The sequence below is a fragment of the Ambystoma mexicanum genome, chromosome 13 (assembly GCF_040938575.1).
Source record: "Ambystoma mexicanum isolate Mex_15411 chromosome 13, UKY_AmexF1_1, whole genome shotgun sequence".
Taxonomy (NCBI): domain Eukaryota; kingdom Metazoa; phylum Chordata; class Amphibia; order Caudata; family Ambystomatidae; genus Ambystoma; species Ambystoma mexicanum.
Window position 1 is genome coordinate 30,143,296 of NC_090938.1, and position 288,358 is coordinate 30,431,653.

The window sequence follows — 288,358 nt, forward strand, 5'->3', positions numbered from 1 at the left end:
ACCTGTGTAAAAACCGCACCGAAGTGGAATCAGTGAAACATCTCCTGATGACATGCCCCGAAACAGCCAGACTAAGCGAAGCATCTCTAACTCCATTACTTAAACATTCAGAACTCAGAGAGGCGGGCGTTTGGTGGAAAAAAAACCCATGGACAATAGCAGCAGCTAAAATTATGGAAGCGGCTCTATTAGAATGTCAAAAAACGGCTATTCCAACATTCTGAAAACGAAAGGTTGACAGACTCACAACCAATAAAGAGAAGATAAAGAGAAGAAAACAAACAAACAATAATAATAGCCAGACTGATAGTCAGAATCAGAAGAACAATCACTAGAAGAAACTGAATTTCGTTTTTGTTAAATCAATACATTTTGATAATACACAAAATAAAAAAATAAAAATTGTGATCACCTCTCAGGCTCTTGTTCAGGGGTCTGCAGTATATTTAGTTGTTAATGTTTCATGGTTTGACAATAGCTTTCCTTATGCAGAAGGGGAGTGGAGGGAAGCTGAAGTGAGTAGCGAATGGAAAGAGGGGATGAAACGGATCAAATTGTGTGATCCTGAGGACATCACTCTGTCAGCAAAACCACTTAAAAGCATGGAGAATGTGTCCCTCTACTGACAGCCGTTAACTACCCCCACGCTAAGCTCTACCCCCACACCCAGCATACCCAGGTCCCTCTGTCAGTTTTGCCTTAAGTCTGGCACTGAGTGCAATCTTAACAAGCAACCTGATCAGACATTCAAGTAGTCTTGGGGGTAAGTGTCTTGCCCCGGTCCCAACAGCCTTGGCTTGAATCCAGGCTGCTTAAAGCTGTCCAACAGACTGAACCAACTGAAGGGTGCAAATCGATCGTTCCAGATCCAGGAGGACATTTCCTGCTGGATCACGGATCTGCCCCCCCCCCCTGATCACGAACAGGGCCCACCCAGATGAAAATTCCTGAAGCTGGGGCTGTTGGAAAGAAGCATTATCGGACCACCATACCCATGTCCTCAGAGAAAACTCTGGAGGGTGGAGCCATCGTGAAGATTGGAGCGAGAGGCACACCAGTAAAACCTAGGAGTTTTCCTTGCCATGCACCCTAAAGAAAATCCCACTGAGAAGGAAAACCAAGGAATGGTGTGTAAGCCACAGGCCCCACCGGTGCAGAGCCACCAACCTCCTCCCTGATAATAGTACTTGGGTACAGTGACTACTGCTCCCACGTGGAACCAGCAGGGCAGTCTACTAGTAACAACCCCCTGGACAGATACTAATTGACTCAAGCAATGAATTACCCCAGAGGCAGTGCTACTGGGGAACAGCCAAACACTGCCCGTCTTCTAGGGGAGCTGAAGTGATACAAAGGAAACCCAGGCAATGTACCAGGGGTCCCACTTTACTCTATAAGTGAAGCCTCAGGCTTGTGTCTGCTGTTGCTACGTGGAGGGAGCCAGGGTCAGGGGTCTGCAGGGACTCGGTGCCCATTCCTGGTGCCCCTGACCTTGCAGCCCCTCTCCCTGGCCTCTCCGCCTGGCACCTGGTTGCAGACCTGCACAGCCACGGTACTTCCCTACAGCAGGACCACAGGTTGGCTTTGCCAATGCTTGTGGTTGCGTCACAGCTGCGATTGGTGGAATATAGGATGCTCTGTGTTATATGTTGTGGCATGTTTGAATGTGAGCTGCCCCGACCCCCCCCACACACACACACAATGTATACTGCTTCCCATAGTGCCCTGCTCCCAGAAAAGCCAGGAAGCAGTTACAGATGGCAGGTGGCAGCTAGGCGCACCTTGCAGTAGGTATTGTGGAAACAGAGAAATTGATATGAGGCCGGGAAGCCCAAAAGGAAACACACCAACACAGGTTACAAAGGACATACAAAGCGCTTTATTTCAAAGTTACAAAGTTACCAAAGTCAATTGACATGCGAATAGCTATTCGGCCCTCTGACTCACACGCGAACCTTCAACGTTAGGTTCGCACTGAAAGTGGGAGAGACCGATCATCGGGATGCTTGGGTTTTTATACATTTAGTACTGCATTGGCCAGCCCTCTTACAAGTTAACCATTTCTGGAACCATGGCTAGGGTTCGTAGCCAGGTCGAACATGCAATCTCCATATATTAGATCGGTTCCGCTGATACAGTTACATATTTACACCTAGGTTAAACAGAGGACAGGGTCTTAGTTCATGACCCTAACAGGTAGCCTGCAGACATATTATTCATTCACGTGTGCGGAGGTCACCATAGCCGAAGTCTTACTCGAAATGTCATTCGGCCTCCATTTTGTGATTCGAGGTGACTTCCACACTGCAAGAATACCTAAAATGGCGGCTAGATCCAAGATGGCGGCTTACACAATACATTAAGGTCAAGACCTTGCCGCGGAACCTATGTACATAGTATTCTTTAGACAGCTTGGCGTAGGCCAACATACATTTAAACAATGCGATTGGGGTCACAATATTATATCGATTTCCACAGACCCTCCTTTTGGCCTATGCCAAGTGCTAAAACATTTTTTCCTAATACTTTTGAAAATACTTGAAGGCATTATCATTCATAGGTTCCGCATCATTGTCTGAAATATCAATAGCCATAAAGTTGTTCATAAGAACTTCTTGCAACATGAATTCTTTAGATGCTGTCTTCGGGGTATATATTCTACGCTCTATTGCGCTCATAACTTGGGCACAACATCCCCCTATCATTCCGCATATACTCGGGAGGCATTGAAAACAGCAGCAAAGAAATAACAGAGTCCCTAAAATACCTAAAATGACAGAAAGCACCTTCCACCCCCAAGATCGTAGAGAATCCCAAAACCAAGTACTAAGGCTCCAGTCTCCTACAGGGATATGGACTTCAGAACTAAGAGTGTGTAAATTCTGAATTGCTTTAAATATTGTTGATGAAGAATCTGGTACGAAAACACAGCAAGCGGACCCCACTAATTTACATACTCCACCTCGTTCAGCTAAAATGACATCTAATGCCATTCGATTTTGAAGTGCTACCAATCTTATCGCCTTTTGCTCTAAGGTCATATTGTAAAGTATGTCCGTGGTCCGGTTGATCGTTTTCTCCAATACCCTCGCTAATCCCCTAATGTTTTCTGAATTTGCTATTTGTCCCCAGAAGGGGACTACTGATTTGGCTATATCCCCGAATACTTGTCCAGGGGTATCTCCATCATTATCCCGTCGCGGGCGAGCCTTAGATACCTCTAAGGTACTGGCTATAAACACACCTGGTAACAATATCCCCAAATAACAAGTCCCCTGCCAATCCTTGGGCAACCAGGGAAAAGCTAAACTACCACAAACAAAATAAACGGGTCCCCCTACATACAAAGGCCTATTTTCCCCAGTCAAATTTACAATATTTACACAAGGCTCAAAATCTCCCATTGGCCTAGTGCCATTTCTTTGTACACAGAAAGGGACAGAATCAGGATTGTGATTTACAGAATAAGAAGGAGGCATGGCATCCTTATTGCCTATCGGAGCCATCTTGAAAGAAACTAGATTTTGAAAAGGAAAAGAAAGTTTATCAGACGGCCTAATAGAAGCGATATTAGGTCTACTCCTATTTGCGAAAAGCGAGCATCCCAGGGGAGTCAATTCACGTTTTTCAAATTCATTCAAATTAGTGCCATCGAAGTTCCCTGAGATGCTATCATTCCACCGGCCAAAGAAGAGTGCTCTAAGAGAGGCATAGCAGGAAGTCGTTAGAGGTAGGGGATGTATATACCATCCCAGTCCCTTGTTCCCATGTTGTGGTAAGTGAGTGCAAATCCAACAATTACTCCTATTAAGAATAGCATGCGTAGCATTCATTACTATCATCAAAGTGTTATTATGATATTTCTGTCTATGCCGAGAGTCCCTAGGGGACAGAGTATAAAGGTGTACAGAGGGAGTCAAAACAGTTGGTACAATTTCGGTCGGTAACAGAGGCTTCAAAGGATAAATCTCTTCAAAGTACCAAAGTCCCACGGCAGCAGTTACAAAACTAACAGTAATCAAAACAAGAACACAACAGTACGTTTTCAGGGCCCAGGCACATTGTCCATTGTTCGATTTGGTCACCCCCTTATCTAATAGTTCGATACGAGGAGCAGCGGTGAAGGCGGCAGGCATCATGGTTATCCCGATCGTCGGCCCCAATGTTCGTTGCTGGCGGCACTTCGGCCGCGCGACTTCTTAGTCCTTCCCAACCCTAGCCAACAGAACCCTTATTTCCCTTTGTTCCAAAAAGGAAAGACAATAGTATTTCAATCACTCCTTCTTCCTTTCAAATGCACTATACTCGTGCAGCACGTGGTCGAAGGTTGTACCTGATGGTACCCAAGTTTACTGAATCCAAAAGCAAAGTATCGTCGCTCCCTGAGGGGAGCGTCACGTCGGTGGCGACGGAAGTCGCAGAACTTGAAACAAGAGTTTCCGGAAGTGATTGATCAAGGGAGTGCGGAGACAAAATGGACGGCTCCCCGAGCTCCTCAGGCTCAGAGAACTTCTCCGACGCACTCACAACGCTGCCTGCTACTCCGAGATCAGAGAGTGTAGCATCAGCAAGGGGTTCTGTTTCTTCTGTAACGTGTGGCGTCGGGTGAGGGATCTTCTTGATGTGTGTTGCATGTATCCAGTTCTTCTTTCCTGCCACCCGCACTGCCGTCCTGGTGACCAATAAAACCTGGTAGGGTCCCCGCCAGCGAGGCGCGAGACAGGAAGACCTTTCGTAGGCCTTTACCAGGATCCAGCTGCCGGGCAATATATCGTGTCCTGGGCCCGTAAACCGTACAGGTAAGGCGGCATTCACCTGGTGGTAGATGAAATACAGGTTTTTAGTCAATTGATTACAATAATCTACAAGCAATACATTCTCCACATCCCTCAGGGCTTTAGGTTTAGGGAGGCCCCAAATATTAGCAGGCCTTCCCATTACTACCTCGAATGGAGAAAGCCCAGTTCTAGTCTGGGGTGTGGTGCGCATAGCTAACAATACAATGGGTAAAGCATCTGGCCATTTTAATTTAGTGTCAGCACATGTTTTTGCAAGTTTGTTTTTCAAAATACCGTTGTGTCTTTCTACCAACCCCGCACTTTGAGGGTGCCTAGCTGAATGAAAACGTTTCTCAATCCCTAAGGCAACACATATTTGCGATATTACAGCTGCGATGAAATGTGGGCCGTTATCCGACCAGATTATCCTCGGGAGCCCAAATCGAGGAAAATATTCTTTCACCAAGATCTTTGCGGTGGTCATGGCGGTAGCATCTTTGGCAGGGAAAGCCTCGACCCACTTGCTAAAAGCACAAATGATAACAAGAACATATTTCAAGTTATTACAACGTTCCATTTCAATGAAATCAAGGTGAATGGTTTCAAAGGGGACAGAGGGGGGCCCGAAACTTCCCCTTGGAGTCACTGTCCCTTTACCCACATTGTGTTGTAGGCAAATCATACAATTTCTAACATGTCTTTTTGCAGTTTCCAAAATTTTATCATTCACCCAAACCTGCTGTAATATCTTCGCAATTTGCTGGGCACACACATGTGTTGGACCGTGTGCCATTGTGACCATTGCTAATACATAAGAATCAGGAAGCAACCATTTCCCGTCAGATGCGTCCACCCAACACCCTTCGTCATCCAATTTCCCTATGCCTTCAGCCCATTTCCTAGATTCTTCAACAGAGGCATCAGTCTGAATATCTCGCGCAGACCCAATGCCTTCATCTATTATACAACCATCTCTCACTTCCCTTGAGGTATACATGTCTGTGCTAAGGTCTGTGTCTGTTTGTCTAGCTATCGAATCTGCAAAAGCATTTCCCTTGCCCACATCGTCTATGACCTTCCGATGTGCTGCACATTTCATGATCGCTAGTTGTTCAGGGAGTGAGAGTGCTGAGAGTAGTTGTACTATTAAGGGGCCATGCTGAATCTTGGTCCCATGTGAGGTCAGAAACCCTCTTTCCGACCACAGTTTTCCGAAGTTGTGAGCCACCCCAAAGGCGTACTGACTATCCGTATAAATATTAACTCTATGCCCTTGGGAGAGTTCACAAGCACGGGTCAACGCTATAATCTCTGCGGCCTGCGCGGAGTTATGCGGAATCCTTTTAGTTTCTACAATCTTATTCAAAGTAGTAACTGCATAAGCAGCTGTAGATGTGCCATTCGGAAGTTTAAAGCAGGAGCCATCACAAAACAGCTCCCCTTCCGCATTCTCCAAAGGAGTATCTGAAAGGTCTATTCTGCCCTTTGTTTCTTGTTCGGTGGCGTACAGGCAGTCATGTGATCCATCTTCGCCGCAAGCAGAAGTTTGCGGGAGAGGCAAAAGTTCAGCCGGATTGAGAACACAACACCTTTTAATTTGGATATGAGGAGCAAATAGAACTAATTCATACCTGGTCAACCGGGCAGAAGTAAGGTGTTGTGTTTGAGTTTTATTCAATAGAATATCAACAGAGTGAGGTACCATCAGAATCAAATCGTGGCCTAGGACCATCCCCTCACTCTGTTTTACAGACGCAGCAGCAGCAGCAACAGCGCGCAGACATCGCGGCAAAGCGCCTGCAACAGGATCGAGGGCGGAGGAATAATAGCCGCACGGCCTATTCTTCCCTCCATGTTCCTGCGTTAACACAGAGAAAGAACATCCATTACATTCATGCACAAACAACACAAAGGCCTTATCGTAATTTGGTGTACCCAGAACCGGTGCTGAACACAGCGCGGCTTTGAGAAGCTCAAATGATCGTTGATGTTCCGATTCCCATGGCAGTGGCAAAGAAATGCCCTTCCTCGTCAAAGCCAACATCGGTTTTACCACTAGGGCAAAGTTCGGGATCCACAGTCTACAGTAGGACGCCATCCCTATCAGGGCTCTGACTTCCGTTTGTGTTTTTGGGACAGACATGCCAGAAATGTGTTTTATTCGTTCAGGTGTCAATCTTCTCCCCTCCTTTGACAGGAGGTAGCCTAAATAGGTAACCTCCTGGCAACAATATTGAAATTTCTTAAGTGAAGCTTTGTGACCATGTTCAGCTAAATGAAGAAGCAACAATATAGTGCCTTCTTTACAAGCTTTCTCAGAGTCTGCAGCTAAGAGCAAATCGTCTACATATTGAAGCGGCATGCAAGTAGGTGGCAGTTCAAGGGTGTCGAGCTGCTCTTTTAAGGCTCTACTATAGATACTAGGACTTTCAGTGTACCCTTGAGGTGCCCTTGTGAATGTAAATGAGCGTCTCCCCAAGGTGAACGCAAACAAATACCTGCTCTCCTTGTGTATCGGAATACTAAAGAAGGCGTTTTTCAAATCTACGACACTGAAGTGCATAGCCGTAGCAGGGATCATTGTTAAGATTGTTGTTACATCCGGCACGATTGGAAATTGTGGGGCCACTACCCGGTTAATAGCACGAAGATCTATTATAAACCGGTACGGAATTGCATTGTCGCCTTTCTTATATACCGGCAAGATCGGACTATTACATAAGCTACCTGTAATCTCTTCGATCACTCCACGATGTACAAAATCGGAGACAATGCATTTCAAAGCGCGCTCGCCCTCAACTGAAATTTTATATTGCGGAATGCGCGGTAGTTTAACCCCATGTTTCAATACTATCTTAACAGGGTCAATGCGCAATATCCCGACATCATTGTCGTCTATTGCCCACAAATATTCTGGGACAATGTCAAATTTGGGAGGTAGAGGTCGGGTCAAGTATTGGGAGTTAAAGGGTTGCTGTGGTGAGACTGTTAATCTTATTCCGTCAGGGGAACAATGAATCACTGCGTTCAATTTCTTCAACAAATTCAACCCCAGCAAATTTTCTCCACAGTTCGAAGTAAGAAGAAAAGGGCACTGGTCTGTAAAAGGGCCCAAAGAAACGGGTACCGGTGCAGAGACCGGACAAACAGTTGGTATACCAGAGAACCCTATAGAAACATTAGTTTGCCCTGACAGGGGGATGTTTGGAACCCGAGAATGGTCGATGGAGCACTTCTGTGCTCCAGTGTCGATCAAGAACTGATGTTTCCTATTCCCCACCAATAATTCAACATAGGGGCCCTTCTGAATGACGGGAATAGGTAAAGGTTCCAAACGCTGCTTCGGGCAATCCTAATAAGGCAGAACTTCATCAAAGGGAAATTCCTCAGAAAGATAGGCGGCGGAAGGGTGATCAAATATATTTCTCGAGTCCATACTCGGAGTCTGATTTTCCCGTGAAAAAGGTTGCTGTGGATCTTGTAAAAGCTGACCCCTATCAGGGCCCCCTGCTCCAGGGCGGCCCCGTGGTCGCCTACCCATACCTCCGAATGTGCCTCCTGACCTCTGACGGAGGGCAGGGCACTGTGCTCGCCAGTGACCTTCCTGGCGGCAATAAGCACACTGATTAATATTGATAGAACTTAGAGGAGTATTTCCTCTTGGAATGTACTGACCTCTAGTTTGTGTCGTACCTCCTCTGGGGTGCCTGACAATTTGCTGCAACAATACCTTAGTCTTTAGGTCACCCCTTCTTTTTTCGATTTTCTCCTTTTCGTTATTAACCCGATTCTCATAATACTGAGCCATATGCAAAACCTCTGACTTAGATTTTGCCTGCCAAGCGCTCTCTGAGGACATAATTTGTGACTGGATGTCGGGCAACAATCCACGCACAAATTTGTCCACAAACAACCTCTTCCCCGACTCTGTACCTAAATCCTGTCCACTGAAGTCGGAGAACACCTGTTCGAATCTATTAAAGAATTCGGTAGTACCTTCAGTTTTCCCTTGGACGCAGGCCGTAAGCTTGTCCCAAATAATCCTTTTTTCTGGGATTATAGTTTTTAATTTGGCAACTATTCTATCGGGTAAAGTGAGTATAACCTGGGGTGGTTTCTCAGCAGCTGGTCGTTCCCCATCTATTCTAGTCAAATTTACCCATGTATCCCCTAACCCCGGCACATCATCTATTGTTCGTACCTGTTTCCATACATCAACAGGTAAAAGCACTGGAAACAATAAATCCATGTCACTTAAGGTGAACACAGAAGACTGCAAAACGGATTCTATTTCTTTGTAAAATCCTGTCGGGTTCTTCCTGATGTCAGGGACTGATTGTCTAATCGTGTTCACTTCCTGTCGAGAGAACGGGACGTGAACAAACTGTGATACGTAATGTGCAGGGATATCCACCGCGGGAGTACCAGCCACCGCGTTGGCGGGGATTTCTACTTTTGGGACAAGGGTCGGAGGGACCTCTCTCATAGGCAACTGAGATATAGGGACCTCCGACCGCTTACTAAGTAAGAAAGGCCAAATCGAGCGCTAAAGCAGCTGTAGAAGTGTCGGGCGAAAAAGCTCTTTTACAAATACCTAATAACTCTGTGGGGCAACCAACCTTTTTCCTTATACATTCCTCCTGTAAATGCTGTACCATCACTTGGATCACTTTCCTTTGCATTTCTACCGTGTATTGACTATATGTGTCATATACCTCATCTGGCGGTATCGATGGATCCGAGATCCACCGAATCGCATCTCTGGTACAAATCCGTACTTCCTCAGGTGCTGATCTTCGGCACGAAAGGAACCGTTTCTGCACATATATCCTATCGTCTTCATCATCCTCGTTTTGTAACCTTTCAAAATCTCTTCTAAACTCAAACAACCTATCGACATGCCCATATACTTTCTGCTCTGTATCCCTCGAGAGTGCCAAGGCATTCAGATCTCTCACCCCTTGTGGGAGATCCGAAGTCTGCAATCTACCCCACATTACACATAAATGAATCCCCAGTCCTTCAATAAAGACGTTTTTCTCGGGAAAGTCGTGCAAATTAGATAATGTTGAAAATACATCAGTTTGATCACCTTTTTCCATGCAATGTTTAGCCCAAGCAAATAGTTCCTGTTTCCTGCCTGCAGGAACAGTACTACGAGTCACTATTCTCGACCCTGCACCAGGATCTGATTTAATAAACACAGGACTCCCCGAAATTGAACCTAACATGGGTGCAGGGGAAAGAGGTAATGTAACAGACGAAATAGACGGAGGAGCGACAACTAAGGAACTAGGGGTAGTAGGCTGTGTAAGAGGAGTAGGAATAACGATAGGAGCAATAGCAGGAATGGGAAGAGCGCCCACAACAGGAGCATACGGAGGTGGCGCTGAAGAATCAGGCCTCCGTCCGTTTAATATTTTCTCAATAAACTCCTCGGAAACATGGAAATCTTTAGAAGGGTAAATTTTCTGGACTCCGAGCGAAAAAGCTCTGTCCATTTTCTGGGTTTCATCTAATCGTTTTTCCTTGTCATATAACAATGCCTTTTCGGCATTCGTTTTATGACGTCGTGCATGTTTATCCCTACTTTTAAGCTGCTGTAATGCTTCCTTTTTCCAGTTTTGTAACACATCAAAGGCTGCTGGCCTAGCCTTTTTCTTAAGCAAGATCGACTCTAAGTATTCGATACGGGGGATCTCAAAACTACCATTGATTGGCCACTGAAATTCGGAGGCATTTCTGGTCTGTCTGTGCCAAATGTCATTAAATACAATACTACCAATGCCATACTTACAGTACATAGTACACGCCGGCGACCCCTCCTGTGGTGCCGGACGGCTAAATTCCAAAGATTGTCGATCGCTGCGGAATAGAGCCCTAAAACAGCTAGACAATTTCCCAGGCATTTCTCAAAGAATTGGTGTTACCTGGTCCAATAATTGTGTCTGCAGATACAATACACAATACGCCAAATTCAAATTGTCAGGGTTAAATTAAGAGCCGGGTCACGACTACACCTGACCAAACCTAAGGAGGACCGTACGGTTTACAAAGGACTTCAACTAACAAATTTTACCTGCGTTCGGTGGTTTCGGCAAATCTGCCCGCCTCGGAATTGGACCCTCGTCAAGATGCCGTGTCAGACCACACGACTATCGTCCAAGGATCGGATCGTGCAGCGCTGCCGAGGTATCGCGTCTCGATCGGTCGGGCCCGCAGAATCACACCGTCCGATCCCAGTTCGATAGTCTGCGTCAACCTTCAATGATCCGGCATCAATCTTGAGGGTCCCTATTCGGGCGCCAACTGTGGAAACAGAGAAATTGATATGAGGCCGGGAAGCCCAAAAGGAAACACACCAACACAGGTTACAAAGGACATACAAAGCGCTTTATTTCAAAGTTACAAAGTTACCAAAGTCAATTGACATGCAAATAGCTATTCGGCCCTCTGACTCACACGCGAACCTTCAACGTTAGGTTCGCACTGAAAGTGGGAGAGACCGATCATCGGGATGCTTGGGTTTTTATACATTTAGTACTGCATTGGCCAGCCCTCTTACAAGTTAACCATTTCTGGAACCATGGCTAGGGTTCGTAGCCAGGTCGAACATGCAATCTCCATATATTAGATCGGTTCCGCTGATACAGTTACATATTTACACCTAGGTTAAACAGAGGACAGGGTCTTAGTTCATGACCCTAACAGGTAGCCTGCGGACATATTATTCATTCACGTGTGCGGAGGTCACCATAGCCGAAGTCTTACTCGAAATGTCATTCGGCCTCCATTGTGTGATTCGAGGTGACTTCCACACTGCAAGAATACCTAAAATGGCGGCTAGATCCAAGATGGCGGCTTACACAATACATTAAGGTCAAGACCTTGCCGCGGAACCTATGTACATAGTATTCTTTAGACAGCTTGGCGTAGGCCAACATACATTTAAACAATGTGATTGGGGTCACAATATTATATCGATTTCCACAGTATCACATTGTGATGTTCTATTTTAGCATCACATGAAAACAGAATACTCTGCGTGTAGGAGTAGTGGTGCGAACATCATTTAGTAAGCGCCAACTCATCGGAAAACTAGTCTCAGGGCGCTGTGGAAAATACATAATCCAAAGTCAAGAAATAACCCCTGCTAACAAAAAGAAAATTACTAAAACAGCCAATACATCCCATGTCATTCTTTGAGGTGCTTAAAAGGAGTGAGAGAATTAATAAAACAGCCAATTAAAGGAGTGAGAGAATTAATAAAACAGCCAATACATCCCACGTCATTCTTCGAGGTGCTTGAAAGGAGTGAGAGAATTAATAAAACAGCCAATACATCCCACGTCATTCTTCGAGGTGCTTGAAAGGAGTGAGAGAATTAATAAAACAGCCAATACATCCCACGTCATTATTCGAGGTGCTTAAAAGGAGTGAGAGAATTAATAAAACAGCCAATACATCCCACGTCATTCTTCGAGGTGCTTAAAAGGAGTGAGAGAATTAATAAAACAGCCAATACATCCCACGTCATTCTTCGAGGTGCTTGAAAGGAGTGAGAGAATTAATAAAACAGACAATACATCCCACGTCATTCTTCGAGGTGCTTGAAAGGAGTGAGAGAATTAATAAAACAGTCAATACATCCCACGTCATTCTTCGAGGTGCTTGAAAGGAGTGAGAGAATTAATAAAACAGACAATACATCCCACGTCATTCTTCGAGGTGCTTGAAAGGAGTGAGAGAATTAATAAAACAGACAATACATCCCACGTCATTCTTCGAGGTGCTTGAAAGGAGTGAGAGAATTAATAAAACAGACAATACATCCCACGTCATTATTCGAGGTGCTTGAAAGGAGTGAGAGAATTAATAAAACAGACAATACATCCCACGTCATTCTTCGAGGTGCTTGAAAGGAGTGAGAGAATTAATAAAACAGACAATACATCCCACGTCATTCTTCGAGGTGCTTGAAAGGAGTGAGAGAATTAATAAAACAGCCAATACATCCCACGTCATTCTTCGAGGTGCTTAAAAGGAGTGAGAGAATTAATAAAACAGCCAATACATCCCACGTCATTCTTCGAGGTGCTTGAAAGGAGTGAGAGAATTAATAAAACAGCCAATACATCCCACGTCATTCTTCGAGGTGCTTAAAAGGAGTGAGAGAATTAATAAAACAGTCAATACATCCCACGTCATTCTTTGAGGTGCCTAACACGGGTGGAAGTGCCGATTCGATGGGATCTTGCAGGTGTGGGGCAGAGCTCTTTCTGACATGTATGTTGGAAGGTATTCCGCAGTCGCAGGCGCCTGTTGCCGTGAAAGGTTTTACGCGATGTGCCCAGGGCTGGCCTTGGGGGAGCCTAGCCGGGTGCATTGTTCACCTACATAGTACAGATGCTGGGGCGCACCCCTTTCACATGCTGCCATACCTGCGTAAGGACCCTGCCCTGAACCAACTCCTTGACGATGATGCAACATGTGAGCCGATGTTCTGAGGTCACGTGTCACGCACACAGCAGGCCCTCGTCCTGCGTGCAGCTTTAGCGGGGCTTCTATGCGCTACCTAAATACACGCAAGGCGGGAATATAGCGTGGTAACAAAGGAACCCTAGGGTTGTAGGGAGGGGCCTAGAAAGCAAGGGTACTGGGCCCCAATAAACATGTCAACATATCTGTGCACCAATATCTCAAAGGAAAATACTAAGTTCAAACAACCAAGACTAGTATAAAAGCCTAATCTCGTTTTCGGGTGTCCAGTCTCCTTACTTTGGGAGATCTGTGGACGGTCGGTCTGAGGGAGGTAAGGTAACCCACTCAACGTACAGTAAACAAATATTTAGGGTGCAAAAAAGTGGAGGGAAAGGAGCTCCTAAATATCAATGGTGCGCCCAAAGGCAGTGTGATCAAAGACCGTTTAATTGTTTCAATTAGAACTGTTTTCACTTATTCAAAGTGCAAAATCATAAAGAAACGAGCAATCGAAAAACAGCACAAATCAAAATTAATTCAGAAAACGAAGCAAGCCGAGATCAATAATAGCATCCATTATGTCTGATTCATTGATGCTGGGAACGCATGTGTGAATTCGCAGTAATACACAATAATCGAGGAGTATAAATGTTGACATTCAATCAAACGTTATGTCGGTTTGGTACATAAAATGGCGAAGATCTGCAATACTACAGATTCAAAGCCTAATGAAATGCCTTGAGTGCACATTCAAGTTTGGAGGGTTTTCAAGTTGCCCTCCGAGTCTCGGTGGATCGTGGAAATTAGTGGCAAACAGGATCTAAAAAACAGGGGGCCATTAATATGTTATGGTTCCCTGGAATCTTCACGTTTCGGCAGTCATGAAGTATATTTAGGCCGCCTTCATCAGGGCGTCAAGTTGAGGGCCCAGCCGGGACTTTGATCCCAAGTGCCGGATTTGCTCATCAATGGAGTGCGTGTCAGTGAGTGAGGCCATCACGGCTGAATGGAGACAAGGTGGAGCCCTGTGCGGCTGCCTTGGACCAGGTCCGAGGGGGCCGGTGGAACCCAGAAGTTATCCTGTGGTTGTTATTCCCCGTGTATGGTTAAGATGCGTCCGTACTGTGGTGTAAGGGCGGAGGGGGATAAGTCCTCTCCAGGTCTTTGGAGGCAGGTATAGCACACGTCCTGTCCTTCCTGTGGTTATCGATCCCAATACTCGTGAGGAAAATGAATTCTCCGGTTCTTGATCCCTGCGGGGACTGTCTCTCCGTGTGCCGCGTGGTCGCTGCTCCTTTCAGACCGTTTTCATCAGCAAGCTGTCTCTGGGCGCCTGGACTCGCGCCCATAGGCGCTACATAAATAGAGCTAGTGGTTAGCGTCGATGCGGCGCGTTGCGCGTCGAATGCCCTTCAAAGTCTCTGTGTGCCGCGTGGTCGCTGCTCCTGGTGGGAGGTTTGGGGCGGCAGAGGGCTCTGTACACTAGCACGACCGCGCTCGACTGGCCATTAGTGTTACTGGGGGCCGCTCTGGACCCCCAGCGGGCCCCCTTAAACTGTGCATAGCCGAGTCCTTTATGGCACAGACTGGTGTTATAACGATAGATGAAAATGTGCATTTTTAACAACTGCGGCCATTTCGGGTACAAAGGAAAGGTGTCTATGAAAAAGTGCACCCAGATTCCTGTCCACCACCCCCGGAGCTTGGGGAGACCCCAGACTAGAGGGCTAAGAACGTGGGAGTGGGGGGGGGGGGGGCAGTTTGCCCCCACTGACTCCTCCGTGGAGGTCTGTCCAAGCCCGGCTGCCATCTGCGCACAGTGGGCATTGCAGGCCCCACTTCCCTATAACTGGCACTAGAGGGGGCATAGAAGGGGGTACAGACTGACCTCACCCCCGTGGTACCCCGCATGTCAAGAGGCAGAGATGATATTGCTCAACTTGACCTTCTGAGTCCTGTCTTTCAGAAAGGATTCCAGCCTGACCAAGACGCTGATCGAGAACTCTATGGTCGACCGCGTGGCACGCTGCCAGCAGATCCAATAGGGTCGGGGCTGTTGGGCTGCCCTGTCATGACCGCACCGAGTGCTATGCACTGACTCTTGCGTTACCTCGTCACCGCTGGATGGGCTTCAGCCTTGAATGTTCGGCCTCGCTACCAACGCTGAACCAAGAAAGCTTAGCAATTTACCTCGGCCAATGAACCGTCCTGAACTCTGGCTGTGCTGGGGAACAGCTGTGGGCCTGGGGGAAACAGCTGTGGGACTGTGGCTGTAGGACTGTGAAAACAGCTGTGGGACTGTGACGTGTTCAATACTTGCTGCCAGACGTAGAAAAGCCTGCCAGCCCAATATCTGCTTATTCCTCAGGCCAAAGGTTAGGTTATCAGTAAACAGACCCGTCTTTCATCCTTTCAAGTGGGACACAATGAGCAGCACCGCGTTGGCATACAGTAACACCTATTATTTCCAGTGCCACGAAGCCAGGCGTCGCAAGACGCCAGCGTGTCACCTGAACGCCGCCCGGATTCCTGGGCGAGTTAATCCCCACCTGCCTCCCAGCTTTTCCCCGATGGCCAGGTAGAGGCCAGGCCACGCGCACGGAAGCCTGCTCCCCTGTCCCACCTGCAGCAGGTGGGCGCACACCTGTCATTACCGGGGTCTTTAAATGCGTGCTCCAGCCGCCGGGGCCCAATGACCCAAGAAAGGACCCCGCAGCTAGCTCCACCGGGCCTGAGGAGGTATGTGCTGTGGCGAGGGACCGGCGGTGAGTGGTTGGGGGCACAGAGCCAGGGGCTACTTGGGGGGTACACTTGTCATTCGTGGCCTTTAACAAGGGGGTGCCCCAGTCACACCCAAGACCTGGTGCCGCGGGAAGGTCCCCTCTTGCCCCCTACCCCAGAAGCATTGTGCCGTGGGGAGCTGTTGTGGGCCATAGAGCCAGGGCCTAGTTGGAGGGCCGGTGGGGGGTGCGGGGGCACTTGTCATTGTTAAAGGCGTTGCAAGCATCGGGCACACAGCGCCTGCTGCAGCGGGAGGGTCCCCTTTCGGGCCCTGCTCCCCTGAAGGTATAGTGCGGAAGGGGGGGTTGGGGGGGGTCTGGGAGGGAATGCTTAGGTGGGGGGTGGGGAGTGAGGCCTCTGGCCCGGCTGCAGCTTTTGTTCCCGGTCTCTCCGGCTCCCTAGGACCTCCACTCGGCGCGGCCCGACTCATCCTGGCGCCTAGCCCAGGGCAGCAGCGCAAAGGCCCTATACCATTACAGTATGGGCCTGGGAGGGGCCGGGGGGGGGGGGGGGGGGGCACGAGCGGGGAGGGACTGGTGATGAAGAGAGCTAGCTAGGGAGGGAGCCAGGAGAAGGGGGTATGGCACTGAGTGTGCAGGGGCCGAATAACAAGGCTGGCAGGGTGGGTGGGGGCTGGGGGAGTGCAGTGGGGAGTGGGATATGAAGGGGTGTGTGGAAGTGGTGGGGGGCAAGGGGGCACAAGAGAGGAAGCAATGGTGAAGAGCGGGGGGGGGGTGTGAAGGAGAGAGGAGTGGCCCCTGAGAAGGAATGAGGCGAGGAAGAGCGGGGGGGGGGGGGGTGAAGGAGAGAGGAGTGGCCCCTGAGACGGAATGAGGCGAGGAAGAGCGGATGTGGGGGGTGGGGGTGGGATGGGGCTTGAGAGCAGGAGGATGGGATGAAACAGTAACAGTAGAGTGACAGACAGGGCCGGCAGGCGGGGAGGGGTCCTTTTCCAAATGCTGCACGGGGGCTAATTGGTGTAACTATGTGTCTGCAGTAAAGCCATTTCTCAAAGATGGGCCACTATCACAGACGAGTTTTTGCCTTATTAGGTACAGTGACGAATGGAATACCCTCCCATTTTTTCAATGTTTGTGGGAGGACTTTTGTTTTTGTGAGAATTAAAAATCACCGTGTTTCACTGTTCTTTACTTTGCTAAGGGCGCGTCAACGGTATTTCCCAAAATATCCCCAAACTGTGGCTAATACACGTCAGACAAGCAGGGGCGTTGCTAGGGGGGGGGGGGGGGCTAAGGGGGCTATAGCCCCTGGTCTTTTGGTTGTAGCCCCGGATAGAATCTCAGGAGCTACAGCCAAATGGCTAGCTAGCCCCCAGTCCCAACAGTTCCGACATCAGCTTAGCCCCGGGTCTTTTCCAGACCTAGCAACTCCCCTGCAGACAAGTGCATTGCTTTTTTTCTTGAAAGCTATCGCGCCCCCACTACTTACACACCCCCCCAGAACTGGCGCCACTTGGAGTCTGCCTGGCCAGGCTTTCATGAACGCACACTGTACTTTTAGAAAGAATACATCCGAATTGTTAGTCCCCAAATGACGCACATTCCACGACTATATAACGTGTGCATCTCACCGGCGCTCTGCGGGCACGTGGTATCATAAACGAGCGGCCTTCGCCATTGTGTGCACACACAGCAAGCACTGCTGAGCACAGAGCAAGCAATGCTGCACACCGAGCAAGCACTGCTGCGCACCGAGCAAGCAGTGCTGCGCACCGAGCAAGCACTGCTGCGCACCGAGCAAGCAATGCTGCGCACCGAACAAGCAATGCTGCGCACCGAGCAAGCACTGCTGCACACCGAGCAAGCAATGCTGCGCACTGAACAAGCAATGCTGCACACCGAGCAAGCACTGCTGCACACACAGCAAGCACTGCTGCACACCGAGCAGGCAATGCTGCACACCGAGCAAGCAATGCTGCATACAGAGCAAGCAATGCTGCACACCGAACAAGCAATGCTGCACACTGAGCAAGCAATGCTGCACACACAGCAAGCACTGCTGCACACTGAGTAGGCAATGCTTCACACTGAACAAGCAATTCTACACACACAGCGAGCACTGCTGCACACTGAGCAAGCAATGCTGCACACCGAGCAAGCACTGCTGCACACCGAGCAGGCAATGCACACCGAACAAGCAATGCTGCACACACAGGAAGCACTGCTGCACACCGAGCAAGCAATGCTGCACACTGAGCCAGCACTGCTGCACACCGAGCAGGCAATGCTGCACACCGAACAAGCAATGCTGCACACACAGGAAGCACTGCTGCACACCGAGCAAGCAATGCTGCACACCGAGCAAGCAATGCTGCACACTGAGCAAACAATGCTGCACACTGAGCAAGCAATGTTGCACACCTAGCAAGCAATGTGGCACACACAGCAAGCACTGCTTCACACCAAGCAAGCAATGCTGCACACTGAGCAAGCAATGTGGCACACCGAACAGGCACTGCTGCACACCGAGCAAGCAATACTGCACACACAGCAAGCACTGCTGCACACCGAACAAGCAATGCTGCACACTGAGCAAGCACTGCTGCACACCGAGCAAGCAATGCTGCACACTGAGCAAGCAATGCAGCACACACAGCAAGCACTGCTGCACTCCAAGCAAGCAATGCTGCACACTGAGCAAGCAATGCGGCACACACAGCAAGCACTGCTGCACATCGAGCAAGCAATGCTGCACACCGAGCAAGCAATGCTGCACAACGAGCAAGCACTGCTGCACACCGTTGCATTTCCCAACATAGAATAGGACTCCCAGTCCAATAACAACTCGAATTTGTGTGATTTATTTAAAAACCTCTCAAGGTCCACGTGCTCTGACCAAGGTCCTCACTATTTCCCTCTGCATAGGAGGGTGTCATAAAATGTATAGTACAGTACGACCTCAATATCACATGCTATCAAAACCTGGGTGGCCTTGAAAGCCTTCCAAGGTGTAGAACGCCCTCCACGTGGCCAGCATGGCATGCTTTAGCTTAAATCACAGAACCTCAGACGCCTCCTTTGCACAGGAAGCTTTAAAAAAAATAGCGCTACGATTCTTTGGAAACACAGGAATGAGAGGGCCCCAGCTGATAGCAGGCCGCAAACGGGTTCCAGACTTCCAGTCCAGCTACCCGGGCGTTGCAAGGTAACATAAACTGCATGTTCTCTTTTGAAGGCTGTGCTTTATCTTCATCAAGAACAGCCAGTAAAAGTAATATTGTAGTTTAACCAACAGATAGTGCCTAGGGGCCCCTTTCATTTGAAAAGGATGAAAGGCCCTAACGCCATCTCTGCCGAGAGAACGCGTGAGGAAAAAGGGAGAGAAAGACAAGCAAGGCGAGGAAGAACGATGAGATGGAGGGAGAGGAGGGGATATCAAAATGCCTGTGCGAGAGAGGACGAGAAAGAAACGCGGTAGGAACAGGAACACGGATGAACTAGAGGAGACAGCGTGGCTTTAAGTGGGCCAGGGCCCTACCAGGGTTGGCACTCCAGCTTTGTGATCAGACCCTGCTGGTGTCCGTGCAATAAACCTCGGGTCATTGAAACACAATAGGAGACAACTCGGTACTCGTCCCCGCACAGTGCAGCTAGAAAGATGTTAGCGCCTTGCACCCTCCATCCCCAGAAGAGAAGACGTTTACAGTTGTTTGTTTTTATGAGCCAGAATGTGTAGAGTAGATGTTCCATGTGTTGGGGGTGGGCCGGAACAGTGTGCGTGGGGCTGCAGGGGGGTCTGTCCGGCAGGTTACACACAGACGGCTAGTGCAGGCACGCTAACCCCTAGGGCTATTTGCCCGATACTGGGATTTCTGATCTGCTGTACAAGCCTAAGCAGTGGGAACTTTAACATCCTGAGCTACCTTATGGAGGTTGGATTTTGTAATTAGCTATTTTGATTTCTTCTTGTAATTCCCTTCTTTTGCATTCGTTTTTTCCTAATAATAATTAGTTGGATTATATACTATATATATATATATATATATATATATTTTTTTAATTAACAGATGTTTCTGCTTTCATGTCGGTCATATTTTCTGATACATGAATATAGCAAGTGTGTCAGGCCAGTCCTAGTTACATAGGCCAGTCCTCTTATAAAGGCTGTATAGTTTCTTTCGCCTCTCAGGCCACGCATCCTAAGATTTTGTGAGCTTCTAGGGATGACATTAGTTTTGCATCTCACTGGGAGACAGAGGCGTTGCTGGGGGGGCAGGGGGGTGAGGGGGTTAATGCCACGGGGTCTTTTGGTTGTATCCCCGAATAGAAGCTTAGGGAGTACAACCAAAAGGCTATAGCTAGCGCGAGTCCCGCCAGTCCCTACATTAGCTTAGCACCAGATCTTTTCCAGGCCTAGCAACACATCTGCTGGGAGAGTGGATGGTTCATGGGTTAAGCGCTCACCTCTGACATAACACCAGCCTTATTTCGACGTTTCCACATCTGGGATGAGTCCGCCCTTCCCCCTACCGAGGCTAACAGATTGAGTAGCATTAAACTGCGTAAATATAACAGTGTTTTGAAGCTGGAGGAATCCATCAAGAACCGCTATTTTTTTTTTTTTAAAGTGGCCCCTTAAGGGGGATGAGAGAGTGCTGGGGGCATGGAAATATGGGAGTATGAGAGCAGTGGAGAAATAGAGACTAGCGAGGAATCTGGCCCGTAGTCTCCAGCTTTAATCTCGTTTCCCCCGCCCCTGCCCTTTCTCTGTGGGTCGCTGTCACATTGGTTTTTTTTTACGAGCCCCAAATTTGCACGCAGTGGCCGCTTACTACTGAGCCTTGTGCAGTAGCCCCCAAACGTATCAATGGCTGGACAGTGGACTGTGTTACTATAACAACTAATAACCGGACAGACTCACAGAATATGGCAACGCACCACTTTATTATCAGTTCAATAAAGCAGGGAAATCCGACAAGCATAACAAGTCGCAGATTACTCGCTCTCAAAATACATTCCCATTATACAAAGGCTTTATACCACAATATGCATCATCTATGACGTCATCATAATTGGCAAATAGTTAAAAGGTATTGAGCAGAGCAATAGGTTAAGGGGACATATATAGCTATCGCTTATTTCCTTATCGAGTAGCTAGGCCTAGAACAACCTCTAACCACGTATAATACAGATAATAGCAGCAGAATGGCTTCTGCAACAATGTATAGTCCATCATCACATAGGCCATCCTGATTGGGTGGCGTCCTCTTCCAACCATGGACATTCGGCTTCTTTTCCGCAAGTAAGAAGAACGAAACCCAGGTGCGGGGAACAACGTCGGACAACTGCCCACTTGGCCAATTAGCCCAACATCGCTCATCAGTTAGGCCTTAAGCCAAGGCCTCTTCTTTGTAGTTGACCTTGACATTCTGTCCTCCTATTTAGTGCTACTTGATTCAGTTATACTGGGTGCTATTACTCTCTTTGGCCTCTGGGGACTTGGTTGCTCCGTCCTGCACATGCTTTCTTCACTTTTAATTGTCCAACACTTGGCTCTCACAGATGTTTACTCCTTTGCTTAATCTAAGAGAAATATGTCTTGTGTACATGGCTTATCCTCTTTGACTCCGTTTGTACCTTGCAGTTGCTTCTCACTGTGGCATCCTTGATCCTTAGCCAAACAAATATTCTTTGTTCTTGCATGAATGTGTATTCCAGTGCCTGTCAGCCCTTCTGCCTCGGTCTCTCTCCTTGGGGCTTTTAGCTCACTATTACACGAAACCGGCATCCATCTTGTCATTATGCTGCTTTACCCGTGTTATATTTTCTACTGCAGCAAGCTTCTATATTTCCTCATCTGCCCTGCGTTCTGCGTATACACATCTACTGCATCTCTTCTCCAGTGTCTTCTTAGCATACATGATTTCTTTGCTCTTGCATGTATATTCACCTTATTACTTCAGTTACAGCTGCATTCTTTGTCTTTGTATATAGTTTCAGTGCTTCCTCGCGTCTTTCTTCATGACGTCAATTTACACCTGTCAGGCTTCACTTATAGTTCTTCTATGTCTGGTGGTGTCTGCAGACTTCCTTCCACCACTTCAGTTCGAGGGTACGTTTGGTTCGGTTGTCTGAGCACATAACGTCTTTCATATTTTCGATGCAGGATTGGGACGATACCAGGTGCCATGCACAGTGCTTTCTTGCTGCTCTTCCAGTGTGACAGAGGTGAGGGGCGGGCTCCATGAGTGATGTAGTTTAATAGTGTGCAGGCATGTTTCAAACCTATGGCAAACAGATCCATTGTTATTTTGGTGTTGTTGTCGCTGGCATAGTGCTCCGAGTATTGTGTCTGCCCAATAACCGCTGCAGATGACAAATAGAAAATGGAGCACAATTTTCGCGCCGACCAGGAATTCTTTTGAGTTTGGGTTTGTAGTCGTGATAAATAACAAGACCACTGGTTTGGTGGTCTTCTGGTTTATTAGTGCTCTTAATGCAATGAATCCTTCAAAAAGATCTATTTTGATCCCTCAGTTTTGAATCCTCTACACATGTTTCAGGAAAAGATGTCTCATCAGGAGGAAGCAGGGTAGATCTGTGTACATCAATGCAAATCATTGAGGTTGCTTAAACATGATATGATATGATGGTTTATTTATAAAGCGCCTATACACAATGGGCCTCATTACACGGTAGGGGGTAGCCATGGTGCTATTAGCACCATGGCTACCCCTTTACTGCTTACCGGGTCCGGGTTCTCAGAATGGGTATTTACCGGGTCATTCCAACCTTGGAGGACCCAGTAAGTTCCCATTCTGAGAACCATTCCCCATTCCCATTTGAGCCCCCATAGGGCTCAATGGGAATGGGGAAATAGCTAATAACGGTACCGCAATTTGCTGTGAAGTCCCTTAGCGGATCTCGTCCTTAACACCTGGTCAGACCAGGCGTTAAGGAAGGGACCCGCTAAGGGACCTCGGAAAACAGAGCTGAGGGATTACCGACACCGGCACCCTTACCGGTGCCGGTAATCCCTTACCTCCTACCTCGTAATGAGGCCCATGTGTTTCAAAGCACTTCATGACAAGGAAGGGTACACGGGAAAAATACAAAACATTCGTACAGGGCATGAACAACAAGAATGTGAAAAAGAAATATCGTACTCGGCCTGGCGACATTTTAGATAGTGCAAGAGCTATGACACAGATGGGAAGGAAATGGGAACAGACAGGCGACTATCGTACTCGGCCCGACGACATTTCAGATAGTGCAAGAGCTATGACACAGATGGGAAGGAAATGGGAACAGACAGCCGACTATCGTACTCGGCCCGACGACATTTCAGATAGTGCAAGAGCTATGACACAGATGGGAAGGAAATGGGAACAGACAGCCGACTATCGTACTCGGCCCGACGACATTTCAGATAGTGCAAGAGCTATGACACAGATGGGAAGGAAATGGGAACAGACAGCCGACTATCGTACTCGGCCCGACGACATTTCAGATAGTGCAAGAGCTATGACACAGATGGGAAGGAAATGGGAACAGACAGGCGACTATCGTACTAGGCCCGACGACATTTCTGGTAGAGCCGGAGAATTGCTCAATGTGAGGGAGAGGGGAGGAGAAGGGGGGAAAGGAACAAAACAAGCGGTAACATTTTCGTCCATAACGCATCGAAGTGGAAAGAGCCTAGGTTTTGTGGTCCCCACAAGGTCATATAGGCAATGCCCACAGCTGTCAGAGTTAAAGAACGAAGGGCATGCACGCATGCAACAGACGTCTGCAAGGTCAACAACAGCACGGTGGAAGAGAACGAGAGCAGCGCAACTTGATGGGGAGCATGGCACAATTCTCAATGACTTTGTATTCAGCTATCAAAATGTATATAAAGCCCCCAAATGAAGAATATAATGGATAAGGGATCAATGGGGGAGTGGGGGGAAAACTAAGCTTGATATGAAAATAATGGGGGCAGGATTGTTTTGTTTCTTTGTCTTCTGCTTTATGTATTTTCTCTGCATTACGGTAATGAAGATGCACCAGCTAGTGGGAGGGGGACACGCCCCAAAAGAAGTAGATCTAATGTTGAAATGTTCTATGATCCCATTGGAGAGGGAGGAGACACGACTTCTGAAAATGTGTGGCACAACGAGATGAAGAGGGTGGGGCGAGGGGGCACCAATGGCAGCTGCTATTTGTGCTCACTCATCCCGCATATCACAGGGACACACAAGATGTCGGATGTGTCTATCTTTAGGCAGAAGTAGAGGGCAGTTCCAGGGGCACACAGTAGAAGTGCAATTGATAGATGAAGGGGAGGATGCAGATAACTATATTCAGCTTGAAAGAATGTCCGGGGGAGAAGCTACAAAGGGTATCATACTAGAATATAACAGTGAAGGGGCAGAAAGGGGGAAACAGGTGGCTACTACCTGCAGAAGGCTATTTTGCAAGAACTCGACAGGATACGATATACCGTGGTGCCACACCAGGCCCCTGATGTGGATAAGGGGCTCAGTGTTTCACAGTGGGAAGTGGGAAACAGGGATGGTACAGTGCCGCGTGGAAGGGCTGATGGGTTATGAAGAAAGGGTAGTGAAGAAAATAAATAGCAGCAGTAAAGGAATATGGGATGCCAATGTACATGCTTTGACATGGACAGATGAAAAACACCACCCAGTTTACATAAAACAGCTCACACAGTATTGTTTGTGTTTCAGAGCAACCAGGACGATCGCGCTGGGGGTCAACACTGGCTACGGTAGGACGATGATCATCTCGGCGTTGCAGAAAGGGCCGGCAGCGTTGATGGACGTCTGGTGGGCTTGTGGGTCCAGAGCTTATACCCAGTTACCTCCAGACTGGGGAGGAGTTTGCGCACTTGTGACCCTCCACAGCCCTGCGTTGGTCGTGCCCCGGGCAGATTTGTTGCCCTTCAATGAATTGTCCACACTCTGATGCTGCTGGTTCCCAGCGGTGCCACAGAAAGGTCGCAGGACACCACGTCAGCACTGGAGCAGTCCTTGCTGTGCATACGCTGCCTATGCAGCTATGCTCCCCACACATTTTCACTGCTTCTACATTGGTTTATAGGTGTTTCCTGGGTCTCTATGTTGCTGATTTGAAAACATTGGATAGTTTCTTTGTTATGGTGTCGGCCCAGTATAAGGGCTCACATCAGGGGAGGTGCCCCTTCCTATAAGTGAGTGACGTGTCCATCGCCTTCTCTACAGCCTCTTCCCCCAGCCCTCGGTGGTATAAATGAGGAACATTTATATGACATATAATAAAAGGGTTTATTAATACATTACTATACTACGTTAGGTATACATAAAGGGGATATGAAAAGAGTATATGACGCAGGATGCTTCAATCTCTCTCTGTCCACTTCAACCTTCCACATTCCTCTTCTAGAATCCTTGTGGCTTCCACACCAAGTGCAGCACATATAACCATGCTACACATCCCTCTTCTTTCCAGACACTTCCTCAGTCTCCATAATCTGTTAAGTACTTTGGTCTCTGATACTTTCTTCCAAACCTTGATACTGAAGTTTGTATCCCAGTTGGTATATGTATTGAATTTACTGGTAAGGAAAATTCTTGACTCACTCTATTTTCATCAACATTACTCTTGTCCACACTTTCACCATTTGCCTTTCCATTCATTACCATTATTCTCCCATTGTTCCATACTCTACCATCACTTGTTCTTACAGCATGCTCAAAAACCTCAATGACTTGGATAGGGTTCAACCACTTAATGCCTTTCACTCTCAAAGCTTCTGGTAGTTTGATTCTCACCAAACATCCTACTTCCAGGTTCTTGGTAGACCTGAATCTTCTCTTGTCATGCCACATTGTGTTACTCTTTTGTCTCTGCCTAATCATATCTGCCGCATCACTGGTTATTACTTCCATATTTAACACATCAGTCATCCACCCTGGACACAATTTGGTTGTAGCTTTTCTACCCCTACTCAATTTAAATGGTGATGCACAAGTCGTACTGTGTGGATAAAACTGTGTGCTATGACCATCTTTCTGACTGCTTCTTTCTAATTCATTCCATTAGCCCACACCCATCTAATCGCATCTTTAAGTATTCTATTGTATCTTTCCACTACAACATTGGTTTGTGGGTGATAAATCGAACTCGTAACATGCTTAATTGACTTCTCTCAAATACTCTTCCATCTCTCTGGAAATAAATTGAGGCCCATTGTCTGATAACATAACTTCTGGATAGCGTTCACGACCACATATCTCTTCCATGAAATTCATGATATTCTTGGTAGTGACACTCGGCATCAGGTTTACTTCTGCCCATCTCGTTAATATGTCAATCATTACCACACAAAATGTTTGATACCCCTCACTCCACACTGGATCCATTATGTCAATACCTACTTTCATCCAGGCTCTACTTGGTATGTTAGTCATAACCATAGGGTACTCATTACTCACACAATTCTTGTCTGACTTATTACATAGGATACAGTCTCTTACGCTCCTTTCGATTTGTGCATCACATCCTGGCCACCAATACGTAGTCCTTATTCTATTCTTCATTTTGGAAATGCTTGGTGCCCTTCACGTCCCAGTTCAATTATTTTCTTTCTGATATCTTCTGGTGGAATCAATCTGTCTCCTCTAAGTAAATATCCATCTTGTATGCTTAACTCATCTCTGACACTGCATAATCCTTGTACTTCTGCCTCTTTCATTTTATTAATGGGAATATGTTTACTGTTGATATTTTCCAACATGAACTTCATTTTAGTGTCTTTGTTCATCCCTTCCAACCATTCATCTTTGGAAATAGCTGTATCTTGCAGCATGCATATCATTTCTTGTTGACTTTCTTCACTTTCACATTCTTCTTGAACATTTGTAAGCCTAGATAGACAGTCTGCAGCATAATTCCTCACGCCAGGAATGTATTTAACTACTACATTAAATTCTTGCATTCTATGGACCCATCTCCTTATTCTTGCCGACACTTTATCTAATCCTTTATTCATGAACAATTCTACAAGTGGTTTGTGATCGGTATGTATCTCAAACTGTGTTCCCCACACGAACCTCCTGAATTTGTTTACTGCCCATACAATAGCTAAGGCCTCTTTTTCAATCGTTGCATAGGTCTTTTCTGCTCCCTTCAGCAATCGTGAAGCAAATGCAATTATTTTCTCTTCTCCATCATGCACTTGCGCTAACACTGCTCCTAGACCTACATTACTGGCATCCGTTGTAATCATTGTACGTTGTCCTCTTACATTATTTTTTTGTGCAGGTGCAGTTGTCAAAGCATTCTTTATGTAATTGGATTCTTTCCCACAATTTTCACTCCATTCATATTTCACATTAATTTTGGTGAGATCTCTTAGTATGGCTGTATGGTCAGCAAATTTTCTTACATATTTAGAATAGTATTCAGCCATTCCTAAAAGTGTTCTCAGTTGTTCTTTATTGCTGGGAGTTGCCATTGTATTGATTGCAGACAATAAATCTGGTTTTGGTGCAATCCCTTCTTCTGATATAACATGGCCTAGATATTCAATCTGTTTCCTATGAATTTTCGACTTTTCCTTACTTAATGTCATGCCCATTTTGTGCAATTTCCTCAGTGCTTTTTCCATTCTTCTATCATGTTCTGATTGATCATTGGCATATATAAGAATGTCACCCTGAAAGAAGACTATACCTTCATCACCATCAAATATGTGGTGCATGGTCTTCTGAAACACAGAGGCTGCTGATATAAGACCAAACAGCATTCTACGATATTGATATAAACCTTCCGGGGTTATGAACGCAGTTAGATGCCTTGAGTCCTTATGCAACTGAATTTGATGGTATGCAGAAGTGAGATCTAGGGTCGAAAATACTCTGTCTGAGCCCATAGTTGATAATAACTCTTGAATATTAGGTAATGGTTGTCTTTCCGGAATGATGCATTTATTCAATTCTCTAAGATCAATGCACACTCTGACTTTTCCTGAGCTCTTCCTCACTACCACCAATGGTGACACCCATTCTGTAGCATAAATTCTTTCAATTATCCCTCGCTCCTCCAGTTTCTTCAATTCCTTCTTTACTTCTTCTCTCATGGCTAGAGGCACATTCCTCAGCTTCTGTGTGACTGGTTTGCAATTTTCTTTGAGTTGTATTCTGTGTGTAATACCTTTTACACATCCTATTCCATCCTTGAACACTTCCTTCTTTATTGTCTCTGCAGTCTTTTCATTTGATTCAATCACATAAGTGGATTTTTCCGCACTTGCATCCAATCTATCCTTAAGCCATGCTTGGTGTGTCCAGCTGAGTAAAGGTCATGCCACCTTTTTTGATACATACACTTTCCTATTGGTGGTTCTGTCCTTGAAAGCCAGCTTTGCTTCAAACCACCCAATTATGTCTATTTTCACACCACCATAAGCCCTGGGATTAATGTCTGATTCATTTAACCATTTCGGACCAATCTTTTTCCATATTGTTTCCGGCACTAGCGTGTATTTTTCTCCCGAATCCGTCATCATTTTTACTGGAGAGCCGTTTATCATGATGATGGTCTTGGGGCTTTCCAGTTCTGTTTTATTTGCGCCATCACTGACGACAAAAACACATTCTTCCTCTTCATATTCTTCTGCTCCACCAACCTAATTCATGTTTCCTTTATCGATTCTACAGCATTTGGCCAGATGACCTCTTCCATTGCAGTTCTTGCAGATTATATGGATAGCTGGACATTCAGGGCTATTCGCCCAATGCATGGGACTGTCACATCTAAAGCACGTTCTGATTCTTCCTCTTCCTCTTTGGCTCATTTGCGGTCGACAACTATTTATGGAACGCACTCGGTTGTATCCTCCATATCCACGTCCAAACCCTCGACTCTTCACATCGCCATTGTACTTGTATGTACTTTGCATCTTGGGTTCTTCTTTCCATTTCATCACAGAACTTTGATTGTTCCCATTATGAACTTTCGTCATTTGAATTGCATTGATATTAGTTTCTGATTTCAACAAAGTACTTTTTACTCTATCTTCTAAAGTCTTTACACAGTTTTCCATGTGTTCAACTTCCTTAGCAATGCGTAGTACTACATCCAAATCAGGGTCATCCTCAGCCCACAGTCTTTCCCTAATCTTAGCGCTATTACACTCTCGCATGCATTGATCTCTGAGTCTCTCATCTAGTTGTGGTCCAAATTTGCAGTTCTTTGCAAGTTTCCTTAAAGCAGTTATATACTGTTCCACACTTTCCCCAGTTTCTTGTGATCTCTTGCCAAACGTCTATCTTTCCAGTATTGTGCTAATTTTTTTTCATAATGTTTATTCAATTTGGCAATACATTTCTCATAATCATTCATATCCCCTTCATCCAGCAAGTTCGGTAAATCTTCATACTTTTCTTGTCCTGCTGGTCCCAAACAATGGAATAACAATGACTTCTTCCTCTCTACACTGTAGCTTGTTCCACAGACCACTGACGGATAATGTTCAAACGATTTTAACCACCTTTTCCATGGCAAGTTTGGTTCTCCAGCTTCAAGCAAAAACATGGCTGATGGTGGAACAGTGTGCATTGTTAAGTTGACACTAGAAGTCACACACTTCTTACAATTCCTCTTTTCTTATATTGATGAAACAGCACATTTCATGAGAATTATACTTATGAATTTTCCTGCTCCCTTTTTTTTATTTTTTTTTTATAGGTACTTGGACGTAAGAGCAGATTAGTTGCTCTTTATTATTTTCTCTGTGTCTTTTTTTGTTTTTGTTTTGTGGAGTGCTGCTTTATTAGTAGAAATTGTGCTCAGATTGGTTGTATATCATTGTTTATTTTTCATCCGCAGTGTTATTGTTTACTTAATCTCCTGCTTTTGTTTATTTTCGGCTCATTAACAGTGCCGGTTCGCCATCCCTCGTATGCACAGTGGCCTTTATTGACTGTTGCCACAGTAACCCATTCAAGATGGTTGCACCTAAACGACGCGCGTCATCACATTGCGGGTGCTTTTTTCTAAAGCGTCTCCTTCACCCATACAATGGAGACGCGCGCAACCATCTCGAGGCAGTATTAAGATACGATGCAGTAACGCGGCTCAGGGCAATGTTTTCATTTGATGCAGTCACGCGGATTCAACGGCAAGTGTGTGAGATTACTTGCGAAATTTTATAGATGGCGAGTGGATCATTTTACTTAAAATCGCATCTGCAGTCACAGCTAAATGCTTCCTTATTAATTATGTATAATAATCAGTTTTGCTGCGGCTCACCTGCTTTCCTTTATTTCCTTTCCCCAAACGTTCCACTCTTCAGCTGATTGCAGGGTTGAACTGCTTGTAGTTACACTTCCTCATCGCCAAGTGTGGTATAAATGAGGGACATTTATTTGATATATAATAAAAGGGTTTATTAATACATTACTATACTACGTTAGGTGTACATAAAGGGGATATGAAAAGAGTATATGAAGGAGGATGCTTCAATCTCTCTCTGTCCACTTCAACCTTCCACATTCCTCTTCTAGAATCCTTGTGGCTTCCACACCAAGTGCAGCACATATAACCATGCTGCACATCCCTCTTCTTTCCAGACACTTCCTTAATCTCCATAATCTGTTAAGTACTTTGGTCTTTGATACTTTCTTCCAAACCATGATACTGAAGTTTGTATCCCAGTTGGTATATGTATTGAATTTACTGGTAAGGAAAATTCTTGACTCACTCTATTTTCATCAACATTACTCTTGTCCACACTTTCACCATTTGCCTTTCCATTCATTACCATTATTCTCCCATTGTTCCATACTCTACCATCACTTGTTCTTACAGCATGCTCAAAAACCTCAATGACTTGGATAGGGTTCAACCACTTAATGCCTTTCACTCTCAAAGCTTCTGGTAGTTTGATTCTCACCAAACATCCTACTTCCAGGTTCTTGGTAGACTTGAATCTTCTCTTGTCATGCCACATTGTGTTACTCTTTTGTCTCTGCCTAATCATATCTGCCGTATCACTGGTTATTACTTCCATATTTAACACATCAGTCATCCACCCTGGACACAATTTGGTTGTAGCTTTTCTACCCCTACTCAATTTAAATGGTGATGCACAAGTCGTACTGTGTGGATAAAACTGTGTGCTATGACCATCTTTCTGACTGCTTCTTTCTAATTCATTCCATTAGCCCACACCCATCTAATCGCATCTTTAAGTATTCTATTGTATCTTTCCACTACAACATTGGTTTGTGGGTGATAAATCGAACTCGTAACATGCTTAATTGACTTCTCTCAAATACTCTTCCATCTCTCTGGCAATAAATTGAGGCCCATTGTCTGATAACATAACTTCTGGATAGCGTTCACGACCACATATCTCTTCCATGAAATTAATGATATTCTTGGTAGTGACACTCGGCATCAGGTTTACTTCTGCCCATCTCGTTAATATGTCAATCATTACCACACAAAATGTTTGATACCCCTCACTCCACACTGGATCCATTATGTCAATACCTACTTTCATCCAGGCTCTACTTGGTATGTTAGTCATAACCATAGGGTACTCATTACTCACACAATTCTTGTCTGACTTATTACATAGGATACAGTCTCTTACGCTCCTTTCGATTTGTGCATCACATCCTGGCCACCAATACGTAGTCCTTATTCTATTCTTCATTTTGGAAATGCTTGGTGCCCTTCACGTCCCAGTTCAATTATTTTCTTTCTGATATCTTCTGGTGGAATCAGTCTGTCTCCTCTAAGTAAATATCCATCTTGTATGCTTAACTCATCTCTGAAACTGCATAATCCTTGTACTTCTGCCTCTTTCATTTTATTAATGGGAATATGTTTACTGTTGATATTTTCCAACAGGAACTTCATTTTAGTGTCTTTGTTTATCCCTTCCAACCATTCATCTTTGGAAATAGCTGTATCTTGCAGCATGCATATCATTTCTTGTTGACTTTCTTCACTTTCACATTCTTCTTGAACATTTGTAAGCCTAGATAGACAGTCTGCAGCATAATTCCTCACGCCAGGAATGTATTTAACTACTACATTAAATTCTTGCATTCTATGGACCCATCTCCTTATTCTTGCTGACACTTTATCTAATCCTTTATTCATGAACAATTCTACAAGTGGTTTGTGATCGGTATGTATCTCAAACTGTGTTCCCCACACGAACCTCCTGAATTTGTTTACTGCCCATACAATAGCTAAGGCCTCTTTTTCAATCGTTGCATAGGTCTTTTCTGCTCCCTTCAGCAATCGTGAAGCAAATGCAATTATTTTCTCATCTCCATCATGCACTTGCGCTAACACTGCTCCTAGACCTACATTACTGGCATCCGTTGTAATCATTGTACGTTGTCCTCTTACATTATTTTTTTGTGCAGGTGCAGTTGTCAAAGCATTCTTTATGTAATTGGATTCTTTCCCACAATTTTCACTCCATTCATATTTCACATTAATTTTGGTGAGATCTCTTAGTATGGCTGTATGGTCAGCAAATTTTCTTACATATTTAGAATAGTATTCAGCCATTCCTAAAAGTGTTCTCAGTTGTTCTTTATTGCTGGGAGTTGCCATTGTATTGATTGCAGACAATAAATCTGGTTTTGGTGCAATCCCTTCTTCTGATATAACATGGCCTAGATATTCAATCTGTTTCCTATGAATTTTCGACTTTTCCTTACTTAATGTCATGCCCATTTTGTGCAATTTCCTCAGTGCTTTTTCCATTCTTCTATCATGTTCTGATTGATCATTGGCATATATAAGAATGTCACCCTGAAAGAAGACTATACCTTCATCACCATCAAATATGTGGTGCATGGTCTTCTGAAACACAGAGGCTGCTGATATAAGACCAAACAGCATTCTACGATATTGATATAAACCTTCCGGGGTTATGAACGCAGTTAGATGCCTTGAGTCCTTATGCAACTGAATTTGATGGTATGCAGAAGTGAGATCTAGGGTCGAAAATACTCTGTCTGAGCCCATAGTTGATAATAACTCTTGAATATTAGGTAATGGTTGTCTTTCCGGAATGATGCATTTATTCAATTCTCTAAGATCAATGCACACTCTGACTTTTCCTGAGCTCTTCCTCACTACCACCAATGGTGACACCCATTCTGTAGCATAAATTCTTTCAATTATCCCTCGCTCCTCCAGTTTCTTCAATTCCTTCTTTACTTCTTCTCTCATGGCTAGAGGCACATTCCTCAGCTTCTGTGTGACTGGTTTGCAATTTTCTTTGAGTTGTATTCTGTGTGTAATACCTTTTACACATCCTATTCCATCCTTGAACACTTCCTTCTTTATTGTCTCTGCAGTCTTTTCATTTGATTCAATCACATAAGTGGATTTTTCCGCACTTGCATCCAATCTATCCTTAAGCCATGCTTGGTGTGTCCAGCTGAGTAAAGGTGATGCCACCTTTTTTGATACATGCACTTTCCCATTGGTGGTTCTGTCCTTGAAAGCCAGCTTTGCTTCAAACAACCCAATTATGTCTATTTTCACACCACCATAAGCCCTGGGATTAATGTCTGATTCATTTAACAATTTCGGACCAATCTTTTTCCATATTGTTTCCGGCAATAGTGTGTATTTTTCTCCCGAATCTGTCATCATTTTTATTGGAGAGCCATTTATCATGATGATGGTCTTGGGGCTTTCCAGTTCTGTTTTATTTGCGCCATCACTGACGACAAAAACATATTCTTCCTCTTCATATTCTTCTGCGCCACCAACCCAATTCATGTTTCCTTTATCGATTCTACAGCATTTGGCCAGATGACCTCTTCCATTGCAGTTCTTGCAGATTATATGGATAGCTGGACATTCAGGGCTGTTCGCCCAATGCATGGGACTGTCACATCTAAAGCATGTTCTGATTCTTCCTCTTCCTCTGGCTCATTTGAGGTCGACGACTATTTATGAAACGCACTCGGTTGTATCCTCCATATCCACGTCCAAACCCTCGACTCTTCACATCGCCATTGTACTTGTATGTACTTTGCATCTTGGGTTCTTCTTTCCGTTTCATCACAGAACTTTGACTGTTCCCATTATGAACTTTCGTCATTTGAATTGCATTGATATTAGTTTCTGATTTCAACAAAGTACTTTTTACTCTATCTTCTAAAGTCTTTACACAGTTTTCCATGTGTTCAACTTCCTTAGCAATGCGTAGTACTACATCCAAATCAGGGTCATCCTCAGCCCACAGTCTTTCCCTAATCTAGCGCTATTACACTCTCGCATGCATTGATCTCTGAGTCTCTCATCTAGTTGTGGTCCAAATTTGCAGTTCTTTGCAAGTTTCCTTAAAGCAGTTATATACTGTTCCACACTTTCCCCAGTTTCTTGTGATCTCTTGCCAAACTTATATCTTTCCAGTATTGTGCTAATTTTTTTTTCATAATGTTTATTCAATTTGGCAATACATTTCTCATAATCATTCATATCCCCTTCATCCAGCAAGTTCGGTAAATCTTCATACTTTTCTTGTCCTGCTGGTCCCAAACAATGGAATAACAATGACTTCTTCCTCTCTACACTGTAGCTTGTTCCACAGACCACTGACGGATAATGTTCAAACGATTTTAACCACCTTTTCCATGGCAAGTTTGGTTCTCCAGCTTCAAGCAAAAACATGGCTGATGGTGGAACAGTGTGCATTGTTAAGTTGACACTAGAAGTCACACACTTCTCCTTACAATTCCTCTTTTCTTATATTGATGAAACAGCACATTTCCTGAGAATTATATTTATGAATTTTCCTGCTCCCTTTTTTTTATTTTTTTTATAGGTACTTGGACGAGTAGGAGCAGATTAGTTGCTCTTTATTATTTTCTCTGTGTCTTTTTTTGTTTTTGTTTTGTGGGGTGCTGCTTTATTAGTAGAAATTGTGCTCAGATTGGTTGTATATCATTGTTTATTTTTCATCCGCAGTGTTATTGTTTACTTAATCTCCTGCTTTTGTTTATTTTCGGCTCATTAACAGTGCCGGTTCGCCATCCCTCGTATGCACAGTGGCCTTTATTGACTGTTGCCACAGTAACCCATTCAAGATGGTCGCACGTAAACGACGCGCGTCATCACATTGCGGGTGCTTTTTTCTAAAGCGTCTCCTTCACCCATACAATGGAGACGCGCGCAACCATCTCGAGGCAGTATTAAGATACGATGCAGTAACGCGGCTCAGGGCAATGTTTTCATTTGATGCAGTCACGCGGATTCAACGGCAAGTGTGTGAGATTACTTGCAAAATTTTATAGATGGCGAGTGGATCATTTTACTTAAACTCGCATCTGCAGTCACAGCTAAATGCTTCCTTATTAATTATGTATAATAATCAGGTTTGCTGCGGCTCACCTGCTTTCCTTTATTTCTTTTCCCCAAACGTTCCACTCTTCAGCTGATTGCAGGGTTGAACTGCTTGTAGTTACACTTCCTCATCGCCAAGTGTGGTATAAACGAGGGACATTTATTTGACATATAATAAAGGGTTTATTAATACATTACTATTCTACGTTAGGTATACATAAAGGGGATATGAAAAGAGTATATGACGGAGGATGCTTCAGTCTCTCCAACCACCAGTCTCTCTCTGACCACTTCAACCTTCCACATTCCTCTTCTAGAATCCTTGTGGCTTCCACAGCAAGTGCAGCACATATAACCATGCTGCACCCTCCTATTGTGAGCCGGGGCGCCAGCGGACCGTTTACATGTTACATACTCATCAGATGTTCTACTGAGCACCCCTGTCTCCACTAGAGTGGCCAACTAGATGAGCATTCCTTCTATATAAGGACGGAAGAAGTCTAATTTACATTCACACAATTGCAGACCATTACATTCTAAAATGGCTGCCACATTTCAGGCTTTTTTGGGTGGTGGCGGCGTTGCCACGTTTCATGCTTGGTTGGTGGGAGGTGGTGTTAGTACATTCCAGGCTTTGTTGGAGGGAGGTGCCGTTGCCACATTTCTTAGTTTTTTGGAGGTAGAGAAGTGTTGAGAAGTGGTGGTGCTGTCCCAGGACATATATAGCAGCCCAGCTGAGAAGTGTCAGTACTATCCTAGTAAATGTATAGCAGCCCAGCTGAGAAGTGTCAGTACTATCCTAGTAAATGTATAGCAGCCCAGCTGAGAAGTGTCAGTACTATCCTAGTACATGTATAGCAGCGCTGCTGAGAAGTGTTAGTACTGTCCCAGTAGGTGTATAGCAGCCCTGCGGAGAGGCATCAGTACTGTCCCAGTACATGTATAGCAGCCCTGCTGGGAGGTATCAGTACTGTTCCAGTAGGGGTATAGCAGCACTGCCGAGAAGCATGGGTACTGTCCAAGTACATGTATAGCAGTCGTGCTCGGAAGCATTCGTACTGTCCCAGTACATGTATAGCAGCCCTGCTGAGATGTGTCAGTACTATCCTAGTACATGTATAGCAGCCCAGCTAAGAAGTATCAGTACTGTCCCAGTACGTGTATAGCAGCACTGCCGAGAAGCATGGGTACTGTCCAAGTACATGTATAGCAGTCGTGCTGGGAAGCATCTGTACTGTCCCAGTACGTGTATACCAGCGCTGCTGAAAAGCAACGGTACTGTCCCAGTACATGTATAGCAGTCGTGCTGGGAAGCATCTGTACTGTCCCAGTACGTGTATACCAGCGCTGCTGAAAAGCAAAGGTACTGTCCCAGTACATGTATAGCAGTCGTGCTGGGAAGCATCTGTACGGTCCCAGTACGTGTATAGCAGCCCTGCTTGGAAGTATCAGTACTGTCCCAGTAGGTGTATAGCAGCCCTGCTGGGAAGTATGGGTACTGTCCAAGTACATGTATAGCAGTCGTGCTGGGAAGCATCTGTACTGTCCCAGTACGTGTATAGCAGCCCTTCTGTGTAAAAGTATAGCTGATGAGTTCTGGTGCAGTACAACCTTTAGCAGAGCTGCCGAGGGCGGCCATTACGAACTGTGTGTTAAACACATCTTCGCTGATAGCGAGCCCCCTGCTGCCCCCACAGGGCACGTCACGCCGTTTAGCGCACGGGCTGTCGCGTTCGATTCTTGCTTTGCTTCGTGGAGGGGGTTCCTGCCTGTAACCCCCCCCCCCCCCCCGGACCCCTTCCCTCGGCTCCGACATCACCCCTGTAATGACCCTCCAATGAGCAGCTGTTAGGCCCCAAGCCCATTATTATCAGAGGTAGATTATTAGGGGTCAGGGGGTGGGCAGAGCCTCTAATAGCCGACCCCTGGTAACAAGGGGCCCTCATTACCGCATGATGAAGATGGCCGGGGCTGCCTCGCCCCCTTCTTATGGGGCCTCGGGCATACCCTGATAATGGCGGCCAGCTGGCGCCAACCTTGGTCTGCCCGCGGTTGGGTTCAAGTCCCAGCGCGCTCGAGGTGGCCCCCAGGCCTATGGGCTCCAGATGCGCCTTCCGGAGCCCTGCACGTATAAGGGGTGCCGGGCCCCAGCCTGGCCAGACGCTCCCTGCACCCGGGGACGGAGTAGATGCCAGGCGGCTCTTGCAGGAATAGGGCCCGAGACTTGAACCTGCCCGGCTCCTGGACTGCGCCTCGCCTGGGCGGGCCGAGGCAGGACACAGCAGTCTGTGCACAGGTAAGGGCCCCTTCCTCTCCTTCCTTTCGTCCCTTCCTTCCCTCCCTCGCTTCATCTCCTTCCCACCCTCCCTCTCCCTGCCTCCCTCCCTCCCCCCTCCCTTCCTTCCTCTCCTTCCTTTCTTTCCTTCCTTCCCTCCCTCGCTTCATCGCTTTCCCTCCCTCCCTTCCTTCCTCTCCTTCCTTTCTTTCCTTCCTTCCCTCCATCGCTTCATCTCCTTCCCACCCTCCCTTCCTTCCTCTCCTTCCTTTCTTTCCTTCCGTTCCTCCCTCGCTTCTTCTCCTTCCCACCCCCTCTCCCTCCCTCTCTCTCCCTCCCTCACCTTCCTTTCTTTCCTTCCTTCCCTCCCTCGCTTCATCTCCTTCCCACCAACCCTTCTTCTCCCTCCCTCCTTTCCTTCCTCTCCTTCCTTTCTTTCCTTCCTTCCCCCCTCGCTTCATCTCCTTCCCTCCCTCCCTCCCTCCTTCGCTCCCTCCCTCCCTTCCTTCCTCTCCTTCCTTTCTTTCCTTCCTTCCCTCCCTCGCTTCTTCTCCTTCCCAACCCCTCTCCCTCCCTCCCTCCCTTCCTTCCTCTCCTTCCTTTCTTTCCTTCCTTCCCTTCCTCGCTTCATCTCCTTCCCACCTTCCCACCCTCCCTCTCCCTCCCTTACTCCCTCACTCCCTTCCTCTCCTTCCTTCCTTTCTTTCCTTCCTTCCCTCGCTTCATCTCCTTCCTTCCTTCCTTCCTTCCTTCCTTCCTTCCTTCCTTCCTTCCTTCCTTCCTTCCTTCCTTCCTTCCTTCCTTCCTTCCTTCCTTCCTTCCTTCCTTCCTTCCTTCCTTCCTTCCTTCCTTCCTTTTCTTCCTTCCCTCGCTTCATCTCCTCTCCTTCCTTCCTTCCTTCCTTCCTTCCTTCCTTCCTTCCTTCCTTCCTTCCTTCCTTCCTTCCTTCCTTCCTTCCTTCCTTCCTTCCTTCCTTCCTTCCTTCCTTCCTTCCTTCCTTCCTTCCTTCCTTCCTTCCTTCCTTCCTTCCTTCCTTCCTTCCTTCACTTGGTGCCGGGGCGTAGCATATGAGCAACACTTGGTGCCGGGACATAGCAAATGAGCAACACTTGGTGCGGGAACATAGCATATGAGCAACACTTGGTGTCTGGACATAGCATATGAGCAACACTTGGTGCCGGGACATAGCAAATGAGCAACACTTGGTGCCGGGGCGTAGTATATGAGCAACACTTGGTGCCGGGACGTAGCATATGAGCAACACTTGGTGCCGGGGCGTAGCATACGAGCAACACTTGGTGCCGGGACATAGCAAATGAGCAACACTAGGTGCCGGGGCGTAGCATATGAGCAACACTTGGTGCCGGGACATAGCAAATGAGCAACACTTGGTGCCGGGGCATAGCATGTGAGCAACACTAGGTGCCGGGGCGTAGCATATGAGCAACACTTGGTGCCGGGACATAGCATATGAGCAACACTTGGTGTCTGGACGTAGCATATGAGCAACACTTGGTGCCGGGACATAGCATATGAGCAACACTTGGTGTCTGGACATAGCATGTGAGCGACACTTGGTGCCGGGGCGTAGCATGCAAGCAACACTTGGTGTCTGGACATAGCATGTGAGCGACACTAGGTGCCGGGGCGCAGCATACAAGCAACACTTGGAGCCGGGACATAGTAAATGAGCAACACTAGGTGCCGGGGCGTAGCATGCAAGCAACACTTGGTGTCTGGACATAGCATGTGAGCGACACTAGGTGCCGGGGCGCAGCATACAAGCAACACTTGGAGCCGGGACATAGTAAATGAGCAACACTTGGTGCTGGGACATAGCAAATGAGCCCTACTTGGTGCCGGGGCATAGCATGTGAGCAACACTAGGTGCTGGGGCGTAGCATATGAGCAACACTTGGTGCCGGGACATAGCATATGAGCAACACTTGGTGTCTGGACGTAGCATATGAGCAACACTTGGTGCTGGGACATAGCATATGAGCAACACTTGGTGTCTGGACATAGCATGTGAGCGACACTTGGTGCCAGGGCGTAGCATGCAAGCAACACTTGGTGTCTGGACATAGCATGTGAGCGACACTAGGTGCCGGGGCGTAGCATACAAGCAACACTTGGTGCCGGGACATAGCAAATGAGCAACACTAGGTGCCGGGGCGTAGCATATGAGCAACACTTGGTGCCGGCACATAGCAAATGAGCAACACTTGGTGCGGGAACATAGCAAATGAGCAACACTAGGTGCCGGGGCATAGCATACGAGCAACACTTGGTGCCGGGACATAGCAAATGAGCAACACTAGGTGCTGCGGCGTAGCATATGAGCAACACTAGGTGCCGGGGCATAGCAAATGAGCAACACTTGGTGCGGGAACATAGCAAATGAGCAACACTTGGTGCGGGGCGTAGCATACAAGCAACACTTGGTGCCGGGACATAACAAATGAGCAACACTAGGTGCCGGGAGTGGCATATGAGCAACACTTGGTGCCGGGACATAGCATGTGAGCAACACTTGGTGCCGGGGTGTAGCATATGACTAACACTTGGTGCCGGGGCATAGCATGTGAGCAACACTAGGTGCTGGGGCGTAGCATATGAGTAACACTTGGTGCCGGGACATAGCATACGAGCAACACTAGGTGCCGGGACATAGCAAAGGAGCAACACTTGGTGCAGGAACATAGCATATGAGCAACACTTGGTGTCTGGACATAGCATATGAGCAACACTTGGTGCCGGGACATAGCATATGAGCAACACTTGGTGTCTGGACATAGCATGTGAGCGACACTTGGTGCCAGGGCGTAGCATGCAAGCAACACTTGGTGTCTGGACATAGCATGTGAGCGACACTAGGTGCCGGGGCGTAGCATACAAGCAACACTTGGTGCCGGGACATAGCAAATGAGCAACACTAGGTGCCGGGGCGTAGCATATGAGCAACACTTGGTGCCGGCACATAGCAAATGAGCAACACTTGGTGCCGGGACATAGCAAATGAGCAACACTAGGTGCCGGGGCATAGCATACGAACAACACTTGGTGCCGGGACATAGCAAATGAGCAACACTAGGTGCTGCGGCGTAGCATATGAGCAACACTTAGTGCCGGGGCATAGCAAATGAGCAACACTTGGTGCGGGAACATAGCAAATGAGCAACACTTGGTGCCGGGGCGTAGCATACAAGCAACACTTGGTGCCGGGACATAACAAATGAGCAACACTAGGTGCCGGGAGTGGCATATGAGCAACACTTGGTGCCGGGACATAACAAATGAGCAACACTAGGTGTCGGGAGTGGCATATGAGCAACACTTGGTGCCGGGACATAGCATGTGAGCAACACTAGGTGCTGGGGCGTAGCATGTGAGCGACACTTGGTGCTGGGGCGTAGCATGTGAGCAACACTTGGTGCCGGGACATAGCATGTGAGCAACACTTGGTGCCGGGGTGTAGCATGTGAGCAACACTTGGTGCCGGGGCATAGCATGTGAGCAACACTAGGTGCTGGGGCGTAGCATATGAGTAACACTTGGTGCCGGGACATAGCATACGAGCAACACTAGGTGCCGGGGCGTAGCATATGAGCAACACTTGGTGCCGGGACATAGCAAAGGAGCAACACTTGGTGCAGGAACATAGCATATGAGCAACACTTGGTGCCGGGACATAGCATATGAGCAACACTTGGTGTCTGGACGTAGCATATGAGCAACACTTGGTGCTGGGACATAGCATATGAGCAACACTTGGTGTCTGGACATAGCATGTGAGCGACACTTGGTGCCAGGGCGTAGCATGCAAGCAACACTTGGTGTCTGGACATAGCATGTGAGCGACACTAGGTGCCGGGGCGTAGCATACAAGCAACACTTGGTGCCGGGACATAGCAAATGAGCAACACTAGGTGCCGGGGCGTAGCATATGAGCAACACTTGGTGCCGGCACATAGCAAATGAGCAACACTTGGTGCCGGGACATAGCAAATGAGCAACACTAGGTGCCGGGGCATAGCATACGAGCAACACTTGGTGCCGGGACATAGCAAATGAGCAACACTAGGTGCTGCGGCGTAGCATATGAGCAACACTTAGTGCCGGGGCATAGCAAATGAGCAACACTTGGTGCGGGAACATAGCAAATGAGCAACACTTGGTGCCGGGGCGTAGCATACAAGCAACACTTGGTGCCGGGACATAACAAATGAGCAACACTAGGTGCCGGGAACATAGCATATGAGCAACACTTGGTGCCGGGACATAGCATGTGAGCAACACTTGGTGCCGGGGTGTAGCATATGAGTAACACTTGGTGCCGGGGCATAGCATGTGAGCAACACTAGGTGCTGGGGCGTAGCATATGAGTAACACTTGGTGCCGGGACATAGAATACGAGCAACACTAGGTGCCGGGGCATAGCATACGAGCAACACTTGGTGCCGGGACATAGCATACGAGCAACACTAGGTGCCGGGGCATAGCATACGAGCAACACTTGGTGCCGGGACATAGCAAATGAGCAACACTAGGTGCTGCGGCGTAGCATATGAGCAACACTTAGTGCCGGGGCATAGCAAATGAGCAACACTTGGTGCGGGAACATAGCAAATGAGCAACACTTGGTGCCGGGGCGTAGCATACAAGCAACACTTGGTGCCGGGGCATAGCATGTGAGTAACACTAGGTGCCGGGAGTGGCATATGAGCAACACTTGGTGCCGGGGTGTAGCATATGAGTAACACTTGGTGCCGGGACATAGCATATGAGCGGCACTTGGTGCAGGTGTAGAGCATATGAGCGGCACTTGGTGCAGGTGTAGAGCATATGAGCGGCACTTGGTGCAGGTGTAGAGCATATGAGCGCTACTTGGTGCAGGTGTACAGCATATGTGTGGCACTTGGGGTAGAGCATATGAGCGGCACTTGGTGCAGGTGTAGAGCATATGAGCGGCACTTGAGAGTAGAGTATATGAGCGGAACTTGGTGCAGGTATAGAGCATATGAGCGGCATTTGGTCCAGGTATAGAGCATATGAGCGGCACTTGGTACAGGTGTAGAGCATATGAGTAGAACTTGGTGCAGGTGTAGAGCATATGAGCAGAACTTGGTGCAGATGCAGAGCATTTGAGCAGTACTAGGTGCAGGAGCACAGTGTATGAGTAGTACTTGGTGCAGGTGTAGAGCATATGAGCGGCACTTGGTGCAGGTGTAGAGCATTTGTATGGCACTTGGTGCAAATGTAGAGCATATGAGCGGCACTTGGTTCTGGATTAGAGCATATGAGTGGCACTTGGTGCAGGTGTAGGCATGTGAGCGTCACTTGGTGCAGGTTTAGAGCATTTGAGCAGTACTAGGTGCAGGAGCACAGTATATGAGTGTTACCTGGTGCAGGTGTAGAGCATATGAGCGGCACTTGGTGCAGGTGTAGAGAATTTGTGCGGCACTTGGTGCAGTTGTAGAGCATATGAGTGGCACTTGGTGCAATTGTAGAGCATTTGAGCGTCACTTGGTGCAGGTTTAGAGCATTTGAGCAGTACTAGGTGCAGGAGCACAGTATATGAGCGGCACTTGGTGCAGGTGTAGAGCATATGAGCAGCACTTGGTGCAGGTGTAGAGCAGATGAGCGGCACTTGGGTGTAGAGCATATGAGCGGCACACGGTGCAGGTGTAGAGCATATGAGCCGCACTTGGTGCAGGGGCACAGTATATGAGTGCCACTTGGTGCAGGTGTAGAGCATATGAGCTGCACTTGGTGCAGGTGTAGAGCATATGAACGGCACTTGGGTCTAGAGCATATCAGCAGCACACGGTGCAGGTGTAGAGCATATGAGCCGCACTTGGTGCAGGGGCACAGTATATGAGCGCCACTTGGTGCAGGTGTAGAGCATATGAGCTGCACTTGGTGCAGGTGTAGAGCATATGAGCGGAACTTGGTGCAGGTGTAGAGCATATGAGCTGCACTTGATGCAGGTTTAGAGCATATGAGCAGAACTTGGTGCAGGTGCAAAGCATTTGAGCAGTACTAGGTGCAGAGGCACGGTATATGAGCGCCACTTGGTGCAGGTGTAGAGCATTTGTGCGGCACTTGGTGCAGATGTAGAGCATGTGTGCTGCACTTGGTGCAGGTGTAGAGCATATGAGCGGCACTTGGTGCAGGTGTAGAGCATTTGTGCGGCACTTGGTGCAGGTGTAGAGCATATGAGCGGCACTTGGTGCAGGTGTAGAGCATATGAGCGGCACGTGGTGCATGTGTAGAGCATATGAGCAGAACTTGGTGCAGGTGTAGAGAATATGAGTGGCACTTGGTGCAGGTGTAGAGCATATGAGTAGAACTTGGTGCAGGTGTAGAGCATTTGAGCAGTACTAGGTGCAGAGGCACAGTAAATGAGCGGCACTTGACGCAGGTGTAGAGCATTTGTGTGGCACTTGGTGCAGGTGTAGAGCATATGAGCCGCATTTGGTGCTGGTGTAGAGCATTTGTGCGGCACTTGGTGCAGGTGTAGAGCATATGAACGGCACTTGGTGCAGGTGTAGAGCATTTGTGCGGCACTTGGTGCAGGTGTAGAGCATGTGAGCGGCACTTGGTGCTGGTGTAGAGCATTTTTGCGGCACTTTGTGTCGGTGTAGAGCATATGAGTGGCACTTGGTGTAGAACATATGAGTGGCACTTGGTGCAGGTGGAGAGCATGTGTGTGGCACTTGGTGCAGGTGTAGAGCATATGAGTGGCACTTGGTGCAAGTGTACAGCATATGAGTGGCACTTGGTGTAGAACATACGAGTGGCACTTGGTGCAGGTGGAGAGCATATGAGCGGCACTTGGGTGTAGAGCATATGAGCGGCACTTGGTGCAGGTGTAGAGCATATGAGCGCCGCTTGGTGCAGGTGTAGAGCATATGAACTCTATCAGTTTCATGATTCCCGTAGGGTTACATTGGATGTCAGTGCGTGCTTTCGTGATTCCCGTGTGCACTTTCGTGATTCCCATAGGGTTATATTTGATGTCAATGCGTGCTTTCGTGATTCGCATAGGGTTACATTGGATGTCACTGCACGGTTTCGTGATTCCCGTGGGGTTACATTGGACGTCACTGCACGCATTCGTGATTCCCATAGGGTTACATTGGATGTCAGTGCGTGCTTTCGTGATTCCCGTGGGGTTACATTGGACGTCACTGCACGCATTCGTGATTCCCATAGGGTTACATTGGATGTCAGTGCGTGCTTTCGTGATTCCCATAGGGTTACATTGGACGTCACTGCAAGTATTCGTGATTCCCATAGGGTTACATTGGACGTCACTGCGCGCTTTACATTGGACGTCAGTGCGCGCTTTCGTGATTCCCATAGGGTTACGTTGGATGTCAGTGCGTGCTTTCGTGATTCCCATAGCGTTACGTTGGATGTCAGTGCGTGCTTTCGTGATTCCCATAGGGTTACGTTGGATGTCAGTGCGTACTTTCGTGATTCCCATATGGTTACATTGGACACAACTGCACGCATTACTGATTCCCATATGGTTACATTGGACGTCAGTGTGCGCTTTCGTGATTCCCATAGGGTTACATTGGACGTCACTGCGCGCTTTACATTGGACGTCAGTGCGTGCTTTTGTGATTCCCATAGGGTTACGTTGGATGTCAGTGCGTGCTTTCGTGATTCCCATAGGGTTACGTTGGATGTCAGTGCGTGCTTTCGTGATTCCCATAGGGTTACATTGGATGTCACTGCGCGCTTTAAGCTCGTGATTCCTATATGGTTATATTGGAAGCTCAGTGCGCGCTTTCATTATTCCCATAGGGTTACGTTGGATGTCAGTGCGTACTTTCGTGATTCCCATAGGGTTACATTGGACATCACTGCACGCATTCGTGATTCCCATAGGGTTACATTGGACGTCAGTGTGCGCTTTCGTGATTCCCATAGGGTTACATTGGACGTCACTGCGCGCTTTACATTGGACGTCAGTGCGTGCTTTTGTGATTCCCATAGGGTTACGTTGGATGTCAGTGCGCGCTTTCATGATTCCCATAGGGTTACATTGAATGTCAGTGCGTGCTTTCGTGATTCCCATAGGGTTACATTGGATGTCAGTGTGCACTTTCGTGATTCCCATAGGGTTATATTTGATGTCAATGCGTGCTTTCGTGATTCCCATAGGGTTACATTGGATGTCACTGCACGGTTTCGTGATTGTGATTCCCGTAGGTTACATTGGACGTCACTGCACGCATTCGTGATTCCCATAGGGTTACACTGGATGTCAGTGCGTGCTTTCGTGATTCCCATAGGGTTACATTGGACGTCACTGCGCGCTTTAAATTGGACGTCAGTGCGTGCTTTCGTGATTCCCATAGGGTTACGTTGGATGTCAGTGCGTGCTTTCGTGATTCCCATAGGGTTACGTTGGATGTCAGTGCGTGCTTTCGTGATTCCCATAGGGTTACGTTGGATGTCAGTGTGTGCTTTCGTGATTCCCATATGGTTACATTGGACGTCACTGCACGCATTCGTGATTCCCATAGGGTTACATTTGACGTCAGTGTGCGCTTTCGTGATTCCCATAGGGTTACATTGGACGTCACTGCGCGCTTTACATTGGACGTCAGTGCGTGCTTTCGTGATTCCCATAGGGTTACGTTGGATGTCAGTGCGTGTTTTCGTGATTCCCATAGGGTTACATTGGACGTCACTGCACACATTCGTGATTCCCATAGGGTTACACTGGATGTTAATGTTAAAGGACATTTGTACCGCGCACTATCACCACCGGAGTGGTCCCCTGGTGCTCTGGCGGCTCTGAAAGAGGTAGAGGGGGGGTGAGTTAGTGGGAATGAGCTGGAAAAGTGCAAGAGAGCAGTGATGTGCTGTTGGCAGCCTCAGCCCGGTGGGTCAGTTGACTGGGCTTGGGGTGTTATACGGTCGATAGTCATCCTGTGCTGTTGTGCAAGTTTATGTGCGGTTTGTTTTGTTGTTGCAGTGTAGTGAAGTTTGTGCGGATTGCTGTGTTTTAGGCTTGTGGTTGCGTTTGGTTAGAGTTTGAGAGGTGTAAGCAGAGGGATGAAATTGTTAGTGGATTGGTTAGTTGGCTTTGCTGTCCTTGCGATAATGTCTAGGTGTGGTGCCCGCTATTTCATCGGAGTGTGGCGCTTGCTAATTTTCAATATTCTGTCTAGATGTGAGGCAGGCTAGTGATCACGATTCCATTCTAGTGTTGCACTTTCATCATTCACAGTTACATTTAAGTGTTCTAACATTCACATTTGTGTCTAGATGCGATGCAAGCTAAGGCTAAGAATTCCATCTAAGTGTGGCACATGCTAACATTCACATGTCAGTGAGCGCTTTCGTGATTCCCATAGGGTTACATTGGATGTCAGTGTGCGCTTTCGTGATTCCCATAGGGTTACATTGGACGTCACTGCACGCTTTCGTGATTCCCGTACGGTTACATTGGACGTCACTGCATGCTTTACATTGGACATCAGTGCACGCTTTCGTGATTATCAGAGGGTTACATTGGATGTCAGTGTGCGCTTTCGTGATTCCCATAGGGTTACATTGGACGTCACTGCACACATTCGTGATTCCCATAGGGTTACATTGGATGTTAATGTTAATGTTAAAGGACATTTGTACCGCGCACTATCACCACCGGAGTGGTCCCCTGGTGCTCTGGCGGCTCTGAAAGAGGTAGAGGGGGGGTGAGTTAGTGGGAATGAGCTGGAAAAGTGCAAGAGAGCAGTGATGTGCTGTTGGCAGCCTCAGCCCGGTGGGTCAGTTGGCTGGGCTTGGGGTGTTATACGGTCGATAGTCATCCTGTGCTGTTGTGCAAGTCTATGTGCGGTGTGTTTTGTTGTTGCAGTGTAGTGAAGTTTGTGCGGTTTGCTGCGTTTTAGGCTTGTGGTTGCGTTTGGTTAGAGTTTGAGAGGTGTATGAAGAGGGATGAAATTGTTAGTGGATTGGTTAGTTGGCTTTGCTGTCCTTGCGATAATGTCTAGGTGTGGTGCCCGCTATTTCATCGGAGTGTGGCGCTTGCTAATTTTCAATATTCTGTCTAGATGTGAGGCAGGCTAGTGATCACGATTCCATTCTAGTGTTGCACTTTCATCATTCACAGTTACATTTAAGTGTTCTAACATTCACATTTGTGTCTAGATGCGATGCAAGCTAAGGCTAAGAATTCCATCTAAGTGTGGCACATGCTAACATTCACATGTCAGTGTGCGCTTTCGTGATTTCCATAGGGTTACATTGGATGTCAGTGTGCGCTTTCGTGATTTCCATAGGGTTACATTGGATGTCAGTGTGTGCTTTCGTGATTCCCATAGGGTTACATTGGATGTCACTGCGGGCTTTACGCGCGTGATTCCCATAGGGTTACATTGGACGTCACTGCACGCTTTACATTGGACATCAGTGCGCGCTTTCGTGATTCTCGTAAGGTTACATTGGATGTCAGTGTGCGCTTTACATTGGACGTCAGTGCGTGCTTTCGTGATTCCCATAGGGTTACATTGGATGTCAGTGTGCGCTTTCGTGATTCCCATAGGGTTACATTGGATGTCAGTGTGCGCTTTACATTGGACGTCAGTGCGTGCTTTCGTGATTCCCATAGGGTTACGTTGGATGTCAGTGCGTGCTTTCGTGATTCCCATAGGGTTACATTGGATGTCAGTGTGCGCTTTCATGATTCCCATAGGTTACATTGGATGTCAGTGTGCGCTTTCATGATTCCCATAGGGTTACATTGGATATCAGTGTGCGTTTCCGTGATTCTCGTAGGGTTACATTGGATGTCAGTGTGCACTTTCGTGATTCCCATAGGGTTACATTGGATGTCACTGCGCGCTTTACGCGCGTGATTCCCATAGGGTTACATTGGACGTCACTGCACGCTTTACATTGGACATCAGTGCACGCTTTCGTGATTCTCGTAGGGTTACATTGGATGTCAGTGTGCGCTTTACATTGGACGTCAGTGCGTGCTTTCGTGATTCCCATAGGGTTACATTGGATGTCAGTGTGCGCTTTCGTGATTCCCATAGGGTTACATTGGATGTCAGTGTGCGCTTTCGTGATTCCCATAGGGTTACATTGGATGTCAGTGTGCGTTTCCGTGATTCCCGTAGGGTTACATTGGACGTCACTGCGCGCTTTACATTGGATGTCAGTGTGCACTTTCGTGATTCCCATGGGGTTACATTGGATGTCAGTGTGCGCTTTGCATCTGCACTGGCTTTATCCATGATGACTGGTGAGTCGGCGATGGTCGCAGGGCACCGTCCTCTAGAGTCCCTGCAAGGGGCGGGAGGTGTCTTGGGATCCTCGATGGGCGGGGGGCGGGCGGTGGCGCTGCCCTCTTGGGTAGCTACTTGGCGCTGTTCTACAGGAGGGGCCCACTGTTTTTCTCTGTGTTCACGGAACTCTGGACTTCCGTGCCCTTTATTTGTCATATGAAATCATAGTTATTATGACAGTAAGCCGTAGGGTCAAATTCTAAATGACTGATTTAGCGTTCACGCCCCGGAACACTGCTGCTCAAGTCACGGATCTTTCATGCGCCGGGAACATTATGTGGTCAATTACTGCTTTTATTTGCCCTCTTGGAGTACATTGCAAAGTACAAATGTTCTTTTCCACAGTGAAGATAAAAACTTTGATTTTAGGCAATTACGAAATTATACTAGAAGACTGTGAGTACAGGTGCTTGTGTGCGAGCGGATTCATTTATTTATTTTAACATTTATAGAGCGCGATAAGCAAATATTTCAAAAAAGGTAGCAGGCGCTCCTCTCCAGAAAGAGCATGGCATGATAACCTGCTCTGAGGTGAGAGTTTGCAGCACACACTTTTTGCTCACTGTACCTTTCACAGATGGGACATAACCATTTGCATATCAGTCTTTGTCCAGGCACAGGCGTGAAGGGTATACACCAAGATAAGAATGCGTGTGCATGCATATATGTGTGTGCAGCTAGGCAAGTTGGCATGTTTAGATGTCTTTGGTTATGCTTGTGGGTATGTGTGTGTGTGCATGTGTCTGTGTTGCTGAGCGTGTGCACGTGCTGGTGTGCATTTGTACTTGTTGATTTATATAGTACTAGCTGGGGTACCTGGCGTAGCTCGTGTCCTGATTCAGTGGTGTCTCATGATGTTGCTCTTGTCCTCTGGTCGGCAAGTCTTGCTTCAGTTTGCTCAGGTGTCTCGTGTGCCCTGGAGGATGTTGCTCTTGTCCCCATGTCAGCAATTCTTGCTTCAGTTTGCTCTGGTGTCTCAAGTGTCCTGGAGAAAGTTGCTCTTGTCGTCTGGTCGGCAAGTCTTGCTTCAGTTTGCTCTGGTGTCTCGTGTGCCCTGGAGGATGTTGTTCTTGTCCTCATGTGAGCAATTCTTGCTTCAGTTTGCTCTGGTGTCTCAAGTGCCCTGGAGAAAGTTGCTCTTGTTGTCTGGTCGGCAAGTCTTGCTTCAGTTTGCTCTGGTGTCTCATGTGCCCTGGAGGATGTTGCTCTTGTCCTCTGGTCGGCAAGTCTTGCTTCAGTTTGCTCTGGTGACTCATGTGCCCTGGAGGATGTTGCTCTTGTCCTCTGGTTGGCAAGTCTTGCTTCAGTTTGCTCAGGTGTCTCGTGTGCCCTGGAGGATGTTGATCTTGTCCCCATGTCAGCAATTCTTGCTTCAGTTTGCTCTGGTGTCTCGTGTGCCCTGGAGGACGTTGCTCTTGTCCTCTTATTAGCAAGTCTTGCTTCAGTTTGCTCTGGTGTCTCGTGTGCCCTGGAGGACGTTGCTCTTGTCCTCTTGTCGGCAAGTCTTGCTTCAGTTTGCTCTGGTGTCTCGTGTGCCCTGGAGGACGTTGCTCTTGTCCTCTGGTCGGCAAGTCTTGCTTCAGTTTGCTCTGGTGACTCGTGTGCCCTGGAGGACGTTGCTCTTGTCCTCTGGTCGGCAAGTCTTGCTTCAGTTTGCTCTGGTGTCTCGTGTGCCCTGGAGGACATTGCTCTTGTCCTCATGTCGGCAATTCTTGCTTCAGTTTGCTCTGGTGTCTCATGTGCCCTGGAGGACGTTGCTCTTGTCCTCTGGTCGGCAAGTCTTGCTTCAGTTTGCTCTGGTGTCTCATGTGCCCTGGAGGACGTTGCTCTTGTCCTCTGGTCGGCAAGTCTTGCTTCAGTTTGCTCTGGTGTCTCATGTGCCCTGGAGGACGTTGCTCTTGTCCTCTGGTCGGCAAGTCTTGCTTCAGTTTGCTCTGGTGTCTCAAGTGCCCTGGAGAAAGTTGCTCTTGTCGTCTGGTCGGCAAGTCTTGCTTCAGTTTGCTCAGGTGTCTCGTGTGCCCTGGAGGATGTTGCTCTTGTCCCCATGTCAGCAATTCTTGCTTCAGTTTGCTCTGGTGTCTCAAGTGTCCTGGAGAAAGTTGCTCTTGTCGTCTGGTCGGCAAGTCTTGCTTCAGTTTGCTCTGGTGTCTCGTGTGCCCTGGAGGATGTTGTTCTTGTCCTCATGTGAGCAATTCTTGCTTCAGTTTGCTCTGGTGTCTCAAGTGCCCTGGAGAAAGTTGCTCTTGTTGTCTGGTCGGCAAGTCTTGCTTCAGTTTGCTCTGGTGTCTCATGTGCCCTGGAGGATGTTGCTCTTGTCCTCTGGTCGGCAAGTCTTGCTTCAGTTTGCTCTGGTGACTCATGTGCCCTGGAGGATGTTGCTCTTGTCCTCTGGTTGGCAAGTCTTGCTTCAGTTTGCTCAGGTGTCTCGTGTGCCCTGGAGGATGTTGATCTTGTCCCCATGTCAGCAATTCTTGCTTCAGTTTGCTCTGGTGTCTCGTGTGCCCTGGAGGACGTTGCTCTTGTCCTCTTATTAGCAAGTCTTGCTTCAGTTTGCTCTGGTGTCTCGTGTGCCCTGGAGGACGTTGCTCTTGTCCTCTTGTCGGCAAGTCTTGCTTCAGTTTGCTCTGGTGTCTCGTGTGCCCTGGAGGACGTTGCTCTTGTCCTCTGGTCAGCAAGTCTTGCTTCAGTTTGCTCTGGTGACTCGTGTGCCCTGGAGGACGTTGCTCTTGTCCTCTGGTCGGCAAGTCTTGCTTCAGTTTGCTCTGGTGTCTCGTGTGCCCTGGAGGACGTTGCTCTTGTCCTCATGTCGGCAATTCTTGCTTCAGTTTGCTCTGGTGTCTCATGTGCCCTGGAGGACGTTGCTCTTGTCCTCTGGTCGGCAAGTCTTGCTTCAGTTTGCTCTGGTGTCTCATGTGCCCTGGAGGACGTTGCTCTTGTCCTCTGGTCGGCAAGTCTTGCTTCAGTTTGCTCTGGTGTCTCGTGTGCCCTGGAGGACGTTGCTCTTGTCCTCTGGTCGGCAAGTCTTGCTTCAGTTTGCTCTGGTGTCTCGTGTGCCCTGGAGGACGTTGCTCTTGTCCTCTGGTCGGCAAGTCTTGCTTCAGTTTGCTCTGGTGTCTCCTGTGCCCTGGAGGACGTTGCTCTTGTCCTCATGTCGGCAATTCTTGCTTCAGTTTGCTCTGGTGTCTCGTGTGCCCTGGAGGACGTTGCTCTTGTCCTCTGGTCGGCAAGTCTTGCTTCAGTTTGCTCTGGTGTCTCGTGTGCCCTGGAGGACGTTGCTCTTGTCCTCTGGTCGGCAAGTCTTGCTTCAGTTTTCTCTGGTGTCTCGTGTGCCCTGGAGGACGTTGCTCTTGTCCTCTTGTCGACAAGGCTTGCTTCAGTTTGCTCTGGTGCCTCGTGTGCCCTGGAGAACGTTGCTCTTGTCCTCTTGTCGGCAAGTCTTGCTTCAGTTTGCTCTGGTGCCTCGTGTGCCCTGGAGGACGTTGCTCTTGTCCTCTGGTCGGCAAGTCTTGCTTCAGTTTGCTCTGGTGTCTCGTGTGCCCTGGAGGACGTTGCTCTTGTCCTCTGGTCGGCAAGTCTTGCTTCAGTTTGCTCTGGTGTCTCGTGTGCCCTGGAGGACGTTGCTCTTGTCCTCTGGTCGGCAAGTCTTGCTTCAGTTTGCTCTGGTGTCTCGTGTGCCCTGGAGGACGTTGATCTTGTCCTCTGGTCGGCAAGTCTTGCTTCAGTTTGCTCTGGTGTCTCGTGTGCCCTGGAGGACGTTGATCTTGTCCTCTGGTCGGCAAGTCTTGCTTCAGTTTGGTCAGGTGTCTCGTGTGCCCTGGAGGACGTTGCTCTTGTCCTCTTGTCGGCAAGTCTTGCTTCAGTTTGCTCTGGTGCCTCGTGTGTCCTGGAGGATGTTGCTCTTGTCCTCTGGTCGGCAAGTTGTGCTGCTGTTTGTTGTTGTCTTTCAGAAGCTCTTGGTACTGATTTTCGCTTTGCATCAGATGGACCTTTTCCAAGTGACGTTCGTTTTTTGTGCGGCATGTTTCAGTCACTCAATGGCTTCAGCACATTTGAGAACATTTCCAAGAAAGATTGATTGATTGCTTGATCCCTTTAAATTTGCTTTAATAAACACTTTCGAACTGTATACAGTAGTAATACATTTCAAAGGAATAACCAACACATCGGACATTTTGCTTCAGACACTTTTCCAAATTTTGCCTCCTTCTAGTACTTACTGTAGTGGATCGGGCTAAGCATCAGTAAATGTGGGTGTCTACGGAGTGATTTTTTCCATCCAAACATATACTTCAATCTTTCCCCAGACAAATGAGGAATTCATGCAAAATCTGGTAGCTGTGGGTTCAACCGTGTGGATTTGTATAGCCGGACTAACATACAGACACACATTCAAAATTTGTTTTGCATATACGATTTTTGCATCCAACCATAGATTACGCTCTTGCCCCAGACAAAAGAGGAATCCATGCAAAATGTGGTAGACGTGGGTACAACGGTGTGGAGATTTGTATAGCCGGACAAACTCACAAACATTCCACTTTATATAGAAAGATAAATACTACGCAACCCGAAAAACAGGCATCAAAACGCTCCCCCCGGAAATGCTTCACCAATATGAGTCAAGAAGTTGGCTTTCAATTTATAAGAATAAATCATGCACTCTGCGTAATGCATGTGTGTGTTGGGGGGAGGGGTGCATATCCATGTGTGGGTGCGCACGTGTTGCTGTGTGTGTGTGCACATCTGCATCTACACGCTGTTTAGGGGGTTGTGTGTTGCTTGACATTTTTTAGCTGGGGAAGAAATACAATTCCGAGCCTATAAACACGTGGGTCTCATTCCATGTTTCTGGAAATTTAAATACTTTGAAGTTTAAAATGTTGAGAGTAAATAACATCCCTAATAAAAACGAGGAAGTCAATTGTCTGGTAGAAAGATCTTTTCTTCTATTTTTCAATGTGAGTATATAAGGAAAGGCAAAGTTGCAACTGGATGTTAAAAGTCTCAAACTGTTCCCAGGCAGTGCTTTGAGGGACTTTTGGGAATGTGCAAAGAAAATAAATAATCCTGCCTAAGGCTTCTCCCGAGACGCCACAACTGAACGTCATGTTTTAAACACTGTGAAATCTATGACGTCTTTTTCTTCCCTGCACCTTCTGTTTAGACGCATTCTTGGGCATGACGATGCCATAAAGGGCTGAATGGAAGACTTGGGGTTGAGTTCAGGGGTGCAAAGATCTGTTTGCATCTCCAGGTCAGAGGTTCTAATCCTGACAACATTCATCAGCTTCCAAAATAGAGACCATCGGTGACAGTAGGTTTTGAGAAGTATCCCCCCTCACTGTAGCATCAAGAGACAATGCAAACAGCCTACATGATCAAAATTCAATATTAATTTAAAAAGGAAACACACATTCTTGCATTATGAAATAAAAATGAAAACCACTTCAAGGTTTTTTAAAACCTCTTCAATATATTTGTGCAAATGATGTTCGGTTCCCTCTCCTACTCGTCATTGGGTTGGATGACACATGACAAGCTCTACCCAGACCTGAAAAAAGCCCAAGAAAATACCTCCCAGGTTGGACGTTGATATTATCAGTGTTGGTTAAAGCCCAGGTTTGGTCTGAGTGCAAACAGACCCTTTTCTTCCAGGATAGTTGCTAGATTGTCTTACTAAACACTAGTCTGTTTATCCCATTTCTGACACCATATATCATGTCTTGGTCATTGACAAACAGACAAGACCAATCCTGTTGTATACTCTTAATTAACTCATATTCTATATGTTAGTGGTTCGCTGTGACAGGATAAGATATCTAAATGATTCAGGCAGTATTCCCCTCTTTGGTAATATTGTAAAAACTCAGAATAGTCTAAACCAAACTCCTACTAATGATGTTCAGCCTCTTCCAGATATCCCCCACAACCTTTTCATGGTGACTGCCGATCTCCCCCTGATGTTCTCCTCCACCCCCTCTGATGACAATCAACCTCCTCCTGAAAGTATACGCCACCTTCCTCCTTATGACTGACAGTCTTCTCCTTACACCCCTACCTCCCTTGTCCTAATAACAGCCATTCTCCTCCTGATTCCCTCCACCACCCTCCATCTCATGACAATCAACCTCCTCCTGCTAATCTACAGCACCCTTGTCCTGATAACTGGCAGCCTTCTCCTGACATTCTCCACCACCCTCCTTCTGATATCCCTTTGTTTCCTCCTCCTCATGACTCCCAACCACCTACTTCTGTTCTTCATCACCCTTCTTCTGATGACTTCCAACCTCCCCTGATATTCTTTAACAACCTCCTCCTGATGATTTACAAGCTCCTACTGATGTTCATCACCACCCTCCTCCTGATAACTCCCAACCTCTTCCTGATATTCTACATCAACCTTCTCCTGATGTTCTCCTCAGGCCACCTCCCGATGAATGTCAAACTCCCCCTGACATTCTCCGTCAACCTCCTACTGATTGCAGTCAACCAACCTCGTACTGATTGCAATCAACCTTCACCTGATGTTCCCCAGCACCCTCCTCCTTATGACAACCAACATCCTCCTGACATTCCCATCATCCTCCTCATGATTACTTCAAAGTGACTCCTGATTTTCTCCACTAAGCTCCTCCTGGTGACTCCCAACAGCCTCCTGAACCTCTTCACAACACTCCTCCTGATTACTCCCAACCTCCTCATGATATTGTACATCACCCATCTCCTGATGACTGCCAATCTCCACCAGATGTTCACCACCACACTCCTCCTGATGATTCCCATCCCCCCACCATTCTCCACCACCCTCATCCTGATGACGACAAATGTCTTCTTAAGATTCCTCACCACCCTCCTCATGATGACTGACAGTCTTCTCCTGAGGTCCTCCACCTCATGACAATCAAACTCCTCCTTATATTCTTCACTGCTCACCTTCTGATGACTGCCTCCTGATATTCTTTTCCTTCTCCACCCCTCTCCTGACTCCCAACCTTCCCTGACATTCCTTACCAACATCTAACTGATAACTTCAAACCTTCTCCTGATAGTCTCCACCACCCTCCTCCCTATGACTGCCTCTCCCCTCCTAATGTTCATCACCATATTTGGTCTTCTAACTCCCAAAACCCCCTCCCATTCTCCACCACCCTCCTCCTAATTTAAAAAAAAAAAAAACTTTTATTAAGTATTTAGTATAAACAAATACAAACTTTTTTGCTTATTCTTTTGTGTGTCCTTTCTCTCTCCTCCATAAGACAAGCAAGTAATCCTCCTTCGTAGCAATTTTTCCACTGTTTAGTCCTTAGTCTATCTGGTACTGCTTGGCTATTGGAGGGTGTCATATCCATTTTTCCAGTGTCAGTCACAACTGTGAGTCTTTCGATCATCATTTCTAAGAAAATACCCAGGGCCCTAATTGTTCTTTGATTTGGATCGTCATCCAGAGCTTTCCACCATAGATCGGAGTCCAGGCCACATGATGAAGATGGAATTTTACTCAGAATGTTTCCTCTTTCTGCTTCTAACTTTCCACAGAACATTAGTAAGTGTTGTAGTGCGTCTTCTTGTTGATGGCATAGACAACACACATTGTTATTTGTCAGAGCATATTTCATCAGGTTTTGGTTTGTTCTCAAGATGTTTAGTCTAAAGCGCAATATTATATCTCTATGCTTTGGATTTGTGCTTTTCTCCAGGTATTTTGGCAGAGTCTTTGGAGTGTTGATTAGTGTTTTTGTCAGTGTATAAGAGTTTGATGCTGTGCGCATTGCTTCTGAAAGCGACCAGTCTATCGACATAAGCCGTGTTTTAACTCGATATGGGTAGTTTTGTAAGTTTCTGTGTTTACTCTGAGCTGTTTCAGTATATCAGTGCATTTTCTTCTCCACGTTATTAATGGCCAGGAAGGTCGTTTTTCATGTTCCTCTTTCCAGATCTCATATTGTGGAGGACAGAGACTCAGCTCTATTTTCCTGAAAGTGGCTAGAGTTTTCCAGATGATTTGCACATGTAGAGAATGTAGATGAAGTTCATGACCCACAACTCTGATTGGTATACTATTGGGGAGTCTTAGAATTCTTCGCCAGAATCTTCCCTCGAGTTGGTCCCATGTCTCCCATGGGATCTTTAAGCCAGTATCGCCAGCATACGTTATTGCTGGAACGATTTTCAAGTTGTAAAAATCCACTAGTGCTTAATGGAGAATTTTCGGTATCGTTTTTTGAGGATTAAGGCTTGTGCTGTTAACTGATCCATCTTTAACTATTATCGCTGGATCCAAGGTTTATCTCCCCAGTCATCACCGATGATGGCTCTTAGACATTTTGTACTTTTGCTTATGGGAATTGGCTGGTTTTCAAGACACCATTTGAAAGGTTTTCTTACTTTTGTTTGTGGCTTTTTGATTATCAAAATTTCTGATTTTGATGCGTTTATTTTTTGCTTATTTTCATTCACAAAGTTTTGAATTGCATTTAGCTTGCGCTGTAAGCCAATGGGTGTAGTGTCCAGCAATATAAGGTCATCTACATATAGTAGATGACCTATGGGGTTTCCTCCTAGGCATGGGGAACTGATTTCTGATGTTCCATTTTGTCCTTGATTTCTAAGATATAAAAGTTGTATAGAATCGATGCCAGGGGGCACCCTTGTTTTAGGCCCCTTATAGTGAGGATAGCCTTCCTCAGTGACTCAGTTTGATTTAAACGCACCTGCAATGTCGTATCTGTGTGTAAACTAACAATGGCTGCCAAAAGATTTTGTGGGCAGCCCTTCTTTTCAAGTTTTTCCCATAGCATTTGTCGATTGACTCAGTCGAATGCCTTAGCCATGTCGATACATGCTAAACAGACTCTTTTGTTTTCCTTTATGGTCTGTATTTTCAACAGATTCAGGATGAGCAGGTTTAAGCCACAATCCATCTTTTCGACAAAGCCTGCTTTCCTGGGATCGAAGTTTTTGCTGGATGTTATCCATTCCTTTAGTCTTTTTAACAGGATAACTGCGTACAGTTTACCTAGGTTATCCTTGGGTGGTAGTTTCCCGGTAAGGCTCAATCTCCTCTCTTGAAAATAGGTATCACCACTGCTTGTCTCCATGAAGTTGGAATTTGTTTATTGTGGTCTATTCTTTTGAAAAGGATGCAGCATATCTCAGCCCATAGTTCTGGTGCTTGTTTCAAAATAGAATTTGTCAGACCATCGGGTCCGGGGGCCCGGGATGTGCTGCATCCTTTAATCAATGCCAGTATTTCATATTTGTCAAAGTCTATGGTCCACGGTTTGTCTTGGCATTTTTGCGTCCACACGCTTTTGCTGTCGTTGTTTGGGCTGTAGATGTTCTCGAAGTGAGCAAGCCATTTGGACTCATTAGTTGGATTCATTTGAACCAGATCTGTGGAATTTTGTTGTTTGTTTATCAGAGTCCAAATGAAATTAGCATTTTTGTTTTCCAACGCCATTAGCATTAGTTTGGAGTGTTTTTGGTACAAAGTCGCTCTATATGTTTTGACCCAATATCGATATGTTGTCTTTAACTCTTTTTCTAGTCTGAGTTTGATAGTTGTTGATATGTTTTCTTTACTTAATGTTCTTATTTCTTCTGCTAGCTGTTTTTTCCGTGCATGCAATTCAGAGTCAAAGTGATGTAATTTTATGACTTTGGATTTATTTTATTGGATCTTTACTTCACGGAAGAGCGTTAAACAAGCTTCATATTCCACAGTTGTATTCTGGTCTTCTTGCCATTTAATTTCTGTGGTTAGTTGTGACATGTTCTTTGCTGCTTATCGCAGTCGGTTTAAGCCATTATTTGCACTTGCTTCGTGTGGCCATGCGTTTATCTCGTTGTTACAGAGTTTTTGGTGGATATTCTCAGCAGAAGATAGGATTAAGGGTTGATGACTGCCACTCCCCTCCTAATGTTCATCACCACACTTCGTCTTCTAACTCCCAAACCCCCCTCCCATTCTCCACCACCCTCCTCCTAATGACAATCAACTTTTTCCTTGGATTCCTCACCACCCTCCTCATGATGACCGGCAGTCTTCTCCTGACAACCTCCACCTCATGACAGTCAAACTCCTCCTTATATGCTCCACCACTCACCTTCTGATGACTGCCAAACCCTCCTGATATTCTTCTGCTTCCTCCCCTGATGACTCCCAACAACTTCCTGATGTTCTTTACCACCCTTCTCCTGATGACTCCCAACCTTCCCCTGATATTCTTTAATAACTTTCTCCTGATGTTCTCCCCAACCTGCCTCCTCATTAATGTCAATCTTCTCCTCATGTTCATCACCACCCTCCTCCTGGTGACCCCCAACTGCTTCCTGAACCTCTCTACAACCATCTTGTGATGACTCCCTGTTCTCCACTACCCTCATCCTGACATTCCCCTAATAGCAATCAACCTTCTCGTGATGACAATCATCTGCCTCCTGAGGTTCTCCATCAACCTCCTACCTCCTCTCCTTAACCGTGTGTTTCAGATGACCATTCTCCCCCTCTTATCTCCAACCTTCTCATCTCTTTGGAGTTATCACAACAGTTTCCGAGGAAGCCCAACCCTGGATTCTCAGAAGCTGCCTCAGGGAGGGAATGTACTACCATGCAATGCAGCTGGTCCCTTGGCAATGCCTTTAAAGGGCTGCTGGTATTGTTCATTCACATTTGACTGCCCCCTGCCCAAGAACGACATTCTCCCTGCCTACGTACTCAAGAACCTTCCAACTGAAGCACTCCTCCCTTACCTGACAATCATCATCAGCTCCCTAACTCAAGGCGCCTTCCCCTAGACTCTCAAGACTGGACAAATCCCACTGCTTCTTAAGAAACCAACACTAGACCATGATGATCCAAGCAAATACCACCCCATCACCCATTTTCCCTTCCTATGTAAGCACCTTGAGAAAGCTGTAGCCATGCAACTCCTCGAACACATCGAAGCCAATTACCTCCTTCGGTTCTACGAATTAGACCCAGATGCAGCACAGAAATGGCTACCATCAAGGTGATCGGCGATGCCCTTAAAATCCTTGATGACGGCCATTCTTGCTTCCTAGTTCTCCTTGACTTCCCAGCAGCATTTGACACAGTAGACCACCAGTCAGTCACTGATAATCTACATCTTTGCATAGGAATACGTGAGATTGTCCTCAGCTGGTTTAAATGCTACCATGCCAATTGCCAACAGTTCGTACAAATGGATTTTTACAGATCCACAACACTACCCATCACCTGTGGGATCCCGCAAGGATCCATCCTGTGCTCTGTGATCTTCAATCTTTACATGGACCTACTTGGAACCCTTCTCACTCCACACAACATCCACATCCACCAATACGAAGATGACATGCAGAGCTACCTCAAGATATCCTCCATCAAAGACATCTGCAGGCTCAAGACCTTCCTCACATTGATCCAGTCCCAGATGTCCTGTGCTTACCTGAAGCTCAACCCCTCCAAGACTGAATTTCTACTGCTGACCAACAACACCGAACACCGAACACCCTGACATCCAGACCTGTCTCTCTGCTATGAACCTCAAGGGATTCACACCCCAGCCAAGCCCCAGCTCTAAGTCCCTTGGGTTTGACATTGACAGACATCTCTCCTTCAAGCAGCAAATAGCAATGAAGACACAAACTGCCTGGCACCAACATTCTCTCCTGTGGAAAATCAAGCCCTTCACACCAGAACACTACTTAAGATCTGCTGTCCAAGCCTTGGTCCTGGGCCACCTGGATGGTGGTAATGCCCTTTTGGAAGGGCTTCCTGTGGCTACCGTGGCACCCCTGAGATGTGTCCTGCTTGCTGCAGCAAGACTCCTCAAAGGACTCTGTAAATTTGACCACAGCACCTGAACCTCATTGAACTGCACTGCCTCCGGCTGCAAGCCTGCATCATCCTCAAATACTGCTGCATCAACTACAAGGTTGTGATCATGAAGTCCTCAGGCCACATCCATGTGAAGCTCAGCACTTCCGGAGACCTGCGATCCTGAAGTCTTCAGGCCACCTCCATGAGAAGCTCAACACCCCCAGAGACATGTGATCCTGAAGTCCTCAGGCCACCTCCCTGAGAAGCTCAGCACCTCTGGAGACCTGTGATCCTGAAGTCCTCAGACCACCTCCCTGAGAAGCTCAGCACCTCCGGAGACCTGTGACCCTGAAGTCCTCGGGCAACCTCCCTGAGAAGCTCAGCACCTCCGGAGACCTGTGATCCTGAAGTCCTCGGGCCACCTCCCTGAGAAGCTCAGCACCTCCGGAGACCTGTGATCCTGAAGTCCTTGGGCCACCTCCCTGAGAAGCTCAGCACCTTCGGAGACCTGTGACCCTGAAGTCCTTGGGCCACCTCCCTGAGAAGCTCAGCACCTCCGGAGACCTGTGATCCTGAAGTCCTCAGACCACCTCCCTGAGAAGCTCAGCACCTCCGGAGACCTGTGATCCTGAAGTCCTCGGGCCACCTCCCTGAGAAGCTCAGCACCTCCGGAGACCTGTGATCCTGAAGTCCTCAGGCCACCTCCCTGAGAAGCTCAGCACCTCCGGAAACATGTAATCCTGAAGTCCTCAGGCCACCTCCCTGAGAAGCTCAGCATCTCTGGAGACCTGTGATCCTGATGTCCTCCGGCCACCTCCCTGAGAAGCTCAGCACCTCAGGAGACCAGTGATCCTGAAGTCTCTGGGCCACCTCCCTGAGAAACTCAGCACCTCCGGAGACCTGTAATCCTGAAGTCCTCAGGCCACCTCCCTGAGAAGCTCAGCATCTCTGTAGACCTGTGATCCTGATGTCCTCCGGCCACCTCCCTGATAAGCTCAGCACCTCCGAAGACCCGTGATCCTGAAGTACTCAGGCCACCTCCCTGAGAAGCTCAGCACCTCCAGAGACATGTGATCCTGAAGTCCTTGGGCCACCTCCCTGAGAAGCTCAGCATCTCCAGAGACTTGTGATCCACCAGAATTAAGGAAATGTGCAGACTTAAACTACGCCGGTGTAGGAAGGGAAGAACAAGAAGACAGGCCTTCTCTGTCTATGCCGCTAGGTTCTGGAACCTCCTCCCTTTCAACATCAGACCCGCCAACTGGCTTCTACAATCATGACCCTCTTCTTCAAGGAACACCTCGTCTCTAATACCTAGGTCCACACACCCTCAGCTCCCCACCCTACCTGAGACTGGGGGATCTTCTCCCCACTGTCTCCTGCCGTGGGTGTTTGTAGATCCCTTGCTGCCAATTGCCACCCCTCGCCCCCTCTCCTGTTAGTGCTTCCCTCACCATGTTCTTCCCCTATGACTGTAAAGCGCTCAGTTGCTCCCCGAAGCTAGGTCCGTGCTCAATAAATACCCCAATAATAATAATAGTAATTAATTAAGTAATTAATCTAACCCGAAAATGCATCTGATAACTGTACCACCTATGTAACTAAGTTTCCTGCAAGCCACAGCGCCTCGATGCCCCTGGGCTGTTTGTGCGCTATACAAATGTAATAAATAAATAAATAAAAGGACAGGGCTCAGTGAGGGTGACCAGAGGATGCTCCCCATACCACCCCGTTCCATCATCCACTTGCCAGGGGAGGTCCCTAGCCCCTGAGCCATTCCCACTGGATGTCAGTAGAATAAAGTAGGGGATTTTGTTACAAGGTCTTGAGATTATCTGGTATTGGCGACCCTAGACTGATCTGCTGTTGAGGGCAATGTGGTGATGTGGTGCTGGGGCCCTTGTGATGCTATGATGCTGGGGGCCCAGGCTAATTTGGTGTCTGATCTGCTCTGTCATGGAATCATTGGGGTGGGGGGTTCCTTGCTAGGGTGTTATGATGGGGTCATTCTGGCCTTGGGATGGTCTGGGGATGGGGGCATTTGGATTGCTCACGCACTGTTAGAATTTGTATGATCTGGTTCTGGGGGTCCTGTGGTGGCCTAGTGATGGGCCCCTTGAATGGTCTGGTTCCTGGGGCCCTAGAGAGGTTTGAAGGTAGGGGGCTCGAAGTGATCTGGCGATGAAGACACTTGGATGATCTGGTTCTGGGGCACTGTGGTTGCCTGGTGATGGGTCCCTTGGATGGTCTGGTTCTTGAGGTCCTAGAGCGGTCTGAAGGTAGGGGCCTCAGAATGATCTGGTGACGAAGGCACTCTGATGATCTGGTTCTGGGGCACTGTGGTGGCCTGGTGATGGGTCCCTTGGATGGTCTGGTTGCTGAGGACCAAGAGAGGTCTGAAGGTAGGGACCTCAGAATGATCTGGTGATGAGGGCACTTGGATCATCTGGTTCTGGGGCACTGTGGTGGCCTGGTGATGGGTCCCTTGGATGGTCTGGTTCTTGAGGTCCTAGAGAGTTCTGAAGGTAGGGGCCTCAGAATGATCTGGTGATGAAGGCACTTGGATGATCTGGTTCTGGGGCACTGTGGTGGCCTGGTGATGGGACCCTTGGATGGTCTGGTTGTTGAGGTCCGAGAGAGGTCTGAAGGTAGGGACCTCAGAATGATCTGGTGATGAGGGCACTTGGATGATCTGGTTCTGGGGCACTGTGGTGGCCTGGTGATGGGACCCTTGGATGGTCTGGTTCTTGAGGTCCTAGAGAGGTCTGAAGGTAGGGACCTCAGAATGATCTGGTGATGAGGAATCCATGATGGCTATGGGATGGGGTCCTTTGGCGGTCTGGTTCTGGTGGCCCTAGGCTGGTTAGGCAATGTGGGCCTCAGAGTGGTCTAGGGCAGGGACTTTGGGTGGTCTGGTTCATGGGTCCCTAGAGAGGTCTGAAGATAGGGGCCTCGGAGTGATCTGGTGATGAGGGCACGTAGATGATCTGGTTTTGGGGCACTGTGGTGGCCTGGTGATGGGTCCCTTGGGTGGTCTGGTTCTTGAGTTCCTAGAGAGGTTTGAAGGTAGTGGCCTCGGAGTGATCTGATGATGAGGGCACTTGGATGATCTGGTTCTAGGACACTGTGGTGGCCTGGTGATGGGTCCCTTGGATGGTCTGGTTCTTGAGGTCCTAGAGAGGTCTGAAGGTAGGGACCTCAGAATGATCTGGTGATGAGGAATCCATGATGGCTATGGGATGGGGTCCTTGGGCGGGCTGGTGCTAGTGGCCCTGGGCTGGTTAGGCAATGTGGGCATCAGAGTGGTCTAGTGCAGGGACTTTGGGTGGTCTGGTTCATGGGTCCCTAGAGAGGTCTGAAGGTAGGGGCCTTGGAGTGATCTGGTGATGAGGGCACTTGGATGATCTGGTTCTGGGGCACTGTGATGGCCTGGTGATGTGTCCCTTGGATGGTCTGGTTCTTGAGGCCCTAGAGAGGTTTGCAGTTAGGGGCCTTGAAGTGATCTGATGATGAGGGCACTTGGATGATCTGGTTCTGGGGGCACTGTGATGGTCTGGTGATAGGTACCTTGGATGGTCTGGTTTTTGAGGTCCTAGAGAGGTTTAAAGGTAGGGGCCTCGGAAGGATCTGGTGATGAGGGCACTTGGATGATCTGGTTCTGGGGGCACTATGGTGGCCGGGTGATGGGTCCCTTGGATGGTCTGGTTCTTGAGGTCCTGGAGAGGTTTGAAGGTAGGGGCCTCGGAATGATCTGGTAATGAGGGCACTTGGATGATCTGGTTGGGGGTGCACTGTGGTGGCCTGGTGATGGGTCCCTTGGATGATCTGGTTCTTGAGGCCCTAGAGAGGTTTGCAGGTAGGGGCCTCGAAGTGATCTGGCGATGAGGGCACTTGGATGATCTGGTTCTGGGGGCACTCTGGTGGCCTGGTGATGGGTCCCTTGGGTGGTCTGGTTCTTGAGGCCCTAGAGAGGTTTGCAGTTAGGGGCCTCAAAGTGATCTGGTGATGAGGGCACTTGGATGATCTGGTTCTGGGGGCACTGTGGTGGCCGGGTGTTGGGTCCCTTGGATGGTCTGGTTCTTGAGGTCCTAGAGAGGTATGAAGGTAGAGGCCTCGAAGTGATCTGGTGATGAGGGCACTTGGATGACCTGGTTCTGGGGGCACTGTGGTGGCCTGGTGATGGGTCCCTTGGATGGTGTGGCTCTTGGGGCCCTAGATAGGTCTGAAGGTAGGGGCCTCTGAGTGATCTGGTGATGAGGGCACTTGGATGATCTGGTTCTAGGACACTGTGGTGGCCTGGTGATGGGTCCCTTGGATGGTGTGGCTCTTGGGGCCCTAGATAGGTCTGAAGGTAGGGGCCTCTGAGTGATCTGGTGATGAGGGCACTTGGATTATCTGGTTCTGGGGGCACTGTGACGGTCTGGTGATAGGTACCTTGGATGGTCTGGTTCTTGGGGCTCTAGAGAGGTCTGAAACTAGGGACCTCAGAATGAGCTGGTGATGAGGGCACTTGGATGATCTGGTTCTGGGGGCATTGTGACGGTCTGGTGATGGGTCCCTTGGATGATCTGGTTGTTGAGGTCCTAGAGAGGTCTGAAGATGGGGCTTCAGAATGAGCTGGTGATGAGGGCACTTGGATGATCTGGTTCTGGGGGCACTGTGGTGGCCGGGTGATGGGTCCCTTGGATGGTTTGGTTATTGAGGTACTAGAGAGGTCTGAGGGTAGGGGCCTCGGAGTGATCTGGCGATGAGGGCACCATGATGGCTATGGGATGGGGTCCTTGGGCGGTCTGGTGCTGGTGGCCCTTGGCTGGTTAGGAGATGTGGGCCTCAGAGTGATCTACTGCTGGGTCTTTGAGTGGTCTGGTGCTGGGGACACTAGGCTATTCTGAGGATGGGCGCCTTGTAATAGCCTGGTGGGGAGTGCTTCGTGGGGTCTAGCGATGGGGTCATTGGGAGTGGTCTGGTGTTGTGGGATGTTCTACTGATGGCATCCTCTCTGCCTCGGGAAAGATCTGGTTCTTGGGCTGGTCTGGTGCTGGGCTATTGCACTGCCCTGTTGCTTGAGATCATTCAGTTGATGGTGGGTGTCCAGGATGGTCTGGGGAAGGTGTCCTTGGTTTGGGATGGTCCTTGTGCTGGTTTATTCATGCATAGTCTGGTGATGGGGTGTGAGGGATGATCTGTTGTTGGGGCAGCCGGTGGAAGTGCAGGTTGTCACGGTGATGGAGCCCTACGGGCGCTCGATTAGGTGGGGGGAGGGGGTCTGGGGGGACGGAGGTCGTGTGGTGGACGGTGGTTCGGGGCGATCTTCTACTGAGCGCCGTAGTGTTCTCGAAGCTTCTCCTTCAGTCTCCTTAGCCAGCAGAAGCTGGTGGATATTTTCCATCCCGGCTTCAAACGATTTCTCACTTCTTTTTCCACATATTTTTCTTTCCTTTTGAACGTTCTGGTCTCATTTCCTCCCTGGGAAAAGAACCCTCTGTCCGGAGATTACATTGCATAAAATTCCGAAAATCCAGACGTTGCCGGAGAATAAACAGCAAATAAAATACCGAGGAGGAGGCGTCATAGCATTCCGAAGCCCTGAACCTGCCCCACACCCGTCCAGTGTGTGTGCGTGTGTGTGTGGTCCCCTAGCTCTCGCAGAGCCCAATGTGACCGTACCCACAGCCCTGGCAGAGCCCAGCGTGACTGTACCCATAGCCCTGGAAGAGCCCAGTGTGACCGTACCCACAGCCCTGGCAGAGCCCAGCGTGACTGTACCCATAGCCCTGGAAGAGCACAGTGTGACCGTACCCACAGCCCTGGCAGAGCCCAGCGTGACTGTACCCATAGCCCTGGAAGAGCCCAGTGTGACCGTACCCACAGCCCTGGCAGAGCCCAGCGTGACTGTACCCATAGCCCTGGAAGAGCACAGTGTGACCGTACCCACAGCCCTGGAAGAGCCCAGCGTGACCGTACCCACAGCCCTGGCAGAACCCAGTGTGACCGTACCCATAGCCCTGGAAGAGCACAGTGTGACCGTACCCACAGCCCTGGCAGAGCCCAGTGTGACTGTACCCATAGCCCTGGAAGAGCCCAGTGTGACCGTACTCACATCCCTGGCAGAGCCCAGTGTGACTGTACCCATAGCCCTGGAAGAGCACAGTGTGACCGTACCCACAGCCCTGGCAGAGCCCACTGTGACTGTACCCACAGCCCTGGCAGATCACAGCAGGACTGTACCCACAGCCCTGGAAGAGCAGAGTGTGACTGTACCCACAGCCCTGGCAGAGCCCAGCGTGACTGTACCCACAGCCCTGGAAGAGCAGAGTGTGACTGTACCCACAGCCCTGGCAGAGCCCAGTGTGACTGTACCCACAGCCCTGGCAGATCATAGTGTGACTGTACCCTCAGCCCTGGCAGAGCCCAGTGTGAATGTACCCATAGCCCTGGCAGAGCACAGTGTGACTGTACCCTCAGCCCTGGCAGAGCCCAGTGTGAATGTACCCATAGCCCTGGCAGAGCACAGTGTGACTGTACCCACAGCCCTGACAGAGCCCAGTGTGACTGTAACCACAGCCCTGGCAGAGCCCAGTGTGACTGTACCCACAGTCCTGGCAGAGCCCAGTGTGACTGTACCCACAATCCCTGACAGAGCCCAGTGTGACTGTACACACAGCCCTTGCATAGCCCAGTGTGACTGTACCCATAGCCATGGCAGAGCACAGTGTGACTGCACCCATAGCCCCGACAGAGCACAGTGTGACTGTACCCACAGCCCTGGCAGAGCCCATTGTGACTGTACCCATAGCCGTGGCAGAGCACAGTGTGACTGTACCCACAGCCCTGACAGAGCCCAGTGTGACTGTACCCACAGCCCTGGCAGAGCCCTGTGTGACTGTACCCACAGCCCTGCCAGAGCCCAGTGTGACTGTACCCACAGCCCTTGCAGAGCCCAGTGTGACTGTACCCATAGCCGTGGCAGAGCACAGTGTGACTGTACCCACAGCCCTGACAGAGTCCAGTGTGACTGTACCCAAAGCCCTGGCAGAGCCCAGTGTGACTGTACCCATAGCCCTGGAAGAGCACAGTGTGACTGTACCCACAGCCCTGGCAGATCACAGTGGGACTGTACCCACAGCCCTGGAAGAGCAGAGTGTGACTGTGCCCACAGCCCTGGCAGATCACAGTGGGACTGTACCCACAGCCCTGGAAGAGCAGAGTGTGACTGTACCTACAGCCCTGGCAGAGCCCAGTGTGACTGTACCCACACCCCTGGAAGAGCACAGTGTGACTGTACCCACAGCCCTGACAGAGCCCAGTGTGACTGTACCCACAGCCCTTGCAGAGCCCAGTGTGACTGTACCCATAGCCGTGGCCGAGCACAGTGTGACTGCCGCCATAGCCCTGACAGAGCACAGTGTGACTGTACCCACAGCCCTGGCAAAGCCCATTGTGACTGTACCCATAGCCGGGGCGGAGCACAGTGTGACTGTAACCACAGCCCTGCCAGAGCCCAGTGTGACTGTACCCACAGCCCTGCCAGAGCCCAGTGTGACTGTACCCAGAGCCCTTGCAGAGCCCAGTGTGACTGTACCCATAGCCGTGGCAGAGCACAGTGTGACTGTACCCACAGCCCTGACAGAGCCCAGTGTGACTGTACCCAAAGCCCTGGCAGAGCCCAGTGTGACTGTACCCATAGCCCTGGAAGAGCACAGTGTGACTGTACCCACAGCCCTGGCAGATCACAGTGGGACTGTACCCACAGCCCTGGAAGAGCAGAGTGTGACTGTACCCACAGCCCTGGCAGAGCCCAGTGTGACTGTACCCACACCCCTGGAAGAGCACAGTGTGACTGTACCCACCACCCGGCAGAGCACAGTGTGACTGTACCCATAGCCCTGGCAGAACCCAGTGTGACTGTACCCATAGCCCTGGCAGAGCCCACTGTGACTGTATCCACAGCCCTGGCAGATCACAGTGGGACTGTACCCACAGCCCTGGAAGAGCACAGTGTGACTGTACCCACAGCCCTAGCAAAGCCCAGTGTGACTGCACCCACAGCCCTGGAAGAGCAGAGTGTGACTGTACCCACAGCCCTGGCAGAGCCCAGTGTGACTGTAACCACAGCCCTGGAAGAGCAGAGTGTGACTGTGCCCACAGCCCTGGCAGATCACAGTGTGACTGTACCCATAGCCCTGGCAGAGCACAGTGTGACTGTACCCACAGCCCTGGCAGAGCCCAGTGTGACTGTACCCATAGACCTGGTAGAGCACAGTGTGACTGTACCCACAGCCCTGACAGAGCCCAGTGTGACTGTACCCACAGCCCTAGCAGAGCGCAGTGTGACTGTACCCACAGCTCTGACAGAGCCTAGTGTGACTGTACCCACAGCCCTGGCAGAGCCCAGTGTGACTGTACCCACAGCCCTTGCAGAGCCCAGTGTGACTGTACCCATAGCCGAGGCAGAGCACAGTGTGACTGCACCTATAGCCCCGACAGAGCACAGTGTGACTGTACCCTCAGCCCTGGCAGAGCCCAGTGTGACTGTACCCATAGCCGTGGCAGAGCACAGTGTGACTGTACCCACAGCCCTGACAGAGCCCAGTGTGACTGTACCCACAGCCCTGGCAGAGACCAGTGTGACTGCACCTACAGCCCTGACAGAGCCCAGTGTGACTGTACCCACAGCCCTTGCAGAGCCCAGTGTGACTGTACCCATAGCCGTGGCAGAGCACAGTGTGACTGTACCCACAGCCCTGACAGAGCCCAGTGTGACTGTACCCACAGCCCTGGCAGAGCCCAGCGTGACTGTACCCACAGCCCTTGCATTGCCCAGTGTGACTGTACCCATAGCTGTGGCAGAGCACAGTGTGACTGCACCCATAGCCCTGACAGAGCACAGTGTGACTGTATCCACAGCCCTGACAGAGCCCAGTGTGACTGTGCCCACAGCCCTGGCAGAGCCCAGTGTGACTGTACCCACAGCCCTGACAGAGCACAGTGTGACTGTACCCACAGCCCTGGAAGAGCAGAGTGTGACTGTACCCACAGCCCTGGCAGAGCCCAGTGTGACTGTACCCATAGCCCTGGCAGAACCCAGTGTGACTGTGCCCACAGCCCTGGCAGAGCCCAGTGTGACTGTACCCATAGCCCTGACAGAGCACAGTGTGACTGAACGCATAGCCCCGACAGAGCACAGCGTGACTGTACCCATAGCCGTGGCAGAGCACAGTGTGACTGCACCCATAGCCCTGACAGAGCACAGTGTGACTGTACCCACAGCCCTGACAGAGCCCAGTGTGACTGTACCCACAGCCCTGGCAGAGCCCAGTGTGGCTGTACCCACAGCCCTGACACACCCACTGTGACTGTACCCATAGCCCTGGCAGATCACCGTGTGACTGTACCCACAGCCTTGGAAGAGCAGAGTGTGACGGCACCCACAGCCCTGGCAGAGCACAATGTGACTGTATCCATAGCCCTGAAAGAGCACAGTGTGACTGTATCCACAGCCCTGGCAGAGCACAGAGTGACTGTACCCACAGCTCCCAAAGAGCCCTGTTTGGCTGTACCCACAGCACTGACAGACCCACTGTGACTGTACCCACAGCCCTGGCAGATCACAATGTGACTGTTCCCACAGCCCTGGAAGAGCAGAGTGTGACTGTACCCACAGCCCTGGCAGAGCACCGTGTGACTGTACCCATAGCCCTGACAGATCACAGCGTGACTTTACCCATAGCCCTATAAGAGCACAGTGTGACTGTACCCACAGCCCTGGCAGAGCACAGAGTGACTCTACCCACAGCCCTGACAGAGCCCGGTGTGGCTGTACCCACCGCCCTGGCAGAGCACAGAGTGACTGTACCCACAGCCATGACAGAGCCATGTGTGGCTGTACACACAGCCCTGGCAGAGCCCAGTGTGACTGTACCCACAGCCCTGACAGAGCCCAGTGTGACTCTACCCACAGCCCTTGCAGAGCCCAGTGTGACTGTACCCATAGCCGTGGCAGAGCACAGTGTGACTGTACCCACAGCCCTGACAGAGCCCATTGTGACTGTACCCACAGCTCTGACAGAGCCCAGTGTGACTGTACCCACAGCCCTTGCAGAGCCCAGTGTGACTGTAGCCATAACCGTGGCAGAGCACAGTGTGACTGCACCCATAGCCCTGACAGAGCACAGTGTGACTGTACCCTCAGCCCTGGAAGAGCAGAGTGTGACTGTACCCACAGCCCTGGCAGAGCCCAGTGTGACTGTACCCATAGCCCTGGAAGAGCACAGTGTGACTGTTCCCATAGCCCTGGCAGAGCACAGCGTGACTGTACCCATAGCCCTGACAGAGCAAAGTATGACTGTACCCACAGCCCTGGTAGAGCCGGTGTGACTGTACCCATAGCCCTGGAAGAGCAGAGTGTGACTGTACCCATAGCCCTCGCAGAGCCCAGTGTGACTGTACCCATAGCCCTGGCAGAGCACAGTGTGACTGTACCCAAAGCCCCGGCAGAGCCCAGTGTGACTGTACCCATAACCCTGGCAGATCACAGTGTGACTGTACCCACACCCCTGGAAGAGCAGAGTGTGACTGTACCCACAGCCCTAGCAGAGCATAGTGTGACTGTACCCATAGCCCCGACAGAGCACAGCGTGACTGTACCCATAGCCCTGGAAGAGCACAGTGTGACTGTACGCATAGCCCTGGCAGAGCACAGTGTGACTGTACCCAAAGCCCCAGGAGAGCCCAGTGTGACTGTACCCACAGCCCGGGAAGAGCACAGTGTGACTGTACCCATAGCCCTGACAGAGCACAGTGTGACTGTACCCACAGCCCTGACAGAGCCCAGTGTGACTGTACCCATAGCCCTGACAGAGCACAGCGTGACTGCACCCATAGCCCTGACAGAGCCCAGTGTGACTGTACCCACAGCCCTCTCAGAGCCCAGTGTGACTGTACCCACAGCCCTGACAGAGCCCAGTGTGACTGTACCCACAGCCCTTGCAGAGCCCAGTGTGACTGTACCCATAGCCGTGGCAGAGCACATTGTGACTGCACCCATAGCCCTGACAGAGCACAGTGTGACTGTACCAACAGCCCTGGCAGAGTCCATTGTGACTGTACCCATAGCCATTACGGAGCACAGTGTGACTGTACCCACAGCCCTGCCAGAGCCCAGTGTGACTGTACCCACAGCCCTGGCAGAGCCCAGTGTGACTCTACCTACAGCCCTGCCAGAGCCCATTGTGACTGTACCCACAGCCCTTGCAGAGCCCAGTGTGACTGTACCCATAGCCGTGGCAGAGCACAATGTGACTGTACCCACAGCCCTGACAGAGCCCAGTGTGACTGTAACCAAAGCCCTGGCAGAGCCCAGTGTGACTGTAGCCATAGCCCTGGAAGAGCACAGTGTGACTGTACCCACAGCCCTGGCAGAGCCCAGTGTGACTGTACCCACAGCCCTGGAAGAGCAGAGTGTGACTGTGCCCACAGCCCTGGCAGATCATAATGTGACTGTACCCACAGCCCTGGCACAGCACAGTGTGACTGTACCCTCAGCCCTGGCAGAGCCCAGTGTGACTGTACCCATAGCCCTGGCAGAGCACAGTGTGACTGTACCCACAGCCCTGACAGAGCCCAGTGTGACTGTAACCACAGCCCTGGCAGAGCCCAGTGTGACTGTACCCACACTCCTGGCAGAGCCCAGTGTGACTGTACCCACAATCCCTGACAGAGCCCAGTGTGACTGTACCCACAGCCCTTGCATAGCCCAGTGTGACTGTACCCATAGCCGTGGCAGAGCACAGTGTGACTGCACCCATAGCCCTGACAGAGCACAGTGTGACTGTACCCACAGCCCTGGCAGAGCCCATTGTGACTGTAAACATAGCCGTGGCGGAGCACAGTGTGACTGTACCCCCAGCCCTGACAGAGCCCAGTGTGACTGTACCCACAGCCCTGGCAGAGCCCAGTGTGACTGTACCCACAGCCCTGCCAGAGCCCAGTGTGACTGTACCCACAGCCCTTGCAGAGCCCAGTGTGACTGTACCGATAGCCGTGGCAGAGCACAGTGTGACTGTACCCACAGCTTTGACAGAGCCCAGTGTGACTGTACCCAAAGCCCTGGCAGAGCCCAGTGTGACTGTACCCATAGCCCTGGAAGAGCACAGTGTGACTGTACCCACAGCCCTGGCAGATCACAGTGGGACTGTACCCACAGCCCTGGCAGATCACAGTGGGACTGTACCCACAGCCCTGGAAGAGCAGAGTGTGACTGTACCTACAGCCCTGGCAGAGCCCAGTGTGACTGTACCCACACCCCTGGAAGAGCACAGTGTGACTGTACCCACCGCCCCGGCAGAGCACAGTGTGACTGTACCCATAGCCCTGGCAGAGCCCAGTGTGACTGTACCCACAGCCCTGGCAGAGCCCACTGTGACTGTACCCACAGCCCTGGCAGATCACAGTGGGACTGTATCCACAGCCCTGGAAGAGCAGAGTGTGACTGTACCCACAGCCCTAGCAGAGCCCAGTGTGACTGTACCCACAGCCCTGGAAGAGCAGAGTGTGACTGTACCCACAGCCCTGGCAGAGCCCAGTGTGACTGTACCCACAGCCCTGGAAGAGCAGAGTGTGACTGTGGCCACAGCCCTGGCAGATCACAGTGTGACTGTACCCATAGCCCTGGCAGAGCACAGTGTGTCTGTACCCACAGCCCTGGCAGAGCCCAGTGTGACTGTACCCATAGCCCTGGCAGAGCACAGTGTGACTGTACCCACAGCCCTGACAGATCCCAGTGTGACTGTACCCACAGCCCTGGGAGAGCGCAGTGTGACTGTACCCACAGCCCTGACAGAGCCTAGTGTGATTGTACCCACAGCCCTGGCAGAGCCCAGTGTGACTGTACCCACAGCCCTTGCAGAGCCCAGTGTGACTGTACCCATAGCCGAGGCAGAGCACAGTGTGACTGCACCTATAGCCCCGACAGAGCACAGTGTGACTGTACCCTCAGGCCTGGCAGAGCCCAGTGTGACTGTACCCATAGCCGTGGCAGAGCACATTGTGACTGCACCCATAGCCCTGACAGAGCACAGTGTGACTGTACCCACAGCCCTGACAGAGCCCAGTGTGACTGTACCCACAGCCCTGGCAGAGCCCAATGTGACTGTACCCACAGCCCTGGAAGAGCAGAGTGTGACTGTGCCCACAGCCCTGGCAGATCACAGTGTGACTGTACCCACAGCCCTGGCACAGCACAGTGTGACTCTACCCTCAGCCCTGGCAGAGCCCAGTGTGACGGTACCCATAGCCCTGGCAGAGCACAGTGTGACTGTACCCACAGCCCTGACAGAGCCCAGTGTGACTGTAACCACAGCCCTGGCAGAGCCCAGTGTGACTGTATCCACAGCCCTGACAGAGCCCAGTGTGACTGTACCCACAGCCCTTGCAGAGCCCAGTGTGACTGTACCCATAGCTTGGCAGAGCACAGTGTGACTGCCGCCATAGCCCTGACAGAGCACAGTGTGACTGTACCCACAGCCCTGGCAGAGCCCATTGTGACTGTACCCATAGCCGTGGCGGAGCACAGTGTGACTGTAACCACAGCCCTGCCAGAGCCCAGTGTGACTGTACCCAAAGCCCTGCCAGAGCCCAGTGTGACTGTACCCACAGCCCTTGCAGAGCCCAGTGTGACTGTACCCATAGCCGTGGCAGAGCACAGTGTGACTGTACCCACAGCCCTGACAGAGCCCACTTTCACTGTACCCAAAGCCCTGGCAGAGCCCAGTGTGACTGTACCCATAGCCCTGGAAGAGCACAGTGTGACTGTACCCACAGCCCTGGCAGATCACAGTGGGACTGTACCCACAGCCCTGGAAGAGCAGAGTGTGACTGTACCCACAGCCCTGGCAGAGCCCAGTGTGACTGTACCCACACCGCTGGAAGAGCACAGTGTGACTGTACCCACCGCCCGGCAGAGCAAAGTGTGACTGTACCCATAGCCCTGGCAGAACCCAGTGTGACTGTACCCATAGCCCTGGCAGAGCCCACTGTGACTGTACCCATAGCCCTGGCAGAGCACAGTGTGACTGTACCCACAGCACTGACAGAGCCCAGTGTGACTGTACCCACAGCCCTGGAAGAGCAGAGTGTGACTGTACCCACAGCCCTAGCAGAGCCCAGTGTGACTGTACCCACAGCCCTGGAAGAGCAGAGTTTGACTGTACCCACAGCCCTGGCAGAGCCCAGTGTGGCTGTACCCACAGCCCTGGCAGATCACAGTGTGACTGTACCCACAGCCCTGGCAGAGCACAGTGTGACTGTACCCACAGCCCTGGCAGAACCCAGTGTGACTGTACCCATAGCCCTGGCAGAGCCCACTGTGACTGTACCCATAGCCCTGGCAGAGCACAGTGTGACTGTACCCACAGCCCTGACAGAGCCCAGTGTGACTGTACCCACAGCCCTGGAAGAGCAGAGTGTGACTGTACCCACAGCCCTAGCAGAGCCCAGTGTGACTGTACCCACAGCCCTGGAAGAGCAGAGTGTGACTGTACCCACAGCCCTGGCAGAGCCCAGTGTGACTGTGCCCACAGCCCTGGCAGATCACAGTGTGACTGTACCCACAGCCCTGGCAGAGCCCAGTGTGACTGTACCCATAGCCGTGGCAGAGCGCAGTGTGACTGCACCCATAGCCCTGACAGAGCACAGTGTGACTGTACCCACAGCCCTGACAGAGCCCAGTGTGACTGTACCCACAGCCCTGGCAGAGCCCAGCGTGACTGTTCCCACAACCCTGGAAGAGCGAGTGTGACTGTGCCCACAACACTGGCAGATCACAGTGTGACTGTACCCACAGCCCTGGCACAGCACAGTGTGACTGTACCCTCAGCCCTGGCAGAGCCCAGTGTGACTGTACCCATAGCCCTGGCAGAGCACAGTGTGACTGTACCCACAGCCCTGACAGAGCCCAGTGTGACTGTAACCACAGCCCTGGCAGAGCCCAGTGTGACTGTATCCACAGTCCTGACAGAGCCCAGTGTGACTGTACCCACAGCCCTTGCAGAGCCCAGTGTGACTGTACCAATAGCCGTGGCAGAGCACAGTGTGACTGCCGCCATAGCCCTGACAGAGCACAGTGTGACTGTACCCACAGCCCTGGCAGAGCCCATTGTGACTGTACCCATAGCCATGGCGGAGCACAGTGTGACTGTAATCACAGCCCTGCCAGAGCCCAGTGTGACTGTACCCACAGCCCTGCCAGAGCCCATTGTGACTGTACCCACAGCCCTTGCAGAGCCCAGTGTGACTGTACCCATAGCCGTGGCATAGCACAGTGTGACTGTACCCACAGCCCTGACAGAGCCCAGTTTGACTGTACCCATAGCCCTGGAAGAGCACAGTGTGACTGTACCCACAGCCCTGGCAGATCACAGTGGGACTGTACCCACAGCCCTGGCAGAGCCCAGTGTGACTGTACCCATAGCCCTGACAGAGCACAGCAAGACTGTACCCATAGCCCTGACAGAGCATAGTGTGACTGCACCCATAGCCCTGACAGAGCACAGTGTGACTGTACCCATAGCCCTGGCAGAGCACAGTGTGACTGTACCCAAAGCCCTGGCAGAGCCCACTGTGACTGTACCCATAGCCCTGGCAGAGCACAGTGTGACTGTACCCACAGCCCTGACAGAGCCCAGTGTGACTGTACCCACAGCCCTGGAAGAGCAGAGTGTGACTGTACCCACAGCCCTGACAGAGCCTAGTGTGACTGTACCCACAGCCCTGGCAGAGCCCAGTGGGACTGTACCCACAGCCCTTGCAGAGCCCATTGTGACTGTACCCATAGCCGAGGCAGAGCACAGTGTGACTGCACCTATAGCCCCGACAGAGCACAGTGTGACTGTACCCATAGCCCTGGCAGAGCCCAGTGTGACTGTACCCATAGCCGTGGCAGAGCACAGTGTGACTGTACCCACAGCCCTGACAGAGCCCAGTGTGACTGTACCCACAGCCCTGGAAGAGCAGAGTGTGACTGTACCCACAGCCCTAGCAGAGCCCAGTGTGACTGTACCCACAGCCCTGGTAGAGCAGAGTGTGACTGTACCCACAGCCCTGGCAGAGCCCAGTGTGACTGTGCCCACAGCCCTGGCAGATCACAGTGTGACTGTACCCACAGCCCTGGCAGAGCCCAGTGTGACTGTACCCATAGACCTGGCAGAGCACAGTGTGACTGTACCCACAGCCCTGACAGAGCCCAGTGTGACTGTACCCACACCCCTGGCAGAGCACAGTGTGACTGTACCCACAGCTCTGACAGAGCCTAGTGTGACTGTACCCACAGCCCTGGCAGAGCCCAGTGTGACTGTACCCACAGCCCTTGCAGAGCCCAGTGTGACTGTACCCATAGCCGAGGCAGAGCACAGTGTGACTGCACCTATAGCCCCGACAGAGCACAATGTGACTGTACCCTCAGCCCTGGCAGAGTCCAGTGTGACTGTACCCATAGCCGTGGCAGAGCACAGTGTGACTGTACCCACAGCCCTGACAGAGCCCAGTGTGACTGTACCCACAGCCCTGGCAGAGACCTGTGTGACTGTACCTACAGCCCTGACAGAGCCCAGTGTGACTGTACCCACAGCCCTTGCAGATCCCAGTGTGACTGTACCCATAGCCGTGGCAGAGCACAGTGTGACTGTACCCACAGCCCTGACAGAACCCAGTGTGACTGTACCCACAGCCCTGGCAGAGCCCAGCGTGACTGTACCCACAGCCCTTGCATAGCCCAGTGTGACTGTACCCATAGCCGTGGCAGAGCACAGTGTGACTGCACCCATAGCCCTGACAGAGCACAGTGTGACTGTATCCACAGCCCTGACAGAGCCCAGTGTGACTGTGCCCACAGCCCTGGCAGAGCCCAGTGTGACTGTACCCACAGCCCTGACAGAGCACAGTGTGACTGTACCCACAGCCCTGGAAGAGCAGAGTGTGACTGTACCCACAGCCCTGGCAGAGCCCAGTGTGACTGTACCCATAGCCCTGGCAGAGCCCAGTGTGACTGTGCCCACAGCCCTGGCAGAGCCCAGTGTGACTGTACCCATAGCCCTGACAGAGCACAGTGTGACTGAACGCATAGCCCCGACAGAGCACAGCGTGACTGTACCCATAGCCGTGGCAGAGCACAGTGTGACTGCACCCATAGCCCTGACAGAGCACAGTGTGACTGTACCCACAGCCCTGACAGAGCCCAGTGTGACTGTACCTACAGCCCTGACAGAGCCCAGTGTGACTGTACCCACAGCCCTTGCAGAGCCCAGTGTGACTGTACCCATAGCCGTGGCAGAGCACAGTGTGACTGTACCCGCAGCCCTGACAGAACCCAGTGTGACTGTACCCACAGCCCTGGCAGAGCCCAGCGTGACTGTACCCACAGCCCTTGCATAGCCCAGTGTGACTGTACCCATAGCCGTGGCAGAGCACAGTGTGACTGCACCCATAGCCCTGACAGAGCACAGTGTGACTGTATCCACAGCCCTGACAGAGCCCAGTGTGACTGTGCCCACAGCCCTGGCAGAGCCCAGTGTGACTGTACCCACAGCCCTGACAGAGCACAGTGTGACTGTACCCACAGCCCTGGAAGAGCAGAGTGTGACTGTACCCACAGCCCTGGCAGAGCCCAGTGTGACTGTACCCATAGCCCTGGCAGAGCCCAGTGTGACTGTGCCCACAGCCCTGGCAGAGCCCAGTGTGACTGTACCCATAGCCCTGACAGAGCACAGTGTGACTGAACGCATAGCCCCGACAGAGCACAGCGTGACTGTACCCATAGCCGTGGCAGAGCACAGTGTGACTGCACCCATAGCCTTGACAGAGCACAGTGTGACTGTACCCACAGCCCTGACAGAGCCCAGTGTGACTGTACCCACAGCCCTGGCAGAGCCCAGTGTGGCTGTACCCACAGCCCTGACACACCCACTGTGACTGTACCCATAGCCCTGGCAGATCACAGTGTGACTGTACCCACAGCCTTGGAAGAGCAGAGTGTGACGGCACCCACAGCCCTGGCAGAGCACAATGTGACTGTATCCATAGCCCTGAAAGAGCACAGTGTGACTGTATCCACAGCCCTGGCAGAGCACAGAGTGACTGTACCCACAGCTCCCAAAGAGCCCTGTTTGGCTGTACCCAAAGAACTGACAGACCCACTGTGACTGTACCCACAGCCCTGGCAGATCACAATGTGACTGTTCCCACAGCCCTGGAAGAGCAGAGTGTGACTGTACCCACAGCCCTGGCAGAGCACAGTGTGACTGTACCCATAGCCCTGATAGATCACAGCGTGACTTTACCCATAGCCCTATAAGAGCACAGTGTGACTGTACCCACAGCCCTGGCAGAGCACAGAGTGACTGTACCCACAGCCCTGACAGAGCCCGGTGTGGCTGTACCCACCGCCCTGGCAGAGCACAGAGTGACTGTACCCACAGCCATGACAGAGCCATGTGTGGCTGTACCCACAGCCCTGGCAGAGCCCAGTGTGACTGTACCCACAGCCCTGACAGAGCCCAGTGTGACTCTACCCACAGCCCTTGCAGAGCCCAGTGTGACTGTTCCCAAAGCCGTGGCAGAGCACAGTGTGACTGTACTCACAGCCCTGACAGAGCCCATTGTGACTGTACCCACAGCTCTGACAGAGCCCAGTGTGACTGTACCCACAGCCCTTGCAGAGCCCAGTGTGACTGTACCCATAACCGTGGCAGAGCACAGTGTGACTGCACCCATAGCCCTGACAGAGCACAGTGTGACTGTACCCACAGCCCTGGAAGAGCAGAGTGTGACTGTACCCACAGCCCTGGCAGAGCCCAGTGTGACTGTACCCATAGCCCTGGAAGAGCACAGTGTGACTGTTCCCATAGCCCTGGCAGAGCACAGTGTGACTGTACCCATAGCCCTGGCAGAGCACAGCGTGACTGTACCCATAGCCCTGACAGAGCAAAGTGTGACTGTACCCACAGCCCTGGTAGAGCCCGGTGTGACTGTACCCATAGCCCTGGAAGAGCCCAGCGTGACTGTACCCACAGCCCTTGCAGAGCCCAGTGTGACTGTACCCATAGCCGTGGCAGAACACAGTGTGACTGCACCCATAGCCCTGACAGAGCACAGTGTGACTGTAGCCACAGCCCTGACAGAGCCCAGTGTGACTGTACCCACAGCCCTGGCAGAGCCCAGTGTGACTGTACCCACAGCCCTGACAGAGCACAGTGTGACTGTACCCACAGCCCTGGAAGAGCAGAGTGTGACTGTACCCACAGCCCTGGCAGAGCACAGTGTGACTGTACCCACAGCCCTGACAGAGCACAGTGTGACTGTACCCACAGCCCTGGAAGAGCAGAGTGTGACTGTGCCCACAGCCCTGGCAGAGCCCAGTGTGACTGTACCCATAGCCCTGACAGAGCACAGTGTGACTGAACGCATAGCCCCGACAGAGCACAGCGTGACTGTACCCATAGCCGTGGCAGAGCACAGTGTGACTGCACCCATAGCCTTGACAGAGCACAGTGTGACTGTACCCACAGCCCTGACAGAGCCCAGTGTGACTGTACCCACAGCCCTGGCAGAGCCCAGTGTGGCTGTACCCACAGCCCTGACACACCCACTGTGACTGTACCCATATCCCTGGCAGATCACAGTGTGACTGTACCCACAGCCTTGGAAGAGCAGAGTGTGACGGCACCCACAGCCCTGGCAGAGCACAATGTGACTGTATCCATAGCCCTGAAAGAGCACAGTGTGACTGTATCCACAGCCCTGGCAGAGCACAGAGTGACTGTACCCACAGCTCCCAAAGAGCCCTGTTTGGCTGTACCCAAAGAACTGACAGACCCACTGTGACTGTACCCACAGCCCTGGCAGATCACAATGTGACTGTTCCCACAGCCCTGGAAGAGCAGAGTGTGACTGTACCCACAGCCCTGGCAGAGCACAGTGTGACTGTACCCATAGCCCTGATAGATCACAGCGTGACTTTACCCATAGCCCTATAAGAGCACAGTGTGACTGTACCCACAGCCCTGGCAGAGCACAGAGTGACTGTACCCACAGCCCTGACAGAGCCCGGTGTGGCTGTACCCACCGCCCTGGCAGAGCACAGAGTGACTGTACCCACAGCCATGACAGAGCCATGTGTGGCTGTACCCACAGCCCTGGCAGAGCCCAGTGTGACTGTACCCACAGCCCTGACAGAGCCCAGTGTGACTCTACCCACAGCCCTTGCAGAGCCCAGTGTGACTGTTCCCAAAGCCGTGGCAGAGCACAGTGTGACTGTACTCACAGCCCTGACAGAGCCCATTGTGACTGTACCCACAGCTCTGACAGAGCCCAGTGTGACTGTACCCACAGCCCTTGCAGAGCCCAGTGTGACTGTACCCATAACCGTGGCAGAGCACAGTGTGACTGCACCCATAGCCCTGACAGAGCACAGTGTGACTGTACCCACAGCCCTGGAAGAGCAGAGTGTGACTGTACCCACAGCCCTGGCAGAGCCCAGTGTGACTGTACCCATAGCCCTGGAAGAGCACAGTGTGACTGTTCCCATAGCCCTGGCAGAGCACAGTGTGACTGTACCCATAGCCCTGGCAGAGCACAGCGTGACTGTACCCATAGCCCTGACAGAGCAAAGTGTGACTGTACCCACAGCCCTGGTAGAGCCCGGTGTGACTGTACCCATAGCCCTGGAAGAGCCCAGCGTGACTGTACCCACAGCCCTTGCAGAGCCCAGTGTGACTGTACCCATAGCCGTGGCAGAACACAGTGTGACTGCACCCATAGCCCTGACAGAGCACAGTGTGACTGTAGCCACAGCCCTGACAGAGCCCAGTGTGACTGTACCCACAGCCCTGGCAGAGCCCAGTGTGACTGTACCCACAGCCCTGACAGAGCACAGTGTGACTGTATCCACAGCCCTGGAAGAGCAGAGTGTGACTGTACCCACAGCCCTGGCAGAGCACAGTGTGACTGTACCCACAGCCCTGACAGAGCACAGTGTGACTGTACCCACAGCCCTGGAAGAGCAGAGTGTGACTGTACCCACAGCCCTGGCAGAGCCCAGTGTGACTGTACCCATAGCCCTGGCAGAGCCCAGTGTGACTGTGCCCACAGCCCTGGCAGAGCCCAGTGTGACTGTACCCATAGCCCTGACAGAGCACAGTGTGACTGAACGCATAGCCCCGACAGAGCACAGCGTGACTGTACCCATAGCCGTGGCAGAGCACAGTGTGACTGCACCCATTGCCCTGTCAGAGCACAGTGTGACTGTACCCAGAGCCCTGACAGAGCCCAGTGTGACTGTACCCACAGCCCTGGCAGAGCCCAGTGTGGCTGTACCCACAGCCCTGACACACCCACTGTGACTGTACCCATAGCCCTGGCAGATCACAGTGTGACTGTACCCACAGCCTTGGAAGAGCAGAGTGTGACGGCACCCACAGCCCTGGCAGAGCACAATGTGACTGTATCCATAGCCCTGAAAGAGCACAGTGTGACTGTATCCACAGCCCTGGCAGAGCACAGAGTGACTGTACCCACAGCTCCCAAAGAGCCCTGTTTGGCTGTACCCAAAGAACTGACAGACCCACTGTGACTGTACCCACAGCCCTGGCAGATCACAATGTGACTGTTCCCACAGCCCTGGAAGAGCAGAGTGTGACTGTACCCACAGCCCTGGCAGATCACAGTGTGACTGTACCCATAGCCCTGATAGATCACAGCGTGACTTTACCCATAGCCCTATAAGAGCACACTGTGACTGTACCCACAGCCCTGGCAGAGCACAGAGTGACTGTACCCACAGCCCTGACAGAGCCCGGTGTGGCTGTACCCACCGCCCTGGCAGAGCACAGAGTGACTGTACCCACAGCCATGACAGAGCCATGTGTGGCTGTACCCACAGCCCTGGCAGAGCCCAGTGTGACTGTACCCACAGCCCTGACAGAGCCCAGTGTGACTCTACCCACAGCCCTTGCAGAGCCCAGTGTGACTGTTCCCATAGCCGTGGCAGAGCACAGTGTGACTGTACCCACAGCCCTGACAGAGCCCATTGTGACTGTACCCACAGCTCTGACAGAGCCCAGTGTGACTGTACCCACAGCCCTTGCAGAGCCCAGTGTGACTGTACCCATAACCGTGGCAGAGCACAGTGTGACTGCACCCATAGCCCTGACAGAGCACAGTGTGACTGTACCCACAGCCCTGGAAGAGCAGAGTGTGACTGTACCCACAGCCCTGGCAGAGCCCAGTGTGACTGTACCCATAGCCCTGGAAGAGCACAGTGTGACTGTTCCCATAGCCCTGGCAGAGCACAGTGTGACTGTACCCATAGCCCTGGCAGAGCACATCGTGACTGTACCCATAGCCCTGACAGAGCAAAGTGTGACTGTACCCACAGCCCTGGTAGAGCCCGGTGTGACTGTACCCATAGCCCTGGAAGAGCCCAGCGTGACTGTACCCACAGCCCTTGCAGAGCCCAGTGTGACTGTACCCATAGCCGTGGCAGAACACAGTGTGACTGCACCCATAGCCCTGACAGAGCACAGTGTGACTGTAGCCACAGCCCTGACAGAGCCCAGTGTGACTGTACCCACAGCCCTGGCAGAGCCCAGTGTGACTGTACCCACAGCCCTGACAGAGCACAGTGTGACTGTACCCACAGCCCTGGAAGAGCAGAGTGTGACTGTACCCACAGCCCTGGCAGAGCACAGTGTGACTGTACCCATAGCACTGGCAGAGGCCGATGTGACTGTGCCCACAGCCCTGGCAGAGCCCAGTGTGACTGTACCCATAGCGCTGACAGAGCACGATGTGACTGAACGCATAGCCCTGACAGAGCACAGCGTGACTGTACCCATAGCCCTGGAAGAGCACAGTGTGACTGTACCCACAGCCCCGGCAGAGTCCAGTGTGACTATACCCACAGCCCGGGAAGATCACAGTGTGACTGTACCCACAGCCCTGACAGAGCCCTGTGTGGCTGTACCCACAGCCCTGACACACCCACTGTGACTGTATCCATAGCCCTGGAAGATCACCGTGTGACTGTACCCACAGCCTTGGAAGAGCAGAGTGTGACTGCACCCACAGCCCTGGTAGAGCACAATGTAACTGTATCCATAGTCCTGAAAGAGCACAGTGTGACTGTACCCACAGCCCTGGCAGAGCACAGAGTGACTGTACCCACAGCCCTGACAGAGCCCTGTGTGGCTGTACCCACAGCACTGACAGACCCACTGTGACTGTACCCACAGCCCTGGCAGATCACAGTGTGACTGTTCCCACAGCCCTGGAAGAGCAGAGTGTGACTGTCCCGACAGCCCTGGCAGAGCACAGTGTGACTGTACCCATAGCCCTGACAGAGCACAGCGTGACTTTACCCATAGCCCTATAAGAGCACAGTGTGACTGTACCCACAGCCCTGGCAGAGCACAGAGTGACTGTACCCACAGCCCTGACAGAGCCTTGTGTGGCTGTACCCAACGCCCTGGCAGAGCACAGAGTGACTGTACCCACAGCCATGACAGAGCCCTGTGTGGCTGTACCCACAGCCCTCGCAGAGCCTAGTGTGACTGTACCCACAGCCCTGACAGAGCCCAGTGTGACTCTACCCACAGCCCTTGTAGAGCCCAGTGTGACTGTACCCATAGCCGTGGCAGAGCACAGTGTGACTGTACCCACAGCCCTGACAGAGTCCATTGTGACTGTACCCACAGCCCTGACAGAGCCCAGTGTGACTGTACCCACAGCCCTTGCAGAGCCCAGTGTGACTGTACCCATAACCGTGGCAGAGCACAGTGTGACTGCACCCATAGCCCTGACAGAGCACAGTGTGACTGTACCCACAGCCCTGGAAGAGCAGAGTGTGACTGTACCCACAGCCCTGGCAGAGTCCAGTGTGACTGTACCCATAGCCCTGGAAGAGCACAGTGTGACTGTTCCCATAGCCCTTGCAGAGCACAGTGTGACTGTACCCATAGCCCTGACAGAGCAAAGTGTGACTGTACCCACAGCCCTGGTAGAGCGCGGTGTGACTGTACCCATAGCCCTGGAAGAGCAGAGTGTGACTGTACCCATAGCCCTCGCAGAGCCCAGTGTGACTGTACCCATAGCCCTGGCAGAGCACAGTGTGACTGTACCCAAAGCCCCGGCAGAGCCCAGTGTGACTGTACCCATAACCCTGGCAGATCACAGTGTGACTGTACCCACACCCCTGGAAGAGCAGAGTGTGACTGTACCCACAGCCCTGGCAGAGCATAGTGTGACTGTACCCATAGCCCTGACAGAGCACAGTGTGACTGAACCCATAGCCCCGACAGAGCACAGCGTGACTGTACCCATAGCCCTGGAAGAGCACAGTGTGACTGAACCCATAGCCCCGACAGAGCACAGCGTGACTGTACCCATAGCCCTGGAAGAGCACAGTGTGACTGTACCCATAGCCCTGGCAGAGCACAGTGTGACTGTACCCAAAGCCCCAGCAGAGCCACGTGTGACTGTACCCACAGCCCGGGAAGAGCACAGTGTGACTGTACCCATAGCCCTGACAGAGCACAGTGTGACTGTACCCACAGCCCTGACAGAGCACAGTGTGACTGTACCCATAGCCCTGACAGAGCACAGTGTTACTGCACCCATAGCCCTGACAGAGCACAGCGTGACTGTACCCACAGCCCTGGCAGAGCACAGTATGACTGTACCCATAGCCCTGACAGAGCACAATGTGACTGTACCCACAGCCCTGACAGAGCCCAGTGTGACTATACCCACAGCCCTCTCAGAGCCCAGTGTGACTGTACCCACAGCCCTGACAGGGCCCAGTGTGACTGTACCCACAGCCCTTGCAGAGCCCAGTGTGACTGTACCCATAGCCGTGGCAGAGCACAGTGTGACTGCACCCATAGCCCTGACAGACCACAGTGTGACTGTACCCACAGCACTGGAAGAGCAGAGTGTGACTGTACCCACAGCCCTGCCAGAGCCCAGTGTGACTGTACCCACAGCCCTGGCAGAGCCCAGTGTGACTGTACCCATAGCCCTGACAGAGCACAGTGTGACTGTACCCACAGCACTCGCAGAGCACACAGTGACTGTACCCACAGCCCTGACAGACCCACTGTGACTGTACCCACAGCCCTGGAATATCACAGTGTGACTGTACCCACAGCCCTGGAAGAGCAGAGTGTGACTGTACCCATAGCCCTGGCAGAGCACAGTGTGACTGTACCCATAGCCTTGACAGAGCACAGTGTGACTGAAACCATAGCCCCGACAGAGCACAGCGTGACTGTACCCATAGCGCTGGAAGAGCACAGTGTGACTGTACCCATAGCCCTGGCAGAGCACAGTGTGACTGTACCCACAGCCCCGGCAGAGCCCAGTGTGACTGTACCCACAGCCCTGGAAGAGCACAGTGTGACTGTACCCACAGCCCCGGCAGAGCACAGTGTGACTGTACCCATAGCCCAGGCAGAGCCCAGTGTGACTGTACCCACAGCCCTGGCAGAACCCAGCGTGACTGTTCCCATAGCCCTGACAGAGCACAGCGTGACTGTACCCACAGCCCTGGCAGAGCCCAGCGTGACTGTACCCATAGTCCTGGAAGAGCACAGTGTGACTGTACCCACAGCCCTGGCAGAGCCCAGTGTGACTGTACCCATAGCCCTGACAGAGCACAGCAAGACTGTACCCATAGCCCTGACAGAGCATAGTGTGACTGCACCCATAGCCCTGACAGAGCACAGCGTGACTGTATCCATAGCCCTGGCAGAGCACAGTGTGACTGTTTCCACAGCCCTGGCAGAGCCCAGTGTGACTGTACCCATAGCCCTGGCAGAGCACAGTGTGACTGTACCCACAGCCCTGACAGAGCCCAGTGTGACTGTACCAACAGCCCTGGCAGAGTGCAGTGTGACTGTACCCACAGCCCTGACAGAGCCTAGTGTGACTGTACCCACAGCCCTGGCAGAGCCCAGTGGGACTGTACCCACAGCCCTTGCAGAGCCCATTGTGACTGTACCCATAGCCGAGGCAGAGCACAGTGTGACTGCACCTATAGCCCCGACAGAGCACAGTGTGACTGTACCCACAGCCCTGGCAGAGCCCAGTGTGACTGTACCCATAGCCGTGGCAGAGCACAGTGTGACTGTACCCACAGCCCTGACAGAGCCCAGTGTGACTGTAGCCACAGCCCTGGGAGAGCCCAGTGTGACTGTACCCACAGCCCTTGCAGAGCCCAGTGTGACTGTACCCATAGCCGTGGCAGTGCACAGTGTGACTGTACCCACAGCCCTGGCAGATCCCAGTGTGACTGTACCCACAGCCCTGGCAGAGCCCAGCATGACTGTACCCACAGCCCTTACAGAGCCCAGTGTGACTGTCCTCATAGCCGTGGCAGAGCACAGTGTGACTGCACCCATAGCCCTGACAGAGCACAGTGTGACTGTACCCATAGCCGTGGCAGTGCACAGTGTGACTGTACCCACAGCCCTGACAGATCCCAGTGTGACTGTACCCACAGCCCTGGCAGAGCCCAGCATGACTGTACCCACAGCCCTTACAGAGCCCAGTGTGACTGTCCTCATAGCCGTGGCAGAGCACAGTGTGACTGCACCCATAGCCCTGACAGAGCACAGTGTGACTGTACCCACAGCCCTGACAGAGCCCAGTGTGACTGTACCCACAGCCCTGGCAGAGCCCAGTGTGACTGTACCCACAGCCCTGACAGAGGACAGTGTGACTGTACCCACAGCCCTGGAAGAGCAGAGTGTGACTGTACCCACAGCCCTGGCAGAGCCCAGTGTGACTGTACCCATAGCCCTGGCAGAGCCCAGTGTGACTGTGCCCACAGCCCTGGCAGAGCCCAGTGTGACTGTGCCCATAGCCCTGACAGAGCACAGTGTGACTGAACGCATAGCCCGACAGAACACAGCATGACTGTACCCATAGCCCTGGAAGAGCACAGTGTGACTGAACCCACAGCCCTGGCAGAGCACAGAGTGACTGTACCCACAGCCCTGACAGAGCCCTGTGTGGCTGTACCTACAGAACTGACAGACCCACTGTGACTTTACCCACAGCCCTGGCAGATCACAGTGTGACTGTTCCCACAGCCCTGGAAGAGCAGAGTTTGACTGTACCCACAGCCCTGGCAGAGCACAGTGTGACTGTACCCATAGCCCTGACAGAGCACAGAGTGACTGTACCCACAGCCCTGACAGAGCCCTGTGTGGCTGTACCTACAGAACTGACAGACCCACTGTGACTGTACCCACAGCCCTGGCAGATCACAGTGTGACTGTTCCCACAGCCCTGGAAGAGCAGAGTTTGACTGTACCCACAGCCCTGGCAGAGCACAGTGTGACTGTACCCATAGCCCTGACAGAGCACAGCGCGACTTTACCCATAGCCCTAGAAGAGCACAGTGTGACTGTACCCACAGCCCTGGCAGAGCACAGAGTGACTGTACCCACAGCCCTGACAGAGCCCTGTGTGGCTGTACCCACCGCCCTGGCAGAGCACAGAGTGACTGTACTCACAGCCATGACAGAGCCCTGTGTGGCTGTACCCACAGCCCTGGCAGAGCCCAGTGTGACTGTACCCACAGCCCTGGCAGAGCCCAGTGTGACTGTACCCATAGCCCTGACAGAGCACAGCGAGACTGTACCCATAGCCCTGACAGAGCATAGTGTGACTGCACCCATAGCCCTGACAGAGCACAGCGTGACTGTATCCATAGCCCTGGCAGAGCACAGTGTGACTGTACCCACAGCCCTGGCAGAGCCCAGTGTGACTGTACCCAAAGCCCTGGCAGAGCACAGTGTGACTGTACCCACAGCCCTGACAGAGCCCAGTGTGACTGTACCAACAGCCCTGGCAGAGCGCAGTGTGACTGTACCCACAGCCCTGACAGAGCCTAGTGTGACTGTACCCACAGCCCTGGCAGAGCCCAGTGGGACTGTACCCACAGCCCTTGCAGAGCCCATTGTGACTGTACCCATAGCCGAGGCAGAGCACAGTGTGACTGCACCTATAGCCCCGACAGAGCACAGTGTGACTGTACCCACAGCCCTGGCAGAGCCCAGTGTGACTGTACCCATAGCCGTGGCAGAGCACAGTGTGACTGTACCCACAGCCCTGACAGAGCCCAGTGTGACTGTACCCACAGCCCTGGCAGAGCCCAGTGTGACTGTACCCACAGCCCTTGCAGAGCCCAGTGTGACTGTACCCATAGCCGTGGCAGTGCACAGTGTGACTGTACCCACAGCCCTGACAGATCCCAGTGTGACTGTACCCACAGCCCTGGCAGAGCCCAGCATGACTGTACCCACAGCCCTTACAGAGCCCAGTGTGACTGTCCTCATAGCCGTGGCAGAGCACAGTGTGACTGCACCCATAGCCCTGACAGAGCACAGTGTGACTGTACCCACAGCCCTGACAGAGCCCAGTGTGACTGTACCCACAGCCCTGGCAGAGCCCAGTGTGACTGTACCCACAGCCCTGACAGAGGACAGTGTGACTGTACCCACAGCCCTGGAAGAGCAGAGTGTGACTGTACCCACAGCCCTGGCAGAGCCCAGTGTGACTGTACCCATAGCCCTGGCAGAGCCCAGTGTGACTGTGCCCACAGCCCTGGAAGAGCACAGTGTGACTGTACCCACAGCCCCGGCAGAGCACAGTGTGACTGTACCCATAGCCCAGGCAGAGCCCAGTGTGACTGTACCCACAGCCCTGGCAGAACCCAGCGTGACTGTTCCCATAGCCCTGATAGAGCACAGCGTGACTGTACCCACAGCCCTGGCAGAGCCCAACGTGACTGTACCCATAGTCCTGGAAGAGCACAGTGTGACTGTACCCACAGCCCTGGCAGAGCACAGTGTGACTGTACCCACAGCCCTGACTGATCCCAGTGTGACTGTACCCACAGCCCTGGCAGAGCCCAGCATGACTGTACCCACAGCCCTTACAGAGCCCAGTGTGACTGTCCTCATAGCCGTGGCAGAGCACAGTGTGACTGCACCCATAGCCCTGACAGAGCACAGTGTGACTGTACCCACAGCCCTGACAGAGCCCAGTGTGACTGTACCCACAGCCCTGGCAGAGCCCTGTGTGGCTGTACCCACAGCACTGACAGACCCACTGTGACTGTACCCACAGCCCTGGCAGATCACAGTGTGACTGTTCCCACAGCCCTGGAAGAGCAGAGTGTGACTGTCCCGACAGCCCTGGCAGAGCACAGTGTGACTGTACCCATAGCCCTGACAGAGCACAGCGTGACTTTACCCATAGCCCTATAAGAGCACAGTGCGACTGTACCCACAGCCCTGGCAGAGCACAGAGTGACTGTACCCACAGCCCTGACAGAGCCTTGTGTGGCTGTACCCACCGCCCTGGCAGAGCACAGAGTGACTGTACCCACAGCCATGACAGAGCCCTGTGTGGCTGTACCCACAGCCCTGGCAGAGCCCAGTGTGACTGTACCCACAGCCCTGACAGAGCCCAGTGTGACTCTACCCACAGCCCTTGTAGAGCCCATTGTGACTGTACCCATAGCCGTGGCAGAGCACAGTGTGACTGTACCCACAGCCCTGACAGAGTCCATTGTGACTGTACCCACAGCCCTGACAGAGCCCAGTGTGACTGTACCCACAGCCCTTGCAGAGCCCAGTGTGACTGTACCCATAACCGTGGCAGAGCACAGTGTGACTGTACCCATAGCCCTGACAGAGCAAAGTTTGACTGCACCCATAGCCCTGACAGAGCACAGTGTGACTGTACCCACAGCCCTGGAAGAGCAGAGTGTGACTGTACCCACAGCCCTGGCAGAGTCCAGTGTGACTGTACCCATAGCCCTGGAAGAGCACAGTGTGACTGTTCCCATAGCCCTTGCAGAGCACAGTGTGACTGCACCCATAGCCCTGACAGAGCAAAGTGTGACTGTACCCACAGCCCTGGTAGAGCGCGGTGTGACTGTACCCATAGCCCTGGAAGAGCAGAGTGTGACTGTACCCATAGCCCTCGCAGAGCCCAGTGTGACTGTACCGATAGCCCTGGCAGAGCACAGTGTGACTGTACCCAAAGCCCCGGCAGAGCCCAGTGTGACTGTACCCATAACCCTGGCAGATCCCAGTGTGACTGTACCCAAACCCCTGGAAGAGCAGAGTGTGACTGTACCCACAGCCCTGGCAGAGCATAGTGTGACTGTACCCATAGCCCTGACAGAGCACAGTGTGACTGAACCCATAGCCCCGACAGAGCACAGCGTGACTGTACCCATAGCCCTGGAAGAGCACAGTGTGACTGAACCCATAGCCCTCGCAGAGCCCAGTGTGACTGTACCGATAGCCCTGGCAGAGCACAGTGTGACTGTACCCAAAGCCCCGGCAGAGCCCAGTGTGACTGTACCCATAACCCTGGCAGATCCCAGTGTGACTGTACCCAAACCCCTGGAAGAGCAGAGTGTGACTGTACCCACAGCCCTGGCAGAGCATAGTGTGACTGTACCCATAGCCCTGACAGAGCACAGTGTGACTGAACCCATAGCCCCGACAGAGCACAGCGTGACTGTACCCATAGCCCTGGAAGAGCACAGTGTGACTGAACCCATAGCCCCGACAGAGCACAGCGTGACTGTACCCATAGCCCTGGAAGAGCACAGTGTGACTGTACCCATAGCCCTGGCAGAGCACAGTGTGACTGTACCCAAAGCCCCAGCAGAGCCACGTGTGACTGTACCCACAGCCCGGGAAGAGCACAGTGTGACTGTACCCATAGCCCTGACAGAGCACAGTGTGACTGTACCCACAGCCCTGACAGAGCACAGTGTGACTGCACCCATAGCCCTGACAGAGCACAGTGTTCCTGCACCCATAGCCCTGACAGAGCACAGCGTGACTGTACCCACAGCCCTGGCAGAGCACAGTATGACTGTACCCATAGCCCTGACAGAGCACAATGTGACTGTACCCACAGCCCTGACAGAGCCCAGTGTGACTATACCCACAGCCCTCTCAGAGCCCAGTGTGACTGTACCCACAGCCCTGACAGAGCCCAGTGTGACTGTACCCACAGCCCTTGCAGAGCCCAGTGTGACTGTACCCATAGCAGTGGCAGAGCACAGTGTGACTGCACCCATAGCCCTGACAGAGCACAGTGTGACTGTACCCACAGCACTGGAAGAGCAGAGTGTGACTGTACCCACAGCCCTGCCAGAGCCCAGTGTGACTGTACCCACAGCCCTGGCAGAGCCCAGTGTGACTGTACCCATAGCCCTGACAGAGCACAGTGTGACTGTACCCACAGCACTAGCAGAGCACACAGTGACTGTACCCACAGCCCTGACAGACCCACTGTGACTGTACCCACAGCCCTGGAATATCACAGTGTGACTGTACCCACAGCCCTGGAAGAGCAGAGTGTGACTGTACCCATAGCCCTGGCAGAGCACAGTGTGACTGTACCCATAGCCTTGACAGAGCACAGTGTGACTGAACCCATAGCCCCGACAGAGCACAGCGTGACTGTACCCATAGCGCTGGAAGAGCACAGTGTGACTGTACCCATAGCCCTGGCAGAGCACAGAGTGACTGTACCCACAGCCCCGGCAGAGCCCAGTGTGACTGTACCCACAGCCCTGGAAGAGCACAGTGTGACTGTACCCACAGCCCCGGCAGAGCACAGTGTGACTGTACCCATAGCCCAGGCAGAGCCCAGTGTGACTGTACCCACAGCCCTGGCAGAACCCAGCGTGACTGTTCCCATAGCCCTGACAGAGCACAGCGTGACTGTACCCACAGCCCTGGCAGAGCCCAGCGTGACTGTACCCATAGTCCTGGAAGAGCACAGTGTGACTGTACCCACAGCCCTGGCAGAGCCCAGTGTGACTGTACCCATAGCCCTGACAGAGCACAGCAAGACTGTACCCATAGCCCTGACAGAGCATAGTGTGACTGCACCCATAGCCCTGACAGAGCACAGCGTGACTGTATCCATAGCCCTGGCAGAGCACAGTGTGACTGTACCCACAGCCCTGGCAGAGCCCAGTGTGACTGTACCCATAGCCCTGGCAGAGCACAGTGTGACTGTACCCACAGCTCTGACAGAGCCCAGTGTGACTGTACCAACAGCCCTGGCAGAGCGCAGTGTGACTGTACCCACAGCCCTGACAGAGCCTAGTGTGACTGTACCCACAGCCCTGGCAGAGCCCAGTGGGACTGTACCCACAGCCCTTGCAGAGCCCATTGTGACTGTACCCATAGCCGAGGCAGAGCACAGTGTGACTGCACCTATAGCCCCGACAGAGCACAGTGTGACTGTACCCACAGCCCTGGCAGAGCCCAGTGTGACTGTACCCATAGCCGTGGCAGAGCACAGTGTGACTGTACCCATAGCCCTGACAGAGCCCAGTGTGACTGTAGCCACAGCCCTGGGAGAGCCCAGTGTGACTGTACCCACAGCCCTTGCAGAGCCCAGTGTGACTGTACCCATAGCCGTGGCAGTGCACAGTGTGACTGTACCCACAGCCCTGGCAGATCCCAGTGTGACTGTACCCACAGCCCTGGCAGAGCCCAGCATGACTGTACCCACAGCCCTTACAGAGCCCAGTGTGACTGTCCTCATAGCCGTGGCAGAGCACAGTGTGACTGCACCCATAGCCCTGACAGAGCACAGTGTGACTGTACCCATAGCCGTGGCAGTGCACAGTGTGACTGTACCCACAGCCCTGACAGATCCCAGTGTGACTGTACCCACAGCCCTGGCAGAGCCCAGCATGACTGTACCCACAGCCCTTACAGAGCCCAGTGTGACTGTCCTCATAGCCGTGGCAGAGCACAGTGTGACTGCACCCATAGCCCTGACAGAGCACAGTGTGACTGTACCCACAGCCCTGACAGAGCCCAGTGTGACTGTACCCACAGCCCTGGCAGAGCCCAGTGTGACTGTACCCACAGCCCTGACAGAGGACAGTGTGACTGTACCCACAGCCCTGGAAGAGCAGAGTGTGACTGTACCCACAGCCCTGGCAGAGCCCAGTGTGACTGTACCCATAGCCCTGGCAGAGCCCGGTGTGACTGTGCCCACAGCCCTGGCAGAGCCCAGTGTGACTGTGCCCATAGCCCTGACAGAGCACAGTGTGACTGAACGCATAGCCCGACAGAACACAGCATGACTGTACCCATAGCCCTGGAAGAGCACAGTGTGACTGTACCCATAGCCCTGGCAGTGCACAGAGTGACTGTACCCACAGCCCTGACAGAGCCCTGTGTGGCTGTACCTACAGAACTGACAGACCCACTGTGACTGTACCCACAGCCCTGGCAGATCACAGTGTGACTGTTCCCACAGCCCTGGAAGAGCAGAGTTTGACTGTACCCACAGCCCTGGCAGAGCACAGTGTGACTGTACCCATAGCCCTGACAGAGCACAGCGCGACTTTACCCATAGCCCTAGAAGAGCACAGTGTGACTGTACCCACAGCCCTGACAGAGCCCTGTGTGGCTGTACCCACCGCCCTGGCAGAGCACAGAGTGACTGTACCCACAGCCCTGACAGAGCCCTGTGTGGCTGTACCTACAGAACTGGCAGACCCACTGTGACTGTACCCACAGCCCTGGCAGATCACAGTGTGACTGTTCCCACAGCCCTGGAAGAGCAGAGTTTGACTGTACCCACAGCCCTGGCAGAGCACAGTGTGACTGTACCAATAGCCCTGACAGAGCACAGCGCGACTTTACCCATAGCCCTAGAAGAGCACAGTGTGACTGTACCCACAGCCCTGGCAGAGCACAGAGTGACTGTACCCACAGCCCTGACAGAGCCCTGTGTGGCTGTACCCACCGCCCTGGCAGAGCACAGAGTGACTGTACTCACAGCCATGACAGAGCCCTGTGTGGCTGTACCCACAGCCCTGGCAGAGCCCAGTGTGACTGTACCCACAGCCCTGGCAGAGCCCAGTGTGACTGTACCCATAGCCCTGACAGAGCACAGCGAGACTGTACCCATAGCCCTGACAGAGCATAGTGTGACTGCACCCATAGCCCTGACAGAGCACAGCGTGACTGTATCCATAGCCCTGGCAGAGCACAGTGTGACTGTACCCACAGCCCTGGCAGAGCCCAGTGTGACTGTACCCATAGCCCTGGCAGAGCACAGTGTGACTGTACCCACAGCCCTGACAGAGCCCAGTGTGACTGTACCAACAGCCCTGGCAGAGCGCAGTGTGACTGTACCCACAGCCCTGACAGAGCCTAGTGTGACTGTACCCACAGCCCTGGCAGAGCCCAGTGGGACTGTACCCACAGCCCTTGCAGAGCCCATTGTGACTGTACCCATAGCCGAGGCAGAGCACAGTGTGACTGCACCTATAGCCCCGACAGAGCACAGTGTGACTGTACCCACAGCCCTGGCAGAGCCCAGTGTGACTGTACCCATAGCCGTGGCAGAGCACAGTGTGACTGTACCCACAGCCCTGACAGAGCCCAGTGTGACTGTACCCACAGCCCTGGCAGAGCCCAGTGTGACTGTACCCACAGCCCTTGCAGAGCCCAGTGTGACTGTACCCATAGCCGTGGCAGTGCACAGTGTGACTGTACCCACAGCCCTGACAGATCCCAGTGTGACTGTACCCACAGCCCTGGCAGAGCCCAGCATGACTGTACCCACAGCCCTTACAGAGCCCAGTGTGACTGTCCTCATAGCCGTGGCAGAGCACAGTGTGACTGCACCCATAGCCCTGACAGAGCACAGTGTGACTGTACCCACAGCCCTGGCAGAGCCCAGTGTGACTGTACCCACAGCCCTGACAGAGGACAGTGTGACTGTACCCACAGCCCTGGAAGAGCAGAGTGTGACTGTACCCACAGCCCTGGCAGAGCCCAGTGTGACTGTACCCATAGCCCTGGCAGAGCCCAGTGTGACTGTGCCCACAGCCCTGGAAGAGCACAGTGTGACTGTACCCACAGCCCCGGCAGAGCACAGTGTGACTGTACCCATAGCCCAGGCAGAGCCCAGTGTGACTGTACCCACAGCCCTGGCAGAACCCAGCGTGACTGTTCCCATAGCCCTGATAGAGCACAGCGTGACTGTACCCACAGCCCTGGCAGAGCCCAGCGTGACTGTACCCATAGTCCTGGAAGAGCACAGTGTGACTGTACCCACAGCCCTGGCAGAGCACAGTGTGACTGTACCCACAGCCCTGACTGATCCCAGTGTGACTGTACCCACAACCCTGGCAGAGCCCAGCATGACTGTACCCACAGCCCTTACAGAGCCCAGTGTGACTGTACCCACAGCCCTTGCAGAGCCCAGTGTGACTGTACCCATAGCCGAGGCAGAGCACAGTGTGACTGCACCTATAGCCCCGACAGAGCACAATGTGACTGTACCCTCAGCCCTGGCAGAGTCCAGTGTGACTGCACCCATAGCCCTGACAGAGCACAGTGTGACTGTACCCACAGCCCTGACAGAGCCCAGTGTGACTGTACCCACAGCCCTGGCAGAGCCCAGTGTGACTGTACCCACAGCCCTGACAGAGGACAGTGTGACTGTACCCACAGCCCTGGAAGAGCAGAGTGTGACTGTACCCACAGCCCTGGCAGAGCCCAGTGTGACTGTACCCATAGCCCTGGCAGAGCCCAGTGTGACTGTGCCCACAGCCCTGGCAGAGCCCAGTGTGACTGTGCCCATAGCCCGGACAGAGCACAGTGTGACTGCACGCATAGCCCCGACAGAGCACAGCGTGACTGTACCCATAGCCCTGGAAGAGCACAGTGTGACTGTACCCATAGCCCTGGCAGAGCACAGTGTGACTGTACCCACAGCCCCGGCAGAGTCCAGTGTGACTGTACCCACAGCCCCGGAAGATCACAGTGTGACTGGACCCACAGCCCTGAAAGAGCCCTGTGTGGCTGTACCCACAGCCCTGACACACCCACTGTGACTGTACCCATAGCCCTGGCAGATCACCGTGTGACTATACCCACAGCCCTGGAAGAGCAGAGTGTGACTGCACCCACAGCCCTGGCAGAGCACAATGTGACTGTACCCATAGCCCTGAAAGAGCACCGTGTGACTGTACCCACAGCCCTGGCAGAGCACAGAGTGACTGTACCCACAGTCCTGACAGAGCCCTGTGTGGCTGTACCTACAGAACTGACAGACCCACTGTGACTGTACCCACAGCCCTGGCAGATCACAGTGTGACTGTTCCCACAGCCCTGGAAGAGCAGAGTTTGACTGTACCCACAGCCCTGGCAGAGCACAGTGTGACTGTACCCATAGCCCTGACAGAGCACAGCGCGACTTTACCCATAGCCCTAGAACAGCACAGTGTGACTGTACCCACAGCCCTGGCAGAGCACAGAGTGACTGTACCCACAGCCCTGACAGAGCCCTGTGTGGCTGTACCCACCGCCCTGGCAGAGCACAGAGTGACTGTACTCACAGCCATGACAGAGCCCTGTGTGGCTGTACCCACAGCCCTGGCAGAGCCCAGTGTGACTGTACCCACAGCCCTGACAGAGCCCAGTGTGACTGTACCCACATCCCTTGCTGAGCCCAGTGTGACTGTACCCATAGCCGTGGCAGAGCACAGTGTGACTGTACCCACAGCTCTGAAGGAGCCCATTGTGACTGTACCCACAGCCCTGACAGAGCCCAGTGTGACTGTACCCACAGCCCTTGCAGAGCCCAGTGTGACTGTACCCATAACTGTGGCAGAGCACAGTGTGACTGCACCCATAGCCCTGACAGAGCACAGTGTGACTGTACCCACAGCCTGGAAGAGCAGAGTGTGAATGTACCCACAGCCCTGGCAGAGCCCAGTGTGACTGTACCCATAGCCCTGGAAGAGCACAGTGTGACTGTTCCCATAGCCCTGGCAGAGCACAGTGTGACTGTACCCATAGCCCTGGCAGAGCACAGCGTGACTGTACCCATAGCCCTGACAGAACAAAGTATGACTGTACCCACAGCCCTGGTAGAGCCCGGTGTGACTGTACCCATAGCCCTGGAACGGCAGAGTGTGACTGTAACCATAGCCTTAGAAGAGCACAGTGTGGCTGTACCCATAGCCCTCGCAGAGCCCAGTGTGACTGTACCCATAGCCTTGGCAGAGCACAGTGTGACTGTACCCACAGCCCTGACAGAGCCCAGTGTGACTGTACCCACAGCCCTGGCAGAGCCCAGTGTGACTGTACCCACAGCCCTTGCAGAGCCCAGTGTGACTGTACCCATAGCCGTGGCAGTGCACAGTGTGACTGTACCCACAGCCCTGACAGATCCCAGTGTGACTGTACCCACAGCCCTGGCAGAGCCCAGCATGACTGTACCCACAGCCCTTACAGAGCCCAGTGTGACTGTCCTCATAGCCGTGGCAGAGCACAGTGTGACTGCACCCATAGCCCTGACAGAGCACAGCGTGACTGTACCCACAGCCCTGACAGAGCCCAGTGTGACTGTACCCACAGCCCTGGCAGAGCCCAGTGTGACTTTACCCACAGCCCTGACAGAGGACAGTGTGACTGTACCCACAGCCCTGGAAGAGCAGAGTGTGACTGTACCCACAGCCCTGGCAGAGCCCAGTGTGACTGTACCCATAGCCCTGGCAGAGCCCAGTGTGACTCTGCCCACAGCCCTGGCAGAGCCCAGTGTGACTGTGCCCATAGCCCTGACAGAGCACAGTGTGACTGAACACATAGCCCCGACAGAGCACAGCGTGACTGTACCCATAGCCCTGGAAGAGCACAGTGTGACTGTACCCATAGCCCTGGCAGAGCACAGTGTGACTGTACCCACAGCCCCGGCAGAGTCCAGTGTGACTGTACCCACAGCCCCGGAAGATCACAGTGTGACTGGACCCACAGCCCTGAAAGAGCCCTGTGTGGCTGTACCCACAGCCCTGACACACCCACTGTGACTGTACCCATAGCCCTGGCAGATCACCGTGTGACTATACCCACAGCCCTGGAAGAGCAGAGTGTGACTGCACCCACAGCCCTGGCAGAGCACAATGTGACTGTACCCATAGCCCTGAAAGAGCACCGTGTGACTGTACCCACAGCCCTGGCAGAGCACAGAGTGACTGTACCCACAGCCCTGACAGAGCCCTGTGTGGCTGTACCTACAGAACTGACAGACCCACTGTGACTGTACCCACAGCCCTGGCAGATCACAGTGTGACTGTTCCCACAGCCCTGGAAGAGCAGAGTTTGACTGTACCCACAGCCCTGGCAGAGCACAGTGTGACTGTACCCATAGCCCTGACAGAGCACAGCGCGACTTTACCCATAGCCCTAGAAGAGCACAGTGTGACTGTACCCACAGCCCTGGCAGAGCCCTGTGTGGCTGTACCCACCGCCCTGGCAGAGCACAGAGTGACTGTACTCACAGCCATGACAGAGCCCTGTGTGGCTGTACCCACCGCCCTGGCAGAGCACAGAGTGACTGTACTCACAGCCATGACAGAGCCCTGTGTGGCTCTACCCACAGCCCTGGCAGAGCCCAGTGTGACTGTACCCACAGCCCTGACAGAGCCCAGTGTGACTGTACCCACAGCCCTTGCTGAGCCCAGTGTGACTGTACCCATAGCCGTGGCAGAGCACAGTGTGACTGTACCCACAGCCCTGAAGGAGCCCATTGTGACTGTACCCACAGCCCTGACAGAGCCCAGTGTGACTGTACCCACAGCCCTTGCAGAGTCCAGTGTGACTGTACCCATAACTGTGGCAGAGCACAGTGTGACTGCACCCATAGCCCTGACAGAGCACAGTGTGACTGTACCCACAGCCTGGAAGAGCAGAGTGTGAATGTACCCACAGCCCTGGCAGAGCCCAGTGTGACTGTACCCATAGCCCTGGAAGAGCACAGTGTGACCGTTCCCATAGCCCTGGCAGAGCACAGTGTGACTGTACCCATAGCCCTGGCAGAGCACAGCGTGACTGTACCCATAGCCCTGACAGAACAAAGTGTGACTGTACCCACAGCCCTGGTAGAGCCCGGTGTGACTGTACCCATAGCCCTGGAACGGCAGAGTGTGACTGTAACCATAGCCTTAGAAGAGCACAGTGTGGCTGTACCTATAGCCCTCGCAGAGCCCAGTGTGACTGTACCCATAGCCTTGGCAGAGCACAGTGTGACTGTACCCAAAGCCCCGGCAGAGCCCAGTGTGAATGTACCAATAACCCTGGCAGATCGGTGTGACTGTACCCACACCCCTGGAAGAGCATAGTGTGACTTTACCCATAGCCCTGACAGAGCACAGTGTGACTGAACCCATAGCCCCGACAGAGCACAGCGTGACTGTACCCATAGCCCTGGAAGAGCACAGTGTGACTGAACCCATAGCCCAGACAGAGCACAGCGTGACTGTACCCATAGCCCTGGAAGAGCACAGCGTGACTGTACCCAAAGCCCCGGCAGAGCCCAGTGTGACTGTACCCACAGCCCTGGCAGAGCACAGTGTGACTGTACCCATAGCCCTGGCAGAGCCCAGTGTGATTGTACCCATAGCCCTGGAAGAGCAGAGTGTAACTGTACCCATAGCCCTGGAAGAGCCGAGTGTGACTGTACCCACAGCCCTGGCAGAGCACAGTGTGACTGTACCCATAGCCCTGGCAGAGCACAGTGTGACTGTACCCATAGCCCTGGAAGAGCCAAGTGTGACTCTACCCATAGCCCTGGAAGAGCCGAGTGTGACTCTACCCATAGCCCTGTCAGAGCCCAGTGCGACTGTACCCATAGCCCTGGCAGAGCACAGTGTGACTGTTCCCATAGCCCTGGAAGAGCACAGTGTGACTGTACCCACAGCCCTGGAAGACCCCAGTGTGACTGTACCCATAGCCCTGGCAGAGCCCAGTGTGACTGTCCCCATAGCCCTGGCAGAGCACGGTGTGACTGTACCCATAGCCCTGGAAGAGCAGAGTGTGACTTTACCCACAGCCCTGACAGAGGACAGTGTGACTGTACCCACAGCCCTGGCAGATCACAGTGTGACTGTTCCCACAGCCCTGGCAGAGCCCAGTGTGACTGTACCCATAGCCCTGGCAGAGCCCAGTGTGACTGTGCCCACAGCCCTGGCAGAGCCCAGTGTGACTGTGCCCATAGCCCTGACAGAGCACAGTGTGACTGAACACATAGCCCCGACAGAGCACAGCGTGACTGTACCCATAGCCCTGGAAGAGCACAGTGTGACTGTACCCATAGCCCTGGCAGAGCACAGTGTGACTGTACCCACAGCCCCGGCAGAGTCCAGTGTGACTGTACCCACAGCCCCGGAAGATCACAGTGTGACTGGACCCACAGCCCTGAAAGAGCCCTGTGTGGCTGTACCCACAGCCCTGACACACCCACTGTGACTGTACCCATAGCCCTGGCAGATCACCGTGTGACTATACCCACAGCCCTGGAAGAGCAGAGTGTGACTGCACCCACAGCCCTGGCAGAGCACAATGTGACTGTACCCATAGCCCTGAAAGAGCACCGTGTGACTGTACCCACAGCCCTGGCAGAGCACAGAGTGACTGTACCCACAGCCCTGACAGAGCCCTGTGTGGCTGTACCTACAGAACTGACAGACCCACTGTGACTGTACCCACAGCCCTGGCAGATCACAGTGTGACTGTTCCCACAGCCCTGGAAGAGCAGAGTTTGACTGTACCCACAGCCCTGGCAGAGCACAGTGTGACTGTACCCATAGCCCTGACAGAGCACAGCGCGACTTTACCCATAGCCCTAGAACAGCACAGTGTGACTGTACCCACAGCCCTGGCAGAGCACAGAGTGACTGTACCCACAGCCCTGACAGAGCCCTGTGTGGCTGTACCCACCGCCCTGGCAGAGCACAGAGTGACTGTACTCACAGCCATGACAGAGCCCTGTGTGGCTGTACCCACAGCCCTGGCAGAGCCCAGTGTGACTGTACCCACAGCCCTGACAGAGCCCAGTGTGACTGTACCCACATACCTTGCTGAGCCCAGTGTGACTGTACCCATAGCCGTGGCAGAGCACAGTGTGACTGTACCCACAGCTCTGAAGGAGCCCATTGTGACTGTACCCACAGCCCTGACAGAGCCCAGTGTGACTGTACCCACAGCCCTTGCAGAGCCCAGTGTGACTGTACCCATAACTGTGGCAGAGCACAGTGTGACTGCACCCATAGCCCTGACAGAGCACAGTGTGACTGTACCCACAGCCTGGAAGAGCAGAGTGTGAATGTACCCACAGCCCTGGCAGAGCCCAGTGTGACTGTACCCATAGCCCTGGAAGAGCACAGTGTGACTGTTCCCATAGCCCTGGCAGAGCACAGTGTGACTGTACCCATAGCCCTGGCAGAGCACAGCGTGACTGTACCCATAGCCCTGACAGAACAAAGTATGACTGTACCCACAGCCCTGGTAGAGCCCGGTGTGACTGTACCCATAGCCCTGGAACGGCAGAGTGTGACTGTAACCATAGCCTTAGAAGAGCACAGTGTGGCTGTACCCATAGCCCTCGCAGAGCCCAGTGTGACTGTACCCATAGCCTTGGCAGAGCACAGTGTGACTGTACCCACAGCCCTGACAGAGCCCAGTGTGACTGTACCCACAGCCCTGGCAGAGCCCAGTGTGACTGTACCCACAGCCCTTGCAGAGCCCAGTGTGACTGTACCCATAGCCGTGGCAGTGCACAGTGTGACTGTACCCACAGCCCTGACAGATCCCAGTGTGACTGTACCCACAGCCCTGGCAGAGCCCAGCATGACTGTACCCACAGCCCTTACAGAGCCCAGTGTGACTGTCCTCATAGCCGTGGCAGAGCACAGTGTGACTGCACCCATAGCCCTGACAGAGCACAGCGTGACTGTACCCACAGCCCTGACAGAGCCCAGTGTGACTGTACCCACAGCCCTGGCAGAGCCCAGTGTGACTTTACCCACAGCCCTGACAGAGGACAGTGTGACTGTACCCACAGCCCTGGAAGAGCAGAGTGTGACTGTACCCACAGCCCTGGCAGAGCCCAGTGTGACTGTACCCATAGCCCTGGCAGAGCCCAGTGTGACTGTGCCCACAGCCCTGGCAGAGCCCAGTGTGACTGTGCCCATAGCCCTGACAGAGCACAGTGTGACTGAACACATAGCCCCGACAGAGCACAGCGTGACTGTACCCATAGCCCTGGAAGAGCACAGTGTGACTGTACCCATAGCCCTGGCAGAGCACAGTGTGACTGTACCCACAGCCCCGGCAGAGTCCAGTGTGACTGTACCCACAGCCCCGGAAGATCACAGTGTGACTGGACCCACAGCCCTGAAAGAGCCCTGTGTGGCTGTACCCACAGCCCTGACACACCCACTGTGACTGTACCCATAGCCCTGGCAGATCACCGTGTGACTATACCCACAGCCCTGGAAGAGCAGAGTGTGACTGCACCCACAGCCCTGGCAGAGCACAATGTGACTGTACCCATAGCCCTGAAAGAGCACCGTGTGACTGTACCCACAGCCCTGGCAGAGCACAGAGTGACTGTACCCACAGCCCTGACAGAGCCCTGTGTGGCTGTACCTACAGAACTGACAGACCCACTGTGACTGTACCCACAGCCCTGGCAGATCACAGTGTGACTGTTCCCACAGCCCTGGAAGAGCAGAGTTTGACTGTACCCACAGCCCTGGCAGAGCACAGTGTGACTGTACCCATAGCCCTGACAGAGCACAGCGCGACTTTACCCATAGCCCTAGAAGAGCACAGTGTGACTGTACCCACAGCCCTGGCAGAGCCCTGTGTGGCTGTACCCACCGCCCTGGCAGAGCACAGAGTGACTGTACTCACAGCCATGACAGAGCCCTGTGTGGCTGTACCCACCGCCCTGGCAGAGCACAGAGTGACTGTACTCACAGCCATGACAGAGCCCTGTGTGGCTCTACCCACAGCCCTGGCAGAGCCCAGTGTGACTGTACCCACAGCCCTGACAGAGCCCAGTGTGACTGTACCCACAGCCCTTGCTGAGCCCAGTGTGACTGTACCCATAGCCGTGGCAGAGCACAGTGTGACTGTACCCACAGCCCTGAAGGAGCCCATTGTGACTGTACCCACAGCCCTGACAGAGCCCAGTGTGACTGTACCCACAGCCCTTGCAGAGCCCAGTGTGACTGTACCCATAACTGTGGCAGAGCACAGTGTGACTGCACCCATAGCCCTGACAGAGCACAGTGTGACTGTACCCACAGCCTGGAAGAGCAGAGTGTGAATGTACCCACAGCCCTGGCAGAGCCCAGTGTGACTGTACCCATAGCCCTGGAAGAGCACAGTGTGACCGTTCCCATAGCCCTGGCAGAGCACAGTGTGACTGTACCCATAGCCCTGGCAGAGCACAGCGTGACTGTACCCATAGCCCTGACAGAACAAAGTGTGACTGTACCCACAGCCCTGGTAGAGCCCGGTGTGACTGTACCCATAGCCCTGGAACGGCAGAGTGTGACTGTAACCATAGCCTTAGAAGAGCACAGTGTGGCTGTACCTATAGCCCTCGCAGAGCCCAGTGTGACTGTACCCATAGCCTTGGCAGAGCACAGTGTGACTGTACCCAAAGCCCCGGCAGAGCCCAGTGTGAATGTACCAATAACCCTGGCAGATCGGTGTGACTGTACCCACACCCCTGGAAGAGCATAGTGTGACTTTACCCATAGCCCTGACAGAGCACAGTGTGACTGAACCCATAGCCCCGACAGAGCACAGCGTGACTGTACCCATAGCCCTGGAAGAGCACAGTGTGACTGAACCCATAGCCCAGACAGAGCACAGCGTGACTGTACCCATAGCCCTGGAAGAGCACAGCGTGACTGTACCCAAAGCCCCGGCAGAGCCCAGTGTGACTGTACCCACAGCCCTGGCAGAGCACAGTGTGACTGTACCCATAGCCCTGGCAGAGCCCAGTGTGATTGTACCCATAGCCCTGGAAGAGCAGAGTGTAACTGTACCCATAGCCCTGGAAGAGCCGAGTGTGACTGTACCCACAGCCCTGGCAGAGCACAGTGTGACTGTACCCATAGCCCTGGCAGAGCACAGTGTGACTGTACCCATAGCCCTGGAAGAGCCAAGTGTGACTCTACCCATAGCCCTGGAAGAGCCGAGTGTGACTCTACCCATAGCCCTGTCAGAGCCCAGTGCGACTGTACCCATAGCCCTGGCAGAGCACAGTGTGACTGTTCCCATAGCCCTGGAAGAGCACAGTGTGACTGTACCCACAGCCCTGGAAGACCCCAGTGTGACTGTACCCATAGCCCTGGCAGAGCCCAGTGTGACTGTCCCCATAGCCCTGGCAGAGCACGGTGTGACTGTACCCATAGCCCTGGAAGAGCAGAGTGTGACTGTACTCATAGCCTGGTAGAGCCCAGTGTGACTGTACCCATAACCCTGGAAGAGCAGAATGTGACTGTACCCACAGCCCTGGCAGAGCCCTGTGTGGCTGTACCCACCGCCCTGGCAGCAGAGCACAGAGTGACTGTACTCACAGCCATGACAGAGCCCTGTGTGGCTGTACCCACCGCCCTGGCAGAGCACAGAGTGACTGTACTCACAGCCATGACAGAGCCCTGTGTGGCTGTACCCACAGCCCTGGCAGAGCCCAGTGTGACTGTACCCACAGCCCTGACAGAGCCCAGTGTGACTGTACCCACAGCCCTTGCTGAGCCCAGTGTGACTGTACCCATAGCCGTGGCAGAGCACAGTGTGACTGTACCCACAGCCCTGAAGGAGCCCATTGTGACTGTACCCACAGCCCTGACAGAGCCCAGTGTGACTGTACCCACAGCCCTTGCAGAGCCCAGTGTGACTGTACCCATAACTGTGGCAGAGCACAGTGTGACTGCACCCATAGTCCTGACAGAGCACAGTGTGACTGTACCCACAGCCTGGAAGAGCAGAGTGTGAATGTACCCACAGCCCTGGCAGAGCCCAGTGTGACTGTACCCATAGCCCTGGAAGAGCACAGTGTGACCGTTCCCATAGCCCTGGCAGAGCACAGTGTGACTGTACCCATAGCCCTGGCAGAGCACAGCGTGACTGTACCCATAGCCCTGACAGAACAAAGTGTGACTGTACCCACAGCCCTGGTAGAGCCCGGTGTGACTGTACCCATAGCCCTGGAACGGCAGAGTGTGACTGTAACCATAGCCTTAGAAGAGCACAGTGTGGCTGTACCTATAGCCCTCGCAGAGCCCAGTGTGACTGTACCCATAGCCTTGGCAGAGCACAGTGTGACTGTACCCAAAGCCCCGGCAGAGCCCAGTGTGAATGTACCAATAACCCTGGCAGATCGGTGTGACTGTACCCACACCCCTGGAAGAGCATAGTGTGACTTTACCCATAGCCCTGACAGAGCACAGTGTGACTGAACCCATAGCCCCGACAGAGCACAGCGTGACTGTACCCATAGCCCTGGAAGAGCACAGTGTGACTGAACCCATAGCCCAGACAGAGCACAGCGTGACTGTACCCATAGCCCTGGAAGAGCACAGCGTGACTGTACCCAAAGCCCCGGCAGAGCCCAGTGTGACTGTACCCACAGCCCTGGCAGAGCACAGTGTGACTGTACCCATAGCCCTGGCAGAGCCCAGTGTGATTGTACCCATAGCCCTGGAAGAGCAGAGTGTAACTGTACCCATAGCCCTGGAAGAGCCGAGTGTGACTGTACCCACAGCCCTGGCAGAGCACAGTGTGACTGTACCCATAGCCCTGGCAGAGCACAGTGTGACTGTACCCATAGCCCTGGAAGAGCCAAGTGTGACTCTACCCATAGCCCTGGAAGAGCCGAGTGTGACTCTACCCATAGCCCTGTCAGAGCCCAGTGCGACTGTACCCATAGCCCTGGCAGAGCACAGTGTGACTGTTCCCATAGCCCTGGAAGAGCACAGTGTGACTGTACCCACAGCCCTGGAAGACCCCAGTGTGACTGTACCCATAGCCCTGGCAGAGCCCAGTGTGACTGTCCCCATAGCCCTGGCAGAGCACGGTGTGACTGTACCCATAGCCCTGGAAGAGCAGAGTGTGACTGTACTCATAGCCTGGTAGAGCCCAGTGTGACTGTACCCATAACCCTGGAAGAGCAGAATGTGACTGTACCCATAGCCCTGGCAGAGCACAGTGTGACTTTTCCCATAGCCCTGGCAGAGCACAGCATGACTGTACCCATAGCGCTGGAGGAGCACAGTGTGACTGTACCCATAGCCCTGGCAGAGCACAGTGTGACTGTACCCACAGCCCCGGCAGAGCCCAGTGTGATTGTACCCACAGCCCTGGAAGAGCACAGTGTGACTGTACCCACAGCCCCGGCAGAGCACAGAGTAACTGTACCCACAGCCCTGGCAGAGCCCAGCGTGACTGTTCCCATAGCCCTGACAGAGCACAGCGTGACTGTACCCATAGCCCTGGCAGAGTCCAGCATGACTGTACCCATAGCCCTGGAAGAGCACAGTGTGACTGTACCCACAGCCCTGGCAGAGCCCGGTGTGACTGTACCCATAGCCCTGGAACGGCAGAGTGTGACTGTAACCATAGCCTTAGAAGAGCACAGTGTGGCTGTACCCATAGCCCTCGCAGAGCCCAGTGTGACTGTACCCATAGCCTTGGCAGAGCACAGTGTGACTGTACCCAAAGCCCCGGCAGAGCCCAGTGTGAATGTACCAATAACCCTGGCAGATCGGTGTGACTGTACCCACACCCCTGGAAGAGCATAGTGTGACTTTACCCATAGCCCTGACAGAGCACAGTGTGACTGAACCCATAGCCCCGACAGAGCACAGCGTGACTGTACCCATAGCCCTGGAAGAGCACAGCGTGACTGTACCCACAGCCCGGGAAGAGCACAGTGTGACTGTACTCATAGCCCTGACAGAGCACAGTGTGACTGTACCCATAGCCCTGGGAGAGCAGATTGTGACTGTACCCACAGCCCTGGCAGAGTGCAGTATGACTGTACCCATAGCCCTGACAGAGCACAATGTGACTGTACCCACAGCCCTGACAGAGCCCAGTGTGACTGTACCCACAGCCCTTTCAGAGCCCAGTGTGACTGTACCCACAGCCCTGACAGAGCCCAGTGTGACTGTACCCACAGCCCTTGTAGAGCCCAGTGTGACTGTACCCATAGCCGTGGCAGAGCACAGCGTGACTGCACCCATAGCTCTTTGTTGGGTGGAGTTCTCTGCCAGAGTTTCTTTCTTGGATGGAGCTTTGTGCCAGTGTCTCTTTGGTGAGAGCAACATTATGCCCATAGTTGTTTTTGGGTTATTCTTTGTGCCAGTGTCTCGTTGTTCGGTAAAGCTCTGTACCACTATCTCTTTGTTTGGTGGAGCTCTGTGCCATAGTTCCTTACTTCTGTGGAGCTGTGTGCCATGGTTTCTTTGTTGGATGGAATTGTGTGCCAATAGCTCTTTGATGGGTGGAGTTCTGTGCCAGAGTTTCTTGCTTTGATGGAGCTTTGTGCCAATGTATTTCTTGGTTTGTATAACTTTATGTCTATAGTAGTTTGTTGGGATAAGCTTTGCACCACTGTCACTTTGTTGGACAACGCTTTGTTTTACTATGTCTTTGTTGGGTGGAGGTCTGTGCCAGGGTTTCTTTGTTGGGTGGATCTTTGTACCAGTAGCTCTTTCTTGGTTGGAGCTTTGTGCCAGTATCTCTGAGTTGGGTGGAGCTTTGTGCCAGTATCTCTGAGTTGGGTGGAGCTTTGTACCAGTATCTCTGAGTTGGGTGGAGCTTTGTGCCGGTATCTCTGATTTGGGTGTAGCTTTGTGCCAGTATCTCTGAGTTGGGTGGAGCTTTGTACCAGTATCTCTGAGTTGGGTGGAGCTTTGTGCCAGTATCTCTGAGTTGGGTGGAGGTTTGTGCCAGTATCTCTGAGTTGGGTGGAGCTTTGTACCGGTATCTCTGAGTTGGGTGGAGCTTTGTGCTGGTATCTCTGAGTTGGGTGGAGCTTTGTGCCAATATCTCTGAGTTGGGTGGAGCTTTGTGCCGTATCCCTACGTTGGATGGAGCTTTGTACCGGTATCTCTGAGTTGGGTGTAGCTTTGTGCCAGTATCTCTGAGTTGGGTGGAGCTTTGTACCAGTATCTCTGAGTTGGGTGGAGCTTTGTGCCGGTATCTCTGAGTTGGATGGAGCTTTGTACCGGTATCTCTGAGTTGGGTGGAGCTTTGTACCGGTATTTCTGAGGAGTTAGGTAGAACTTTGTGCCAATATCTCTGAGTTGGGTAGAGCTTTGTGCCAGTATCTCTGTGTTGGGTCGAGCTTTGTGCCGGTATTTCTGAATTGGGTGGAGCTTTGTGCCGGTATCTCTGAGTTAGGTAGCACTTTTTGCCAGTATCTCTGAGTTGGGTGGAGCTGTGTGCCAGTATCTGTGAGTTGGGTGGAGTTTGTGCCAGTATCCCTGCGTTGGGTGGAGCTGTGTGCCAGTATCCCTGAGTTGGATGGAGCTTTGTACCGGTATCTCTGAGTTGGGTGGAGCTTTGTACCAGTATTTCTGAGTTGGGTGGAGCTTTGTGCCGGTATCTCTGAGTTAGGTAGAACTTTGTGCCAATTTCTCTGAGTTGGGTGGGGCTTTGTGCAGGTATCTCTGAGTTAGGTAGAGCTTTGTACCAGTATCTCTGAGTTGCGTGGAGCTTTGTACCAGTAGCTCTTTCTTGGTTGGAGCTTTGTGCCAGTATCTCTGAGTTGGATGGAGCTTTGTACCGATATCTCTGAGTTGGGTGGAGTTGTGTGCCAGTATCTCTGAGTTGGGTGGAGCTGTGTGCCACTATCCCTGAGTTGGATGGAGCTTTGTACCGGTATCTCTGAGTTGGGTGGAGGTGGGTGCCAGTATCTCTGAGTTGGGTGGAGCGTTGTACCGGTATCTCATAGTTGGGTGGAGCTTTGTGCCAGTATCCCTGAGTTGGGTGGAGCTTAATGCCAGTGTTTCTGAGTTGTATGGATCTTCGCACCGGTATCTCTGAGTTGGGTGGAGCTTTGTGCCAGTATCTCTGAATTGGGTGGAGCTTTGTGGCCATGGGTCATTGTCCGATGAGGATGTTGCACAAACTTACTGTCGAACCCCAGGGTGTGTGTACTTTCGTGCCTAAGCCATGATTTTTGTTGATGTAGCTTGGTGCCAACAAGCCTTTTTTGAGTGTAGATTTGTGCCAATATTTTTTTTATTTTTTCCTCTAGGGTTGGCGCTGATTTCCAGGATGGCTGCCTTGCTCTTCTGCCTTCTTGCCTGCATTGCTGCGATGGTCGATGCCAACGGGTACGAGTATGATTCTGCTGGCATGCCGCTCATGGCTGCCCGCTGGGCGGGTGAGCCTACCATTTTCTCCTTCCGAGGTAGGGGTTATGCCAGCCCAAGGGGCTTGGCTGGTGCTGAAAGCTGCCCCATACACTGCGACTGCCCCTTCCAGTGGCCTGGGGCTGTGTACTGTGACCATGGTGCCCTTAACACAACGCCAACTGCCCTCCCGCCCCTCACTCGCTTCCTCTACCTCCAGGGCAACCGTTTGAAGGGGTTGAGGCGGGCAGACTTTGCCAATGTCACCCAGCTTCTGTGGCTAGTGCTGGATCGTAACCAGATCACCAACGAGCTGCTTGAGGCGGGAGTCCTGGCTAGCCTCACCGGGTTGCAGAAGCTTCTGATGAACCGGAACAACCTTACTAGTATCCCAGGACCTTTGCCGGCGGGTCTCAACCAACTGCGGTTGGCCTACAACCAGATCTCTGAGGTGCCCACTGATTCCCTGCGAGGTCTGGTCAACCTGACCCTCCTTCTCTTACAGGGGAACCTGCTGAAGACACTTGGAGAGGGAGCCATGAACGGTAAGAGGGGAAGGAGCGGAGGCCATGGCAGGGTATCGTGGGAAAGTGCGGGGCCCATTAAGGGTGTATGGGGAAGAATCAGGGGCCATGAGTGGTGATGGGGGAGGGGAAAGGGGTCATGGAGAGTATAGAGTGTAAGAGGTGAGGTTCACCCTTCCACAGTTCACTTATCACCCTGAGTGGAAAGTGGTCCTTTCACAGCTGGCACCACTTCTCGTAGGTGTAGAGTGGCCCTTCGACAAATCACACCTAGAAAAGTGTCAGGTTGAAGGGCCAATCTACACCTAGCAGAAGAGGTGTTAGATGAATTAAGGTCCCTCTCCACCTAGCAGAAGAGGTGTCAGATAAATTAAGGTCCCTCTATACCAAGCAGAAAAGGTGTCAGGGTATTATGGTCCCTCTACACCTAGCAGAGGAGGTGTCAGATTAATTACGGTCCCTCTACACCTAGAACAAGAAGTGTCAGATGCATGAAGGTCCCTCTACACCTAAAAGAAGAGGTGACAGATGAATTAAGGTCCTTCTACACCTATGAGAAGAGGTGTCAGAGGCATTAAGGTCCCTCTACATCTAGAAGAAGAGGTGTCAGATGGATTAAGGTCCCTCTACACCTAGAAGAAGAGGTGTCAAGTGCATTAAGATCCCTCTACGACTAGAAGAAGAGATGTTGGATAAATTACGGTCCCTCTACACCTAGAATAAGTGGTGTCAGATGTATTAAGATCCCTCTACACCTAGAAGAAGAGGTGTCAGATGAATTTAGTTCCCTTTACACCTAGAAGAAGAGGTGTTGGATGAGTTATGGTCCCTCTACACATAGAACAAGAGGTTTCAGATGTATTGAGATCCCTGTACACCTAGAAGAAGAGCTGTCGGATGTATTAAGATCCTTCTATAACTAGAAGAAGAGGTGTCAGATGTATTAAGGTCCCTCTACACCTAGAAGAGGAGGTGTCAGATTACTTAAGGTCCCTGTACCCCTGGAAGAAGAGGTGTCAGATGAATTAAGGTCACTCTACGCCTAGAAGAAGAGCTGTCAGATGAATTAAGGTCCCTCTACACCTAGAAGAGGTGTCAGATGTATTAAGGCTTCTCTAAACCTAGAGGAAGAGGTGTCAGATGAATTACGGTCCCTCTACACCTAGAAGAAGAGTTGTCAGATGTATTAAGATCCATTTACACATAGAAGAAGAGGTGTCAGATGAAGTAAAGTCCCTCTACATCTTGAAGAAGAGGTATCAGATTACTTAAGGTCCCTGTACCCCTGGAAGAAGAGGTGTCAGATGATTTAAGGTCCCTCTACACCTAAAAGAAGAGGTGTCAGATGAATTAAGGTCCTGCTACACCTAGAAGAGGTGTCAGATGTATTAAAGCCCCTCTACACTTAGAAGAAGAGTTGTCAGATGTATTAAGATCCATTTAAACATAGAAGAAGAGGTGTTGGATGAAGTAAGGTCCCTGTACACCTAGAAGAAGAGGTGTCAGATTACTTAAGGTCCCTGTACCCCTGGAAGATGAGGTGTCATATGAATTAAGGTCCTTCTACACCTAGAAGAAGAGCTGTCAGGTGAATTAAGGTCCCTCTACACCTAGAAGAGGTGTCAAATTAATTATTGTCCCTCTACACCTAGAAGAAGAGGGGTCAGATGTATTAAGATCCCTTTACACATAGAAGAAGAGGTATCGGATGAAGTAAGGTCCCTCTACACCTAGAAGAAAAGGTGTCAAATGAATGAAGGTCCTTCTACACCTAGAAGAAGAAGTGTCAGATGAATTAAGGTCCCTCTATTCCTAGTGGAAGAGGTGTCAGATCTATTAAGGTCCCTCTACACCTACAAGAAGAGGTGTCAGATTACGTAAGGTCCCTTTACCACTGGAAGAAGAGGTGTCAGATGAAGTAAGGTCCCTCTACACCTAGAAGAGGTGTCAGATGTATTAAGGCCCTTCTATACCTAGAAGAAGAGGTGTCAGATGAATTACGGTCCTTCTACACCTAGAAGAAGAGGTGTCAGATGTATTAAAATCCCTTTACACATAGAAGAAGAGGTGTCGGGTGAAGTAAGGTCCCTCTACACATAGAAGAAGAGGTGTCAGATGAATTAATGTCCCTCTACACCTAGAAGAAAAGGTGTCAGATGAATTAAGGTCCCTCTAGACCTAGAGGAAGAGGTGTCAGATGAATTAATGTCCCTCTACACCTAGAAGAAAAGGTGTCAGATGCATTAAGGTCCCTCTACACCTAGAAGAAGAAGTTTCAGATGAATTAAGGTCCCTCTATTCCTAGAGGAAGAGGTGTCAGATCTATTAAGGTCCCTCTACACCTACAAGAAGAGGTGTCAGATTACGTAAGGTCCCTTTACCACTGGAAGAAGAGGTGTCAGATGAAGTAAGGTCCCTCTACACCTAGAAGAGGTGTCAGATGTATTAAGGCCCTTCTATACCTAGAAGAAGAGGTGTCAGATGAATTACGGTCCTTCTACACCTAGAAGAAGAGGTGTCAGATGTATTAAAATCCCTTTACACATAGAAGAAGAGGTGTCGGGTGAAGTAAGGTCCCTCTACACATAGAAGAAGAGGTGTCAGATGAATTAATGTCCCTCTACACCTAGAAGAAAAGGTGTCAGATGAATTAAGGTCCCTCTAGACCTAGAGGAAGAGGTGTCAGATGAATTAATGTCCCTCTACACCTAGAAGAAAAGGTGTCAGATGCATTAAGGTCCCTCTACACCTATGAGAAGAGGTGTCATAGACGTTAAGGTCCCTCTACATCTAGAAGAAGATTTGTCAGATGGATTAAGGTCCCTCTACACCTAGAAGAAGAGGGGTCAGGTGCATTAAGATCCCTCTACAACTAGATGAAGAGATGTTGGATGAATTACAGTCCCTCTACACCTAGAAGAAGTGGTGTCAGATGAATTTAGTTCCCTTTACACCTAGAAGAAGAGGTGTTGGGTGAGTTACCGTCCCTCTACACATAGAAGAAGAGGTTTCAGATGTATTGAGATCCCTCTACACCTAGAAGAAGAGCTGTCGGATGTATTAAGGTCCCTGTACCCCTGGAAGAAGAGGTGTCCGATGAATTAAGGTCCCTCTATGCCTAGAAGAAGAGCTGTCAGATGAATTAAGGTCCCTCTACACCTAGAAGAGGTGTCAGATGTATTAAAGCTTCTCTAAACCTAGAGGAAGAGGTGTCAGATTAATTAGTTCCCTCTATACTTAGAAGAAGAGTTGTCAGATGTATTAAGATCCATTTACACATAGAAGAAGAGGTGTTGGATGAAGTAAGGTCCCTCTACACCTAGAAGAAGAGGTGTCAGATTACTTAAGGTCCCTGTACCCCTGGAAGAAGAGGTGTCAGATGAATTAAGGTCCCTCTACACTTAGAAGAAGAGGTGTCAGATGTATTAAGGCCCCTCTACACCTAGAAGAAGAGGTGTCAGATGTATTAAAATCCCTTTACACATAGAAGAAGAGGTGTCGGATGAAGTAAGGTCCATCTACACCTAGAAGAAGAGGTGTCAAGATTACTTAAGGTCCCTGTACCCCTGGAAGATGAGGTGTCATATGAATTAAGGTCCTTCTACACCTAGAAGAAGAGCTGTAAGGTGAATTAAGGTCCCTCTACACCTAGAAGAGGTGTCAAATTAATTATTGTCCCTCTACACCTAGAAGAAGAGGGGTCTGATGTATTAAGATCCCTTTACACATAGAAGAAGAGGTATCGGATGAAGTAAGGTACCTCTACACCTATAAGAAGAGGTGTCAGATGTATTAAGATCCCTCTACACCTGGAAGAAAAGGTGTCAAATGAATGAAGGTCCTTCTACACCTAGAAGAAGAGGTGTCAGATGAATTAAGGTCCCTCTATTCCTAGAGGAAGAGGTGTCAGATCTATTAAGGTCCCTCTACACCTACAATACACCTACAAGAAGAGGTGTCAGATTACGTAAGGTCCCTTTACCACTGGAAGAAGAGGTGTCAGATGAAGTAAGGTCCCTCTACACCTAGAAGAGGTGTCAGATGGATTAAGGCCCTTCTATACCTAGAAGAAGAGGTGTCAGATGAATTACGGTCCTTCTACACCTAGAAGAAGAGGTGTCAGATGTATTAAGATCCCTCTACACCTAGAAGAAAAGGTGTCAAATGAATGAAGGTCCTTCTACACCTAGAAGAAGAGGTGTCGGATGAAGTAAGGTCCCTCTAAACCTATAAGAAGAGGTGTCAGATGTATTAAGATCCCTCTACACCTAGAAGAAAAGGTGTCAAATGAATGAAGGTCCTTCTACACCTAGAAGAAGAGGTGTTAGATGAATTAAGGTCCCTCTATTCCTAGAGGAAGAGGTGTCAGATCTATTAAGGTCCCTCTACACCTACAAGAAGAGGTGTCAGATTATGTAAGGTACCTTTACCACTGGAAGAAGAGGTGTCAGATGAAGTAAGGTCCCTCTACACCTAGAAGAGGTGTCAGATGTATTAAGGCCCTTCTATACCTAGAAGAAGAGGTGTCAGATGAATTACAGTCCTTTTACACCTAGACGAAGAGGTGTCAGATGTATTAAAATCCCTTTACACATAGAAGAAGAGGTGTTGGATGAAGTAAGGTCCCTCTAAACCTATAAGAAGAGGTGTCAGATGTATTAAGATCCCTCTAAACCAAGATGAAGAGGTGTCGAATGAATGAAGGTCCTCTACACCTAGAAGAAGGGGTGTCAGACGTATTAAGATCCATTTACACATAGAAGAAGATGTGTCAAATGAATTAAGGTCCCTCTAGACCTAGAGGAAGAGGTGTCAGATGAATTAATGTCCCTCTACACCTAGAAGAAAAGGTGTCAGATGCATTAAGGTCCCTCTACACCTATGAGAAGAGGTGTCAGAGACGTTAAGGTCCCTCTACATCTAGAAGAAGATTTGTCAGATGGATTAAGGTCCCTCTACACCTAGAAGAAGAGGGGTCAGGTGCATTAAGATCCCTCTACAACTAGATGAAGAGATGTTGGATGAATTACAGTCCCTCTACACCTAGATGAAGTGGTGTCAGATGTATTAAGATCCCTCTACACCTAGAAGAAGAGGTGTCAGATGAATTTAGTTCCCTTTACACCTAGAAGAAGAGGTGTTGGGTGAGTTACCGTCCCTCTACACATAGAATAAGAGGTTTCAGATGTATTGAGATCCATCTACACCTAGAAGAAGAGCTGTCGGATGTATTAAGGTCCCTGTACCCCTGGAAGAAGAGTTGTCCGATGAATTAAGGTCCCTCTATGCCTAGGAGAAGAGCTGTCAGATGAATTAAGGTCCCTCTACACCTAGAAGAGGTGTCAGATGTATTAAAGCTTCTCTAAACCTAGAGGAAGAGGTGTCAGATTAATTAGTTCCCTCTATACTTAGAAGAAGAGTTGTCAGATGTATTAAGATCCATTTACACATAGAAGAAGAGGTGTTGGATGAAGTAAGGTCCCTCTACACCTAGAAGAAGAGGTGTCAGATTACTTAAGGTCCCTGTACCCCTGGAAGAAGAGGTGTCAGATGAATTAAGGTCCCTCTACACTTAGAAGAAGAGGTGTCAGATGAATTAAGGTCCTGCTACACCTAGAAGAGGTGTCAGATGTATTAAGGCCCCTCTACACCTAGAAGAAGAGGTGTCAGATGAATTACGGTCGTTCGACACCTAGAAGAAGAGGTGTCAGATGTATTAAAATCCCTTTACACATTGAAGAAGAGGTGTCGGATGAAGTAAGGTCCCTCTACACCTATAAGAAGAGGTGTCAGATGTATTAAGATCCCTCTACACCTAGAAGAAGAGGTGTCAGATGAATTAAGGTCCCTCTACACCTAGAGGAAGAGGTGTCAGATTAATTAATGTCCCTCTACACCTAGAAGAAAAGGTGTCAGATGCATTAAGGTCCCTCTAAACCTATGAGAAGAGGTGTCAGAGACGTTAAGGTCCCTCTACATCTAGAAGAAGAGGTGTCAGATGTATTAAGATCCCTCTACACCTAGAAGAAGAGGTGTCAGATGAATTAAGGTCCCTCTACACCTAGAGGAAGAGGTGTCAGATTAATTAATGTCCCTCTACACCTAGAAGAAGAGGGGTCAGGTGCATTAAGATCCCTCTACAACTAGATGAAGAGATGTTGGATGAATTACAGTCCCTCTACACCTAGAAGAAGTGGTGTCAGATGTATTAAGATCCCTCTACACCTAGAAGAAGAGGTGTCAGATGAATTTAGTTACCTTTACACCTAGAAGAAGAGGTGTTGGATGAGTTACCGTCCCTCTACACATAGAAGAAGAGGTTTCAGATGTATTGAGATCCCTCTACACCTAGAAGAAGAGCTGTCGGATGTATTAAGGTCCCTCTACACCTAGAAGAAGAGGTGTCGGATTTAATTAAGGTCCCTGTACCCCGAGAAGAAGAGGTGTCAGATGAATTAAGGTCCCTCTATGCCTAGAAGAAGAGCTGTCAGATGAATTAAGGTCCCTCTACACCTAGAAGAGGTGTCAGATGTGTTAAAGCTTCTCTAAACCTAGAGGAAGAGGTGTCAGATGAATTAGTTCCCTCTATACTTAGAATAAGAGTTGTCAGATGTATTAAGATCCATTTACACATAGAAGAAGAGGTGTTGGATGAAGTAAGGTCCCTCTACACCTAGAAGAAGAGGTGTCAGATTACTTAAGGTCCCTGTACCCCTGGAAGAAGAGGTGTCAGATGAATTAAGGTCCCTTTACACTTAGAAGAAGAGGTGTCAGATGAATTAAGGTCCTGCTACACCTAGAAGAAAAGGTGTCAGATGCATTAAGGTCCCTCTACACCTATGAGAAGAGGTGTCAGAGACGTTAAGGTCCCTCTACATCTAGAAGAAGATTTGTCAGATGGATTAAGGTCCCTCTACACCTAGAAGAAGAGGGGTCAGGTGCATTAAGATCCCTCTACAACTAGATGAAGAGATGTTGGATGAATTACAGTCCCTCTACACCTAGAAGAAGTGGTGTCAGATGTATTAAGATCCCTCTACACCTAGAAGAAGAGGTGTCAGATGAATTTAGTTCCCTTTACACCTAGAAGAAGAGGTGTTGGGTGAGTTACCGTACCTCTACACATAGAAGAAGAGGTTTCAGATGTATTGAGATCCATCTACACCTAGAAGAAGAGCTGTCGGATGTATTAAGGTCCCTGTACCCCTGGAAGAAGAGTTGTCCGATGAATTAAGGTCCCTCTATGCCTAGGAGAAGAGCTGTCAGATGAATTAAGGTCCCTCTACACGTAGAAGAGGTGTCAGATGTATTAAAGCTTCTCTAAACCTAGAGGAAGAGGTGTCAGATTAATTAGTTCCCTCTATACTTAGAAGAAGAGTTGTCAGATGTATTAAGATCCATTTACACATAGAAGAAGAGGTGTTGGATGAAGTAAGGTCCCTCTACACCTAGAAGAAGAGGTGTCAGATTACTTAAGGTCCCTGTACCCCTGGAAGAAGAGGTGTCAGATGAATTAAGGTCCCTCTACACTTAGAAGAAGAGGTGTCAGATGAATTAAGGTCCTGCTACACCTAGAAGAGGTGTCAGATGTATTAAGGCCCCTCTACACCTAGAAGAAGAGGTGTCAGATGTATTAAAATCCCTTTACACATAGAAGAAGAGGTGTCGGATGAAGTAAGGTCCATCTACACCTATAAGAAGAGGTTTCAGATGTATTAAGGCCCCTCTATACCTAGAAGAAGAGGTGTCAGATGAATTACGGTCGTTCGACACCTAGAAGAAGAGGTGTGAGATGTATTAAAATCCCTTTACACATTGAAGAAGAGGTGTCGAATGAAGTAAGGTCCCTCTAAACCTATAAGAAGAGGTGTCAGATGTATTAAGATCCCTCTAAACCTAGATGAAGAGGTGTCGAATGAATGAAGGTCCTCTACACCTAGAAGAAGAGGTGTCAGACGTATTAAGATCCCTTTACACATAGAGGAAGAGGTGTTGGATGAAGTAAGGTCCCTCTACACCTATAAGAAGAGGTTTCAGATGTATTAAGGCCCTTCTATACCTAGAAGAAGAGGTGTCAGATGAATTACGGTTGTTCTACACCTAGAAGAAGAGGTGTCAGATGTATTAAAATCCCTTTACACATTGAAGAAGAGGTGTCGGATGAAGTAAGGTCCCTCTAAACCTATAAGAAGAGGTGTCAGATGTATTAAGATCCCTCTAAACCTAGATGAAGAGGTGTCGAATGAATGAAGGTCCTCTACACCTAGAAGAAGAGGTGTCAGACGTATTAAGATCCCTTTACACATAGAAGAAGAGGTGTCGGATGAAGTAAGGTCCCTCTACACCTATAAGAGGAGGTGTCAGATGTATTAAGATCCCTCTACACCTAGAAGAAGAGGTTTCAGATGAATTAAGGTCCCTCTACACCTAGAGGAAGAGGTGTCAGATTAATTAATGTCCCTCTACACCTAGAAGAAAAGGTGTCAGATGCATTAAGGTCCCTCTAAACCTATGAGAAGAGGTGTCAGAGACGTTAAGGTCCCTCTACATCTAGAAGAAGAGGTGTCAGATGTATTAAGATCCCTCTACACCTAGAAGAAGAGGTGTCAGATGAATTAAGGTCCCTCTACACCTAGAGGAAGAGGTGTCAGATTAATTAATGTCCCTCTACACCTAGAAGAAGAGGGGTCAGGTGCATTAAGATCCCTCTACAACTAGATGAAGAGATGTTGGATGAATTACAGTCCCTCTACACCTAGAAGAAGTGGTGTCAGATGTATTAAGATCCCTCTACACCTAGAAGAAGAGGTGTCAGATGAATTTAGTTCCCTTTACACCTAGAGGAAGAGGTGTTGGATGAGTTACCGTCCCTCTACACATAGAAGAAGAGGTTTCAGATGTATTGAGATCCCTCTACACCTAGAAGAAGAGCTGTCGGATGTATTAAGGTCCCTCTACACCTAGAAGAAGAGGTGTCGGATTTAATTAAGGTCCCTGTACCCCGAGAAGAAGAGGTGTCAGATGAATTAAGGTCCCTCTATGCCTAGAAGAAGAGCTGTCAGATGAATTAAGGTCCCTCTACACCTAGAAGAGGTGTCAGATGTGTTAAAGCTTCTCTAAACCTAGAGGAAGAGGTGTCAGATGAATTAGTTCCCTCTATACTTAGAATAAGAGTTGTCAGATGTATTAAGATCCATTTACACATAGAAGAAGAGGTGTTGGATGAAGTAAGGTCCCTCTACACCTAGAAGAAGAGGTGTCAGATTACTTAAGGTCCCTGTACCCCTGGAAGAAGAGGTGTCAGACGAATTAAGGTCCCTTTACACTTAGAAGAAGAGGTGTCAGATGAATTAAGGTCCTGCTACACCTAGAAGAAAAGGTGTCAGATGCATTAAGGTCCCTCTACACCTATGAGAAGAGGTGTCAGAGACGTTAAGGTCCCTCTACATCTAGAAGAAGATTTGTCAGATGGATTAAGGTCCCTCTACACCTAGAAGAAGAGGGGTCAGGTGCATTAAGATCCCTCTACAACTAGATGAAGAGTTGTTGGATGAATTACAGTCCCTCTACACCTAGAAGAAGTGGTGTCAGATGTATTAAAATCCCTTTACACATAGAAGAAGAGGTGTTGGATGAAGTAAGGTCCCTCTAAACCTATAAGAAGAGGTGTCAGATGTATTAAGATCCCTCTAAACCAAGATGAAGAGGTGTCGAATGAATGAAGGTCCTCTACACCTATAATAAGGGGTGTCAGACATATTAAGATCCCTTTACACATAGAAGAAGAGGTGTCAGATGAATTAAGGTATTAAGGTCCCTCTAGACCTAGAGGAAGAGGTGTCAGATGAATTAATGTCCCTCTACACCTAGAAGAAAAGGTGTCAGATGCATTAAGGTCCCTCTACACCTATGAGAAGAGGTGTCAGAGACGTTAAGGTCCCTCTACATCTAGAAGAAGATTTGTCAGATGGATTAAGGTCCCTCTACACCGAGAAGAAGAGGGGTCAGGTGCATTAAGATCCCTCTACAACTAGATGAAGAGATGTTGGATGAATTACAGTCCCTCTACACCTAGAAGAAGTGGTGTCAGATGTATTAAGATCCCTCTACACCTAGAAGAAGAGGTGTCAGATGAATTTAGTTCCCTTTACACCTAGAAGAAGAGGTGTTGGGTGAGTTACCGTCCCTCTACGTATAGAAGAAGAGGTTTCAGATGTATTGAGATCCCTCTACACCTAGAAGAAGAGCTGTCGGATGTATTAAGGTCCCTGTACCCCTGGAAGAAGAGTTGTCCGATGAATTAAGGTCCCTCTATGCCTAGGAGAAGAGCTGTCAGATGAATTAAGGTCACTCTACACCTAGAAGAGGTGTCAGATGTGTTAAAGCTTCTCTAAACCTAGAGGAAGAGGTGTCAGATTAATTAGTTCCCTCTATACTTAGAAGAAGAGTTGTCAGATGTATTAAGATCCATTTACACATAGAAGAAGAGGTGTTGGATGAAGTAAGGTCCCTCTACACCTAGAAGAAGAGGTGTCAGATTACTTAAGGTCCCTTTACCCCTGGAAGAAGAGGTGTCAGATGAATTAAGGTCCCTCTACACTTAGAAGAAGAGGTGTCAGATGAATTAAGGTCCTGCTACACCTAGAAGAGGTGTCAGATGTATTAAGGCCCCTCTACACCTAGAAGAAGAGGTGTCAGATGTATTAAAATCCCTTTACACATTGAAGAAGAGGTGTCGGATGAAGTAAGGTCCCTCTAAACCTATAAGAAGAGGTGTCAGATGTATTAAGATCCCTCTAAACCTAGATGAAGAGGTGTCGAATGAATGAAGGTCCTCTACACCTAGAAGAAGAGGTGTCAGACGTATTAAGATCCCTTTACACATAGAAGAAGAGGTGTCGGATGAAGTAAGGTCCCTCTACACCTATAAGAAGAGGTTTCAGATGTATTAAGGCCCCTCTATACCTAGAAGAAGAGGTGTCAGATGAATTAAAATCCCTTTACACATTGAAGAAGAGGTGTCGGATGAAGTAAGGTCCCTCTAAACCTATAAGAAGAGGTGTCAGATGTATTAAGATCCCTCTAAACCTAGATGAAGAGGTGTTGAATGAATGAAGGTCCTCTACACCTAGAAGAAGAGGTGTCAGACGTATTAAGATCCCTTCACACATAGAAGAAGAGGTGTCGGATGAAGTAAGGTCCCTCTACACCTATAGGAAGAGGTGTCAGATGTATTAAGATCCCTCTACACCTAGAAGAAGAGGTGTCAGATGAATTAAGGTCCCTCTACACCCAGAGGAAGAGGTGTCAGATTAATTAATGTCCCTCTACACCTAGAAGAAAAGGTGTCAGATGCATTAAGGTCCCTCTAAACCTATGAGAAGAGGTGTCAGAGACGTTAAGGTCCCTCTACATCTAGAAGAAGAGGTGTCAGATGTATTAAGATCCCTCTACACCTAGAAGAAGAGGTGTCAAATGAATTAAGCTCCCTCTTCACCTAGAGGAAGAGGTGTCAGATTAATTAATGTCCCTCTACACCTAGAAGAAGAGGGGTCAGGTGCATTAAGATCCCTCTACAACTAGATGAAGAGATGTTGGATGAATTACAGTCCCTCTACACCTAGAAGAAGTGGTGTCAGATGTATTAAGATCCCTCTACACCTAGAAGAGGAGGTGTCAGATGAATTTAGTTCCCTTTACACCTAGAAGAAGAGGTGTTGGATGAGTTACCGTCCCTCTACACATAGAAGAAGAGGTTTCAGATGTATTGAGATCCCTCTACACCTAGAAGAAGAGCTGTCGGGTGTATTAAGGTCCCTCTACACCTAGAAGAAGAGGTGTCGGATTTAATTAAGGTCCCTGTACCCCGAGAAGAAGAGGTGTCAGATGAATTAAGGTCCCTCCATGCCTAGAAGAAGAGCTGTCAGATGAATTAAGGTCCCTCTACACCTAGAAGAGGTGTCAGATGTGTTAAAGCTTCTCTAAACCTAGAGGAAGAGGTGTCAGATGAATTAGTTCCCTCTATACTTAGAATAAGAGTTGTCAGATGTATTAAGATCCATTTACACATAGAAGAAGAGGTGTTGGATGAAGTAAGGTCCCTCTACACCTAGAAGAAGAGGTGTCAGATTACTTAAGGTCCCTGTACCCCTGGAAGAAGAGGTGTCAGATGAATTAAGGTCCCTCTACACTTAGAAGAAGAGGTGTCAGATGAATTAAGGTCCTGCTACACCTAGAAGAGATGTCAGATGTATTAAGGCCCCTCTACACCTAGAAGAAGAGGTGTCAGATGTATTAAGATCCCTTTACACATAGAAGAAGAGGTGTCGGATGAAGTAAGGTCCATCTACACCTATAAGAAGAGGTGTCAGATGTATTAAGGCCCTTCTACACCTAGAAGAAGAGGTGTCAGATGTATAAAGGCCCCTCTACACCTAGAAGAAGAGGTGTCAGATCCCTTAAGGTCCCTGTACCCCTGGAAGAAGAGGTGTCAGATGTATTAAGGCCCCTCTACACCTAGCAGAAGAGGTGTCCAATATGTTAAGGTCCCTCTACCCCAAGAAGAATCGCTGGCAGATGAATTAAGGTCCCTCTGCACCTAGAAGAGGATGTGTTGGATGAAATAAGGTCCCTCTACACTTTGAAGAAGAGGTGTTGGATGTATTAAGATCCCTCAACAACTAGAAGAAGAGGTGTCAGATATATTAAGAACCCTCTACACCTAGAAGAAGAGGTGTCAGATGAATTAAGGTCCCTCTATACCTCAAAGAGGAGGTGTCAGATGAATGATAGTCCCTCTACACCTACAAGAAGAGGTGTCAGATGAATTAAGGTCACTCTACACCTGGAAGAAGAGGTGACAGGTGTATTAAGGTCACTCTACATCTAGAAGAGGTGTCAGAGGAATTGAGATCCCTCTACACCTATAAGAAGAGGTGTCAGATGTATTAAGATCCCTCTACACCTAGAAGAGGTGTTAGATGAATTAAAGTCCCTCTATACTTTGAGGAAGAGATTTCAGATGTACCTTGGGTCTCTAGGCCGAGCAGGCTCGGGACCCACATCTGCACATACCCGTCCCACAGGAGAAGAAATGTGGAGTGACCCTTCAACAGCTCATATGCCTTCTGGAGGCAGAGAGGATCGTCTACAGATCACACGTCTTCTAGTTGTAGAGTGGCCCGTCTGCAGCTCACATGTCTTCTGGAGACAGCGTGGCTCGTCTACATTTCACACGTCTTCTAGTTATAGAGGGGACCTTCTATAGCTGCCACCTCGTCTATTAGTTGTAGAGTGGCCCTTCAACAGCTCACATTTCTTCTGGGTTTAGGGGATCCCCTACAGCTCGGACATCTTCCAGGTACTGAGAGGTCCTTCTACTGCTTGCACATCTTAACCTAGATGTAGAGTAGCCTTTCTACAGCTGACATTTCTTCTAGGTGAAGAGTGGCCCTCCCACAGCTTGCAGTTCATCTAGATATAGAGTGGACCGCCTACATCTCATACTTCTCCTTGGTGTGAAGTGGCCCTTCTACATTCGCCTATGTGTAGCAGAGCTCATCTACAGCTCCCACTTCTCCTAGGTGTATCAATGTCCTTCTAAATCTCACACTTCTTCTCCTAGGAGTAGCGAGCATCATCTACAGCTCACACCTTTTCTCCTACATGTAGTAACAACCTTAAACAGCTCACATGTTTCCTAGGTGTAGAGAAGCCATTTTACAGCTCACACTTCTTCTCATATGTGTAATGATGACCTTCCACAGCTCACAGGTCTCCTAGATGTAAAGTTTCCCCGTCACAGCTCACACATCTTCTCTGAGGTATATGAGGTATATCAATGACCTTCTACTGCTCACACTTCTTCTCGTAGGAGTAGCGAGGACCATCTACAGCTCACACTTCTGTCTCCTAGCCATAAGTCTCAGGAGGATACCTCAGGGCAATGCGCTCGCCTTGGAAGCAAGACGACACTGAGCAACACAGGTTCGATCCTCAGGTCCGCGCTTAGAAACCTCTGGGTATTAAGCATGTTATAAATAACCAATTAGAATTATAATAATTTTAGCAGTGACCTTCGACTGCTCACACTTCTTCTCCTAGGCGTAGCAAGGACCATCTACAGCTCACACCTCTTCTCCTAGGTATAGCAATACGCTTCTACAACTCAAACTTCTCCTACATGTAGTAATTACCTTTTACAGCCCACACTTTTCCTGGGTGTGGTGTCCATTTTATAGCTCACACCTCTTCTAGATGTAGCAATTACTTTCTACAGCTCACACTTCTTCTCCTATGTGCAATGATGACCTTCTATATCTCACACATCTCCTAGATGTAGAGTGGCCCTTTCACAGCTCACACTTCTTCTCCTAAGTATAGCAATGACCATCTACAACACACACTTCTTGTCCTAGGTGTAGCAATGAACTTCTACAGCTCACACTTCTTCTTCTAGGTGTAGCCATGACATTCTACATCTCACGCCTCTTTTTCTAGGTGGAGTCATGACATTCTAGAGCTCACACGTCTTCTTCTAGGTGTAGAGATGATATTCTAGAGCTCACACTTCTTCTTTAGGTGTAGCCATGACATTCTAAAGCTCACACTTCTTCTTCTATGTGTATTGATGACATTCTAGAGCTCACACGTCTTCTTCTAGGTATAGCGATGATATTCTAGAGCTCACACTTCTTCTTTAGGTGTAGCCATGACATTCTAAATCTCACACTTCTTCTTCTATGTGTATCGATGACATTCTAGAGCTCACACGTCTTCTTCTAGGTGTAGCGATGATATTCTAGAGCTCACACTTCTTCTTTAGGTGTAGCCATGACATTCTAAAGCTCACACTTCTTCTTCTATGTGTATTGATGACATTCTAGAGCTCACACGTCTTCTTCTAGGTGTAGCGATGATATTCTAGAGCTCACACTTCTTCTTTAGGTGTAGCATGACATTCTAGAGCTCACTCTTCTTCTTCTATGTGTATTGATGACATTCTAGAGCTCACACTTCTTCTTCTATGTGTATTGATGACATTCTAGAGATCACTCTTCTTCTTCTATGTGTATTGATGACATTCTAGAGCTCACACGTCTTCTTCTAGGTGTAGCGATGATATTCTAGAGCTCACACTTCTTCTTTAGGTGTAGCCATGACATTCTAAAGCTCACACTTCTTCTTCTATGTGTATTGATGACATTCTAGAGCTCACACGTCTTCTTCTAGGTGTAGCGATGATATTCTAGAGCTCACACTTCTTCTTCTATGTGTATTGATGACATTCTAGAGCTCACACTTCTTCTTCTATGTGTATTGATGACATTCTGGAGCTCACTCTTCTTCTTCTATGTGTATTGATGACATTCTAGAGCTCACACGTCTTCTTCTAGGTGTAGCGATGATATTCTAGAGCTCACACTTCTTCTTTAGGTGTAGCATGACATTCTAGAGCTCACACTTCTTCTTCTATGTGTATTGATGACATTCTACAGCTCACACTTCTTCTTCTAGATGTAGTAATGACATTCTAGAGCTCACACTTCTTCTTCTAGGTGGATCCAGGACATTCTACAGCTCACACTTCTTCTAGGTGTAGTGATGGCATTCTACAGCTCACACTTCTTCTAGGTGTAGGGATGGCATTCTACAGCTCACACATCTTATCCTAGGTGCACAGTAATTAACATTACCAGGTGCATGTGTTTTGATTTTAGGTATTTGAATGTGAACCGTCCTGTTCTGCTTGTTCTTTTCAGATCTCAAGTCCCTGAGCCTCCTAGACCTGAGTCAGAACCGCTTTCGTGAGTACCCACGCCGCATCCCGCTATCAGTAAAGCAGCTCTATCTCTCTAACAACTCACTCTCGGATCTGCCACCGGATCCTTTTGGCCCCTTCCACGACCTGCGCTACCTGCGTCTCTCACACAACAACTTGAGTGATAAAGCGGTACCAGCCATGGCCTTCAACTTATCCTCGCTGGTGGAGCTGGACCTGGCCTACAACGGTCTCCAGGGGGTGCCCTGGGTGCCCCAGACCCTGCAGTACCTCTATCTGGAGGGCAATCAAATCCAAGGTGAGAACATCGGGATATTCCTTCCCTCTGTAGAGACCAGTCCTTCATACTGTAACTTTAAACCCTATGACATTGTACAACTCAACACTTCAATGGTCTCCACCCTTGTCTCAGTAAGCCACAACCCTTGGCTGTAGGTCTCAGTCCTTTCCTCACTAAGCCTCAGTAGGTATCAGCCCTTTCCTCAGTAAGCCACAGCCCTTTCCCCGGTAGGTCGCAGTCCTTTCCTCAGTAATCCTCAGCCCTTGCCCTAGTAAGTCTCAGCCCTTTCCCCGGTAGGTCTCAGCCCTTGCCGCAGGAGGCTGAAGCTCTTGCCCCCAGAGGTCTCAGCACTTGCCCTGATCAGTCTCTGCCCTTGCCCCTTAATGCCACAACCCTTGACCCTGCAGACCACAGCCCCTAACCCTGTACATTTCAGCCTTTGAACTTGTAGATCCCTGCCCTTGCCCCGGTAGGTCTCCGCCTTTGACCCAGTAGGTCACAACCCATACCTTTTTAAGTTTCAGCCTTTGGACCAGTAGGTCTCAGCCTACCCAGTGGGTCTCAGCCCTTGCCCCTGTAGCCCACAGCCTTTGACCCTGCCAAACACAGCCCATCCCACTGTACATCTCAGCTTTTAAACTTTTAGGTCTCAGCCCATGCTACTGTACGTCTCAGCTTTTGCACTTGGTCTCAGCCAAAGCACCTATAAGTCTCAGACTTTGCACTTATAGATCTCAGCCCTTCACCCCGGAAGATATCAGCCCTTGATCCCGATAGGCTTCCACCCATCACCCGTATTGATTTCTGCCCTTGGTCCATGTTGGCTCAACCCTTTGTCCATGTTTGCCATAGCCTCCATCCACCTAGGTCTCACGCCTTACTCCAGGTAAGACTCCCTCTCATTCGTGTTGGTTGCATCCCTTTTTCTGAAGGACTAAGCCCACATCAGTCTCAGCCCATGTACCTATAGCCCCCAGATCTTTGCCCATGCCTTTCTCTACCCTTGGCCATCATGGATCAAAGTCCTTGGCCCATATGGATCTCAGCACTTTGTCCATTTTGGTCTCAACCCTTTATCCATGGGAGTCTCAGTCTTTCACCCTTGTTGGTCCCAGCCCTCGCCCTTCTAATTCCCACCCACAGCTTTCCCCTATAGTTCTCATCCCTTCGCTTATGTCTGTCTCAGCTCTTTGCCCATATAGTTCTCATCCCTTCGCCGATGTCCGTTCTAGCTCTTTCGCCATATAGTTCTCAGCCCTTCACCCTGTCTGTCTCAGCTATTTGCCCCTATAGATCTCAGCCCTTCACCCATGTCCGTCTCAGCTCTTTGCCAATTCTCAACCCCTCACCCATGTCTGTCTCAGCTATTTGCCAATTCTCAGCCCCTCACCCATGTCCATCTCATCTCTTTCACATATATTCTCAGCCCTTCGCCCTGCCCGTCTCAGATCTTTGCCCATATAGTTCTCAGCCCTTCGCCCTGTCCGTCTCAGATCTTTGCCCATATAGTTCTCAGCCCTTCGCCCTGTCTGTCTCAGCTGTTTGCACATATAGTTCTCAGCCCTTCACCCTTTCCGTATCAGCTCTTTGCCCATATAGTTCTCAGCCCCTCACCCATGTCCGTCATCTCAGTCCTTGGCCCCTATAGTTCTCAGCCCTTCAGCCATGTCCATCTCAGCTCTTGGCCCCTATAGTTCTCAGCCCTTCGCCCTGTCCATCTCAGATCTTTCCCCATATAGTTCTCAGCCCTTCGCCCTTTCCGTATCAGCTCTTTGCCCATATAGTTCTCAGCCCTTCACACTGTCCGTCTCAGCTCTTTGCCCATATAGTTCTCAGCCCCTCACCCATGTCCGTCATCTCAGCCCTTGGCCCATATAGTTCTCCAATGTGTGTTTCAGCTCTTTGCCCTATAGTTCTCAGCCCTTCACCCATGTCCATCTCAGCTCTTGGCCTCAATAGTTCTCAGCCCTTCACCCATGTCCATCTCAGCTCTTGGCCCCTATAGTTCTCAGCCCTTCAGCCATGTCTGTCATCTCAGTCCTTGGCCCCTATAGTTCTCAGCCCTTCACCCATGTGTGTCTCAGCTCTTTGCCCATAGTTCTCGGCCCTTCCCCCTGTCTGTCTCAGCTCTTTGCCCCTATAGTTCTCAGCCCTTTGCCCATGTGTGTCTCAGCTCTTTGCCCCTATAGTTCTCAGCCCTTCGCCCATGTGTGTCTCAGCTATTTGCCCTATAGTTCTCAGCCCTTTACCCATGTCCATCTCAGCTCTTGGCCCCTAAAGTTCTCAGCCCTTCGCCCTGTCCATCTCAGATCTTTCCCCATATAGTTCTCAGCCCTTCACCCTTTCCGTATCAGCTCTTTACCCATATAGTTCTCAGTCCTTCACCCATGTCTGTCATCTCAGCCCTTGCCCCCTATAGTTCTCAGCCCTTCACACTGTCCAAAGAGCTGACTCTTTGCCCATATAGTTCTCAGCCCTTCACACTGTCCATCTCAGCTCTTTGCCCATATAGTTCTCAGCCCTTCGCCCTGTCCGTCTCAGCTCTTTGCCCCTATAGTTCTCAGCCCTTCAGCCGTGTCCGTCATCTCAGCCCTTGGCCCCTATAGTTCTCAGCCCTTCACCCATGTCCATCTCAGTTCTTGACCCCTATAGTTCTCAGCCCTTCGCCCTGTCCATCTCAGCTCTTTGCCCATATAGTTCTCAGCCCCTCACCCATGTCCGTCATCTCAGCCCTTGGCCCATATAGTTCTCCAATGTGTGTTTCAGCTCTTTGCCCTATAGTTCTCAGCCCTTCACCCATGTCCCCATCTCAGCTCTTGGCCTCTATAGTTCTCAGCCCTTCACCCATGTCCATCTCAGCTCTTGGCCCCTATAGTTCTCAGCCCTTCAGCCATGTCTGTCATCTCAGTCCTTGGCCCCTATAGTTCTCAGCCCTTCACCCATGTGTGTCTCAGCTCTTTGCCCATAGTTCTCGGCCCTTCCCCCTGTCTGTCTCAGCTCTTTGCCCCTATAGTTCTCAGCCCTTTGCCCATGTGTGTCTCAGCTCTTTGCCCCTATAGTTCTCAGCCCTTCGCCCATGTGTGTCTCAGCTATTTGCCCTATAGTTCTCAGCCCTTTACCCATGTCCATCTCAGCTCTTGGCCCCTAAAGTTCTCAGCCCTTCGCCCTGTCCATCTCAGATCTTTCCCCATATAGTTCTCAGCCCTTCACCCTTTCCGTATCAGCTCTTTACCCATATAGTTCTCAGTCCTTCACCCATGTCTGTCATCTCAGCCCTTGCCCCCTATAGTTCTCAGCCCTTCACACTGTCCAAAGAGCTGACTCTTTGCCCATATAGTTCTCAGCCCTTCACACTGTCCATCTCAGCTCTTTGCCCATATAGTTCTCAGCCCTTCGCCCTGTCCGTCTCAGCTCTTTGCCCCTATAGTTCTCAGCCCTTCAGCCGTGTCCGTTCTCAGCCCTTCACCCATGTCCATCTCAGTTCTTGACCCCTATAGTTCTCAGCCCTTCGCCCTGTCCATCTCAGCTCTTTGCCCATATAGTTCTCAGCCCCTCACCCATGTCCGTCTCAGCTCTGGGCCCCTATAGTTCTCAGCCCTTCACCCATGTCCATCTCAGCTCTTGACCCCTATAGTTCTCAGCCCTTCGCCCTGTCCGTCTCAGCTCTTTGCCCATATAGTTCTCAGCCCCTCACCCATGTCCGTCTCAGCTCTGGGCCCCTATAGTTCTCAGCCCTTCACACTGTCCACCTCAGCTCTTTGCCCATATAGTTCTCAGCCCTTCACACTGTCCATCTCAGCTCTTTGCCCATATAGTTCTCAGCCCTTCGCCCTGTCTGTCTCAGCTCTTTGCCCATATAGTTCTCAGCCCCTCATCCATGTCGTCCCAGCTCTTGGCCCCTATAGTTCTCAGCCCTTCAGCCGTGTCCGTCATCTCAGCCCTTGGCCCCTATAGTTCTCAGCCCTTCACCCATGTCCATCTCAGCTCTTGACCCCTATAGTTCTCAGCCCTTTGCCCTGTCCGTCTCAGCTCTTTGCCCATATAGTTCTCAGCCCCTCACCCATGTCCGTCTCAGCTCTGGGCCCCTATAGTTCTCAGCCCTTCAGCCATGTCCGTTGTCTCAGCCCTTGGCCCCTATAGTTCTCAGACCTTTGCCCATTTGTGTCTCAGCTCTTTGCCCTATAGTTCTGAGCCCTTCACCAATGTGTGTCTCAGCTCTTTGCCCTATAGTTCTCAGCCCGTCACCCATGTCCATCTCAGCTCTTGGCCTCTATAGTTCTCAGCCCTTCACCCATGTCCATCTCAGCTCTTGGCCCCTATAGTTCTCAGCCCTTCAGCCATGTCTGTCATCTCAGCCCTTGGCCCCTATAGTTCTCAGCCCTTCACCCATGTGTGTCTCAGCTCTTTGCCCCTATAGTTCTCAGCCCTTCACCCATGTGTGTCTCAGCTCTTTGCCCCTATAGTTCTCAGCCCTTCGCCCCTGTCTGTCTCAGCTCGTTGCCCTATAGTTCTCAGCCCTTCACCCATGTCCATCTCAGCTCTTGGTCTCTATAGTTCTCAACCCTTCACCCATGTCCATCTCAGCTCTTGGCCCCTATAGTTCTCAGCCCTTCACCCATGTGTGTCTCGGCTATTTGCCCTATAGTTCTCAGCCCTTTGCCCATGTCCATCTCAGCTCTTTGCCCATATAGTTCTCAGGCCTTCGCCCTGTCTGTCTCAGCACTTTGCCCTATAGTTCTCAGCCCTTTGCCCATAGCAGGCTCCACGTGTGCCCTGTAGGTCTTAGCCCGTTGCCCTTGGCATTCTCAGTGCGTCCCCATCTTGTCTCAGGCCTCTGGCTTTCACCCCTTTAGTTTGAATCCTTGCAATCCAGTGTCCTCACCGCCCACATGAGCCCCAGTACTTCACCCCTTAAATCTTACACGCGTCCCCACTGGAGGCCTCATCCTGTCCCCTTACCAGCTGCATCAGCCACTGCTATTCCAGTACTGGGTCAATGCACCATTCTGCTAAGGTACATCAATCCTGACCTGCGGAAACCCTGCTATTCCAGTACTGAGGCTCACATTCAGCTCTGCTGCAGCACCTCTATCCTGACCTGCAGCAGTCCCTGTTATTCCAGTACTGAGGCTCACACGCAGCTCTGCCAATGTACCACCATCCTGTCAATGCACCATTCTACTAAGGTACATCAATCCTTACCTGCAGCACCCCTGCTATTCCAGTACTAAGGCTCACATGCCGCTCGGTCAGTGTACCTCTACCCTGACCCGCAGCAGCCCTGCTATTCGAGGACTGATGCCAGCACACAGCTCTGCCAATGTACCTCCACCTTGACCCACAGCAGCCCTTGCTGTTACAGTACTGAGGGTCACACGCACCTATGCCAATGTACCTCCACACTGACCTGCAGCAGCCCTTGCTATTCCAGTAATGAGGCTCACATTCAGCTCTGCTGCAGCACCTCTATCCTGACCAGCAGCGGTCCCTGTTATTCCAGTACTGAGGCTCACACGCAGCTGTGCCAATGTACCCCCATCCTGGCCTGCAGCAGCCCCTGCTATTCGAGGACTGAGGCAAGCAAACAGCTCTGCCAATGTACCGCCACCCTGACCTGCAGCAGCCCTTGCTATTCCAGTACTGAGGGTCACATGCAGCACTAGCAATGTACCTCCACGCTGACCTGCAGCAGCCTTTGCTATTCCAGTACTGAGGCTCACACGCAGCTCTGACAATGTAGCCCCATCCTGACCTGCAGCAGTCCTTGCAATTCCAGTACTGACGCTCACACACAGCTCTGCCAATGTACCTCAATCCTTACCAGTAGCAGCCGTGTGATTCGTGGACTGAGGCCAACACACAGCTCTGTCAATGTAACTCCATCTTAGCCTGCAGCAGCCCTTGCTATTCCAGTACAGAGGTTCACATACAGCTCTTCTGGAGCAACTCTATCCTGACCTGCAGCAGTCCCTGTTATTTCAGTACTGAGGCTCACACGCAGCTCTGCCAATGTACTTCCAGCCTGACCCGCAGCAGCCCTTGCTATTCCAGTACTGAGGGTCACAAGCAGCTCTGGCAATGTACCTCCACCCTGACCTGCAGCAGCCCTTGCTATTCCAGTACTGAGGGTCACAAGCAGCTCTGGCAATGTACCTCCACCCTGACCTGCAGCAGCCCTTGCTAGTCCAGTACTGAGGCCCACAGGCAGCTCTGCCAGTGTACCTCCATCCTGACCTGCAGCAGCCCTTGCTATTCCAGTACTGAGGAGCACAAGCAGCTCTGGCAATGTACCTCCACCGTGACCTGCAGCAGCCCTTGCTATTCCCGTACTGAAGCACACACACAGCTATGCCAATGTACCTTTACCTTGACCTGCAGCAGCACCTGTTATTCCAGTACTGAGACTCACACGCAGCTCGGTCAATGTACCTCTACCCCGACCTGCAGCAGCCCTTGCTATTACAGTACTGAGGCTCACATACAGCTCTGCTGGAGCACCTCTATCCTGACCTGCAGCAGCTCCTGTTATTCCAGTACTGAGACTCACACTTAGCTCTGCCAATGAACCCCCATCCTGACCCGCAGCAGTCCTTGCTATTCCAGTACTGAGGCTCACATACAGCTCTGCTAATGTACCTCCACCCTGACCTGCAGCAGCCCTTGCTAGTCGTACTGAGACTCACACACAGCTCGGGTCAGTGTACCTCTATCCCGACCTGCAGCAGCCCTTGCTATTACAGTACTGAGGCTCACATACAGCTCTGCTGGAGCACCTCTATCTATCCTGACCTGCAGCAGCCCCTGTTATTCCAGTACTGAGACTCACACATAGCTCTGTCAATGTACATCCATCATGACTCTCAACAGCCCTTGCTATTTGAGTACTGAGGCTCATATACAGCTCTGCTAATGTAACTCCACCCTGACTTGCAGCAGCCCCTGTTATTCCAGTACTGAGGCTCACATGCAGCTCGGTCAATGTACCTCTATTCTGACCCGCAGCAGTCCTTGCTATTCCAGTACTGAGGCTCACACGTAGCTCTGTCAATGTACCTCATCCTGACCTGCAGCAGCCCTTGCTATTCCAGTATTGGGGCTCGCATACAGCTCTGCTGGAGCACCTGTTTTTCCGACCTGCAGCAGTCCCTTTTATTCCAGTACTGAGGTCTCACACGTAGCTCTGTTAATGTACCGCCATTCCGACCCACTGCGCCCCTGCTATCACAGCACTGAGACTGACACATAGGCCTGTCAATGTACCTCCATCCTGACCCTGAGACTCACGCAAAGCTCTGTCAATATACCTCTGCTCTGACCCACTGCACCCCTGCTATTCCAGCACTGAGGCTCACACGTAGCTCTGTCAATGTACCTCCATCCTGACCCACTGCTCCCTTGCTATTCCAGCACTGAGGCTCACACATAGCTCTGTCAATGTACCTCCATTCCGACCCACTGCGCCCCTGCTATTCCAGCACTGGGGCTCACATGTAGCTCTGTCAATGTACCTCCATTCCGACCCACTGCGCCCCTGCTATTCCAGCACTAAGACCCACACATAGCTCTGTCAATGTACCTCCATTCTGAACCAGTGCACCCTTGCTATTCCAGCACTGAGGCTCACACGTAGCTCTGTCAATGTACCTCCATTCCGACCCACTGCGCCCCTGCTATTCCAGCACTGAGCCTCACACGTAGCTCTGTCAATTTACCTCCATTCCGACCCACTGTGCCCCTGCTATTCCAGCACTAAGACCCACACATAGCTCTGTCAATGTACCTCCATTCTGAACCAGTGCACCCTTGCTATTCCAGCACTGAGGCTCACACGTAGCTCTGTCAATGTACCTCCATTCCGACCCACTGCGCCCCTGCTATTCCAGCACTGAGCCTCACACGTAGCTCTGTCAGTTTACCTCCATTCTGACCCACTGCACCCTTGCTATTCCAGCACTGAGGCTCACACATAGCTCTGTCAATGTACCTCCAGTCTGACCCACTTCGCCCTTGCTATTCTAGCACTGAGGCTCACATGTAGCTCCGCCAATGTACCTCTAAACTGACCCGCAGCAGCCCTGCTATTCCAGCACTGAAGCTCATATACAGCTCTGCTAATGTACCTCCATCGTGACCCACTGCACCCCTGCTATTCCAGCACTGACGCTCACACGTAGCTCTGTCAATGTACCTCTATGCTGCCCGCAGCAGCCCCTGCTATTCCAGCACTGAGGCTCACATAGAGCTCTGATAATGTACCTCCATCGTGACCCACTGCACCCCTGCTATTCCAGCACTGACGCTCACACGTAGCTCTGTCAATGTACCTCTATGCTGACCCGCAGCAGCCCCTGCTATTCCAGCACTGAGGCTCATATACAGCTCTGCTAATGTACCTCCATCGTGACCCACTGCACCCCTGCTATTCCAGCACTGACGCTCACACGTAGCTCTGTCAATGTACCTCTATGCTGCCCGCAGCAGCCCCTGCTATTCCAGCACTGAGGCTCACATACAGCTCTGCTAATGTACCTCCATCGTGACCCACTGCACCCCTGCTATTCCAGCACTGACGCTCACACGTAGCTCTGTCAATGTACCTCTATGCTGACCCGCAGCAGCCCCTGCTATTCCAGCACTGAGGCTCATATACAGCTCTGCTAATGTACCTCCATCGTGACCCACTGCACCTCTGCTATTCCAGCACTGACGCTCACACGCGGGTCTTTCAGTGCAACTCAATGCTGACCATATATTCCATTAATGGCCTCCCCTTTCCAGCACATACATCATTTGCACGGCTTATCTTCAGCCAGTACCCCCTGCCTCGCCCCCTCCCGCACGAGCTCTTCACCTTAAACCTCTTTGTGACCCGACTCTCACGGCTGCTTGTTCTACAGGTGATCTTTAACAATGACTCTGTAACATGGAGGCATGACAGGATGGTGGGGGGCTGCCAGGTGAACCCCGTGGGACAGACACGTGTGGCAGGGCGGCTTGTCTTTCCTCGCGCACTGAACGCCGTGCTTCTGTTCTCAATTAAGTTTTGGAAAAGGCGGCTCATCCTTCCCAGGAAGACATCTGGTTTGTGTAGAAGTGAGTCGGCCCTGTGGGTTGCGTGTGAAGGCCTTTGTGCAGCTGAAATGCCTGGGAATGGGGTGCGTCTGCAGAGCAGTGTGTGGGGGTCTCACTGTTGGACTAGCAGGGGTTGCTGCAGGTTGGGGTTGAGGGTCACTGGCAGAGCTGTGTGGGGGTCTCAATGCAGGACTAAGAGGGGCTTATGCAAGTCAGGAGTGAGGTTCATTACCCGAGCAATGCCAGGGTCTTACTGTTGGACTAGCAGGGGTTGCTGCAGGTTGGGGTTGAGGGTCACTGGCAGAGCTGTGTGGGGGTCTCACTGTTGGACTAGCAGGGGTTGCTGCAGGTCGGGGTTGAGGGTCACTGGCAGCGCTGTGTTTGGGTCTCAATGCAGGACTAGTAGGGGTTTCTGGAGGTCATGCTTGAGGGTCATTGGCAGAGCTGTGTGTGGGTCTCAATGCACGACTAAGGGGGGTTTATGCAAGTCAGGATTGAAGGTCAATACCAGAGCAATACCAGGGTCTTACTGCTGGGCTAGCCAGGGTTTCCGGAGGTCATGATTGAGTGTCACTGGCAGAGCTGGGTGTGGGTCTCAATGCAGGATTAAGAGGGTTTTATGCAAGTCAGGATTGAGGGTCATTACCAGAGCAATGCCAGGGTCTTACTGCTGGACTAGCCGGGGTTTCCAGAGGTCATGCCTGAGGTGCATTGGCAGAGCTGTATGTGGGGGTGCCACTGCTGGACTAGCAGGGGTTGCTGCAGGTCAGGATTGAGGGTCATTACCAGAGCAATGCCAGGGTCTTACTGCTGGACTAGCCGGGGTTTCCAGAGGTCATGCCTGAGGTGCATTGGCAGAGCTGTATGTGGGGGTGCCACTGCTGGACTAGTAGGGGTTGCTGGAGGTCGGGGTGAAGGGTAATTGGCAGAGCTGTGTGTGGGGTTCTCACTGCTGGACTAGCTGGGGTTGCTGGAGGTCAGGATTGAGGGTCATTATCAGAGCAATGCCAGGGCCTTACTGCTGGATTTGCAGGGGTTGCTTGCGGTCGGGGTTGAGGGTAATTGGCAGAGATGTTTGTGGGGGTCTCTCTGCTGGACTAGCCGGGGTTTCCGGAGGTCATGCTTGAGGTGCATTGGCAGAGTTGTATGTGGGGGTCTCACTGCTGGACTAGCAGTGGTTGCTGCAGGTCAGGATTGAGGGTCATTACCAGAGCAATGCCAGAGTCTTACTGTTGGACTAGCAGGGGTTGCTGCAGGTTGGGGTTGAGGGTCACTGGCAGAGCTGTGTGGGGGTCTCACTGTTGGACTAGCAGGGGTTGCTGCAGGTCGGGGTTGAGGGTCACTGGCAGCACTGTGTGTGGGTCTCAATGCAGGACTAGCAGGGGTTTCTGGAGGTCATGCTTGAGGGTCATTGGCAGAGCTGTGTGTGGGTCTCAATGCACGACTAAGGGGGGTTTATGCAAGTCAGGATTGAAGGTCAATACCAGAGCAATACCAGGGTCTTACTGCTGGGCTAGCCAGGGTTTCCGGAGGTCATGATTGAGGGTCACTAGCAGAGCTGGGTGTGGGTCTCAATGCAGGATTAAGAGGGTCTTATGCAAGTCAGGATTGAGGGTCATTACCAGAGCAATGCCAGGGTCTTACTGCTGGACTAGCCGGGGTTTCCAGAGGTCATGGCTGAGGTGCAATGGCAGAGCTGTATGTGGGGGTGCCACTGCTGGACTAGCAGGGGTTGCTGCAGGTCAGGATTGAGGGTCATTACCAGAGCAATGCCAGGGTCTTACTGCTGGACTAGCCGGGGTTTCCAGAGGTCATGCCTGAGGTGCATTGGCAGAGCTGTATGTAGAGGTGCCACTGCTGGACTAGTAGGGGTTGCTGGAGGTCGGGGTGAAGGGTAATTGGCAGAGCTGTGTGTGGGGTTCTCACTGCTGGACTAGCTGGGGTTGCTGGAGGTCAGGATTGAGGGTCATTATCAGAGCAATGCCAGGGCCTTACTGCTGGATTTGCAGGGGTTGCTTGCGGTTGGGGTTGAGGGTAATTGGCAGAGATGTTTGTGGGGGTCTCTCTGCTGGACTAGCCGGGGTTTCCGGAGGTCATGCTTGAGGTGCATTGGCAGAGTTGTATGTGGGGGTCTCACTGCTGGACTAGCAGGGGTTGCTGCAGGTCAGGATTGAGGATCATTACCAGAGCAATGCCAGGGTCTTACTGCTGGACTACCAGGGGTTGCTGGAGGTCGGGTGGAGGGTAATTGGCAGAGCTGTGTGTGGGGTTCTCACTGCTGGACTAGCCGGGGTTGCTGCAGGTCAGGCTTGAGGGTCATTACCAGAGCAATGCCAGGGTCTTACTGCCGGATTAGCAGGGGTTGCTGCAGGTCGGGGTTGAGAGTCTCTGGCAGAGCTGTGTGTGCGTCTCAATGCAGGACTAAGAGGGTCTTATGCAAGTCAGGATTGAGGGTTATTACCAGAGCAATGCCAGGGTCTTACTGCTGGACTAGCCGGGGTTTCCAGAGGTCATGCCTGAGGTGCATTGGCAGAGCTGTATGTGGGGGTGCCACTGCTGGACTAGCAGGGGTTGCTGCAGGTCAGGATTGAGGGTCATTACCAGAGCAATGCCAGGGTCTTACTGCTGGACTAGCAGGGGTTGCTGGAGGTCGGGTGGAGGGTAATTGGCAGAGCTGTGTGTGGGGTTCTCACTGCTGGACTAGCCGGGGTTGTTGCAGGTCAGGATTGAGGGTCATTACCAGAGCAATGCCAGGGTCTTACTGCTGGATTAGCAGGGGTTGCTGCAGGTCGGGGTTGAGGGTAATTGGCAGAGATGTTTGTGGGGGTCTCACTGCTGGACTAGCCAGGGTTTCCGGAGGTCATGCTTGAGGTGCATTGGCAGAGTTGTATGTGGGGGTCTCACTGCTGGAATAGCAGGGATTGCTGCAGGTCAGGATTGGGGGTCATTACCAGAGCAATGCCAGGGTCTTACTGCTGGACTAGCCGGGGTTTCCAGAGGTCATGCCTGAGGTGCATTGGCAGAGCTGTATGTAGGGGTGCCACTGCTGGACTAGTAGGGGTTGCTGGAGGTCGGGGTGAAGGGTAATTGGCAGAGCTGTGTGTGGGGTTCTCACTGCTGGACTAGCTGGGGTTGCTGGAGGTCAGGATTGAGGGTCATTATCAGAGCAATGCCAGGGCCTTACTGCTGGATTTGCAGGGGTTGCTTGCGGTCGGGGTTGAGGGTAATTGGCAGAGATGTTTGTGGGGGTCTCTCTGCTGGACTAGCCGGGGTTTCCGGAGGTCATGCTTGAGGTGCATTGGCAGAGTTGTATGTGGGGGTCTCACTGCTGGACTAGCAGGGGTTGCTGCAGGTCAGGATTGAGGATCATTACCAGAGCAATGCCAGGGTCTTACTGCTGGACTACCAGGGGTTGCTGGAGGTCGGGTGGAGGGTAATTGGCAGAGCTGTGTGTGGGGTTCTCACTGCTGGACTAGCCGGGGTTGCTGCAGGTCAGGCTTGAGGGTCATTACCAGAGCAATGCCAGGGTCTTACTGCCGGATTAGCAGGGGTTGCTACAGGTCGGGGTTGAGGGTCACTGGCAGAGCTGTGTGGGGGTCTCACTGTTGGACTAGCAGGTGTCGCTGCAGGTCGGGGTTGAGAGTCTCTGGCAGAGCTGTGTGTGCGTCTCAATGCAGGACTAAGAGGGTCTTATGCAAGTCAGGATTGAGGGTCATTACCAGAGCAATGCCAGGGTCTTACTGCTGGACTAGCCGGGGTTTCCAGAGGTCATGCCTGAGGTGCATTGGCAGAGCTGTATGTGGGGGTGCCACTGCTGGACTAGCAGGGGTTGCTGCAGGTCAGGATTGAGGGTCATTATCAGAGCAATGCCAGGGCCTTACTGCTGGATTTGCAGGGGTTGCTTGCGGTCGGGTGGAGGGTAATTGGCAGAGATGTTTGTGGGGGTCTCTCTGCTGGACTAGTCGGGGTTTCCGGAGGTCATGCTTGAGGTGCATTGGCAGAGTTGTATGTGGGGGTCTCACTGCTGGACTAGCAGTGGTTGCTGCAGGTCAGGATTGAGGGTCATTACCAGAGCAATGCCAGAGTCTTACTGTTGGACTAGCAGGGGTTGCTGCAGGTTGGGGTTGAGGGTCACTGGCAGAGCTGTGTGGGGGTCTCACTGTTGGACTAGCAGGGGTTGCTGCAGGTCGGGGTTGAGGGTCACTGGCAGCACTGTGTGTGGGTCTCAATGCAGGACTAGCAGGGGTTTCTGGAGGTCATGCTTGAGGGTCATTGGCAGAGCTGTGTGTGGGTCTCAATGCACGACTAAGGGGGGTTTATGCAAATCAGGATTGAAGGTCAATACCAGAGCAATACCAGGGTCTTACTGCTGGGCTAGCCAGGGTTTCCGGAGGTCATGATTGAGGGTCACTAGCAGAGCTGGGTGTGGGTCTCAATGCAGGATTAAGAGGGTCTTATGCAAGTCAGGATTGAGGGTCATTACCAGAGCAATGCCAGGGTCTTACTGCTGGACTAGCCGGGGTTTCCAGAGGTCATGCCTGAGGTGCAATGGCAGAGCTGTATGTGGGGGTGCCACTGCTGGACTAGCAGGGGTTGCTGCAGGTCAGGATTGAGGGTCATTACCAGAGCAATGCCAGGGTCTTACTGCTGGACTACCAGGGGTTGCTGGAGGTTGGGTGGAGGGTAATTGGCAGAGCTGTGTGTGGGGTTCTCACTGCTGGACTAGCCGGGGTTGCTGCAGGTCAGGCTTGAGGGTCATTACCAGAGCAATGCCAGGGTCTTACTGCCGGATTAGCAGGGGTTGCTGCAGGTCGGGGTTGAGAGTCTCTGGCAGAGCTGTGTGTGCGTCTCAATGCAGGACTAAGAGGGTCTTATGCAAGTCAGGATTGAGGGTCATTACCAGAGCAATGCCAGGGTCTTACTGCTGGACTAGCCGGGGTTTCCGGAGGTCATGCTTGAGGTGCATTGGCAGAGTTGTATGTGGGGGTCTCACTGCTGGACTAGCAGGGGTTGCTGCAGGTCAGGATTGAGGATCATTACCAGAGCAATGCCAGGGTCTTACTGCTGGACTACCAGGGGTTGCTGGAGGTCGGGTGGAGGGTAATTGGCAGAGCTGTGTGTGCGGTTCTCACTGCTGGACTAGCTGGGGTTGCTGCAGGTCAGGCTTGAGGGTCATTACCAGAGCAATGCCAGGGTCTTACTGCCGGATTAGCAGGGGTTGCTGCAGGTCGGGGTTGAGGGTCACTGGCAGAGCTGTGTGGGGGTCTCACTGTTGGACTAGCAGGTGTCGCTGCAGGTCGGGGTTGAGAGTCTCTGGCAGAGCTGTGTGTGCGTCTCAATGCAGGACTAAGAGGGTCTTATGCAAGTCAGGATTGAGGGTCATTACCAGAGCAATGCCAGGGTCTTACTGCTGGACTAGCCGGGGTTTCCAGAGGTCATGCCTGAGGTGCATTGGCAGAGCTGTATGTGGGGGTGCCACTGCTGGACTAGCAGGGGTTGCTGCAGGTCAGGATTGAGGGTCATTATCAGAGCAATGCCAGGGCCTTACTGCTGGATTTGCAGGGGTTGCTTGCGGTCGGGGTTGAGGGTAATTGGCAGAGATGTTTGTGGGGGTCTCTCTGCTGGACTAGCCGGGGTTTCCGGAGGTCATGCTTGAGGTGCATTGGCAGAGTTGTATGTGGGGGTCTCACTGCTGGACTAGCAGTGGTTGCTGCAGGTCGGGGTTGAGGGTAATTGGCAGAGATGTTTGTGGGGGTCTCACTGCTGGACTAGCCAGGGTTTCCGGAGGTCATGCTTGAGGTGCATTGGCAGAGTTGTATGTGGGGGTCTCACTGCTGGACTAGCAGGGGTTGCTGCAGGTCAGGATTGGGGGGTCTTGGATTAAGTCCCCATGCTGGAATAGCAGCGGTTTATATAGTTCAAAATTGAGGTGGGTTGGCTGGGCTGTCTGAGTGTCCAATTTCTGGATTAGGAGGGGTCTCTGCAGTTCAGGAACCAGTTGGGTGCTGTGGCAGAGCTATGAGTGGGTCTCACTACTGAAAAAGGAGGGGTTCTGCAGTTCAGAGTTGTGGTTCTCTGGCACAGCTGTGCTAGGGTCCACTTGCTACAACAGCATGAGTTTCTGTAGGTAAGGACTGACCTGTATTGGTAATGTTTTTGTGGGTGCCCTTGCAGGCCTATGTGTGTACCACAGTCCTGGGAGAGCTTGGGGGTTGTAGTGCCAGATTGCGACCCTCACAGAGCTCGCTTGGGTTATAGTGCCAGACCGCGACCCTCACAGAGCTCGCTTGGGTTATAGGGCCAGACTGCGACCCTCACAGAGCTCACTTGGGTTATAGGGCCAGACCGCGACCCTCACAGAGCTCACTTGGGTTATAGGGCCAGACCACGACTCCCACAGAGGTCGCTTGGGTTATAGGGCCAGACCGCAACCCTCACAGATCTCGCTTGGGTTATAGGGCCAGACCACGACCCTCACAGAGCTCACTTGGGTTATAGGGCCAGACCACAACCCTCACAGAGCTCGCTTGGGTTATAGGGCCAGACCGTGACCCTCACAGAGTACACTTGGGTTATAGGGCCAGACCGTGACCCTCACAGAGCTCGTTTGAGTTATAGGGCCAGACAGCGACCCTCACAGAGCTCACTTACTACCTCCTAGCTTCATGGAATATTCTGGAAAGTCTCTGCTTCCCGCTCATTCTCATTCCTGCCTTTTCTCTCCGCAGCTTTCAATGTCAGCAGCTTCTGCCGCGTGATGTCCCCGGTGCACTTCTCCCGCCTCCGCCTGCTGCGCCTCGATGGAAACAGGCTCCGCGCCGCCGATCTCCCCTCTAACTGGATGCACTGCCTGCGGCTCCTGGGTCACGTGTACATCTAGCTGGCGACCCACTGGCTGCAGAACCTGGACTTGCCTTTGGGAGCACCCTACCCTAGTCTAGCCACTCTTTACCAGACTCAGGCATGCTGGGAAATTCAGTGACCCATATGAGTCAGTGCATGGCAGACAGCGGGCAGAGGGGGCACCATTAGTGCTTCAGAGATGGCAGTGGCCCTCGTTGCCCACGGGTAATCCCCCATAGGGACCAACAATGACCAGGTATCAATTATATAGGTGATCTCTCATTGGGAGCAGCCTTGCCCCTCCATCCCATGTATAGGTGATCTCCCTTAGGGAGCAACCAGGCCTCAGTGTCCCTTATAGAGGTCATCCCCCATATGGAGCAACCTGGCCCAATGTCCCTTATATCGGAGATCTGCCAGAGAGAGAAACCTGGCCTTGGATTCTTATATAGGTGACCCCCCCATAGGGAGCCACCTTACCTCAGTGCCCCTTATAGAGGCCATCCCCCATAGGGAGCAACCAGTCTGCAGTGCCCGTAGGTAGGTGATCCCTGTGTAGGTGATCCCTGCACAGAGTCACCTGACCCATTGCCCCTAGCATGGGTGTTCTCCCAGTAGTGAACAACCTGGCCCTGTGTCCCTTATATAATTGATCCCTGCTATGTAGCAACATCACAACAGTGTCCATTATATAGGTGATCCCCATAGGGAGCAATCATACCCCAGTGTCTCTTATATAGGTGATCCCACCATAAGCAAGAACCTGGCCCCATCACCCCCAAAAGAAGGTAATCCCCTGTAGGGACCAACCTGGCCCAATGTCCTTTATGTAGGTGACCCCCATAGGGAGCAACATTGCCTCAGTGTGCCTTATATAAGTAATCACCATAAGGAGCATTGCCACTGTAACTTATATAGGTGATCAACAGTAGCAGGCAACCTTCTACACGTGTCCCTTGTATAGGTAATCCCCTATAGGGACCAACCTGACCCAAGTGTAACTAATATAGGCGGTGCCCCATAGGCATCACCCTATTACATATATTCCAGATAAGAGTTTGAAGTGGGAGAATTGTACGCCCTATTTTTTAAAGTTGGGAGTAAAATGATTTTTAGGGAGTAAAAAAGTAAGTTGCATTCCCAATGGGAGTATTTTTTTTTATAAGCGAGTAAAACGAATGTTAGTAGTACCTCTTTCTTTGAACCTTGCTATTGATGCACATTAAAACATACATGTTACCTATCAGACCAGGCAGTCATAGTATTTTCTTCCTCCGGCATTGTTTTTACTACTGGTGTAAAGCGATCAATGGAGCTTGCGCTGTGGCTGAATGCAAGGCCACAAGCTCCTATCTGTTTTTCCTGGGTTTTTTTGGGGAGTATTTTTACTCCTTGTTTTTATTTTTTGGACGTGTATGCCTATTTTAGGGAGTAAAAGTGACTGATACAACCCTTATCTGTAGGGCTGGGAGCAACCAGTGTCTCTGATATAGGTGATCCCCATATGGAGTAACCAGTCCCCAGTGTCCCTTATATAGGTGTTCCCCATAGGGAGCAACCTGGCCCAACTTCCCTTATACAGGTGAAGCCCAATAGGAAGCAAGATTGCCCCAGTATCCCTTACACAGGTAATTTATTTATTTATTTGCATTTGTTAAGCGCGCTTGCAGCCCATAAGGCATCGAGGCGCTGTTACAGAGGGTACGCAAACTTAGGATTACAGACAGGTGCCAGGAGGGCTCTTAGATTGGTAGGCATATATGCAGTGGAAGATACAGTTTCAGGTTAAACAAAGAGTCTGGTTTTGATAGCCTTATGAAAGGCTAGGTGGGATTCAATGAGTCTTAGGTGAGGTGACAGAGCGTTCCAGTGTGTGGCTGCTAGGGTGGGGAAGCTGGAGCCACCAGCGCGCGCTTTCCAAGTAGTAGGCGTGACAATTGAGTTGGCATAAGGGGACCCGAGAGGTCTCGTGGCCGTGTGCCTGGTAATTCTGTTGGTCAGGTAAGGAGGGGCAAGTTCGTGAAGGCATTTGTGGGTGAGAGCAAGAGTTTTAAAGACAATTCTCTCTTGGACAGGGAGCCAGTGTGCTTGCCTTCTGATTTCAGAGATATGGTTTCTTCTTGAGGTGCCAGTGGCTGCCCTTAGCGCATTGTTCTGGGCTATCTGCAATCTGGCCAGGTTATTGCTGGATGTCCCCACGAGAAGGGCATTACAGCAGTCAAGTCTTGACCCAATAATTGCCCTGGCAATCGTGAGGCCATTTTGACAGGCCAAGAAGGGCCTGGCTGCATTGAGGACTTTGGAGTAGTAGGCTGAGGATGCAGCGATAGCATTGACCTGTCTATCCATAGACAGGTCGGAGTCAAGGTAGACTCCGAGTGTTTTAACATGGTTCGAGACCTTGATTGGAAGTTATCAATGGTGAAGGAGGCGTACTGATCTCCGAGGTTACCCAGAGTGAAGGGTGACCCAATGAGGAGGAGTTCGGTCTTTTCGCTGTTGAGGCACAGCCAATTCTCCGCCATCCAGGATTGATGGTAGTGTAGATAGAGGTGAGGGTGTTGGAATCTGCTAGGTAGTCGCCCGTGAGTGGGATCAGTACCTGCGTATCGTCAGCATAGTTCGTATATGAAATACCAAGGGAATCCAGGATGCTAAACAGGGGCCTTGTAAAGAGGTTATAGAGTGTTGGGGCGATACAGGATCCCTGAGGGACACAGCAGGTGAGGAGGCTAGGGGTGGCGGCGGCAACTTCAGAAAAGACTTTCATGGCCTTTCCTGGAGAAAGGAGGTGATCCACTGGCAGGCTTTCGGGGAGAAGTTGGCTTGGGTGGCTAGGTGGTGACACAGGGTGTTGTGGTCATCCAGATCGAACGCTGCGATAGATCCAGGAGCAGTAGGAGGGCAGGTTTGCCTGCATCTCTGAGGTCATCCATTTGGTTCTTTAGATCTAGGAGGGCCGTTTCAGTGCCATATTGGGGGCGGAACCCAGATTGCCGCAGGCCGAGGAGACGGTTGTCCTCTAAGAACTTTTGGACCTGCAGGTAGGCTGCTTTGTCCAAACTTTTGAGCAGGAATGGTACAGTTGTGATGGGCCTGTAATTCCCCGGGACGGTTGGGTTGAGTGAGGGTTTCTTGAGGAGTGGGCGTACCCACGCTTCCTTAAGTCCTGATTGGACATGGCCTGATTGGAAGGAGGAGTTGATAAAGGCTGTAAGGAAGGGGGCGAGGGTATGTGCGGAGTCTTTGATGAGGCTGGCTGGGCAGGCATCACCTTTACAATTGGAGGGTTTGATAGAGTTGAGCAGGGTGATGACCTCTTGCTCAGTGATGTCTTTGAATTTGAACATCGGGGATGACGTGGTCTTGATGGGTGGCTTGGCGTGGATGTTCGCTATAATATGGGAGAGGGCTTATCACCATAAGGGGCATTGCCACTGTAACCTATATAGGTAGTCACAAGAAGGGAGCAATCTGGCACTGGAGTCCCTTATATAGGTGAACCCCATAGGAAGCAACCTGCTTAAGTGTCCTATATAAAGGTGATCCCCATTTGGAGCAATGAGTCCCCCGTGTCCCTTATATAGGTGATCCACATAGGGAGAAACCTGGCCCAATGTCCCTTATATAGGTGAACCCCCATAAGAAGCAACCTGGCCTTAATGTCCCTTATATGGGTGATCCCCGGTATGAAGCATCCTGGCATCAGTGCCCTTTATGTTAGTGATCCCTGGTTTGGAGAAACATCACCTTGGTGTCCCTTATATAAGTGATTTCCCATGTGGAGCAACCTTGCTGCAATGTCCCTTATGTGCATGATTCCCCATAGGATGCAACCATACCCCAGTGTCTCTTATATAGGTGATTCCCCATAGGATGCAACCATACCCCAGTGTCTCTTATATAGGTGATTCCCCATAGGATGCAACCATACCCCAGTGTCTCTTATATAGGTGATTCCCCATAGGATGCAACCATACCCCAGTGTCTCTTATATACGTGATTCCCGTAGGGAGCAACCTGGTCTTGTGCCCCATCTATAGGTGAACCCAAAAGGGAGCAGCATTGCCTCACTATGCCTTATATAGGTAATCACCATAAGGGGCATTGCCAGTTTAATTTATATGGGGGAATCCCCTGTAGGGGGCAACCTGGCCCAATGTCCCTTATATTACTGATCCCTGGTATGGAGCAACATCACCTCAATATCCTGTGAGGGGTCAGAAATGCGAGGCAGACACGTAGATGGAGGTTTTACAAAAGTCAACATTTTATTTAAATAATAAAGGGGTGAGATAAACTCTGATCTTTCCGTAGCCTAACAAGCCAAGACTAAAGGAAAATGGCCTAGTGCCCAAAAGAACTGTCCCTCAAGCGTATACATACAACAAAAGCATATAGGAATCACTTAGCAATTTAAACTTCGCTAAATAACATGTAAATTCAAACACAAAAGTTATAAACTGATATCCTTGTTACAGGGTTGTATCCGCTTCCCCTGGATCAGTTCAGGGTGTTTCAAACCAATAGTCAAATTTAGGAAAGTTCTTTCCACTAGCCAAGTTCTACTTCGGTTAGAATCAACAGCTCTTTCACTTGGCAAAGTGACTTTCAGTTTAAAATAAAATGTTCTTCACTCTTGAGGCAATTCTTAACGTTTTCTGTTTGGTAAGCCAAAAAAGATTCTCTCTTCATATGTCAAGTCAAAATTCAATGTAAATGTGCTTTGCTTTGGAAATCACCCACTTTTGTATAATTTTGCATTTCTTCTTTATAACCAACACTTTTGTCATGATGGTTATACAACTGTTCATCAAAACACAGTAGTGGAATTATCACTTCATTTTCCACCACAACCTTCTACCACATTGCGGTGCTTCAAATCACATTCTTCCTGGTCCACTCACGTGCCAGGACTAAACACTATCTGTCTCTTTCCTGGTCTACTCGACTGCCTGAATAAAAGTCCTATCACTACTACTGGTACTCTGTGGTGAGTTTCGTTCTCAACTTTCCATACTTAAATCATCAAAGGTGAACGTTGAATCAACAACTGCTTCTTGATCCAGTCTCTTGACTTTCAACACTCTTGGTTCACAACTTCTTCTACATGTATTTTGTACAAAAGGACAATGCTTCTCACATTGATCTGTTTGTCATAGGCAATGCAGGTTACACTTCTCCCCCCTTGATCCTTTCTACAAGGAGGGCCTTTCTCCTGCATCTCTGATCTCTCTTTACACAACCTATTGGCGGTAGGTAGTGTAGTTTACAACCTTCTCCCACGGGGTATCTTGTTTTAGGACTGTTACATTCAAATGGTCTTGGTGTCACTCTTAGCTTTCTTTGGTGTCGGTAGTGCTGGTTACAAGGTACCTTTGTTAGATATCCTCTTTGGGCAAGTTATATCCTCCTTATTTAATTATTGCCTCCTCTTGGCTTAGGCAATGCAGGTTATGATTTTCTCTTATTCGACTTTTCCATTTTGGGATATTACATTCTCCTTTCTTAAATATTGCCCCCTTTTGGCTTTGGCAATACAGGTCACAAGATTCTCTTATTTGACATCTCCCCTTTATAGATGAATTGCGCTTAACTTGTTTCAATTCAAATGTTCAGTATTCAAAATATGTATACTTATGCAGCGGTCTACGTCAGGGCGCCCCGGGGTGACCTATGTCAGGCAAACTCACTGGTCTTTCCTGGCATTTCCCCCAGACTTGCTGCGTCTTCAAGCATCAGGGTTTCCCTCCCTTTTGACAGCTCCGGTCATTCTTCTGATGCTCGCTCTGTCAACGGAGCTTCCACTGCTCCTTACGCGCTCCGGTGAAAACTTCACACTGGGGCGAAATGCAGGACTCAGAGAGCTTACCTCTCCTTCAGAACAGCTGGGCTTCACCTTGCTCCCCACTTCATACCCTCTGCATTTCACAGGCACCTTGAATTCTGCCATGTTTTCTACACAGCGTGCAGCAGCAACTCCTGCTTCTGCTTTCTCCTTCTGCTGCTCCCACTGCTTTCTACTGGCCTGCACCTGAAAGGCTTTAAACATTTAAAGGTCCCGCTTAGGTGTGGGTCATTAGAATAACTATACTGCCCACTATGGTTTAGTAACTCTGTGCCACTCTTCACCGTCTCAGTATTAAGAGCATTATGGGACTTGAAGTCCATAATGTTCTTAGCTGTTTTAAGATAATTTAATCCACTCTGTTTGAGTGGTTTATAAGATATTTTTCCAAGGGGAGATTTTAAAGGAGAGAATTGTTTTCTCTTGGGTTTATCCAAACTTATGGTAGAATCATTATTACTAAAAGCATTTGCATTATCTCCCAGTTCCCTATATACATTATGGTCATATTTACAACCAGGGATCTCATGTTTGGTACCTTGATTAATCCTGGGAGGGGAGGCCCTACTGTGGCAAAATTCCATTAAATACTCAGGTATCAGGAGATCCTCAGAAGAGGATAAATACTGTGTCTCTCCTGACAGATTGACCACTTGCCCTTGACAGCCTTCACCTCCCATGTGATCCTTCCCCCTGACACCACCCCCAGGGTTAGGATCAGGGAGCTTCTGCCTGGCCACCTGGGAGGAGACTTTAGGCTGGGATGTTGTGATGGTGCTGCCCGATTCATCACAGTCCCTTATATAAGTGATCTTCCATATGGTGGAACCTCACCTCAATGATCCCCCATGGCGAGAAAGCTGACCCAATGTCCCTTATATTAGTGATCCCTGGTAAGAGCAACATAACGTCAGTGTTCCTTCTCTAGGTGATCCCCAATAGAGAGCAACCATGCCCCAGTGTCTCTTACATAAGTGATTGCCATCTGGAGAAACCTGGCTTCAGTCTCCCTTTTATAGGTGATGCCCTGTATGGAACAACCTGACCCATTGCTCCTTATATAGGTGATCTCCCAATAGTGAGACATCTGTCCCTGTGTACATTATATAGGTGAACCCCCATAGGAAGCAACATTGCTGCAGTGTCTCTTATATGGGCGATCTGCAGTAGGGAGCGCCCTGGTCCCAATGCCCCGTATATAAGTGATCCCCTGTAGGGAGCAACTTGGACCATTTGTCCCTTATATAAGTGGCACACTGTAGAGTGTAGAGAACAAACTGGCCACAGTGTCCCTTAAATATGTGATCCCTGTAGGGAGCAGCCTGGCAGCAGTGTACCATATATAGGTGTTCCCCTGTAGGGAGCAACCTGGCCTCAGTGTCCCATATATAGGTGTTCCCCTGTCGGGAGCAACCTGGCCTCAGTGTCCCATATATAGGTGTTCCCCTGTCGGGAGCAACCTGGCCTCAGTGTCCCTTGTGCTCTAGCACATTGAAGCGTCTTTTGGACTAGATGGAATTACAATAATAGATCTTAGGCCAAATAATCAGACAGACTCAAAGGTGTCTCCCTGACTGGTCACCGAGGATCCAGGTGGCCAGGACACGGCAGTCACTATTGATCCATTTACTGGGGGTGGAGCAGTGCAGGAGAATCACCTGGATAGGGGGTCCTCGGGGAGTGGAAGTGGGACACCGACGGGTGAGGCGTGGTACCCTCTTTCTAAGAACAGCTTTTCCCCATCCTACCTCGTAAGATACTGAGAAGTTCTACCCCCCCTTTCCCAACACAAACACTTTCCTACACCTAGGCAGACAACAGACCAACACCAGGGCCGTTTACCTGACATGTCCCAACACAAGGGCCAGGCAGAGTCAGGCAATTAACGTTAACTATGCACACCTGACAGCCCTTTCCCTTCAACACAGGGTCAAAAGGCGGAGCAAGAAAGCACACTTCAAGCAAGGCTGACCATACGACAAAGCAGCTATTCCAGTCTGGCAGTTCAAGCGGAGGAGAAAGGCGGAGAGATCTGGAGGGACGACAAAGAGGGAATTGCCCTTTACCACTCAGATCCACGAAGCCTCCAAAAGGGAAAGCATAAAACCAGTGAAGTCCAGCTGGCGTGTGGTGTGAGGGGTGTCAGCAGCACATGGGGCCCTCCTGCGCTGATAGTCAAACTATGGAGAAGCAGTTACTGCTGTGGTGCCGTCCTTGACTCCTGAGACAAGAAACTCCAACAATTCAGCTCAGCCAGTGAGTCGGAGAAGAAGGCAACCTTGGTGAACAAAGAACATGTGTAAATGAACTTTAAGGAAACCCTAGTAAAAGGTTCAGAAGCAGAGTGGTCAGGCGTCATGGGGACGCTCATTCGAAGGACTCTGACTGAAGCCTTCCTTTAGGTTGTGTTGTTTTTTTTTAAACTACAAAGACCAAGAGGCCTTAGGAGAGGCCAGTGTGAAGTGTCAAAGTGGTCCTATGAGGGTCAAGCAAAACCCCTCGTACACTTGAAAGTCTTCGACACATTGGAGAAAACTGGTTGAACTGGGAAACTGGCAAATGTGAACCTGACAGGAGGATGCCTGCGAGTTGAGGGCATGCCTTGAACTACCTCTAAACATGTATAGTACTGACTATAGCAGACAAAACATCAGTGGATTGGCTCCTTCAACACTGTATTTTAGGTTGTCCCCCAACCCCACTGATTGGCTGGCATTCTAGCCCAACCTTGGACTTTTAGCTCCTTAGCAGCACATACATGAAACGAAACCTAGGTGTTTGAATCCCGTCAGACTACTCCCCCTTTCCCAATTAGTCTATCATCGTTCATCGGCAGGCCACAAGCCAAAGTCTTCCATTTGTAGTTGACCTTGTAGCCTGTTCACTGTCCTGGAACATTCAAGGGAGTGTGATCACACCGCTATTTTAGCTTGGGGCTCTAATGAATAGTCTTTGTTTTCGACTTCTGTGTCAATTTCAGCCTTCATTTACTGCTATTTGATTTAATTACACAGGGTGCTGTTACTCCTCTTGACCTCTAGAGACTTGCTCACTCGATCTCATATGAACTTTATACACTTTTAATTGACCAGCAGTTTGGCTCTCACACATGTTTTCATCTTTCATCGATAAAGAATGTCCCACATTCAGCGCTTATCCATGTACTCCCTTCATTCTTTGCACATATCCCCCAAAATAGCATCTTCTCTCTGGGCCAACCCTGACTCATTGTCTTGTCTGCTCAGAGGGCTGTTTTTCCACATCTCCCGAGTCTTGCAACCTCGCCCTGTTTCTGAGGTAGCCTGGTGAAATTCAACGTGAGCTGTTGTCCATTTTCCTAATATGGGCGTCCTTGCCATGTTATATGTTCCTCTATGTCAAGCTTCTATATGTTGACTTTCTACCTTGCGTTACTGCGTATTTACAGTTATTGGTCAGTAAGGTACTTCATCTTCAGATCCATGATTACTTTAGCTTTCAGTTCATGCTACTCTCAGTGCTACAGTTACATTGTTACTTAATATTTTTATATCGTTTCAACATATCGGTTCATATAACTTCGGATCATGATGTTCACAAATGCATTCTGACATCTTGGCAGGCGACATCCTTCCATATAGCATTCTTCCATGCGATATCCTTCCACACTTTCAGTGCGAGGGTACATTCTCTATGGCTGTCTGAGTGTGTAAAGTCTCTCATACACTCGATGCGGTATAGGAACGATGCAGGGGTACCATCTATGACTTTTTGTTTATTGTTCCAATTTGACGGAGGGGGTGGGAACTGGCAAGACAATGTTTACCTGCTCCACTACACCCTTTTATAGGTGATCTCCTGTAGGGAGCAACCTGGACCCAGTCTCCTTTATACAGGTGATCCCCTTTAGGGAGCAACCTGGGTCCAGTTTCCCATATATAAGTGATAGATTCTCTGTACGGAGTAACCTGGCCCCAGTGTCCCTTAAATAAGTGATCTCCTCTAGGGAGCAACCTGGCCCCAGTGTCCTTTATACAGGAGATCCCCTTTAGGGAGCAACCTGGGTCCAGTTTCCCATATATAAGTGATAGATTCTCTGTACGGAGTAACCTGGCCCCAGTGTCCCTTAAATAAGTGATCTCCTCTAGGGAGCAACCTGGCCCCAGTGTCCTTTATACAGGAGATCCCCTTTAGGGAGCAACCTGGGTCCAGTTTCCCATATATAAGTGAGAGATTCTCTCTAAGGAGTAACCTGGCCCCAGTGTCCCTTAAATAAGTGATCTCCTGTAGGGAGCAACCCAGCACCAGGCTCCCATATATAGATGATTCCCCTTTAGTGAGCAACCTGGCCTCAGTGTCCCTTATATAAGTGATCCCTGTATGGAGCAACCTGGTCCCAGTGTCCCTTTTACAGATGATCCTCCATAGGGAGCAACCTAACCCGGTGTCTCTTATAGAGATGATCCCCCTTAGGGAGCATCTTGACCCCAGTGTTCCTTATATAGGTGTTCCCCTGTAGGGAGCAACCTGGTCCCAGTGTCCCTTATGTGATCCTCTGAAGGGAGCAACCTTGCCTCACGGTCCCTTATATTGGTGATGCCTTGTAGGGAGCAACCTGGCCCCAGTGTCCCTTATATAAGTGATCCCCTGTAGGGAGCAACCTGGCCCCAGTGTCCCTTATATAAGTGATCCCCTGTAGGGAGAAATCTGGCCTCAGTGTCCCATATATAAGTGATCCCCTGTAGGGAGAAATCTGGCCTCAGTGTCCCATATATAAGTGATCCCCTGTAGGGAGTAACCTGGGTTCAGTGTCCCTTATATAAGTGATCCCCTGTAGGGAGAAATCTGGCCTCAGTGTCCCATATATAAATGATCGCCTGTAGGGAGTAACCTGGCCTCAGTGTCCATTATATTCCCCCAGATTCGATTTTTGTTTAAAAAACAGGAATACAATGCATTACAGCACACCCACCTAGAATCCATTTTAAAAACATGAATACATTGCGGTGTACTCAGGGATGAGAGGGGTAAGGAGAAAACACAATGTGAGATGTATTTCCCAAATATAGAACACGGGTGCAGAGACGTAAAGAGCACGTCCAGGGAGAGGCAGAGTAGGAATGACAGAGTTACAGTTCAAGGAGATCGCTGGAGGAGGCAACCGGACGGTTCAGCCACCACTCGCGTTTGCGCAGAAAGGGAGGCCATGGTCCAAGATCAGGAGCAAGACGTGCACAGGAGGCTGCAGGATTGTGTGTTCGGTGGCAACAAGGTGGGGGCCCATCCAAGGCCTTTCAGGTACACACAGGTGGCCTTAAGGAAGTGCCTTTGGGTGTGGGCCAGCTTTCTCCCGCCGGTGGCGCCGATTGGATCCTTCTGTTGTGGGCTGGCCAATGAGAAGCAGGCAGGGAAAGGCTGTGGGAGCTCAGCTCACCACGAGAGTATGGCGGCCATGATGGGAGTGCACCGACAAGCCATAAGATAAACAGCCCAACTGGGCCAGCTGACAAATAAACTTTGATGGCAAACAGCAAAACGCCTGTAGATTACAGCAGGCAGCCTCCCAGGTGTTTGTTTCATTTCTTTTTCTTTTTTCACAGATTTCGATCATGGAGCCCTGCAGGCTTACCTTGCTGCCTGTGATGATTGTGGGGGGTCGGGGAGGGAGCTCTTCGTCAGTGAGTCCGGCCCAATGTGTTCCTTCTCGTCTCATTGTGGGGAATGGGAGGATCCTTATATAAGTGATCCCTAGCAGAGGGCAACCTGGCCACAGTGTCCCTTATACAGATGATACCCCATAGGGAGCATCTTGACCACAGTGTTCCTTATATAAGTGATCACCTGTAAGGAGCATCCTGGCGCCAGTGTACCTTGTATAAGTGATCCCCTGTAGGGAGCAACCTGGCCTCAGTGACCCTTATATAAGTCATCCCCTGTAGGGAGCAACCTGGCAGCAGTGTCCCTTATATAAGTGATACCCTGTAGGGAGCAACCTGGCCCCAGTGTCCCTTATATAGGTGATCCTGTGTAGGGAGCATCATGGCCCCAGTGTCCCTTATATAGGTGATTTTGTGTAGGGAGCAACCTGGCCCAGTGTCCCTTATATAGGTGATCCTGTGTAGGGAGCAACGTGGCCCCATTGTTCCTTATATAGGTGATCCTGTGTAGGGAGCAACGTGGCCCCAGTGTCCCTTATATAGGTGATCCTGTGTAGGGAGCAACCTGGCCCAGTGTCCCTTATATAAGTCATCCCCTGTAGGGAGCAACCTGGCCCCAGTTTCCCTTATATAGGTGATCCTGTGTAGGGAGCAACGTGTCCCCAGTGTCCCTTATATGGGTGATCCTGTGTAGGGAGCAACGTGGCCCCAGTGCCCCTTATATAGGTGATCCTGTGTAGGGAGCAACCTTGCCCAGTGTCCCTTATATAAGTTATCCCCTGTAGGGAGCAACCTGGCCCCAGTGTCCCTTATATGGGTGATCCTGTGTAGGGAGCAGCGTGGCCCCAGTGTCCCTTATATAGGTGATCCTGTGTAGGGAGCAAGGTGGCCCCAGTGTCCCTTATATAGGTGATCCTGTGTAGGGAGCAACCTGGCCCAGTGTCCCTTATATAGGTGATCCTGTGTAGGGAGCAACGTGGCCCCAGTGTCCCTTATATAGGTGATCCTGTGTAGGGAGCATCGTGGCCCATGTGTCAGAAGTTGCGCAGGGCACCCAGGTAGGTTTTGGGCGGCTGTGCTGATGTAAGGGGGCAGGTAAACACACCAAGCAGGAGGCTAAACACGAAGAGGAACCATGCACTGGACAAACAATGAGGAATCCCACTAGGGGTGTATACACAGGTTGGACTAGTGACTGCCCACAGATATAAGGGAAGCCCAATGCCTGTGTGTAAGTTACGTTTACAGGCACCACTCTCTGCAAGCCCATGGAAGGGGGAAGCAGGAGTGGCTTCTGTGTCTGGAACCATGGGCACAAACAAGGAGTGTACTTACCCGAGGCAAGACCGGTATGGGTCCAGCCGGAACCTACAGCGGATGCCCTCTGAGGGAACAAAGCGCAACACACTGTTACATTAATTCACTATAGACTACAAGTAAAACAAGACAAGGAAGGGGCAGGGATTTCCTGCTGGGAGCCCCAGCAGCCAAACTCTGAACAAAGGAATAACAGAAGCACCAGTGAGGACAAGAAAGGTAACATAAATGGCTAGGGAAAAATACGCAGTCAAGGTAAGCGAGGTTCAGCAAAAGCAAGTAGTAAAGGATCTAATTTCAATGGTACAGGACACTGGAACTGCAGACCGGTAACACTGAAACTGAAAGTCTGGACTGCAATAACAAGGGCAGGACTGAAAACAGATAACAAGGAAACTCGGGACTGGAAACCTGGAAGCTAAAGCCAGGTAACACAGACTGTGGGCATAGAACAAGCCACTGCAAGCATTGCAAGCAGGGAACACGATGATAGGTGGTAGAGTGCAAGCAGCTGCAGACAGGGAAAGGAAACTGCAGCAAGGCAGCAGGGCTGCAGTGCAGGAAGCTCAGAGGAGCAGGGCAGAGGGCAGAGGGGAGAGTAGCAGGGCTGCAAGGCAGGGAGCACAGGGCACTGGAACAGGAGCAGGATCTGACAGCAACAGGAAACAGCAGAATATCCAGGCAAAAGGGGTTGGGAGTGAACTCAGTGCAAGAAACCTGTGCTCCTGCAGGCAGCTGCTTAAATACCGCCCTGCCCTGTGCTGAAGCGGGCTAATTAGCAACAGCTGTAGCAGCACACCTCACGGTAATCTGCCTCCTCCCTTTCTGGTCCTGGGAAAGTGAAAGTAGCACTGATCTCGAGAGCTTCTGGGGATTGTGGTTCCAAGACTGATGCATAGGAATAACCAGGGAATGAGAACTGCCACAAGGAGCATTATGGGAATTGATGTCCATGTTTTCAGATATACAGATTTCTGAAAGGAAATGTTAAATAATGATTAGGGTCTTCTCTGAAGATGGTAAAAGCACCATGCGGGTCTGCAGACAGCGCTACTCGGAGGCAGACATCCAGAAGCCTGACAGAATCCCCCCTCGAAGATCCAGTGCTTGAAGGAAAAAAGGGAAAGTCATTATTTGTCATAATGTGCACAATGACAGAAATTACCAGACAGCGCTGCAAAAACCAGCACCCTCCGTGTGTAACTGAATGGCAGTTCTTCCGGCGGCACTAAGAGACATTCTTTATATACTCAGAAGCCATTTGGTACCCGATGACAGAGTTGGAGTGTTAAATAATGGTTTAGGGTCTTTTTTGAAGATGGTAGAAAACACCCCGCGGGTCTGCAGACAGCACCACCCAGAGTCAGAAATGCAGAAGCATGACCCCATGTGTCCTTTATATAAGACACCCCCTGTAGAGAGCAGCCTTGCCTCAGTGTCCCTTATATAGGTGATCCCAAGTAGGGAGCAACGTGGCCCCTGTGTCCCTTATATAAGACATCTCCTGTAGAGTGCAACCTGCCCTCAGTGTCCCTTATATAAGCCATCCCCTGTAAGGAGAAACCTGGCATCAGTGTCCCTTATTTAAGTGATCCCCTGTAGGGAGCAACATGGCCTCTTTGTCCATTTTAAAAGTGTTCCCTTGCAGGGAGCAACCTGGCCTCAGTGTCCCTTATATAGGTGATCCGGTGTAGGGAGCAACATGGCCCCTGTGTCCCTTATATAAGACATCTCCTGTAGAGTGCAACCTGACCTCAGTGCCCCTTATATAAGTCATCCCCAATAGGGTGCAGCCTGCCCTCAGTGTCCCTTATATAAGCCATCCCCTGTAAGGAGAAACCTGGCATCAGTGTCCCTTATTTAAGTGATCCCCTGTAGGGAGCAACATGGCCTCTTTGTCCATTTTAAAAGTGTTCCCTTGCAGGGAGCAACCTGGCCTCAGTGTCCCTTATATAGGTGATCCGGTGTAGGGAGCAACATGGCCCCTGTGTCCCTTATATAAGTCATCCCCTGTAGGGAGCAACCTGGTCTCAGTGCCCCTTATATAAGCCATCCACTGTAGGGGGCAACGTGGCCCCTGTGTCCCTTATATAAGACATCTCCTGTAGAGAGCATCCTGGCATCAGTGTCCCTTATATAAGTCATACCTTGCAGGGAACAACCTGGTCTCAGTGTCCCTTATATAAGACATCCCCTGTAGAGAGCAACCTGGCTTCAGTGTCTCTTATTTAAGTGATCCCCTGCAGGGAGCAACATAGCCTCTTTGTCCCTTTTAAAAGTGTTCCCTTGCAGGGAGCAACCTGGCCTCAGTGTCCCTTATATAGGTGATCCGGTGTAGGGAGCAACATGGCCCCTGTGTCCCTTATATAAGACATCTCCTGTAGAGTGTAACCTGACCTCAGTGCTCCTTATATAAGTCATCCCCTGTAGGGAGCAACCTGGTCTCAGTGCCCCTTATATAAGCCATCCACTGTAGGGGGCAACGTGGCCCCTGTGTCCCTTATATAAGACATCTCCTGTAGAGAGCAACCTGGCCTCAGTGTCCCTTATATAGGTGATCCGGTGTAGGGAGCAACATGGCCCCTGTGTCCCTTATATAAGACATCTCCTGTAGAGTGTAACCTGACCTCAGTGCTCCTTATATAAGTCATACCTTGCAGGGAACAACCTGGTCTCAGTGTCCCTTATATAAGACATCCCCTGTAGAGAGCAACCTGGCTTCAGTGTCTCTTATTTAAGTGATCTCCTGCAGGGAGCAACATAGCCTCTTTGTCCCTTTTAAAAGTGTTCCCTTGCAGGGAGAAACCCGGCCTCAGTGTCCTTTATATTTGTGATCCTATGTAGGTAGAAACCTGGCCTCCGTTCCCGTACTTTACTGGTGCCTGAAAACTCATACTAACAGAGATTCCATTATGTCCCATGATGCCCCATGATGTCCTGTGTTAGGTGTGAGTCATCCATTGAGTCCTCTTTCTATTGTCTTTGGATTATGATAGTTGCTGTCTGACTAAAAGGGACATGTCACCCCTCCGCTGGTCACTCTCCTTCAAAAACGAGTTGAAATAAGCGATCAGACAACTACAGCGACCAGTCCACCGGAGGCATGGACGTCCACCCCTGTCCTTGGCCCGGAATGGACACAGGCCATGGAGTCAGCGGGCCAAGGCACTAAGAGAGTGAGGCAGGTGGCGGGCCACCACCTCGCTCCTGCAGTCTCTTTCTTTCCATCTCCCAATCCGGTGGCAAAGGGAAAAGGTTGGTTGCAGGGGGTGGTGCACAACACCTGGCTGGCCCAACACAAGGTCCAAGGAATGGGTAAACAGGGACAGCCAAGTAGGCACCGACCAGATGTTAGGGGAGAATGTCAGAACCAAGGAGACAAAGAGTCACGAGGCATCCGAAAAAGATGCCGCAGGCAAGAAATTGGGAATAAAAGTGGGTGCATTGGCCAGGGCAGGCAGTGACAGACTGACACAAGGACCTGGTAGACTTGCTCCGAGATCTGTGCACTGCAACAACATTCACGACCAAACCTCATGGTGAGCTTGTGAAGATACCACTCACCACTGTGGAGGACTATAGGAGTGTGACGGATGCCTTCACCAAGCAGGGCCTGCAGTATTAAACCTTCCCACTGGAGCAAATAAGGACCCAGAGGATTGTGGTCTGTGGTCTCCCGGCAAACACCAGCATTGGAGACATCTCAGAGGATTTTGCAGAACACTTCCTCCCAGTGAAGAAGGTTGTACAGCTGACCTCACTGGCTGACAAGAGCAGGAAGTTTCCTCTATTGCCACCCTGGCATCAACCAGCGATGGAAGACCTGCTGACCTTACAAAGATAAAGATCAGACGGCTATGCAGCTGCGCAGTCACCACAGAAGCACCGAAGGGCAGACAAGGACCGATCATGTGCTTCACCTGCCAGTGCATCGGCCACACATCTGCCTTCTGCCACCAGAAGCCATGCTGTGTGCAATGTGGGCAGAACCACACATCGCAACACTGTCCCCGGGACCTAAACGAGGTGGCAACCTGCTCCAACTGCAAGGGACCTCACCCTGCCAGCTACCGTGGATGTTCGTCCCTGCCCACAGCCAAACAGGATAAGCAGCAGAGGAGGGCACCACGACCACTGCAGACACCATGGCACCCAGCTTCTACTGCACATCACTCGCAGAAGGAGACTGTCATGCAGAGGAGCAGGGAACCCACCAACCACACCAAGGCACCGCACATCGCCGGACTCGGAACAAACAACTGCCACGCAGAAGAACAATCCACCTTGCCAACCCCCAGACCAATGCCCAGCAAATACCCAGAGGACACCCACCACATCCGGGCTAAGCTATGCTGGAGTCCTAAAGACGGCATCCAACCCACCGTGAGCTGCCATCCCAGCGCAAGAAGAGGGAACAGCGAGCTCTATCAATTGGAAAACTATCATTGTGAAGATCACAGCTTTATTTGCAGGGCTCAACATCGACCCCACCATGGCAATGGTGGCAAGGCTCGTCCTGAGCCTATTCCCAGGCAAAGAAACAAACCAATATGGCACCTAAACCCAGCTATGCCATCATGCTGTGGAACGCCAACGGTATTCAGAAAAAGACAGATTAACTCCTTCACCTGATGGAAACGAGAAAGATGAGGGCACCCTTGCTGTCAGAGACCCACCTGCAAGGAAACCAGAAGCTGGGCCTGGTGAACCACAGAGTGCACCAGACCGTCCAGCAGGAGCTAAAGGAGGGGAGACAACAGTGATAGTGAAGACGGGGATGGACCACCATGAGATTGCACTCCCACCCCCCAGAAGCATAGAAGGCACTGGAGTGCAAGTCAAGAGTGCGACAGGACCACAGGACCACTCTGGCTGATTGCAACTTACTGCCCTCCGAAATCAAAGCTGGACCTTGGAGACCTGGATACTTTGCTGGATTCCAGTGTTCTGACAATCATCAGCGGAGACTTGAACGCCAAACATTGATGCTAAAACTCCAGGACTGGCAAAAAGAGGGGACCAACACTGCTGATGTACTCCAGGGAGAACGAATGTGTGGTAGCAGGTCCGACTGAGCCCATGAACTACCCAGGTGCAGCAAGTCCCAACCTAGATGTGCTGGAAATCGTGCTACTGAAGAACCTGCAACATTCTGTGGAGCTGGAAACACTGCAGAGCTGACCTCGGACCACAACCCAGTAGAAATCACTGTGGGCGATGAGATGGAACCCTACCAGCAGGCCGAGCGGTACAACTTAAGAAGAGCTGACTGGGGCCACTACAAGCAAGAGCTGAACAGCAAGGTCACACCCAACCCCCTGAGCACCAAGGAAGACATCGACAACGCTGTGGAAGACTTGAGGATAGCAGTCCAGCAGGCAGTCGAGAGCAGTGTTCCGACACAGAAGAAACTGATGTTCCATCTATGACCTACCGAGAGGCATTTAGCAGTCAATCGCTGACAAGAACAGGGCCCGACACCAGTGGCAGAAGTTCTACATGCCTGATCTCCTGCAGAAGTACAACACACTCACAAGACTCTTGCAGGGGCAAATTAGACAGCACCATGGAGAGAAGTGGGAGGCCACAACAGTCAAGCTGAAGGAGGCGGACAACTCAGTGTGGAGAATAACTTGTCGCCTGACTGGGAAGAAGGAGCCAAATCAATCCAGGGACATACCCACCTTGAATGCAGCAACAAGGACATGGCAGAGGTCATCGCTGAGACACTGGAGGCTTCGTTCACCCCAAACAAAGCATGCAGCCTCTCAGATGGAGTGGAGGAAGACGTTGACAAGCATCTCGCAGAAGACCAAACCGGGATGGGAGCAGAAGAGATCAAGGAGTGCACAAGCTCTGAGGTAGCAGGGCTTGCAGCGAAGCTGGCGAACAACAAGCCACCAGGGAGCGACAGAATAACCAAACTGGCAATAAAGAACTTCCCGCCATGGGGATTCCAAGATGGCCACCATGCACTAAGGTCAAGTTCAGGCGGAGCTCTGTCCCTAAACTGGCATGACATGGCAGTTTAACAGATAAAAGCAGCAATTTCTCCCTTCGTTTCATTAGAATATCGGAAATAAGGCGTCATTGGGCCCAGCCACGCCCAACATATATACGGAGGCATACACCATTCAACCCAACACGGGAGAGCCTGGTATCGGCTCGCCCGCACACGATCACTGCTGTAACGTGGGAAGGAAAGTCAATGGTGTGGGCATGCAGGGGCATGCTGACCCCCTGAAGAGTTTTCCCCTGGGACTAGTGCAGACATAAGGGACAGAGTGAGCACAATCGGCTCAGAATGAATGGTAGCTGCTAAGCTGTACCCAGATGGAAACACACTACACAAGTGATCAGGTTGATGTTAAATAAAGAAAGGGACACATATTTGTGCAAACGAGATCCTCAAGTGTGGCAGAGTGCTGAATGTTTGGAAGCTTCAAGACAACTGCCTGTGCCCTAACGCTATTTACAAGGTATAGCTGGGATCATGCATGGATGCACATTGACTAAAGGTTATCTTCCGGCATTATCTCTACCAAGACACTCTTTAAACCCACGCTGTGACTCTGTATCTGCTGGCCCTGCGGGATCTTATGAAAACGGATCCTGTGAATTAGGGGTGGAGTCAAGGCTTATTGTGTGAGTATGGGCCACTGGACTTTGGGCAATAATATCCCAGAAATTGAGGTTCTATCTCAAGTGGGCATACGGAAATCGCGTGCCTGCTGGCGCAGGCCCCGATTACTCAGACAACAAACCATCATGATATGAATATAGGCCCCACTGAGGCAATAAAGAACTATAGTCTGAAGGCAAGGCTGCATGGTCGCTTGTGGGAGTGATGTTGGCGCAGCATTAAGGGTGGCATTCTCAGGAAAGGACTAAGAGTTATACAGATATCTCGATATACCTACCCCAGGAATACTATAGAAGGATGGTGGGGTCTGCTATAGCATTGGATATTCTAACAAAAGGTGATATCCCCCTAAGGTCTGTAGCAACAATACGACGTGGGTGGTAATATAACGGAGGACTCGGCTGCAGCAGCATCTGCGTATTATTTGTTATAGCACTTAATGAACATTGGCAATAACCACAACACCTGCTGTCATAGCCCAGCCATATAGGTCCTCCTAAATGTAGTCTAATTAGGGAGGAGTCCGACATGCCAGGCACCCCATTCCGGGAACAAAAAAGAAGGCTGCTTTGGCTTGTGTCTCTACTACGCACGAAAATAAGGAAAGCCCACTGCAAGATATCTGGGCAAGAACCTTGAGGGCACAACGTCCAGCTACCCCTTCCCGATCTACGGTCACCTCAACAGACATGACAACTCCGAGAGAAGTGTTCACAAAGTGCTTCCAAGACTTCTAGAGTACATTCACTGCATCATTAAAAACGCAGTTCACAGTATTTATTACGGAGAAAAGCAAATTATCACAGATTTTAGGAAAGACCTGACAGATCTGGGCGAACGCACAGATGCCAATTAAAGAGCAATACAGGACTTGGTAAGTGACAATCGACAATCAGAGGAACTATTAGAACACTAAGCAAGATCAACTCATAACTTAGAGATACAATGTGAGGACTTAGAGGACAGGTCTCGTAGGGCGAATATCAGAATAAGGAACCTTCCCGAATCGGTCGCAGACCAAGACTTGAAAGAAGCAATCAGCTCTATCTTCAAAGAATTATTGGGGAACTTCGAGGAAGGAAAGATCTCACTTGATCGGGTTCACAGGGTCGGCTCAAAGAGATCAGACCATGGGTTGCACCCAAGGGATGTACTGGCAGCGTGTGGGGATTACCCACAAAGAGAACACATTTTAAGGGCAGCTAGGCAAACAGATCACATCACATATAATGGAGCAAAAATACAACTATACCAAGATCTTTCTCCAATCACGCTTCAAAAATGCAGAGAGATGTGACTGGTAGTACTAACATTGCAAAATAAGATGATAAAGTATAGGTGGACATTTCCATTTGGCCTAACATTCGCATTAGACGGAAGACAACACAGGATCACCTCCCTGACAGAAGGCATAGATTTGTTAAAAATCGATGAGGATGCCAGCGGCACTGCTCAGGATCATCAGCTACATTTGGCTCTCCCTACGACAGAGGCAACACACAAAAGAATTAGCGACACGGGTGGCTGGCGTACCAAAGGACCCAACTGGACTCGGTGGAATCCTCGTCTTAAAGGTCTGCAGCATTTGTCTAAGAAATTATTTTAACTGGAAAATAAGGAGGGGAGTATTTCGAATGCGCTGCCATGTAGTTTGCGTAACTGAAGACAACGGATGTGATATTCCAACTTGAAATCTGTGGAGTGGAGGTGGAGAGGGTTTTCGGAAACCTTATGGAGAACCCTTGAGGAAGTGGTGACTCACATTGTAGGAGTGATGGTCGAAGGTACTCTAGGTAAAATGGGTCACACCAGGGTGGCGGAGAGGGGTGGTATGGGAATAGGGGATAGGCATTGTAAATGTTGGGGGTGGGACATTGTTTCAGAAGCTGGGAGGGGTTAAACCACCATGTCTTAAGGCAACACGTGAATGGAACAAAGTCAATGGACATGGCATTGGTTGTCAACAGATTAAAAACACAACGCATTCAAGTGTATATCCCTTAATATACAGGGGCTAAATACTGCAGTCAAATGCAAAAAATTAGAGGGGTTTCTAACTCGACATCGGACGAATGTTTTGGCTTTGCAAGAAACCCATATTAGGCAACAAAAGTCCCGACTCCATATACGACACTATCCCATTAATGTACAAGCCAATGCGCAAAAGAAAGTGGCATGGGTTCTTTCTGAAATCAAGCGGGGGCACATATTAAAATACTCAATACAAAGGCAGACAGGGAAGGCCGGTTCCTTTTTATTGTCACTGAAATAGAATCCATTAAGACAACCTTGGTGTGAATCTACGCCCCAAATACAGGTCAAGATACTTTATTGAAGAAGGCATTAGCGGAGGTGGAACATTTATGGTAGAGGAACGGTTAATATTCGTGGATTTCAATTTGGCTTGGGACCCTCAAAGTGATAGAAGTGCGAGAACCCAATTCACACAGTCTCCTCCTTCACAGGGGCTACACAAAATAATTGAGCAGTTGGCGATCTCCGATGTATGGCTAACACTGAAAGGGCCAGAGAAAGGTTACACACATTACTCTCATGTCCATAAATCTTTCTCGCGCATTGATTATATCTGGGCTTCAATCTCGTTGCTGGGTTATATTACACAAATGGAGACACACCTGATTACATTATCAGATCATTCTCCCCTGGAACTGGTGTTTCTCCTTCCTAGGACAACAGCAGCAATATGGTCATGGGTGTGCCCTTCACCACTATTTCAGGATCAGGTTCTGTGAGAGGAATTGTGGGGGGAAAATATGGGAATTCTTTGAGCTTAATGACACGGACGATAGCGATGGATACCGTATGGGATGCTTTTAAGGCTACGTTTCGTGGGGAACTAATATCAGCTGGGGCTGCTAGACATAAACAACGGATAGCTATAGAGCCCGATTTGGAATTGCAATTGAAGCAAATTATGAAAGAAATGGAAACGGATGGTGGCCTGGCGATCAAAAAGGCATATAGAAATGTAAAGGAGAGGCTACATCTTATGCTAACATTTAAAGCAGAAAAGGCCCTACTATACACAAAGCAAAAATACTATATATATAATCGAATAAAGCAGACCGTTTGTTGGCTAGACTCCTAAGGCAAACGCAAGCTTCGAGGTCAATTATAGGGATAAAAGACATGAATGGAGACCTGGTTACGACATCCCCTCAGAAACGAACACAATTTGTAGATCAATCAGATAGTCCTGACGCATTAGCCCAAAAAACATGTTTGCGTTCCTTTACACTTACGGTTATCACAATCCAGGCACGAGAACGATTAGAACAAGAGATAATGATTGAAGAGGTTTTGATTGTAATCCGTAATCTCCCCGCGAATAAGGCCCCAGGTCCAAATGGTTACACAGCACCATTCTATAAAACGTATATTGCAATCCTTGCCCCAAGACTGACAAAATTATATAATTAATTTATAGAAATCGGCCATATTTCACCGTCCATGGAGGAAGCCAAAATTATTCTCTTTTCCAAATCTAATAAAGACCCCACGGTGTGCAGATCATACCGTCCTATAGCCATGATCAATCTAGATGTGAAAATGTATACAAAAATCTTGGCTAACAGACTAATGGACATTTTAACTTCCTTAATTCACCCTGATCAGTCGGGTTTATTAAACGTCAACAAACTCACGATATTATTAGAAGGGCTTGTCATCTGATTGAAAGAATTATCAAGAAAAGACAACCAGGGCTCTTCTTATCATTAGATGCAGAGAAAGCGTTTGATAGGGTGGAGTGATCATTTGTATTTTAAACCTTAGAGGCAGTGGGATTCTCCCCTAATTTTATGAACATGATTCAAGTGAACTACATAGACCCCAAGATTAGGTTAGCAATAAATGGTCAGATATCCAACCCGATCACGTTACATTGTAGAACGAAGCAGGGATGCCTGTTGTCTCCCCTTTTGTATGCAATTTATTTAGAGCCCCTTCTTATTAAAATCAGACACTCAGATCTAATACAAGAGATATCATTTGGGACAGAAAAGCACATGATTATGGCATATCCTGATAACATGCTGATTACAGTGACAAAGCCAGTGGAATCATTGAAGCAGGTCACACGGATGCACGAAGAATTCAGCAAGGTGGCGAGTCTGAAAATAAACTATACGAAATCTGATATATTGAATTTATCATTTACACCCTTTCAAGTAACCCAGGTATTGGTTAATACTAAATTTGCATGGGCAAGAGATACAATTAGATTATTAGGCATGAACCTATGTCAATTCGCTACAATCTACATATAAACAAAATTTTCCCCCATCCTCTTAGAACTTCGATGCTTACTGTCACGGTGGGCCCCACTAACATTCTCTTGGCTGGGGCGGATAAATGCCGTAACGATGTCAATACTCCCAAGATGCTATATTTATTTCAGGCTCTCCCTATTCCCGTACCGCAAATATTCTTTTGGGAATTGCAAAGTGTGATTTTGAATTTTATATGGAACAATAAAACCTCACGTGTGGCCTTGAAATTATTAATGACCCCTGCACTTAAGGGAGGCTTGGGACTTCCAAACTTTGTAAAACACTATCAGACTGCACACTTCCGGGTGTTGAAGGAATGGGTATCCCAACGACAGAAAAAATATGGGCCAAAATAGAAAAGGCAATTTGTGGTCCACATATTGCGGAACTTCTGTGGCTTCCCAAACACGATCGTCCATTGAACATGCACGCAAGTCAAAGCACTAATTTGGTTGAAAGCATATGGGATGGGACAGTTAAGCACTACCATATCACCACATACCACTCCCCTTTTTCACCAATATTTAATAACCCACAGTTCAAACCTGGCTTGGAAAAAAGATCCTTCACTAAATGGAAGGACACAACATGTAATAAAATCAAGGACATGTTTCAGGGCTCAGATTTTATTTTGTTTGAACAATGTAAAAAAGAGTTGGGGCTCCCGGAAATTGGAAAGATTTCAATACTTTCAGGTTCGACATTGACTGCTGGCCCCCTCGAACAAAGCTGCAGTCTTTAGACCGTTAACTGCATTTGAGAAAGGTTTGATTTCAAACCCTGGAGAGATATCTCTCATGTCGAACCTGTACCGATTGCTACAACAGGAGGTCCATGAAGGCAATCTGAAATATGTTCAGAGCTGGCAGCAGACCCTGGGAACTTCAATAACAACAGAGGAATGGCAAGCATTATGGAGAAATATTCCCAAATGAACACGTTCTCTACGGATCAGAGAATCTTGATACAACACTATGGTTCAATGGCATTATAGCCCACATAAGCTACACAAAATGAAACTAATTAGTACTGACAAATGTTGGAGCGACTGCAACGGTCAGGGTGATTGGCTACACATATGGTGGAACTGCCCTACACTGACTAACTATTGGGGAACTATTAATAAGCATATTCAGGGAGTCTTTGGCAAACAGTCGCAAGTGGAAGTAAAAGATGTCTTGCTTTACTTTACTTTACTTTACTTTACTTTACTTTATTGCATTTCTACTGCGCAGCAATGACCCCGTGGGCATGATGGCACAGACGAGACTAGACAACAAGAAACATATAAGCACAGAAAGAGCTAGGGGAGAGAACCGAGGAATCGACTGGGCTTTATTCAAAGAGCCATGTTTTTAACTTTCTTTTGAAGGCCTCAAGAGTCGGTTCCAATCTAAGGTCCAGGGGAAGGCGATTCCAGGCAATAGGGGCTGCTGTGGCAAATGCACCCCTTTCCACTTTCAAAGATTTGCTTTTAGGGATTAAGAGCATATTAGTATCCTGAGACCTGAGAACACGAGGAGAACACTTAGGCAGAATGAGTTTGTTGATGTAACAGGGCATAATGCCCAGGGGGCTCTTGAATGTTAGGAGCATAAGACAATACTGGATTCTAGCCTCTACATGTAGCCAGTGTAACGCTCTTCTCGCTGGTGTAACATGGTCCCGCCTGGAGAGGCCTGTGACTACCCTCATAGCACCATTTAGGATAACTTGCAGTCGATTAATCTCCCTTTTGCTGATACCAGTCAGCAGACTGCAGCAGTAATCAATTTTTGCGCTTACTATGGCTCTCGCCAGTGTTTCGGCATTGGCCTGAGAAATCATAGGTCTAAGGTGAGTGAAGATTTTTAGATAGTAAGCTGCCCCTGATACAACACTTCCCAAGTGAGCATTCATAGAGAGGTGTTGATCAAGAAACACCCCTAACGACTTAACTTTTTTAAGTGTGTCTAGTTTGACTTCGCCAAGCTGAATTTTGCTATACCTGGGGTCAAGTTTTAAGATCCGATTAGGGGATCCCACAACCATGAGCTCCGTTTTAGTTCTGTTAAATGCCAGTCCATTTTGCACCATCCAATTTTCGATACAGGTGTAGGCTTTGTTTATGCGCTCTTCATCTCGCGTGTGGTCTCCCGTAAGGGGAATGATACATTGGGTATCATCTGCAAAATTAGTGAACCCGATATTTTCATGCACCAACATAGAGAAAAAGGGGACAGTAAAGATGTTATAAAAACAGGGCGAAAAACTTGCTCCTTGTGGGACTCCATACTCAATCGGGATTGTGTCTGCTTCAGCTAGGTCTGAGCATTCACAACTGACCCTGTTTTTGAGAAAAGAAGCCACCCGCTGAGAGGCTTTGGTGGAAGAAGCTGCAACTTGTTCTAGCCTGGTGACCAACAACTTGTGGTCAACCAGGTCGAACACGGCTGAAAGGTCCAGCAACATGATCATAGTGGATACTCCCTTATCTATGTTGAAAAGCAACCTGGATTTTAGTTCCAGGAGGGCCGTTTCAGTGCTATGACCCGCTCTGAAGCCTGATTGCCGACAGTTAAGAATTGGGTGGCTTTCTATGTGTTTAGCTATTTGTATATAGGCAACTTGGTCCAGGATCTTCATCAAGAAGGCTGAGTTGGTAATAGGCCTATAGTTCAAGGGGTCATCTTTGGCGAGGCCTGGTTTTTTGAGCAATGGAGTGACCCAGGAGCATTTTAGTTCGTCTGGTACGGCACTCTCTTTAAAGGAGGCATTAACGAATTGCAGGATGGCTTCTAACAAAAAAGGGGGACATGCTTTAATTATAATGGCTGAGAAGGGGTCACCACTGCAACTAGTTGTTTTCAGATGTTTAACCACCTCTGTCAGCTCTTCCAGTGTAATTGCTGAGAAGGAAAATTCTGGAATTAGTGGGCTTCTAATGTGCTCCTGAGGTTCTGGGGTGTTACCTTCATTTTGGGCGTTTGCCTTTTTTAGGCTGATGTTGGCTTTGATTCCCTGTAGTTTCGAGGTCATGGCATCCTGGATAGCCTGACACCATTTCTTATCTTTGACGGCTGGGAATTGCTGGGAATTGGTGTCCCTGAGGAGAGTAAATGGCCAAAACATAAGCGCAAAGCACAGAATATACTAAGGGTGGCGGCCTTGGTGGTGACTGCCCAACACTGGAAAGATCAGGATCCTCCACATGTAGACGATTGGTTTATGAAGGTGTGGAGCTTGGTTGCTTTAGAGTGGTTGACATATACGAGCCAGGATGCACAACAGGCCTTCACAAAAGAATGGGAAATGGTACTGCAATGTTTACAAGCGGATAACAACGTTGCACTCTGCCCACACAAAATGCGGATTTTAGGTATCGCATAGACCTTGACTCTTGGCAGCTATTATGATTTGGCAGTGAGAGGGGGGAGGGAAGAGAAGAAAAGGATAAGGGGGATCATTGTTGGTGGGGTTTATGTTTATTGTTTGTATACATTTCGTTTTTTTAAAGAATCTACCACCGACATCAATGGACCACCTCACAGAGATCTTCAATGCATGCATGAGACCACAGATACAACATCAACAGGTCCATGGGAATCGTCTTTTTGGATGTTGCCAAAGCATCCAACCGAGTCTGGGACAAGAGACTGCTGCACAAGATGATCAACCAGGTATATATCCGAACTACCCGGTGAAGACGATTGCAAGCTACCTAGGAACCGCACCTACCATGTTGCCATGCGGTCTGAAATGTCCTCATCACATCCCATCCCAGCAGGCGTGTCACAGGGATCGACCTCAGACCCTTCTTGTTCAGCATCTTCACCAACGACATCCAGACAGATCTCCACAAGACCGCACTGGCACTCTATGCGGACGATGTTGCAGTAATCTACCCCCCAGTCGTTCAGAGAAAAGGAAGTGGAGAAGAACCTGCCAGCTTCATTGAATGCCATCTCAATGTGGTACAGTGATTGGCGGATAGAGCTCAAAACTTGCAAGACAACAGCCACACTGTTCACCAGAAAGAAGATCAAGGGGCAGCCGCACATCAGCCTCAACGGGGAGACCATCAAGTGGGAAATAAGAAGCCACTACCTCAGTGTGACCCTGGACAGCAAACTCAACTGGCAAAGACATTTTAAGAAGACTCAGCAGAAGGCAACAGGAAAGATGGCAGCGTTGTACCCACTCCTGAAGACCAAGTCCATCCCCCTGCAAACAAAGATCAACGTCTACAAGGCGATCATCAGACCTACCCTGACGTATGCCTCCCCAGCATGGATGACCTGCCATCAGCGATATCGGAAGAGTCTTCATATAGTCCCGAACAAGGCCCTGCGGATATCGTCTGGAGTTCCAATCATCACAGGGATAGCTGACCTTCACAGAGAACTAGACATCAAGATGTTGGACGAACATCCAGCGAAGCTGAGTAAGAACTTCTGCCATCAGAACCCGAACCCTCTGATCAGGAGGCTCACTGCACCACTGAAAACCCTTTCGACCGCTACCCGCGGCCCATCGCGGTGAAGACCCTGTGAAACCAGCCCTACTGTGACAAGACCACACAGACCAAGAAGAATCCTAACCCATGACTACATACTCAACCCGAGAAGATGGAGTAATGAGGCTCAAGCCTCGGTATCCAAAAATCACAGCTGGTGGATCAAATCTATCAGCAAGAAGAAGACAGAAGAGGGCAGCAGGGGCGTTGCTAGGGGGGGGGCTAAGGGGGCTATAGCCCCTGATCTTTTGGTTGTAGCCCTGGATAGAACCTAAGGAGCTACAGACAAAAGACTAGCTAGCCCCCAGTCCCAACAGTTCCGACATCAGCGTAGCCCCGGGTCTTTTCCAGACCTAGCAACACCCCTGGAGGGCAGGCAGTAACTTTTGTGTCTGCTTATGGAGGCAGATTGTGGAAAAAGTAGATTTGAAACCACCCTACAAAGTGGGAAGGCATTTCCTGAAAACCCCAAGGAGCAAAATTGGTATCGGGCACGCCAGGCGGTGGTGCAATCATAGCAAAGTGCGAAGAGAAGGGCAGAATTGATAACGGAAAATAAGAGCTGGAGCAAAGAGGATGCAGTAATGCAGGGAGCAGAGTGACTAAGAAGCAAGACGTTGCCCGAGGAGATAAGGCGAGTAGGCGCAGGTCGAAGCGGAGGACACCCACATGGGAAAAGATGCTTTGCCAGCCAGAAAAGAAGGCAAGGGGAAGCCTTATGGAAGGCCAGGTGGTCCCGGGTCCTGGGCCTGTAATCAGAGCTCACCACCGGTGGACGAATCACCAGCATACCTGCCTAACCTCTGGGTTTTCCCTGGAGACTCTGGCTTTTTAGCCATTTCTCTGGGTCTCCGGGGAAGACCCTGGAGTCTCTGTGTTTTTGATGCAGTTTGAGGGTCCCGTCCAATCCTCCATCCGATTGGCTGCAAAAGACTGCTGCCAGTAGCCAATCGGGTGGAGGCGTGGGCGGTACCCGGAAACGGTGCGAATGTTCCTCCCTGTGCAGTCTATGAGCCCTTTGCTGGCAGTGGCAGCCTGGCAGAGTGGCAGGCAGCTTTTCCTCATTTCTTTTTTTTATCCTGGCAGGGCAGTGACCGTGTAGCGTTTACAGCAAATTGGCAAAAACAAGGCAGACAGGGGCAAAATAAACGTAGAATACTGCTTTCAATCCGGTGTTATTAATGACAACAGATCGCTCCCAACTACAAGTCCCAGAGTGCAAAGGAAAGACCGAGACAGGATGGCCTGCTCACTTGCCTATCTTCCTGCGCTTATGTCCATTGATGAAGAACAGGGGCCATTTTAAGCTCTTGAGGTCCACCGCCTCAAAGTTCAGCTGCATCACAGTTTTCAGGAGTGGCATTGTTAAACCACTCTGTTTCTAGTCTGCCGCTGTGCATTCTGGGAAGTGAAATTCTTCCATATTTATAGCCGGGCAAGATTGCACTTCCCGAATGTTAGGGTGACCAGACGTCCGAGTTTTCCAGGGACAGTCCCGGGAAATCACCGGACGTCCCGGGGTCCCAAATGTCCTTGCGAAATCGGGATCGAGGGGTCAGGGGTGAGAGCACGAAATAATAGTTTGTTTTTGTGTTTTATATAGCACAAAACCTGAATTTTGTCAGCTTCTGGGCACGTTGTGACACCGCAATATGCTGCATAGCAAGAAAAGCAGGGCTCGCATGCTCCACCAATAGGAACCAGTGTCTGTCCTCATGCAGGTCATGGGCCCTGGCCCACACCCATGGGAAATCCCCCCCGCCCCGCCCCCCATTACCCACGAACCCTAAAGTGAGGCCACACGCCACCTAAGCGTAATTATCTTCTCTGGCCCAAAATTAAGGAAGGGCTGAAGACCCATAACCCTCTGCCCTTACCTTGCACGGGTGGTTGGGGGGTTCTAAAATGCCACACTGTGTTCTTTGCATGCATTTTAAACTGGGGTGTTGCCATTGTGTCTGCCATGTGCTGTGCAGTGAGAGTCTTGTTTGTGCGCCCTCAAGATTCACATAATGTTTTATAAGACTTGTGGTTTTTACACACGCTGTTACATCTGAATAAGGCCCCGGTGTGACCTGCACAGACTGTGTATTGCATTCTCTGTGTTACTACGTTGATCTCTTTAACTGTATCAATCTTTACATGAACGTGTGTGTATTTGTGTGCGCGTGGATGTGTGCACGTGCTTGTCTATTTGTGTGTGTTTGTGTGTATTTATGTGCATGCTTCTGTGTGGATGTATGCTTTGCGTGGTTGCCTTTGTGAATGTGTGTTTGTGTGTGTAATTGTATGCATCTGTATTTTGTGTATGTTTTTCTATTTGTGTATGTGTGGATGTGTGCTTTCTTCTGTGTCTGCTTGTGTGTGCCTATGTGTGTGTCTGGGTATTGTATTGCAGTGTACTGTATTTGTCATTTATATAGCGCCTTTTGCCATTATTAAAGTCTTGGGGCCCGATTTATTTTTTATCACGATTCAAATCCTACTCCATGACCTCCAACTCTGGACTTCGGTCCGTCCTCCGAGGGGGTTCCCACTAACAGCGCATTAAGGGCTCGATTTTGCACTGCTGAAAAGTGATTTTGCACTGCTGAAAAGTGACTTTGCGCTGCCGACTTCCCACTGCCACCGGAGGATTACAGCCCAGAAAGTCAGGTACCAGTAAAATGTTGTTCCCATAGGACTCTATGGGAATGGGGACACCAGAAGCACTAGCACCGTTGCTAACGGTGCCTGTGCTTCCGTGACGGTCTGTCTACCGTGCCCGCTGAGCACGGCAGGGTCAGACCTGTCTGGCACGTGGTTCCGGCAGGCAGACCTGTAGTATGCCGGTCCGGAAACAAAGGTGCCGGTAAACATACCGGCACTGTTGTTTCTAGACCGGCATACTTGTAATGAGCCCCAATGTCTGGCATGGATAGAAACAACCAGCAACAACCAAAACACAACTTTTTAGTTTTCGCTGCCTGGCGGAGCAGCCATCAATTTATAACTACAGTTGGGGCTGTGGGGATTGACCAGCTTAACCACTGCACCGTTGGATCCTTCCGCATGCAAAGTAGTGCGTTGCAAAAGAGGGTTCACAGACCGGCAGGTCCCGGATTGGGTGCGACCCCAAAGTGGGGAAGAGCGAATCGGCCATTGCATTATAGTGGGTAGAGTTGCCTTCCTGCCATTGCGGTACTGTTCTTCGCCCCTCTACAGCTTTGCAATACGTGAGCACCTACATAAATGCTAGAAATAACGGCCAAATGGCCGATGCCAGCCACGCACTGATACACAAGGCAACACTATTAGCTGTGCCACTGCCTGCTTGGTTTCATATTGTTCTAACCCCCTGCTTCTCCAGTCCCTCCCATAGGAGAGCACAGTGTTGGCACACTAAGTACCCACCTTTATACCATCATCAGCATCACCCGCACCAACTTCCCTGCCAGGGAACAACGTAAGTATGCTGCCACTAAAAGATGTCTATTACTTAGAACCTGGCCATTAATAGGCATCACTACCTTCTGGCTTCTCCTCAGGCTTCAAGAGGCACCGATGCCCGCTGCTGCTACTCTCTGGGTGCTCCAGGCTCGCTGAGGGCTTCTCTCAGTCTCGGGGTTGGGTTTTGCGACCTAGTTGCATTGGGCAACCTCTGACTGTAGGTTCCTTGCACAAGGTTGTGATTCCTTGTGCCCAAAGGATCCTGGTACTCAGCTTAGCCTCTGTTCTTTGGCAGGTGGTGATTATTATTAAACCAGGGGTGACTTTGCCTCAGTCTGTCTCCTTCATGTTGCGCCAAGAAGCCATCTTGTTTGCTCCCCAGTACTTTTCGCTCAGCCTGTGTTAGATTAGAGTGAGTTGCTATGGCCAGTGTGAGGGATTCGACCATCCACACAGGGAGTGTGCGCTCGCCCGGGGTTTTTGGATTTTTTTAGGAAATGGAATGATGGGAGATCAACCTCCGAAAATGTGTGGGGCTAATCCGCACACATGTTCTAATGCTCACAGCACAACAAACACATAGTCCAGTGTACACTGGGGGACACAGCCTACGGGCGCAGTCCGACCTGTCACATTTATTTGACAGGTGACAGCGAGGGGTGCACGAAAACATCCAGAGGAGAAGGGCAACACCTTCCTCCGCCCATGGCCAGCCTAATTAAACGGCGCATACTGATAAGAAATATTTCAAGCAGGCCTGTGAATAGGCTTGGTCACAGAACTTAACAATGGGAAGGAAAGCTACCACCTCTTTGATATGCAATGTGTCACCTTGAAGCTAGTTCCCACCCCTCTGTATGAAAGACAGTGAATGGCATGTCTGGGTCCACTATTTACCATAGGCAACCCCTGCAGAGCAGACCCTTTTCAGAGGGAGAAGTATGGTATTTGAGGGAGACAGAAAGTCTGCTCTGGTCACAAACTTCAAGGGAGACCTGTGCTTTGATCAAGAGCCACAGAAGGCTCAGTTATCCAGAGAGACACTTTGATCTACAACAGACAGGAAGATGGGTGGGACTTAGGAGTACATGTTGTCACCTCTTACCTTTCCTGTTGCACAGCACTCTGGTTCTGACCTCACGCATAACAGAAGATTGTTGGTGGGGACCCAGGATTGGTTCCTTAAGGTAGGCTTAGCCTGCACCAATCACAGGGGCCCATTTGGCTTTAAAAGAGTGCTGAGCCCCTCACTTACCAGATCATCTGAAGGCTTCACCAGAAGCAGGAAAGAAGAACTCAGCATTGGACCCTGGCTGAAGGTACAGTCTGCCTTACATCTTCCGCGAGGGAAGGAAGGCCAGGACCTCCAAGAGGGAAGCAAAATCCCTCCCCAAAAACATCTCACAGGGAACAGAGGGAGATATCAGACTCAGAAGACCTGTCCAGCAGCTCCAGAACTGGTACCCAGTCAGCACACAGCATGCCCTGCCAGGTTCTGCCAGCAAGCTTCCTAGTTGGGAAGTACCAGAGAGTCTCTGAACAAAGGACAAGACTGTTGCCTTCAAACACTCTCCCCAGCTTTGGCCCGTTTGCCTTGAAAGGACGACACAAGCCCTGTGAAGAAGCTAGGAGGAGTGCCACACAAGCATCAACCAGCTTCCATCTTTTAAGGACATTGTTCGAAGTAGTTGAGCCCGCGAACCGTGACCAGCTGCACCACTGACTGTTGTCACGCTGCAGTCAGTAAAGCCTTCCGAGACGCCTTGACCAATATTCCAGATGTGCTAACCTGCACAGAGACAACAATTCTTGACCCTGAGTCGCTGTCTAGGCCAGCCTGCAGCCATACGTCCAGCCTCGCTTGTTGGACTGCCTGCCGCCTGATACTCACAGCTGTCTCCCGTCTTGAACTCTGTCGCAGGAGCTGCTAAGCGTCCTGGAACCGACTTGACGCTATTGATCATCAAGAACATCTCAAGCACCAGGTACATTGTGCTTCTGTCCCTCTGGTCCTTCTCAGAAGGCCCCTAGTGACATTTATGAACCCTTGCTCCCTTGGTGCTGAAACCAAATAACCTTGAACAGTTAAGACTGATCACTTTACCGACTACCCTCCTGTCAGTAGCCAGAGTGCATACCTTTCCTTCATGAAACTGTCTGTCCTCTGCATTCCTTTACAGTGTGGGCTGTATTTCATAGTGTGTTAAAACTGTCTGTTGTAATAATAATAAAGTAGATATTTGTATACAATCTTGACTGGATATTCCCTTTTATCATTGGGTAATAATTGTATTTTCGCTGTGTTGCAAGTAACCAACGATCCACGACCTTGCAGAGATAAGCCTGCCGTTCCGTCCACGTTACCAAAACTGTAAAGGAGGTTTATAATTTGCTTGTGTTTCCATTCTGTTGGGATCCCTTCTGGTGTACTTGAAGTGTGGGGCTGATGGATGATATTCATCCCTGGAGCACTGGAAGCTGATTCGTCACAGTCAGGATGGCTTTCAGCACGCGGCATGGAGGCCCTTCCTTGATGACTGGCTGTGTAATCATTCATCCACACAGGACAGCCTCATCTAGAAAAGAGTTCACTTTTCAAACATTGGTTCTTGAGTGGTCTTAGAACATGCTTTCGCCCTGTCAGTTTGATTGCATGGGATAAGGATTCAACTCCCAGCATGCATCCGTCTCGACGACATCCTCTGACACTCTGTTTCTAGTCAGATGTATTCTCGGCCACCCTGGATCAAGAGTTCCTGCATAAGACTTGCTTGCCCAGCATGCATCAGTCTCGCCGACATCCTCCGAACCTCTGTTTCTAGTCAGATGTACTCTCAGCCACCCTGGATCAAGGGTTCCTGGTTTCGTATAAGACTTGCTTGCCCAGCATGCATCAGTCTGGGCTATCATACTCCGCTCTTGGTGTACTATTAGATGCATTTTGGCCTCAACAGAAACCTCAATCATAGCATGTGATAAGACTTGGTTTCCCAGCACGCACCAATCAGTAACATCACAGTTTGCTCTTAGTGTCCGATAAGCCTTGCTTTCAGCAATAGTGACTTAATCACTTGTGTTTTTTTTACATGACTTTGTTTCCAAGCCCCTTATGAAAGTGTCAAGAGAAACCGCTTGCCCCCCCCCCCGAGGGGTGGTTGGTGAGAAACACTGCTCATGCTGTCTTCCTCATCATCTTCCACTACCCCTCCCGTAATGTTTTTTTCATTCGGGTGCACGGGGCCTGGCCCGACCCCTGGGATCGAATATTCAATTTGTGGTGTGGGCTTTACAAATGGCCAATATTGAAAAATGACTGACAAAACCCTGGCACAAGCTCAGGCGGAACCTGGACCCTGCCACAAGCTAAGGCGGAACCTGGAGCCTGTCACAACTGGACCCTGCCACAAGCTCAGGCGGAACCTGGACCCTGCCACAAGCTCCAGCAGAACCTGGACCCTGTCACAACTGGACCCTGCCACAAGCTCAGGCGGAACCTAGACCCTGCCACAAGCTCAGGCGGAACCTGGACCCTGCCACAAGCTCCAGCAGAACCTGGACCCTGTCACAACTGGACCCTGCCACAAGCTCAGGCGGAACCTAGACCCTGCCACAAGCTCAGGCAGAACCTGGACCCTGCGACAAGCTCTGGCAGAACCTGGACCCTGTCACAACTGGACCCTGCCACAAGCTCAGGCGGAACCTGGACCCTGCCACAAGCTCCAGCAGAACCTGGACCCTGTCACAACTGGACCCTGCCACAAGCTCAGGCGGAACCTAGACCCTGCCACAAGCTCAGGCGGAACCTGGACCCTGCCACAAGCTCCAGCAGAACCTGGACCCTGTCACAACTGGACCCTGCCACAAGCTCAGGCGGAACCTAGACCCTGCCACAAGCTCAGGCAGAACCTGGACCCTGCGACAAGCTCTGGCAGAACCTGGACCCTGTCACAACTGGACCCTGCCACAAGCTCAGGCGGAACCTGGACCCTGCCACAAGCTCCGGCAGAACCTGGACCCTGTCACAACTGGACCCTGCCACAAGCTCAGGCGGAACCTGCACCCTGCCACAATCTCTGGCAGAACCAGGACCCTGTCACAACTGGACCCTGCCACAAGGTCAGGTGGAACCTGGACCCTGCCACAAGCTCAGGCGGAACCTGGACCCTGCCACAAGCTCCGGCAGAACCTGGACCCTGTCACAACTGGACCCTGCCACAAGCTCAGGAAGAACCTGGACCCTGCCACAAGCTCGGGTGGAACCTGGACCCTGTCACAACTGGACCCTGCCACAAGCTCAGGCGGAACCTGGACCCTGCCACAAGCTCAGGCGGAACCTGGGCCCTGCCACAAGCTCTGGTAGAACCTGGACCCTGTCAGAACTGGACCCTGCTACAAGCTCAGGCAGAACCTGGACCCTGCCACAAGCTCAGCGGGAACCTGGACTCTGCCACAAGCTCTGGCAGAACCTGGACCCTGTCACAACTGGACCCTGCCACAAGCTCAGGCGGAACCTGGACCCTGCCACAAGCTCAGGCGGAACCTGGACCCTGCCACAAGCTCAGGCAGAACCTGGACCCTGCCACAAGCTCCGGCAGAACCTGGACCCTGTCACAACTGGACCCTGCCACAAGCTCAGGCGGAACCTGGACCCTGCCACAAGCTCAGGCGGAACCTGGATCCTGCCACAAGCTCCGGCAGAACCTGGTCCCTGTGACAACTGGACCCTGCCACAAGCTCAGGCGGAACCTGGACCCTGCCACAAGCTCCGGCAGAACCTGGACCCTGTCACAACTGGACCCTGCCACAAGCTCAGGCGGAACATGGACCCTGCCACAAGCTCCGGCAGAACCTGGACCCTGTCACAAATGGACCCTGCCATAAGCTAGGCGGAACCTGGACCCTGCCACAAGCTCTGGCAGAACCTGGACCCTGCCACAAGCTCTGGCAGAACCTGGACCCTGTCACAACTGGACCCTGCCACAAGCTCAGGCGGAACCTGGACCCTGCCACGAACTCCAGCAGAACCTAGACCCTGTCACAACTGGACCCTGCCACAAGCTCAGGCGGAACCTGGACCCTGCCACAACCTCCGGCAGAACCTGGACCCTGTCACAACTGGACCCTGCCACAAGCTCAGGCGGAACCTGGACCCTGACACAAGCTCAGGCGGAACCTGGACTCTGCCACAAGCTCTGGCAGAACCTGGACCCTGTCACAACTGGACCCTGCCACAAGCTCAGGCGGAACCTTGACCCTGCCACAAGCTCCAGCAGAACCTGGACCCTGTCACAACTGGACCCTGCCACAAGCTCAGGCGGAACCTGGACCCTGCCACAAGCTCCGGCAGAACCTGGACCCTGTCACAACTGGACCCTGCCAAAAGCTCAGGCGGAACCTGGACCCTGCCACAAGCTCAGGCGGAACCTGGACCCTGCCACAAGCTCAGGCGAAACCTGGACCCTGCCACAAGCTCCGGCAGAACCTGGACCAGTCACAACTGGACCCTGCCACAAGTTCAGACAGAACCTGGACCCTGCCACAAGCTCAGGCGGAACCTGGACCCTGCCACAAGCTCCGGCAGAACCTGGACCCCGTCACAACTAGACCCTGCCACAAGCTCAGGCGGAACCTGGACCCTGCCACAAGCTCAGGTGGAACCTGGACCCTGCCACAAGCTAGGGCAGAACCTGGACCCTTTCACAACTGGACCCTGCCACAAGCTCAGGCGGAACCTGGACCCTGCCACAAGCTCCGGCAGAACCTGGACCCTGTCACAACTGGACCCTGCCACAAGCTCAGGCGGAACCTGGACCCTGCCACAAGCTCAGGCGGAACCTGGACCCTGCCACAAGCTCAGGTGGAACCTGGACCCTGTCACAACTGGACCCTGCCACAAGCTCAGGCGGAACCTGGACCCTGCCACAAGCTCAGGTGGAACCTGGACCCTGTCACAACTGGACCCTGCCACAAGCTCAGGCGGAACCTGGACCCTACCACAAGCTCTGGCAGAACCTGGACCCTGTCACAACTGGACCCTGCCACAAGCTCAGGCGGAACCTGGACCCTGCCACAAGCTGTGGCAGAACCTGGACCCTGTCACAACTGGACCCTGCCACAAGCACAGGCGGAACCTGGACCCTGCCACAAGCTCTGGCAGAACCTGGACCCTGCCACAAGCTCTGGCAGAACCTGGACCCTGTCACAACTGGACCCTGCCACAAGCTCAGGCGGAACCTGGACCCTGCCACGAGCTCCAGCAGAACCTGGACCCTGTCACAACTGGACCCTGCCACAAGCTCAGGCGGAACCTGGACCCTGCCACAACCTCTGGCAGAACCTGGACCCTGTCACAACTGGACCCTGCCACAAGCTCAGGCGGAACATGGACCCTGCCACAATCTCCGGCAGAACCTGGACCCTGTCACAAATGGACCCTGCCATAAGCTCAGGCGGAACCTGGACCCTGCCACAAGCTCTGGCAGAACCTGGACCCTGCCACAAGCTCTGGCAGAACCTGGACCCTGTCACAACTGGACCCTGCCACAAGCTCAGGCGGAACCTGGACCCTGCCACAAGCTCAGCGGGAACCTGGACTCTGCCACAAGCTCTGGCAGAGCCTGGACCCTGTCACAACTGGACCCTGCCACAAGCTCAGGCGGAACCTGGACCCTGCCACAAGCTCAGGCGGAACCTGGACCCTGCCACAAGCTCAGGCAGAACCTGGACCCTGCCACAAGCTCCGGCAGAACCTGGACCCTGTCACAACTGGACCCTGCCACAAGCTCAGGCGGAACCTGGACCCTGCCACAAGCTCAGATGGAACCTGGACCCTCTCACAAGCTCAGGCGGAACCTGGATCCTGCCACAAGCTCCGGCAGAACCTGGTCCCTGTGACAACTGGACCCTGCCACAAGCTCAGGCGGAACCTGGACCCTGCCACAAGCTCCGGCAGAACCTGGACCCTGTCACAACTGGACCCTGCCACAAGCTCAGGCGGAACATGGACCCTGCCACAAGCTCCGGCAGAACCTGGACCCTGTCACAAATGGACCCTGCCATAAGCTCAGGCGGAACCTGGACCCTGCCACAAGCTCTGGCAGAACCTGGACCCTGCCACAAGCTCTGGCTGAACCTGGACCCTGTCACAACTGGACCCTGCCACAAGCTCAGGCGGAACCTGGACCCTGCCACGAGCTCCAGCAGAACCTAGACCCTGTCACAACTGGACCCTGCCACAAGCTCAGGCGGAACCTGGACCCTGCCACAACCTCCAGCAGAACCTGGACCCTGTCACAACTGGACCCTGCCACAAGCTCAGGCGGAACCTGGACCCTGACACAAGCTCAGGTGGAACCTGGACCCTGCCACAAGCTCTGGCAGAACCTGGACCCTGTCACAACTGGACCCTGCCACAAGCTCAGGCGGAACCTGGACACTGCCACAAGCTCCAGCAGAACCTGGACCCTGTCACAACTGGACCCTGCCACAAGCTCAGGCGGAACCTGGACCCTGCCACAAGCTCCGGCAGAACCTGGACCCTGTCACAACTGGACCCTGCCACAAGTTCAGACGGAACCTGGACCCTGCCACAAGCTCAGGCGGAACCTGAACCCTGCCACAAGCTCCGGCAGAACCTGGACCCCGTCACAACTAGACCCTGCCACAAGCTCAGGCGGAACCTGGACCCTGCCACAAGCTAAGGTGGAACCTGGACCCTGCCACAAGCTAGGGCAGAACCTGGACCCTGTCACAACTGGACCCTGCCACAAGCTCAGGCGGAACCTGGACCCTGCCACAAGCTCAGGCGAAACCTGGACCCTGCCACAAGCTCTGGCAGAACCTGGACCAGTCGCAACTGGACCCTGCCACAAGTTCAGACGCAACCTGTCCCTGCCGCAAGCTCAGGCGGAACCTGAACCCTGCCACAAGCTCCGGCAGAACCTGGACCCCGTCACAACTAGACCCTGCCACAAGCTCAGGCGGAACCTGGACCCTGCCACAAGCTAAGGTGGAACCTGTACCCTGCCACAAGCTAGGGCAGAACCTGGACCCTGTCACAACTGGACCCTGCCACAAGCTCAGGCGGAACCTGGACCCTGCCACAAGCTCCGGCAGAACCTGGACCCTGTCACAACTGGACCCTGCCACAAGCTCAGGTGGAACCTGGACCCTGCCACAAGCTCAGGCGGAACCTGGACCCTGCCACAAGCTCAGGTGGAACCTGGACCCTGTCACAACTGGACCCTGCCACAAGATCAGGCGGAACCTGGACCCTGCCACAAGCTCCGGCAGAACCTGGACCTGTCACAACTGGACCCTGCCACAAGCTCAGGCGGAACCTGGACCCTGCCACAAGCTCTGGCAGAACCTGGACCCTGTCACAACTGGACCCTGCCACAAGCTCAGGCGGAACCTGGACCCTGCCACAAGCTGTGGCAGAATCTGGACCCTGTCACAACTGGACCCTGCCACAAGCACAGGCGGAACCTGGACCCTGCCACAAGCTCTGGCAGAACCTGGACCCTGCCACAAACTCTGGCAGAACCTGGACCCTGTCACAACTGGACCCTGCCACAGGCTCAGGCGGAACCTGGACCCTGCCACGAGCTCCAGCAGAACCTGGACCCTGTCACAACTGGACCCTGCCACAAGCTCAGGCGGAACCTGGACCCTGCCACAACCTCTGGCAGAACCTGGACCCTGTCACAACTGGACCCTGCCACAAGCTCAGGCGGAACCTGGACCCTGACACAAGCGCCAGCAGAACCTGGACCCTGTCACAACTGGACCCTGCCACAAGCTCAGGTGGAACCTGGACCCTGCCACAAGCTCTGGCAGAACCTGGACCCTGTCACAACTGGACCCTGCCACAAGCTCAGGCGGAACCTGGACCCTGCCACAAGCTCAGGTGGAACCTGGACCCTGCCACAAGCTAAGGCGGAACCTGGACCCTGCCACAAGCTCCGGCAGAACCTGGACCCTGTCACAACTGGACCCTGCCACAAGCTCAGGCGGAACCTGGACCCTGCCACAAGCTCCAGCAGAACCTGGACCCTGTCACAACTGGACCCTGCCACAAGCTCAGGCGGAACCTGGACCCTGCCACAAGCTCCGGCAGAACCTGGACCCTGTCACAACTGGACCCTGCCAAAAGCTCAGGCGGAACCTGGACCCTGCCACAAGCTCAGGCGGAACCTGGACCCTGCCACAAGCTCAGGCGAAACCTGGACCCTGCCACAAGCTCCGGCAGAACTGGACCCTGTCACAACTGGACCCTGCCACAAGCTCAGGCGGAACCTGGGCCCTGCCACAAGCTCCGGCAGAACCTGGACCCTGTCACAACTGGACCCTGCCGCAAGCTCAGGCGGAACATGGACCCTGCCACAAGCTCAGGCGGAACCTGGACCATGCCACAAGCTCCGGCAGAACCTGGACCCCGTTACAACTGGACCCTGCCACAAGCTCAGGCGGAACCTGGACCCTGCCACAAGCTCAGGCGGAACCTGGACCCTGCCACAAGCTCCGGCAGAACCTGGACCCTGTCACAACTGGACCCTGCCACAAGCTCAGGCGGAACCTGGACCCTGCCACAAGCTCCGGCAGAACCTGGACCCTGTCACAACTGGACCCTGCCACAAGCTCAGGCGGAACCTGGACCCTGCCACAAGCTCTGGCAGAACCTGGATCCTGCCTCAAGCTCTGGCAGAACCTGGACCCTGTCACAACTGGACCCTGCCACAAGCTCAGGTGGAACCTGGACCCTGCCACGAGCTCCAGCAGAACATGGACCCTGTCACAACTGGACCCTGCCACAAGCTCAGGCGGAACCTGGACCCTGCCACAACCTCCAGCAGAACCTGGACCCTGTCACAACTGGACCCTGCCACAAGCTCAGGTGGAACCTGGACCCTGACACAAGTTCAGGCGGAACCTGGACCCTGCCACAAGCTCTGGCAGAACCTGGATCCTGTCACAACTGGACCCTGCCACAAGCTCAAGTGGAGCCTGGACCCTGCCACAAGCTCAGTCGGAACCTGGACCCTGTCACAAGCTCAGGCGGAACCTGGACCCTGCCACAAGCTCCGGCAGAACCTGGACCCTGTCACAACTGGACCCTGCCACAAGCTCAGGCGGAACCTGGACCCTGCCACAAGCTCCGGCAGAACCTGGACCCTGTCACAACTGGACCCTGCCACAAGCTCAGGTGGAACCTGGACCCTGCCACAAGCTCTGGCAGAACCTGGACCCTGTCACAACTGGACCCTGCCACAAGCTCAGGCAGAACCTGGACCCTGCCACAAGCTCCGGCAGAACCTGGACCCTGTCACAACTGGACCCTGCCACAAGCTCAGGCGGAACCTGGACCCTGCCACAAGCTCAGGCAGAACCTGGACCCTGCCGCAAGCTCTGGCAGAACCTGGACCCTGTCACAACTGGACCCTGCCACAAGCTCGGGCGGAACCTGAACCCTGCCACCAGCTCCAGCAGAACCTGGACCCTGTCACAACTGGACCCTGCCACAAGCTCAGGCGGAACCTGGACCCGGCCACAACCTCCGGCAGAACCTGGACCCTGTCACAACTGGACCCTGCCACAAGCTCAGGCGGAACCTGGACCCTGACACAAGCTCAGGCGGAACCTGGACCCTGCCACAAGCTCTGGCAGAACCTGGACCCTGTCACAACTGGACCCTGCCACAAGCTCAGGCGGAACCTGGACCCTGCCACAAGCTCCGGCAGAACCTGGACCCTGTCACAACTGGACCCTGCCACAAGCTCAGGCGGAACCTGGGCCCTGCCACAAGCTCCAGCAGAACCTGGACCCTGTCACAACTGGACCCTGCCACAAGCTCAGGCGGAACCTGGACCCTGCCACAAGCTCCGGCAGAACCTGGACCCTGTCACAACTGGACCCTGCCAAAAGCTCAGGCGGAACATGGTCCCTGCCACAAGCTCAGGCAGAACCTGGACCCTGCCACAAGCTCAGGCGAACCGAGACCCTGCCACAAGCTCCGGCAGAACCTGGACCCTGTCACAACTGGACCCTGCCACAAGCTCAGGCGGAACCTGGACCCTGCCACAAGCTCCGGCAGAACCTGGACCCTGTCACTACTGGACCCTGCCGCGAGCTCAGGCGGAACCTGGACCCTGCCACAAGTTCAGGCGGAACCTGGACCCTGCCACAAACTCTGGCAGAACCTGGACCCTGTCACAACTGGACCCTGCCACAAGCACAGGCGGAACCTGGACCCTGCCACAACCTCAGACGGAACCTGGACCCTGCCACAAGCTCCGGCAGAACCTGGACTGTGTCACAACTGGACCCTGCCACAAGCTCAGGCGGAACCTGGACCCTGCCACAAGCTCCGGCAGAACCTGGACCCTGTCACAACTGGACCCTGCCACAAGCTCAGGCGGAACCTGGACCCTGCCACAAGCTCAGGCGGAACCTGGACCCTGCCACAAGCTCAGGTGGAACCTGGACCCTGCTACAAGCTCTGGCAGAACCTGGACCCTGTCACAACTGGACCCTGCCACAAGCTCAGGCGGAACCTGGACCCTGCCACAAGCTCCAGCAGAACCTGCACCCTGTCACAACTGGACCCTGCCACAAGCTCAAGCAGAACCTGGACCCTGCAACACGCTCCGACAGAACCTGGACCCTGTCACAACTGGACCCTGCCACAAGCTTAGGCGGAACCTGGACCCTGCCACAAGCTCAGGAGGAACCTGGACCCTGCCACAAGCTCAGGCAAAACCTGGACCCTGCCACATGCTCTTGCAGAACCTGGATCCTGTCACAACTGGACCCTGCCACAAGCTCAGGCGGAACCTGGACCCTGCCACAAGCTCAGGCAGAACCTGGACCCTGCCACAAGCTCAGGCGGAACCTGGACCCTGCCAAAAGCTCTGGCAGAACCTGGACCCTGTCACAACTGGACCCTGCCGCAAGCTCAGGCGGAACCTGGACCCTGCCACAAGCTCAGGCAGAACATGGACCCTGCCACAAGCTCCGGCAGAACCTGGACCCTGCCACAAGCTCAGGCAGAACCTGGACCCTGCCACAAGCTCCGGCAGAACCTGGACCCTGTCACAACTGGACCCTGCCACAAGCTCAGGCAGAACCTGGACCCTGCCACAAGCTCCGGCAGAACCTGGACCCTGTCACAACTGGACCCTGCCACAAGCTCAGGTGGAACCTGGACCCTGCCACAAGCTCAGGCGGAACCTGGACCCTGCCACAAGCTCAGGCGGAACCTGGACCCTGCCACAAGCTCTGGCAGAACGTGGACCCTGTCACAACTGGACCCTGCCACAAGCTCAGGCGCAACCTGGACCCTGCCACAAGCTCAGGCGGAACCTGGACCCTGCCACAAGCTCAGGCGGAACCTGGACCCTGTCACAAGCTCAGGCGGAACCTGGACCCTGTCACAAGCTCAGGCGGACCTGGACCCTGGACAAAGCGGGATTTAGAATTCCTGACATATTTGTATTCAAATGTTTATAGCTTAAAACGAATTTAAACCTTAGCATATTAGAACATACATTAATCACATTATAAGACAAGGTAAAATAAGAAAACAAAATGTTAAAAGGGGTCACTATTAATATACTGCATTAAAACGTTTTTAAATGTACAAGTCAGTGCCCATCACAAAGTCACTTTTCTTCAAGGTTCAAGGAGTTTACAGACTTATGGCTGTAGTGGCTGGCGCCTACGGCTGTAGTGGTTGGCGCCTATGGCTGTAGTGGCTGGCGCCTACGGCTGTATTGGCTGGCGCTGTTGCTGTACCACTCAAGCAACTTTTCCAGAACACATCATTATATCAGGCAACTTTTACCCATGAATTTTCCAAGGGAAGTGTTTGTTCTGGACATACAGTCTCATAAAGTTCCAGTGCCTCTAAAGTGCCCCCTCTGTGCGACAAAATCTGCAACTGGTCATTGGACGTCTGGGTCCCCTGTAACCTATCACTCCTCTTGTTCGAGATTGGTTCCTACGACATTTCGTAAAGGGCCGGCAGAGCCTGGGACACGGGAACAAGGTCCAGTGCGAAGCAAGCGTTCCCAAACGCTTATGCTCGTGAGTGAGACGTTGCATGCTCTTCTGTATGTGCAACCTTTCACCTGTCAGGCGTGAGTGAGATGTTCTGTGCACTTCTGTACGTGCAACCTTTCACCTGTCAGGCGTGAGTGAGATGTTCTGTGCTCTTCTGTACCTGCATACGTGCAACCTTTCACCTGTCAGGCGTGAGTGAGATGTTGCGTGCTCTTCTGTACGTGCAACCTTTCACCTGTCAGGCGTGAGTGAGATGTTGCGTGCTCTTCTGTACGTGGAACATTTCACATGTCAGGCGTCTGTGAGATGTTGCATGCTCTTCTGTACATGGAACCTTTCACCTGTCAGGCGTGAGTGAGATATTGCATGCTCTTCTGTATGTGCAAACTTTCACCTGTCAGGCGTGAGTGAGATGTTGCGTGCTCTTCTGTACGTGGAACTTTTCACCTGTCAGGCGTGAGTGAGATGTTGCGTGCTCTTCTGTACCTGGAACCTTTCACCTGTCAGGCGTGAGTGAGATGTTGCGTGCACTTCTGTACCTGGAACCTTTCACATGTCAGGCGTGAGAGAGATGTTGCATGCTCTTCTGTACCTGGAACCTTTCAGCAGTCAATTGTGAGTGAGATGTTGCGTTCTATTCTGTACCTGGAACCTTTCACCTGTCATGCGTGAGATGTTGCGTTCTCATCTGTACTTAGAACCTTTCACCTGTCAAGCGTAAGATGTTGCATGCTCTTCTGTACCAGGAACCTTTCACCTGTCAGGTGTGAGTGAGATGTTGCATGCTCTTTTGTACCTGAAGCCTTTCACCTGCCAGGCGTTAGTGAGATGTTGCATGCCCTTCTGTACCTGCAACCTTTCACCTGTCAGGGGTGAGTGAGATGTTGCATGCTCTTCTGTACCTGAAGCCTTTCACCTGTCAAGCGTGAGTAAGATGTTGCGTGCTCCTTTGTACATGGAACCTTTCACCTGTCAGGCGTGAGTGAGATGTTGCATGCTCTTCTGTACGTGCATACATGGAACCTTTTACCTTACAGGCGTGAGTGAGATGTTGCATGCGCTTCTGTACCTGGAACCTTTCTGCCGTCAAGCATGAGTGAGATGGTGCATGCTCTTCTGTACCTGGAACCTTTCACCTGTCAAACGTAAGATGTTGCGTGCTCATCTGTACATGGAACCTTTCACCTGTCAGGCATGAGTGAGATGTTGCATGCTCTTCTGTACCTGAAGCCTTTCACCTGTCAGGCGTTAGTGAGATGTTGCGTGCCCTTCTGTACCTGCAAACTTTCACTTGTCAGGGGTGAGTGAGATGTTTCAAGCTCTTCTGTACCTGAAGCCTTTAACCTGTCAAGCGTGAGTAAGCTGTTGCGTGGTCCTTTGTACCTGGAACCTTTCACCTGCATGCTCTTCTGTATGTGGAACCTTTCACCTGCCAGGCGTGAGTGAGATGTTGCATGCTCTTCTGTATGTGCAACCTTTCACCTGTCAGGCGTGAGTGAGATGTTGCGTGCTCTTCTGTACGTGGAACTTTTCACCTGTCAGGCGTGAGTGAGATGTTGCGTGCTCTTCTGTAACTGGAACCTTTCACCTGTCAGGCGTGAGTGAGATGTTGCGTGCCCTTCTGTACCTGGAACCTTTCACATGTCAGGCGTGAGAGAGATGTTGCATGCTCTTCTGTACCTGGAACCTTTCAGCAGTCAATTGTGAGTGAGATGTTGCGTTCTATTCTTTACCTGGAACCTTTCACCTGTCATGCGTGAGATGTTGCGTTCTCATCTGTACTTAGAACCTTTCACCTGTCAAAGTGAGTAAGATGTTGCGTGCTCTTCTGTACCAGGAACCTTTCACCTGTCAGGTGTGAGTGAGATGTTGCATGCTCTTTTGTACCTGAAGCCTTTCACCTGCCAGGTGTTAGTGAGATGTTGCATGCCCTTCTGTACCTGCAAGCTTTCACCTGTCAGGGGTGAGTGAGATGTTGCATGCTCTTCTGTACCTGAAGCCTTTCACCTGTCAAGCGTGAGTAAGATGTTGCGTGCTCCTTTGTACATGGAACCTTTCACCTGTCAGGTGTGAGTGAGATGTTGCATGCTCTTCTGTACGTGCATACATGGAACCTTTCACCTGACAGACGTGAGTGAGATGTTGCATGTTCTTCTGTACCTGGAACCTTTCTGCCGTCAAGCATGAGTGAGATGGTGCATGCTCTTCTGTACCTGGAACCTTTCACCTGTCAAGCGTAAGATGTTGTGTGCTCATCTGTACATGGAACCTTTCACCTGTCAGGCATGAATGAGATGTTGCATGCTCTTCTGTACCTGAAGCCTTTCACCTGTCAGGCGTTAGTGAGATGTTGCGTGCCCTTCTGTACCTGCAACCTTTCCACTGTCAGGGGTGAGTGAGATGTTGCGTGCTCTTCTATACATGGAACCTTTCACCTGTCATGTGTGAGTGAGATGTTCCGTGCTCTTCTGTATGTGCATAAGTGCAACCTTTCACCTGTCAAGCGTGAGTGAGATGTTGTGTGCTCTTCTGTACGTGGAACCTTTCACCTGTCAGGTGTGAGTGAGATGTTGCATGCTCTTCTGTACGTGCAACCTTTCACCTGTCAGGGGTGAGTGAGATGTTGCGTGCACTTCTGTACGTGCAACCTTTCACCTGTCATGCGTGAGTGAGCTGTTGCATGCTCTTCTGTATGTGCATGCGTGCAACCTTTCACCTGTCAGGCGTGAGTGAGACGTTGCATGCTCTTCTGTACGTGGAACCTTTCACCTGTCAGGCGTGAGTGAGATGTTGTGTGCTCTTCTGTACGTGCAACCTTTCACCTGTTAGGGGTGAGTGAGATGTTACAGTCTCTTCTGTATGTGCAACCTTCCTCCTGTCAGGCGTGAGTGAGATGTTCCATGCTCTTCTGTACGTGCATGCATGCAACCTTTCACCTGTCAGGCATGAGTGAGATGTTGCGTGCTCTTCTGTACGTGCATACGTGGAACCTTTCACCTGTCAGGCGTGAGTGAGATGTTGCGTGCTCTTCTGTACGTGAAACCTTTCACCAGTCAGGCGTGAGTGAGATGTTGCGTGCTCTTCTGTATGTGCAACCTTTCACCTGTCAGGGGTGAGTGAGATGTTGCGTGCTCTTCTGTACGTGCAACCTTCCACGTGCTCTTCTGTACGTGCATACGTGTAACCTTTCACCTGTCAGGCGTGAGTGAAATGTTGTGTGCTCTTCTGTACGTGCATACGTGGAACCTTTCACCTGTCAGGCGTGAGTGAGATGTTGCATGCTCTTCTGTGCATGGAACCTTTCACCTGTCAGGCGTGAGTGAGATGTTGCATGCTCTTCTGTACGTGCATATGTGCAACCTTTCACATATCAGGCATGAGTGAGATGTTGAGTGTGCTTCTGTATGTGGAACCTTTCACCTGTCAGGTGTGAGTGAGATGTTGCATGCTCTTCTGTACGTGCAACCTTTCACCTGTCAGGGGTGAGTGAGATGTTGCGTGCTCTTCTGTATGTGCAACCTTCCACCTGTCAGGCGTGAGTGAGATGTTCCGTGCTCTTCTGTACATGCATATGTGCAACCTTTCACCTGTCAGGCGTGAGTGAGATGTTGTGTGCGATTCTGTACATGCATACATGGAACCTTTCACCTGTCAGTCATGAGTGAGATGTTGCGTGCTCTTCTGTATGTGGAACCTTTCACCTGTCAGGCGTGAGTGAGATGTTGCGTGCTCTTTCGTGCATGGAACCTGTCACCTGTCAGGTGTGAGTGAGATTTTGCATGCTGTCTTCTGTACGTGCATATGTGCAACCTTTCACCTGTTAGGCGTGAGTGAGCTGTTGCGTGCTCTTCTGTACCTGCATACATGGAACCTTTCACCTGTCAGGCGTGAGACGTTGCATGCCCTTCTGTACGTGGAACCTTTCACCTGTCAGGTGTGAGTGAGATGTTTCATGCTCTTCTGTACGTGTAACCTCCCACCTGTCAGGCATGAGTGAGATGTTCTGTGCTCTTCTGTACGTGCATACGTGCAACCTTTCACCTGTCAGGCGTGAGTGAGATGTTGCATGCTCTACTGTATGTGCATACGTGGAACCTTTCACCTGTCTGGCGTGAGTGAGATGTTGCGTGCTCTTCCGTGCATGGAACCTTTCACCTGTCAAGCATGAGTGAGATGTTGCGTGCTCTTCCGTGCATGGAACCTTTCACCTGTCAGGCGTGAGATGTTGTGTGCTCTTCCGTGCGTGGAACCTTTCACCTGTCAGGAGTGAGTAAGATGTTGCATGCTCTTCTGTATGTGCATATGTGTAACCTTTAACCTGTCAGGTGTGAGTGAGCTGTTGCATGCTATTCTGTACGTGCATGCGTGGAACCTTTCACCTGTCAGGCGTGAGTGAGACGTTGCATGCTCTTCTGTACATGGAACCTTTCACCTGTCAGGCGTGAGTGAGATGTTGCGTGCTCTTCTGTACGTGCAACCTTCCACCTGTCAGGCATGAGTGAGATGTTCCATGCTCTTCTGTATGTGCATATGTGCAACCTTTCACCTGTCAGGCGTGAGTGAGATGTTGCGTGCTCTTCTGTACATGGAACCTTTCACCTGTCAGGCGTGAGTGAGATGTTGCATGCTCTTCTGTACATGCAACCTTTCACCTGTCAGGCGTGAGTGAAATGTTGTGTGCTCTTCTGTACGTGCATACGTGGAACCTTTCACCTGTCAGGCGTGAGTGAGATGTTGCATGCTCTTCTGTGCATGGAACCTTTCACCTGTCAGGCGTGAGTGAGATGTTGCATGCTCTTCTGTACGTGCATATGTGCAACCTTTCACATATCAGGCATGAGTGAGATGTTGAGTGTGCTTCTGTATGTGGAACATTTCACCTGTCAGGTGTGAGTGAGATGTTGCATGCTCTTCTGTACGTGCAACCTTTCACCTGTCAGGGGTGAGTGAGATGTTGCGTGCTCTTCTGTATGTGCAACCTTCCACCTGTCAGGCGTGAGTGAGATGTTCCGTGCTCTTCTGTACATGCATATGTGCAACCTTTCACCTGTCAGGCGTGAGTGAGATGTTGTGTGCGATTCTGTACATGCATACATGGAACCTTTCACCTGTCAGTCATGAGTGAGATGTTGCGTGCTCTTCTGTATGTGGAACCTTTCACCTGTCAGGCGTGAGTGAGATGTTGCGTGCTCTTTCGTGCATGGAACCTGTCACCTGTCAGGTGTGAGTGAGATGTTGCATGCTGTCTTCTGTACGTGCATATGTGCAACCTTTCACCTGTCAGGCGTGAGTGAGCTGTTGCGTGCTCTTCTGTACCTGCATACATGGAACCTTTCACCTGTCAGGCGTGAGACGTTGCATGCCCTTCTGTACGTGGAACCTTTCACCTGTCAGGTGTGAGTGAGATGTTTCATGCTCTTCTGTACGTGTAACCTCCCACCTGTCAGGCATGAGTGAGATGTTCTGTGCTCTTCTGTACGTTCATACGTGCAACCTTTCACCTGTCAGGCGTGAGTGAGATGTTGCATGCTCTACTGTATGTGCATACGTGGAACCTTTCACCTGTCTGGCGTGAGTGAGATGTTGCGTGCTCTTCCGTGCATGGAACCTTTCACCTGTCAAGCATGAGTGAGATGTTGCGTGCTCTTCCGTGCATGGAACCTTTCACCTGTCAGGCGTGAGATGTTGTGTGCTCTTCCGTGCGTGGAACCTTTCACCTGTCAGGAGTGAGTAAGATGTTGCATGCTCTTCTGTATGTGCATATGTGTAACCTTTAACCTGTCAGGTGTGAGTGAGCTGTTGCATGCTATTCTGTACGTGCATGCGTGGAACCTTTCACCTGTCAGGCGTGAGTGAGACGTTGCATGCTCTTCTGTACATGGAACCTTTCACCTGTCAGGCGTGAGTGAGATGTTGCGTGCTCTTCTGTACGTGCAACCTTCCACCTGTCAGGCATGAGTGAGATGTTCCATGCTCTTCTGTATGTGCATATGTGCAACCTTTCACCTGTCAGGCGTGAGTGAGATGTTGCGTGCTCTTCTGTACATGGAACCTTTCACCTGTCAGGCGTGAGTGAGATGTTGCATGCTCTTCTGTACATGCAACCTTTCACCTGTCAGGGGTGTGTGAGATGTTGCGTGCTCTTCTGTACGTGCATAAGTGCAACCTTTCACCTGTCAGGAGTGAGTGAGATGTTGCATGCTCTTATGTACGTGCAACCTTCCACCTGTCAGGCATGATTGAGATGTTCTGTGCTCTTCTGTACGTGCATACGTGCAACCTTTCACCTGTCAGGCGTGAGTGAGATGTTGCATGCTCTTCTGTACGTGAAACCTTTCACCAGTCAGGCGTGAGTGAGATGTTGCGTGCTCTTCTGTATGTGCAACTTTTCACCTGTTAGGGGTGAGTGAGATGTTGCATGCTCTTCTGTACATGCAACCTTCCACCTGTCAGGCGTGAGTGAGATGTTCCGTGCTCTTCTGTACGTGCATACGTGCAACCTTTCACCTGTCAGGCGTGAGTGAGATGTTGCGTGCTCTTCTGTACATGCATACGTGGAACCTTTCACCTGTCAGGCGTGAGTGAGATGTTGCATGCTCTTCTGTGCATGGAACCTTTCACCTGTCAGGCGTGAGTGAGATGTTGCATGCTCTTCTGTACGTGCATATGTGCAACCTTTAACCTGTCAGGCGTGAGTGAGCTGTTGCGTGCTCTTCTGTACGTGCATATGTGGAACCTTTCACCTGTCAGGCGTGAGTGAGATGTTGAGTGCGCTTCTGTATGTGGAACCTTTCACCTGTCAGGTGTGAGTGAGATGTTGTGTGCTCTTCTGTACGTGCAACCTTTCACCTGTCAGGGGTGAGTGAGATGTTGCGTGCTCTTCTGTATGTGCAACCCTCCACCTGTCAGGCGTGAGTGAGATGTTCTGTGCTCTTCTGTACATGCATATGTGCAACCTTTCACCTGTCAGGCGTGAGTGAGATGTTGTGTGCACTTCTGTACATGCATACATGGAACCTTTCACCTGTCAGTCGTGAGTGAGATGTTGCTTGCTCTTCCGTGCATGGAACCTTTCACCTGTCAGGCGTGAGTGAGATGTTGCGTGCTCTTCCGTGCATGGAATCTTTCACCTGTCAGGCGTGAGTGAGATATTGCGTGTTCTTCTGTATATGCATAAGTGCAACCTTTCACCTGTCAAGCGTGAGTGAGATGTTGTGTGCTCTTCTGTACGTGGAACCTTTCACCTGTCAGGTGTGAATGAGATGTTGCATGCTCTTCTGTACGTGCAACCTTTCACCTGTCAGGGGTGAGTGAGATGTTGCGTGCACTTCTGTACGTGCAACCTTTCACCTGTCATGCGTGAGTGAGCTGTTGCATGCTCTTCTGTATGTGCATGCGTGCAACCTTTCACCTGTCAGGCGTGAGTGAGACGTTGCATGCTCTTCTGTACGTGGAACCTTTCACCTGTCAGGCGTGAGTGAGATGTTGTGTGCTCTTCTGTACGTGCAACCTTTCACCTGTTAGGGGTGAGTGAGATGTTGCAGTCTCTTCTGTATGTGCAACCTTCCTCCTGTCAGGCGTGAGTGAGATGTTCCATGCTCTTCTGTACGTGCATGCATGCAACCTTTCACCTGTCAGGCATGAGTGAGATGTTGCGTGCTCTTCTGTACATGCATACGTGGAACCTTTCACCTGTCAGGCGTGAGTGAGATGTTGCGTGCTCTTCTGTACGTGAAACCTTTCACCAGTCAGGCGTGAGTGAGATGTTGCGTGCTCTTCTGTATGTGCAACCTTTCACCTGTCAGGGGTGAGTGAGATGTTGCGTGCTCTTCTGTACGTGCAACCTTCCACCTGTCAGGCGTGAGTGAGATGTTCCGTGCTCTTCTGTACGTGCATACGTGTAACCTTTCACCTGTCAGGCGTGAGTGAAATGTTGTGTGCTCTTCTGTACGTGCATACGTGGAACCTTTCACCTGTCAGGCGTGAGTGAGATGTTGCATGCTCTTCTGTGCATGGAACCTTTCACCTGTCAGGCGTGAGTGAGATGTTGCATGCTCTTCTGTACGTGCATATGTGCAACCTTTCACATATCAGGCATGAGTGAGATGTTGAGTGTGCTTCTGTATGTGGAACCTTTCACCTGTCAGGTGTGAGTGAGATGTTGCATGCTCTTCTGTACGTGCAACCTTTCACCTGTCAGGGGTGAGTGAGATGTTGCGTGCTCTTCTGTATGTGCAACCTTCCACCTGTCAGGCGTGAGTGAGATGTTCCGTGCTCTTCTGTTCATGCATATGTGCAACCTTTCACCTGTCAGGCGTGAGTGAGATGTTGTGTGCGATTCTGTACATGCATACATGGAACCTTTCACCTGTCAGTCGTGAGTGAGATGTTGCGTGCTCTTCTGTATGTGGAACCTTTCACCTGTCAGGCGTGAGTGAGATGTGGCGTGCTCTTTCGTGCATGGAACCTGTCACCTGTCAGGTGTGAGTGAGATGTTGCATGCTGTCTTCTGTACCTGCATATGTGCAACCTTTCACCTGTCAGGCGTGAGTGAGCTGTTGCGTGCTCTTCTGTACCTGCATACATGGAACCTTTCACCTGTCAGGCGTGAGACGTTGCATGCCCTTCTGTACATGGAACCTTTCACCTGTCAGGTGTGAGTGAGATGTTTCATGCTCTTCTGTACGTGTAACCTCCCACCTGTCAGGCATGAGTGAGATGTTCTGTGCTCTTCTGTACGTGCATACGTGCAACCTTTCACCTGTCAGGCGTGAGTGAGATGTTGCATGCTCTTCTGTATGTGCATACGTGGAACCTTTCACCTGTCTGGCATGAGTGAGATGTTGCGTGCTCTTTCGTGCATGGAACCTTTCACCTGTCAAGCATGAGTGATATGTTGCGTGCTCTTCCGTGCATGGAACCTTTCACCTGTCAGGCGTGAGATGTTGTGTGCTCTTCTGTGCGTGGAACCTTTCACCTGTCAGGCGTGAGTAAGATGTTGCATGCTCTTCTGTATGTGCATATGTGCAACCTTTAACCTGTCAGGTGTGAGTGAGCTGTTGCATGCTATTCTGTACGTGCATGCGTGGAACCTTTCACCTGTCAGGCGTGAGTGAGACGTTGCATGCTCTTCTGTACATGGAACCTTTCACCCGTCAGGCGTGAGTGAGATGTTGCGTGCTCTTCTGTACATGCAACCTTCCACCTGTCAGGCATGAGTGAGATGTTCCATGCTCTTCTGTATGTGCATATGTGCAACCTTTCACCTGTCAGGCGTGAGTGAGATGTTGCGTGCTCTTCTGTACATGGAACCTTTCACCTGTCAGGCGTGAGTGAGATGTTGCATGCTCTTCTGTACATGCAACCTTTCACCTGTCAGGGGTGTGTGAGATGTTGCGTGCTCTTCTGTACGTGCAACCTTCCACCTGTCAGGCGTGAGTGAGATGTTCTGTGCTGTTCTGTACGTGCATAAGTGCAACCTTTCACCTGTCAGGAGTGAGTGAGATGTTGTGTGCTCTTATGTACGTGCAACCTTCCACCTGTCAGGCATGATTGAGATGTTCTGTGCTCTTCTGTACGTGCAAACGTGCAACCTTTCACCTGTCAGGCGTGAGTGAGATGTTGCATGCTCTTCTGTACGTGAAACCTTTCACCAGTCAGGCGTGAGTGAGATGTTGCATGCTCTTCTGTATGTGCAACTTTTCACCTGTTAGGGGTGAGTGAGATGTTGCGTGCTCTTCTGTACATGCAACCTTCCACCTGTCACGCGTGAGTGAGATGTTCCGTGCTCTTCTGTACGTGCATACGTGCAACCTTTCACCTGTCAGGCGTGAGTGAGATGTTGCGTGCTCTTCTGTACGTGCATACGTGGAACCTTTCACCTGTCAGGCGTGAGTGAGATGTTGCATGCTCTTCTGTGCATGGAACCTTTCACCTGTCATGCGTGAGTGAGATGTTGCATGCTCTTCTGTACGTGCATATGTGCAACCTTTACCCTGTCAGGCGTGAGTGAGCTGTTGCGTGCTCTTCTGTACGTGCATATGTGGAACCTTTCACCTGTCAGGCGTGAGTGAGATGTTGAGTGCGCTTTTGTATGTGGAACCTTTCACCTGTCAGGTGTGAGTGAGATGTTGCGTGCTCTTCTGTACGTGCAACCTTTCACCTGTCAGGGGTGAGTGAGATGTTGCGTGCTCTTCTGTATGTGCAACCTTCCACCTGTCAGGCGTGAGTGAGATGTTCTGTGCTCTTCTGTACATGCATATGTGCAACCTTTCACCTGTCAGGCGTGAGTGAGATGTTGTGTGCGCTTCTATACATGCATACATGGAACCTTTCACCTGTCAGTCGTGAGTGAGATGTTGCATGCTCTTCCGTGCATGGAATCTTTCACCTGTCAGGCGTGAGTGAGATATTGCGTGTTCTTCTGTATATGCATATGTGCAACCTTTAACCTGTCAGGCGTGAGTGAGATATTGCGTGCTCTTCTGTACATGCATATGTGCAACCTTTAACCTGTCAGGCGTGAGTGAGATGTTCCGTGCTCTTCTGTACGTGCATATGTGCAACCTTTCACCTGTCAGGTGCGAGTGAGATGTTGCATGCTCGTCCGTGCATGGAATCTTTCACCTGTCAGGGGTGAGTGAGATGTTGCATGCTCATCCGTGCATGGAACCTTTCACCTGTCAGGGTGAGATGTTGCGTGCTCTTCCGAGTGTGGAACCTTTCACCTGTCAGGCATCAGTGAGATGTGTGCTCTTCCGTGCATGGAACCTTTCACCTGTCAGGCATCAGTGAGATGTTGCGTGCTCTTTTGTATGTGCATATGTGCAACCTTTAACCTGTCAGGCGTGAGTGAGCTGTTGTGTGCTCTTCTGTAAGTGCATACATGGAACCTTTCACCTGTCAGATGTGAGTGAAACGTTGCGTGCTCTTCCGTGCATGGAACCTTTCACCTGTTAGGTGTGAGTGAGATGCTGCATGCTCTTCCGTGCGTGGAACCTTTCACCTGTCAGGCGCGAGTGAGATGTTGCATGCTCCTTCATGCGTGGAATCTTTCACCTGTCAGGGGTGAGTGAGATGTTGCATGCTCTTCCGTGCGTGGAACCTTTCACCTGTCAGGCGTGAGTGAGATGTGTGCTCTTCAGTGCGTGGAACCTTTCACCTTTCAGGCGTGAGTGAGCTGTTGCGTGCTCTTCTGTACGTGCATACGTGGAACCTTTCACCTGTCAGGCATGAGTGAGATGTTGTGTGCTCTTCTGTACATGCAACCTTTCACCTGTCAGGGGTGAGTGAGATGTTGCGTGCTCTTCTGTGCGTGCAACCTTCCACCTGTCAGGCGTGAGTGAGATGTTCCGTGCTCTTCTGTATGTGCATACGTGCAACCTTTCACCTGTCAGGCGTGAGTGAGACGGTGCGTGTTCTTCTGTACGTGGAACCTCTCACCTGTCAGGCATGAGTGAGATGTTGCGTTCTCTTCTGTACATGCAACCTTTCACCTGTCAGGGGTGAGTGAGATGTTGCATGCCCTTCTGTACGTGCATATGTGCAACCTTTAACCTTTCGGGCGTGAGTGAGATGTTCCGTGCTCTTCTGTATGTGCATACGTGCAACCTTTCACCTGTCAGGCGTGAGTGAGATGTTGCATTCTCTTCTATACATGCAACCTTTCACCTGTCAGGCGTGAGTGAGATGTGCTGTGCACTTCTGTACGTGCAACCTTTCACCTGTCAGGCGTGAGTGAGATGTTGCGTGCTCTTCTGTACGTTGAACCTTTCACCTGTCAGGCGTGAGTGAGATGTTGCATGCTCTTCTGTCTGTGCAACCTTTCACCTGTCAGGTGTGAGTGAGATGTTGCGTGCTCTTCTGTACATGGAACCTTTCACCTGTCAGGCGTGAGTGAGATGTTGCGTGCTCTTCTGTACCTGGAACCTTTCACATGTCAGGCGTGAGTGAGATGTTGCATGCTCTTCTGTACCTGGAACCTTTGAGCAGTCAAGTGTGAGTGAGATGTTGCATTCTATTCTGTACCTGGAACCATTCACCTGTCATGCGTGAGATGTTGCGCTCTCATCTGTACTTAGAACCTTTCACCTGTCAAGCGTGAATAAGATGTTGCGTGCTCTTCTGTACCAGGAACCTTTCACCTGTCAGGCGTGAGTGAGATGTTGCATGCTCTTTTGTACCTGAAGCCTTTCACCTGCCAGGCGTTAGTGAGATGTTGCATGCCCTTCTGTACCTACAACCTTTCACCTGTCAGGGGTGAGTGAGATGTTGCATGCTCTTCTGTACCTGAAGCCTTTCACCTGTCAAGCGTGAGAAAGATGTTGCGTGTTCCTTTGTACATGGAACCTTTCACCTGTCAGGCGTGAGTGAGATGTTGCATGCTCTTCTGTACGTGCATACATGGAACCTTTCACCTGACAGGCGTGAGTGAGATGTTGCATGCTCTTCTGTACCTGGAACCTTTCTGCCGTCAAGCATGAGTGAGATGGTGCATGCTCTTCTGTACGTGCATACATGGAACCTTTCACCTGACAGGCGTGAGTGAGATGTTGCATGCTCTTCTGTACCTGGAACCTTTCTGCCGTCAAGCATGAGTGAGATGGTGCATGCTCTTCTGTACCTGGAACCTTTCACCTGTCAAGCGTAAGATGTTGCATGCTCATCTGTACATGGAACCTTTCACCTGTCAGGCATGAGTGAGATGTTGCATGCTCTTCTGTACCTGAAGCCTTTCACCTGTCAGGGGTTAGTGAGATGTTGCGTGCCCTTCTGTACCTGCAAACTTTCACCTGTCAGGGGTGAGTGAGATGTTTCAAGCTCTTCTGTACCTGAAGCCTTTCACCTGTCAAGCGTGAGTAAGCTGTTGGGTGCTCCTTTGTACCTGGAACCTTTCACCTGCCAGGTGTGAGTGAGATGTTGCATGCTCTTCTGTACCTGAAGCCTTCCACTTGTCAGGCGTGAGTGAAATGTTGCGTGCCCTTCTGTACCTGCAACCTTTCCATTGTCAGGGGTGAGTGAGATGTTGCGTGCTCTTCTGTACATGGAACCTTTCACCTGTCATGTGTGAGTGAGATGTTCTGTGCTCTTCTGTATGTGCATATGTGCAACCTTTCACCTGTCAAGCGTGAGTGAGATGTTGTGTGCTCTTCTGTACGTGGAACCTTTCACCTGTCAGGTGTGAGTGAGATGTTGCATGCTCTTCTGTACGTGCAACCTTTCACCTGTCAGGGGTGAGTGAGATGTTGCGTGCACTTCTGTACGTGCAACCTTTCACCTGTCATGCGTGAGTGAGCTGTTGCATGCTCTTCTGTACGTGCATGCGTGCAACCTTTCACCTGTCAGGCTTGAGTGAGACATTGCATGCTCTTCTGTACATGGAACCTTTCACCTGTCAGGCGTGAGTGAGATGTTGTGTGCTCTTCTGTACGTGCAACCTTTCACCTGTCAGGGTTGAGTGAGATGTTGCAGTCTCTTCTGTACGTGCAACCTTCCACCTTTCAGGCGTGAGTGAGATGTTCCATGCTCTTCTGTACGTGCATGCATGCAACCTTTCACCTGTCAGGCATGAGTGAGATGTTGCGTGCTCTTCTGTACGTGCATACGTGGAACCTTTCACCTGTCAGGCGTTAGATGTTGCGTGCTCTTCTATGCATGGAACCTTTCAACTGTCAGGCGTGAGTGAGATGTCGTGTGCTCTTCTGTACGTGCAACCTTTCACATGTCAGGGGTGAGTGAGATGTTGCGTTCTCTTCTGTATGTGCAACCTTCCACCTGTCAGGCCGTACTGAGATGTTCCATGCTCTTCTGTACATGCATACATGCAAACTTTCACCTGTCAGGCATGAGTGAGATGTTGCGTGCTCTTCTGTAGGTGCATATGTGGAACCTTTCACCTGTCAGGTGTTAGATGTTGCGTGCTCTTCTATGCGTGGAACCTTTCACCTGTCAGGCGTGAGTGAGATGTTGCGTGCTCTTCCGTGCATGGAACCTGTCACCTGTCAGGTGTGAGTGAGATGTTGCATGCTGTCTTCTGTACGTGCATATGTGCAACCTTTAACCTGTCAGGCGTGAGTGAGCTGTTGCGTGCTCTTCTGTACCTGCATACATGGAACCTTTCACCTTTCAGGCGTGAGACGTTGCATGCCCTTCTGTACGTGGAACCTTTCACCTGTCAGGTGTGAATGAGATGTGGCATGCTTTTCTGTACATGCATCCTTTCACCTGTCAGGGGTGAGTGAGATGTTGCGTGCTCTTCTGTACGTGCAACCTTCTACCTGTCAGGCGCGAGTGAGATGTTGCATGCTCTTCCATGCGTGGAATCTTTCACCTGTCAGGGGTGAGTGAGATGTTGCATGCTCTTCCGTGCGTGGAACCTTTCACCTGTCAGGCGTGAGTGAGATGTGTGCTCTTCAGTGCATGGAACCTTTCACCTGTCAGGCATGAGTGAGATGTTGCGTGCTCTTCTGTACGTGCATATGTGCAACCTTTAACCCTTCAGGCGTGAGTGAGCTGTTGCGTGCTCTTCTGTACATGCATACGTGGAACCTTTCACCTGTCAGGCATGAGTGAGATGTTGAGTGCGCTTCTGTACGTGCAACCTTTCACCTGTCAGGGGTGAGTGAGATGTTGCGTGCTCTTCTGTACGTGCAACCTTTCACCTGTCAGGGGTGAGTGAGATGTTGCATGCTCTTCTGTATGTGCAACCTTCCACCTGTCAGGCGTGAGTGAGATGTTCTGTGCTCTTCTGTACATGCATATGTGCAACCTTTCACCTGTCAGGCATGAGTGAGATGTTGTGTGCGCTTCTGTACATGCAAACATGGAACCTTTCACCTGTCAGTCGTGAGTGAGATGTTACGTGCTCTTCCGTGCATGGAATCTTTCACCTGTCAGGCGTGAGTGAGACGTTGCATGCTCTTCTGTACATGGAACCTTTCACCTGTCAGGCGTGAGTGAGATGTTGCCTGCTCTTCTGTACGTGCAACCTTTCACTTGTCAGGGGTGAGTGAGATGTTGCATGCTCTTCTGTACATGCAACCTTCCACCTGTCAGGCGTGAGTGAGATGTTCCATGCTCTTCTGTATGTGCATACGTGCAACCTTTCACCTGTCAGGCTGAAGTGAGATGTTGCATGCTCTTCTGTACATGCAACCTTTCACATGTCAGGGGTGTGTGAGATGTTGCGTGCTCTTCTGTACGTGCAACCTTCCACCTGTCAGGCATGAGTGAGATGTTCTGTGCTCTTCTGTACGTACATATGTGCAACCTTTCACCTGTCAGGAGTGAGTGAGATGTTGCGTGCTCTTCTGTACGTGCAACCTTCCACCTGTCAGGCATGAGTGAGATGTTCTGTGCTCTTCTGTACGTGCATACGTGCAACCTTTCACCTGTCAGGCGTGAGTGAGATGTTGCATGCTCTTCTGTACGTGGAACCTTTCACCTGTCAGGCGTGAGTGAGATGTTGCGTGCTCTTCTGTACATGGAACCTTTCACCTGTCAGGCGTGAGTGAGATGTTGCGTGCTCTTCTGTACCTGGAACCTATCACCTGTCAGGCGTGAGTGAGATGTTGCATGCTCTTCTGTACCTGGAACCTTTCACATGTCAGGCGTGAGTGAGATGTTGCATGCTCTTCTGTACCTGGAACCTTTGAGCAGTCAAGTGTGAGTGAGATGTTGCATTCTATTCTGTACCTGGAACCATTCACCTGTCATGCGTGAGATGTTGCGCTCTCATCTGTACTTAGAACCTTTCACCTGTCAAGCGTGAGCAAGATGTTGCGTGCTCTTCTGTACCAGGAACCTTTCACCTGTCAGGCGTGAGTGAGATGTTGCATGCTCTTTTGTACCTGAAGCCTTTCACCTGCCAGGCGTTAGTGAGATGTTGCATGCCCTTCTGTACCTGCAACCTTTCACCTGTCAGGGGTGAGTGAGATGTTGCATGCTCTTCTGTACCTGAAGCCTTTCACCTGTCAAGCGTGAGAAAGATGTTGCGTGTTCCTTTGTACATGGAACCTTTCACCTGTCAGGCGTAAGTGAGATGTTGCATGCTCTTCTGTACGTGCATACATGGAACCTTTCACCTGACAGGCGTGAGTGAGATGTTGCATGCTCTTCTGTACCTGGAACCTTTATGCCGTCATGCATGAGTGAGAAGGTGCATGCTCTTCTGTACGTGCATACATGGAACCTTTCACCTGACAGGCGTGAGTGAGATGTTGCATGCTCTTCCGTGCATGGAATGTTTCACCTGTCAGGGGTGAGTGAGATGTTGCATGCTCATCCGTGCATGGAACCTTTCACCTGTCAGGGGTGAGATGTTGCGTGCTCTTCCGAGCGTGGAACCTTTCACCTGTCAGGCCTCAGTGAGATGTGTGATCTTCCGTGCATGGAACCTTTCCCCTGTCAGGCGTCAGTGAGATGTTGCGTGCTCTTCTGTATGTGCAACCTTCCACCTGTCAGGCGTGAGTGAGATGTTCCATGCTCTTCTGTACGTGCATACGTGCAACCTTTCACCTGTCAGGCGTGAGTGACATGTTGCATGCTCTTCTGTACGTGCATACGTGGAACCTTTCACCTGTCAGGCGTGAGTGAGATATTGCATGCTCTTCTGTGCGTGGAACCTTTCACCTGTCAGGCGTGAGTGAGATGTTGCATGCTCTTCTGTATGTGCATATGTGCAACCTTTAACCTGTCAGGCGTGGGTGAGCTGTTGTGTGCTCTTCTGTAAGTGCATACATGGAACCTTTCACCTGTCAGGTGTGAGTGAAACGTTGCGTGCTCTTCCATGCATGGAACTTTTCACCTGTCAGGGGTGAGTGAGATGCTGCATGCTCTTCCGTGCGTGGAACCTTTCAACTGTCAGGCGCGAGTGAGATGTTGCATGCTCTTCCATGCGTGGAATCTTTCACCTGTCAGGGGTGAGTGAGATGTTGCATGCTCTTCCGTGCGTGCAACCTTTCACCTGTCAGGCGTGAATGAGATGTGTGCTCTTCAGTGCATGGAACATTTCACCTGTCAGGCATGAGTGAGATGTTGCGTGCTCTTCTGTACGTGCATATGTGCAACCTTTAACCTTTCAGGCGTGAGTGAGCTGTTGCATGCTCTTCTGTACGTGCATACGTGGAACCTTACACCTATCAGGCATGAGTGAGATGTTGCATGCTCTTCTGTACGTGCAACCTTTCACCTGTCAGGGGTGAGTGAGATGTTGCGTGCTCTTCTGTGCGTGCAACCTTCCACCTGTCAGGCGTGAGTGAGATGTTCCGTGCTCTTCTGTATGTGCATACGTGCAACCTTTCACCTGTCAGGCGTGAGTGAGACGTTGCGTGCTCTTCTGGACGTGGAACCTTTCACCTGTCAGGCGTGAGTGAGATGTTGCGTTTTCTTCTGTACATGCAACCTTTCACCTGTCAGGGGTGAGTGAGATGTTGCATGCCCTTCTGTACGTGCATATGTGCAACCTTTCACCTGTCAGGTGCGAATGAGATGTTGCATGCTCTTCCGTGCATGGAATTTTTCACCTGTCAGGGGTGAGTGAGATGTTGCGTGCTCTTCTGTGCGTGCAACCTTCCACCTGTCAGGCGTGAGTGAGATGTTCCGTTCTCTTCTGTATGTGCATACGTGCAACCTTTCACCTGTCAGGCATGAGTGAGGCATTGCGTGCTCTTCTGGACGTGGAACCTTTCACCTGTCAGGCGTGAGTGACATGTTGCATTCTCTTCTGTACATGCAACCTTTCACCTGTCAGGGGTGAGTGAGATGTTGCATGCCCTTCTGTACGTGCATATGTGCAACCTTTCACCTGTCAGGTGCGAGTGAGATGTTGCATGCTCTTCCGTGCATGGAATCTTTCACCTGTCAGGGGTGAGTGAGATGTTGCGTGCTCTTCTGTACATGCATATGTGCAACATTTAACCTGTCAGGCGTGAGTGAGATGTTCCGTTCTCTTCTGTACGTGCATACGTGCAACCTTTCACCTGTCAGGCGCGAGTGAGATGTTACGTGCTCTTCCGTGCATGTAATCTTTCACCTGTCAGGCATGAGTGAGATGTTGCGTGCTCTTCCGTGCATGGAACCTTTCACCTGTCAGGCGTGAGTGAGATGTTGCATGCTCTTCTGTACGTGCATATGTGCAACATTTAACCTGTCAGGCGTGAGTGAGATGTTCCGTGCTCTTCTGTACGTGCATACGTGCAACCTTTCACCTGTCAGGCGCGAGTGAGATGTTGCGTGCTCTTCCGTGCATGGAATCTTTCACCTGTCAGGGGTGAGTGAGATGTTGCGTGCTCTTCTATGTGTGGAACCTTTCACCTGTTAGGCGCGAGTGAGATGTTGCGTGCTCTTCTGTGTGTGGAATCTTTCACCTGTCAGGGGTGAGTGAGATGTTGCATGCTCTTCCGTGCGTGGAACCTTTCACCTGTCAGGTGTGAGTGAGATATTGTGTGCTCTTCCATGCGTGGAACCTTTCACCTGTCAGGCATGAGTGAGATGTTGCATGCTCTTCTGTAAGTGTATATGTGCAACCTTTAACCTGTCAGGTGTGAGTGAGCTGTTGCGTGCTCTTCTGTACGTGCTTACGTGGAACCTTTCACCTGTCAGGCGTGAGACGTTGCGTGCTCTTCTGTACATGGAACCTTTCACCTGTCAGGCATGAGTAAGATGTTGCGTGCTCTTCTGTACATGCAACCTTTCACCTGTCAGGGGTGAGTGAGATGTTGCATGCTCTTCTGTACATGCAACCTTCCACCTGCCAGGTGTGAGTGAGATGTTCCGTGCTCTTCTGTATGTGCATATGTGCAACCTTTTATCTGTCAGGTGTGAGTGAGCTGTTGCGTGCTCTTCTGTATGTGCTTAGGTGGAACCTTTCACCTGTCAGGCGTGAGACGTTGCGTGCTCTTCTGTACATGGAACCTTTCACCTGTCAGGCGTGAGTGAGATGTTGTGTGCTCTTCTGTACGTGGAACCTTTCACCTGTCAGGCGTGAGTGAGATGTTGCATGCTCTTCTGTACATGCAACCTTTCACCTGTCAGGGGTGTGTGAGATGTTGCGTGCTCTTCTGTACGTGCAACCTTCCACCTGTCAGGCGTGAGTGAGATGTTCTGTGCTCTTCTGTACGTGCATACGTGCAACCTTTCACCTGTCAGGAGTGAGTGAGATGTTGCATGCTCTTCTGTACGTGCAACCTTCCACCTGTCAGGCATGAGTGAGATGTTCCATGCTCTTCTGTACGTGCATTCATGCAACCTTTCACCTGTCAGGCGTGAGTGAGATGTTGCGTGCTCTTCTGTACGTGAAACCTTTCACCAGTCAGGCGTGAGTGAGATGTTGTGTGCTCTTCTGTATGTGCAACCTTTCACCTGTCAGGGGTGAGTGAGATGTTGCGTGCTCTTCTGTACGTGCAACCTTCCACCTGTCAGGCGTGAGTGAGATGTTCCATGCTCTTCTGTACGTGCATACGTGGAACCTTTCACCTGTCAGGCATGAGTGAGATGTTGCATGCTCTTCTGTGCGTGGAACCTTTCACCTGTCAGGCGTGAGTGAGATGTTGCATGCTCTTCTGTACGTGCATATGTGCAACCTTTAACCTGTCAGGCGTGAGTGAGCTGTTGCGTGCTCTTCTGTACGTGCATATGTGGAACCTTTCACCTGTCAGGCGTGAGTGAGATGTTGGGTGCGCTTCTGTACGTGCAACCTTTCACCTGTCAGGGGTGAGTGAGATGTTGCGTGCTCTTCTGTACGTGCAACCTTTCACCTGTCAGGGGTGAGTGAGATGTTGCGTGCTCTTCTGCATGTGCAACCTTCCACCTGTCAGGCGTGAGTGAGATGTTCTGTGCTCTTCTGTACATGCATATGTGCAACCTTTCACCTGTCAGGCATGAGTGAGATGTTGTGTGCGCTTCTGTACATGCATACATGCAACCTTTCACCTGTCAGTCGTGAGTGAGATGTTACGTGCTCTTCCGTGCATGGAATCTTTCACCTGTCAGGCGTGAGTGAGATGTTACGTGCTCTTCCGTGCATGGAATCTTTCACCTGTCAGGCGTGAGTGAGATATTGCATGCTCTTCTGTACATGCATATGTGCAACCTTTAACCTGTCAGGCGTGAGTGAGATATTGCGTGCTCTTCTGTACATGCATATGTGCAACCTTTAACCTGTCAGGCGTGAGTGAGATATTGCATGCTCTTCTGTACATGCATATGTGCAACCTTTAACCTGTCAGGCGTGAGTGAGATGTTCCGTGCTCTTCTGTACGTGCATATGTGCAACCTTTCACCTGTCAGGTGCGAGTGAGATGTTGCATGCTCTTCCGTGCATGGAATGTTTCACCTGTCAGGGGTGAGTGAGATATTGCATGCTCATCCGTGCATGGAACCTTTCACCTGTCAGGGGTGAGATGTTGCGTGCTCTTCCGAGCGTGGAACCTTTCACCTGTCAGGCGTCAGTGAGATGTGTGCTCTTCCGTGCATGGAACCTTTCACCTGTCAGGCATGAGTGAGATGTTGCGTGCTCTTCTGTATGTGCATATGTGCAACCTTTAACCTGTCAGGCGTGAGTGAGCTGTTGTGTGCTCTTCTGTAAGTGACTACATGGAACCTTTCACCTGTCAGGTGTGAGTGAAACGTTGCATGCTCTTCCGTGCATGGAACCTTTCACCTGTCAGGCGTGAGTGAGATGCTGCATGCTCTTCCGTGCGTGGAACCTTTCAATGCGTGGAATCTTTCACCTGTCAGGGGTGAGTGAGATGTTGCATGCTCTTCCGTGCGTGGAACCTTTCACCTGTCAGGCGTGAGTGAGATGTGTGCTCTTCAGTGCATGGAACCTTTCACCTGTCAGGCGTGAGTGAGATGTTGGGTGCTCTTCTGTACGTGCATATGTGCAACCTTTAACCTTTCAGGCGTGAGTGAGCTGTTGCATGCTCTTCTGTACGTGCATACGTGGAACCTTACACCTGTCAGGCATGAGTGAGATGTTGGTGCTCTTCTGTACGTGCAACCTTTCACCTGTCAGGGGTGAGTGAGATGTTGCGTGCTCTTCTGTGCGTGCAACCTTCCACCTGTCAGGTGTGAGTGAGATGTTCTGTGCTCTTCTGTATGTGCATACTTGCAACCTTTCACCTGTCAGGCGTGAATGAGACGTTGCGTGCTCTTCTGTATGTGCATACGTGCAACCTTTCACCTGTCAGGCGTGAATGAGACGTTGCGTGCTCTTCTGTACATGGAACCTTTCACCTGTCAGGCATGAGTAAGATCTTGCGTGCTCTTCTGTACATGCAACCTTTCACCTGTCAGGGATGAGTGAGATGTTGCATGCTCTTCTGTACATGCAACCTTCCACCTGCCAGGTGTGAGTGAGATGTTCCGTGCTCTTCTGTATGTGCATATGTGCAACCTTTTACCTGTCAGGTGTGAGTGAGCTGTTGCGTGCTCTTCTGTACTTGCTTACGTGGAACCTTTCACCTGTCAGGCGTGAGACGTTGCGTGCTCTTCTGTACATGGAACCTTTCACCTGTCAGGCGTGAGTGAGATGTTGTGTGCTCTTCTGTACGTGGAACCTTTCACATGTCAGGCGTGAGTGAGATGTTGCATGCTCTTCTGTACATGCAACCTTTCACCTGTCAGGGGTGTGTGAGATGTTGCGTGCTCTTCTGTACGTGCAACCTTCCACCTGTCAGGCGTGAGTGAGATGTTCTGTGCTCTTCTGTACGTGCATACGTGCAACCTTTCACCTGTCAGGAGTGAGTGAGATGTTGCGTGCTCTTCTGTACGTGCAACCTTCCACCTGTCAGGCATGAGTGAGATGTTCCATGCTCTTCTGTACGTGCATTCATGCAACCTTTCACCTGTCAGGCGTGAGTGAGATGTTGCGTGCTCTTCTGTACATTAAAGCTTTCACCAGTCAGGCGTGAGTGAGATGTTGTGTGCTCTTCTGTATGTGCAACCTTTCACCTGTCAGGGGTGAGTGAGATGTTGCGTGCTCTTCTGTACGTGCAACCTTCCACCTGTCAGGCATGAGTGAGATGTTCCATGCTCTTCTGTACGTGCAAACGTGCAACCTTTCACCTGTCAGGCGTGAGTGAGATGTTGCATGCTCTTCTGTACGTGCATACGTGGAACCTTTCACCTGTCAGGCGTGAGTGAGATGTTACATGCTCTTCTGTGCGTGGAACCTTTCACCTGTCAGGCGTGAGAGAGATGTTGCATGCTCTTCTGTACGTGCATATGTGCAACCTTTAACCTGTCAGGCGTGAGTGAGCTGTTGTGTGCTCTTCTGTACGTGCATATGTGGAACCTTTCACCTGTCAGGCGTGAATGAGATGTTGAGTGCGCTTCTGTACGTGCAACCTTTCACCTGTCAGGGGTGAGTGAGATGTTGCATGCTCTTCTGTACGTGCAACCTTTCACCTGTCAGGGGTGAGTGAGATGTTGCGTGCTCTTCTGTATGTGAAACCTTCCACCTGTCAGGCATGAGTGAGATGTTGTGTGCGCTTCTGTACATGCATACGTGGAACCTTTCACCTGTCAGTCGTGAGTGAGATGTTGCATGCTCTTCCGTGCATGGAACCTTTCACTTGTCAGGCGTGAGTGAGATGTTACGTGCTCTTCCGTGCATGGAATCTTTCACCTGTCAGGCGTGAGTGAGATATTGCGTGCTCTTCTGTACATGCATATGTGCAACCTTTAACCTGTCAGGCGTGAGTGAGATATTGCGTGCTCTTCTGTACATGCATATGTGCAACCTTTAACCTGTCAGGTGTGAGTGAGATATTGCATGCTCTTCTGTACATGCATATGTGCAACCTTTAACCTGTCAGGCGTGAGTGAGATGTTCCGTGCTCTTCTGTATGTGCATTTGTGCAACCTTTCACCTGTCAGGTGCGAGTGAGATGTTGCATGCTCTTCCGTGCATGGAATCTTTCACCTGTCAGGGGTGAGTGAGATGTTGCATGCTCATCCGTGCATGGAACCTTTCACCTGTCAGGGGTGAGATGTTGCGTGCTCTTCCGAGCGTGGAACCTTTCACTGTCAGGCGTCAGTGAGATGTGTGCTCTTCCGTGCATGGAACCTTTCACCTGTCAGGCATGAGTGAGATGTTGCGTGCTCTTCTGTATGTGCATATGTGCAACCTTTAACCTGTCAGGCGTGAGTGAGCTGTTGTGTGCTCTTCTGTAAGTGACTACATGGAACCTTTCACCTGTCAGGTGTGAGTGAAACGTTGCATGCTCTTCCGTGCATGGAACCTTTCACCTGTCAGGCGTGAGTGAGATGCTGCATGCTCTTCCGTGCGTGGAACCTTTCAATGCGTGGAATCTTTCACCTGTCAGGGGTGAGTGAGATGTTGCATGCTCTTCCGTGCGTGGAACCTTTCACCTGTCAGGCGTGAGTGAGATGTGTGCTCTTCAGTGCATGGAACCTTTCACCTGTCAGGCGTGAGTGAGATGTTGGGTGCTCTTCTGTATGTGCATATGTGCAACCTTTAACCTTTCAGGCGTGAGTGAGCTGTTGCGTGCTCTTCTGTACGTGCATACGTGGAACCTTACACCTGTCAGGCATGAGTGAGATGTTGGTGCTCTTCTGTACGTGCAACCTTTCACCTGTCAGGGGTGAGTGAGATGTTGCATGCTCTTCTGTGCGTGCAACCTTCCACCTGTCAGGCGTGAGTGAGATGTTCCGTGCTCTTCTGTATGTGCATACGTGCAACCTTTCACCTGTCAGGCGTGAATGAGACGTTGCGTGCTCTTCTGGACGTGGAACCTTTCACCTGTCAGGCGTGAGTGAGATGTTGCATTCTCTTCTGTACATGCAACCTTTCACCTGTCAGGGGTGAGTGAGATGTTGCATGCCCTTCTGTACGTGCATATGTGCAACCTTTCACCTGTCAGGTGCGAGTGAGATGTTGCATGCTCTTCCATGCATGGAATCTTTCACCTGTCAGGGGTGAGTGAGATGTTGCGTGCTCTTCTGTACATGCATATGTGCAACATTTAACCTGTCAGGCGTGAGTGAGATGTTCAGTGCTCTTCTGTACGTGCATACGTGCAACCTTTCACCTGTCAGGCACGAGTGAGATGTTGCGTGCTCTTCCATGCATGGAATCATTCACCTGTCAGGCGTGAGTGAGATGTTGCATGCTCTTCCGTGCATGGAACCTTTCACCTGTCAGGCGTGAGTGAGATGTTGCATGCTCTTCTGTACGTGCATATGTGCAACATTTAACCTGTCAGGCGTGAGTGAGATGTTCCGTGCTCTTCTGTACGTGCATATGTGCAACCTTTCACCTGTCAGGCGCGAGTGAGATGTTGCGTGCTCTTCCGTGCATGGAATCTTTCACCTGCCAGGGGTGAGTGAGATGTTGCGTGCTCTTCCATGTGTGGAACCTTTCACCTGTCAGGCGCGAGTGAGATGTTGCGTGCTCTTCTGTGTGTGGAATCTTTCACCTGTCAGGGGTGAGTGAGATGTTGCATGCTCTTCCATGCGTGGAACCTTTCACCTGTCAGGCGTGAGTGAGATGTTGTGTGCTCTTCCATGCGTGGAACTTTTCACCTGTCAGGCGTGAGTGAGATGTTGCATGCTCTTCTGTAAGTGTATATGTGCAACCTTTAACCTGTCAGGCGTGAGTGAGCTGTTGCGTGCTCTTCTGTACGTGCTTACGTGGAACCTTTCACCTGTCAGGCGTGAGACGTTGCTTGCTCTTCTGTACATGGAACCTTTCACCTGTCAGGCATGGGTAAGATCTTGCATGCTCTTCTGTACATGCAACCTTTCACCTGTCAGGGGTGAGTGAGATGTTGCATGCTCTTCTGTACATGCAACCTTCCACCTGCCAGGCGTGAGTGAGATGTTCCATGCTCTTCTGTATGTGCATATGTGCAACCTTTTACCTGTCAGGTGTGAGTGAGACGTTGCGTGCTCTTCTGTACGTGCAACCTTTCACCTGTCAGGCATGAGTGAGATGTTGTGTGCTCTTCTGTACGTGCAACCTTTCACCTGTCAGGGGTGAGCGAGATGTTGCATGCTCTTCTGTACGTGCAACCTTCCACCTGTCAGGCATGAGTGAGATGTTCCGTGCTCTTCTGTATGTGCATACGTGCAACCTTTTACCTGTCAGGCGTGAGTGAGACGTCGCCTGCTCTTCTGTACGTGCAACCTTTCACCTGTCAGGTGTGAGTGAGATGTTGCATGCTCTTCTGTACGTGCAACCTTTCACCTGTCAGGGGTGAGTGAGATGTTGCGTGCTCTTCTGTACGTGCAACCTTGCACCTGTCAGGCATGAGTGAGATGTTCCGTGCTCTTCTGTACATGCATACGTGCAACCTTTCACCTGTCAGGCATGAGTGAGATGTTGCGTGCTCTTCTGTACGTGCATACGTGGAACATTTTACCTGTCAGGCGTGAGTGAGATGTTGCGTGCTCTTCCGTGCGTGGAACCTTTCACCTGTCAGGCATGAGTGAGATGTTGCCTACTCTTCTGTGCGTGGAACCTTTCACCTGTCAGGCGTGAGTGAGATGTTGCGTGCTCTTCTGTACGTGCATATGTGCAACCTTTAACCTGTCAGGCGTGAGTGAGATGTTCCGTGATCTTCTGTATGTGCATACGTGCAACCTTTCACCTGTCATGCGCGAGTGAGATGTTGCGTGCTCTTCCGTACGTGGGATCTTTCACCTGTCAGGGGTGAATGAGATGCTGTGTGCTCTTCCGTGCATGTAACCTTTCACCTGTCAGGCACGAGTGAGATGTTGCGTGCTCTTCCGTGCATGGAATCATTCACCTGTCAGGCGTGAGTGAGATGTTGCGTGCTCTTCCGTGCATGGAACCTTTCACCTGTCAGGCGTGAGTGAGATGTTGCATGCTCTTCTGTACGTGCATATGTGCAACATTTAACCTGTCAGGCGTGAGTGAGATGTTCCGTGCTCTTCTGTACGTGCATATGTGCAACCTTTCACCTGTCAGGCGCGAGTGAGATGTTGCGTGCTCTTCCGTGCATGGAATCTTTCACCTGTCAGGGGTGAGTGAGATGTTGCGTGCTCTTCCATGTGTGGAACCTTTCACCTGTCAGGCACGAGTGAGATGTTGCGTGCTCTTCTGTGTGTGGAATCTTTCACCTGTCAGGGGTGAGTGAGATGTTGCATGCTCTTCCATGCGCGGAACCTTTCACCTGTCAGGCGTGAGTGAGATGTTGTGTGCTCTTCCATGCGTGGAACCTTTCACCTGTCAGGCGTGAGTGAGATGTTGCATGCTCTTCTGTAAGTGTATATGTGCAACCTTTAACCTGTCAGGCGTGAGTGAGCTGTTGCGTGCTCTTCTGTACGTGCTTACGTGGAACCTTTCACTGTCAGGCGTGAGATGTTGCTTGCTCTTCTGTACATGGAACCTTTCACCTGTCAGGCATGGGTAAGATCTTGCATGCTCTTCTGTACATGCAACCTTTCACCTGTCAGGGGTGAGTGAGATGTTGCATGCTCTTCTGTACATGCAACCTTCCACCTGCCAGGCGTGAGTGAGATGTTCCATGCTCTTCTGTATGTGCATATGTGCAACCTTTTACCTGTCAGGTGTGAGTGAGACGTTGCGTGCTCTTCTGTACGTGCAACCTTTCACCTGTCAGGCATGAGTGAGATGTTGTGTGCTCTTCTGTACGTGCAACCTTTCACCTGTCAGGGGTGAGTGAGATGTTGCATGCTCTCCTGTACGTGCAACCTTCCACCTGTCAGGCATGAGTGAGATGTTCTGTGCTCTTCTGTATGTGCATACGTGCAACCTTTTACCTGTCAGGCGTGAGTGAGACGTTGCCTGCTCTTCTGTACGTGCAACCTTTCACCTGTCAGGCGTGAGTGAGATGTTGCGTGCTCTTCTGTGCGTGCAACCTTCCACCTGTCAGGCGTGAGTGAGATGTTCCGTGCTCTTCTGTATGTGCATACGTGCAACCTTTCACCTGTCAGGCGTGAGTGAGACGTTGCGTGCTCTTCTGGACGTGGAACCTTTCACCTGTCAGGCGTGAGTGAGATGTTGCGTTTTCTTCTGTACATGCAACCTTTCACCTGTCAGGGGTGAGTGAGATGTTGCATGCCCTTCTGTACGTGCATATGTGCAACCTTTCACCTGTCAGGTGCGAATGAGATGTTGCATGCTCTTCCGTGCATGGAATTTTTCACCTGTCAGGGGTGAGTGAGATGTTGCGTGCTCTTCTGTGCGTGCAACCTTCCACCTGTCAGGCGTGAGGGAGATGTTCCGTTCTCTTCTGTATGTGCATACGTGCAACCTTTCACCTGTCAGGCATGAGTGAGGCATTGCGTGCTCTTCTGGACGTGGAACCTTTCACCTGTCAGGCGTGAGTGACATGTTGCATTCTCTTCTGTACATGCAACCTTTCACCTGTCAGGGGTGAGTGAGATGTTGCATGCCCTTCTGTACGTGCATATGTGCAACCTTTCACCTGTCAGGTGCGAGTGAGATGTTGCATGCTCTTCCGTGCATGGAATCTTTCACCTGTCAGGGGTGAGTGAGATGTTGCGTGCTCTTCTGTACATGCATATGTGCAACATTTAACCTGTCAGGCGTGAGTGAGATGTTCCGTTCTCTTCTGTACGTGCATACGTGCAACCTTTCACCTGTCAGGCGCGAGTGAGATGTTACGTGCTCTTCCGTGCATGTAATCTTTCACCTGTCAGGCATGAGTGAGATGTTGCGTGCTCTTCCGTGCATGGAACCTTTCACCTGTCAGGCGTGAGTGAGATGTTGCATGCTCTTCTGTACGTGCATATGTGCAACATTTAACCTGTCAGGCGTGAGTGAGATGTTCCGTGCTCTTCTGTACGTGCATACGTGCAACCTTTCACCTGTCAGGCGCGAGTGAGATGTTGCGTGCTCTTCCGTGCATGGAATCTTTCACCTGTCAGGGGTGAGTGAGATGTTGCGTGCTCTTCTATGTGTGGAACCTTTCACCTGTTAGGCGCGAGTGAGATGTTGCGTGCTCTTCTGTGTGTGGAATCTTTCACCTGTCAGGGGTGAGTGAGATGTTGCATGCTCTTCCGTGCGTGGAACCTTTCACCTGTCAGGTGTGAGTGAGATGTTGTGTGCTCTTCCATGCGTGGAACCTTTCACCTGTCAGGCGTGAGTGAGATGTTGCATGCTCTTCTGTAAGTGTATATGTGCAACCTTTAACCTGTCAGGTGTGAGTGAGCTGTTGCGTGCTCTTCTGTACGTGCTTACGTGGAACCTTTCACCTGTCAGGCGTGAGACGTTGCGTGCTCTTCTGTACATGGAACCTTTCACCTGTCAGGCATGAGTAAGATGTTGCGTGCTCTTCTGTACATGCAACCTTTCACCTGTCAGGGGTGAGTGAGATGTTGCATGCTCTTCTGTACATGCAACCTTCCACCTGCCAGGTGTGAGTGAGATGTTCCGTGCTCTTCTGTATGTGCATATGTGCAACCTTTTATCTGTCAGGTGTGAGTGAGCTGTTGCGTGCTCTTCTGTACGTGCTTAGGTGGAACCTTTCACCTGTCAGGCGTGAGTGAGATGTTGTGTGCTCTTCTGTACGTGGAACCTTTCACCTGTCAGGCGTGAGTGAGATGTTGCATGCTCTTCTGTACATGCAACCTTTCACCTGTCAGGGGTGTGTGAGATGTTGCGTGCTCTTCTGTACGTGCAACCTTCCACCTGTCAGGCGTGAGTGAGATGTTCTGTGCTCTTCTGTACGTGCATACGTGCAACCTTTCACCTGTCAGGAGTGAGTGAGATGTTGCATGCTCTTCTGTACGTGCAACCTTCCACCTGTCAGGCATGAGTGAGATGTTCCATGCTCTTCTGTACGTGCATTCATGCAACCTTTCACCTGTCAGGCGTGAGTGAGATGTTGCGTGCTCTTCTGTACGTGAAACCTTTCACCAGTCAGGCGTGAGTGAGATGTTGTGTGCTCTTCTGTATGTGCAACCTTTCACCTGTCAGGGGTGAGTGAGATGTTGCGTGCTCTTCTGTACGTGCAACCTTCCACCTGTCAGGCGTGAGTGAGATGTTCCATGCTCTTCTGTACGTGCATACGTGGAACCTTTCACCTGTCAGGCATGAGTGAGATGTTGCATGCTCTTCTGTGCGTGGAACCTTTCACCTGTCAGGCGTGAGTGAGATGTTGCATGCTCTTCTGTACGTGCATATGTGCAACCTTTAACCTGTCAGGCGTGAGTGAGCTGTTGCGTGCTCTTCTGTACGTGCATATGTGGAACCTTTCACCTGTCAGGCGTGAGTGAGATGTTGGGTGCGCTTCTGTACGTGCAACCTTTCACCTGTCAGGGGTGAGTGAGATGTTGCGTGCTCTTCTGTACGTGCAACCTTTCACCTGTCAAGGGTGAGTGAGATGTTGCGTGCTCTTCTGCATGTGCAACCTTCCACCTGTCAGGCGTGAGTGAGATGTTCTGTGCTCTTCTGTACATGCATATGTGCAACCTTTCACCTGTCAGGCATGAGTGAGATGTTGTGTGCGCTTCTGTACATGCATACATGGAACCTTTCACCTGTCAGTCGTGAGTGAGATGTTACGTGCTCTTCCGTGCATGGAATCTTTCACCTGTCAGGCGTGAGTGAGATGTTACGTGCTCTTCCGTGCATGGAATCTTTCACCTGTCAGGCGTGAGTGAGATATTGCATGCTCTTCTGTACATGCATATGTGCAACCCTTAACCTGTCAGGCGTGAGTGAGATATTGCGTGCTCTTCTGTACATGCATATGTGCAACCTTTAACCTGTCAGGCGTGAGTGAGATATTGCATGCTCTTCTGTACATGCATATGTGCAACCTTTAACCTGTCAGGCGTGAGTGAGATGTTCCGTGCTCTTCTGTACGTGCATATGTGCAACCTTTCACCTGTCAGGTGCGAGTGAGATGTTGCATGCTCTTCCGTGCATGGAATGTTTCACCTGTCAGGGGTGAGTGAGATATTGCATGCTCATCCGTGCATGGAACCTTTCACCTGTCAGGGGTGAGATGTTGCGTGCTCTTCCGAGCGTGGAACCTTTCACCTGTCAGGCGTCAGTGAGATGTGTGCTCTTCCGTGCATGGAACCTTTCACCTGTCAGGCATGAGTGAGATGTTGCGTGCTCTTCTGTATGTGCATATGTGCAACCTTTAACCTGTCAGGCGTGAGTGAGCTGTTGTGTGCTCTTCTGTAAGTGACTACATGGAACCTTTCACCTGTCAGGTGTGAGTGAAAAGTTGCATGCTCTTCCGTGCATGGAACCTTTCACCTGTCAGGCGTGAGTGAGATGCTGCATGCTCTTCCGTGCGTGGAACCTTTAAATGCGTGGAATCTTTCACCTGTCAGGGGTGAGTGAGATGTTGCATGCTCTTCCGTGCGTGGAACCTTTCACCTGTCAGGCGTGAGTGAGATGTGTGCTCTTCAGTGCATGGAACCTTTCACCTGTCAGGCGTGAGTGAGATGTTGGGTGCTCTTCTGTACGTGCATATGTGCAACCTTTAACCTTTCAGGCGTGAGTGAGCTGTTGCATGCTCTTCTGTACGTGCATACGTGGAACCTTACACCTGTCAGGCATGAGTGAGATGTTGGTGCTCTTCTGTACGTGCAACCTTTCACCTGTCAGGGGTGAGTGAGATGTTGCGTGCTCTTCTGTGCGTGCAACCTTCCACCTGTCAGGTGTGAGTGAGATGTTCTGTGCTCTTCTGTATGTGCATACTTGCAACCTTTCACCTGTCAGGCGTGAATGAGACGTTGCGTGCTCTTCTGTATGTGCATACGTGCAACCTTTCACCTGTCAGGCGTGAATGAGACGTTGCGTGCTCTTCTGTACATGGAACCTTTCACCTGTCAGGCATGAGTAAGATCTTGCGTGCTCTTCTGTACATGCAACCTTTCACCTGTCAGGGATGAGTGAGATGTTGCATGCTCTTCTGTACATGCAACCTTCCACCTGCCAGGTGTGAGTGAGATGTTCCGTGCTCTTCTGTATGTGCATATGTGCAACCTTTTACCTGTCAGGTGTGAGTGAGCTGTTGCGTGCTCTTCTGTACTTGCTTACGTGGAACCTTTCACCTGTCAGGCGTGAGACGTTGCGTGCTCTTCTGTACATGGAACCTTTCACCTGTCAGGCGTGAGTGAGATGTTGTGTGCTCTTCTGTACGTGGAACCTTTCACATGTCAGGCGTGAGTGAGATGTTGCATGCTCTTCTGTACATGCAACCTTTCACCTGTCAGGGGTGTGTGAGATGTTGCGTGCTCTTCTGTACGTGCAACCTTCCACCTGTCAGGCGTGAGTGAGATGTTCTGTGCTCTTCTGTACGTGCATACGTGCAACCTTTCACCTGTCAGGAGTGAGTGAGATGTTGCGTGCTCTTCTGTACGTGCAACCTTCCACCTGTCAGGCATGAGTGAGATGTTCCATGCTCTTCTGTACGTGCATTCATGCAACCTTTCACCTGTCAGGCGTGAGTGAGATGTTGCGTGCTCTTCTGTACATTAAAGCTTTCACCAGTCAGGCGTGAGTGAGATGTTGTGTGCTCTTCTGTATGTGCAACCTTTCACCTGTCAGGGGTGAGTGAGATGTTGCGTGCTCTTCTGTACGTGCAACCTTCCACCTGTCAGGCATGAGTGAGATGTTCCATGCTCTTCTGTACGTGCATACGTGCAACCTTTCACCTGTCAGGCGTGAGTGAGATGTTGCATGCTCTTCTGTACGTGCATACGTGGAACCTTTCACCTGTCAGGCGTGAGTGAGATGTTACATGCTCTTCTGTGCGTGGAACCTTTCACCTGTCAGGCGTGAGTGAGATGTTGCATGCTCTTCTGTACGTGCATATGTGCAACCTTTAACCTGTCAGGCGTGAGTGAGCTGTTGTGTGCTCTTCTGTACGTGCATATGTGGAACCTTTCACCTGTCAGGCGTGAATGAGATGTTGAGTGCGCTTCTGTACGTGCAACCTTTCACCTGTCAGGGGTGAGTGAGATGTTGCATGCTCTTCTGTACGTGCAACCTTTCACCTGTCAGGGGTGAGTGAGATGTTGCGTGCTCTTCTGTATGTGAAACCTTCCACCTGTCAGGCGTGAGTGAGATGTTCTGTGCTCTTCTGTACATGCATATGTGCAACCTTTCACCTGTCAGGCATGAGTGAGATGTTGTGTGCGCTTCTGTACATGCATACGTGGAACCTTTCACCTGTCAGTCGTGAGTGAGATGTTGCATGCTCTTCCGTGCATGGAACCTTTCACTTGTCAGGCGTGAGTGAGATGTTACGTGCTTTTCCGTGCATGGAATCTTTCACCTGTCAGGCGTGAGTGAGATATTGCGTGCTCTTCTGTACATGCATATGTGCAACCTTTAACCTGTCAGGCGTGAGTGAGATATTGCGTGCTCTTCTGTACATGCATATGTGCAACCTTTAACCTGTCAGGTGTGAGTGAGATATTGCATGCTCTTCTGTACATGCATATGTGCAACCTTTAACCTGTCAGGCGTGAGTGAGATGTTCCGTGCTCTTCTGTATGTGCATTTGTGCAACCTTTCACCTGTCAGGTGCGAGTGAGATGTTGCATGCTCTTCCGTGCATGGAATCTTTCACCTGTCAGGGGTGAGTGAGATGTTGCATGCTCATCCGTGCATGGAACCTTTCACCTGTCAGGGGTGAGATGTTGCGTGCTCTTCCGAGCGTGGAACCTTTCACTGTCAGGCGTCAGTGAGATGTGTGCTCTTCCGTGCATGGAACCTTTCACCTGTCAGGCATGAGTGAGATGTTGCTTGCTCTTCTGTATGTGCATATGTGCAACCTTTAACCTGTCAGGCGTGAGTGAGCTGTTGTGTGCTCTTCTGTAAGTGACTACATGGAACCTTTCACCTGTCAGGTGTGAGTGAAACGTTGCATGCTCTTCCGTGCATGGAACCTTTCACCTGTCAGGCGTGAGTGAGATGCTGCATGCTCTTCCGTGCGTGGAACCTTTCAATGCGTGGAATCTTTCACCTGTCAGGGGTGAGTGAGATGTTGCATGCTCTTCCGTGCGTGGAACCTTTCACCTGTCAGGCGTGAGTGAGATGTGTGCTCTTCAGTGCATGGAACCTTTCACCTGTCAGGCGTGAGTGAGATGTTGGGTGCTCTTCTGTATGTGCATATGTGCAACCTTTAACCTTTCAGGCGTGAGTGAGCTGTTGCGTGCTCTTCTGTACGTGCATATGTGGAACCTTACACCTGTCAGGCATGAGTGAGATGTTGGTGCTCTTCTGTACGTGCAACCTTTCACCTGTCAGGCGTGAGTGAGATGTTCCGTGCTCTTCTGTATGTGCATACGTGCAACCTTTCACCTGTCAGGCGTGAATGAGACGTTGCGTGCTCTTCTGGACGTGGAACCTTTCACCTGTCAGGCGTGAGTGAGATGTTGCATTCTCTTCTGTACATGCAACCTTTCACCTGTCAGGGGTGAGTGAGATGTTGCATGCCCTTCTGTACGTGCATATGTGCAACCTTTCACCTGTCAGGTGCGAGTGAGATGTTGCATGCTCTTCCGTGCATGGAATCTTTCACCTGTCAGGGGTGAGTGAGATGTTGCGTGCTCTTCTGTACATGCATATGTGCAACATTTAACCTGTCAGGCGTGAGTGAGATGTTCAGTGCTCTTCTGTACGTGCATACGTGCAACCTTTCACCTGTCAGGCACGAGTGAGATGTTGCGTGCTCTTCCATGCATGGAATCATTCACCTGTCAGGCGTGAGTGAGATGTTGCGTGCTCTTCCGTGCATGGAACCTTTCACCTGTCAGGCGTGAGTGAGATGTTGCATGCTCTTCTGTACGTGCATATGTGCAACATTTAACCTGTCAGGCGCGAGTGAGATGTTGCGTGCTCTTCCGTGCATGGAATCTTTCACCTGTCAGGGGTGAGTGAGATGTTGCGTGCTCTTCCATGTGTGGAACCTTTCACCTGTCAGGCGCGAGTGAGATGTTGCGTGCTCTTCTGTGTGTGGAATCTTTCACCTGTCAGGGGTGAGTGAGATGTTGCATGCTCTTCCATGCGTGGAACCTTTCACCTGTCAGGCGTGAGTGAGATGTTGTGTGCTCTTCCATGCGTGGAACTTTTCACCTGTCAGGCGTGAGTGAGATGTTGCATGCTCTTCTGTAAGTGTATATGTGCAACCTTTAACCTGTCAGGCGTGAGTGAGCTGTTGCGTGCTCTTCTGTACGTGCTTACGTGGAACCTTTCACCTGTCAGGCGTGAGACGTTGCTTGCTCTTCTGTACATGGAACCTTTCACCTGTCAGGCATGGGTAAGATCTTGCATGCTCTTCTGTACATGCAACCTTTCACCTGTCAGGGATGAGTGAGATGTTGCATGCTCTTCTGTACATGCAACCTTCCACCTGCCAGGCGTGAGTGAGATGTTCCATGCTCTTCTGTATGTGCATATGTGCAACCTTTTACCTGTCAGGTGTGAGTGAGACGTTGCGTGCTCTTCTGTACGTGCAACCTTTCACCTGTCAGGCATGAGTGAGATGTTGTGTGCTCTTCTGTACGTGCAACCTTTCACCTGTCAGGGGTGAGTGAGATGTTGCATGCTCTTCTGTACGTGCAACCTTCCACCTGTCAGGCATGAGTGAGATGTTCCGTGCTCTTCTGTATGTGCATACGTGCAACCTTTTACCTGTCAGGCGTGAGTGAGACGTCGCCTGCTCTTCTGTACGTGCAACCTTTCACCTGTCAGGTGTGAGTGAGATGTTGCATGCTCTTCTGTACGTGCAACCTTTCACCTGTCAGGGGTGAGTGAGATGTTGCGTGCTCTTCTGTACGTGCAACCTTGCACCTGTCAGGCATGAGTGAGATGTTGCGTGCTCTTCTGTACGTGCATACGTGGAACATTTTACCTGTCAGGCGTGAGTGAGATGTTGCGTGCTCTTCCGTGCGTGGAACCTTTCACCTGTCAGGCATGAGTGAGATGTTGCCTACTCTTCTGTGCGTGGAACCTTTCACCTGTCAGGCGTGAGTGAGATGTTGCGTGCTCTTCTGTACGTGCATATGTGCAACCTTTAACCTGTCAGGCGTGAGTGAGATGTTCCGTGATCTTCTGTATGTGCATACGTGCAACCTTTCACCTGTCATGCGCGAGTGAGATGTTGCGTGCTCTTCCGTACGTGGGATCTTTCACCTGTCAGGGGTGAATGAGATGCTGTGTGCTCTTCCGTGCGTGTAACCTTTCACCTGTCAGGCACGAGTGAGATGTTGCGTGCTCTTCCGTGCATGGAATCATTCACCTGTCAGGCGTGAGTGAGATGTTGCGTGCTCTTCCGTGCATGGAACCTTTCACCTGTCAGGCGTGAGTGAGATGTTGCATGCTCTTCTGTACGTGCATATGTGCAACATTTAACCTGTCAGGCGTGAGTGAGATGTTCCGTGCTCTTCTGTACGTGCATATGTGCAACCTTTCACCTGTCAGGCGCGAGTGAGATGTTGCGTGCTCTTCCGTGCATGGAATCTTTCACCTGTCAGGGGTGAGTGAGATGTTGCGTGCTCTTCCATGTGTGGAACCTTTCACCTGTCAGGCACGAGTGAGATGTTGCGTGCTCTTCTGTGTGTGGAATCTTTCACCTGTCAGGGGTGAGTGAGATGTTGCATGCTCTTCCATGCGTGGAACCTTTCACCTGTCAGGCGTGAGTGAGATGTTGTGTGCTCTTCCATGCGTGGAACCTTTCACCTGTCAGGCGTGAGTGAGATGTTGCATGCTCTTCTGTAAGTGTATATGTGCAACCTTTAACCTGTCAGGCGTGAGTGAGCTGTTGCGTGCTCTTCTGTACGTGCTTACGTGGAACCTTTCACCTGTCAGGCGTGAGATGTTGCTTGCTCTTCTGTACATGGAACCTTTCACCTGTCAGGCATGGGTAAGATCTTGCATGCTCTTCTGTACATGCAACCTTTCACCTGTCAGGGGTGAGTGAGATGTTGCATGCTCTTCTGTACATGCAACCTTCCACCTGCCAGGCGTGAGTGAGATGTTCCATGCTCTTCTGTATGTGCATATGTGCAACCTTTTACCTGTCAGGTGTGAGTGAGACGTTGCGTGCTCTTCTGTACGTGCAACCTTTCACCTGTCAGGCATGAGTGAGATGTTGTGTGCTCTTCTGTACGTGCAACCTTTCACCTGTCAGGGGTGAGTGAGATGTTGCATGCTCTCCTGTACGTGCAACCTTCCACCTGTCAGGCATGAGTGAGATGTTCTGTGCTCTTCTGTATGTGCATACGTGCAACCTTTTACCTGTCAGGCGTGAGTGAGACGTTGCCTGCTCTTCTGTACGTGCAACCTTTCACCTGTCAGGCGTGAGTGAGATGTTGCATGCTCTTCTGTACGTGCAACCTTTCACCTGTCAGGGGTGATTGAGATGTTGCGTGCTCTTCTGTACGTGCAACCTTGCACCTGTCAGGCATGAGTGAGATGTTCCGTGCTCTTCTGTACATGCATACGTGCAACCTTTCACCTGTCAGGCATGAGTGAGATGTTGCGTGCTCTTCTGTACGTGCATACGTGGAACATTTTACCTGTCAGGCGTGAGTGAGATGTTGCGTGCTCTTCCGTGCGTGGAACCTTTCACCTGTCAGGCATGAGTGAGATGTTGCCTACTCTTCTGTGCGTGGAACCTTTCACCTGTCAGGCGTGAGTGAGATGTTGCGTGCTCTTCTGTACGTGCATATGTGCAACCTTTAACCTGTCAGGCGTGAGTGAGATGTTCCGTGATCTTCTGTATGTGCATACGTGCAACCTTTCACCTGTCATGCGCGAGTGAGATGTTGCGTGCTCTTCCGTACGTGGGATCTTTCACCTGTCAGGGGTGAATGAGATGCTGTGTGCTCTTCCGTGCGTGTAACCTTTCACCTGTCAGGCACGAGTGAGATGTTGCGTGCTCTTCCGTGCATGGAATCATTCACCTGTCAGGCGTGAGTGAGATGTTGCGTGCTCTTCCGTGCATGGAACCTTTCACCTGTCAGGCGTGAGTGAGATGTTGCATGCTCTTCTGTACGTGCATATGTGCAACATTTAACCTGTCAGGCGTGAGTGAGATGTTCCGTGCTCTACTGTACGTGCATATGTGCAACCTTTCACCTGTCAGGCGCGAGTGAGATGTTGCGTGCTCTTCCGTGCATGGAATCTTTCACCTGTCAGGGGTGAGTGAGATGTTGCGTGCTCTTCCATGTGTGGAACCTTTCACCTGTCAGGCACGAGTGAGATGTTGCGTGCTCTTCTGTGTGTGGAATCTTTCACCTGTCAGGGGTGAGTGAGATGTTGCATGCTCTTCCATGCGTGGAACCTTTCACCTGTCAGGCGTGAGTGAGATGTTGTGTGCTCTTCCATGCGTGGAACCTTTCACCTGTCAGGCGTGAGTGAGATGTTGCATGCTCTTCTGTAAGTGTATATGTGCAACCTTTAACCTGTCAGGCGTGAGTGAGCTGTTACGTGCTCTTCTGTACGTGCTTACGTGGAACCTTTCACCTGTCAGGCGTGAGACGTTGCTTGCTCTTCTGTACATGGAACCTTTCACCTGTCAGGCATGGGTAAGATCTTGCATGCTCTTCTGTACATGCAACCTTTCACCTGTCAGGGGTGAGTGAGATGTTGCATGCTCTTCTGTACATGCAACCTTCCACCTGCCAGGCGTGAGTGAGATGTTCCATGCTCTTCTGTATGTGCATATGTGCAACCTTTTACCGGTCAGGTGTGAGTGAGACGTTGCGTGCTCTTCTGTACGTGCAACCTTTCACCTGTCAGACATGAGTGAGATGTTGTGTGCTCTTCTGTACGTGCAACCTTTCACCTGTCAGGGGTGAGTGAGATGTTGCATGCTCTCCTGTACGTGCAACCTTCCACCTGTCAGGCATTAGTGAGATGTTCTGTGCTCTTCTGTATGTGCATACGTGCAACCTTTTACCTGTCAGGCGTGAGTGAGACGTTGCCTGCTCTTCTGTACGTGCAACCTTTCACCTGTCAGGCGTGAGTGAGATGTTGCATGCTCTTCTGTACGTGCAACCTTTCACCTGTCAGGGGTGAGTGAGATGTTGCGTGCTCTTCTGTACGTGCAACCTTGCACCTGTCAGGCATGAGTGAGATGTTCCGTGCTCTTCTGTACATGCATACGTGCAACCTTTCACCTGTCAGGCATGAGTGAGATGTTGCGTGCTCTTCTGTACGTGCATACGTGGAACATTTTACCTGTCAGGCGTGAGTGAGATGTTGCGTGCTCTTCCGTGCGTGGAACCTTTCACCTGTCAGGCATGAGTGAGATGTTGCCTACTCTTCTGTGCGTGGAACCTTTCACCTGTCAGGCGTGAGTGAGATGTTGCGTGCTCTTCTGTACGTGCATATGTGCAACCTTTAACCTGTCAGGCGTGAGTGAGATGTTCCGTGATCTTCTGTATGTGCATACGTGCAACCTTTCACCTGTCATGCGCGAGTGAGATGTTGCGTGCTCTTCCGTACGTGGGATCTTTCACCTGTCAGGGGTGAATGAGATGCTGTGTGCTCTTCCGTGCGTGTAACCTTTCACCTGTCAGGCACGAGTGAGATGTTGCGTGCTCTTCCGTGCATGGAATCATTCACCTGTCAGGCGTGAGTGAGATGTTGCGTGCTCTTCCGTGCATGGAACCTTTCACCTGTCAGGCGTGAGTGAAATGTTGCATGCTCTTCTGTACGTGCATATGTGCAACATTTAACCTGTCAGGCGTGAGTGAGATGTTCTGTGCTCTTCTGTACGTGCATATGTGCAACCTTTCACCTGTCAGGCGCGAGTGAGATGTTGCGTGCTCTTCCGTGCATGGAATCTTTCACCTGTCAGGGGTGAGTGAGATGTTGCGTGCTCTTCCATGTGTGGAACCTTTCACCTGTCAGGGGTGAGAGAGATGTTGCGTGCTCTTCTGTACTTGCAACCTTTCACCTGTCAAGCGTGAGTGAGATGTTCCGTGCTCTTCTGTACGTGCATACGTGCAGCCTTTCACCTGTCAGGCGTGAGTGAGATGTTGCGTGCTCTTCCGTGCGTGGAACCTTTCTCCTGTCAAGCAATCGTCCTATCATTGGTCGGCTTTCTTAACTCTGTTTGGGGCGCTTAGCGGGTGCACTCTCGAATAACCAATGTCTGTTAACAAGGAGTCACAGTGTACACCGGAAAGCAGACATGATTTAATCCTCCTCCGTTTCCGCGATGTTTTGTTAACTCTGCGTGAAGCGCATCAGGGCACGGTGCCAGCAGCCAGTTCCGCAGTGCCAGCATTTTCCATCTATCTTCAGTCCTCAATCAAGTAGAAGAGCATGGGAAGTACCCAGACCCTTTCCCCATATTCTACTCTCATCCTTTGTACAATTTTCAGGGTCCATTCCGGCTACATTCCATGCCATAGGTCACCTTAGGGAGAACGGCGCTAACGTGGTGTTTGACAAGGGGGCGCAAGGAGAACTAACAAGATTTGTGTTTAATAAATACCATCTGACAAATCAAATGTCTGTTCGCTGTCTACAATAATCCAAAGTGTTATCCTTATTGGGACGCCAGAAATCTAAAACCCCAAATATATTAAATCTAGAGCGTTCTGCAAGGTTTTACCTTCAAGCTCCCAGTGTCCCCTTAGAGGTGAAAGTTCAGATCTTTGTTTTGATGACATTGATTTTCAGGGAATTCAATTTCACATAATTTTTATAAGTCTTCCGCTGCAAGCCTGCACTGGTACAGTCCAACACCGGCGTAGGCGAGCCTGGAAGCCTGCACTAGTACAGTCCAACCCCGGCGTAGGCGAGCCTGCAAGCCTGCACTGGTACAGTCCAACCCCGGCGTAGGCGAGCCTGCACTAGTACAGTCCAACACCGGCGTAGGCGAGCCTGCACTAGTACAGTCCAACACCGGCGTAGGCGAGCCTGCACTAGTACAGTCCAACACCGGCGTAGGCGAGCCTGCAAGCCTGCACTAGTACAGTCCAACCCCGGCGTAGGGGAGCCTGCACTAGTACAGTCCAACACCGGCGTAGGCGAGCCTGCAAGCCTGCACTAGTACAGTCCAACCCCGGCGTAGGCGAGCCTGCACTAGTACAGTCCAACACCGGCATAGGCGAGCCTGCAAGCCTGCACTAGTACAGTCCAACCCCAGCGTAGGCGAGCCTGCAAGCCTGCACTGGTACAGTTCAACACCGGCGTGGGGGAGCCTGCAAGCCTGCACTAGTACAGTCCAACCCCGGCGTAGGGGAGCCTGCACTAGTACAGTCCAACACCGGCGTAGGCGAGCCTGCAAGCCTGCACTAGTACAGTCCAACCCCGGCGTAGGCGAGCCTGCACTAGTACAGTCCAACACCGGCATAGGCGAGCCTGCAAGCCTGCACTAGTACAGTCCAACCCCAGCGTAGGCGAGCCTGCAAGCCTGCACTGGTACAGTTCAACACCGGCGTGGGGGAGCCTTCAATGCCCTGGTTTAGGAGGAGCCCGGCCAACGCTTTCTAAGGACCCCCCTGCGGCTGAGACATGTCGGTTAAATAGGCCTGGGGCTAAAATACACCGCTGCCCATTTTGAAAATAAATAGTGTAGAATTGGGTCCAATACCTGCAGGAATCCTGTTTGGCGCGCGGGCCGCAGCGCGTCAACCGTGCACTTTCGCTCTTACGTTCCTTTTAACCCCCCAGTTTTGGTCATCCGCGGACGTGCCCCCCTTCCGCGCTTTGCTAGGGGCCATGGTTGCGCCCCTTTAGAATGTTTGAACTCTTAATCTACATTTTTGTTATAGTGAGGAAATCCAGAAGCTTTAATGTCTCAGAAGCACCATGTTTTGGGTCCTATCTTGCATTGACCAAACTAATGCATTCTGGGAGTTGTGGCCGTGGTGTGGTGTTGTTTCTAAACAGGGCACCAGCGAGAATTAAAGCAGCAGGCAACAATAGAACCCTGGCGTCCTCGTGGATATAGAGTCATCTGTAACCTTGTAAGCAGCGCACAGAGATCACTAACTCTGCTTGAAGAAACAGCTGCTGTCCTGTCTTTTATTCCTGACATGGCGTTGCATTCTGGGACTTGTAGTGTAGGGGTCTGAATGGCCCATGGGCAGTTACCCCTAATTCCTCACCTTGTAGGAGGGGATGCATATACCTCAGGTATTGCGCGGTTCCTGTTCCCTTGTGTATCAGCGACGTCATTTCACCAAAACACCAGAGGTAGTGGAAGTGACATCACACAACCCTTGACCGCTGATGACATCACGAGAAGTGATGTCATTTGACCCCACCCCAAAGTGGCATCACAGGAAGCAATGGAACACAACCTTTTACCCCCTTGACAAAACGGGAAGTGCCATCCTCTCGGGAGGATAGCTCAGGGGCAACGTGCTCGCCTTGGAAGCAAGACAACACGGAGCAACACAGGTTTGATCCCCGGGTCCACGCTTAGAAACCTCTGGGTATTAAGCGCGTTCCAAATAACCTATCATGTCATATCACATACTATTGTTTCAAAGAACACTGTCAAAATATAGCTACGATATCACTATTTCATGCAAGAGTGGATCACCATATGTACTGTTAATATCAGTGTGTATAGTACCAAATTACTGCCAATGCAAGCAGACGTCCATAACTAAATGATAATGATGTGTTATTGTATAGCACTTAAGCTTACAAATATACATACAATATCACCCAACCTGTGTTGGTACTCATTTACCAACCTCAGCAGGATGAAAGGCTGAGTTGACCTTGCCGGGAGTCGAACCTGCAACCTACAGATCACAAACACATTGCAGCAGCGAGCGTTCAACTCATTGAGCTATTTTACCAGCTACAGCTACCAGAAAACCAGCCACTCTAGAAACAAAGAGCCACGTGTCGCTGGCCACAGCCCAGGTGCCTCAATTTGTTTTTTTAGGGATAGCAAGAGACACCACAGGGATAGCAAGGGACACCACAGGGATAGCAAGAGACACCACAGGGGTGGCAAGGGAGACTCACGGCGACCCCTAAATGACGTCCCTGTTGTGTATGGCTGTTGCAGGGGATGGCACTAGTTTACTGCAAGCCCCCTGCTCTTGCATAAAGTAACAGGATGGTCCAGAGGAGGCGCTGCAACTCTCAGCAGCTGCATATGGTGCTCGCAGTAAAATAACACCAAGTGGGCCATGTTGGGCCTGCAATCCTCAATTCTGGTCCCTTTACAAGGGGAGGTGCCGAAGTGGCTCTGGATGGTCCAAGTTAAAACTGGGGCTCCATAGTTGCCAACACAATTCATTCCAGCATGTAGGTGCTTATCCAAACCTGTTTTTTTCTCTGCATTCTGGGAGTTGTAGTCTGATTTTTACAATGGGCAAATCAGGTCTGCAAGTCCCAGAATGGAAATAAAAAAAAAATATATAGGACTGCATAAGTACCTGGAGATTGCAAAGGAGGTTGGCAACTGAGGGTTGTCCAGCTCCAGGCCTCGAGGGCCAGAAACCTGATGGGTGTTCAGGATAGCCCTCTTTAATATTCATGATAAAAAATGTGGATACCTTTAGAATGATTGTCTGCAAACTTATCTCATAAATATTAATGACATCCTGAAAATGCGACACGGATCCGGCCCCCGAGGCCTGGGGTTGGACAACCCAACACTTAGCCCACGGCCAGAGATTGTCCAGAGCTATGCAGACCCACGAGGCCCAGTCATGGCTACCACTTACCCTGGTGCCATAAAAACATGTGACGTACCTGATCCTGGGTAAAGTTTAAACCCAGAAAACGCCCTTCAGAACAACTCCTGATTGGCTGGAGCAGGACTACGTGTCAGCCTTAATGAGACCAATGAGAGAGTTCTTTGCCATCATCTCCCTTTAAGGCTGATAACTTCATTGAGTGACGCGTCATGATCATAGAGTGGTGCATTATGTCCACTGAGTGGCGCGTTATGGCCACTGAGCGGCGTGTCATGATCTTTGAGTGGCACGTTCTGGCCACTGAGTGACGCGTCATGATCATTGAGTGGCACGTTATGGCCATTGAGTGACGCGTCATGAACATTGAGTGGCACGTCATGGCCACTGAGTTGCACGTTAGGGCCATAGAGTGGCAAGTTATGGCCATTGAGTGATACGCCATGGCCATTGAGTGGTATGTTATGGCATTGAGTGGCACGTTATGGCCACTGAGTGGCGCATCATGATCATTGAGTGGCACGTTATGGCCATTGAGTGACGCGTCATGATCATTGAGTGGCACGTCATGGCCACTGAGTTGCACGTTAGGGCCATAGAGAGGCACGTTATGGCCATTGAGTGATACGTCATGGCCATTGAGTGGTATGTTATGGCATTGAGTGGCACGTTATGGCCACTGAGTGGCGCGTCATGATCATTGAGTGGCACGTTATGGCCACTGAGTGACGCGTCATGATCATTGAGTGGCACGTTATGGCCATTGAGTGACGCGTCATGATCAAAGAGTGGTGCATTATGTCCACTGAGTGGCGCGTTATGGCCACTGAGTGGTGCGTCATGATCATTGAGTGGCACGTTCTGGCCACTGAGTGACGCGTCATGATCATTGAGTGGCGCATTATGGCCACTGAGTGGCACGTCATGATCATTGAGTGGCACGTTCTGGCCACTGAGTGACGCGTCATGATCATTGAGTGGCACTTTATGGCCATTGAGTGATGCGTCATGATCATTGAGTGGCACGTCATGGCCACTGAGTTGCACGTTAGGGCCATAGAGTGGCACGTTATGGCCATTGATTGATACGTCATGGCCATTGAGTGGTATGTTATGGCATTGAGTGGCACGTTATGGCCACTGAGTGGCGTGTCATGATCATTGAGTGGCGCGTTATGGCCATTGAGTGACGCGTCATGATCATTGAGTGGCGCGTCATGGCCATTGAGTGACGCGCTATGGTCATTGAGGGGCCTGTTATGGTTATTGAGTGGAGCGGCGAGAGGACTGACAACTTCTTTCAGGCACTGTCCCTGCAGGCCGCATAACATTCACCTCTATTCCACCAAGCAAGTTGCGCTGCTCTGCCCCAGTCAAAGCGCAGTCCTCTTTTCTCTCTCCCACCAACATGTGCCTTAGTGCCACCGCACCCTCTCCATTCTAGTGCCATCATCCAAAACAAGTTGCCCCTCCGCAGCCCCATATCAATTTTCATGCACCCTTGCTCAACCCCATCTGCAACATTCAGCGCGTGACGCAAACACCACCCTCCTCTGCATGTGACAATTCAAAGACTGCCCCCCCCCCCATTTTAAAACCAGGCCACTTCGTAGAGTCTTTCTTTGCTAAAGAGTCTAATTAGTGTTTCTCATTTTCTCTGTGTGGGTATATACTATGTACGATATGTCCGTGGTGGTGTGCAGGGTCAACCTAGCCATGGGACACTGCTGACTCCATCCCCACTTTGGCACCCGTGCGGTATGCCATATGTGAGGGTGGGATAGCCTGAGCTTTTTTGATTTTTAGTGATAGAATGATGTGGGCAGCTCTGTCTCCGAAAGTGAGGTCTGCTAATCATACCATCCTTTCATAAAGCGAAAACTGCGTGCTAAGAGCATCTCTCAGCAGCTGTCTCGTTGTCAGTCACAAGGTGACATGTGCATTCCTGCGAGCAACCACTGGGACCAAAAGTCCAGCATCCAGGATGAGCCCTTAACCATGGATAATCCTGCATTCAAGTTAAATTATATAATGGTGGGCTCCAGGATCTGAATCTAAATGTAAGCCCTGTCTGGTTATGACATGGTGATCTCTGGGACTCCACAATTATACTGGGCACAACCATTTGGTTTCATTGTATGGTCAGCTTTTTTAGTGACCCTCCTGTCAGAGACATTTTCAGTACTTGTGGCTTGTGCTGATGAAGTCAGGGCCCGTGCACCCCTGTTTTTAAACCCCGAGTGCCCCTTTTTGCAAAGCCTGCACTCTCTGGCGCTGGTCATTAGCGCCTGTATGTGCTGTGTGTGGCTTCCCGTTGAATTAAAGAAGCTATGTTTATAGAAGCTTGCTTGGACATTATTGTATGTTGGTTCCCAGTACTGTTGTTGTTGGGTTAACTTCAGTACCAGCTCACATCCTGCTGTAGGGTACAGCCTGCCTTTGGTGCACCAAGGAGGTTTATCTGTCGGCTATGCCTGTTTCACCTTAATGATTGGGATCAATGCTGGTTTAGTAGTAGGGTGGGGCTGAGTAGGCGCGATAGCCACTCCTCATCCCCGTACTCCCGCAGAGCACCCGTCATATAGTGCCCCCCTGCACTCCCAGAGCCCCGAGCTGCCCTCCATGCCCCCCCCCCCAAGACTCAGTCTATATATTCTTTACGAGCAGGAGAAGTTATTACAAAGCACATAACACGAATGTTAAGACGCAGCAAAGGCGACTTTCCTGCCATGAAGTCATGTCGGACAGAAGCGCCAGGGCCTGCTTCTATAGCAACGGGAGTCTGTTTACTGCAGTCTGCAGAGTTAAGAAATGAGGACACTGGGCTGATCCCAAAGAAATACCCAAGCCGCGTGCATCAGCCCCCCCCTCCCATCCCCAGCTCAGCTCACACAGCAGCCAAATATCCCAAGAAAGAGAAAGCTCCCGAATCCCACCGCATTCAGAACATTCTGGAAACCCTGCTGTTGAACGGTGCCTTTTTACACTTCAATGTATATTCGTTTTACTTGCGGGGTAAACGGCATGTAAATATGACAGAGATGTGCTGTGACAATCCTACACACATACAAAGATTTAGGATTGGTTCTGTACCCCTCCTTTCTCCCCATCCTCTCCTACATAGGCATCCCTAATCTAGCGCTTCGTTGTGTTGCTTCTGACCAGTCAAACCCACCCTTCCCTATCTGCCTGTCGGCGGGAGTCCCTCAAGGATCTCTGCTTGGACCGCTCCTTTGCCCCCTTTCCCCCTCTTCTCCTGCGATGACACCTGAAGTCGTCTTATCCATTATCTCCTCATCTTTACCCGTCTGCCACTGGTTGCCCCTCAGTGTACTGTGCTCAATTCCTCCAAATTCAAAGCAATGGACCTCCTTACTACAGCCAGTCTGGCCCTCCGCCTAGCCCCCATTTGGTTCCCCCTAATCTCCTTACCCGATCACCTTCAAGTAGAATTAGGCCAACAAGATGCGCTGGACCAAGAAATATCACTAAGAGAAACAGCAAAGCACAATGCAAGAGGAGAGGCTAAAAGAAAGTGCAACTAAGATGTAAGAGGAACAGCAAAGCACAATGCAAGAGGAGAGGCTAAAATAAAGTACAACTAAAATGCAAGAGAAACAGCAAAGCACAATGCAAGAGGAGAGGCTAAAAGAAAGTACAACTAAAATGCAAGAGAAAAAGCAAAGCACAATGCAAGAGGAGAGGCTAAAAGAAAGTACAACTCAGATTCAAGAGAAACAGCAAAGCACAGTGCAAGAGGAGAGGCTAAAAGAAAGTACAACTCAGATGCAAGAGAAACAGCAAAGCACAGTGCAGAGGAGAGGCTAAAAGAAAGTGCAACTAAGATGCAAGAGGAACAGCAAAGCACAATGCAAGAGGGGAGGCTAAAAGAAAGTACAACTAAGATGCAAGAGAAACAGCAAAGCACAATGCAAGAGGAGAGGCTAAAAGAAAGTGCAACTAAGATGCAAGAGGAACAGCAAAGCACAATGCAAGAGGGGAGGCTAAAAGAAAGTACAACTAAAATGCAAGAGAAACAGCAAAGCACAATGCAAGAGGAGAGGCTAAAAGAAAGTACAACTAAAATGCAAGAGAAAAAGCAAAGCACAATGCAAGAGGAGAGGCTAAAAGAAAGTACAACTCAGATTCAAGAGAAACAGCAAAGCACAGTGCAAGAGGAGAGGCTAAAAGAAAGTACAACTCAGATGCAAGAGAAACAGCAAAGCACAGTGCAAGAGGAGAGGCTAAAAGAAAGTATAACTCATATGCAAGAGAAACAGCAAAGCACAGTGCAAGAGGAGAGCCTAAAATAAGTACAACTCAGATGCAAGAGAAACAGCAAAGCACAGTGCAAGAGGAGAGGCTAAAAGAAAGTACAACTAAGATGCAAGAGAAACAGCAAAGCACAGTGCAAGAGGAGAGGCTAAAATAAGTACAACTCAGATGCAAGAGAAACAGCAAAGCACAGTGCAAGAGGAGAGGCTAAAAGAAAGTACAACTAAGATGCAATAGAAACAGCAAAGCACAATGCAAGATGTGAGGCTACAAGAATGTACAACTGAGAGGCAAGAGAAACAGCAAAGCATAATGGAAGAGGAGACGCTAAAAGAAAGTACAGCTAAAATGCAAGAGAAACAGCAAAGCACAGTGCAAGAGGAGAGGCTAAAAGAAAGTGCAACTCAGATGCAAGAGAAAAAGCAAAGCACAATGCAAGAGGAGAGGCTAAAAGACAGTACAACTAAAATGCAAGAGAAACAGCAAAGCACAATGCAAGAGGAGAGGCTAAAAGAAAGTACAACTAAGATGCAAGAGAAACAGCAAAGCACAATGCAAGAGGAGAGGCTAAAAGAAAGTAAAGTACAACTCAGATGCAAGAGAAACAGCAAAGCACAGTGCAAGAGGAGAGGCTAAAAGAAACTACATCTAAGATGCAAGAGAAACAGCAAAGCACAATGCAAGAGGAGAGGCTAAACAAAAGTACAACTAAGATGCAAGCGAAACAGCAAAGCACAATGCAAGAGGAGAGGCTAAAAGAAAGTTCAACTCAGATGCAAGAGAAACAGCAAAGCACAGTGCAAGAGGAGAGGCTAAAAGAAAGTGAAACTAAGACGCAAGAGGAACAGCAAAGCACAATGGAAGAGGAGAGGCAAAAAGAAAGTACAACTAAAATGCAAGAGAAACAGCAAAGCACAATGCAAGAGGAGAGGCTAAAAGAAAGTACAACTAAAATGCAAGAGAAACAGCAAAGCACAATGCAAGAGGAGAGGTGAAAAGAAAGTACAACTAAGAGGCAAGAGAAACAGCAAAGCACAATACAAGAGTAGAGGCTAAAAGAAAGTACAACTAAGATGCAAGAGAAACAGCAAAGCACAATGCAAGAGGAGAGGCTAAATGAAAGTACAACTAATATGCTAAAAGTAAGTATAACTATGATGCAAGAGAATCAGAAATGCACTATGCAGGAGGAGAGGCTAAAAGAAAGTACAACTGAGATGCATGCAAGAGGAGATGCTAAAAGAACGTACAATTAAGATGCAAGAGAAACAGCAAAGCACAGTGCAAGAGGAGAGGCTAAAAGAAAGTACAACTCAGATGCAAGAAGAGAAAAACCAAAGCACAGTGCAAGAGGAGAGGCTATAAGAAAGTACAACTCAGATGCAAGAGAAACAGCAAAGCACAGTGCAAGAGGAGAGGCTAAAAGAAAGTACAACTAAGATGCAAGAGAAACAGCAAAGCACAATGCAAGAGGAGAGGCTAAAAGAAAGTACAACTAAGATGCAAGAGAAACAGCAAAGCACAATGCAAGAGGAGAGGCTAAAAGAAAGTAAAGTACAACTCAGATGCAAGAGAAACAGCAAAGCACAGTGCAAGAGGAGAGGCTAAAAGAAAGTACAACTAAAATGCAAGAGAAACAGCAAAGCACAATGCAAGAGGAGAGGCTAAACGAAAGTACAACTAAGATGCAAGCGAAACAGCAAAGCACAATGCAAGAGGAGAGGCTAAAAGAAAATACAAATAAAATTCAAGAGAAACAGCAAAGCACAATGCAAGAGGAGAGGCTAAATGAAAGTACAACTAAAATGCAAGAGAAAAAGCAAAGCACAATGCAAGAGGAGAGGCTAAAGGAAAGTTCAACTCAGATGCAAGAGAAACAGCAAAGCACAATGCAAGAGGAGAGGTGAAAAGAAAGTACAACTAAGAGGCAAGAGAAACAGCAAAGCACAATACAAGAGTAGAGGCTAAAAGAAAGTACAACTAAGATGCAAGAGAAACAGCAAAGCACAATGCAAGAGGAGAGGCTAAATGAAAGTACAACTAAGAGGCAAGAGAAACAGCAAAGCACAATACAAGAGTAGAGGCTAAAAGAAAGTACAACTAAGATGCAAGAGAAACAGCAAAGCACAATGCAAGAGGAGAGGCTAAATGAAAGTACAACTAATATGCTAAAAGTAAGTATAACTATGATGCAAGAGAATCAGAAAAGCACTATGCAGGAGGAGAGGCTAAAAGAAAGTACAACTGAGATGCATGCAAGAGGAGATGCTAAAAGAACGTACAACTAAGATGCAAGAGAAACAGCAAAGCACAGTGCAAGAGGAGAGGCTAAAAGAAAGTACAACTCAGATGCAAGAAGAGAAAAAGCAAAGCACAGTGCAAGAGGAGAGGCTATAAGAAAGTACAACTCAGATGCAAGAGAAACAGCAAAGCACAGTGCAAGAGGAGAGGCTAAAAGAAAATACAACTAAGATGCAAGAGAAACAGCAAAGCACAATGCAAGAGGAGAGGCTAAAAGAAAGTACAACTAAGATGCAAGAGAAACAGCAAAGCACAATGCAAGAGGAGAGGCTAAAAGAAAGTAAAGTACAACTCAGATGCAAGAGAAACAGCAAAGCACAGTGCAAGAGGAGAGGCTAAAAGAAAGTACAACTAAAATGCAAGAGAAACAGCAAAGCACAATGCAAGAGGAGAGGCTAAACGAAAGTACAACTAAGATGCAAGCGAAACAGCAAAGCACAATGCAAGAGGAGAGGCTAAAAGAAAGTACAACTAAAATTCAAGAGAAACAGCAAAGCACAATGCAAGAGGAGAGGCTAAATGAAAGTACAACTAAAATGCAAGAGAAACAGCAAAGCACAATGCAAGAGGAGAGGCTAAAAGAAAGTTCAACTCAGATGCAAGAGAAACAGCAAAGCACAGTGCAAGAGGAGAGGCTAAAAGAAAGTGCAACTAAGATGCAAGAGGAACAGCAAAGCACAATGTAAGAGGAGAGGCAAAAAGAAAGTACAACTAAAATGCAAGAGAAACAGCAAAGCACAATGCAAGAGGTGAGGCTAAAAGAAAGTACAACTAAAATGCAAGAGAAACAGCAAAGCACAATGCAAGAGGAGAGGTGAAAAGAAAGCACAACTAAGAGGCAAGGGAAACAGCAAAGCACACTGCAAGAGTAGAGGCTAAAAGAAAGTACAACTAAGATGCAAGAGAAACAGCAAAGCACAATGCAAGAGGAGAGGCTAAAAGAAAGTAAAGTACAACTCAGATGGAAGAGAAACAGCAAAGCACAGTGCAAGAGGAGAGGCTAAAAGAAAGTACAACTAAAATGCAAGAGAAACAGCAAAGCACAATGCAAGAGGAGAGGCTAAAAGAAAGTTCAACTCAGATGCAAGAGAAACAGCAAAACACAATGCAAGAGGAGAGGCGAAAAGAAAGTACAACTAAAATGCAAGAGAAACAGCAAAGCACAATGCAAGAGGAGAGGTGAAAAGAAAGTACAACTAAGAGGCAAGAGAAACAGCAAAGCACAATGCAAGAGTAGAGGCTAAAAGAAAGTACAACTAAGATGCAAGAGAAACAGCAAAGCACAATGCAAGAGGAGAGGCTAAAAGAAAGTACAACTAAGATGCTAAAAGTAAGTATAACTATGATGCAAGAGAAACAGAAAAGCACTATGCAGGAGGAGAGGCTAAAAGAAAGTACAACTGAGATGCATGCAAGAGGAGATGCTAAAAGAACGTACAACTAAGATGCAAGAGAAACAGCGAAGCACAGTGCAAGAGGAGATGATAAAAGTAAGTTTAAATACGATGCAAGAGAAACAGAAAAGCACTATGCAGGAGGAGAGGCTAAAAGAAAGTACAACTAAGATGCATGCAAGAGGAGATGCTAAAAGAACGTACAACTAAGATGCAAGAGAAACAGCGAAGCACAGTGCAAGAGGAGATGATAAAAGTATGTATAAATACGATGCAAGAGAAACAGCAAAGCACAATGCAAGAGGAGAGGCTAAAAGAAAGTACAACTAGGAGGCAAGAGAAACAGCAACGCACAATGCAATAGGAGAGGCTAAAAGAGAGTACAACTAAGAGGCAAGAGAAACAACAAAGCACAATGCAAGAGAAGATGCTAAAAGAAAGTACAACTAAGATGCAAGAGAAACAGCAAAGCACAGTGCAAGAGGAGATGCTAAAAGTAAGTATAACTTACGATGCAAGAGAAACAGCAAAGCACAGTGCAAGAGGAGAGGCTAAAAGAAAGTACAACTGAGAGGCAAGAGAAACAGCAAAGCACAGTGAAAGAGGAGAGGCTAAACGAAAGTACAATTAAGAGGCAAGAAGGCCTCAACAAAAAAGATGAACCACATCCTATATATTATGGACACTTCCCTACAGCAAAATGGAAAGAAGGCTTCGTCACCAGGGTCGGACTGGAACAAGAAATAGGCCCAGTCACCCAAAAAATGTGGCCCACCCCTCGCCTCAAAAAAGTGGCCCTCCCCTCGCCTCACGACCCTTGACCTCTGATGACATCACCAGAAGTGTTGTCGTTTGACCCCATCCCAAAGTGACATCCCGGGAAGCAATGAAGCACGACCTTCCACCCTGTGACAAAACAGGACGTGGCATCAAATAGCATTGTTCCTAAGTACACTAAATTACTGTGAATCCAAGCAGACGTCCAAGGCCAAATGATAATATGTTATTGTATGACACTTCCTCTTAAGCTTTTTTTATAGAACAAATAAGCATACAATATCACCCAACTTGTGTTGTACTCATTTATCGACCTAAGATGGATGAAGGCTTTTTGAAAAAAGAAAAATGTTTCTTCCAAACCTGCCCAGGCTCCTCAGGGACAATTTCGACCCTGCTCATCACTCCCATGCACAAAAGCACAGTCAAACTCCACCTAAACAACTACACAGGGATAAGTGGAGGGAGCTGAGTGCGGAAACTCTTAAGCAGAGTCCTCAGACATTCAACACAGAAGCCAAACAGGTTTCTTCCCCAAACACAGTTCCACGGACCGCACCCAGACTGTACACACACCAATGGGTAAACATGTACTCAAGAGTAGCAAGGGAACGTCTTTGCATGGCCCGTAGATTTCCAGAAAGCGTCCGGCTATGTTTAGCACTAAATCTCTGCAGAGGGTACATCTTTTGGAATTAGGGAAATGCACTGAAAGATACAATTCAGCATGAAAGTGAATGGGATGAGGACAACAACATTCACCCAGGAAAGGAGAGTGAAAACAGGGACGATCCCTAAGCCCCAACCTTACCAACCTACACATGAATGACTGGCCTATTGCTCTGGAGAAACCTTCAGTCCCGGGCCTGATGACAGGAGACAAATATCAACTACTTACTCCATGTTATGTTATGTTAAAGGATATTTATACCGCACACTATCACCATAATAGTGGTACCCTGGCGCTCTGGCGCATCTGAGAAGGAAAGGAGGGTGGGATGGGGAAGTAAGGTTCAGCGGGAAAAAGAGCAAGAGAGCTGTGATGTTCTCTTGGCAGCCTCAGTTCGGTTAACACCGTTCGCTGAGCTTAGGTGTGCTTTTTGGTCGGTAGCCATCATGTGTTGTTGCGCGAGGTAACGTGTATTATGTTTTGTTGTTGCAATGTAGTGACGTGCATGCGGTTTTTAGTGCTTTGGAGTTGTGGTTATGTTTGTGTAGAGCGTGCGAGGTGTATGCAGAGGGGTGATATTGGTTAGTGGCATCACTATTTTCAAGCGATGCATGCTGATCTTCACAATTCTGTCTAGTTGTGACACAAGCTAATCTTTACAATTCTATCTAGATGTGATGCAAGCTAATCTTTACAATTCTATCTAGATGTGACGCGAGCCAGTATTACAATTTTGTCTAGATATGCAGCAATGCCAGTCTTCATATATTCTGTCTGGAGGTGACTTGAGACAATCTCCACGATTCCATCTCGATATGATGCAAGCTAGTATTACAATTCTGTCTAGATGTGATGCAGTGCCAACCACAATTCTGTCTAGATGTGATGCGATTCACTCTTTCCAACTGATGTGACGCAATACCAATCTTCACAATTCCGTGTAGATGTGACGCAGTGCCATTCCTCACAATTCTGTCTAGATGTGACGCAACGCCTATCTCCACAATTATGTGTAGACTTGACGCAATGCTAGTCTTTACAATTCTGACTAGAAGCAACACAAGCCATTATTACTATCCTCTCTAGATGTCACAGAGGCTAATCTTCACAATTCTGTCTGGATATGACACAGGCTAGTATGACATATGACGCAATGCCAATCTTCACAATTCAGTCTAGATGTGTTGCAAGCTGACATTCATAATTCTGTCTAGATATGACGCAAGCCAGTACTACCGCAATGTCCAGATATGACGCAAGCCAATCCTCACAATTCTGCCCGGTTATGACGCAGGCTAGTATTACAACTGTCTAGGTATGATGCAAGCCAATCTTCACAATTCGGTCTAGATATGATGCAAGCTAATCTTCACAATTCGGTCTAGATATGATGCAAGCTAGTATTACAGTTAAGTATAGATATGACGTAATGCAAATCTTCACAATTCTGTCTAGATATGATGCAAGCTAATCTTCACAATTCTGTCTAGATATGACGCAAGCTAGTACTACAGTTCTGTCTAGATATGACATAATGCGAATCTTCCAAATTCTGTCTAATTTTGATGCTTGCTCATATATTAAACTTTTAACTGGACTAGCTAGCACAGAGCATAGTCTATCTAGTTGTAAGATATTGCTCACTAATCGTTATCTTGATGTGAGAGATCTGGCATAATCAGTCTATCCGGCACAGACGGGGTAAAGGCGAAATGCTACCATCTGGCGCAATCAGGCTATCTGGCACAATCAGGCTAAATGTATAATGCTGCTATCTTGCACAATCCGGCTGAATTTGAAATCCCGCTATCTGGCTAAATCAGGCTGAATTCAAAATACTGCTATCTGGCACAATCAGGCTATCCGGCACAATCAGACTATCCATCACAGTCAGGTTATCTGGGAGAATCAGGCCTGATTTTATGTTATGTTTTGTTAAAGGATAAGAGCTAGTCCCATTATGAATAGTATCGCAATAATTAGCCAATTTGCCCAGGATTATGCTTATTGAAATGAAATGTCAATTTGGAAAGATCCCTACTCTATGTACTTAGATCCTGAGCTTCACATGCTGCTCATTTAGACAATGGGTGTAAAGTTACAACCATCAGAAGATATCCTTATTATCAAAAGCGCCAAAATAAACCGAATGAGGAGCAGGCACATGTTTCACCCAAGACCGGGCTTTGTCAAGGCGAAAAGCTCGTAGGTACCAACAAATAAATAAAGTATTTCAACGTCCAGTGATCATATCAGATACATGTATGACACATATATAAATATCGACATCAGTCACAATGGTACTATATAAGTCTTCAAGGTTTAAAAATGGCCATGTGAGTATTTAGCCCTGGGTCGGTGAACGTGCCCTTTGTTGTATGTGTGTGGATTGTTAACCATGATAGACACCCACTGTTATCCGGAGGTTAGTCCTCAGCCTTCAATTCTTCTTGCAATTGCCCTTTTGTCAGCATTCACTGGTCGCGCGCTCTCTTTCCGCCTGCGTGCTGTCTATTTTTATCATTCATTGTACTAGGCATAATCCAGTGCAAATTGCCTAATTATCGCGATACTTTGGATTATTGCTATCTGGACGGTCTAGTGGGCGTCTGCAGCAGTATTGCAACACATTATTAAGAAGCAACTTTCTTAAAAGACAGAGGACCACATTACGAGGTCGGAGGTAGCCATGGTGCTATTAGCACCATGGCTACCCTCTTACCACATTCCGGGTCCGTGTTCCCGAAATAGGGACTTACCGGGTCATTCCAACCTTGGGGGACCTGGTAAGTCCCCATTCCGGGAAGCATTCCCCATTCCCATTTCAGCCCCCATAGGGCTCAATGGGAATGGGGATGGAGCTAATAACGGTACCGCAATTTGCGGTACCGTTATTAGCTCTGAAGTCCCTTAACAGGTCCCTTCCATAACGCCTGGTAAAACCAGGTATTAAGGAAGGGACCCGCTAAGGGACCTCAGAATAGGGTGGTAAGGGATTACCGGCACCAGTGTCCTTACCGGTGCCGGTAATCCCTTACCACCTACCTCGTAATGAGGCCCTGTACAGTCATTGTACCGTGGGTGGGCGCACTGCTTAATGGCCACTTATTCCCAGTGTATAGTCCTATCATCACCCACCCAGGAAACCCTGCAAGAGTGGCTGGCCATCCTATCCGAGTTCTGAAGGAAAAGCAAAGCAGAGCAAAAGAGGTGCCACCCTAAGAGGGCCAGGCTGGGTGGCAAAGATTAGAACTTCTGCCTTAAAGGCTAAATGCTGGAGCGCGGCCCTACTGAAAAGCCATCTTAAATGCCTCCGGGTGATTCATGCTGGCACAAAAGAACCTCCAAAAACATAATGGGCCTCATTACGAGGTTGCCGGTCTGGAAATGACGGTGCCGGTAAGCTTGCCGGGACTGTTGTTTCTGGACCGGCAAACGATGAGTTCTGTGAGCGGGTGCCTGTCCGCCTGCCAGGTCTGACCTGTCGGGTGGAAAGGCACACGCTGGCAGACCTTGACGGATGCACCGGCACCCCTCCCTATTCCCATTGAGTGTCATTAAGTCCAATGGGATTCCAATGGGAATGGGGAGTAATATTTTCCGGTGCCTGGCAATGGGAAATTACCGGGACCGTAATGCCCCGGTAAGTCCCCATTACCGGTGCCGGAAAAAAATTACTTGGGCGGCAGCTGTATTGGCACGGCTACCACCAGACTCATAATGAGGCCCAATCTCTCTCTCCCTCTCTCTCTCTCTCTCTCTCTCTCTCGCCCCCTGTCTCTCTCTCCCTCTCTCGCTTTCTTTCTCTCCTCCCTCTCTCTCCCTCCCCCTCTCCCAACCTGTCTCTCTCTCTCCCCCTCTGCCCCCTCTCTCTCCCCACACCCCTATCTCTCTCCGCCCTCTCCCTCTCTCTCCCTCTCTATCTTTTTCTCCCCACCCCCCTCCCTCTCTCCCTCTCTCTCTCCCCTCTCTCTCTCTCTATCTCCCTCTCTCTCTCTCTTCCCTGCTCTTTCTCCCTCTCTCACCCTCTCTCTTTCCCTCTCTCTCCCCCTCTCTCCCTCTCTCTCCCCAGACTCCTCTCTCCCTCCCTCTCTCCCCTCTCTCTTTCTCCCCCCTCTCGCTCCCTCTCTCCTTCTCTCTCTCTCCCTCTCTCTCCCTCTCCTCCTCTCTCTCTCCCTCTCGCACTCTCTCCCCACCCCCTCTCTCTCTCCCTCTCTCTCTCCCCTCTCTCTCTCCCTCTCGCCTTCTCTCTTTCTCTCCCTCTCTCTCCCTCTCTCTCTCCCCCCTCTCTCCCCGTCTCTCTCACTCTCCCCCCTTTCTTTCCTCTCCCTCCCCCTCTGCCTTCCCCCTCTCTCTCTCCCCCTCCTTCTCTCTCTCCACCCTCTCTATCTCCCCCCTCTCTCCCCCTCCCCTCTCTCTCTTTCACTCACCCTCTGTCTCCCCTCTCCCTCTCTCCCTCTCTCTCCCTCTCTCTCCCTCTTTCTCACTCCCCTCCCTCTCCCTATTTGTATATATATATATATATGCATTTATATGGGACATTTGTGGATATGTGTGTGTGTCTGTTTGAAATGTTCAGCATATTTTCCAACATGCTACATACCTGTAATGTGGCATGTGGGTAGGTTCCATGGTGTAGACAATGCAAAAAGTATAAAATATCAACAAACATTGGTCAAATATTGTGTATTTTTAAAAAATGTTTAGGGATTACTGTGCAAAGCTCGGCTACAGCTGCTAGTATGGTATAAAATATAGAATGGCCCATATTAACCTGTCTGTAGTGCTGTAGCTAACATTGCCGTAGTATCATTCCATATGGATGTGAAGTGTGGGGGACCCAGCCAAAACCAAGGTACCCACATGGGGCAGGATACCCAAATGGGAGAATTCACCCACTGAAAATATTCCTCTACTCGTCGGTAAACAAGTACTCAAAGTCCATAGAAATGTCCCCCATCTTGGAGGTAGCGCAGAACTAGGGAGACGCCACTAGTACTAAAAATAATCAGACGAGCCACAAACCCATAGACCACCACACGGAAAGCAACACCAGGACATATCACTGTCAGAACAGCCACGAAACAATGACAGACCGAACCCAAGAAAAAGGAAACCCAAGGTCACAAAGGAGAACACGTAATGTAATGCAATGTGAGGTGGCCTTATATAGCTCCCTTCTGCCAATATTGTTGGCCTCGCTGCGCATGGCTCTGTAAGAAAGGCGGGCAGGGTGTGCTCATGGAATAGCAGGAAGACAGATGCAAAAGCCTTTGGTGTTGATGCATGCAGGTCGGAAGTACCTGTTTCCTGTGTGCCAATATAAACATCTCTATGTTGCTTGTGGTTGGTACAGACTGGGCATGTTAGCCATATGGGCACCCCTTCATTTATGGAGTGCAACAATTAAAAGCATGGTTGTTGATAGAAGATGGACAGGGTCTGAGTCTGTTAAGGGCACTAGACCTGAAGGTCAACTGAAGAAGTGAGGGAGTGCACGGATGCAAGATTTTAGTAGTGAGGAGTTAGCTGAGGGATAAGGGGGTGGAGAGGGATGAGGGTGTGGCGAGTGAGGATGTTATTGCTTCCTAGCTCTTGGTTGTAGATTTCACTGAGACTAAGGTGTGGACCAGTGTTACGCAGCAAAGGATCCATGAATCAAGCTGGTTTCCCACAGATGTTTGTGCCGAGCATTGTTTTAATTGCTTGTCATAAATAAGCCCTACTTTCTGGTGCACAGTTTTTGGTCGGTTACTATTATTTTTAATTTCTTTCAAAATAGTTGGCTGAAAAGCCAAGTCTTTCACTTTTTCTTGAAAGTCAGGTGGTTCACTTCCATGCAAGAGGTTTGGGTAGGGTGTTCTACAGTTTCATTGCCAGAACTGAAAAAGAGGATCCTCCTTGCCGTTTCTTGTTCAAGTTGGGGTCTAATCCTCGTGCAGCATTGATGGATTTAAGTGTTTTGGAAAGAGTGTAGTGTTGAAACTTACATCTGAAGGAAGAAGGCCCCCCTGCGTGGTATGAAGGATGGACGATGCACAAGGTTTTCAATTGAACCCCTTTTTTGATGGGTAGCCAGTGGAGAATATGTAATGTCGGCTTGATATGTTCAAATCGCTTCATTCTGAGAAGTAGTCTTGCCACTGGTTTTGAACTCTTTCAGGTTTCCTCTTTAGGTAATCTGGAAGTCTGACATGGAGGCTGCTGGCATAGTATAGTTTGGATAGTATTAGAGAAATGATGGTCATGGCCCTGTGGGAGAATAATAAGTAAGGTCAGATGTGGCATAGTTTCTGACAATGGTATTGACCTGTGGATCACGAGTCAGAGTGCTGTCTATTGTGCTTCCAAGACTCCTTTGTGTGGTTGAGAGGTTTGGGGAGGATCCCATCTCATCAGGCCACGGGATTGTGGTTGAGTTAGAACCTGTAGGATTGCAACAGTCCTGTTTTTCTACGGTTGAGTTTTAGTCTGTTCGCTGTCATCCATGCGCCCACCTGTGCAAGGCAGTTTTTAATATCTGGGGCATTTGGTGGTGGCTGGTTCACAGATTAGTAGATTTGCATGTCATCTGCGTATTTGTAGCAGGAGATACAATATTTATTGACGATGTCTAGTAGAGGTGTCATGTAGATGTAAATAAGTAGACGTGAGTGTGTGGATCCTTGGGTGCTCCGCAGATAAGTGGCGAGGCCGGGAATTGTAGGGGACCGAGATTGTGATTTCCCTTCTACCCGCGAGGAAGGAGGTGATCCAGTCCAGAGCTGATACTTTATTACTAATTTCTTCCAGTCTTTTCAGGAGGATCTTGTTGCTGAAGGTGTCAAAGCGGCCGAGATGTGAAGCGGGATGGGTGCACTCTCTGAGTTTTCATCTGCATTGTTTTCAACTGTATCCCAGAAGGAGAACAGAACCGATTCTGTACTCCTACAAGGACTAAAACCATGCTGTGCCTCACACTGTAGTTTGTCTGTTTCGTGGAAGTCCCGGAGTTGGCAATATAATCAAAGCCTTGATGTAAGCAGATTTCAACTGAGCCTGGACTCCTCCGGTGCTGATGGAGTTATTGAGGAGAGATAGGAAGGTGGACGCCAAGTCTAGAGATTTCATGAATGATTTGTAAAGATTGGGGGGGACATGGCTCCTCAGGAGATCCAGGTGGGTTGCATGAGTCAACGGTAACTTGTCCTCTGTAGACGGAAGGCGGGAAAACAGAGAGGGGGTAGTGGGAGGTATTGGCGGCATCTTGTTGGGAGTGTGTGCGTGGGAGTGTCCTTTATTGGCAAGGTGATCCTGGATGTCGTGGAACTTTTGGTTGGAGTCTGCAGCGATCTGGCGACAGAACTGTTGCATCGGGGTAGGGGTTCTGTTGCAGGCTGGGAGGTTGTTGACTTCTCTGATGATCTTATACACTTCCTTGTCACTGTGATGCGCTGAATCAATGTGTTTCGATTCGAGTACTTCAGCCCTCTAAAGGCGTAACTGTTGGTGGTAGGCATATTTGCTAGCGTGTAGATTGGTTTTCCTCAAGCTTTCTCCGCTCTCTGATTTTTCTTTTTTAAGTAATTTAGTTTGGGGGTGAACCATTTGCCTTGTTTCTTTTTTTCACAGTTTTGGAAAGGTTTCTTAGGGCCAATGCAGTCCAAGGCGGAAGTAATCCAGTTGTGAATGTGGCCGGGTTTTGCATCCATTGTGCTTGTTGGTTCATCTGTGCGAACGGCAGAGGCGTTGCTAGAGAGGGGGTGGGGTGAGGGGCCTATAGCCCCGGATCTTTTGGTTGTAGCCCCGGATAGAAGCTCAGGGGTTACAACTAAAAAGGCTAGCTAGCTCCCAGTCCTGACAGTCTGAAAATGAGCATAGCCCCAGATATTTTCCAGTTCTAGCAACACCCCTGGTGAACAGTAGATGTGGTTGCTTCTAGTCTTTCCAGTAGAGGGTTGAGGTGTCTTTCTTTCCATGGTCTGATCATAGTCTGTGGTTCTTTTAAAGGTCTGATGAGGCGCCAGTCTCTGTAATATTATGAACACAGTAGATAGAAAACACTTGGAATCCCAAAGCAGGGAAACTGAGCACAATAAAATACCACCAACTACTAAAATGAGGATATAACCTCAGTAGTAGAGTAACCTACCTTTCATCAAACTCAAAATGGGGCGTGGTTTGCATAATGTGACAGGTGGCCACGCCCCCTTTACCCGGAAGTCCCGCCCTAACCGGATGTCCCGCCCCTTGGGGTGTCCATGGTAACGCAGGTCCCTCCTTACCGGATGTCCTGTGCTGTAGTGACGTCATGTGTTGTGTTGAGGGGCGTGGTGGTGTAGGAAAGGGCGTTTCCGGGGGGGGGTGATGTCGTGGGTGAGGTAATATTTTGGGGGCTAGGCATGGTCTAGCAGGTGTGGTGACATCACGGGCGTGTCCCTGAAGTTTCCCCTAAGGCCTAACCCAGTAGTGACGTCATGGCTTGTGTTTAGGGCGTGGTGGTGTAGGAAAGGGTGTTTCCCGGTGGTGATGTCGTGCATGAGGTAATATTTTGGGGGCTAGGCGTGTCCCAGCAGGGATGGTGACATCACAGGCGTGTCCCTGATTTTTTTTGTAAGGCCTAACCCAATAGTGATGTCATGGCTTGTGTTTAGGGCGTGGTGGTGTAGATAAGGGCGTTTCCCGGTGGTGATGTCGTGGATGAGGTAATATTTTGTGGGCTAGGCGTGTCCCAGCAGGGATGGTGACATCACGGGCATGTCCCTGAAGTTTTTTCTAAGGCCTAACCTAACAGTGACGTCATGGCTTGTGTTTAGGGCGTGGTGGTGTAGGAAAGGGTGTTTCCCGGTGGTGATGTCGTGCATGAGGTAATATTTTGGGGGCTAGGCGTGGTCCAGCAGGGATGATGACATCCCTCTGGGGTCAAGGTCCAGGATTTTGATGAGATGATGTAGGTATGAAGTTGTGATGTCAGGGGGGCATGCCGGGGGGCGTTGTGGGGGTGATGTAGTTGTGGGTCCTCCCCTAGGGGTGGAGTATGGTGTATATATACAGAAGGAGCTCTGCAGAGAGGTAGACGGCGCTCTTGGAGTCTGCGCTAGTATGCATGGTCTGACCCTATGTTTAGGTGGGCTATGGATCTTTTTTAATTGATAAATATATTTCCAAAACCTGTAAGTTTAGGTATATATGTGTGTGTGTGTGTGTGTGTGTGTGTGTGTGTGTGTGTGTGTGTGTGTGGCTGTGTGTTTGGGTGTGTGTGGCTGTGTGTTTGGGTGTGTGTGGCTGTGTGTGTGGCTGTGTGTGTGGGTGTGTGGCTGTGTGTGTGTGGTTGTGTGTTTGGGAGTGTGTGTGTGTGTGAGTGTGTGTGTGAGTGTGTGTGTGCTTAGAAAATAAGAAACGATTAACAGTTATAAATGTTGAGCTGTGTTGTGGTAAAATGCGGTGCAGAAAAAAAAAAAGCTTTGGTTTTTTATGGATGAATCATCCAGGCAATGTAGAGTTAAGTGGAGTCTTTAAAGAAGCTTTGTGACGTTGAGGGAACGATCAATATTTCGGTAGTACTCTGATGTGTAGCATTGGCTCATGTTTGTAAAACAAGTCTTACTTTCGTTTTGTATGGAGCATGGAGTTTTAAGCAGTGTCATTGTATGTATTTGTAGAGTGTACGTGTACCATTTGGAAAAGGCCACGTCCGCAGATCTAAGAGGTTAGGGTCCTGTCTCTGACGATATATGTTTGTATGTAAATTGATATAAAGTGGGCTGACTAGCTAAACATTAAACAATCTAGTTTATAAATATACCGGTAACAGGAAAGCAGTCTTTTCATTTACACTTTTGCGCCTGAAGTCATGGAGTTTGGAAACGAAGTAAGTGCATTTTTTTTTTTATCTTTAAAAAATGATTCAAGGTGTATAATTATTGATTTCTTTTATTTAGAGATACGAAGCACCGTCCTTTTATGATGAATTTGACTGCCAAAAAATATTAGACAAGGGTATGTGTATTTTGTTTTATAAGTGTAGAATTAATGTTATACTTGGAAAAAGGTTAAATTGTTTGAAAAAGAGTCCTGTGAGTAAAACAAAAGGCAATGTAAACGTAGGAGGTTCTGCAAAACCAAAAGAACTGTATTTAGGGTTTGTGTATGAGGCTAATAAAGCTATACTGTGTGTTTTATTTATAATAGATACGACTAAAGATGAGAACATAGGCGCTTTACAAGGTAATCTGGATGCCTAAAACCTGTTTGTTGTTTGCCGCTTTGTGAAGGATATATGTGTAGGTAATCTCTAATATTGATTAGTTAGACACGCGGTGGAGAGCGAAGGACTTTGAGTTTTTGAAAGGTTTCAGGCAGTCATTGTTCTAGACTTGTGAATTTGAGAGTTTTAAATGTAGGGTGGACAGACAATTATTTGAGCCTATTCAAATAAAATATATTTTTATTCTAGAAATGAATCGAAAAAAAAAGAAAACAGCGGCCACATACTATTTTAGATAAAATAAAGATGTTTCAGATGCTTATGGGATCCGTGCAATGTAAAAAAAAAAGAAGCTGTATTTGACTAGCCAATCTATAATATTGATTTTTTCTCTGACCAGGACACCGTGGATAAATATTGAACAGCAGTGTATAAATGAACATGGCCATCGTAACTTTTTAAAATGAATTATTTGGGTTACAAGTTAATGGCTTTTATGAAAATGTGTTTAGTTTAAAGCTGTAATAGAAACATGAAGTTTTAAAGTGGAGGGTGCAACCTTTAAACGGTATTTTGAGTTTGTATTTGGTTATGGTGCATTTGTTACACTGTGTAAAGACACGAGGCCGCTTATGTATTTAGACACGTGTGTTTTGTAAATGATATTTTAGAGTGTTTTTTATTTGAACACCTGAAGTCTTAGGATATTAGGGTTCAAGGTGTAATCACATATGAATTAAAAATGTATGCTTTTGTATTAACATTATAGTAGACCGTGTCCATGGGAAAAAGGCTTCCCAAAAGAGGAAGCATGTAAATGTTGCAAATTCTAAACTTGTGAAAGACACACCGGCGTGTACGAAAGGCAATCCAATTAATTTTAATTTTATAGTGGTGTGTGTGTGTTTGGCTGCAGTATGTAAGGATTAATGTTATAATGTTTTTATGTAGATTTACAATTGTTGGGAAAATCAGAACATGTTGAGGGTCAGCCGAAAAGAAAGCGCTTAGAGGTGGATACGCATGGTACGTGATTTATGTTTGCTTAGCAGCTTTAAGGCTTATGATAGTTTATTTTTTATTTTTTATGGGTTTTGTATGCTTTAGAAGGAAACAATTATTAGGATTTATGAGCTTCTTTGGTTATAAGGAATCACACTTATGTTTTAGTTTTGTAAACATGTATCTGATTATGTTATGGTCAATTTTTTTAGGGTCTAGTGTTGTGAAGAAGTCTAAAGGATTAGCACATGGTACCTCTGGATGGCAGGCCGCCGATCGTGTGAAAAAAACAGGCCAGAACTTAGAGCATTTTAAGGGGATTTTGAAAAGGACCTATTCAGGGGACAGCACGCAAGGTATGTTATTTATGCTTGCTAGCTTTATAGATTAAAGGTTTATAAAGGTATCTAGGGGATATATTATTATAGGTGTTTATGTGATTTTATTGTTTTAAAAGGAAGCATGTATTAGGTTATAGGATGGTGTATGTTTATAAGGAATAGGCTTTTGCTTCGAGTTTGTAATGTTCTTTTAATTATGTTTATTTTTAGGGTCTAGTGTTGCGCTTACGCCCTTTGCAGTCCCACCAACGACTCGTGTGAAGAAAACAGGTCAGCCCTACACAGAACACTTTAGCACAACACGGGAGGGGGGTTATCAGGAGTGTTTGGGGCTCCAAAAATGTTTAAAGAACTCTAAACTAAGTTTGAAAAAAGATGTACGGTTTACAGGGATTCAACCTGTTTTAAATATGACTAACTCTGAAGCTGTGGAAGATCAAAGTATTCAGGTAACTCCGGCTGATCCCCCTCAGGCCCGGTCTGTTAGATGTGATAAAAAAACAAGGTCTCGTGTAAAGGTAATACCACCTATAGACCCATCAGCTAATAGATCGCAGCTGGAGAGTATAGGTTGTGGCGATATTACCCCGTCTAATGTGCTTTCATCTTTAAAGGTAGTAGCCCCTTTAGACCCAATACAGGCCGTCGTTAGGGCACGGTCTCCTGATTATGGATACTGTACACCGCCCCATACCTATTCACCCACAATACCCAGCAGTGAGAGGTATGTTGATATTCCCCAAAATTTAGATCCAGCGTTGGAGGTACCAGGTGTGCCAATAGCCCCTGATTCTGAAAATGTTATAATAATTATAGACTCCCCTATAAAAGAACCTCTTGGAGATTTTCCTGCTTTAGACCCAATACAGGATACAATTAGGCAACAGTCTCTGGATTGTGGAGATTATTCAATACCCCATACGTGTTTACCTACAAGCCCCAACAGTGAACAGTGTGCTGATATTTTCCAGAATTTCAAACAGGTCCCTTTGGTACCAGATATACCAACAGCCCGTGCTTCTGAACCTGTTATAATAATTATAGACTCACCTGTAAAAGAGCCTATTGTAAATCCACCTATAAAAGAGCCTTTTGTAAATCCACCTATAAAAGAGCCTATTATAGTTAACTCAGACTCCCACATAAAATTAGCTTGTGAAGAATTTGTATATGCCTCAGTTATTTGTAGGTTAAATGACCCCCCTAAGCCGTTAGATCTTTCAAGCACACAGCCAAATGGTGTGAACAAACGGGTGTGTGCAGTGAACAATTTTCACAAGCTTGATAATAAACCGTTGTCTCCCCGACATACCTTTAAACATGTTAACACACCAGCCGCCCGGGTGACGGTTCCCTGTTATAAAAGGGGTGACACTGCTAAGCGATTATTTGAGGTAGATGTATTAAATAGTAGAAAAGGAAAACATCTACCAGGTATACAGAAGAAAGTAAACTTGGGCTGCCAGAGGTATAGATTAAAGCAAAAAGGTACTAAAAAAGCTTTAATTGATACACATCGAGGTGTTTGTAAGGCCAAACACCTTTTGTTCAAGATGAAATCTAAAACCAATGTACTGGCCCAAGACTATAAAAAACAGTCTTTAAAAAATAAAGCTAGGGCTGTTCCAAATCAGTTGACAATCCCTATAACAGCATTAAGGACTGGGTTAGGTCCTGGGGAGTCCACAAATGGTATAGATGTAATGACACCCCCTAGCACCATAGGGTATGGTTTGGAAGATGTGCATACACCCCCTAGGCCTGTAGACACACCACATTTACCTGTAAAAGGTACAAAGGCCTTGCGTTTAAAATGGCTTTGCTTGAGGAGACAGAGGAAAATGTTTTTGAAGCGCTTAAAAAAAGCAAAAGCTATCATTACCCGCCGTGCAAAGAAAGATTTAGAGCTTCACTCTCCAGATACACCTGAAACGTTTGATACAGAAACTGTTTTTTTGGGAACTTACCATCATGATATACCAAAATATAAAAGTGTTGAATACTATGAAGTTTTTCGTTTTATGAATCTAGATAGGATAACCTCAACTGGTCACGCACTATTACTGATAACAGAATCGGTTGAGAGGCTTGTTTCCCACATTTTGGAATCTGCTGGTCCTAATGACTTTGTCCAGATCCGTTTAGACAGTTCTACTTTAAATAGACCTCTTTTTACCAGACGAACCCACCGACAGGTGTTTGATGTTTTAGAGTTTTTAGAAAACATTGGCCGTTTGCTACAAAGTAAGGCTGAGCTTCTTGTAACGGAACCCTTAAGAATTGTAACTGTGATTGTTAGATCTAGAGAGGGTGGCGTGTACAGGCCTTTAAAAAAACACTCTACAGTATGATTGTGGCTAAGAAGAAGTGTTGGCTTTTGGATTTTAACTATGGGGACTTAAATATATGTATGGCTTCCAGTATCATAGGTCTGCTGGAGCCTAGAACTGTTACTGACGGTTACATACAAAGAAAGGCTTTAGAGGTCCACCAGACTCTGGGTATACCCCCTGACGTCATGGTTGGTTTTAATGAAGTGTGCCTATTTGAAGATTACTTTGGGGTGCCGATCAAAATTTTGTATAATGAAGACCGGATTTGGAAATATTTTCCCCAGGGTGACACTTATAATAAAAACACTGTCTACCTTTTGCATCATGAGAAACACTATTACGGCATTTTAAACCTACAAGGTTTTCTAGGGGTAAAGAATTTATGTCCTTTTTGTTGTCATATTTACAACAATCGAATGGCTCACAAATGTAGATTACATTGTCACATGTGTCAAAGAGATGGGTGTCTTGTGTTGGACGAATCAAAGTTTAAATGTCCCAAATGTAAAACTTTTGCCCGGTCTGAACAATGCCTTAAAAAACACATTGAGAAAGCAGCGCAGGGTTTAGCCCAATGTTATTTGAAAACGGACTGTGTTTCATGCGGTCGCTTTATGAATGCTAATCATGAATGCCGTGGTAAAATTTGCCCTAGATGTAAAATTGAAGTTGTTTCATTGGAGGACCATTTGTGTTACATGACAGTTCCAAAAGATGTGGCTAAAACTGAGGATTACATTGTGTTTGATATAGAGTGTATGCAAGAGACAGGCATACACGTCCCAAACTATGTTTATGCCAAACATTTGACGGGTGATAAGACGTGGTCCTTTTATGGTATAGACTGCATTAAGCGTTTTATTACTAATTTCTTGGATGAAAAATTTAGGGGGTATAGCTTTCTTGCACACAACAGTCAGGGGTATGATTCCTTCTTTTTGATATATGAAATGATTAAAGAACGAGTAGCAGTCAAACTGGTAATGCATGGTGCAAAGCTAAAACTTTTAGAGGTAATATAATACCCTTTAAAATTCGGTTTATTGACAGCTCAAATTTTTTGCCTATGAAGTTAAGTAAGTTGCCTAAAGCTTTTGGATTTTTAATACCCAGCAGAATCAAAACTATGTGGGTCCTATTCCTCCTGTGGAGTGCTATGGTTCAGAATTTATGATGTATGAAGAAAAGGAGGCATTTCTAAAATGGTACTCAGAGGCCCGTAAAGATGTTTTTGATTTTAAGAGTGAGCGAAAAAGGTATTGCCGCGAAGATGTTAATATTTTCAGAACAGCCTGTAACATTTTTAGAAACGGTATCATTGAGCTAACCCAAAAGGAGCACATTTTGAAACCCGATACTCCTGAGGAGTTAAAATATGTGACGTATGTTGATCCATTCACTTTTATCACGCTAGCTAGCATGTGTATGCATATATATAAACAACTGTTTCTTGAGCCTGAAACAATAGCCCTAGTGCCAATCGACTTGTATCATGGAAAACAAAAACGTTTTTCTACCCCTTCTATACAGTGGTTGATGTACTTGTCCCATCAAGATGGTATATCTATACAACATGCCCTGCGTGGAGGGGAAAAAAAGATTGGTCCCTATTTTTTAGTTGGTTATGCGTGTCTAAATGGGGAGGAATTGGCCTACGAATTTAATGGTTGTTTTTTTCACGGGTGCCCCCGATGCTATAAGGAAAATGACTATAACACCATGATGGGTTGTACTAATGACCATTTACATAGAAGAACACTTTTAAAAAAGAATTTTCTTGAAAACAAGGGTTTGCGCATTATTACACTTTGGGAACATGAATGGACAGATATGCTAAAAAATGATGAGGGGCTAAACATTTTTTTGAAACAAACAAATCTACCAGAACCCTTAGAACCCCGTGATGCTCTCTTTGGGGGAAGGACTAATGCTGTTAAACTTTACCACGCGATAGCTCCTGGTGAAAAGATACATTACTTTGACTACACCAGTCTCTACCCCTTTGTTAACAATTCAAAACCATACCCGCTAGGACACCCCAAAATTATCTATGAAAATTTTGGAGATGTTAAACAATATTTTGGACTGATTAAATGTCAGGTGTACCCCCCTAAAAAACTTTATTTCCCAGTGCTCCCTCAAAGAGTTTCTGGAAAACTAATGTTCCCACTTTGTATGACTTGTGCCACTACAAAACAAACTGAGAAATGCACACACAGTGACGAGGAACGCTCTATTACTGGTACCTGGTGTACTGTTGAGATACAAGTGGCCTTACAGAAAGGATACCGGCTGGGTAGGATTTATGAAATATGGCACTTTGGGAAAGCTACAGTAGAGCTGTTCACAAAATACATTTGTCTTTTTCTTCGAGACAAACAGGAAGCGTCAGGTTACCCCGAAAGTTGCAAGATAAGCGGTCAACTCTTCGGGGTCTGTTATAATGGTTGTGTTTGGAAGGTTGGTTCTTTGCGCAAATTTACCCCAAAAGGAATTTAAACACAGTTTAGCTAACTGACGTCTAGAGGGATTGTTTTCAATAAACTCGGGTCTTAACCGTATCCCTTGGTGTTTGTAATACTCGTCTATATACCGCTGTCGGGATTCATCATCCTTGCAACTTTCGGGGTAACCTGACGCTTCCTGTTTGTCTCGAAGAAAAAGACAAATGTATTTTGTGAACAGCTCTACTGTAGCTTTCCCAAAGTGCCATATTTCATAAATCCTACCCAGCCGGTATCCTTTCTGTAAGGCCACTTGTATCTCAACAGTACACCAGGTACCAGTAATAGAGCGTTCCTCGTCACTGTGTGTGCATTTCTCAGTTTGTTTTGTAGTGGCACAAGTCATACAAAGTGGGAACATTAGTTTTCCAGAAACTCTTTGAGGGAGCACTGGGAAATAAAGTTTTTTAGGGGGGTACACCTGACATTTAATCAGTCCAAAATATTGTTTAACATCTCCAAAATGTTCATAGATAATTTTGGGGTGTCCTAGCGGGTATGGTTTTGAATTGTTAACAAAGGGGTAGAGACTGGTGTAGTCAAAGTAATGTATCTTTTCACCAGGAGCTATCGCGTGGTAAAGTTTAACAGCATTAGTCCTTCCCCCAAAGAGAGCATCACGGGGTTCTAAGGGTTCTGGTAGATTTGTTTGTTTCAAAAAAATGTTTAGCCCCTCATCATTTTTTAGCATATCTGTCCATTCATGTTCCCAAAGTGTAATAACGCGCAAACCCTTGTTTTCAAGAAAATTCTTTTTTAAAAGTGTTCTTCTATGTAAATGGTCATTAGTACAACCCATCATGGTGTTATAGTCATTTTCCTTATAGCATCGGGGGCACCCGTGAAAAAAACAACCATTAAATTCGTAGGCCAATTCCTCCCCATTTAGACACGCATAACCAACTAAAAAATAGGGACCAATCTTTTTTTCCCCTCCACGCAGGGCATGTTGTATAGATATACCATCTTGATGGGACAAGTACATCAACCACTGTATAGAAGGGGTAGAAAAACGTTTTTGTTTTCCATGATACAAGTCGATTGGCACTAGGGCTATTGTTTCAGGCTCAAGAAACAGTTGTTTATATATATGCATACACATGCTAGCTAGCGTGATAAAAGTGAATGGATCAACATACGTCACATATTTTAACTCCTCAGGAGTATCGGGTTTCAAAATGTGCTCCTTTTGGGTTGGCTCAATGATACAGTTTCTAAAGATGTTACAGGCTGTTCTCAAAATATTGACATCTTCGCGACAATACCTTTTTAGCTCCCTCTTAAAATGAAAAACATCTTTACGGGCCTCTGAGTACCATTTTAGAAATGCCTCCTTTTCTTCAGACATCATAAATTCTGAACCATAACACTCCACAGGAGGAATAGGACCCACATAGTTTTGATTCTGCTGGGTATTAAAAATCCAAAAGCTTTAGGCAACTTACTTAACTTCATAGGCAAAAAATTTGAGCTGTCAATAAACCGAATTTTAAAGGGTATTATATTACCTCTAAAAGTTTTAGCTTTGCACCATGCATTACCAGTTTGACTGCTACTCGTTCTTTAATCATTTCATATATCAAAAAGAAGGAATCATACCCCTGACTGTTGTGTGCCAGAAAGCTATACCCCCTAAATTTTTCATCCAAGAAATTAGTAATAAAACGCTTAATGCAGTCTATACCATAAAAGGACCACGTCTTATCACCCGTCAAATGTTTGGCATAAACATAGTTTGGGACGTGTATGCCTGTCTCTTGCATACACTCTATATCAAACACAATGTAATCCTCAGTTTTAGCCACATCTTTTGGAACTGTCATGTAACACAAATGGTCCTCCAATGAAACAACTTCAATTTTACATCTAGGGCAAATTTTACCACGGCATTCATGATTAGCATTCATAAAGCGACCGCATGAAACACAGTCCGTTTTCAAATAACATTGGGCTAAACCCTGCGCTGCTTTCTCAATGTGTTTTTTAAGGCATTGTTCAGACCGGGCAAAAGTTTTACATTTGGGACATTTAAACTTTGATTCGTCCAACACAAGACACCCATCTCTTTGACACATGTGACAATGTAATCTACATTTGTGAGCCATTCGATTGTTGTAAATATGACAACAAAAAGGACATAAATTCTTTACCCCTAGAAAACCTTGTAGGTTTAAAATGCCGTAATAGTGTTTCTCATGATGTAAAAGGTAGACAGTGTTTTTATTATAAGTGTCACCCTGGGGAAAATATTTCCAAATCCGGTCTTCATTATACAAAATTTTGATCGGCACCCCAAAGTAATCTTCAAATAGGCACACTTCATTAAAACCAACCATGACGTCAGGGGGTATACCCAGAGTCTGGTGGACCTCTAAAGCCTTTCTTTGTATGTAACCGTCAGTAACAGTTCTAGGCTCCAGCAGACCTATGATACTGGAAGCCATACATATATTTAAGTCCCCATAGTTAAAATCCAAAAGCCAACGCTTCTTCTTAGCCACAATCATACTGTAGAGTGTTTTTTTAAAGGCCTGTACACGCCACCCTCTCTAGATCTAACAATCACAGTTACAATTCTTAAGGGTTCCGTTACAAGAAGCTCAGCCTTACTTTGTAGCAAACGGCCAATGTTTTCTAAAAACTCTAAAACATCAAACACCTGTCGGTGGGTTCGTCTGGTAAAAAGAGGTCTATTTAAAGTAGAACTGTCTAAACGGATCTGGACAAAGTCATTAGGACCAGCAGATTCCAAAATGTGGGAAACAAGCCTCTCAACCGATTCTGTTATCAGTAATAGTGCGTGACCAGTTGAGGTTATCCTATCTAGATTCATAAAACGAAAAACTTCATAGTATTCAACACTTTTATATTTTGGTATATCATGATGGTAAGTTCCCAAAAAAACAGTTTCTGTATCAAACGTTTCAGGTGTATCTGGAGAGTGAAGCTCTAAATCTTTCTTTGCACGGCGGGTAATGATAGCTTTTGCTTTTTTTAAGCGTTTCAAAAACATTTTCCTCTGTCTCCTCAAGCAAAGCCATTTTAAACGCAAGGCCTTTGTACCTTTTACAGGTAAATGTGGTGTGTCTACAGGCCTAGGGGGTGTATGCACATCTTCCAAACCATACCCTATGGTGCTAGGGGGTGTCATTACATCTATACCATTTGTGGACTCCCCAGGACCTAACCCAGTCCTTAATGCTGTTATAGGGATTGTCAACTGATTTGGAACAGCCCTAGCTTTATTTTTTAAAGACTGTTTTTTATAGTCTTGGGCCAGTACATTGGTTTTAGATTTCATCTTGAACAAAAGGTGTTTGGCCTTACAAACACCTCGATGTGTATCAATTAAAGCTTTTTTAGTACCTTTTTGCTTTAATCTATACCTCTGGCAGCCCAAGTTTACTTTCTTCTGTATACCTGGTAGATGTTTTCCTTTTCTACTATTTAATACATCTACCTCAAATAATCGCTTAGCAGTGTCACCCCTTTTATAACAGGGAACCGTCACCCGGGCGGCTGGTGTGTTAACATGTTTAAAGGTATGTCGGGGAGACAACGGTTTATTATCAAGCTTGTCAAAATTGTTCACTGCACACACCCGTTTGTTCACACCATTTGGCTGTGTGCTTGAAAGATCTAACGGCTTAGGGGGGTCATTTAACCTACAAATAACTAAGGCATATACAAATTCTTCACAAGCTAATTTTATGTGGGAGTCTGAGTTAACTATAATAGGCTCTTTTATAGGGGGATTTACAAAAGGCTCTTTTATAGGTGGATTTACAATAGGCTCTTTTACAGATGAGTCTATAATTATTATAACAGGTTCAGAAGCACGGGCTGTTGGTATATCTGGTACCAAAGGGACCTGTTTGAAATTCTGGAAAATATCAGCACACTGTTCACTGTTGGGGCTTGTAGGTAAACACGTATGGGGTATTGAATAATCTCCACAATCCAGAGACTGTTGCCTAATTGTATCCTGTATTGGGTCTAAAGCAGGAAAATCTCCAAGAGGTTCTTTTATAGGGGAGTCTATAATTATTATAACATTTTCAGAATCAGGGGCTATTGGTACACCTGGTACCTCCAACGCTGGTTCTAAATTTTGGGGAATATCAACATACCTCTCACTGCTGGGTATTGTGGGTGAATAGGTATGGGGCGGTGTACAGTATCCATAATCAGGAGACCGTGCCCTAACGACGGCCTGTATTGGGTCTAAAGGGGCTACTACCTTTAAAGATGAAAGCACATTAGACGGGGTAATATCGCCACAACCTATACTCTCCAGCTGCGATCTATTAGCTGATGGGTCTATAGGTGGTATTACCTTTACACGAGACCTTGTTTTTTTATCACATCTAACAGACCGGGCCTGAGGGGGATCAGCCGGAGTTACCTGAATACTTTGATCTTCCACAGCTTCAGAGTTAGTCATATTTAAAACAGGTTGAATCCCTGTAAACCGTACATCTTTTTTCAAACTTAGTTTAGAGTTCTTTAAACATTTTTGGAGCCCCAAACACTCCTGATAACCCCCCTCCCGTGTTGTGCTAAAGTGTTCTGTGTAGGGCTGACCTGTTTTCTTCACACGAGTCGTTGGTGGGACTGCAAAGGGCGTAAGCGCAACACTAGACCCTAAAAATAAACATAATTAAAAGAACATTACAAACTCGAAGCAAAAGCCTATTCCTTATAAACATACACCATCCTATAACCTAATACATGCTTCCTTTTAAAACAATAAAATCACATAAACACCTATAATAATATATCCCCTAGATACCTTTATAAACCTTTAATCTATAAAGCTAGCAAGCATAAATAACATACCTTGCGTGCTGTCCCCTGAATAGGTCCTTTTCAAAATCCCCTTAAAATGCTCTAAGTTCTGGCCTGTTTTTTTCACACGATCGGCGGCCTGCCATCCAGAGGTACCATGTGCTAATCCTTTAGACTTCTTCACAACACTAGACCCTAAAAAAATTGACCATAACATAATCAGATACATGTTTACAAAACTAAAACATAAGTGTGATTCCTTATAACCAAAGAAGCTCATAAATCCTAATAATTGTTTCCTTCTAAAGCATACAAAACCCATAAAAAATAAAAAATAAACTATCATAAGCCTTAAAGCTGCTAAGCAAACATAAATCACGTACCATGCGTATCCACCTCTAAGCGCTTTCTTTTCGGCTGACCCTCAACATGTTCTGATTTTCCCAACAATTGTAAATCTACATAAAAACATTATAACATTAATCCTTACATACTGCAGCCAAACACACACACACCACTATAAAATTAAAATTAATTGGATTGCCTTTCGTACACGCCGGTGTGTCTTTCACAAGTTTAGAATTTGCAACATTTACATGCTTCCTCTTTTGGGAAGCCTTTTTCCCATGGACACGGTCTACTATAATGTTAATACAAAAGCATACATTTTTAATTCATATGTGATTACACCTTGAACCCTAATATCCTAAGACTTCAGGTGTTCAAATAAAAAACACTCTAAAATATCATTTACAAAACACACGTGTCTAAATACATAAGCGGCCTCGTGTCTTTACACAGTGTAACAAATGCACCATAACCAAATACAAACTCAAAAAACCGTTTAAAGGTTGCACCCTCCACTTTAAAACTTCATGTTTCTATTACAGCTTTAAACTAAACACATTTTCATAAAAGCCATTAACTTGTAACCCAAATAATTCATTTTAAAAAGTTACGATGGCCATGTTCATTTATACACTGCTGTTCAATATTTATCCACGGTGTCCTGGTCAGAGAAAAAATCAATATTATAGATTGGCTAGTCAAATACAGCTTCTTTTTTTTTTACATTGCACGGATCCCATAAGCATCTGAAACATCTTTATTTTATCTAAAATAGTATGTGGCCGCTGTTTTCTTTTTTTTTCGATTCATTTCTAGAATAAAAATATATTTTATTTGAATAGGCTCAAATAATTGTCTGTCCACCCTACATTTAAAACTCTCAAATTCACAAGTCTAGAACAATGACTGCCTGAAACCTTTCAAAAACTCAAAGTCCTTCGCTCTCCACCGCGTGTCTAACTAATCAATATTAGAGATTACCTACACATATATCCTTCACAAAGCGGCAAACAACAAACAGGTTTTAGGCATCCAGATTACCTTGTAAAGCGCCTATGTTCTCATCTTTAGTCGTATCTATTATAAATAAAACACACAGTATAGCTTTATTAGCCTCATACACAAACCCTAAATACAGTTCTTTTGGTTTTGCAGAACCTCCTACGTTTACATTGCCTTTTGTTTTACTCACAGGACTCTTTTTCAAACAATTTAACCTTTTTCCAAGTATAACATTAATTCTACACTTATAAAACAAAATACACATACCCTTGTCTAATATTTTTTGGCAGTCAAATTCATCATAAAAGGACGGTGCTTCGTATCTCTAAATAAAAGAAATCAATAATTATACACCTTGAATCATTTTTTAAAGATAAAAAAAAAAATGCACTTACTTCGTTTCCAAACTCCATGACTTCAGGCGCAAAAGTGTAAATGAAAAGACTGCTTTCCTGTTACCGGTATATTTATAAACTAGATTGTTTAATGTTTAGCTAGTCAGCCCACTTTATATCAATTTACATACAAACATATATCGTCAGAGACAGGACCCTAACCTCTTAGATCTGCGGACGTGGCCTTTTCCAAATGGTACACGTACACTCTACAAATACATACAATGACACTGCTTAAAACTCCATGCTCCATACAAAACGAAAGTAAGACTTGTTTTACAAACATGAGCCAATGCTACACATCAGAGTACTACCGAAATATTGATCGTTCCCTCAACGTCACAAAGCTTCTTTAAAGACTCCACTTAACTCTACATTGCCTGGATGATTCATCCATAAAAAACCAAAGCTTTTTTTTTTTCTGCACCGCATTTTACCACAACACAGCTCAACATTTATAACTGTTAATCGTTTCTTATTTTCTAAGCACACACACACTCACACACACACTCACACACACACACTCCCAAACACACAACCACACACACACAGCCACACACCCAAACACACAGCCACACACACAGCCACACACACCCAAACACACAGCCACACACACCCAAACACACAGCCACACACACACACACACACACACACACACACACACACACACACATACCTAAACTTACAGGTTTTGGAAATATATTTATCAATTAAAAAAGATCCATAGCCCACCTAAACATAGGGTCAGACCATGCATACTAGCGCAGACTCCAAGAGCGCCGTCTACCTCTCTGCAGAGCTCCTTCTGTATATATACACCATACTCCACCCCTAGGGGAGGACCCACAACTACATCACCCCCACAACGCCCCCCGGCATGCCCCCCTGACATCACAACTTCATACCTACATCATCTCATCAAAATCCTGGACCTTGACCCCAGAGGGATGTCATCATCCCTGCTGGACCACGCCTAGCCCCCAAAATATTACCTCATGCACGACATCACCACCGGGAAACACCCTTTCCTACACCACCACGCCCTAAACACAAGCCATGACGTCACTGTTAGGTTAGGCCTTAGAAAAAACTTCAGGGACATGCCCGTGATGTCACCATCCCTGCTGGGACACGCCTAGCCCACAAAATATTACCTCATCCACGACATCACCACTGGGAAACGCCCTTATCTACACCACCACGCCCTAAACACAAGCCATGACATCACTATTGGGTTAGGCCTTACAAAAAAAATCAGGGACACGCCTGTGATGTCACCATCCCTGCTGGGACACGCCTAGCCCCCAAAATATTACCTCATGCACGACATCACCACCGGGAAACACCCTTTCCTACACCACCACGCCCTAAACACAAGCCATGACGTCACTACTGGGTTAGGCCTTAGGGGAAACTTCAGGGACACGCCCGTGATGTCACCACACCTGCTAGACCATGCCTAGCCCCCAAAATATTACCTCACCCACGACATCACCCCCCCCGGAAACGCCCTTTCCTACACCACCACGCCCCTCAACACAACACATGACGTCACTACAGCACAGGACATCCGGTAAGGAGGGACCTGCGTTACCATGGACACCCCAAGGGGCGGGACATCCGGTTAGGGCGGGACTTCCGGGTAAAGGGGGCGTGGCCACCTGTCACATTATGCAAACCACGCCCCATTTTGAGTTTGATGAAAGGTAGGTTACTCTACTACTAACCTCACAAACTATGTACTGGCAGCAAAAAAGACTAAACATAGACAAGCAACGACATAAACAGGATGAGCGACCATGGACTAGAGGTAGAAAGAGGCAGACATAAACAGACCTGGAAGACTGAAAGCGACAGAACATGTAGAACATGTGAAACGGAACCTTCCAGTCAGACTTCCCTACATTTACGAAAGGAAAACCTGGCGATAATGTCATTGAACGCCCTGCTCCTTTTCCCCCCAAGACTCCGACAACTCGTGCCGCTCACATTTTTTTAAAAACACAAATCTGAGCAAGATTTATGCTCATCTGCCAATAACTTGGTGTACTTGACCATTCGTCTCTTTGTAGCCAATCAAATCGAGGTGTGGGCCGAGTTACTGTAAGGGTCGGAAATCCCTGAGACTGCACGCCATTAACCCCCTGTCACGCGGCATGGGTGGAGAGGGTGAGGTTGGCACCCTATTGAAATTAAATGTGCCCCGCTTTCGCATCAGTGCCTATTGAAAAATGTGTCACCTCCCTGCATGACATGGGGCATGCGGGAATGTGGGGGTGCCACATTTTTGTTTTGCTTTTTTTAAATTTTGAATCATTTATAAGCGCGCACACAAAAAACGAAATCCTGGTCGCCGATGGAACAATACACTAGGTGAAAATGTAGTCATACAGACATTAGTGCATTGAATGCACAGGAAGGAAAAATAAACAGCTCTTATTTGAAAAGAAGTCTTTAGACCTGCTCGAAAGGTCAAGAGCGAATAAGCCCTCCTTAGATTCAGTGTGAGACTGGTCCACAGTCTAGGCCCAGCAATTTAAAATCTGGAGTCTCCTTTTGAGACACAGTTTGTCCTTGGGATGGTAAGCAGCTATTTGTCTTCTGACCTTAGAGCCCGAGCCGGAGAGTACGAATTCAGTTTGTTCATCTAGTAACTTGGTGCCAGGCCATTAATGCATTTATACCAAACAACCAATCTTGAATTTTATGCGGTCCTCTACCGCTAGCCAATGAAGGGAGCAGCGGAGGCCTGAGGTTGAGGTGTCTTTACATACGCCAAATACCAGTCCTACTCCTGCAATTTGTGCTTTTTGTAGGCGATAGATCTGTTTGGCTGGGACTCTATGAGTCCATTGCAATAGTCTGGTTTGCAAGTGACTAAAGCTCCCACAACCAGAGGGTCAGTGTCGGTGCAAGGAAGTGCTTGCCACAGCAGACGGACGTTGTAAAAAACGGATTGTACTTTGGCTGAAACTTGACCACTGCACCCCAGGTCACTCTGCCAGAAACATCCAAGTTTTTTTTACCTTGGTAGCATATTTAAGTCTGGATCCCAGGAACAGGGGCGAGGGCGGGCATCTTTTCCCCTCCAATAGCTGTTTTGGTCCAAACAATATAACCTGTTTTTTTGGGGTTCAGTTGTAGCCAGTTTTTTGGCATTTCTTCTTTACCCAATAGCCTGTACCCCCGCCCTGCTTGCCCCTCTTTACCCCATTAGCCAGCAAGCTTATGTCATGGCTGTCTGTACCCCAGCCCCACCTGCCTTTACGTGGTACTTGCCAGCATATTAGGACACCTCTTGTTCCCCCTAGAACCTGCCTCAGCTTGGGATGAGATGTGCACGTGACTACCTTCTCCTTTCCCTGTATCTCAGTTCAGCTAAAATTGCTTTTAAAAAGTGCCTGCGTGGCGAAAAGTGGAGGGGGAGGGGGTGGGTGGAGAGTCCGCAGCGGGGTGCTGGGAGGATCTGGCCACTTCCCAACGCTGGCATGCACTTCATGTCCCCGGGGTCCGGTCAGTTGCCTCCCTACAGCCCAGCAAGGAAGCGCCTTCAGGGCGGGGGGCAGTCCGACCTTGGGGGGGCTGGGCTGGTGCACGTGCGTGCACAGCCCCTGCTCTGGATGCAGAAAACAGCTACATCCGTGGCCGTCTTTCTTAGAGAGAGGTCTAAGGCAGACTATGAGCGCGCGCACACACACCCTGCCCGCCCCCACTCTCGAGCCCCCTCCCTCCCAGGACACTGTTCTCTTCTGCACCCGCTGGCAATAAGCTCCAGCAACAGGAACCACATCAGAGAGGCCCATCTGGAGAAGAGAGGGGTCACTGGGGAGGTCAGGGCGATGCAGCTGTTCCGGGCCCACTGGAATCTACACCCCGACCCTACCCCCCTCCCCCCCCCCGAGGTGCGTGCAGTTAACCCCTGCTGTGCCCGTTTATGCTGTTTTGTACACAGTTAACCTGTTCTGTGCCGTGCCCTCGGGTGAAATGCTGCTCTTAGTTAACCCCTGCCCCTTCTTTGTGTGTTATTATGTATGCAGTCAGCCCCATGCAGTAGTACCCCGTGTTGTTTTGTATGAAGTTCGCTGGGAGTGGTGGGGTAGAGTCAGTCACACGTCCAGAAGCCTCCAGCTTCACAGGCTTTCTGGGCAATGGTACGTCACCGTACGTGATGTCTCAAAGATCTGCCAGTCTTCCCGTGGTGAGCCTGACAAGGACATAGCTCTCAACCATTTGTCTCGCAAAGGCGGGTGAAATCACCCGATTTTGTTTTTGGCGGGTGAGACGCCCATTAGAATAAATGGGCGTGCAGGAGGCTTGGCGGGTGAGTCAGCCCTTTACAGGGAGGGTGACACCCGCCAAAAGCGGGTGAGTTGAGAGCTATGCAAGGAACTCACTCTGCCCCAGTCCTCTCTCTGTGTTAGAGGTCAGCCTGACACGTGACCACCTGTGTCCCAGTCCAGCCTTACTTTCGGTGGTGAGCCTCCTAAGTGACTCACTCTGATCCAGCCCTAGCATTCTTTCAGATGTAACTCTGACATGCTCTGACTACCTACTGGTAATCTTAATGTCTCCTAGTCCTACTCTTCCTCTTTACAGTACTTACCTCTGAGGCCGCCTCCACCCCAGGAACCCATTTTCACTTTCTTTTTCTTTTGCAGTATAATACCTCCTACTTACTCATAATCCCCAGATGCCAGTTTCCAAGCCGGATCATGGGACATTCGTCCCCCAGGGAGGGAGAGAAAGGCCGTCAGTACTGTGACGAGGAAGGCTAGGACTAGAAGCAATGGAGATTAGTGCTAAGTAATCAGAACATTACATCCACATCCCTCTTCCTCGTTCCAGTACTTACCTCTGTAGAAAACTAAAGCATAGACAATGGGGCTAGGTCTCAATGAGACACAGAGAGACAGAATTGCTGCAACGCCCCCAAACCACCTCATTTCTCCCTTGCCCACAGACAAGACCCTCACACCAAAAGAACCATCCCTGGGGTCATGCACGTTAAGTCTGTAGTGTCTGCTAAGCGTCCTCTGATCAGCCCAGGAAGCAGCCACCCCTCTAGTGGAACGACCATGGACAAGTTCTGCGACGGGCAACACAATACACCATGATAACGACAGTCCGGATCCAACGGCTGATGGAGACAACAGAGGCCTTCCTACCAGCCCCAGCCAGCCCAAAAGTCGCAAGAAGACTCAGTCTGTCTGAAACGCTCAGTCCTAGAGAGGTACTCCAGGACCGCCCCAGACATCAACAGAGTGCCGTGCCAACTCCTCAGGGCTCTGAGGATTCTGAAAAAAGGCAGGGAGAACCCGGCCCTGAGATGTGTGAAACTTCGACACCACTTATTTACGATCAAAGCAAGGACAATGGCATCAGGGAGGATCTGTAGAAAAGAAGACCGACACAACAAAGCCCCCACACCCCCCAACCTACAAGCTGAAGGAATAGCGATCAAGAACGCAGTCTTGAGCGTGAGATGCCGGGTGTCAATCTCCCAAATAAGGGAGGACCCAGCAAGAATGTCAGTTCCCAGTGGCAGATCGCACGGGGGAAGGCCCTTATAAAAACAGGGGCGGGAAAAAGCAAGTCCCTTAAGGAACATCCCTACAGGGATTGCCTGGCCATTTTGCCACCAGGATTCCTTTGAGGGTCTTAGTGGAGGCCCACTGGGACCAAACAGTGGGCAGAGCAAGCCCCTTGTCAACCCCCCCCCTGAAGAAACTGCCCATAGACCAAGGCAGGACATTCCCAGGGTGCCTCTCATAGGGTTTTAAGGCATGAAGGATAGTGTTAAACACCGGGCCCGAAAACCCTTCCACAATCCACCTAGACCTCGCAATTTTAATACCGGTTGGTAGAGGGCAAGGCCACTTTGGAATCTTCCACAGCTCTTGACACTGGAGATCCAGGAGAGAAGGGAACCACCCCAGCTGGGACTAAAAGGGGGGCCATCAGGAGGACTGTCCTCCTGCAACTCTGGAGCGGCCAAACCACTTGGGGGGCATGGGTAATAGGATGGAAGGAGTACAAAAGACCCCTTGTCCAGTCCAGATTCAGGTCATCGACCCCCCAGGCCATCACTGACTGTAGCCTAGAGCAGAATCTTGAGCCATTCACCAAAGACGGGGAGGCAAAGAGACCCGGACTTGAGGATCCGAACCTGCAACGGATCTCTAAAAAGACCCTGCCTGACAACACCAGTTCCCGAGAGGAGGGAAACCATTTGCTTATGCGATCCGCCCGGAAGTTGTCCACCCCCTTATATGCGTCATTTCCAGAGACAGCAGATGGTCTTTCCTCCACTCACCCATTGTCAAGGTCAAGGCATCAAGAGACCGAGATCCTGAGCCCGCTCAATGGTTCTCATAAGGCAGGCCGGTAGCGGTGTCCGTTCTGACCAACACAGACCTGCCCTCTAAGGACCCACCGAAGGTCAACAGAGCTTGATAAATGACAGACAACTCCCTCCAAATGGAGGACTGGAGACTGTCCTCTGGGGCGCATTGCCCACTTGTTGTCCAAAAGCCCAGACTGCTGGAGTCCGTAGTAAGGGTGGTCTTTATGGGGTGGTTCAGGCCCCCCCCTGCTCCCAGCCGGAGATTCTTGATACTCAACCACCAACCTCCTGTTTCAAGACATGGTTCATGGAATCCGTGCCTCGTAGAGCTGAGAAGCGGGGATCCAATGATCCAGGAGATATGTGACCAGGGGACACAGATGGAGACAATCCCACAGGACCAGGAAAACCCAAGAGGCCATGTGCCCCATGCAAAATTATCAACAGCCTCGCCGGGACCCAGTGCCTCCTGAGAACCATGGAGAGAACCAAGTGGAGCCACCAAACCCTCTCTAGGGGGCACATGTCCCTCCCCAGTCTTGTGTAGAATTGGGCCTCTACGAACAGCGGGTCTTGGGTCAGCACCAAATGGGACTTCTGCCAATTTATCAGGAAACCCCAATCTTGCATGGCCTGACAGACCAGACAACAATGCTCCAGGACCTTCCCTCTGAAATCCGCCTTGCCGAGCCATTCGTCCAAATAGGGAAAGAGTTGTATCCCCTGCTAGTCAAGATGAGCCACCAGGGGTGCCACCAACTTGGTGAACACCCTCAGAGCCAATCTCAACCCAAAGGGAAGGACGTAGAACTGAAAATGTCCAACACAGTCAAAATGAGGAATTTCCTCTGGGAAGGGAGAATCGATACGCGGTAATAGGCGTCCTGCAGATCCAGGGACCTCAACCAATCCCCCTCCGAATCAGAGGGATGATTTTCTGTAGAGTCTCCATCTTGACCCATTCCTTTTTCAGAAAGCAGTTCAATGCCTTGAGGTCCAAGATGAGCCATGTTTCCCAAAGGGCCTGGGGACCAGAAAGACCCTGGAGAAAAACCCCAGTCCCCATTGTACATGAGAGACCGGCATTATAACGTGCTTCTCCAACAACGCCTCCGAAGCAGTGAACATGCCCCTTCTCTTGGTCAAAGTTCTTAGTCAAGGTTTGCGTAGTAGAAGTCACGGTCAAAGCGGGTTGAACAGGAAGTGATAGAAATTCCACCTGACAAGCGCCCGGACTGTGTGGAGAGCCCAGGCATCGGACGACCACTCGACCGATACAGGAAAAAATAGCCAGAGCCATCCACGCACCGGCCCGCTGTAACTGTCGGGGCTCCTGAAAGTGCTAGAAAGGCCTAGTAGCTCTTGGATGTGCACGCCACCCCTGCGGCTTCCAGAAGGACCTGGACCCAGTCCCCAAAAAATAAGGCTGAGACTTGGAAGAGGTGGACTTCTAAGGCGCAGCAGAGGGTTTTCACCGCAGTTTATCCGCATGCTTGTCTGCACGGAACACCATGTGAATCTTCTCCCCCAACGTATCGCCAAACTGTTTAGTTCCTTTCAACTGAAGTTTTGGAGCCGCCACCTTCTGGAAAGCCTCAGTCTTCTAGTCCCGAAGATGGATATGCTGCTTCGCTGAAATACTGGCACCCGGCACTATGGCCGATCCATGCATCCCATCATAGGCCAAGTCCGACAGCAGTTCTACCTGCTTCTGCATGTCAGCTAGAAGTGAGCACAAACCGCACTTTCCTCCATCGCCGTTCGCAGCTTCTTCAAGGCCCCCAACACAGTTTCAGTCAAGTAGGACCTGTAGACGTTGGCCCCGAGAGCCAGAGGAGCACCAGAATGAAGCTTCTTCAGACCAAAGTTAGCCCTGCAGTCCACCGAGTCCTGGACCACCACTTCCTCTGCTGTCATAGATGACCGGCCCACCATGCTGGAGAGGATGTCATCAACTTCCACGCTATGCGAAAGAAAAGTGTCAGAACCCTTCACGGGATAAAGCTTTGCATTAAACCAGAGCATGTCAATACGTTCAGGGTCCTTCCACTCCTTGAGGATCTTCTACCTTATGTCAGAGGTCAGAGGAAGCCCCATCTTGGGGGTATGTTTGTATTGCCGTATGGTAGGCACTGCAGAATCACCCTGGACCATCGGTTCAGAGAAGCCTATGCCGTCCCACACCTGGGAAAGTAAAGCTTTCATGTCATCCCTGTCCAGGTACCTCCCTTCCGCATAAGGCGCGGGCCCCCGAAGAGGAGGAATCTGAATCGGAGGAGGAAATCGAAGAAGAGGAGTCCCGTTTCCTCTTCTTCCTATCCTCATCTTCACGAATTACCTGCTTCATAAGGCTCTTGATCTCCTTGTGGGACAGGGAGAACCTCAGTGCCTCCTTCTTCTTATCCTTTGTCTTTCTAGGTCTGTCCACCGAACTGGAAGAGTGGTCAAAGGACCATGTGCTTCGTCTTTCCCTTGCCCATAGTCCAGGGACAAGCGGAGACCTGGAGGAGGATGTACACAAGTGGCAGCAAGGGGTGCGGAACCGGCAACTCAACAAAATTTCCCAGCCCGCCTCCAGCAAATATTGGTCAAGGCTCAAGGAGGCCCAATCACGGCCCCCGGTCTGTCCGTGCAGACCGACACTGCAGGGAGCCATGGCAACCGAGGCCGCTGAGAAACCGGCAGCCTGGCAGGAACCAGGCCCACCCCTAGGGGGAGGCAGCAGTACATGTCCGGCAAGCCGTCGCCGCCAATAGAAAGCATCCTCAAGAAGTGCAGGCCACTCATCTAGAAGCCCCGTGACGGACGACCTGGGGCACTCACTATGCCCTCAACCAGAGGGACTTATTGGATCCGCCGGCGCTCAACCAGAGTCCCCACCCCGCTGGGGACCCAGGAGCGCGCCCATACAGGAAAGGATTCGCCACCCGCGAGGGGGCCCTTCCAGGCGGCCTGTAGGCGGGCCTCTGGCCGAGGACAGAATGTTTCTTAACTGGGGTTCCGAGGCGTTGCTAGGAGGGGGGCTGAGGGGGATATAGCCCTGGGTCTTTTGGTTGTAGCCCTGGATAGAAGGTCAGGGGTGGAGCCAGCCTCAACATTTGGGGGGGTCTGGATGGTAGTTCTGAAAGCTGGTAACCGTGAGAGGGGCCATTAAACCTATTGTGCTATAGACCTCCCACCGCCCCCCCCTCCCCCCAACCAAAGATGGCGGATAGATATTGAGCCTTTCTTTTGCATAACAGACGCATATTTCGCCTCAAATCACCAGAGGCATATCCAGGATTGTGTAAGAAGTGGGGCTCATTCTCTGCCCGCCCCACCCCCCAGTCTAATGCACAGGAGTGACTGAGCATAGTGAGGAGTGCAACCCAATCAAAGGAGTTCCGGGGGTTCTCCCCTGAGAATATTTGAGAAATAATGGGTTAAAATGGTGCATTTTGCAGTGCACTTTCTGTGATAAATTAGGTAACAACCCACACAGTTTTCAATCGGTTTTGTAGGGTAAGACGTGAAAAAGTGCATTAGATGCCAAGTCACAAACAAAGCACATAATTCCTTGCCACTGTAAAAAAAGATGTCTTTGCTGGCTAGTCAGTTAAATTGCTCAGCAGGTTGAGAGCTCGCTGTTGTGATCTGAGTGTGATCTTCAGGTCACCAAAGCCAGCCCAGCCTTTCATCCTACCGAGGTTGAAAAATGACTACCAACCACGGTTCAGTGATAATTGCTGTATGTATGTTCTCTGTACAGCGCTTTGGTGAAAGCGTGATATAAATATCATATCATTATACACATTCCCCGCTTATAAGAACACTCGTCACATTGTATTTACCCCCTGTCGCCAGTAAAAATGTCATGCCCCGACCCCCATGTAAGGACAGTTAAGTTGTCATTTGTCATTGACCTTAACACCAGTAAATGAAATGCCAGGCCACAGTAAGGAATCATGCCCTTAACACCAGTAAATGAAATGCCATGCCGCAGTGAGGAATCATGCCCTTAACACCAGTAAAGGAAATGCCATGCCGCAGTGAGGAATCATACCCTTAACACCAGTAAAGGAAATGCCATGCCGCAGTGAGGAATCATGCCCTTAACACCAGTAAAGGAAATGCCATGCCGCAGTGAGGAATCATGCCCTTAACACCAGTAAATGAAATGCCATGCCGCAGTGAGGAATCATGCCCTTAACACCAGTAAAGGAAATGCCATGCCGCAGTGAGGAATCATGCCCTTAACACCAGTAAAGGAAATGCCATGCCGCAGTGAGGAATCATGCCCTTAACACCAGTAAAGGAAATGCCATGCCGCAGTGAGGAATCATGCCCTTAACACCAGTAAAGGAAATGCCATGCCGCAGTGAGGAATCATGCCCTTAACACCAGTAAATGAAATGCCATGCCGCAGTGAGGAATCATGCCCTTAACACCAGTAAAGGAAATGCCATGCCGCAGTGAGGAATCATGCCCTTAACACCAGTAAAGGAAATGCCATGCCACAGTGAGGAATCATGCCCTTAACACCAGTAAATGAAATGCCATGCCACAGTGAGGAATCATGCCCTTAACACCAGTAAAGGAAATGCCATGCCACAGTGAGGAATCATGCCCTTAACACCAGTAAAGGAAATGCCATGCCACAGTGAGGAAACATGCCCTCCCTCATGTAAGAACACTCAACATATTGCGTTGCTCTTAATACAAGTACAACATTCCCAGCCAGCCACATCGTTGTACCCTCCCCCGCTCCAACCCCTCCCTCACATATAACACTCAAGTTGCCTTTGCTTTACCCAAAAAAGACAGTAAAACAAGCCATGCTCCTGTCAAAAAATGCTTGTGCTCCAATGCACCTCCCCAGGCCTCATACACACATAGACACATATGCAGACACAATCACACCTATGCAGACACAATCACACCTATACACACACAGATACACAGATGCACACACGCACACATTCACCACCAGTCCCACACCCATACAGCTTATCTGACATTCACACCAGCACCCAGAGCCTTCACACTGCACTGTCATTCACACGGGCACCCAGAGCCTTCACACTGCACTGTCATTCACACGGGCACCCAGAGCCTTCACACTGCACTGTCATTCACACGTGCACCAGCACCCATGCACACCATTTCCACTGCATTCATTCACATGCGTGTACTTCCCGACATCCCCTCCATATAAACTTACACAACCTTACACACTCCCTCCCATGCGTGCATACAAACCTTGCACGCACACAAACACAACCTTTTTTAGTTTGGGCTATTAGGGGGCCGAGACGCCTATAAGCCGAAACTATTGCAGTAGAGCACAGATAGGGAGAAATGGCATATGGGGAAGGACAGATAGATAGTAGGCGTTTGGTTGTTTGCCCACCCATTGGCTGCCCATGGCCATGCTAATCCCTATAACTATTCCCACCCAGTCCCTGCCCCTACGCTAGTCATGGTGCTATTAACGCCATGATTAGCACCAATACCGGTACCGCCACCGACGTGGTGGTATGGGGACTTACCAATCTATTCCAACCTTTGCGGGTCCCCATTTGAAAAGCCATTCCCCATTCCCATTTGAGCCCCCATAGGGCTCAAAGGGAAGGGGGAAGGTGGCAATAACGGTACCGCAAATTGCGGTACCGTTATTGACCCCGGTATCCCTTAACGGGTCCCGTCCATTACGCCCGGTAAAACCAGGCGTTAAGGGAGGGACCCGCTAAGGGACCTCGGAACAGGGCGCAAAGGGATTACCGACACCGGTGTCATTACCGGTGCCCGGTATCCCTTTGCGCCCAGGTCGTAATGACCCCCAATGACTTAATTGGAGCTGTAAACACAATTCTGGTTTATTAAAAATGTCTTATCTGGGTGCGCCTTCCGACACTGATTTATTAGTGCATGCGTGTCCTTCACTGAAGACCTCTTAAAAACAAGCATTGTCAAAGCCAACAGTTCTGGGTTGGGTACAAGTATTAGGCATTTGCCAGGCACTGTTATTAGATGTCCAGGTGCTTGCACCATTTTGCACTGGCTCCCATCAATGGCCAGTTAATGCCACTATGGCAGTGCCTCTCGGATGCCTATACAAAAGCCAAAACTGTTGGCTTTGCCGATGCCTGTCTTCTTACCTGTTTCCCTCTGGACCGCTCAGGCCCTACCCTGTCTATGCCTCTGCAACGAACAGGCTATTTAGTTGATGCTAATTATTGGAGGTGCATGCCATCTAAAAGGTGTGCCCAGCAGGTAAGGCTTCAACTTCCACATTTCAGTATATGGGGAAGAGGGGGATCTTTTGATATCGCTTGGCAGTCTTTTGGCCTCAACCTCTGTTAATTTTCTGCTGCCACAGTCACGTTAATGACACCTTTCTCATCTCGGTAGAGCGATTTATTTGCTCACTTTTAAAGTTTAAAAATGAGTAAATAAACTTCTCTCAGAAGTGTGCACTTTGAGAGGTTCTTGCGGTCTGAGCCCCAGGGCTGGACGTCAAAGCAGAGCTATGTCTGCTGCTTCAATTGGGGAGGGCTTCACCCCATGCCTGGTGCCGCCCATGGCCACAACCAAAGGGCTAGCTAGCCCTGAGTCCCGACGGTCCAGACTTAGCCACGCCTCTGCTGGGGATTATGGGTAAGTGATAGGTATCCAAAAGAAACGCCAGTGAAAATGGGCTCCTGGAGTGGAGGCGGGGCCTCAGAGGTAAGTACTGGGACGAGGAAGAGGGGAGCTAATGTCACTCACTCGACCGCAGTCGTACGTTTCTTTTCCTTCTGCGGTCAGCCTGATACCTGACTGACTATGCCCCAGCCCTACTTTGTTTCAGGGGTGAGTCTGACAGTGACTGACTCTGCCCCAGCATAGTTTTCTTTTGGACGTGAGTCTGTGATGGGATTGGTTCTGTCACAGCCTGTCCTCCGCTGCAGGGACCCCCTACCAGTGCAGAAGGTATGACGATCCTGCTGGAGTTTGGGGGTCAGGAAGCATTTATAGGGGCAGATTTCCCAGGGCGCATTCCACTGTTACAGGCAATTAATCTGCAGGCCTCATCCGGATCCATTAAGGGAACACTTTCTGACCCCCCCCCCCCACTTTCTCTTTACGCACATTGGTCCGGTGATGGGCGTGAGATAAGTGTCCCCACGTGTGTGTAGAGGAATGCAATGGCGTATTAGGTTCCCCTGCCGCGCAAACTACATCTCTAGACTACATCTTTTAGCACAGACCCCCCCCACCAAGCCCTGCCTCGAGAACCAAACCCACCGCGCAAAACAGCACTGAACACAGCGCAGTGAATGCCAGCTGCCAGATCTGAAAAGTTAGGGGGTTAGGAGGGGTTAGTTAGTGAGATTGAGAGAGAAATACGCAAGAGAACTTTGCTGCGCTGTTGGTAGCTTCAGTTCAGAAAAAACGGTCACTGTGTGCTGGTTTGTTTTCAATTGCTTTGTTGTTTGTTGCACGATTGTATAGGGGTGGTTTGTGTGTGTTTTGTTTAGTGTCCTGTCTGGTGATGTGGAGTGTCAGTAAATTGTCTGTAGTTTCCAGTGTTTTTTTTTATTTTGGGTGGAGGTATGTCCCTGAGTTTCTTGAGTGATGGAGGGTGGGTATGTAGAGAGTTAGAGAGGTTTTAGCAGGCTTCGTCGTCAGTCCTCTGAGTCTTTTTTTGCAGGTTGGGATGATCCGAGGGTTTATATTCTGTGATGTTTTGCAGTCGGATGCGTTATTTCTTTGGGTGGTTCTGTTTTGGGGGTTTCTATTGTGATGCGCTGGCGGTTTTCCTTCACTGGTGTTTCCTCTTTAGCTTGGTGAGTTAAAGAGGTATGTTTTTAACAGTTTTCTGAATGTTAAGTTATCTCTTGTTAGCATTTCATTTAGGAGCGAATTCCAAGTATCACCCCTATCGCAAATTTCTCACCGCTATCCCAAATTTGTGCTTTGCATGTTGTTTCAGTTTGAAGCGAATGTCGTTGCTGGACCGTAGTGTTTGTGTTGGATTTTAGATGGAGATTTCTCTCTGCATGAATTCCGTTCCTTGGCCGTTGATTGCTCTGTGTGTTGTACAGAGTGTTTTGAAGAAAATGTGTTTTTGACCGGCAGTCAAAAAAGTGTTCTGAGTGCTGTTCTGATGTGTTCTCTCTGAGACTGAAGGGTAGTCTTGCTGGTGCGTTCTGTATTCAATGTAGTTTTTTCATAAATTATTCTGGCATTCCAAAATAGATGCCGTTGGCGACATCTATTCTTGACGTGATGAGAGAGATGACGGCGAGTGTTCTGTGTGGGAAGATGAAAAGGGGGAGTATCCTCCTGATTGTGTGTAAGTGGAAGAAACATTTCTTAACTACTGCGTTGACTTGCGGTTCTAGTGTTAGTTCATTGTCCATTCATATTCTGAGAATTGTTATCACTTTGGAGGGTTCTGGTCAGTTGCCCAGTTCGGTAGGCCATGGAATGTGGTGTTGGTTCGATGGGTCGTTGGGCGCGATCGTGATTTCTGTTTGGCCCGGGTTCAGCTTGAGACTGTTGATGCTCATCCAAGGGTTTATTTCTGTGAAGCAGTTGGTAAGGGTTGGGTTTTGTTCTTCTCTTGTGATGATTTTCTAGTTGATTTGAGTGTCATAAGCGTAGATGTAGCAAGTGAGGCCATGTATTTTGATGAGGTTAATCTGGAGGGTCGTGTAGATGTTGAAAAGCAGCAGTGAGAGTAAAGAACCTTGTGGGACTTGTGAAAAACCTGAAGGTGTTTCTCTAGCTAGTCCCCCGGGATCTGTCATCCAGGTGGCCAGGACAAGGCCATCGCTATTTGATCGAGTTCCTGGGGGTGGACAAGTGAGGGAGGATTACCTGGATGGGGGGTCCTTGGGAAGTAGGAGGGGGACACCGACGGGTGAGATGCGGTATCCCCCTTCTTTCAACACCTTTTTCCCATCCTACCATGTAGAATATTCCAAAACACTGCCCCCCTTTTCCCACTGCCCCCCTTTTCCCCTGGAGAGCGGATGAGTGTGGAGAGCGGATGAGTGTGGAGAGCGGTTTTAGTGCGGAGTGCAGCCGAGCGTGGGGACCAGAAGAGAGCTGAGGAGCGTGGAGAAGGGACGAGTGTGGAGAGCAGACTAGTGCAAAGCGAATGATTGTAGAGAGCGGATGAATAAGGAGAGCGAAAAAGTAAATGTGTAGCGCGGATGGGCGTAAGGAACGGGTGTGTATATGGAACGAACGAGTGTCGGATGCGGATGTATATATGGAGCGGACGATTGGGCGAAGCGGATAAATGTGTTGTGCGGACGAGTGTGCCCAACAGATGAATCCATGGAGCGGACAAAAAACATAGAGCATATGAGTGTATGGAATGGATGAACAGACAGAGCAGACGAGTAGTTGGCTTTTCCGATGAGCTGATGGACCGGACGACCATTGTAGACTGAACGAGTGCCCTATCTGGAGCCGGTATCCAGACTAGACGAGTATAAACTACAAGAGTGTGTGGACTGGACAGTGTGTGGACTGGACGAGTGTGTGGACTGGACGAGTGTGTGGTCTGGACGAGTGTGCGGACTAGACGAGTGTGCGGACTGGATGAGGGTGTGAACTAGACGATGATAATGACCGACGAATCTGTGAAGCGGACGAGTATGAGGAACGGACGAATATGTGCAACGGACGATACCTAACATGCTTTGGAAGGATGGAAACACTTGAAAACATTCATCATAACACATCCCACGCTTACTCTCCCCCTTACACCACCACTCATCTAGAACGCAGAGATACTATGACACCATTCGGTATAACTGTTCTCATATCTACATCTCCCGCTCACTCCACATCACTCTAAGTAATCGTTGCTGGTTGCACACCCCCCAGCCAGGCGTTCTCCTCAGGCCTAACGCAGCCACACTCGTTCTGGATAAAACCGACCAGAGCAAACACATACTCCTGACCTCTCAACCACCACACCTACAGCTAAGAAGCAGCTACCACTCGATTTCCGCACCAGCTGCACACATACCCGGTGCACACACGCACTTTTGCACTCCCTCTACTCTCTCTACTGACCTGAACTTCGGTTCCCAAGGGCGTTCAACCTACCAGCGCCTTCAGACCATACCAATGGTATATAAGGCGCTATATAAATGCAAAATAACATAACATAACATAACATAACACAAACACATTTGCATAACACGAAAGACAACGGACAACACCAGAGCTGTTTACCTGACGTGTCCCAATACAAGGGTCAGGCAAAGTCAGAATCACACACACCTGACAGCCCTTTCCCTTCCACACAGGGATAAAAGGTGGAGCACGAGAGCACAGGACGAGCATGGCAGACCGCACAATGTGAGAGCTAACTCAGCACAGCAGTTCAAGAGGTGGAGAAAGACAGTGCAGACCGAGAGGGTGACAAGGAGAGAAGCAACCTTGCCCTTTCCGACTAAGGCCTGTGAAACCTCTGCAGAGGGAATTATAAGTCCATGCACAATAGCCAGGCTGTGTTGCAGTAGATGTCTGCGGTACATGAGACCTCCTCTGCTGATAACCAAGCCGGGGAGAGACACAGGTCTCTATGGTACCAACCTTGACTCAAAGGAGAAGAAAGCCAAGCAGTTCATCACAGCTGGTGAGTCGAGGGAAGAGCCGATAAGAAATGGAACTGTGTTGAACGATAAATAGCCAATGGCTAATTTGAACTTTTGAAGAAGCTTAAAGATACAATCGACGAGAAAGGGGAAAAACCAGCAACAGAGGACTCCGTCATCACGTGGTTGCTTAGTCAGGAACTCTGGGTGATTACCCGATGGTAGAAACTACCGTAACCAGAAGCCCTTGAGAAGAGGCAAGAAGAGATCAAAAAGATCATACAGGGGCTTTGTAAAATCCTCTCTACTGTCGAAAGTCTTTGACCGACAGATGATTGAGAAACTAAAGGAAATGGGTCCCATTTGCTGAAGTCCCTATGAACAGTGTGTTGTAAAGTTGGCGAGAGTGACCCGACAGAGGGAAGCCGACAAAAAGGGGTGAAGCCCAAAGAATTGTTTAAAAAGAAGTTAAGATTTGTGAAAGTAAGAAAAGCCACAGTGAGCCTGGAAGAGGGAGGCGAACGTCTAAAAGGGGTCTGAACCCGAAAGAGGGAGATGCAGGGTCGAAAGTTATCACCCAAAGTGCATTGAAAAAGGAACTGTTTAATCGATTTGTTGCATATGAGGTAAGGACTGGGGATAGGTTTTTCTTAGTATAGGCCCTTCTGTTTGACACAACGCCACTAGGACTGCCTTTTTTTTCATTTTGATGGTCGATGTGACCCCATTTTAGATTTAGGTTTCGGTTAGCCGTTTCTCCACCCTGCGTTCATTGCTGATGAAACACCATTGCACTGTGATCACTTGTGTCTGTCTTTACTGTTGCCACCATGAGTTCCTTACAGACTCCACATGCTGTTTCGCGAGGAATTGGCTCGAATGGTGCTATCCAAGTTGTTTCCATTCCGTGTGACTAATCAGGCAGCATGGAACAGGTCGCAGGAACATGGCGGAACGCCGCCAAGTGGAAAAGGTAAGTCATTACTTTAGGTACAGGTGCAATCAGGTACCGGGGCGACAGCCTGCACGAAAGGAAACCCCCATCTCCTTGATCTACACCCAATCTTGAACCCTAGAACTTTGGCACTCACCCATTATGCATTCCTCCAGCACCTAGCACGACAGTGGGCATTGCATGCCAGCCGCATAGGATGCAACACACCACACCCTCCCGCTCTTCGAAAAAGAGTTCTGCTGCTGTTCCTGACCAGGACGTGTAGCACCCGACTACATGAATATAAAAGATCCTGATAAAGTACTTATAGAAGATCGATTCTATTATATTCTCACACTGTATTATATAAAAATGATATCCTTTTAACTTCACAACCATGGGGTCACTGTGAACCCAGGCTTACAGAATCAGTCTGTTCCTTCTTTAAAGATTGCTGCATTTAGAAAATGTTATTACAATAATTAGAAAAAAAAACAATAAGTATTCAGAAAGCCACCCCCCTTTCTAATTGTGGCATACACGTGTTTCATGTAAGGGTCTCTTCCTCCTGCGTCACGGCCGTAAGGTGCCCACTTGGCTAAGTAGTGCACTCAGCCTGGCCACGCTCAGGGTGGGGGCCCGGGACTGCACAGTGCCAATGTGCCCTGGATAGAGAATACTAAACTTGTGTGCCTGGGGCTCCCGCATTGTGTGTCATGGCAGCATGCCGGGCCAGCCAATGTGCACACGAGCATGTACCCCTAGTCTGTGACCAAATGTCTAATCCCTGTACCCTCCGACAAAGTACCAGCACTGGGAGATCCCTTGGGTGGTGATTGGCACAGTATAAAAGCTTTATAACATGACATAATATCCGCACAGCCAGAGCCTTCTGCTGGGGAATGCCCCTTGCGTGTGCCGGGAGTGTGGCACACATGACGGATGGGGAAGGCACTTGTAATTGCCACTGAGGAATTACTGTATGTAATTAAACTTTAATTTCCTCGTGTCTGCTTCTAATTTCCTCATCTCTGATGTCAGCCCCGGAGCCCAGAGACCTCCTTCAATCTTGAAAGCATCCCCAACCTAGAACAGATGCCTGCTTCCTGCTTCAACACTTCCGGCCCACATGCAGGAGCTGACTAAGTCGCTGCATAGGCAGGAACTGCCCAGGGGGAGGTTCATTCCAGCACCATGGGGAACCCAGTTCTGCCTGATCTCACGCAGGCCCTGGCCAACCTAATCCAGTAACACCAGCAGAACAGGTAAAGTAGACCATTTCTTGACAGTAATATTGTTAATCCACACAAGGCCGCAGCTCCCCGCCAGATTTAGGCACGAAAAGTAAGTCAGAAACCATCGAGACAAGGAATAAACTCTGTCCATAAGAAGTCCGCCGGGCCCTCTTCTGCTGCAATCTGAGCAGACATCCGGCTGTATAGGATTTTGGTCCTTTCCACAAAATGTAGAGGGGATTTGTTCTCAAGATGGAGTGGAAGATCCTCCGCCCTCCTCTACTTGTAAAATACATCAACATAATCCCTATATTTGAAGAGCACCTGAGGAGTGAATGGGATTGTGTGCTCAAAGGCAAGCAGGCAATGACTGAAGCATGTGATCGTTACTAGGTCAAGTGGTAGTTCCGAGCCACCCATATGGGTTTGAACACAACCAGTCTCGAAAGCCACCCTATGAGACCCAGTAAATTGACCTTGCATAAGAGATGTCTGTAAGGAATCAACTTCCGGAGCACCAGTGGTCCAGGGATGAATATCGGTTTCTAAACCATCATTTAGCCCCACACCTCTAGAACACCAGAAGGGATCCAAACAGATTGGAAACACAAGCAAATTATAAACCTCCTTGTCCAATTTCTGGTAACATGGATGAACATCAGGCTTATTTCTGCAAGGTCGTGGATCGTTGGTTAGTTGCAACACAGTGAATATACAATTATTACCCAATGATAAAATGGACTGTCCACTCAAGGTTGTATACAAATAGCTACTTTATTATTGTCACAACAGACAGTTCTAACACATTACAAAATACAACCCACCCTGTAAAGGAACACAGAGGACACATAATTTCAAGAAGGAAAAAGGATGCACTCTGGATACTGACCGGAGGGTATTTTGGTATAATAATTAATCGCAATAGTTCAAGGATACTTAGTTTCAGCACAAAGGGAGCAAAGGGTCGTAAAATGTCACTAGGGGCCTTTGGAGAAGGACCAGGGGGACAGAACCACAATGTACCTTGTGCTTGTAGAATTCTTAATGCTCGAGAGGGTCGAGTTGGGGTCAGGGTGCTTTACAGCTCCTGCAGCAGAGTTCAAGATGGGAAACAGCTGCGGGTATCAGGCGGCAGGCAGTTTGACCAGCGAGGCTGAATGGACTGCTGCAGGCTGGCCTACATGGCGGCTCGGGGTCATGTATTGTCTCAGTACTGGTTGGGGGATCTGAAGCACTGGTCGCGGCTTCTCAGATGATGTTAGCAACTGCGGTGTGACAACAGTCAGTGGTGCAGTCGGATGCAGCTAAAGCTGTAAGGCAGACTGTACCTTCAGCCAGTGTCCAAACAAGTTCTTCTTGTTACTCCTTGCAAAGTCTTCAGATGATCTGCCCCAAAGAAGGGCTCAGCCCTATTTTAAAGCCAAATGGGCCCAGTGATTTTTGTAGGCTAAGCCTACCTTAATGAACCAACCCTGGGTCCCCACCAACAATCTCCTGTATGTACGAGGTCATAACCAGAGTGCCTTGCAACAGAAAAGGTAAAGGGGTGAACACATGTAATACTAAATCCCACCCATCTTCCTGTCTGTTGGGGATCAAAGGCTCTGGTTATTCGAGCTGTCTGTGGTTCTTGATCAAAGCGGAGGTCTCTTTTGAAGCTGTGGCGGGAACAGACTTTCTGTCTCCATCAACTCACATACTCCTATCCTCTGAATGGGGTCCCCCTGCCGGGGTTGCATACTGTAAACACATGTACCAGACAAGACAGCTCACTGTCATTGATACTTTAGGGCGGGAGCTGGCTTCAGGTTGACACAGTGCATATGAAAGGGGTGTTGGGGGTTTCCTGTCCTTTGTTAGTCCTGCGACGGGGCCTCCTGTGGGCCTATTTGAATTAACTCTGATTAGCATGAAAGGCTGCCACCAGCAGCTAACAAAGAAAAGGGCAGATCCATGGGGCCTTTGTTATTTAATTAGGCTGTCCATGGCTTTTGCCCTCCCCCTCTGAGATGCCTTGATGTACTCTTGGCTGTCATATTCTAACTAAATATGATAGGGTGGACGGCGCCTGTAGGCTGTGTCGACCCAGAGTACACAGGTCTATGTGTGTGTCGTGCGGTGAGCAAAGGCAAAGGTGTGTAGATTAGCCCCACACATATTCTGGATACTGATCTACCACCATTCAATTTATTTTAAAATTTCAAAAAAGTCCAGGCGAGCGCTAACCCACCGTGCATATGGTCGAATTCCTCACATGCCCCCCAGCCTCAACATGTGAACCTCCACCCTCCTGAGGGTCTGATTCGTCATCAAGGTGAATGTACCGGCTGAGGCCTCCTGCATTTCTTTGCTGGGATCGTGGCTTGTGCTGGATGTCCATATCTAATCCCTGTAGGAATATGGCCCAACGCAGAAGTTTAGGGTTCTCTCCTTGCATGCCATTAACCATTGCAGAGGCCGGTGGTCTGTATGGATCGTAAAGTGCAACCCAAAGATATAGGGTTTCAGCTTCCTTACGGCCCACAGGACCACATTAGCCTCTTTTTCAACAACAGCCCAGTTCCTTTCCCTTTTTGTCAACCACCTGATAATGTAGGCTACAGGTTGCTCTACCCCTTGGAAGTTCAACTGCGCTAACACTGCTCCAATCCCAAAATCACAGGCGCCTGTCTGGATAATGAACTCCTGACCATAATCTGGCACTTTCAGAACTGGGGCCCTGCACAATCCATCCTTTAAATCCTGAAAGGAGGTTTGACAGGCGGGGGTCCAGGTTACCTTCTTTGGCATTTTCTTGGAAGTTACGTCATTCAGGGGCATGGCACCGGTCCCGAACCCCTTAATGAACGACCAGTAGTACCCGGTGAGACCTAGAAAGGCTCTCACCTGCATCTTTGTGGTGGGTTGTGCTCTAGCACTTGGAAGCATCCTCTGGGTGCTAGATGGAATTACCAGTAAATATCTTAGACCAAATAACCAGACAGACCCAAGGAAGATGGTAAAATACTGCTTTAATCTCAAGGAAAGAGAGCAAGGAGTTATACAGCTATAACAACAGATGTATGAATATTCACATTCTATCTTGTTTGAACAGAATTTAAATTGTTTTTAATACGTCATTTGTAACATCATCCTACGTGGTATTTTGTTAAACCTACTCACGGGAGGGGCTGGATCAGGGGAACATGTCTACATATAGAATAATATAAGAGTTAATATCTCATTGGCTTCCCCTTGTCTGGAGGACACGCCCTTAACTACTTCTACACACGTCATATACTGGTTATAGCAGAGAATATGGCAGCAGACTAATAAAATACAACATTGTATGTAAAAGTGTGTGGCAGGTTATGATTGTTTGGCAACCCCATCCAACCTTGGACCTTCGGCTCAGCTAGCAGCACGTGAGTGAAAACGAAACCTAGGTGTTCGAGTTGCGTCAATTTGTTCTTTGTTTTCCCAATTAGTCCATCACATTTCATTGAACTGATCCTTTGCTAAGGCTTTCCGTTTGTAATTGACCTTGTAGTCTGTTGAGTGTTCTGGAACAATTAAGGGAGTATGGGCACATTACTATCTCCATCTGGCTTTAATGAACAGCCCGTGTCTTCGACTTCTAAGTCATGAGTTGGGAGACCATGATTTTGTCAATTTCAGCCTCTCAATTACTGCTATTTGATTCTATAATGCGGGGTGTCGTTGCTCTTCTTGGCCTCTAGAGACTTGCCTTCTTGGTAGTTCAGCACTAGGCACCTGTAAATGTCATTGCTGCTCCTAATCTGAAGTGGAAATATGTCTTACGCACATGGTGTGTTCAATCGACCCCCTTTGTTCCTTACACCCATCTCTTGAAATAGCATCCTTGATTCCAGGCCAAGGTACTCGCTTATTCTACGCACAAAATCAGCTGCTCATCAGTTCTTTAATTTACAATACTACGCTCGTATTTTGAGGATGCAGGGATGATTCTTAACACAGGCCATCGTCCATTTTCTTCCAATGGCCTTCCTAAACGTTATGTATATACCTCTTCTTTTTAGCAAGCTTCTATAAGTCTTTTCTACCTTGCGTTACAGCGTATTTACAGTTATTGGTCTGCAGGTTGCTTCACTTTCTTATATTCACAATAACTTAATCTTTGGATACATGTTTCTCTTAGTGCTTCAGTTACATCATCAGTCTTGAGTTTTTTCACATCGTTTCGACGTAGTCTCATACATCTTCTTTATGACATCATTCTGTTGTCGTCAGACTTTACTTAGAGTTCATCCATATTACCCATAGCCACATTTTGGCATCTTGGCAGTGGGCATCCTTCCTGATAGCAGCCTTCCAGTGCCTCAACGTGAGGGTATATTCTGAATTCCGGTCTGAGTGCATATCATCGCTCATACACTCGGCACAGTACAGGAATATTGCATGGATTCATAAATGGGTTTCCAATTGTAGCTCTTTATCTGCTATTCCAATCTGACGGTGGTGAGGGGGCGGAGGCCTGGCAAAAAGTGCTTACCTGCTCCTCTACAGGGATGTTCTAATCCTTCACAGCTTGTACCTTCACTTCACAAGGTTGTTTCTTACCTCCACGGACCAGATGGACTAGGTAAGTCACTGTGCGCTGCGCTATCTGACATTTTGTGGCCTTGATAGTCAGGCCTGCATTCTGCAGCGATTGAAGCACTTGTTTGGGGTGGGATAGGTGATCCTCCCAGGTGTGGCTGAACACAGCAACGTCGTCTGGATAGGCGACACTGAAGTTTTCCAAACCAGACAAAACCTGGTTAACCATCCACTGAAAAGTGGCAGGGGCATTCTTTAATCCGAAGGTCATCGCAGTGAACTGATAATGTCCTTCCGGGGTTGAGAATGCTGACCTCTCTCGCTCTCTCTCTCCATCTGTCCTGCCAGTACCCTGCCGTGAGATCAAAGGTACTCATGTACTTGGCAGCACCAAGCCTGTAAATGTGCTCATCTGCCTGGGGAATGGGGTGAGCATCTGTCTCCCTGACAGAATTGAGCCCCCTGTAGTCCACACAAAATCAAACTTCAGTCTTCCCACCACTGGTCCTTTTAGGGACCAGCACCACTGGGCTAGCCTAGGGGCTGTGGGGCATCTTGGAAACATCCTCCTTGATCGTGTCCCTGACCTTATCGGACATCCGATGAATCCTGCTCTTCACCAGCTCATTGTCTCCAGTGTCCACATCATGGGTGCACCACTCTGCATGACCTGGAGTCAGTGAAAACAGATCGGCAAACTGTCCCAGCAAATAGCCATAGTCTGTCAGTTGCTATTCTGACAGGTCTGTAGCGATGTTGACACCTTCAACTGACCCATCTGTGGCTTCAGTGTGCAGGAGGTGTGGGAGGTGATCAGTCTCCTCCTCAGTCTCTCGTCAGTCACTAATGCCATGACCAAGTCATACCGGCTATTGAATGTTCCCCATTATTTGCAACTCACATAAGTATATCTCCTCCCCGGCTCTAGATGTTTGTCAAGCAGATGCTATTAGTTTTAAGTTTCCCTCTTGTCACAGACACATCATCAACCTTCTGGTCACAGGTGGGGTTTGTCGACTTTTTTTACCCCCCTTCTCCAGCATTAGATCTTTCATGAAGTCAAATGTTTATGAATATTCCCCATCGTCAGGCTGGCAATCCTTGGTGAAATTAAAGCAGTTTTGCTTCAAACTACTGATTGGCACTTATATAGCCTATTGTTGTCACTTAGAATCATACTTCCCCTGCCAATGACATAATTCCTCCTTATCTCCACCCCTCGTGGCCATCTTCAAATTTTTACTGCATGTTTACTTGTTGGGAGTCCTCGTTGTTTTGCAATTTGAATTTTTTGACTGTCCTATTACTGAGATATATTTTCCATCATTTTCATCATCATCCGTCACTTTGTGATTACCGGTAGCGGGGACCCATTGTCGGTGAAGATCCAGACCATCGACTGATCTTCTCGTCGTGTGAGGCCTTCTTCTCGATTTTGAGCCCTTCTCCATGCGCACATGGAGAATGCCAGCAAGAAAAGCCTGTTCAGGACCTGCTCCAAGTGTCCCCTTAAAAGCATCTTTGTGGACAAGCAACATGATAAATGCATGTATTGCCAGTCATTTTTATTGAAAACCCGAAAGGATCGTCAACGAAGGTTGGTGACTTGGCTGGAAGAGGTGACGGGGCCTCTGTCTAGGCCTCGGTCCAAAGTCATGCCTCTGCCAGGGTCGGCAGGCCTGTGGAACGTACTGCCTCTGCTAAGAGGTTGAGGTCCCATGAGGACAAATCCCTGGGGAAGAGACCTAAGAGGGGACATAAGTCGCACACCTTGACTAAACCCCCTTCGCTGACAACGGCTCCATCCATTTCGTCAACAGCCCCGTCCACAATTAATATATCTGTGACCAAGACCACATCCACGACTACAACCACAACTAAACTATCACCTTTGTCTCATTCTGCTGCAAAAAGACATCCATCAACATCCATGACAACAATACTGTCAACAAGCCGCACAAAGCCCTGTCGCCGCCATCACTTCGTAGACCAGAGCTGTCAGGAAAAGTGGTGGGAACAGGTAAAGGCGGTTCAGGCATTGCAGGACCTGAAGGTGGCAGCATTGAGTGTTGGGCACTACATTACCCAGCAAGACTGCGGCCCAGCACATGCGTGCTTGCACAGCTGCGCATAATTAGGGAGTCGTTATCAGCCGCTGCCTGCCTGTGCCATGTGCAGATTATTGAGAGTCGACTCAGATGGAGGCAGCGTTTGCAGAAGACAGCGGGAGCACTGGTGATGCAGTGGCGAGACACGAAGCAGGGAGCAGCGATTCAGGCCACGCAGTGGTGACTTGGGAGACCTGGCATCACTCTGTGACTTCTCTTTGCGTCCAGGCAGTCCCACGGGGCTCCTGGATCAAAAACTAAGTAAAACCCTCGGCCCTGTTCACGGTTGCCATCACCAGTTGTTTTTTTCTTTTTTAAACTTTTATTTTTAGTTGGCAGAGGCATATAGCA

General features: G+C 49.8%; 1 protein-coding gene across 4 annotated transcripts; it reads left to right on the plus strand.

The window, feature by feature from the left end:
- Positions 1–15,978: 15,978 nt before the first annotated feature.
- On the plus strand, positions 15,979–143,830 carry LOC138520780 (lumican-like). Of its 4 annotated transcripts, none has more exons than XM_069633079.1 (4): positions 15,979–15,998; positions 109,986–110,627; positions 126,368–126,685; positions 142,468–143,830. In XM_069633079.1, exons 2-4 carry the CDS (start codon positions 110,006–110,008, stop codon positions 142,617–142,619), a joined length of 1,092 nt encoding a protein of 363 aa, XP_069489180.1. In that variant the 5' UTR covers positions 15,979–15,998; positions 109,986–110,005; the 3' UTR covers positions 142,620–143,830. The 4 variants fall into 4 exon arrangements, with proteins under 4 accessions (XP_069489180.1, XP_069489177.1, XP_069489179.1 ...); XM_069633076.1 differs by lacking the exon at positions 15,979–15,998 and adding an exon at positions 35,190–35,291; XM_069633078.1 differs by lacking the exon at positions 15,979–15,998 and adding an exon at positions 35,218–35,295.
- Positions 143,831–288,358: the final 144,528 nt, after the last annotated feature.

What these genes read in the sequence shown, in the direction of transcription:
- LOC138520780 (XM_069633076.1), top strand. Translation starts at nt 35,270, where the DNA reads ATGCAGTCACGCGGATTCAACG. An exon ending in GCAGTCACGCGGATTCAACG is followed by an intron (nt 35,292 to 109,985) that starts GCAAGTGTGTGA and finishes TTTTTCCTCTAG; the next exon opens with GGTTGGCGCTGATTTCCAGG. An exon ending in GGAGGGCAATCAAATCCAAG is followed by an intron (nt 126,686 to 142,467) that starts GTGAGAACATCG and finishes TTCTCTCCGCAG; the next exon opens with CTTTCAATGTCAGCAGCTTC.